The 288,358-nt window shown below is 36.4% G+C and overlaps 2 long non-coding RNA genes across 2 annotated transcripts; one reads left to right on the top strand and one right to left on the bottom strand.

Annotated features, from left to right (window-relative positions):
- Positions 1-84,090: 84,090 nt before the first annotated feature.
- On the bottom strand, positions 84,091-251,528 carry LOC131514586 (uncharacterized). The gene is made up of 6 exons (XR_009263142.1): positions 251,361-251,528; positions 234,044-234,128; positions 220,622-220,648; positions 107,891-108,004; positions 106,652-106,755; positions 84,091-87,332 (listed from the first exon to the last, which is right to left on the bottom strand). It is a non-coding gene; the product is annotated as an uncharacterized LOC131514586 (long non-coding RNA).
- Positions 251,529-252,735: 1,207 nt separating this feature from the next.
- LOC131514590 (uncharacterized) lies at positions 252,736-270,828 on the top strand. Its single transcript, XR_009263146.1, has 3 exons — positions 252,736-252,867; positions 268,035-268,145; positions 270,672-270,828. It is a non-coding gene; the product is annotated as an uncharacterized LOC131514590 (long non-coding RNA).
- The last annotated feature ends 17,530 nt before the right edge of the window (positions 270,829-288,358 follow it).

The following is a 288,358-nucleotide window of genomic DNA, read 5'->3' as shown; positions in this document are numbered from 1 at the left end:
AGCGCGACGCCGAGCTCGAACTCATTGACCGCGAGATCATGACCTGTGCCGAAGTCGGATGCTCAACCGACTGAGCCACCCAAGCACCCCAAAGGGAAGTCAAATCTTGAGAGACAGAGAAATAGAATGAGAAGTGTGTTGGGTGACCCCAATTCAGAAATTAGAAAACATAGATAGACCAGCGTAGGAGAGGAACATACAACACATAAAAAGCTATAGATAGATAGATAGATAGATAAATAAAAACACTCAGCTAGATAGAAGATAAATCCCAGTAGCAGTTACAAAGAAGTTAAGGGAGGAAATGTGCTGCCTTTTAACTTTTTTAAACCAAAGTAAGTACCATAAGGGTAGTTAAAGGAGCCATCAGTTCTGCAGAGAACACGTATGGGACACAGAGAAGACACCATGTGAGAGCAGCACGAAATATGCCATTGACTGTCTTCTTCTGTGGAAAAATTTGATCCAACCAAGTAAAGTGGAAATTCTATGCTGGGCCTCCTATAACTAGAGATATACATGTGTAAACTAACTGTTCAGTCACATACACAGAGTTCTTACAGCTTCTTTAATAATTCCTTTGCACTCAGTATCTCAGGTTAAGTAACTTGATCTTCACATTTTCAAAATGGAGCCACTTAAGTCATTGTACCCAACTGAACACCTGGTGTTGATCCAGGAGCCCAGATACAGACAGCCTTGAGAACGGGTGCCAACCGATTTGTGACATGGCTTCCAGTTACCAAACCAGCACTGGGACAGAGAATAAGCATTGATGAAGCAGAGAAATCTGGACTCTTTACCTCGAAAAATTGTTCATGGTAAAATAACCTCAATAAGTAAATGAATATAAGGCTGCCTAGCACTGTGTTGGTTAAGTGGATGCTGCTATTATTATCCTTGTTGCTATTATCACTTTCATTATTGTTATTTTCCTGTAAATTTACAAATTCTCCTCAAGTTAAAACATCCCAGTTTTTCATAATACTTCTTTTTCATCCCTGGGAAAACTTGAAAATACTCTGGATGATAGTACTGGTTAGTATCAGAAAACTGAGCAGAAAATCATCCAACCCTTCCCAATTTCCAAATTACAGTATATTGATTAGTGGCCTGCTTTTATGATTGTGCATTACTGTAATTAAAAAATTCTTATAATGTTTATTTATTTTTGAGAGCCACAGAGCATGAGTGGGGGAGGGGCAGAGAGAGAGGGAGACACAAAATCTGAAGCAGGCTTCAGGCTCTGAGCTGTCAGCACAGAGCCCGACACAGGGCTCAAACTCATGGACCATGAGATCATGACCTGAGCTGAAGTCAGATGCCCAACTGACTGAGCACCCAGGTGCCTAGCCATTACTATATTATTATGGGCCATCTTCGTTTTAAGAATGTCTTACTGTCAGGGGTTCCTGGTTGACTCAGCTGGTTAAGCATCCCACTCTTGGTTTTAGCTTAAATCATGATCTTGAGGTTTGTGAGTGGACCCCTGTGTCGGGCTCCATGCTGATGGTGCAGAGCCTGCTTGGTGTTCTCTCTCTCTCCCTCCCTCCCTCCCCCCTCCCTCTATCAAAATAAATAAGTAAACTTAAAAGAGAATGTCTTACTGTCAGCTAAGGCTTTAAAGCAATACTTTTCAAATTGGGGTGCTATTTTGCCTCCCAGGGGACATTTGGGAATGTCTGTTACATCTTTGATTGTAACAACCAAGGGAAAGATGGTGTTCCTGGCATGATTAGGGTGGGTCCAGGGATGCTGCTAAACACCCTACAGTGTTTAGATAGTGTCTCACAACAAAATTATTATCTGACCCCAAAGGTCAACAATGCCAAAGTTGAGAGAGCCAGCTTAAAATAGGAGCACTTGCCTACAGTCTGCTATTTAGAAAGCACGTCATGGAAAACACACAATATGACTTGATATCACAAGTCAATTTTTCTTTTTAAAAATATGAGCATAAAAATATATCTGTTGGTTAAGAGCTATGCCAAGTTTTCAAATGATTTTCACTGCAGTGTTTAGAGAAGTGACCAGGCCGACTAGAGCTCTCAGAATCTCACAGGCCATCAGATATGTGTGTTTTACCTCAAATTTATTTGTTTATTTACTCGTTCATTATTTTTTCATCAAGTTATTTTAGTAAGAGGATGATTTGGCCTGAAAAGATATATTTATCTGACAAGGGGGAAAAATAGAGTCCATACCTTTTATTTACCTCCTAATCTCAGTATGGCTGGCAGCAAAACTATGGACCTAAATAAAAGCTTAAGTGCAATTCTTGCCACTGAATCATTTGAAAGATTTAAAAAATGGACTAAATACTCATGTACGTCACTTGGGCTCACAAAACTCCCATGCACACACTAAATGCTTACCCTCTTTGCTTCTCAAAGACCCATTTAAAGCTCTCTGTACGTATAAGGCAGCTGAACGGTTGCCGACCCATTCTGACTGCACCTTTTGGCTGATTCTGAGTGTGTAAGCAATCAGCCATGTGTGCACCTTTTACAGGGCAAAGTGATTGACAAAAACTTGGAAATAATCTTTGGCTCAACTGCCCTTCTCTGTGAACAAAGAGTGGCTTATCCGATCGTCTGGAAGTTACAAGCATTAAGAGCTCTGTTTTGCCCTCAGTTTTATACTCACATAAAGAGCTTGAATTTTCAGTTAGATGTTACTGTTTGCATAAAACATATTTTTTTTCCTAAGATAGGATAAATGTGCATGTATAAGTTGTCGTTTTAGAAACACTTATCATACCCCAAAATGAAGTCCCTTGATCCCCTTCAGAGTGAAAAATAGTTTTCTGTTAGAGGACTCCTACCAACAGTGCTGCTCATGGTGAGAGAGAGAAAAATAAGAGAAAAAAATCACCCTGACAATTGCACAAAGGACGACTTTATAGGAGACTTTCAAACACTGAAAATCAGCCCAACGCTCCTGCCGGTCATTATTGAGGCATCTGTATTCACTTCACACTGACCCAGGCACTAATCAGCCAGGAAGTGCAACAAGCACTGGCAGAAAGTATACAAAGATAAAGTACCGAACGATATGAATATTAAAATCATAAATACAATAAAACAAGATAATGAGTGTCCTCAATTATAATAAAGCTAAAGCCCAATTAAAACATAATCACTGACTTATTATTCAGAATTTTTTAGAGATCATATTTCGCTGATTTGTTACACTCATTTCCCTTTAAAAGATTTCATCATCACTCTCTTTTTTGCATATCCACTTTAAGAAGATTCACTTATCCATCTAATTGAATAATTAGGCTTTTTTGATTAATTGTTTTAAATAGTTCCATGTCATGGGTATCTTCTCCCTGAAATGCTTTTCTATTATCTTCTGTGCCTTGATGTTCTTGCTAGAAATTACAAGTAATAACATCTTTTCACCTCTCCCTCTGGCACATCCAAAGAGGACTGGGTTTAGTTGGAGAGTTTCCTACTGGTTCTTCGCCCCATCCCTCACTTCCTTTTCTGGTTCTCATAGCTGCAAGTATTTCTGGGCTTCATCATATGTGATCATTTTAAACAACTAAGCCAGAAAGCCACGGTGGCCCTCTACTTTGTTAACGTTCCTCCCTGCCATTGCATAGGAGATTTACAACTTCAAAGGTTTCCCCAGGGGTCCTAGCCCAGCAGAAAAGCCTGATTATAAGTGACATTTGAGTGGATTTTTAGAATTAGTTTATTAACAATTATATCCAACCCAAGGCTCTTTATTAACAGTATCAAGACAGTCACCTAGGACAGAACTCGATGGTGCTGTGTTATCTTGGCATGAAAGCAATTTGCAGCGTGGGAAATGATCTCAAAGATTATCTGAAGGTCAGTGCTGGTAGATGATACCTTCTTCAAAGAGTGGAGAGTCTGAAATCATGGAAGCCAGTCTGGAGGTGGGGGGCGTGGGGCTGGGGCTTCACTTTGTGATGGCCACCTTGCTTTTCCCTTAGGATCGGGTGTTTCCATTTGAGAAATTAGACAGACAAATCTGTCTGCTAGGGCTTGACTGTAGCATGTCTTCAACACACCTCACCCGTTAATCCTGCTACTATGGAAAGAAGCCCGAAGTGAAGCATTTCTGTTGCCTTGAATACAAACTAGGTCCCCACTTGTCCCTAAAAGTGATTTAATTGATTCATTATTATTGAGAATATTCCTTGACTATTCCTCTTTTACCAACAGACTGGTGTGTTTGTAATTGCTTCTTAAATATCAACAATTCATATGTGACCAATTTATAAATACGGCACCCATGGAACATTTCAGCTTCTCTTATGGGCCGGTAACTGAGACCTCTGAAATAGTGAAATAGTGTTATGCTCAGGTGAGAGTGTGGTATGAGGTCTGTTCTATTTTCAGGACTAAATTATGTCTGTCCCAGAAGTGAAATGCAACCAGGTGAGGTCTTTTATGAATCTGGATTAGAACATCTAGTTTTGAATTAAATCTAAGTGGAATTGAGCTATTAACACTCCGGGAGGAGGGAAGAAAAATGGCTCTCTCTCCCAATGTTTTATCAGCAATCATGCCATTGGGGAACAAATGGGGGAGTCGCATGATTATTAAAAAAAAGCATCCGTGATTACAGAGTACAATTATGGCTATTTCATATATTGATTAACCTGTTTTTTTTTTTAAGGTAATAACTATGTTACCATTTGATTTCTAAGAAAATAGCACATTTTCTTTTAAGGGCTTGTAATACTGAAGATTATGGATAAGTCAAGTATCAGGACAAGGTGATTACTTAACATCTGTGACCAAGTAAAAGGCTAAAGGAGAAAATCAACCAACATCTGCACTGTCAGTAAAATACTTGGGGGAAAAAAACACAAGTGAAGTGTGATTAATCACCATGGATGTATGATTGAGTCAATTGACTGTTACTTTTTCATGATGATTAATCAGCTACAAAAATTATAATTGTCCCACTTCTAGTGGCTGCATGCTGTGCCCGATGACATCAGCTGGGGCTATAGATACTCAATGTGTGGTTTTCAAAAGAATATGCAAATACGATTGGGTAAGGCGGGTGGGGCTTCAAATCCATTGTAAGAAACACCAAGAGGCCTTGCCCTTCTATTATGGTTGGAGTTTTCTTAGCAGCTTCCAGAGAGGGCAGTTCTCGTGCTATTATGACTGTTTCATAACCTCATCGCCACCACAAGGGGAAATTAGAGAGATCCTTTCCTGCAAATAGGCCATTGTGATCTTGTGGGGGGAGGGGGGGGAAGGTGATCAGAGCCTCAGTGATTTATTTTCTTCCTTTTCACTGATTTCTTTTGTGATTAGTACAAAACGGTGACATAAATATATGTGCAAGGAGTGATGGTCTGTAGCAGGGAGTGCCTGGGGACTTGGGCTTTCAGCTCATTTGCACGTTTGACTCATTCAGCACATTTGGGGAGCAAGCTGAAGGAGCCAAGGTGACAAATGTCTATCAGAATTCATCTAGGAACCTCTGCTCACTAGCCATGACTGTGTAGTGAAGTGCAGTCATCAGAACAGGCTTGCTTGTAAGTGTGAAGATGTTTTAAAAGAGTGCTTTCCACAACATTGATAAAGGTTCGAGGCTGTAATGTCTTTGTAGTTGGCTCTGCTCACCAGTTCCTCACAGAGACTCCTGAGAATAAACTGGCACAGAATGAGCACAGTACCCATGTTTCTCTACAGGTTGGGGTCTTCTGTACCACCGGGAAGGTCATGATAGTGTTGAATGAGACTCTTCATCACTGTACCTGATACACTTTTCTTGTAAATGGATTGTTATCTTAAATTCACGGTTTACCTTAAAGGCTCAAAGTACTAAGGTCTGACACAATAACCTGAGTGATGAATTACCCCTGAGCAACTTGGTCTCATCAAGGCAGCTCCAAGTATACTGATGAACTCTGCAAAAGGGCAGCATAGGGCAAGAACCCTGACTCTCCATGCATTCGTATCTCACTTTCAGCATCTTGCGCCCTGAGAAAACAAACTACTTTCAGAAAATGCAGGCCATTTAAGACTTGAAATTCGGGCTCTTATTTAGACTTTCAAAATGGGCCGATTTCTTTTAAAAAAAAAATCCTTAGAGATAACATCTTTGGAGGGAAAAAATCATCTTTTACATTCATTAAAAAAAAGAGGGGGATTTCAAATTTCTTCCCAGCTACTTCTAAGCAGGCAATACCTTTCTGAGCCTTCAGCTGTACATAAAGTTCCCACTAATGATCTATAATGAAGTGCTTCTTTTTGCACACCCAGCATTTTCCCTTTAAAGTTCAAGAAATAGCACAAATTTGCCAACACTATTCCCCTTTTAGCACATTGACTTTACTTCTGAACTGAAGCACTAACCTGCCTGGAAAAAAATACTTAGAGAGTAATTTTTCTACTTGTGGGTCTTAGCATATCTACCAATCCCAATGTATTAAGACATAGCCTTATGAACATGTATCACCCCAATTTCTTTCATTTTAAATAGAAATTATTAACAGCTCTTATATACACATGTTCTCCAAACCCATAGAGGCCTTCAATTTTATTAATATGAATCACTGAAGTCTCTCTAACTTCTTATATTTAGATAAGAAAGAGAAACGTGGGAGCTCCAGTCTCTTGAGCTTTCTCTAGGTACCTACTAATTGTTAATTATTAGAGACTAACTAAGTCACTGAAGTGAGTCATTTGGCTGGTGTCTCAAATGCTGTCATTTACTACCACACAAATCAGCCTGGTGATAGAGTGTCTTTAAATTAGGTTACAACCATGCAGTTATTGGACAGGGAGTAATTGATAAAACCATTAGTAACACTTGTAGAGATAACAGCTAGCAAAATCATGCAACCATAATTATTCCTAATGGATACATGCTATAAATTGTGGCAAGAAAAAAATCTTGCATTATCTTTCAATCAAATCTGACAGTCCTAGAAGATTACCATAGACTAAATGCTTGTGTATGAAAGAGTGACCTATCAGAATCTCTTTGCTTTTTCTTATCCTTCTTTCCCTTCAAATTATAGGTTTTTCTTTTGTAATTTCTTTCTCTGATAGCTTTCAGTGTAAGCAAAATGTAAGTCTTTTATTAATTGTCTTTTTGTGGATTTTTCAAAAATACGTATTTTTTCAGTCTCATGTAAGACACTGCAAGACATTTCATAATGTCTCATGAAGACAGTTACAGTTTAAGGCAAAAAATTCCAAGTCACAATCTATTTTTCAACAGCAAAGCTTATTACTTGCCAATATGTAACTTTTCTCTGAATTTTGATGTCAATATTCATTTTAGAAAAGAAAGATCACTGGTTGTAATTTTAAAATACAATTGTCGACTTTGATTTTTCCTACTTAGGGGAGAATGCAAAAAGATATATCTCTGTGAAGAAAGTACAAAGCTAAGTCTAAACTTTAGCAAAGCTTTCTTCCTCTACAGCTACCCTCTGTGATGTGGCATTCCAAAGACATATGAACACGGCCAGCAGTAAGTGAAGAAAACATACCTATATATTTTCTGAGTACAGAACCGTTTATGTGTAAATAAAAGTTTTATATTTAAAAATTCATTTTTCTTGATGATTATCATTATAGACTGGATAAGATCTTTCAAAAGAATTAAGCAGTTTTCTGTATCTCTGCTCTGTTTCCCAGTGTCAGGGAATTTGTAGAGAATTTTTAGTGGTCTTACCTAAATTTCTGAGGAATCAGAGGTGTAGAGAATTTAAATGAGGTTTTCTATACTAAAAAAATTTTAGTTTAGGCAAAGCTCTCTCTGGACCCCAGGTCTCATGGATCCTGGCCAGTGTTATTTTCTATTAAGTCACAAAATATGGATACTCTTAAACATGAAATAGACTCTACAGGATCTTGTATGCGATAAGGTCCAAAATGTGTTGGTTGACGCCAATTGTATGAACATATTCACAGCTAATGTAGGTAGTGTTTGTATTTTGTAAAGACGGATGATAAATATATGGCATCTTTGTTTTCTCTTCACACATTTGTGTATCACACATGTGCATGCACACAGCTGCTGGTCAACTCTATTTTTCCCATTCCTCCCATGTTATTCTTGAGGGATTAGGTTTGGATAGAGCTTCTCCTTTCAAACAAAGGGAAAGAACATAACAAAACAAGTACAGATAAAGAAATCTACAGAAGAAAAACAAAGAATAACTCCAGCACATAGCAAACGTCAGACAAATATTTATCTTTATCCTCATAAATTTAAGGAGAAAATTACTACTAAAAAAAGGCCTAAAAGAGACACGAGAAGAGAAAGGACATAATGATCACACAGAAGAATCGCATTGTACGTAAGCTAACGGAATTCAGAAGAGAAACTGAGTGAAACAATGAAACCGTTTATAAATTAAAACTGCAAAATGAAGCATAAAGAAATAGAATAGGTACTGCTGCAAAAAGTACCTATAGTCATGTAGGTCAGGCTTGAAAAAATTATACAAAACAGGGGCACCTAAGTGGCTCAGTCAGTTGGGCATCCGACTCTTGATTTCAGCTCAGGTCATGATCCCAGGTCATGGGATTGAGCTCCACAATGGGCTCTGTACTGAGTGTGGAGTTGCTTAAAATTCTCTCTCTCTCTCTCTCTCTCTCTCTCTCTCTTAGTCCCTCCCTGTCTCTCCTTCTGCCTCTTTCTCCTGCTCACTCTCTCTCTCTCTAAAAATTAAAAAAATAATAATAATTATACAAAACAGAATGTAAATGAACAAAGAGAATAAAGGGATTAAAAGAAAATTACTGGAGAAAGTTAAAGGTTGTCCCATGTATGCATTCACATTCATATTTCTAAAGAAGATAACAAACGAAGTGGAATAGACATAACAAAGTTTAGCAGTACAAGAAAAATTTCCTTTAAAAAAGAAAAAAATAAGAAATGGGAAATCTGAATGTCACATGAGCTGTTGGGGGTGGGGAAGCACATATTTAAAACAATCAACAGTCAGGTATATTTTAACAAATGTATTTAACTGCAAAGGTAAAAAATTTCATCCTATGGAAAAATGATCAGAAGTATGAAATAATCTATGAAAGTGATGGCCAACAGTGTCCATAGGTATACTAAATTTCCAGAGACAATGAATGAATGTTCGTAGCACCCTGGAAGAACAAGGTAAAATGTTGACCCAAAGTGTTATGATCAAAGTGTAGGATATGCATAAAAGTAACAGAGAGATGTTCAAAATCTTCAAGAACCCAAGAAATAAGGAACCTAGAGGCATTTTTGAAAATGACTATTTAATGAAAATATCTAGTCACAAATAAAAACAAAGAACTCAAGAATGAGGAAGATATGGTGTGAAATAACAATTAGATTATGGATATAGAGCTCAATAGAAATTTTGACATTTTAAAAATAATATACCTAATCAAAAATGGAAGATTGTCAAGAAAGGGAGATGAAAAAAACATAAGGTTATTTGTTTTCTCTATGTAAGGTGGTTTGGAAAAGATGTCAGTTTATTCAGGATAAGTATATATATATGGAGGTAGTTAAATCAGTGAATAGAGCTCTGTTCATTTTTGTTATTCATTCAACAAAAAAGATGTTGAACAAGTTCTTTTTATTTGTATTCTTCTAGGTGTTAAAATCAGTCTAAGAAAAAAAAAAGAAAACTTTTGTACATACTTAAGAAGTTCAGGAGAGAATGGAAGCTTAAAAACAATAACAGCAAAAATCATTACATAAAATAATAAACTTAAGACAAAACATCTGTTATAGTAAAATATAAATGGAATGCATTTACCTACAAAAAGACAGGCTCTTGCTGTATGGTATAAGATAATTCAATTTTATGCAGTGTATAAGACATCAAAAAACAGAACATCTCAGACAGGTGGAAAGTAAAAGAAATGGAAAAGAACGCCAGAAGAGTAGAAAATTGGGGAAAGAAAACCAGGATCTCAACTTATAAAGTGGTTTAAATATATGAAAAATGCATTACAAGAGGCCAACTTTATAACAGTAAGGGGTATAAGTCACAATAAAAACACAACTGTAATAAAGATGTACCAAATGACATAGCATCAAAATGTATAAAGCAAAAATCACCAGAATTATAAGGAACTGGAAGAATATTCCTCAGCCCCTAACAAAACCAGGTAGATTTTTTTTAAGTATAACTATCAGGGACATAAAATGATTAGTGATGCAATAATTCTACAGTTGAAGTTACTTAGTTTTAAAGTAACTGCACATTGACTATATACAAATATTCCTTAAATATTAGATCATAGGGAAAACCACAATTAAAAAATGATTCTATGATTACAGTATGGTAAAACTTGAAGTTAACAAAATCATGGACAAAGATCCCAATAACTTGGAAAATTTTAAATGGAAAATCTCTTCAAAGACACAAATTATAATAAAAAAAAGCCTAAAAATAAAAAAAACTACATATAAAACTAGAGACTCTATAGAAAATAAAATTATATGAGTATACTGTGTAGCAGAACCCGCAGGCCATGCAAAGCTACACCCAGAAGGAAATCTGGAGAATTAATATTCAGGAATTAGAGAAAAATAATGAAAGAAAGAAAGAAAGAAAGAAAGAAAGAAAGAAAGAAAGAAAGAAAGAAAAGAGAGAGAAAGAAAGAGAGAGAGAAAGAAAGAACAAGAACGAAAGAAAGAAAGAAAGAAAGAAAGAAAGAAAGAAAGAAAGAAAGAAAAAGAAAGAAAGAAAGAAAGAAAGAAAGAAAGAAAGAAAGAAAGAAAGAAAGAAAGAAAGAAAGAAAGAAAGAAAGAAATTGGGATAAAAGCAAAAGACAAATTGACAAAAAAGTTGGAATTGTAAAATAGATCCCTTGCCCTCTGCGCGGGGTGGTGGGGGGAGAACCTGATGAATCAATAGCTAGTCAAAGGAAAGATTAGAAGTGATTGAAACACAGAGAAAACATACATTCGAAATAAGGATTTCAATGTAACTACATATAAGGAAGGGAGTTAAGAGATGCTTTGCCCAATTTTATGCAAATATGTTTCAAAACTTTACGAAGTGAATGAATTTCAGAAAATATAAACTAGCAAGAATTGGAGAATGATCCTTGTCTGTTATTTTGGAATGATACTCAGGTACACTTTATCTCCAACTTATCAGTGCTGGTCTCATGATGGTTATGGTGCCCAAATGTAATCTAAATCCTGTACGGCAATTTCACGCTAAGAGCTACAGACTTGGATCCTGTTTCTCTATGTAAAGAGAAGATAGACTCGCAACACCAAGTGGATAAAGAAGGGTGAATGAAAGCAGTGCTCCAGACTGAGAGCTTCTTTCTTTTTTATTTTATTGAATAACTAATTTTAGTAGCGAAATAAATAGTATCAGGTAGTTCTGAAGTTCCCTTATTATTTAGTCATAGACATATTTTTCTGTTCTATGCCAGATTTTCATAAGGAAGCAGTTCATTTAAAAAGGAAAATAAACAAAGACAAAACAAAAAATTGCCAAGTGTCATACTAGGTGCTGTAAGATTTCTCCTTCATTCCCACTTGTGCATTACTTAGAAGTTTTATTTTCTACTTTTCTTTCCTTTGAAAAGAATGTTGAGAGCTTGTTTTATAGATGCTCAAAATACTAACATTTACCTTATGTATGAATAGATGGTTTTGAATTCATCCCTTGAAAACTAAAGTATCTATCACTCTCTTCCCTATGCTCCATTTCCCCCTCTTGTGATCTTCTTTATTTCCAATATCCATACATTTTATTGCTTCTAAAGCAGCAAGATTTATCCTGGAAAATATCACTATAATTTTTAACTGGTGATGCAATGAAAATTTTCTGTATTTTAGTTTTTTGTGTTTCATCAACAATATAATTACAAACAAGACTGCCTAAAAATCTGTCATTTAACTTAAATGCAACAAAATCACACGTGTGAACTTCTAAGTGTCCACAAGACAGTGGCTGTTTATTTTCTATCATGGTGCAGTGCCTAATTTTATATAAAGATAGCTAAAAAAATAAGATGAGAAAGGAGCCACCAATCAAATTCGACCTCCAGCCCTATTTGTATATAATTAGCGAACATTATTTCTGCAGTGTTGCTGTGGTCTGCTCATAAGGTGCAGTGAGGAAGGTAAAGTAAGCAGGTACACAGTCTCTGACATAGCAACTATGTAAACTGAAAGGAGGAAAGAACAATTATAAGCAAAAATGTTTAACTGACTGAGCCCCCCAGGCGCCCCAAGGTTTGAAGAGTTATAATATGTGGGAAAATATTTAGGAAGAAATGTTGTGAACACGATGATCAGATGTGGACTTGATTTTTTTTTTCTTTCTATTAATTCAGAATTCCTACTGATCCACATACATCAGCAGATTAAGTATAAAACAAGCGAGTTTATTCTCATATTTGCTTACATGATACATCTTAAAGAAGGACTCTTTTTTGGTTAACCAAATACATTTCAAATATGTTTTCACAACATAAAAGTCCTAACATATTGCCTTTTAACCGATCCTTTTGATGTATTTTATGACCATTAACTTGTTAATTCTCAGTATACCCCTTTGAGAAAGATAGAAGAGGGAATTATTCTAACCCCAGTTTATTAGTTACAGAGTGAATCAGAGAAAGGTGAAGGTCCTCGTACTGCGTCACACAATTGGTTAGTAGCAAAGGCAAAAAATGAACCATGTCAGAAGTCCCCAGCCATAGGCAACTGTGGCTGCCTTCAAAACATCAATCAGCGAACATATTATGTTTTTTTAATGACATGTTAATGGTTTTAAAAAACCTCTCCTGGTTTAGAATATAAACTGGTATGTGAATATCACAAATTAAGTCAGTTAAATTAGTTCCAGTGAAACCCTTTGTCCTTTAAATGAAAAATTAACCAACTTGGTACGTAGATCAGAGCCAGACTAGCTTTAATACACTCAAATTCATATAAACCTCACACTTCCCTGGAGAAAGTTGAGTGTCTAAAGATTTAATTCAAGTTCCAAGGTCAAGCTAAATAGATCTGAATTTCTTCTTAAAATGAGAGTTTCATTCCAATAAGTATCTGACTTCAATTTGCTGCTTCTTCTCATATTGGGATGGCATGGCCCAGGTCACCAAAGAAAGATCAAATCACACAGAACTGCGGAGGAATGCCCTAGAAAGGTTATTCTTCCACTGGTCAGGCAGGGGGCAAATAAGCAATTAAGTGAGCAGCTCTCTCCAAGAAGCTGAGGTGGAGGTGACGGCTTGCGGTCTGCTTTGCATGGAGAAACTTGGGTGAAGGGTGCCCTACCTTGCTCTCCAGAGGCTTTTGGTAAACATGCCTGTTTTCATTGTATTTTGTGGGCTTGAAAGCTTGTTAAATGATATATGACAAAATAAAACTATTAGAAATAAAATACGTGAAAAAATCAACGCGTTTCTACTCTGCTTTTTTAAATGCCTTATCAAAAACATCAGAAACCCGGAAGTGTGAACCATCTATGAAAAATGTCATCATAATCCCTGATTGATAGCCATGCATTATTCTGTCAGAGAGCAGCCTCTAACGCTAGCTTTTGTTTTGGTTTGTTGCTGTTTGTTTGGGTTTTTTGTTTGTGTGTTTTCAATAATTCCACGTTGTTCCGAAGCATTGTAATAATGCAAAGGGCTGAAGTTTCCAGTTTCGTAATTGTCTTACTTTAACAGATTTGGGGGAGTGGGTGGGTGGGTGGTTTCCCTGATTTTCGATTCACGTTGTCACTCTAAACAGCGGGCTTACTAGAGATGGTAGGAGCCTGATGAATAGATAGGAATGAGATTTTGTTGAAATTTCTAACCAAGTGTGGTCCTTTGGTATACGAAGAAACCACTCAATAATAGTGAGGACAGTGTGTTTTAGTGACAGGAAAAACAATTTTCAGGAACTTCATCAGTGAGCTAGTATCATATTTTTAATATAACCTCGGATGAGACCTTATTAAATTGAAGGAAATAATGAATCTCAATTAACAGCATAATTTTTAATCAAGCTCTTAAAAGGAACATTTTAAAGCATAACTTAAAAATAGCAGTCTTGATTTTGTTCCTAAGAAAACCAGAACTTTAAAATACATTTTAGAGAGACATATAATTTCAAAAATGCAGAAGAACTTTTCCATAGAACTTTAGAAAGTGATGTCAAAGACAAGCCGATGTGGATAATTAGAGCATACGTACAAGAATGTGAGGCCCCAAGTCGGTGGTGCTCTTTGGGGACCATGTCAAACTAAGGAAATTGTAGAAGACGTTGCTGTGCTCGAAAACGTGGCAAGGTTGAAGACGTGAAGTCTGAGGACAGACCGGAACACCTGAAAGTGTGAAGTCCAGAAAAAAAAAAATTTTTTTTTTCACTTGAGTAGATTTAGTTGGGGTATTTAAATTTTTAAATGGCCCAGATAATATCAACATGAACTGCTATTTTCAGTGTGGCACAAGAAGACAGGACCGGGAGGACATAAATGCCAATTAAAAGAGAGCAGATGCAGAATACACCTAAGTAGCATTTGTGTTGGGCAGCATAAACGTGCCAAGAACGATTTCATAAAAAGGAACATTCTGGCAAAAATGCTGCAGTGGGCTGGAACAAAAGGATGTGTCCTAAGAGGAAAGGTCAAGAAGCATTCTCAGTATACACAAACCATGCTTTTTCCATTTCCCTCCCGGGACCAAGCCTGGCACCGACGAGCAACTCACATTCCCTTGCTTGCCACCTGTCAGCATCCAACACAGTGGTAAGCTCCCGGCACACGCACACATCCAATGAGCATTTACTGAAGTCAGCCAGTTGGTAAAACTAAGAAACAATAATATAGTTATTTTAAGTAGTTTGCACTACTTTACTGCTCAGATTGAAATTTCAAGCGAAAGTCAAAGTAGCCAGCATTGAAAATCAAAAGATGTCATTGTTAAATGGAAACCCAGTGCAGGGTTTCCTTAGCTCTGCAATGAGTTAAAGGAGTTCTGAGGATCAAAATGTGTTATTATCAAATAAACGTTGGAAACCGCAGACTGTACTCTCCTCTTGGAAAGTCACAATGCTCATGAGCTTATTAAAGGCTCTTTCGGCAAAAAATAAATGACTGCTAATTGTGTTTAACCCGGTGGTTTTAAAATTCATCCACGGACCTTTTTTTTTCTTGAAGGGGTGGGATTATAACTACCTATTGACATCTCATGAAGCTAGAAAATCGTTTAGAATATGATGATCTAGAGTAATTGGTCCTTAATTGCCTCAGATGGCCAACATGCAGGAGGCCCATTCAGTCTAGAATCTTCTAAAGATTGAGATCACAAGGGATCTAAATAAGCCTGGATGAAGTCAACGTGCACTTGCCTAGTCTAATTTCCTTTGACGTCTTCAAACCAATCTGGCATTACCAAGAACTCATCAAAGGTTAAGAGTGGATCTGGCCCCCTAATGATAATTCCTATCCTTCCCTTTGTTACTTTTACCAACATTTCTGGTAAAACCTATTTTATCCAGTCTGGCTTATTTCCTTTCCCACCCCTGACGATTGAGTTCCTATGTTGATCCTCTGACCTGCTCTTTCCCCCCAGCAGCTCTGTTTCTCTTCATCCCTACTCTTGGCTAAATCTTCCCCCGCTTCTGTATTGTCTTGCTGGAGACTTTTCCTCAGTCTGAAAACACATTTAAGTCTCTCCTATCCTAGAAAGTGTTCCCTTGATTCAGTTTTCCCAAGGAGCCCCTGGCTGAGCTTGATCTTCCCGTTTTTATCCTAATTCCTTGAAAGTGTTGTTCACACCCACTATTCCCATCTCTTCGCTGTCCTACCATCAGGCCTTTACCTCTCAACTCCCATAGGCTGTTCTCATTAAGTTACTGATAACCCCTGAAATCTAAATGCAACAAATATTCTAAAGAGTTTACTGGAGTGTAGGCTTTCCCTTCATTTTTGACCTAATTGATTACTTGTTCTATGTTGAAAGTCTCTATCTCACTGGAATTTATCACACCTCTCACACTCGTGGTTTTTCTTGTATTTCCAATAGTCCTTCTCTGACTCCTTTGTGAATTCCTTTTCTTTACTTACCTGTCACACTTTGGTACCCCAATTCTATTCTTAGCACACTAATCTTTTTACTTTAGACACCCTACACAAGGATTATACACTTATCTTTAATGGTTTCCCATTATAAACTGATGTCTCCCACATTTACCACTCAATTCAAGCCCCTCTCATCTCTTGTCTGGATTCTTGAAACAGGATGCTGACAAAGAATAGCCTTCTCTCTGATCCTTTCCTCACAACATCTGCCCTCCACTTGGGCGCCAGAATGGTCTACTTAAATGCAAAGCTGACTCCTCTATTTTTCTGGTATCTTGGAGGGTAAATTTTGAGGAAGCAGGAATACAGTAGACACTGTATTCTACTGCTTTTTTCCTCTGTTCTCTGCCTCCTTGAACTGCTTGCTTGTAATACTTTACATACGACATATCATTTATTTCTTCTCTTCTTTGCTCATGATGCCTCTGAAATATGTTCAAAGACTACTACTACCACTTCTAACAGTTGCTCAGGTAACTTAGCTGATTGTTTAAAACTCAGCTGATGGGTTACTTCTTCACAGGAACCTGTCCTAACCCCTTCAACGTGTCTTGGTTCTTTCCTCTGTGTACCCTTTTACTACATATATATTTGCTATATATAATTTGTTTCACTTATTACACTGTAATATGATTATACGTTTGTAGTATTATGTCCTCTACTAGATTGTGGATTCCTTAAGGTAAAGCATCATGTATAATTCATTTTGTATGTCCAGTGTCTAGAAAATGTGCCTATCACGGAGCAGCTGCCAGAAAATGCTGATGGAAAGATAACAGTGAATGAATGATAATAGCTCAGTCATGCCAGCCTGCTGCAGTATGGACCACTGCTGCCTCTTTTAGGGATGAAAAAATTGAAAACTTCTCCAGATACCCAAATTAAGCATTTCTCATTTAAGATCCCATTTTGTCTATCAATTCGAATATTTATTTCAATCGTACTCTAAATGTACCTTAGAATCTTACGATTGAGAGGGAAGAACAGTGAATTGAATCCTTGTACAAAGCAAACAATACACTAAACATACGAATTATTCCAGTCCTTCTTTCTCCTTTTCTTCATGTATAAAAGAGCTGGTTTGTTTTTTCCCACAAATTTGTATTTCCAGGTTTTGACTAACTTAAAGTGAGATATACCTTATATACTGAACTGCATTTAAGAGTTCAGGAAAACAGCCCAGCTTAGCATATGTGATTAAGCTTCATGTTCCTTGTGGCTTTTCCAGTTTTGTGCCATTTGCTCATTAGGATAATGAGGATTTCAGCAGTTCCATGGGAAAAACTTTGAGTTCCTCTAGTGAAGGGAATCATATAAACATAAAGCACTCTTCAGAACAGCAAATGCAATACTCTACACTAACTTATGTCTTACTGCCATTATCTTAAAAAAATGTGAGTGGATTTTTCCCCTGGAATTATCTTCAAAGACTTCTTTGTAGTTGTATTAGTCAGGAAAAATTCAATGTCATAGTCTGAACTTTCCTTTCTCTCCCCCCCTCCCCCACTCCCCGGCACAGTCCATATATGTTCCATTGTTCCACAAATAAAGAGAGGCGACTGGATGATAAGGGGATTTTTCAGTCATTTTCAATTAGCTGCAGAATGTTTCTTTACAGTAGCTTGGTTTCTGGTTAGCTGACCCACAGAACAATGACGACCACTTTACACTGCAGAGACAGTGCTGACAGGGGGATAATGAGAGAAACTGTCTCGGGGTTTCCCATTAACAAGTGTAACCAAAGCCCCCATTGGCCTTGCTAATGGGTAATAGCATATTACGCTATTGGTGAAGGCCTTTAGGAGATGGTGGACAAAGTTGCTTAATTAGTGGCATCTGAAGTGTTACCTCTATCGCTCTCCCGAATCTTCAGTTTTCCTACAGTTTCTAATTATTTTCCTTTGAATAAGAACACAGTACCAGATTTCCCAACTTGATTATGCTTTTTCCCCCCTCATCTGAATGGGTAATCAAGCACTACTTATTTCAATCAAAATACACTTAAATAGAACCTAACCACAGACTTATGAACACAAGCAGTTCTGGTATTGATATTGATTTTCCAGTAAATCATCTTAAGCCCAAATGATCAAAAATCAAGACAGGTCAACATCAAAGAAACAGGAATATTGGCATGAAAGCAAGCTCCGTTGATTGGTACAAATTAAAAGATCATTTATTAGTGATTATGCTGTATAATACTGCCAGTGCCAAATGAATGCAATTAAGATGAAATGGGCCCCTGCAGCTATAGGGGTTAATAAAGACTGAATTCCTAATGATTTTTCCATTAATTATGAAGATGTCCACAAAACAGCCTTAACAAAGTGGTGGCCACCTCAGACAAATCTTGGTAATCTGGGTAAAACACCTTCTTTAATTGGCACATTACTAAGATAATGTAGAGATTTCAACAGTTCCTAATCATTACTTGCTGGATACAAGGTAGGTAGAGAAAGAGCTTGGAACTTGCAGGAGGAACAAAAACAGGAGAGATGATGTTTCGAAACTCTGAAATAACTCTTATGAGCGTCTGATTAATGACATCGTTTCAAGCCCAGAAGACCAAATATAAAGAGCATCTTCCTGTTTTGCATAATTAAATTACTCCCCCCACGTACCAACAGAATTATTCTCTTGTCTACAAATACAATTTCTATAAACTCAAAAGAGGAGAGGAGGGAAGCAAGGAGAAAGGAAAAAAAATGAAGGGATGAATTCATAAATAAATCTGAAGTGGTTGGAGAACACATTTCTTCTTCAAATGATTAGGAACAAGAGTAAATCCATCCAAAGATGGACATTCAATTTGCATTTAAGCTTAGATTTAGAATTGAATCTGTGGCATTCACCTTGACCTAACAACCTATGTCCTCTCTATAGGCCGGTCTAATTTAATCCTGATGAAACCAGAAAATATAAAATCCCAATCTTTCCTAAATTAGTACAAGTTGTCCAACTGACTTCAGAAAAAGAACATTATTTTAAGAAAAATATTTTATGATATGCTTTTTAAATTGAGGCTTTTGTAAGCTTGTGTCCCTTCATAAAAACAATCACATGAGGTAGTGCATTAATGAAAAAAAAAAAAAACACTAGAAAAACCAAAAAGAACATTAGGAACATGGGACAAGTTACGTTGCTCAAAGTGAGTAAGGTAAAGAGGCTGAAAAGGGTGGGTGCATGTCCGTGTGTGTGGCTGTGTCTGTCTGAGAGAGATCGAAGACAACTGAAATCTTATTCTTCCATATGCGATCCAACCACAAAATCTCAAAAACAAGTGTTGAAAGAGGCATAGGTTCCTGAACCGAAGAGTTTTGTGTTACAGTTGACATGCTTTAACAAGTTAACATGCCGGCTGTGACACCTATTGGAGACATCGTCTCTCCTATCTCAGGCTGCACTTTCTGTGATTTAGTTGGGGAAATGCCTGGCAGACATGTTTGTGGAGGTAAACATGTTTATACCTATTTTACAGACGCAACTTGAAGCCTGCAAGCTCACGGCGTCCACGTGATCAGCGGTCACACTGATGCTCACAGGCTGTTGGGGACAGGCACCATGCAGAGGTGCCTCCAAGCCAGACAGTCTTGAGTTTGGATTCTTTTTCTATTCCTCATAATATTTTTGACCCTGAGCAAGTCACTTCATTTCTTTGAGTCTTTGTTTTCCTACCTGTGAAATGGACAACCAATACACCCTGCTGTCTTGTTATGAAATCTAAAAATGGTGTATGTGAATCTCCCAGTGTAGTGCCTACCACATAACAAATATTCAGTAAATGGTAGGAGTATTTTATTCTCCACCTTTGATTTGTAAGGATTATTAGGTTACAGTCATTTGAATAATATTTTCAAACTTGTGTTGCTTAGTGAATTAGAAACACAAAGGTTCTAGAATGCCTCACAAATCTTGGGTGGGCCTGGAGTTAGTTAATTATGGGCCTTAATTTTCAACCTAATTAATTATCTAATTGTGCTTCTAAACTTGTTACTATGTTTGCATGGACACCTATTTGTGATATGCAGATACATACTGCTCCCTAATTTACTGATTTACTTACATGGTAAATATGCGATCACTAGAAAGAAGAGAACGTGGGGGGGGGGAAGAATTTTTTCTTTAATGTTTTATTTATTTTTGAGACAGAGAGAGACAGAGCATGAATGGGGGAGGGGCAGAGAGAGAGGGAGACACAGAATCGGAAGCAGGCTCCAGGCTCTGAGCCGGACGTGGGGCTTGAACTCACGGACCGCTAGATTGTGACCTGAGCCGAAGTCGGATGCCCAACTGACTGAGCCACCCAGGCGCCCCTCTTTAATAGTTTTAATGAAATTTCATTGTTACCTGTTGCCCTTCAACCAGAAAAATATATATAAATACTCTTGTGTGTATGTGTGTTTTCTCCGTTATGAAATAAAATGCATTTTTTGGGTGGATATGAACATAGCTTGAAAGCTGCTAAATTAGAGTGTAAGCTTCTTAAGGACAGGATGGAGCCATTTCATGTCCCTGAAAAGCATTACTTATGCGGTCAGGAGCAAGAAAAGTGGTAGATATCACCAGAAAGGAGGTTCACATCAAGTCAGGATTTATGAAAAACTAAGTATGTGTGGAAAAAGTCTCTTCCCAGGAGATAGGAAGCTCAACCCCAGACAGTGCTTTTACTTTCCAGCTTTGATAAGCAGCAAAATTTCCTGCAATATTAAAATATAAATATCTCTATGAAGATTACTGCTCTGGAGGTCATTTTCTGATTTCCTTTAAAGTCATTCAGTTCACTCAAATGTATTCTTCTAAGTGTCTTGACTGCCTTCTTATTGTGCTTCAAGGATAACCACAAGGGCTATGTAACAAGTGTGAATTTTTTTTCTTTAGAAGTTATTTCATGTAATGCAAAAAAGGGTTATATCCTCTCAACCTCAGGCTTGAGAGGCAAGTAAGCCTGCCTAGCTTCTTCAACTGAAGAAACTTTTAGAATTATTATGGGGCTGGCCGATTTCTCTTTTCTTTTGTTTCTTTTTTTTCCTTCGTGGTTTGAATTTGTGCTTTCCCTGAGATGTGGTTTTCCAAATTTTATTTTTATTTTGCACATGTTGTTTCAGACTGGTGAAATGTTCATGAATAATGCTAGTTTATTTTCATAACTTTGTTTTATGAGAAGAAAGTTGCCGAGAGACATTTTCTCAGAATGGAGCAGATATGTTTGGTAGGTGAGGACAGACAGATGGTGTCAGGAGAATTTTTGTGTTGTGGGGAAGAATAATCAGGGCTGTGCTTTCCCAGATATCCACAGCCAGTCAGGCTCCTCTGGGAAAACGTGCGATTTGCATGTTTCTTTCATCAAATTTTTCCAATGTCATATTAATAGTTCAAAGAAAGGATATGAGTTCCCCTTTCTTTACGGTTATTTTAATAGTGAATGGTCTTTTTGAACAGCATTTGATTTTACTTTGTAAATAAATAAAACACCTGAAAATGGCCATTCGTGGTAGATCTCTGAACTTCTGGGCCAACTATGGGGAAATCAAATCTATGATAATTTAGTAACTTTCATAGCATGTTGGCTAAATTGTACTCATCATATGCTGACAGTGAGCAATGCCACTTTTCTGGATTGGTTAACAAGGACTCTACCTTCTTTACATTTCTGGTAATGACTTTCATTGCATAATATGCACTGTCTACCTTTGCCAGGCTTATAAATTTGGGCTACCCTTGACATATTAGTGATTTTGAATATATAGTCTTCTTATATAATCTTCAGGAAATAAGAAATTATAACAAGGTTTTGTTACTTGGTAGCATCTCATTTGGGAGCACCCAAATACATAAGATCAATTTCCTTAACTACACCAAAAGGGAGACATAAAGTATATAGCTGCTGTTTGGAGCAGTATGCTGTTGGATTTCTCTAAACCTCAGTGTGATTCTCAAATAGTGGAATCATATATGTCATCCTACGTCTGAGCAAATCTTGACCAAACACATACAGAATTTGGAATCAGTCTTACTCTGTTTGTCAAGCTCAATATACACCCTGCTCATCCTCCCCACTCCCCCAAAATGTATTGGTTTCACAAATGTATTTACAATGTATTTACAAATGTATTTACAATGTATTTCACAAATGCATTTACACACACACACACACACACACACACACACTCCTGCAACACTGTGGGCACCCCCTGCCAAAGCTTAAGTCTATTTTTCCAGCTTTCCCTGAATCAATATGAGCTCCCACCACACCTATACCTGTACTTTCCTGCTCTCATTTCTCACACTCCATTGCCCCTAACCACCCACAGCCCTTAGTTAACTGCACGGTAGATTTACAACTTTCACTTAATTAACTTACATTTATGAGGCTATACTTATTAAGCTCCAGTTAGTGACTCATAGTAGGTAAAGCTCTATCTAGGGTGTGACTATGAACATGATGGATGTGTTATTGCCCTCAATTTCAGTTTCTGACAGTAAATAAGCAACCGCAATACAGCAGGACATGTCTGTGATGGGCAATGATGGGAACACATGAGGGCAAGGCTCACAGGATCAAGAAGTGTTGGAGTAGACTTACTGCACTTGAGATTGTCTTTTCCGGTGACTTCCTGCTCGGATTGAAGTCTGTCATGAAACTGGATGGCCCCAAGGAGGCCACGACTCCTTGGTCCTGCTCAGAGAGAACTCTACTCAGAGAGAATTCTACTCCAAACCAGACAGGCCAAGATCTATGACCTGCTGGTGTCCTTAGGTTCCCCTTAGCCAGACCCATTGGAGTTTTCTTGCCCCTTGAACACTGTGCTTGGGTCTGCTGGCCATTCCTTTCTCCCTCTCCTCTTCCCTCTGACCTCACTGCCACTTCCCCAGGCACACTTTACCATTTGCCTATGGCCCTTAATTCTGTTCCTACTTCTCAGTGAGTTTTCCAAGTGGCTCTCTCTGGAGACACTTGCCCTTGGAGCCAAGCCACGATGATGTAGGGACTCACCCTATATGATACAGAGTCCCCATGGACAGGTCCACTTGAAGAGGACCTCATTGCCCCAACTGAGAGCCACCATCAGGCACCAATTCTGTGAATAAATGAGCCTACTGACAATTCTATCCCTTTGAAGCTTTCCATCTCAGGTTGCAGGCATAGTGAAGCAGACAAGCCCTCCTGCTATGCCATGTCCAAATTTCTGACTCACGGAAACCATGAGCATAATAAATGACTGTTTTATTATACTAAATTTGGGGGGTAGATTTTTGGGGCAGCCATAGTCACTGAAACATACCTTTGGTCCTGTTGTTCCTCATCTTATTGTCATGCTTTCCCTATCCGAGATAACCATTATTTGAAACTCAAATTGGTCACAGGCAACATTCCATGTTTTATAGTTTTTATTGCATCTATATTTTTACCATAGAAGTGCATACTTTTATTTTAGATGTTTTTAAGGACAGTGTGCCACCTTTGGACTTCTATTTTGCACTCAATAATTTATTGCTAACATTCACCTACATTGACCCTCATTGCTACAGTCCATTTGTTGTGACTATGGTGTAATGTTTTGTGTGAATATATCAAAATTTAATATTTTCTCAACATTTGAGGGCATTTTGCAAAGTTTTTGCTATTGTGAATAGCACTGTTATGAAGAGTCTAGGATATGTCTAAGAAGGGAATTTCTGAGTAATATAAATATTCAACATCAGGACATAACTATGTTGCACCTAATTACTCCTCCTCCAGCAGGTTGTGAGGGATTTTGTGGATCCCAGGAAAGATTTGGATGAAAAGAATAGCTGTAAGTTCAAATTCTCCTGACCCTGATTAAAATTTGCTTGTATCACATGAGATCTCTTTCCTCATTGCGTACTTGTTGCCACATCTGACATCATCATAGAAGACAATAATTTAGCAATTTTAACACTCTGTCTCTCTCTCTCTCTCTTTGTCTCACACACACACACACACAAACAGAAAAGCATCCTACTGTGCAGTCATGTCCCCATGTCCCTCTTTCCCACCATCCTTATTGATGATTCAGGTGATTTCTCCAACTGTCCCCAGCTCCTAGAAGAAGAGGAAGGATCAGGATAACAGGTCCAGACCCCCAGGGAGAAAAGTGCAGACCTAACAAAAAAGCCATTGGCTGGTGACTGAAGATTTTAAAGTATAAACTTTTTCATAATTCAACTGACTTGTGCTGATTGATTTATTTTGGCTGTTTCAGAATTAACACTGAAGGTTTTCATTTATTTGTAAGGGGATCTTGCATCCAGCATGATAATGTGCTGAGTCCAATGCTGAGGAAGCAAGCAGCTGCTGCTGCAAAACAGAGATGAAGCCCGACGCGCACAGAATGCTTGTAAGTGAGCTCTATTAGAGCAAATCAGGAGAAAGGACAGTAAAGCCATCAATGGAGAAGAGAAAATACTAAGGTGTCTATATATTATTTTGAATGACCTCAATAATGTAGCATAATTGCAGATGTAACCTTGAGGATTGAAAGGGGAGAATTAGAAAAGTATTGAAGATTTTTAAAAGTAGAAATTGACCAATTAAAAATCCTGTGTAATATCCTTCTACTTCTCCAGTGAACTATTGATCAGAGAAGCGAATTATAGAAAAGGACACCAAAGAGAAAGATCAGTCTATCTATCTGCCTGCCTATCTATCTATCTATCCATCATCTATCTACCTATCTATCCATCCATCTTTCCATCCCCCATGATAAAAGAAATCATAACTTCCCATGCATTAATTATCTCACTTCCTATTTAAAGCACTTTTCTCAAATGCTAATTTTAACAAAAATGTACAAAACATAAGAGATCAATGAACCCCTAATATTTATAAAGAAAGCATATTTATCAACAACTAAGTTTCCCACAGGAATTCCTCCAGGAAAGCAGTTCATTGTACCTCACAGATAGCAACACTGAAAAGGAATGTGCTCACCAGTTCATTTATTTATAACACCAATATACAGTATTTAATTCAACTATGAGACACAACTGACCGTCCTGTTTTTAAAGAATAACAAAATGTGGTATTTTCAGACATGTGTTTGGGTGCTGTTTTTGTTCACTGTCAGTGCATCTCTATGGAAGGTGGCTCACTTTAGCACCCTAGAAATACTCAATAAACATCCTGTCTATATAATATATTTGTGAACTGAAATGATAGGGGGTCAAATTTATAAATAGGTGGGTAAGAATTAAAACAAGAAGAGTTCCATTCAATGTTACATACCCTCACTTAGTCAAGAGTCTAAAGAATATGCAGATAAAACTGAGAACACCTTTAAGACATGCAGGAGAGCTTTCCCTGACCTTTTCAATGAAGACCTTTGAATGATGTGTCCACCCAGTAGCTCAAAACCTTTACACTTATGATGGCTTTTGACTTCATTTATTTAAAATCAATGCAGAAACAATTGCTCTTTGATATTAGACAGTGGGGGATTTATTTTGGGATCACTTAAAATAGGAAACGTTCTGTTCGAAAGAAAATGGATTAGATCAATCATATACTCTTCTGGGGTCCCCAGACATTTCTGCTAAGACTGCCTCTCCTAGTGTATGAGTGGGTCTATAAGCACTTGTCAACATTATCCAATGGCTAACAGAATCATTTGTGTACTTGTGTCTAGGTTGCAGAAGCTCAAAGCTATAAGCTTTAGTTGCTTTTAGCTATAATTAATTCAAGTTCGTATGTTAATGATCAATGACATATAATAAAAGAAGCCATTAATAGCAAGAAGGTTGGTAAATAAGACTTGGTTCTACTTCTAAATTTCTTACAGATAAATAGGTCTATGATCTTACCTTCGTGTTCAGTGCTTTTGAGGTAAGCACTGCCACTAAAAATATGATATGGCTGTTGAGAAACTCTGTTAATTCATATATTAGTAACTGCTATAGCTTTTACTGTTAGCATAAATAGTTATGTTTTGTGAGGTACTGCTTTGAAGATAATATAACAGTAATGAAAAGTTCAGACTCCAGCAACAGATAGCACAGCGATAGAATTCTGCACCTTTCACTTGTTAGTTTTGTAATCTTGGGCCAGTGACCTCATTTTTCTCCTCTTTGAGTTTAGCAATAGCATAATATTATACATTGATCATAAAGTTTAAATTAGATAATGCTTGTAGAACATTTCACATACACTAAGAGCTCAGTAAGTTGGGAGTTAACAATTACTTTAACCTGAAGGGCTATCGATACAAATTCATGCAATAAACCGTAATGTTAGAACACACTTAAGGTGAGTTTGAGAGAGCAAAACAACAAAATCTCCAGCTAATTAAACTATGCTTAACCCTACAGTCACACACTTTAGCGCTGGAAGCACTGACGGGCAAACATATGGAAAAATGCCATAGGGTCATGGGAGAAACTCTCCCAGGGAGTACTTAGCCTGGAACCCATTCTGGTTTCAAACTGAAGCTCCAGAGAGGGGTGGTGGAGCATGTTTACACTCCAAGAAAGCTTCGATGGAAAGTAGCACCACTTACAGAACCTATAGTTTTGTAGTGCTAAAACTCAATAGTAAAAGAAAGAATTAAGGCAAATCATGAGACTGCTGTAACTGAAGTCTGTGTGGTTGGGACACAGGGCTTTTCTTTGACAAGTAGCTTAGCAGAGTTAGAAAGACTGATAACCCTCTACAGTACTTCGTGTTGAAAGCTAAGACTTTGGACCCAGGCCAACCTGGGTTTTTTCCCCACCCTACTACTTACTGCCTCTACAACTTTGGGAAAATAATTTTACCTTTCTGAATCTCATCTATAAGAGGAGGATAATAACGTCAATTGTATAGAGTTGTGTTAAAGATTAAATGCAACAGTGACTAGAAATGGCCTTAGAGTTTCAGGTTCTGAGTCCTTTAACTGATAGCAATTATTACGTGGCACTTATCACACCAGCGTTGCCATAAGGAAACAAACGTCCATTAATTCATCCATGGGTATGAACTGAGGGCCTATTGTGTGCCAGGCACCATGCTGGTGTCATAAGACAAAAAACGCTCTTCGGTACCTAAGGACCCTTGAGTGCTGTAATAGAGGGTCTGTACAAACAGAGAGAAAGGGGTGTCTGGTGCCCTTGGAGACTTCAGGCCTGGCTTATTAGAGTTGAGCTGAAATGAAGAGTTGACCAGTGAACAGCAGGGGCCCAGGAGACTAAATTCCAGAGGGCCTTCCTGGGAGTGGGGACAACATTCTCAAATGAAACATGAGTATGTGGTATGTTCAGGGACTGGGCACTGAGCCAGACCAACATAGACTGGAGCAGGAGGAAAACACGACAATACAATGTTCAAAGCAAAAGGGGTCTAACCCCACAACACAAGTTCTAGTTGTACTTGTCGAAAGCCTTCATTAATCGGTGGGAAGAACAAATTCCCATGCTGATACACAGCTGACCGCTTGGCCTTCAGACTGAAAAATAAGTGTGACAAATATTGAGGAACGGTAGACTTGCCTTTGCTTGTTTCCTACATTGTATTAATTTGACCTTTATCGTGCCTGCAAAGCCATTCTCATGTTCCTACACTTGTAAGAAAAAAAGAGAGAGTGAATGAAGAGGAAAGTACAGAAACATTTTGCAATTTAGCAAACTGCAAGTAAAGGCACTGCATTAAAATACTGATTTTACATGTACTGCATGTGTGTATATATATGTATACAACATACGCACACACACACACACATATATATACATATATATATATATATATGTTGGTACTGTATAGATAGTTCATTTAATGCGGCTTAATTATCTAGGAGTAATCTTGTTTCTGTTTCCATTTAAAAAAAAACTTGCAGGAAAATTAAATCAGTACTTAGTCTCATGCTGGGTTGTATGTGATACCACGCGGCATCTCACATAACAGGAGAGCAGGTACACTTTTCATTTTACATATGTAGAGAGTGAAACGCAGAAGGATAATGGAACGTGTCCAGTTTCAAGGAATAAGGAGCAGAAGCTCTGGGACCCGAACTCGACTGGTGTGAGTCTCAAGTCCGTACTCTTCACCTGGCACTAGGCCGTCCTATGCCGCCCCACAGGAGGGGCCATGCCAAAAGAAGAGCCCGCCTGTGCTTCCTGCCAGTCTGGGCACCTGTGGCTGCTGCCCAGATAAACTAAGCCTGGGGGGATCAGTCGGTTAAGCCTCCCACTCTTCATTTCGGCTCAGCTCATGATCTCGTGGTTCCTGAGTTCAAGCCCCATGTAGGCCCGCGTAGCCCTCACCCGTAGGGCTCTGGTCTGCCCCTCCCCCGCTCACCTTCTGTCTCTCCTTCTCTCAAAAATAAATAAAACATTAAAAAAGTTTAAAAAACCCACACAACCTTTTTTTTTTTTTTTTTTTTTTGGTTTTTAAGTCTTAAGAACCATTTATTTCAGCTAATTTGGCCCAGTGTTTCTCCAATATTTGAAGAGTCAAAAATGTTTTGCCTAATGATGGAATTATGTCACACAGAGATCATTAAATCAGTGGGTGAGGGAAAAAATAAGGCTCTTGAAATTTTAACAAAAACAAAGTGAACAAAGTGTCTTACTCTTGTCTTGCTCCTTCAAATATTCCAAAGTACAGTCAGAAAGGTGCCACAGAAACTCAAGTAGTATCCAAAAGCAGCTGTGAGCCTTGTAAACGGAGCCATCAGTATACCACTCCAGACGGACAGTCATCGCTTGCTTCCATTTTATTGTGTCAAAAAGTGATGTACAGTGCGTGTCTGAATGCCAGTTTCTGTAGTTAACTGTGATTTCCAAATGTCACAATGTGAGGGTAGAATTCCTACCTGTTAATAGTCCTAACACATACTTCAAAAATAATCCATTAGGGATGCCTCAGTGGCTCAGTCGGTTAAGCATCGGACTCTTAATTTCTGTTCAAGTCATGAGCTCATGGTTCGTGAGTTTGCGCCCCACGTCAGGCTCTAAGCTGTGGGCACAGAGCCTGGAGCTGCTTCGCATTCTGTGTCCCCCCTTCTCTCTCTGCCCCTCCCCTGCTTGTTCTCTGTCTCTCTCAAAAAAATAAACATCAAAAAAAATTAAAACCATATTTAAAATAAAATCATCCATTGACAGAACTAGAGTCAGCTATATTATTCCTTAAATAAATATCATCATGGTGTATCTAGGATAATAATGATGACAAACCTACCTCGCAAACTCCACTGCTTGTATTCTATTCCAACCAAGATATATACACAATAGCTGAATAAATTCAAAGGTCTCAGTGAATCAGATTTTGGAAAATATTAAGCCACAACAACAAATGAGCATGTGACACAAAGTAACTTCAAAAAAATTACATAAACAAAGCAGAACCTAAGTGTGTAAACATTGAGTGTGCTTTCTTGTAATACTCTTCCGGGTGTTTTAAGGGAGCATGTGATCTGTATTGTAAATTGAGAAAAAGATAACGAATCCAAACCAACACGTTGTGTGAGTTAAGAAGCTATAGCAAAAGATAACATGAGACAGAGTAACAAAGAAATTGTAACAAGAAGAGGCTCTCAGGGAGAAAAGCTTCCAGCTGCTCTTAGCTTTGGTAAATACAGTGCTCTGAACACAGTAGGGACACAATCAATGCCGTGACCAGTGGACTCATAAATGTGGAGCGTCTTGAAATTAATGATAACTTTAACATGTCTGAGGCCTTGAACTTATCTTATAAATTGGTCTTTGGAAAGAATAAAAAAAGAAAAATATTGGGCAATCAGGAAGTAATGAAGATCTTGTACAAATAGCTATCTACAAAAGCAGGCTAAGTGAGTCCTTGGAAAGTCGGCGTATCTACAAATCAGCAGGTTCAGATGATGTACCTTCTATCTGTGGGATGAAAGACACTGGCAAGCATGCTAACTGCATCATTTACAGTTAGTTTTGAAAAACTGTGGGGATCTAGGGAGCTATAAGAGATGAAAGGGAAAGAAAATACAATGCTCTACTTGCATTTACAAAAGAGATGAAAATGACCCCCAGAAAACTCAACAATAATTAAAGTGAAGGAAAAGGGGATATTTTAACGGCCCATGTGAGGACGGCATTTTGAGAATATATTCATATCCAGGGAGAATCATTTTTGAGATTTAAAAGAACAAAGTAAATTTGAATATAAAAGAATTTGAATTTGAGTAACATTTCAAAATCAAGGGTTTCGTTTGTTTATAATTGTTTGAGTAAAATAATTTCCTAAGCCCTAAGCGAAAGAAAGAAAGAAAGAAAGAAAGAAAGAAAGAAAGAAAGAAAGAAAGAAGAAAGAAAGAAAGGAAGGAAGGAAGGAAGGTTGGAAGATGGTAAAAAGTCAATTATAAGTATGGTGGCATTTCAAACATACTAAGGAAAGATGACAGTCTTTCCTGCCATTTTCATGTAGGCAAAATTTTTGTTTTTATTGGAAAAATATGAATAGAATGCCTCTTATGTACCAAAAGCTGTGCTATGGGCAGAGAACAGAAAGGCTTCCTGACCAATTACACATGAGAAGTGTTTAATAAACTTAGGGGCTTCTACACAGTAAGTATTTAATAATGTTGACTATGATTATTACTATTAGTTATTGATTCTCTGAAAGATCTTTACGTAGTGAAGGAAGTCTATCAGTTTTCTTATTTGACCTGATCATCATCTTAATAACTACAGCTTGACAGATCAAAGGAAACATTCTGTGAAATTTTAAATGGGTGGGCTCTTGCTCCTCCCTCCAGGAGTGATGATTCATGGCTTCATTCAGTTCTGTGACCTCTTTTCACATTTCAGTTGTATACTCAGGATGAATCTCACACTTGATGTACATATTACATGTATAGATTTTCCCCTGGATTCTTATAGGAACTGGGGAACTCTAGCTGTAGTTTATCATGCTCTAGGGCTTACTTGTTTTATCTATAAACTATGCTGCTCCATGAATCTCCATTTCAGAAATAACACTTAGCATTGAATAGAATTGCTTCTTACTTGTTTTAGGTCCTTTCCAAAGTTTATGCAATAGTGTTAATAGAAGATATTCTGGACCTTGACATTTTGCAGTAAGCTTCATTGTTGAGATAGACTGTATCATATGCATTTCATTTTTTGGATGTATTTAATTTATATTTTATTAACATGAGTTTTTACTATTTGTGAATTGCATATTTTGGGGACAGAGGTATCCCTGACCTTGGAATATAGAAATTTATGCATTGAAATTAAGAATCTTTTGAGATCACTTAAAACACAGTATATTAGATAATCTGTGAGTTTTTATGAAATGTATATTTTACATAAGAATTCTTATGCTCATAGCTTTATTGGTCATAGTTAGACAGTAGAGAACTCATGATTGTTGTCATAAAAACAGTAAGGCAATCATAAAAACAATAAAAACAATCATTTGCTAAGGGCTTGTGATAGGCCAGGTACTGTGGTAGGTGCTTAGCATTATCACTGACTCATTTTCAAACAGCCTGTAAGGTTGATCTCATTATTACCATCTTATATAAGAAGATGTTGAAGTTCTATCTATCTAACTTGGAAGCCCAGGCTCTTAACCTCTGTGCTGGTAACATGCTTCATGAAGTGGGCAAATACATATTCTCAAAAGTAATGCTCTAAAATACATTATAAGAAGACGGGGGATGAGTATATGTTGATCTAATTCTGAAAAGACAGACACAACAAATGAATACTTGACTTCAAACAAAGGTAAATCATGATGCATGCAAATGCCCATATATCACTGGAATGCAAGCATGAGATTCCGGAACCAAAATGAGTAAAAACAAAACAAAACAAAACAAAAAAACTAAAAACGAGAAGCTGACATTTCCAGTGTGGTAGGCTTTGGGGGTTGTGTGGTTTCTTTAACCATCAACGATTGTTTGTTTGTTTGTTTTTCAAGAAAAAAAACTATACATACAGTATATAAATCAAATATGAGATTCATTTTGACTATATAACTTTAAAATGTGGAAAAAAGTTCACAGAACTGAATAATTACAGTGTGGTCCCCATTTAGACAAGTGGACACTGAAGTTTCAAAGAGCTCAGGTAACGTTCCCAAAGTCATAAATCTAATTTTAGTAATAATAAGAGGTGGGGTTTATTGAGAACATAGTATGTGCCAGGCACTGTTCTAAGCACATTTCGTATTTTAACTATTTAAAACTCACAGCAACCCTTTGAAGTAGGTATTTTATTATCCGCATTTTATAGATGAAAGAAGTAGAACCCAAAAGAGGTAAAGAAATGGATGCCTATGTGCTTGTGAACCACAAGGGCCCAAGTCCATCCCATGCTCTATACTATGCTGTCCTGGCCCCCCTTGGACAGCCACGGTAGCCTCTGCTCTCCAATCTCCAGAGATGGTCCCACCCTAGAGAGTGGTAGGTGTTAGAGCCTCCTTGCTTCTCATTGCTTCTGTCCCTTGAAATCAAACTTTTAATGACTAGGACCTTTTTTGAGCTATGGCAGCAAGTTTTTCCCATTTTCATTAAAAGCTAAAATATAAATCCAAATAAATTTTAAACCTCTGTTCACTCTCCTTTCAATAATTCTTTATATTGCCAGAAAACAGTTACTCTACACCAACACTTGGGTTATTTCACTGACAGGACACCCCCCATTCCCCACCAATCTTCAACATCTCCTTATTGCTCCATTCATTTAATTTTTTGTAGCCTGTCGTTCCAGAGACTTCAAGATCTGACCCAGACTTTTCATGACCTTGTCTTTCACTGTATACTGATGAACAATACAGAATTTTGGGCCATGCTGTTTGGATAGGAATCTAAATTCTGCTATTTTCTAGCTGTGTGACTTCAGACTATCATTCCATCTTCCTGGACTTCAGTTTCTTCATCTGTAACATAGTGCTGGCCAACTTATATTGAGCACTTTGTGCCAAGCATTGCTCATTGTCACAGTTAATCCTTACAGTAGCCATATGAATAATCTTCCCTATTTTACCTAACAGGAGTGGGGGATGGAGCAGTTTCATTTGATGGTCAATGGCACACATTTCAGCAAGCGAGAGACCCAAGATATGAGCTGAAGTCCTTTGACCTCAGTGCCTGAGCACTGAATCATTTCTGTGTATTGATTTCTGTGATGTGAGTATGAAAATACCACTAGAATGAGGGCTCCAGGAGAGCAGGACCCTCTGTCTCCTTCACTCTTCGATCACGACTGGGTTTCTGGGTATGTTCATGTGCGGTGCATATTTCAGAAGAGATTCTCTAATGAAAATACTTTGAAAAGGTCTGATTTATACCTACCATTTGGGAGATAATCAAGCCCTCTTTATATCGACTGGGTGCTGTAAAGAGAGAGGAATTGTGCCTGGCACTTAGCTGAGGTTCAATAAATACTTGTTGATTAATTCACTGAATAATAAATTCATATCAGGTCCTTTACAGAAGTATTATTCACAGACAGATACTATCTGTCTGAGTATCAACCCTCGTAAATGATGTGTGGGGGTCCAGTCTGTCTTTTCCAGCTTGGTTCATAGCAATTTGCACTTAAAACACTGTTGCTTCTCCTCTCGTGTGTATTAGGAAATAAGGAAAAGGCATATGACGACAGCCTCTGTGCTAGCCTCAAAAATCACATCGGTTGCTTCTTGTTCACTAATTGTGTCTTGGCCGCCAGGGAGCTCAGAGCTAAATATAGTGCACAATCACAGAGCCTAATTTCTACTCACTGTTTCAGATATTATTCTGTTCCTTCCTGTGCTATCTGATCTGCTGCATTTATCTTTATTGGTTTTCTTACATCTATGTTCTTCATGGGAAAACATTTAAACTATTTTTAAAGCAGGCAAGTTTATACATAATAGGCAAATAGATCATGAAATGGTTATGAGTACCACCTTATTAGTGTTAGGTTTTCAGACTTCAGGCTCAGTTTGTGGAGGACTATGGCAGCTATCTGATGTCTTTGTCTTTTAGTGTCCTTGGGAGTGGACTTGTCTGTCTGATTGTTCTGTACTTCCCAGGTCCTTATAGAACTGTTAAGACCCAATGGAGAGAGCTTGCCAAGCAATTCCTGCCTCGTTATACACAGGTTTCTATCACTTCTCAGGTATCCTGTTCTTGTCAGTGATACTTTATACCCCATTTGAAATCTTACATACCCAAGGTACAAGCTAATAGGGCTGGTTGGTTTTGAAACAAACCCCTTACCACTGGGGAATATAAGCTTACCTTCATTCAGAGAAAGTGAATTGTTTTGATCCAAAATCTACAGAAACATACTGCATTTTACCTGGACAGGACAAACCACATAGTCTTCAAGTCAGCTATTTCTGGGCTCAAATTTTAACTTCCCTGTTAACAGTATTTAGTTACTTTGTGCCTCCGTCTCCTAATTCTTAAAAAGATCTAATAATAGCCTCTTCATAGAATGAGAGTGAGAATGCATTTGAAATAATAGATTGAAATATGACAGTTTTCATATTTTGTTCTCTTGTTCTTTCCTACCTTTTTATAAATGGCCATGTACATTATATGCTACCCGCGCAGAACATGAATCATCAAACACGTTTTCTCTGAATAAGAGACAACAGAAACACTAGGGGTAAAGAAAAAAAACAGAAAGAGATCTTATCTTCCATATTTAAGAGATAATAAAGTTGATTTTGTTGTTCCTTTGGGAACAACAAAGAGCATTAGGTACTAGTTAGGAGGCAGGTTTCAACCCCACAGAAGGAGGAAAGTTCAAACAATTATAGCTTTCCAATTGTTTAACGGGCTGGCTCTAAAAGTGATGAGCTTCTCTTATAAGATGTATTTGAGCAGATACTCATCTTCCAGGACTGTTGAAAGAGAATCTTCTGAGTTGATTGGGAGTTTAGACAACATGCTTTATAAAGAGTATCTCAAAGCACATATGCTGAATGTGACAGCAATGTGTAATGTCCATCTGGGTCTCATGGCCCTGTTTATGTCTTCTTGAAGCTACATCCTTGGTTGAAAAGTCAATTTTCCTGAAGAAAAGAGGACCATTCTTCCGTCAAGAGTATGTCTGAGGTTCAAGATCTTAAATATCTATTCATGGATTAAAGTTTCATTTGGTTCCAGGCACAGTCTTAGAAGTGAAGGGGAATAAAAAGACACTTCCTCATCTGGCTATTATTTGATTCATTCATTCATCCAATCATTCATATATTTATCTTTTTTTCTCCCCAAACTACAATTTTTGTTATTTGAATGCCCTACTAGATTTATGGCACTGTTTTAGGTTCCGAACATATGCAGATAGTGACACTGCTTTCATAGATTTTATATTGAAGTGGGAGAGAATGACAATAAAATTTTACAAATAAAGAGAATAATTTTACTAAATTCTTTGTTTTCATCGTGTTTTAGAAAAACCGAAATCAAAATCCCAAAATGTCTGTCTGAACTCCCTTCAAAAGCAGAGGGCAAATCCCTCTTAGGCTAGGTTTCTGTCAAGGCCAGTGGGCCATAGCTGCAAGCCTGGGTCCTTCTCCTGACTCTCAAAAACTGCAACACACATGGATTACTATCTTCTGGAAGCTCTTTTTGATGAGATCTAAACTATGACGGTTTCATCTGAACCTTCTGTGCTCATTACAACATATGTTCAGGTGGTAAAACAATCTGGCATGGTTCACCTTTATCCAGGTACATATGCTCTTCCATTTTACTTGAGCATTTACAGAACTGCTATCTTTGGCAAGGCTCAGAACTTCATGGTGGCCAGAGCTTAGAATTTCAAAGTTTTGAGGATGACAGATGATTACTACCTGGTGTCTGTTAGTCATCTCCAATTTGTCATCTCTTTCAAGTATGTCTCATGTCCATACCTCAATATGCATCAATGAATGAATAAAGAGGAAAGGGAAAATGGGGCAATAGTAATAATTAGACCTCATAATTACTGGGTGCTGACCGCAGGCCAGGTCCCATGGTGTGTGCTGTATGTACATTATCTCAGGTAATCCTCAGAAAACTCCACGAGGTGAGCATTATTACCTCCATTTACACTTGAAGAAAATCAAGTCCCTGGGTCAAGCAATGTGCCCAAGTGCTGAAAGGGCGGGCCTACGCCAGCCGACTCCATCTTGTTCTGTGTCCTCCACCTTGAGTGACTATGTCCCCGACATGACCCCTTTTCCGGGAAAATCGCAGAAACCTCAGACCGAGCTTCCTCCCCTTGAGTAACCTCCCGCTCACCCATTCAAACTTCCTGATCAAAACACGACCAGCGACCTGCGTAATAGGACTCCGACCCTTCCCCAGCCAATCGGCCGAGGCTACGACCCTTCCCCAGCCAATCGGCTGAGGCCACAGCCATTACCTCACCAACTGCCCCTAGACCCCTATAAAACCTTTGTGCTTTTGAAACTCGCTCTCTCTCCCTGGTATCTCACCGCTGCGTCGGTGCAGGTAGGGGATTGAGCTCGAGCTAGCTCGAATAAAGGCTCTTGTGTTTTTGCATCGGACTCGGCTCCCTAGTGGTCTTTGGGGATCACGAATTCTGGGCATAACAGTGCATCCAGTCAGAGTGCAAAGCCAGGACACATTGTCACTGCCTCCCAACTCTTTGCAGGAAATCCCGCCCCCCCCCCCCCCTTTCCTGCTCCAGCTTTCGGATGAAAAGAAACGTGGACTTATTTCAAGGTGGCTTCGTGTACCATGGCTATAGAGGGCTACCCACCCTACCTGCAGGTAGCTTTAAGTGTGTGTGTGTAGCCACACAGCTGTGACAGAGAAGTAGTTTTTCAAACAGGTAATGTTTCAAGTTTTTCTTAAAAAGGTTTCTTTAATGAATCCGCCTTTTTGTCTCACTAGGCTGTCAATTTCTTTCTGATTTTTCTCTCTATATTTACCTTAAAGAATAAATTCTTTCATCTCCCCTGAATTGGCGTAATAATTTGGAGGAGAAGCTGGCTGATAAATCATCTCTATATAGAAAAATGAAATGTCTTTTAATTCAAGGGAAAATATTTTTTAAAAACTTGCTGCTTACAAAAGAAATTATTAGCTCTGAGAGATTATCTGGAGAATTCCCAGTATAAATGATAGGGTATAAAGTATTTCTAATTTTTGAAGAGAAGCTATCATTGTCTGAAGGGTTTTGTGTTGGTAACGAAAATGCAAGAAAATGAAGGTTAGCATTTTAAATATAACAATACAGGGGCGCCTGGGTGGCTCAGTCGGTTGGGTGTCTGACTTCAGTTCAGGTCATGATCTCACAGTTTGTGAGTTCAAGCCCTGTGTCACGCTCCGTGCTGACAGCTCAGAGCCTGGAGCCTGCTTGGGATTCTGTGTCTCATTCTCTGTCCCTCCCCGACTTGTGCTCTGTCTCTGTCTCTCAAAAATAAATAAATGTAAAAAAAAGAAAATAAATACCACAATATAATTGGGAAAATAAAGATTGGGAGGGGAGAAGATAAAAGGAGGAGAGAAAGAACTGTTAAGTCCTCAGATAAGAAAGAGCCATTAGACAAATTATCAATGGAGAGTTTAATCTATAATTGTTACCCTTATCCCTATTACAAGTCTCTGTTCAAAAGTGCCTCCTAGGAAAGTCTTTCCCTGACTATAGTACTTAAAATGGCATCTGTATCTTTTATCCCTTTACCCTTTAACATTTTTTTAGTAACTACCAATTGCTATTTTTAAACATGTTTAAATACCTTTCTTCTCATTTGTTTATTATCAGATTTCTCCATTAGTATATCAGCTTATGAAATAGAGCCTATGTTTTATTCAGTCCTCTGTCTACAAATCCCGAAAGTGGGCTTATCATAACCCAGGCACTCAACATATTTTTGTTAAATGAATGAATGCATGAATGTATGCACATCAATGTATTGTAATATAAACATGTTTATTCAAGTACTGACATTTTTTTTATGTTACACCTACTCAGCAAATAAACCTAGGTAACTTAAGTTGCATTCAAATTTGTTGTACATACTCATGTATGTACCCTCATATCAAAGTCACTTGGTTTTTCAATAATATATGAGGGTCAGATTACAGGTTACGCATTGTAAGTACACAGAGAAAGGTGTAGATAACACAGATAACATGAATATAGCTTAAAATCAATAAAATGAGGAGCATAAGCAATGACAAGAATTAAGAGACAAAGCTGAAGGTCTTGGTCATCTTAAAGAGGTTGGCTTGGGGTGTGTGGATGGCTCACTGGATTGAGCATTGGATTCTTGATTTCCATTTAAATCGTGATCTCACCGTTCATGGGTTTGAGCCCAGGATTAATTCTCTCCTCCTTCTGTTTCTGTCCCTCTCCCATTCACATGAGCTCTTTTTCTCTCTCAAAATAAATAAACTTTAAAAAATTAAAGAGGATAACTTGTAGTAGTCTTTGTCACCAGACTTCATATTTTGGGGTGGGGGGTGCCCAGGTTACAATTACAAAGGGATGAAACTGTAGTCATTGTTTCTTAATGAAATTTTTGACTTGATTCTGCACTACATACCATATTATTCCTGCTAAAATTTCGATGCTGTGTGAGCTCCAAACACAAAGTATATTCTAATACTTTCTCTGATACCAAACACATTGGTGTATCTACTTTCAGCCTATGGTTACATGAAGTGTGCTGTAATTGCATTCTTTGGTCTATGCTCTCTCTTGTTACTCTTGAATGCTTTTGTTATACTGAAGTGAATCCTCTGATTCATAATGTTTTGGACTGTAATTATTGTCCTCATTATTTCAATGCAACCATGCAAATTAGCGCAAGTTATAAACCTAAGGTTTAAAAGAAAAAAGGCCAGGTCAAGATGATGTTGCTGCATATGCAGTAGGATTTTAAAAGGAAATGGAAACATGTCTCTTTATTCTGATAGTCCTCGGATACCATTGCTCATGGCATTGGATCTATTATCTCTAGGAGGAAGAAGGGAGTGGAAAGAAAGGAGAGCTGCAAATTCTCCCTGTGTTCCCATGTCCATCAAAATAAGCCATGAAGAAATTCACTGAGATGTGTTGTCCAACTGAAGCGATTTTGAATGAACAAAATGCCAGAGGGGATCATGGGGACACAGCTTCAGAGTGCCTGAAAAAAGCCTACAGCCCAGTTCTCATAGAGCCCAGTGCATCGCAGCTCCCAGTGTACCATCACTGTGAAACACTCTTGTTCCATGCCAGGGTGGCATAGAGGAAAGAGAGGTGGTCAAGGCCAGCAGATCGAGAGTGGATTTCCTACTCACTTCTTCTAAGTCCTGAGCCCTTAGGCAGGGCTCATTTGTAATGTCTGGACTGTGATATCTACCTCACAGGGCAGTGATAGAGCTTATGAGGGTTAAGATGTGGAAATGCTCTGCATGGAGTTTAGCGACAACTAGCCTGCATAATGCCAACTATCTTTGAAGATATATCCAAGGTATGGGTATATCAAGGTAGAAACATGAACTGGTAGACTGCCCTTTATGGCTTCTGGATATTAGATTTATAATGATGGCTCACATATATGTGTAAATGTGTGCATCATTTTGGTGCCTATGTGTCAAGAGTAAGAGAGTAAGAGAAATATTTCCTTCAGTAGAGACTGTGAATAGTGACTAAAATGTAAGAGCCATGAAGGCTAAGATTATGGTGCATGCTTTCATTGGTACCTCTTCACACCATCTTGCAGAATGTTAGATGTTCAATGATTAATTTTTGAACCGGATTTAAACAATAGAAGAAGAAACATGAAGAATCCCTGAGGTCCATTTTCATACACTTTTTTTCTGATTTACAAAAGATTGCCAAATACTTAGGATAACATCTTGCATTAATAAACAACCCCCAAATCTTAGTAACATGCCACAAGGATATCTTTTACACTCATGTTCCATGTCCTTCCTGAACCAGTGCAGCTCTCCTTCTCTTCTTGTTCTGGAGCCCAGGCAGGTGAACTGTGCCTTTTCAGAAATATTTCCAGACTCGTAGCAGAGGGACAAGCGTGTGGTGGAAATACAGAATGGTTTCCCAAACTTCCATATTGATGTGTCACAGGCTTCTCTGTGCACGTTTCATTGGCCAAAGGAAATCACATGACCATTCGTAATACATAATCTTTTTGCTGACAGGGGCACTGCCAGTTACACAATAAATCCAAAGTCATAGGGAAGTAAAATCCACCTCAGAGGAAGGCAGCAAATACTTTGAACAATAATATAGGAAACTGTAGTCAATAAAGCAAAAACAAAAGCCACCCTGAAAACAAAAGAAAATTAAAGTAAAAAAAAAGGGATTCCTATACTACTTGCCTGAACTATAATATTCAAATCAAGTTAACATAAAAATGGTACATTTTAGACTTCAATACTTGTGAGGATTTGTGGCGACCGCAATGCTCACTTTTGTCACTCACTTAGTGGCTACTATCTTCTTACGCTACTCTTTAACCTTTTCTCGTTTTATCTAAAGGCTTATTCTCCAGACATGAGTGAACTAAGGAAAATCCATTTTGTGAGGACCAGCATGTCCTCTTGATTACCAAAGAGAGAGGATGGAAACTTCCCCTGGAACATCACCCTACTGAGTGGCACCAACCATGGATAAGGACTTGAAATCTCTCTGCTCAACACAGTCTCCTCTTTGTCAACTATCCAGCGTTGCATAGTTAGCTTAAAATTGGTTGATGGTAACTAAACTGTTTTTGTATCCTAAAAAGAGGGCAAGCTATCTTATTTCTTGTTACTATATATCCTAAGAACCAAGTCTTGTATTCTATCTAGAATTGTTAACTCTTATTTTTCTATGAAACATTTCCTATTTGCCTCTTCGTTATGCTCTATGAACCAGGTGATAATGATGTCACTTATTTTGGTTTCTCTTAAAGTGTTTTGAAATTTGTTCCCTCCTCCCCATCTTCACTTCTCCCCTCTGTTGTTGCTCATTCAGAATTACAGGAATACAATCATGGCAAAGTTCTCCCAATGAGGTGTGATTGCTTTCCTCATAAAATTCCTTCACACTTTAATTATTTTTCTGACATTTTCACCAATAAATAATCACAAGTTTTCAAACAACACAACATAGAGTTTGAACTCTGAGCCTGGAGGTTAGGAAGACTTTCATTTATCTCTGTCCACATGATATGAGTTATTGGTTACTTGGTTTTCAAAGAAGACCCATTATAGGAAAATTCTCTTCCAAGGTAGTCATGTTCAATGAATTTTGCTTTATCTTTGCCTACATTTGATTTGCTAAACTCCGCACTCATAGCATTTTCTACTCTTTGTTTTGTTTAGTTTAGTTTTGTTTTGTTTCCATTGATAGAAGCTGCAGAATTTCCTGAAAAGCTATTGTAGTTCAATATGGCTGTCTTCCTTGACATTTACATGCATCTCAACTTTATTTATTTTTCTGCATAGTACCTAGCTGCCTGGCTGGAGAAATGAAGATCGCTCATTCAGCAATTTATGCAATCCCAGCCCCAAGACTATTTTACTGTCTGTTGAATAATTAGCAATGTGCGTGAAGATAGAATATACAGTAACTTGCCTGACTTTGGGCAAAAAAAGATTAGAATGACAAATAGTCAGACTCTAGGGTCAAATGCTTTGCCAGTGGTTGCATGTGTTTATGCCAAAATACATAAAGAAATGTCACTTCAGCACATGAGTGATGACAAACACTCCAAGTGGGGCTGCAGTTCATCAATCATTTCAAATGTGCAGATTGGGTTTACCTATATAAACAAAAGCAATAAAACTACTCAAAGCCTCACCTTAAACAATTCAAGCATGACATAAACACTGTTACTGCACAGTCAAGCCCCATTTTACTTGAGAAGCAGTCAGAAAGGATCCGACAAACTATGATTTATTAAGATTAATAAAGCACGTCTTTAATAAAAAAAAAGTTCTGTTAATATTTTGCATAAATATGGGAATCTCATTCAGCATCACAGCACATCAGAAAGCATATGCAGCAGGGAGTATGATTAATGAACCTTAAAACTGTGGATCCACAATCATGCTCGACAAAGTTTCAGATTCAGAGTGGGGAGCACAGAGAAAGCTTGAAGCAGGAATCCACAACAGGTAGGTTGCTCTGGGTTCACTTTTAATGATTCATTATAAAGATGAATTACTAAAACTATTACATGTTTCCAAGCCATTTTTTTTTGTTCCCAGGATGCTTTCGAAATACAGATCCTTTAAACATCTGCTGATGTTTTAGGAGAATGAATACTATATGTATTATTGTCCCTCCATGGTGAAGAGAGGGCCAAGAGGTTCCAGGCCATAGGTCAGGGAGCAGAACTCAAGTCAGAAGTTCATTCAAGGTTACATATCATTTCTCTTTTTTGAGAAGGTGCATTGTCAGCATGAAAAATTATAATTTGCTCATTCGCCTGTGTTCTTGTTTTCTTCTTCCACTTGAGTGCTGTGCCTGATACTAATGCTATGATTGGCTCTTTAGAAGACACAAGCAGAAGTGTAAGGCAGCAATATCATGCTCTGTAATTAAAGAAGATCTGCTCAGGGGAAGCCAGCACAATCTCCAATGATCAAGGCAGCAGTCTCTTCTAGGTCTGCCTGTAGAGAAGTTAAGTGTCCTGATTCTTGAAATGAGGGACTTGGTGTAGTTGAATTATACACTGTCTCAAATTTCAAATCAAATTTAACAACAACAAAAAATAAGAAGAGTTCTCTTTCCTTAATTTTACTGATCTTTTAAGATGTAATTGAATGATGAGGGGAAAAGCTCCCTGTTCAGAGTATAACTGGAAGATCAGAATGCTTTTGAAAATGTTTTCTTCTCCTTTAGCCAATTTTGTAGATATAGAGGGGTTAAAAGAATTCAGAGATTTAACCTGTATCTGAAACAAGCCAAATATCTGATGAAAGGTCATTGTCTTGTGTTGCATCCTGAGAAGAAGAAACAAACTTAGTGCATTTGGAGATACTTCTGTTAAGGTATGGAAACAAGACTGATCTGATGACAATATCTGAACAGAAAAAATGATTGAAATGAACTTTCCAAACATCTAAAAGTGATAGAAAAATAAGCAATGCATCCTTAGGGAAGACAAAGAATGCTACTTTAAAATGGCTACAGAATGATTGTCCTGCTTAATTGGTCATCCTTGTGCTAAATATCCCAAGCCATCCATATTCCTTGGGAATAGAAGGGCTTTAAGAATCAAGGGGCCAGGGCATAACCTTGGTTCTGCCACAAAGTCAGTAACCAACTGAACATTTGGTAGGCAGAGACAAACCAAAAGTTCTGAGAAATTCACAGATGAAACAAGACCCTGTCTCCAAAGAATTCACAGGTCAGTGGGGGAAAAATTACCATTCCCCTCAAAAACTAAAGCTGGAATTGCCATTTAGAAAAAGAAGAGCCTTAATTCACAGAAAGCTTTGTGTAAACTCTGGCTTCATCACTGTCCAGACCAGACTACTGCAAAACTCATTCAGGTTGAACTTAAATTGCTGATTTTCAGCCTCTTTTTTCCAAGTGTCATTAGATTTTTTTTTATTAAGTTGTTAAGTGTCATTAGATTTTAATTTAGCTCTTCCTTCCCAGTTTCTCACCACCTCCCCAAACCTGTTTGCATCAAATTAAAAGGTCAGTGGAATATATTTTGGCAGTCTAAGAAGGCAAGTTGAGCTGACAGCTAATATACACACACGTGCATGTGCACAGACACACACATTTTTTTTTAACGTTTATTTATTTTTGACAGAGAGAGAGAGACAGAGCATGAGCAGGGGAGGGGCAGAGAGAGAGGGAGACACAGAATCCCAAGCAGGCTCCAGGCTCTGAGCTGTCAGAACAGACGCGGGGCTCGAACTCACGGACCGCGAGATCATGACCTGAGCCGAAGTGGGACGTTCAACCGACTGAGCCACCCAGGTGCCCCAACACACACATATTTTTAATAAAAAATGCTTTGCAGTAGATATTGATAATGTAGCTAGAACCCAGTAACTTCTGTCTTGGTCTGGATTTCCCTAAAAAATAGGGCCTTAATGTATATGGATCCAGGTAATTCTCTGTTGTAGGAGCTGTTGTATATATTGTAAGATATTTAGTAGCAGCCCTGTCTTCTACCCACTCAATGCCAATAGCCTCTACTCTGAAGTTGTGACAAACAAAATGGTCTCCTGACATTTCCAAATACCCTGAGAATTGGGATGGGAGGAGCAAAATCATCCACAGCTGAGAACCAGTGGCATAATGTGACACTCAGAAGGAGGAAAAGTCAATCCACACATATGTTATTAAGTTAGTCACTACTGACGGCCTCCAAAATGGGACTCCTTTTTGCTGGAGAACCTCTGAAGTATATAAGATGCAGCTCTGATTTGTTCACCTGAAGGATGTATTTATTTATCTATTGTATCATATCTGTCATTGGTCCCTGGTCAATTCAGTGGGCAGCTGGCTCCTTGTATTCCTTTGTGCTATGTCAGAATGGCCTGGTGGGTTCACGCAGGCATCTTACAAGTCATCAAAGAAGTCCTCGGTCAAAAAGTAAGGAAGTGCTGAGGCCAGGTGTTTCTGGTGACACCTGTGTGAGATTGGTTGCTTCGGCCACAGTTCAAGTAGAAAGTGGATAGTAGGGATGTAAAGTGGGGTCCAAGAAGTGTCAGGGGTAGCCCAAAGATACATTATGCTCCTTTCTAGACTTTGGAACTCCTGGAGGGGTACAGTTATGGGAACTGCAGAAAAACAAAACCCTCTGGACTGTAATTCAATGCTCTGGTTATTATTTACCTCTCTGGATGCATTTGTAGGATAGTTAGGTACACGTGTGTGTGTGTGCATAATTTGGGACTCTTCCTGCGTAGAAAGCAAGAACAATTAGATGGGCCAAGGAGACACAGGAAGCAGCCACAGGATAGAAGTGCCAAAAATAGAGCTGCTGCATTAAAATTAATATTCACTCTAGTCAATGACTTTGGATTTTGCCCTATAATTCATGCATTCAAAGTGTATTTAAACCATAATATCAGGTAAGAGAAACACATGGAAATTGTGTCAACTTCTTACAGAGTAGTGAAATGTGAGGTACATAAAAATAAGACAAAAAGTATGAAATCCAATTAAAATTTCACAGGAAATTTGCTGCAAGAATATATTTAGTAAAAAGCCTAATCGCAATTTTTCAAATAAATTTACATCTGCTTTTGAAGTTTATTTCTGTTTAAAAAAATACTTTAGTTCATAAGGTGCATATTTAACTAAATTTGATATGTTTATAATGTTAAAATGCAAGAACGTATACATATATGGATACACACATATGTATGCATTTATACACACACTCAGAATTCTCTTCCACTTTTCATTTAGCTTATTAAAAATGAATACAAACAGACTCTGAGCTCCAGGACCCTCTAAGAGCTTATAGCCTGTAGCAGCTTTCAAGATAACAGCTTCTTCAACCAGAGGAGTTCTGACTTCTCGGTCAGAGTGTTTGAAGTTTCCAAGGCTTGGGGAGAGGGTGGTCTTTTCAGAAAAAGCCAGTATTTCAAAGAAAAGACATACCTTTTTTCCCCCTCTTTAGTGCCAAGATTTGAAAATGCTGTGAAGAGGGGGAAAAAAATCTTTCCTTTAAAATGTAGTATTTCTCTGAAGATACCCATCCCTCTGCCTGGCAGACTCCAGGCATGCTCTCTGCCAAGTGCTCTGTGCTCAGAGGCTCTGGGCCATACCTTGAACCAACTATTCGAATCGGGTTTTTCCTCATAGTAACAACCTAAAATCAATTATCGTGAACTGATCCCCAACTGCAGGAAGTTTATTTTCCCAACACACAGATCATGTTGGAATGATATCTATTAATTGGTTAAAGTAGTTTTTTTTTTTTTTTATTCTTAAACACAGATAACCTCCTTCCTCAATCTGCATTTGGTGATTCTTATTTAAAGGGAGGATATAATTTAAGTTTGGTAAAGAAAACATAGTACATTGCAACATAGTATTTTTCTTTCTAAAACCCCAAAGCAGGTACTGAAGAAAATTATTCTCAAAGAAGAGGAATCCGATGTCTGAAACTTTGCCTGACCTTGACCAACCTACTTAACCTTTTGGTGCTGGATTTTCTCATTGGGAGATGAAACCGTGTCACAGGAGGGTTGTGATGTAATGTTTATGAAGTACCTGCCACGGAGACGGCATAAACCTGTGTCAGGCCCTTTCCCCACCATTTAGTCATGAAATAATCATTCTGATATGGCATCTCAGCCTCATTTTCTTTATTTTTGAAACAGCGAGGGGGACCTACCTTAGGAGGTTGTAGAAAGAGTAAATGCAGGAACTGATGTCAGGCAGTTGGCTCAGCACTTGCTCCATGGTAATTGCTTCATGCACATTAGGTAGCGAGTGATGGCAGTAAGAATAGTTACAGAACAAGTTCATTATCGCCATTAACAAATCTAAGGAGCATTTGATACGTGCATGGCATTGTGTCAGGTGCTCGAGTAGAGTGTTAGAAGGCATTGACTCTTAAGGAGCCAGGCACACACACAGGGAAGAGAAATACTATGACAGATTGGCATATAAGTAGCAAATACAGACGAATACAGACTAAAAGGTATAGAAGTAGCATGCAAGGAGGGCTTACTGTTTGCGGAAGTATTTGGGGAAAAAGATGGGACATGGACTTAATGTTAAAGAAAAGGTAGAATGTATTTGAGTGGCAGAGGAGAAGAAAGAAGACATTTTGGTTTGGATGAAACGACAAAATGACAGAAGTGCACACTGTGACTTTGGGAGATGAGGGATCAACCAGTTTGTCAAGGGCAAGGAAACTTGTAAGGGACCCACAAACATCAAGGCTGGGAGAACAGGGAGGGACTCAGTCATGAAGAGCCTCATGGGTCAGTCTTAGGGGTTTTACTTCCCTCTTCAAGAAGAAAAGTTCAGCGGAATGGGTTAGAACAGAAAATTGGTACCTAAGCAAAATTTTAGGAAGACTGAGTGCAATACATTTCATCTTTTCTTAAAATATCTTAGCGAATTAAAAACTTGAAAGCAAATATGTGAGCTGGTAATTACTACTTGTTTATAATTCTAAGTAGATATTTTAAAATGTAATTTCAAATATGAGGAAATTTGACATTCCTAAAAATTACTGCAAAGCAAATACCTGGGGAAAAACTAATTTTTCACTCTGGTCCAAGTGGGGACACAAACCTTTCTCTGTTTTCTCTCTCTCCATCTCTCTCTCTCTCTCTCTCTCTCCTCTATTGTCTTTGTCTCACAGAGACAGAGGCATTTATTCAAGAGGGTCTCCTGGTGAGTCCTGAATTTAAAAAAAAAAAAAACAACAACAACTTCTATAACAGATTATAGAGTATTTTTTTTTTTACAAAATTGATGCACCACTCTAGGAGAAAAGGCAGGAGGAGAACATGGAAAAGGAGGATAAGGAAAAAGGAAACAAAACCAGGTGGTGGGCATCACACCAATATGGAAGAACTAAACCAAGGAGCAGACGCTTATGGCATAAAAATAAATGAAAGCTAGCTCCATTTGTGTGAGATTGAAGCTAGAAAAATTTGACCAATAAAACCAGGTTTCCTCCTTTCTTGGTCCTGTCTGCCATGGCTTGGATATAGGGAGTAGACACAATTACTGATGGTGTGCTCGGTAAACACATTTTATCAGGAACCCTCCATATTCCACTCAGTGTCTAATAGTGGAATTGGATCTCTTATAAAATGTTTGAGCTTAGCATGCAGTTATAAAATACAAAAAAAAAGGTGGGGGGGAGATAGATGTCTTAACTGGGGCTGCCGTACCAAAATACCATAAACTTAAATAAGAGAAATTTATTTTCTCACCATGCTATAGGTTGGAAAGTCCAAGATCAAGGTGCTGTCAGGGTTTGTTCCTGGTGAGAGTGCTCTTCCTGACTTGCTGATGGCCACCTTCTCTCTATGTTCTGACAAAGTGGAGAGAAAAAAATTTGGTGTCTCTTCCTCTTTATATAAAGCATCAGCCCTATCAGATTATGTCCTACCATTATGATCTTAATTAAACCTAATTACCTCCGTTTTGGTCCTATTTCCAAATACAGTCACATTGAAGGTTAGGGCTTTATCATTTGAATGGAGGGGCTGTGTGCAACAGGGATTTAGGATATTTGGGCCCAAATTTCAGTTTGATAAATAACCTCCTGTGTGTGCTTTACTTGTCCATTTAAATTTTCCGAGCTTTGTACTTCTCACCTGTAAAAAGGGGTGATATGGAGGAGTAGAGAGCTAAAGATTTCTGAGGACTCTTCAGTGTTAATATTTTCAGATTCCATCATTGTAGAGTTTGGTATAAACTGGCTTTATTGATTTGTGCTTTCAAACTACCAAATAGATCGCGTGAATAAAGATTAACATAACAATTTCTAAGGGATGATCAAGCTTCAAATAAAGCAAGAAAAAGGGGGAGAAACTTTGTAGAGCCCACAGAAGTGCAACAGCAAGTATTACAGCTGAAAAGGGGGGGGGTGGCAGACAGACGGGGCTAACAGGCTTCCAGTTGAGACGTGATTGCTCATTTTGTTAAAAATAATCTGGATTTTTGTTGCCAAAATCCTATCCTTTTTGGAAAAAAAAAAGCAAAGCAGAACAAACTCAAATATTCTAATCAGCCTTTTTAGATAGGAAAGAAAGCATAAGGTCATGTACCACAGCTGGATTCTGACCCACTCTCATGACTGATCTTTGAATGTACATCCTTATTGACAACAACTAATTCTTTGCAAGTACCATTGTCAAAGTTTGGTGGAATTCATATCACTTTCTACCCTTTCTAGGACTTTATTAAATAATAAAAAAAAAACCCTACAAAATTAATGAATAACAATTACAGTGAGCTTGTCAGAGAGACAATGGTAAAGACAGAGATAAATCAAGTTTAAGATAATTTAAAACTGGTGATCAAAGGAATGCTTTCTAGGGCAGTGATTGCCATAACCCCTTTCTGCATTTCACTGAATTCTATAGGATTGGCAACCCAAGAACATATTCAGTAAAGCCACTGTTATCTGTTCTATTATAGCTACCAGAATTCACTCCCAGAGCAACAGAACCAAGGTCACTGGCGGCCCCGAGGAGGTAGGAGAAAGGCAAATCTCCTAGACACAGAGGTGAGAAACTCAGAAGTAAAGAGTACTGGATTGATTTTCTCCACCCAGCATCCTAACTGGTGAGTAATACCTTCTGCTTCTTTAAGGTCACTATTTATTTGCCCTGGTATGGACAGGGAACATTTGCTTTAGCTTGAAAGAAAGAAAGAAAGAAAGAAAGAAAGAAAGAAAGAAAGAGTGCTCTAATGGAAGAATCAAATTATATCAGAAAAGGAAGCACTTTAAGCTTTATTGCTGTAGATCACTCTGCCTCCAGCTGTGAAACTGATTGATGTTTAAAGCCCCTGAGGCACTGGCAGCTGTGGTGGCTGATTCAAATAAGGAAAAAAAAATGTGTGTGAGTGTGCATGTGGGTGTGAGTGAATGAGTGTGTAAGCCTAAGCATTTGTAGGTAGGGTAAGGAACTATATAGATAAAATTTATTTTCATAACTCTCCTCTAAAGATTCTGGGTAAAATTCTTCTAAAATAGCTAGATGGATAGAAAGATACTTAGATTCAATGTTTAATAGATATTTAGACAGATAAAGAGAAAAATATGTGTATATAGTATATAATATATAATAATATATATTAGAGACAGAGAAGAAGAGAGGCAGAGACAGAGACAGAAAGAGCCAGAGAGACATCCATATGGTCAATTAGAGGAATATATCACTTGTCTGCCACCAAATGAAGAATGGATGAGTGCTTAAAGGAGCCAAGTAGTAAGGTTCTTGGTTTTATTTAACATACATTAATTTGGTTCTGGATAGGGAGTGATTCAGTAAATAGTTGCAAGGTGGAATTGAATTGAACTGAATCAAATTGAATGGAATGAAAGAGATACCTAGGCTAGAAGTAATGCTTTGCTTTTAATTTCCCAATAAAAGAAATATGAATTCTAAGAACAACACACCGCTAGGAGGAACACTACTCCCATCAAATAACCCAAATATTTGTTAAACTTATGCTTTCTACCCAGCATTACAGTTGGAGACCCAAAAATTGGATGCAGGAGAGTTTCTACCCCTGTGATCGAGGTGAATGCCCAATGAGAACATTTGGCTTTGGTTTACATTTGCATGAAACATGCCAAGAGTTTATCAATTGCCTGAAAAATTTAGATTTCTTCCATGTATCTATTCTGTTTTGCTCAACCCAAGAGACCAAAGCTATGCATGATATGATGAGGATATTTTTCTTTTTATTGAAGGAGTAATAGGAAAAGTGGAGTTGGTGTTTATTTGTATATATGTAGAAAATCCTGAAACAGACACATTTCGAACAGAAGAGATACAGTCTAGCACCTATTATGTAAACATCTGTAAAGATAGAACTGAAGATATGATTTACAAATAACCCCAAACTCTCAACCAGGTTAGGATCATCTAGTACAAGCTGGTTAGAACTCTTATCTTAGGATGAGTGTTTGAAATCTCAACTATTCATAAGAGTATAATGGGGTTTTTAATTGGACCTCTTAGTACTCTTCAGTGAGCACTTCTCCAAGAGGAAAAAACCCTCCTAATCCCATTACAAGCCTGCAGTTTTCCTTCCTGCTCTCTGCTGAAGGCTTTCTGCACATAGCCTTCAAAATTTTTCAGCTTGCCTCTTATTTTTTTTTAATAATTTCATTCTTGCATGGTGAGTTAAATATTTTAAATTGATTTCTGAGACCTATCAGCCTGGAAATTAATTTAAAAATTTATTAAGAACATTTCAAAGGAATGCATGTGCTTATTTTTTTCCACCCACAATTTCGTATTATTTCAAGCTCCCCTCCCAGAGCTTGTAAACGAAGGCCTCAAAAGACAGTTGGAAGAGAAGCTGTTTTCAGCATGAAAATAATCATAAAATTGTATCTTTGTTGCATGGACAAACGCCGCGGTTACCTTCCTGGCGGCATAACTAAAACGGCGAGGAACATGACCATTGCGCAGGGCGCATCTTTGATGATTTTGTTTCTTTTGTGAGTTATTCTTTGTTCTTACATTGGACTTGTTAACAGAATTCTCTTGTAGTTCAGGTGATAATGCCCAGTGCCCTTTCTCCTCGTTCTCCAGTACAAGCATTAATTCCCCATTATCCTTTTGGGCCAGGTCACTATCTGCCATGGCACACATTTCCTATCTTCTGATCTATAGCAGAGGAGGAATCAGACTAACTAAGCCTCAACAAGTGTGCCATCTGGAGTGCGCCATCTCCAGAGTCTACAGAAGAGGGGTTAGGGGTGAAAATCTTGTTGCAGGGAGAGCCGCCTGTCTTAAGGCTGCATTTGTTTAGAAAATACATTGTTTTAGATATGACCTTGTGTTATTTGGAGTGTCTTTGGAGTGGGTGGCATGGCTGAAGCTATACCGAGATTCTACTAATTACCCTTTGAGACCCTGCCACCTATCAGGCTGCACTTTTGAAACTGTCCTTTTCCAAATCAGTCCTCAGAAGGAAAGGCAATTAAGTCCGCTGACATTTAGTGACCCATGGTGATAGACAGGAAATGTGAAACAGAAAGTAAGTTACACAAATGTACTTGTTGTGGAGTATGGAACTCTACTGTATCCCATCTTTTCATCCTCTTATATTATTTGTTCAAAAGTTTTCACATAGCTTACCTCATCAGATCATTTGTGTCTTCAACAGATATTTGACTGTGAGATGGAAGGCTTTCTGCTAGAAATTGGATACATGTTAATGAATATGGCATCAGGATATATAAGAAAGGTACGGCTCTGTACAGTCATGGGATATGTATTATAGTAGAGTGAGCAAACATTCAATACCTAACTATAAAGTCAATAATTTATATATAATTACCATTAATGCTTTCAAGAAGTTTGGGAAACCTCAATTTTGCTTTGCCTCTGTAACACAGATTTCCCTAAGAATGACATTTAACTAAGATCTTAAAGACAAAAAGGACTTTGCTAGTTGAAGGGTGGTGGTGATGATGATGGCAATATTTCAAGCAGAGGGACAGCATTTACCAAGACCACACTAAGGCAGGAAAGGACTTGGCTCTTCTGAGGAAAAGGGAATAGGTCAGTATGGCCAAAGCCTCAAGAGCAGACAGAAGCCCAGTCTCACAATATCCCCTAAGGAGATGTAAACAGGCATACGCTATCATGCTTTAATAGATGCAGGTGACAAACCTGACTGGATTGCACCAGAATCTTTGCTCTTTCCCACCCCACCCCAACCTCACTCTTCCTTCTCTACACAGTTTTTGAGTTGCAGCCACACATTCGGCAACATTTCTGGATTGTAAGCTATAGAAATGTCCACTGACAATTAAAACGAAGGATTTTATTGGAAATAAACTGGGTAGCTTCCAGAACTGAAGAAAAAGTTGAATAGCCAAGACTCAGTTAAATAATGAGAGCAATTCCAGAGAATTCAGCAGTAGTAACTCACGGAGAGTCCCTTTAGGTCATTCCATCAAATGTCCAGTTCAACGTGTTATGTCCTAGGAGAGAAGAATCTGATGGGCCTGGTTTGGGCCAAGTGCCTGTCTCTGGGTTTACCAGAAGGAGAGGCCCAGGATAGCCAGTCCCATAACAGCAGGAAGGAGGAGTTCACTAAAGAAAGAGATGGGACACCAGCTCATCACCTCAGAGCAGGGTGTTCCAGTTCCATACTTCCCATTTTGCTCCAAGCTAAACTCTTGTTTAGTGTTTATTGGCTGCTGCTTTCCAGTGACTACAAGGAGAGATGTGCAGATCTATACCTAAGGGGTGAATCTCTTATGTAAGTCTGAAGGCTTTGTGTCTCTGAACTTCTTGCCAGAACTAGGGACTGAAGCCCTGAGGGACCCACTATCCTCCAGAAGATATGCAGAGGGTCTCTGTTCTGGGAAAGTGATGCTTAGACACTATTTTCCAATCAGATAAACAAGAACTCCTTTTTAAAAATCATGTTAGCCATTTTTTAAGTTTTCAAATGAATCATTCTTTTTTCATTGAACTTTTGCATATTAAGTGGTAGATAAAAAATAGCATCACAAATGGCTGTGGGAACAATTACAATCTTAGAAAAGGAATTTTGATATTGAAAAAGCTGGCAGTCTGATATTTTAATACTCTTTTAAAAATGCTTTTAGGAATATTATATGTTTATTTAAAAACTTTAAGACTACTGGAAAAATATATATAAAATAATAAAAGTCATCCAAAATTAGATGAAAACTGTTAACATGTGGATGTACCCCTTCCAATCTTTTTCTTTGCATAATTATTTGTGTTTTATAAGTGGGATCATGTTGTACATAGATTATATATTTGCTTTTCTCACTTGACATTAGACAATGGCCATTTCTCCAGGACACTAATTTTCAATGGTATGTTCTTTTCATATGGCTGCTTAGAATTCTATGTTATGGATAAGCCACAAGTTATTTAATCCTTCTGTAACTCATGAACATTTGGTTTTAATAAGTTTTATTATAAATACTGCTACAATGAGCTTTCCCAATTTGTGAAATTCTGTTTGTATTATATGTCTGATTATTTTGATAGACTATATTCCTAGGAGTGCAATCACCAGGTCAAGGAGTAAGAACATTTTGACCAGAAAATCTTGCCAATTTACTATTCCAACAGCAATGAACTTTTGGAGTCTTGGAGCTACCCTATCACTCCTTACAAAGTTCATCATGGAAGAATTCAGAAAATGAAAACATGTATAAGAACATGAAAAATTCTCTGTAATCTCATCAGCCAGTGATAATGGTGGTTAACATTTCAATTCTAATCACTTTCACTTTCTTCCAAATATCTATGTCTATAGGTACTGCGTGTGTGAAAGCTTACACATAAATTGGAGCTTTGCTCTATCTATAGCTGTATTTCCAGCTTTATTCATTTTTTTCCCATTTAAGAATAACCTTTATGAAAATTTTTTTAATGATTTATAGTAATCTCCCCTGTGGATCTAATGTATTAAATATTTAGGTTGGTTACTCCTAATTTTTATTATAAATATTGCTTTGATGAACATTCACGTATAAATTTTAATGTGCAGCTATGATGAGATCCCTGGCATTAATTTCTAGAGGTAGGACTCTTTGAGCAAAAAGCTTAAATGTTACAGCGACGTTTGATGCATGCTGCCAAATTACCTTTCAGAAAGGTTTTAGCAATTTGTAATTCCACTAGTAGCTTATGAGAGCATCCATTTCTCTCTTGTAACATTATTATTAATATTTTCCCATCTTGGCTGTTGATTATCCAAAAGTGGTATTTTATTTCTTTACTTTACATGTCTTTGGTAACTAGTGATTTTTTACTGTTTATATTAATTGTCTATTTGTATTTTTCTTTGGTGACTTTCCAATGTAGCATGTTGACCATTTTTTATATTGAGAGATTCACCTTCTCCTTATTGGCTTATAAGAACTATATAGTAAAAAATAATTTCTCCCAGGAAGAATGGAGAGCTGCTATCATCTCAGTGATTCCGGACTAGCAGCGACAGCTGGGAGCTTTGTTAGAAACGGGATTCTTAGGCCCTAGCCCAGCCCTACCGTAAGCTGTGTCAACAAGCCTTACTGGTGATTCTTACGGGTGTTGAAATTTGAGGCCCACCAAGTTAGAATCAAGATGCTTTCTCAACACAACAAGATATAGTCACTCTTTCCTTTAAATATCTACAACACTCATGTGCATGGATTGACCCACATGTATTACTGATGCGTGACTGTTCTCAAATGACAAAATGGTGGTTTTATGTGTTGCAAACTTTTACAACTCCAACAGTAGTTTTTACTAGAGATGATATTAAAAACACTTCAAGGGGCGCCTGGGTGGCACAGTCGGTTAAGCGTCCGACTTCAGCCAGGTCACGATCTCGCGGTCCGTGAGTTCGAGCCCCGCATCAGGCTCTGGGCTGATGGCTCGGAGCCTGGAGCCTGTTTCCGATTCTGTGTCTCCCTCTCTCTCTGCCCCTCCCCCGTTCATGCTCTGTCTCTCTCTGTCCCAAAAATAAATAAAAAACGTTGAAAAAAAAATTTAAAAACACTTCAAACCTGGTACTAGTTTGGAGGCTTATTGCTTATCCCTTAGAATGAGTTCCTTCAGTGAAATAGGGCCATTCATGGTCTCTTGCTGTGCAGGTTTTTAACACTTCAGATAACAGAGAAAGAGTTGGAAAAATAAAGGTCCTTGAAGAGAGGCTGGCAGGCTGGGCTGGGGGTGGGCACTTGCAGGGTTTGGAACAGCATTTATTTACCAGTTTGAAAGTATACAATATTTGAAAAACTAGTACAGCTGTACCTGTGCATATATGATCTGGACATCTGGCCTGTTACCAGGCTCTATTCTCTGTTCATGTTCTTGGTGTAATTGTATTGTCTTTGGTATATGATTGCAAACTGTGTGAGGTTATAAATTGTGCCCTCTGAATCTCTTACCAACTGTAGAGGTATGTATTATGCATTTTACATAGTAAGTGCCCAAAAAGTGTTTGTCGAATGAATATTGATTTTCCATTATGGCTCATTCTGAGGAGGAAAAGAGGAGGTATTGAGACTACACTGCTTTAATAGAATACACACAAAGAGAGAAAGGAAGTCCTTGTGGATTTCATTTTGTAGCTAGCATACTTTATTTTTTTTCCTGGATCTATGTATACATGACAAAATTTTCTAGTGTGATACTTAACTGTTGTCTGTAAAGAAATATCCTCTGGGAACAGACTCAAAAGGAGTCCTAGTGTTTCATGCATCAAGAGAATGATTTTCTCCAAAACTCCACCTTTGCCTCCAGTGCCTTGGCAGGCTTCTCCTTGACAAGTGGCTTAAATGCTACGCTTTTTGTTTAGTGTTTGTATCTATGTCCTTCCAATCCCACCTACTAGGCCAAGCACAACTGTGTTCTGAACCCCAATGGACCATAGTTGTTTCTTTGAGCAAACCTTGAGAACGCCACCAGTGACAAGGATATTTGTGATTTCTAAGCCTATCTAAAAATATAAATAAACATACTTTCCAGAGTGAAACTGTTTGATATTGGAAAAAAGCAACCAGAGAAAAACTTTTATAAATGCTACTAACTCCTCCTAACGTTTTTTTTTATAAGTAAATATCTAAACCAATGCTGTTTTCCCAAATTCAGCAAGCAAGAGTTACTGCACAATATATCACGTTGTTATGACAACTGATGATCTAGAACAAGTAAAACCTGTGAGGATAAAGTACACCATTCAGCATAATGCACTTTATTCTGTTAAAAAGAAAAGTTATTTTTTCCTCTGCAAATGAGACAATATGATGGGGGAAATTAAATTAAATGGTGATGTTATTCCCTGAGGGCAAAACAATTCCATTCAATAAATTAATTTTACATCAGTAACTCTTTCTTTTCTTGAAACTGACAGTAATAACCTGACAGCTTAAAGCTCTAATAAACTTCAAGATCAGAACGACTACTCTACTTGTACAAAAGCGAAGTCAGGAGTATCACAGGTATGATAATCATTCTCTATTCATCACAAAGAGGAGAAAATCTTCCAAATTCAATTTGACTAACTGCATTTACTTGATGAAACAGGGCACTTAAAATAGTCTTTGACAGCATGTGGTTTGAGCATCCTCACATTCCCATTCTTTGGGAAGGTTGCTGAACCTCACTGACATTTTACAATGAACTATTCTAAATAAATAATATCTGGAGCCTGGAAACCTATCGCACCAAGAATTCTATAAGCCTAATGAAAAAGAGGGTGGGAGAGGAGGGAAAGAAAAATGTGATGGGGCCTCTGACTTACATGAAGCCAGCGAGTGCCAATGCTTCAACCTAGTGACTCGGGGATTTGTCGGGGCTTCTAAATCGTGGGCGATTGTGCCTATCTGGAAGCTGCTATGTACAACGAGCAGCAGCAAGAGGAAGCTTGAAGCTTTGTGCATTAATTTCCCCATCTCAACCTCTGCTATCCTCAAATGAGCCGATAAGAACAAATATCAACCCCCAGGCATAGAAGAAGTTATCTCTTTTACTCTTCTTCTCATAAAAACTTTATGTTTCTCTGAAAGTATTTTACAACCATGACAGAAAACATTGTCACTGATTCCGGTAGACTCACACTGGCCAAAACCTGGGAGTGCAGCCAGAACTGAAGAGCAAGTCCCCTCTTGCATCCTCTCCAGGGTATGACCTCATCGCTAATACCTTTGTACCTACACACCAACTCTTGGGTAACAAACCGGATGTATTGTGCCAAATATCACCGTGCTTATCGTTTTTCATTGTCAGATGATACTGATGAATGATTTGTGAATGTAAAAAAAAAAAAACATTAAATGGAATAATAAAGAGTTGCTCAGTTTCTTTGCCACATTGAGTGGTTCCAATTAGAGGCTGGAGGAGCCCTGCTGCTTTTTCATCATTCAAGTTCATGACACAGCACATACCCCAGAGGTCCCAGGGTCCTGAAGACTCAAAGAGAGATGTCACCTGTACATCCAAATAGATTACAGAGGTTTGCTAATCTGCAAAAAAAAAAAAAAAAAAAAAAAAAAAGAAAAGAAAAAAAAAAGTGGGTCTCTCTAAAGCAGGAAGCATGTGCTGCCTGTTTTGTAGAAAGTACAATTTAATTGCTATGGTTCTGCAATTATTCACAAATCATGTTGAACAGTGAACAATTAATCCCAAATCTTAGCTCGACAGCCTTTACTACAGCTAGCGAGTTATATTTTAAAATGTTTAAGGCAGTTAGCTGAGCACATTTTTCAGCGCAAGCTAACAGACTGCTTAAGGTTTTGTCATCTTTACCATCAATCAGTCTAACCCAGAAACCCATGTTTTTTTGAATGGAGTATTGGGGGTGTCACATAAACAGTGTGGAAACCTCCTTCATACAAGAGTCTCAACCCCTCCCTCTAAAGAGAAGGGTCTTTTGTGCCCATCCCTTTGTGAATGGTTCCACAGAATAGAAAGGAGACATTGGTTTTGGTTTTACTGTTGAAACTTTTAGTGCCACCAGAGATCAAAGATTAAACAAAATACTCTCAGGCTTACCTTTTCATTGGAAGCAATAGGTTATTTTGTCACTTAAAAGTATAAAGCCAGAGAGGATTCTATATTTTTTTTGCTGAACTCAAATGCCCCAAATCAACCATAATCTTGCATTCAAGATGGTTTGGCTTTTGTCTCTCAGTTGGTAGGTAACAAGATACAAACAGTCCTGAAAAGGTCACACAGGTGATTTCATTTGGCACCTTAGGCAATTTTAGTCCTACGTAACTGCTCTCAAAGGGCTTATTTAATGTCTCCATTAAAGGTGTGATTCTGTAACAATATAACTAACATAATAACAATACCTCCACCAGTTATTTTTATGTTTTATTTAAAGTCAACACTAGGAAATGACCACTGTTACTTAGAATGATTGATATAAAGAAGGGATTTTCTTGGTGAAAAACAACATAAGAACCTCATCAAAACCCTCCAGAATGTGTGCTGAATATCCTATAGTCATATGGAAGCCCATTGAACATCAATCCTCCATCCAGTTCCTTACAATGTACAGCCAGTAATACTTCATTCATTCATTTGCTCATTTATTCACCAGGCAATACATTCTTATCAAATACCTAATATGTGCTGGGCATGACACTGTGACTCTAGTAACAAAGAAGAACATAAAATAAAACCCATGTTATTCTGAAGCTTGTATTCACAGGGGGTGGCAAGCTTGCTCTGCAAAGGGCTAGAAAATAAATATGGCTTTGGGGGCCATGTGAAAACAGCCATAGAGAATACAAAAACAAATGGGTGTAGTTGTGTTCCAATAAAACTTTACTTACAAAAACAAGTGGGGAGTTGGACTTGGCCCATGGGCTGTATTTTGCTGACCCTTAGCATCTGCTGGGGGAGTCAGACAAAAAAAGAAAAAGATAAATAAGTGCAATATTTATTAAGAAGATTACTAAGGGAGGGAATGGTCATAGAAGTGGGGTGTGTGTGTGTGTGTGTGTGTGTACATGTGTATATGTGTGTGTGTGCATTTTGGTATGTAGTTTGCAACTTTAGATAATGTGTCCAGGGAAGTTTTCACTTCAGTGAAGACTTCACTTGAGTGAAGAATGAATCTAGATGATAGCCCTCCAGGCAGAGAGAACTGCCAGTGCAAAGACCCTGAATAATCCTACATCAAGTGCTCCAGGCAATGGTGTTCAGTGATCAAGGGGGGCAGACAGTAGGAGAAGATGAGTTGAGAGAGGAAGTGAAGAGAGGGATAGCAAATGTGGGAAGTGGGGCCATATAGGTAACTGTAAAGACTGGGTTTTTAGCTGAGTGAAATGGAAAACCATAGGATGGATGGAATTACCATTTACTGAAATGAGTACACCTGCAGGAGGAGAAGAATGAGTTTTCTTCTTTTTCTTTCTTCCTTTTCTTTTTCTTTCTTTTTTTTTTTTTTTTTTTTTTGACATCGAAGTGAAGATGTCAAACAGGCATTGGATATATGTGCCTGGAGTTGAGGGGAAAGTTCTAAGCTAGGGTTATAAATTTGCGAATTGTCAGCATATAGATGGTATTTAAAGTCATGAGATTGGATGAGATCACTGAGTAAATGAATGTAGATAGAAAAGAAAATGTCTGAAGACTGAGCCCCCAACCACTCTAATGTTGAGAAGTCAGGGAGATTAGGAATAATCAGCATGGAAGGACTCCCTTTACACTTAGGCACTTTAGATAATGGTTTGCATCTTTGAATGCATGACATGTTTTAAAACTGCAAACTTAATTGAGAGCTGAAAATAATAGGAAATATTTTCTACCTATTTAAAGAAAAATTCGAAAATAATACTTTATTCTTTATTGGGGTTTTTGTGGATGAATAATTCTAGGCTAGAAAGATACAAAATACAAGTACTGAGGTGGTGTGTGTAATTGTAAGTTTCTCTCAAAGAGCAAGGCCTGGGCCTTTTCCATTTTTTATGCCCAGTGCCCAGCACACACTGAACTTTCATATCCTTTTTATAGCATGATTGATTTTAAGTTGGTGCTTGACCAAATCACATATACTCATCTGAGAATGACTGTGTTTGAGAAAGTACAGTTAGGTCTACAATGGTTCCCTTCGATAGTCAGGATGTTATATTTTATATTTCTAATACATTTTCCCAAATGTCTTTTCCACACTGCTGACATCATGAAACAGCTACCTGTTGAAAAGCAAATCGGTTGTTTGTGGTGTCAAACAATGGGAAGTATATGACATTGTAGGAAGTGGCAGTGACAAGGAGGCAAATGACATATTCTAATCCTGGTTCTGCCACCAATGTAATCTTGGCAAATCAGTCTCTCCGAGCACAGTTTTCTCATCCACAAACTGCATGTGCTAACATACTTTCAAAACATTTTTAGCTTTGACTTGGGTTAAATTTTCCAACTGGTAAATGCTAATAATTGATGGTGATATATGCTGTATAATTCTTTAACTGTATGGTGAACTCAGTATTTTTTCCAAAATATTTCACACACGTTTCATATTTCACACAAAATGCAAGGGGCACGTGCAATTCTCCATCTGAGCGGATGCAATATTTTCTAGACTGAATCTCTATTTTCTCTACACAATAGCAACAAAACAAAACAAGGAAGACTTTTCAAATAAAGGTGAAGGAGTAGGTGGAAATGATGGTCACTTAATAAGAGCCGCATTGACTGTTCCCATCTTCCCTTTTTCTCCATGCTCTTTTTGTGTGCTGCCAGATTGCCTCCTAGCTGGAGGTGACAGACAGCCCCAGTCCAGATTGCATCTACAGACAACCCATCTGGGAATTGTCTCTGCAAGTTTGAAAGATGTTCCCTGTGGCAAAAACCACTTTATAAGTGTTCAAACTGGAGGTTCTGTTTAAATGTGTTTTAACATTATGATCTGGTGTGTGATTGGGGTGGACAGTTCTGCAGATGCTGGGTGGCCGCTTCCCACAGCACCTGCTCAGGAGCTGTGTCTTGTGTTGAGGTACACTGGGGGTGAAAACAGGCATGGGCCAATTACCCTTTACTGCCATTTTGTGTTTGCCATATGGCTGTCGTACCTTTTCTGTGAAGAATTCTTTCCTTGTTGCTCAGATTCCCTACTTAAGTGTACACAGGACAAGGGGAGTTTTGGGGGACAACAATGGCTTGGTCCACTTTAACCTCAATGATTCTTCCCATAATTACCCCAGCAGGTACACATCATTATGTAACATCTTGTATATTGTATCTGTATCTTTATAGATATTATATAATATTTTATCTGTATAATATTTATGTATATATAAAATACATTGCATGTTAAAGTTATGCTATGATGAGCAAGAAAGGTTTGTAGTGTTGGTTCTTTATGGTGAAGAACCAGGGTGAGAAGATATGTGTGTGTCTTGGCCAAATGAGATGAAAAGAACTGCTGATTTGAGCACATGGGATGACTGTAACATGAACAAGGATCCTGGGCTTGGGAGCAGAGAGAAGAGAAAGCTAGGAAAGCAATGAAGCAGGTAGACAATTTAGGATTTGCATTCAAAATGGAATGTCCAGACTAAAAACAAACTCAATGGAAACCGTAAAGATACATTCCAGCATCCTTCTCACTTTGAGAGAATTTAGCTATGACTACCCCTGCCCCCCTTTCTGATAATAGATTGAGCCTATTTATATCTCTTTCAGATATGTAAGGATGGGCTGACACACTTACATTTGTGGAGGCTAAGTTTGTTGAACTTTGGACAGTTGCACTAGTAACTGTTCTCTCAACAAAGTAAACTACAGAAATGAGCTAGTAGCATGCCACACACTTTTAGCAGAATGTGACATGGAAGGAGATAAGATCCAGTGCAAGCGTTTATGGTATTAGTGACATTCTCTTCTTGGGAGAGGAAACATACTGGGACAAATGTAATCACAGAAGAGCTGCCAGGGGAATGTAAAATTTAAAAATGGAATGATGGTTTATAATGCAAGTTTATTGTAAATATTACAATTAACTTTCTACAGGGGATATTGAGGAGGAAATCTCATGAAGAGTGATAAATTTCTTGGGGAATTTTTAAAGAATAGTAGATTGTTCCCAGGGAAAGATAAATGATCTAAGAACAATATGGTGGTACAAGTGGATGAGTCCTAGCTATCAAGTGACCTGGCTTTTGGGGAAGCAATATAATAAGTGATGCTGGATGATACTCTAAGTGTAGGATTTGGGAAACAAGGTAGAACAGGTGCCAAGGGAAATAAATGAACTATGGACTGAACCCATGAGGGTAATGTGGTGGATAATTTTATGTGTCAGCTTAATGTTACTAAGGGATGCCCAGATAGCTAATAAAATACAATTTCTGGGCGTGTCTCTGAGAGTGTTTCTAGAAGAAATTAGCATTTGATTCAGTAGATTGAGTAAAGAGATTTGTCTTCATCAATATGGATGGGCATCACCCAATCCCTTAGGGGCCTAAATAGAACGCAAAAAGAAAAGGAAAGGAGAATTCTCTCTTCCTTCTTGAGCTGGGACATCCATTTTCTCCTGCTCTCAGATACTGGAGCTCCTGGTTCTTGGACCCTCAGACTCTGGGATTTATACCAGCTGCCCCTTAATTCTCAGGTCTTTGACTGTGGACTGGGAGTTACCTGATTGGTTCTCCTGATTCTCAGGCCCTTATACTCAGACTGAATTTTACCACTGTCTTTCTTAGTTCTCCAGCTTGCAGTTGACAGATTGAGGGACTTCCCAGCCTCCATAACTATGTGAGCCAATGCTTATAATAAATCTCTTATTTCTATCTATCTATCCATCTATCTATCTATCTATCTATCATCTATCTATCCATCTTTCTGTCTAACTGTTCTATTGGTTACTATTCTCTGGAGAACCCTAACATAGGTAACATTACAAGAATAGAATGCCTCAGCATCTTAACATGCAGGCAAACATGGGAAAGCATAAAAGATGCTACCTGATATGACAGGTTAGTATATTTTTTAAAAAAGGCAGATCCTAGACTAGACAGGCTGTTGATTCTAGAACAGACTGTCAGTATAGAAATTGCTGAGGAGGAATATCCCAATATCTTGATCTCCAGGCAGAAGGAAGATAAAAGGACTTTCAACTTTACTATAAAACTAGAAGAATTTTGTAAGGTAAAGTAATCGAGATTAGCCAAATCAGTAAAGACCAAAATACGTTCTGGCAGGAGTTCATGAAGTGCCAGGCTCAGCTGTTAGCCAGCTCTAGAAAGCTTGAGAGAAATGTGTGTGCTCCAGGATTCTCTTTGTTGTCACAATAAATCTGCTTGAAAGAAGACAAAAGCTAAGGTTATCAAGAATCATAAAAACAAAAACAAAAACAAAAATCCAGGGTGGTATCTCAGGTTAGATGTCTTTCCTAACAAACCAGCTAGCAGTAACCACAGAGAGGCTTGTTATGCCCACTGCCTTGTAAATAGTTGGGATTAGGAATTTATAAGCTTTTCTTTCATGATGAAGAAGGGAGTTTGGGGCATCTCCCACTTCCCCCTCTCTTCTCTACTATGCATTGAGCATCACCCCCTTTTGCCTACCAGTGTAGAGAGGAGACACATGCTGGCAAATTGTGAGAGGCTTTGAGGATTCCTCCCTAATGTCAGGGGAAATTTTTGAAATAATGGGGTGGCTGGGAAGTTGATATGAAATTCTGGACACTTTGAATGGAAACAAGAAGTAAATGGTTCACATCCACACCAGTATCCCAGCCCTCCAACCTGAACTATATGACATTTCAGTCAGGCCTTTCTCATTGAGACTGTTGAGACCAGAAGAAAATGTGTCCATAACAATGGAAAAAGAACACTGTTTCAGTTTTTTATTATTGTGTAACATACTACTACAAATTTAGCTGCTTAAAGCAGCACATATCATCTCACAAACATGGCTTAGTTGGGTTTTCTGCTCACGGTCTCACAAGGCTGAAATCAAGGTCTTGCCTGGGTTGAGTTCTCATCTAAAGCTCAGGGTTGTTTCCTGACCTCATTCAGGTTGTTGGAAAAATTCAGGTTCTTAGCATCTTATCTTTTTTTTAGTTCCCATGGCTGAAGGACTAAGGATATCATCTGTTAGAGACCACTATTCTCTATAGGCAGTTCCTAGGATGACTGCCTCTTGAAGACCTGCAAGGGAGCATCTCTCTTTTTAGGAAGGGTCCAGTCCCTCTTTTAAAGGCTCTTACCTACCCAGTTTAGCCTATTCAGGATACTCTCCCCTTTGATTAACTCAGGTTCAACCAATTTGGATCTTTAACTGCACCTGAAACACTCTTCACCTTTTCTCAGGAGTGACATCCCATCAGATTCAGTGGTCCTATCCACACTCAAGGAAAGGGCATTTTAGACAGCCTGTACATCTAAGGGTAGGGATATTGGGGAACATCTTAAAGTTCTACCTACCACATATGCCAACCAAGGCTATAGGTGGATCTCAAACAATAATTCATTTTCAACTATTCTGTCTATGAGCACCAGTTTTCTTTCAAGGTCTAAAATGTTATGGAAACTTGTAGTCATAGTACATAATATTACTGACCTGAGATGCACTATATTGAGCCTGGAGTCTCTGAGATGTCAAGGGGTAGGAAAGCTGGTGGATATTGTTGATGGGCTGAGCCCTACTAGACAGTTTAACTACAGTGATGACATTCACAGAGTTCAACTTTACTATATATTGTCCCCCTACTGTGGTCACTACTGGGCTGGAGGGATCCTCCACCCTCCCCTCACAGGATTTTGTGGGAACACATGTGGTAAGACAGGAACTGAGAGATCCTTGGTGCAGCCTTACCTATTCCTCAGCCAACATGTCCCCAAATGTGAACAAGTCAGAGCTGAGTGTAGATTGCTTTGATCGGGGATTTCTGTAGAGCCCAAGAAAAAAAACAGAGATTCAGGGGGAGCCTATGGATTAGAAAAAAAGTATTCTTACTTCATGAGTTTGGACTTTGAAAGAGAATAGCCCTCTCTGGTTGAATTCAACAATTTAATAAGTGCCCTGCAAAGACTGTGCCATCAGGAACCTTGATACAAGAAACCTAGTCCACCAACCAAGAGCATACATTTACAAGTTTCATAGATCTTAAAGACAATACCAGAATCTGCACAATAGATTGGTTATTCTTTCTCTATGCATACACATATGCCAAACTTCTCTGTGTGGCTCAAGTATGGAGGCTAAATTTCTTCTTCATTTATTGATCAATTCTGGCCAAGGGAGAGATTTGGGGAGTCATACCTTTGGAAAGAAATCTAATTGTCATGAATAAAAACTTTAGAATTATGCCTGTTAATATCAGAGACACCATTCTTCCCCCACCCAGGAGAGCTAAGGTAACTCCGGTAAATCTGTTGGTTAACCTTGGGCAGGGCCAGGAGAGACTAGAGAGCCTGCAAAGATCCATCTAGACAAGGATACTTGGAAAGCCTAATCTGTGTCTTGATATTTTGAAGGAACCAGTTGCCAGTTGACTTGTGTCTTGGGGTTAGTGACAAAGGGAGAGTTTGGGAAAGTCTGACTTAGCACGGAGATAAACCGAGGAGACCTCAAGACTCTTTGTGGCCGGCAGCTCTGGCAATTCATCATAATGGGCACCAGAATGAACACTTTGACATCTGGGTAAGGGTCCTGCGTTTCAGTCAGGGCTTGAGACCTTCTCCAAGATTTTGGAAAAAGGACCCACAAGGCTGAAGAATGGCTGAAAGTGCTCCCTGCATGTGTCAGTGTATCTGTTATGATCATTGCCACTATAAGATGCAATCTAAAAGCCAAAGTCAAGGCTATTAAGAATATGCAATTCATTATAGAAACCTGTTATGATGGGTAGAGGATTTACATCAATCCAAGATAATGATGATAAAATCCATTATTTAAATTAGTTACTATTAACCAAGTAGAACCAGAAAGATACCCCGTCTTCACCTTCACAGAGAAGACTGAGGGAAAAAGAAAGCAGAAAGAAAAGGTAAGGAGTTATATTCCTTAAAGGTACAGACTCAATGACTCCCTGATCTTTGGTAGGTTGGGGATGCAATCCCCCACTGCCATTTCAGAAAGAAAGCACCCCTCCCAGACCACAATCTTGAAGACTTAGATACCAAGTCTTCAGGGCCTTGTCTGCCTAGGACAGGAATATGGGTAATGCATTGTGTTACAAAGGATGAGTACCAATGAACAAGGGACAGCTCCCTAAAAAAACTTTGGGTAAAGTCACCAATATGATCTATCTGTGTCCAAGGAGACACTGGTGGGGTTTCTATGGAACAATGACAGAATCACAGACCACTTATTTGGAAAAGGATGACTACCTGGGAGGTCTCAAGTGTCCCAGTTGGCAGAACACATGGTAAGACAAATGTCTTTATCCTGTTAACCTCTCCATTTTTTTCTTGTCCTCACCCATAGAGAGTCTTTTATTCCGCTAGCACTGCAGCACTATGAGGGACGTTCATTATTAGTAATGGGTTGTCATATGGTTGTTCCGTTCTGAGTAACGAGAGCCAGGAGGAAGCGGCTGGGTAAATGGACTGTGCGGGTCTTGACCACAGTGTGAGAACTAACTTTAAGAACAGTAGACACAAAGCACAATTAATCTGAACCCAGGAAGTGGGAGTGGGATGAACATGGGATACTGCAGAGCGGGAGGAGGATTAGCAAAATATGGAAAAAGAAAAAAAAAAAAAACAGAGAAAGTGATGTCACCTGGACCTCCAAGGCTAATTTTTATAAGAATAAAAACAGATCATTCAGAGACAGCAAAAAAAGACTACTCACCATCGTTCCATTTCACAGCACGGGTTATCTAGATAAGTTTCTTTGCAGGACTAGAGACTGCCTGCAAATCCCTCAGACACTGCTGGTGCAGGGGCAGAGTTACCAACTTGTTCAGCATTGTACTCTTAGGTTCTCAACATTGTATCTATTCTGAGGAAGAATGTTATGTGGTTTGAATGAAGAAGGATTGACATGGGCTACCTGGCTGGATGATGGGAATGAAGTGGCCCATCTTCATTCTACACTTAAATTCGGTTTACACATTCACATTCAGTAGTCGTGACCTTAGATGACTCCAAAGATTCAATCAGCTACCATAATGGACATATACAGTGAAATGCATGGGCTTTTATGGAATAAGTATGTTCCTCTCTATAAATCAATTGTTGATAAATTAATTTCAGTGCAGTGATACTTTTTGTAGAATGTTCTGTTTCCTTGGCCATTTTTGATAACACTGCTTAGTTGGATATTCCCTCCTTTCTCTGACATTGTGTAACTGCAGGGAAACATGAGCAGGGTGTCTGTGACAAGGACGTGTCCCTTCCTTCCCACCTTCATGGCCCTGGGCCAGGAGAAACAGACGTAAAGCTATTTCAATTATGATGGGGCTGTAAAATGTTACTTTGGATTTTGTCATGCTAATTCTCTCTTCAAACCATCAGATGATTTCTCTCCCTGAAGTGAGGAAATTCTGGTAATAAAAGCGATAGTATACAATAGGAGGGACGTAATCTGTAGAGGTATAGCACTCATCACCAGAACCAATCAGGGAGTCTCTGAATAAAGGATATTTTATTCATTTGTTTTAACTAGTTGAAAACTACATTTTATTTTACTTATTGAGAACTGAATGGTGGCAGGAGGAGAGCTCTTTAGGTTTTTAAAAATTCTTCATTCACTAGTAAAAGCAAACCAAATCAAAATTCTTATCAAAGGATTATTTTGTATAGATGTATAGAGTTATTAATTCATGTATTATATATTCATGTATAATTTATAGCTACAATATTTCAGCTTCCTGTAGGAGACCAGAACATTTTACCCTCTGATTTATTGTCAGCATATCACCTACAACTTTACAGATAGTTTCTATCAATTATATCCTCATATATATATCACTGAAAATGAAGGATAACATTTAACAGTTCTGTTTTAATCAATTCTTATGAGCCGACTTTGTTAGGGATGCCAAAGTTTCTTGAAAACATAATACTGTACGCTTGTATATTACTTTACAGTTTTTAAAATGTAGTCAGATGTATTATAACATTGTGTCCAAAATAAGTTATTTTGTATTCTTCCTCATATGAAATTATATTTCATAGTTAAACATGGAATTTTAAAATATTAAAAAGAATGAGGGTGCCCCAAAATATAAGAAACTTGACAGTAAATACCCACCATTAAATAGGTGGCACAGTGTGTGCTCTTTCTACCATTCTTTATGGATTCTCCTGCAATGTGCTGATAAATCTTGAAACTTCTCTGACTCCAAAGTTCCATTGGTAAAGTAGCAGTCTATTAACCATACCAAGTATGCTGTTAAAATACATTAAAAATACTTGATTTTCTAGGCTAGTTAAATATTTTTATATTAGTATGACTGATAAGTATAGGGGAGAAAGATATGAGTGCCTGTTTTTGCATTTCTTGTAGACTAAGGCTATGCAAGCAGAAGCTGAAGATCTGATTGATGCATGAGAGTGGGGTGTGTGTGTGCGTGTGTGTGTAGGTACAGATGAATATGGGGGAATATACCGATGCAGAGGGAATACAGCAGAAAGATTTGTTGATGGGATGAAAGGTTAATTCTTTTTGTTGACAGTATGAAGTTAATAAAGCCTACATTGCCACCTTATCTAGGTGCTTTGGGAATATGAGAATATATATGAGACTCGGTTCCTGACTTCAAGAAGCTTAATCTCATCAGAGGAACAAGAAATTTACAGATGAAACAATTAGAGAACAAAACTTAATATATAAACTTCTAAATTGACTGTGTGGGTTGGGGTTTGGGGGAAACAGTGTGCTAATAATGACTTAATGACTAACAAAAATTCTAAGAAGAGAAAGATAAATGTAGGATAGAAACAGGAAAAATATATTTCAGAGCAAGTATTTAAATTATTTTAGAAAAGGTTTAGTGTGTGTGTGTGTGTGTGTGTGCGCGCACGCGCTCACATGCGCACACATTTGTGTGAAGGCAGTCATAATGAATGAAAATTCTTGACCAGGAGAAAAAAATGCTCAAAGTGTGATAAGACAGTTACTCATTGAACAAGGCAGAGTATTGAAAATGCACCAGCCCGGTGCCAGGTGTGGAGGATACAAATCTCACATTTCCCTTTTTGTCATCACTTATTTACAAAAAGGATAAGTATATTCATGTTTCAAAGTATACTTTTCATACCCTAAGTGAACACATTTGAATCCCAGTGGGCTGGCAGAGCTTGTCAGAAACCCCACCTACCTTCTTTCCTTAAGGACAACAAACAAACCCACATAGCTCAGAACAGCTCTAACATAGTTTCAAATTTATTTTTTTTCCAGAAAATTAGACTAATTATCTTCTTAGGTCTTAATGGATCCTTTTAGAAATAAGAGTTGTGAGGGCTCATGGACCAAAACAGAAATGATATACTATGAAATGATGTATTTACTTAGTAAAACTGACAAGCCCTCTTTGTGTTCCATTCCAGTTGGGGCATCTCTTACCCTATATTTCTATCACTGACTCCTTCCCCTGGGGTTTTTGGGTACCCCTGCTTCCCAGGCACTTCTGATACCCTGCTACAGTTCGAGTTACCAATGGTTTATGTGTTTGACTTTCCCACTAGGCTATGAACTTTCATATTTTCAGCAATTACAACTAACATTACACCTAGCATCCAGTGGGTTCTCATAGAATTTTGCTGCACACTGTTAAACAATTTGGAGTCCCTCGTCATTAACTACACATGACCCTAGAAGTCTAAGCCATAGGGAACCAACTTTTGCAATTGTGGTTTTTGAGGGGGCAAGTTCCACAGAATCTTAGACCAGAGGGAATAAAAATAAGGTATTAAAAATGTATATATTTCATTTTCTCATTTGGTAAATATATCATACAGGTGGAATGGGGAAGAGGATGGTAGGCTGTACCAACAGAATGGAGGTTTTTAGTCCTGGAATATAAAATAGAACTGAACTGAATGTCACTTGCAATTTTGACCTTAGGTGAAAGGAGTGAAGAGGGAGAGACAGAAAAAGAGAGAAAGAGATAGATACTCATTACCATCTAGTTTGAGCCCCATGTTGGGTACAGAGGTTACAAGAAAGAAAAAAGAAAGAAAGAAAGAAAGAAAGAAAGAAAGAAAGAAAGAAAGAAAGAAAGAGAAAGAAAGAAAGGGAGAAAGAAAGGGAGAAAGAAAGAAAGAAAGAAAGAGAAAGAAAGAGAAAGAAAGAAAGAAAGAAAGAAAGAAAGAAAGAAAGAAAGAAAGAAAGAAAAGAAAAGAAAAGGAGAAAGAGAAAGAAAGAAGAAAAAGAGGAATGTAGGTAGGAGGGGAGGGAGGAAGGAAGAAAGGAAGGGAGGAAGTCTAAGGAAATCCTTTTGGAAACCAAGTGCTAGGAGTGCTCATGCTCACAAGAAACAGATTCCAAGAGTAAAGATCAGGCTTTGAACCCTACTGTGAAATGTGACTCTTTCCAAACCAAAGGGTATTAAAGGGCTGTAGTTCTGTTCTTCAAATCTGGCACTGATCAAAGCTTATATTTGCTTCTGCTCTTTAAAGAGCAAGATACTAAGGGCAGATTAGTGCTCCAATCTTATTCTTAACTCATCCCATTCTAAATTTAGAGAATGAGGAGTCTCTAACACCCCCAGAATGCAGAGTCCCACTAAACCTGGGGTTTCCTTAAATACAGTAAATCTCACTCATCTTGTAGGTGGTTTATAGTCGACCATCAAATGAAAACTTGTGATTTTCATTAGGGCTCTCAAAAGCATCTTTGTTGTTTAAGCAAGCCTGGTGTGTTTAAACAATAACAATAACAGAAACACACCAGCAGGCGGTGGACAAACAGAAAGATTATTCTATTTTCCTGCCTAAGGTAGTTCTGGAGAAAATTATTGTAATGTGACCTGCTTTTACACTTATCTCTGATTCTTTGCAGTAGCCAGTAGTTCAGTGTACTCTTTCATTAGGGTTGAAACTACTCTTCTGGTTCCCTGCAGTACCTCTTTGTTCTCTGCATCAGATACCCAAAGCCCTCAGGCTGTTTCTCTCCCCCACTAAGGCAAGCAGGCAGGGGCAGGAAGAGACCAGTGTGTGTGGAGGAAAGTGGGGAGAGGTCAGAGATAAGGGGCAGAGGTGGACCGTGCATCACTCTGTAGGCTATGGTAAAGACTCTACGAAAAATTGGGTGTAATAACAGGGTTGTGAGTAGGGATATGACCTAATCTGGTTTATATTGCAAAAGGACTGCTTGGGTTCCTATGTTGAGAGTAGTCTAAAGAGGCAGGGACAGACAGGGAGACCCACTGGCAGTCATCCAGGTGGAGATTATGGCAGCTGGAGTGGTAGAGGTTGATGTAGTGAGATGTGGCTGAAGTCTGGATCCATTTTAAAGGTAAAGCAAACAGAATTCCCCGGGAGATTTGATTTGGGATGAGAGAAAGAAACATCAAGAATGCTAGAAAGATGGGGCTGTGCCTGAGATTATAGCAAATTTGAGATGTCAAGAGTCCTACCAGAAAACAGGTGAAAAAGAGAAAGCTTTTTTTTTTCCTATTGCAACATGAGAAGCATATAAATGGGATTCTATTCTGCCTACTGGCAATTACAAGAGGTTTTATAGCTTATGAGCATTAGGTGGCCATAATAAAATGGGAATGAGAAAGAGAAATATGAGGTGGTGAGTGAGGAAGAGCTAAGCTAACCGTTCTCAGATCTCAGAAACACCTGGCCTAAGCAAGTTGTTCTCAAATTTGAGTGCGCAGCAGAGTCACTGGGAGGGCTTGTTAAAACATGATTTCTGGGCCCCATCCCCCTGAATTTCTGATTCAGTAGAGCTGGGTGACCCGAAAAATACACATTTCTAGTTTTCAGATGATACTGGCATTGTCAATCTAGAGACCACACTTAGAGAACCACTGGCCAAAGGGCAAGCAAGTCTAAGACAAGTATATTCTATAGTTCAAGAAATGAAGCAGTTTAGACCCAAGACCTGTGTCACTTTGTTATAGGATGATCTTGATCCTTTATGACGGTAACAACAGGAACTTAGTTTTGCACAGGTGGTTCAATCTGTGATCTGGAGTTTGGGTGAGATAGCTTGGTTTGAGATATTAATTGAGAGTTGCTGGCATACAGATAGAACATAAATCATGAACTATGAGAAACAGATGCTCAAAATGGTTAATAATATGGAAATAGGTGAAATAAAAATTGGAGGCAAAGAAGGAATGATACTTACATCAGCCTTGATTGATATATGTATTTAATAGTTATCTTTTGTTATAATTGATTTGTAGATGCCAAAATCAGGACGTTTTCTTTCTCTCTCTTTCTTTCTTTTTCTTTCTTTCTTCTTTCTTTCTCTCTCTTTTTTCTTATTTCTTTCTTTTTTTCTTTCTTACTTACTTTCTTTCTTTATTTTTCATTCCTTTCTTCCAATGTGAGGTGTCAGAGTCTCAGAGGTGTTTAGTTACATGACCAGTGTTACACAGCTAGTGTGGCACTTTATATTTTCTAAAGATGGCCACAACATTATCTTGCATTCCAAGTGCTATTCTGAAATGTGACCTTAACACTCTTCTCATTGTGAGATGAAGTCTTTGTTCCCTTCCCTTAAATCTGGGCAGATTATGACCTGCTTGTAACCAATAAAAGTCAACAGATGTGATGCTGCATGACTTCCTAGGCCAGGTCAGAAAAGTGATACAATTTCCACCTTATTTGGTGAAATTCTCTTGCTAAAACTTTGAGCTTCAATATTTGAAGTCCAAATGCCATGAGGCTGGCATACTGTGAAGAAGCCCAAATCAGCTCATACCAAAAGACCAAATGGAAAATGCCAAGGCTATATTAAAAGAGGGAAAGATGACTGGCCAATACTTAGCTAATCAAGCCATCTACTCTTCTGACCCCAGACATCATATCACAACAACTGCATGAGAGATTCCAAGTTTTGCCCACCCAAACCTCTTCTGAATTACTGACACACAGAAAATGTGAGATCACCAAACGCTTTTGGGGGAGAAGAGGGGAAATTTAACACTCACTGACATGACTTCAAACTTGTGTTCTACCAAAAAAATTTTGGAAAACATTCCCTGTATTCACCAAATGAATTTTGGTTAGTGATTTGGTTTCCCAAAGACACATTTCTATAGGAGAGAGGGTTGTACACCAGCCAACATGTCTGTTTATAACTTGATACAAATCTATAAATTAGAATTCTGATTAATCTATCATGCATGAATTTGGACAACATGAATTAGTCCCCAGAGCCTCCTCACTTGGAACAAAAACATCAAGTAGTTACTCTGCAAGACTCAACTCCATGCCTTGGATATACGGTGACTCTTCTATGGAATTTGGCAAATTTTCTTTTTAATGTCTTTTAAATGCAATAAGGTATACCTCATTTATTTATATGTGATTTTTTTTCACGGACAATAAATTTTCTATCTAGAAAAGTCAGGACCTGTCATGAATTATCAGAAGATAGTTTACCATTTGTACTTATAGGACTCTTAGTTAGGAATTTCAAAAATTTCAACAGGAATTTTCATGAGGATATTTGTTAGATTCTGGTCACAATGTTATTTGGAACCTCGGGAACCAAAAGTTGAGGAATGAGTATTCATCTTACTTTTGCACTAAGCTCTGTATGTCTCTTGCTACCTGAAGGATATGTGCTGGAAATTTCTGAAAAGAGTCCCTTTGACTCTGATAATTGTATCTCTCCTAATGTACTCCATCAAAGCAACAATGCAGACTCTTTCTGAAGAGAAACCTAAATGACAGTGTTGTAGAGGAACATCCTCTTCAAATAAAAGTCTACTGACCAGAGAATAGATACAGAAAAAAATCTTTCTTTATTCCAGGGTCACTCATCCATACACATGATTTTGTTTAACATTTATAAGCTAATTATTCCTATATTTCCAATTCTATCCAGATCTTATAAATGAACTATAATCGACATGTTCAAAACTTAAAACATGGGAGAATACCTAAAATGTCACCTCTTCTTTTTTTTAATGTTCATTTATCTTTGAGAGAGAGAGAGAGAGAGAGAGAGAGAGAGAGAATGAGTTGGGGAGGGGCAGAAAGAGAGGGAGACACAGAATCTGAAGCAGACTCCAGGGCCTGAGCTGTCAGCACAGAGCCTGACACGGGGCTCAAACTCACGAACTGTGAGATCATGACCTGAGCTGAAGTCAGAAGTTTAACCCACTGAGCCACTCAGGCACCCCAAATGTCACCTTCTTCTAATGTCCATATCTCAGTGTCATCCATATATTTGGTGATCGTTTCCCTCATCTTCATATTTCATCCAACACTATATATTTGATCTACTTAGTATCATTTAATTTCATCAATTCTTTCCATTGCTGCCATAGAGTGAAGATTATCATTAACTCGTGCTTGAACTACTCCAAGTGATCAGAATTCTGGATTTCAGGCAACAGAAACCAACTCTAAGTGACTAACTTAAAGAAATTAATCTCAGGATATGGGTAGGTAACTGAAAATTGAATACTGGACACGTGGTTTGGGGATATCAACAGAAACATTGGGAAGGAAAACTACAGATAACACAGCAAAGGTAATTTCCCTTAGCATCATAGTTCTGTTTGAGACCATTTGATTGGCCACAACTATGAAATATGTCCATGTGCTAGCTATCAGGAAATTGACATATCTGACTTATTTTGAATTTAGATTCACACAAGGTTTGCCTCCAAATTAGAAAATATATTTTGATGTTAGGATAACAAAAACTATATTATTTTCTTAATTGTCAACTTCCTTTCTATGGTAGATTAAAGATGGCTTCAAATTCTTTGCTCATTCACTCTTTGTGTGTGTGTGCGTGTGTGTGTGTGCGTGCGTGTGTGTGTGTGTGTGTGTGTGTGTGTGTGTTAGGGGCAAGGGGAGAGTAGTCTAAATATCCTTGCCATGAATCTGGGCTGGCTTCTTGACTGCTTTAATTCATGCTGTGCCAATTTCCAGACTCAAGCCTTAAAAATCTAGCAGCTTTTATGTCTTGTTTTTGTAACATTCACTCTTGCAACCTTGAGACTACCATGCTATTAGAAGCCCAAACTATGTGGAGAGGCACTGGAAGATAGGATGTCTTGGAGACAAGGAGAGAGGGAGAGAGAAGCAGAAGCAGAAGCAGGAGCAGGAGAAAGAGAAGAGAGAGAGAGAGAGAGAGAGAGAGAGAGAGAGAGAGAGAGAGAGAACCAAGACAGCAGACATTTGCTCTTGGAAGAGCTTCCAACCCCAGCTGCCTCAATTGACACCACATGAATCAGAAAAGAACTACCCAACCGAATCCTTCCCAAATTTCTAACTCACAAAATATGTGCAAAATAAAATAGTTGCATCAAATCACAGTTTTGGAGGCAGTTTGTTAGTGAGCAATAGAAAACCAGAATAGTTTCCTTGCATTCATCCTTGAGTTTCTTCTATTTTCCATAATGTAGCCAAAGGCTTTTTAATATATATATTTAATATATATAATTAATTTAATTAACATATATTTAATTTAATAATAATATATAAATCTATATATTTAATATATATAAATTTAATAATATAATCATATTATTATCCTGCTTAACACTTTTTAATAGTTTTTCAATGCTCTTAGGATCATAGTCAAAATCTTCAACATTATCTTCAAGATCTTGAATGATGTGTCCCAGCTATGTTTCATCTCTTTTCACTGCCTGCCTCACTCTCTGAACTACAGCCACACTGGCTGTTTTAAGTTTCTCCAAAATGCTACACTTATTTCTGTCCCAGAGTCTTCACATAGGCTGTCCCCTTTCCTAAAGGCCCGTCCTTCATTCCATCAGGCTTCTCTAGTTAACTTCAGCTCATTCTTCAGATCTTAGTTCAAACATCAGGTTCTCAGAAAAACCTTCCCTCATTCCCCAGGTTAGATTTCTGTCTCATAGCTCCTATATCTCAAGAGAACAATCATATTCTAATTAAATAATTCACTGTAAAGGAATTTTTATCATTTGCCTTTCCTGCTCGAAATGCAAGCTTTATAAGAGTTGTAAATCTTGTTTTTCTATCTGTCATGCCTTGAACCATGCTTTGCACATAGTAGTTACACAATAAATACTTTTTGAAAAATACATATAGGAAAACTGACTTAAGGTAGATCTAAGTGTCTCAAACTTCAAATGTGCAGATGGATCACCTGGGGGTCTTGTTAAAATGCAGATTCTGATTCAGGTCTGGAGTGGGGCCTGAGAATTGAGTTTCTGTTTCTAAACAAGCTCCTAGGTGATGCCATTGTTGTGGGTTCTGTGGATCATTCTGAGTAGCAAGTCTATATAAGAATCATAATTAAGTCCTGTGGGTAATATGGAGCAACCAATTGGGATTAGTTAATATTTTAAACCTGTGCTATCATTTTAATTTGATTCAATTAATTTCCACAAACAATTATTAAGCATACTATTTCCCAGAATAGGTTAAACATGAGTAAGATATGGTTAGTGCCCTCAAAAATCTCACAGTATGAGGGGCATAACCAAAATATAAACAAATCATTGTGAAAAATGTGTTATAATAAAAGTAGACTACAAATATGGGTTTGAACACAAAACGGGCAGTTGTCAACTCAAGGAGCTCAAAAAATTTGAAACACTTTGGTGATCTAGCATGACTGTAAACCACTGTTCTGTCGTGTTTCGTTTTCTTAGCCTATATATATCCACCTGAACTGAGTTATTGGAGAATTAGTAATTTAAATAATTGGCCTGACTTCCACATTCCATTTTTAGAATGAGCTGTGCAACTCCTTAGTCCTCTTGTGTACTATGGAAAACATGTTTTTGTTTGTTGCTTTCCGATGTCTGTTTATTTCTTTCATTTTCAAGTTGCTGTACAATCTGTCATTTCTGTCTCCAACTTGGTAAATCCATTCTAGTCTTTATAGTTAGACTTGAATTTGAAAACAAAATGTGCTTGAAAACAGTAAGAGAATGATGAAATGGACAGGAGCTGGGGAGGAGTCTGTATTAGTCAGAGTTCTCCAAAGAAACAGTACCAATAGAGTATATGTAGATATATGAGGAGATTTATTATAGAAATTGTCTCATGTGATTATGGAGGCCAAGAAGTCCCACAATGAGCTGTGTGCAAGGTGGAGACCCAGGAAAGCTGGTGGTATAACTCAAGTCCAGAGGCCTGAGAACTAAGGGAGCTGATAATGTAAATCTTGGATCAAGTATAAATGTCCAGGAACGAAGCACCGGTGTCCAAGGGCAGGAGTTAGGATGCTCTAGCTCAAGCTGGAGCTTCTTTTGCCTTTTTGTTCTATTTAGGCTCTCAGTGGGTTGGATGACATGAGGTCCTCCCACATTGGTGAGGGAGGTTTTTACTTAGTCTTCTATTCAAATGTTAGTTTCTTCTGGAAACATCCTCACAGAAATACCTAGAAATAACATTTTACCAGCTATCTGGGCATCCCTTGGCCCACTTGAGCATCACAGAGTCCTTTAGTCCTTTATTCTGGAGTTCGGTCCTTGAAGAAAAAGAATTCTCTTTTTTCTTACTAAGATGTTTATTCAATAGAATGGCCTTTTTTTTTAAGAGGCAGGTTGGGATATAGAACCTCATTCACAGTTTCGAATACAGAGCCTCATTTCAATCTTGTGTCTACCCTTAGCTTTTTCTGCCCTAATCATCTCCTGGCTTCTTGGGAATAGTCATCATTTTTTTTTTTTAAGTTCTTCCTTTTCCAGTACAAAACTTTCTTTAACCACTTCTAAAACATCATTTCTCCTGAGAGGAAGATAATGAACTCTGCCCTTCTGGTTATTATTTAATCATTATTTTTTGGAGTACCCCAAATGTGCTAAGTATCAGCCATTTCTAGCACCAAATTATTATTCAGAGCTTAGTCACTTCTTAATTTGGGTCCTTGAAACCACTTTCTTTATCCCCCTTATTAATATTTATTAGAAGCCACAGAGGGCAAGGTGCGCACCTTTTTAGAGAACATAGGAAAGCCTCTTTCCTGCCCTCTAAGAGCTCTCCATGTCTTGCCTCATCACACTTTTCCAATCAGGCCAATGTGCTACTTCCAAATAATCTCTTTGACCCAACTCTGAGACACACTTCCCTCTCCTATCTCGTGCATCCATTAGTTTTTCATTGCCCATGAATGAAATTTAAATTCATTTGCATCTCAAGCATTTCTTTTCTTTTCTTTCTTGTTATTTCTGCACAGTCAAGCCATCTCCTAAAATTCTTGCCTTTCTCTAAAAGAGATAAAACAGGAAAAGATACCCCCAGGCTTGGATTTTTGTGGCCACTCATCTCCCTTTGGATAGAAACCCACTTTCCCCAAGGTTGGGGTGGCAACTATTTAACTCAAGAGTCAGTGATGAAGTGTTTTTACATAATTTATGCCTCTTAAGAGAGCAGCCATGCCTCTGTTTAGGATAGTCAGCACATTTTCACCTCCTACTTCCCAAAATGCAGCCATAGCACTCAGCACTCAGCCCTGAGCATGCTTTGTGTTCAGTATGATGGAGGGCACAGTTTCTCCAGCTCGGAATGTAGAACATATTCTCAGGGGTTGCATTTTACATTATATATATATCTATATATATATCTATATATATGATTTATATAGAGATATATATATAATTTATATATATGATTTATATATATATATGATATACATATATCATATATATATATATAATGTTTTCATTTCTTCATTTCAGTGATAACACAATTACAATTTTGGATTATCTGCTTTATTACTTTATAACTAGGTGCTGTCCATGGGATTTCAGGGCCCATTATGATTTGTGTTGACGAGTACATTGGTACTCATTGCTCTACCCAGGGACAGTGTTTCATTTTCAGCTTTGTAGTGCTGAGTAAGTACTGCTAACTACAACTAACGTTATGTGGCTAACTAATGTGCCTGCGTATTTTTGGGTAGGACAGAATTCTCAAATTTGAAGGAGTTTCTTTAATGAGCACAACATGAGCTCTGAGGAAAACATTTCTATATTCTAATTCTAGTTCTGGCAATTTACTAGCTTGTTGCTCTTGAGAAAGTCTCTTTGCCTTTGTAAAATTCTGTTTCTTCCTGTATAAAAAGAGGTTGAAAAAGAACTACTAAGACCACAGGAGTTCAGTAAGGATTCAGATCATAGTGTGTGCTTCTCTGGTACATAGCAGGTGTTTAGTAAGTGATGGCTACAATTATTATATTTTGTCCTGTGAATCAACACTTTCTGCATTCTACTTTCTCTTTCAAGAGGAAAAGATGTTTAAATTCATAAACGACTTTCATTTATTTTTTAATTTTTAAGATGTGAATTTATTTTATTTTTAGCGGGGGGAGGAGCAGAGAGAGAGGGAGACAGAATCCCGAGAGCAGGCTCCACTCTGTCAGAGCAGAGCCTGATGTGGGGCTCGACCTCATGAACTGTGAGATCATGACCTGAGCTGAAATCGATTCAGCTGCTAAACGGACTGAGCCACCCAGAGGCCCCTGAACTCATAAACAACCTTTAAAACACAACTGACTTCTGGGGCACTTGGGTGGCTCTGTTGGTTAAGCATCGAACTCTTGGTTTCAGCCCAGGTTATGCTCTCACAGTTTGTGAGGTCGACAACACCTGCATCAGGTTATGGGTGCTGAGAGCAAAGAGGGAGCTGGTTTGGGATTCTCTCTCTCCCTTTGTCTCTGCCCCTCCCCCACTTGTGCTGTCTCTGTCTCTCACAAAATAAATAAACTTGAAAAAAAACCTGACTTCTGAAGTGATTGGTGAAACTGCTGGCCACATATCTTGTTTAATATAGTGCATTATACACTCTCAGTATAGGTCTTGGTTATTATTTTTTAAAATATTATACTAGCTTTTATCCCTATTAATATTTCTAGAGATTTCTGAAGATAGCAGGAATAAGGAAACCTAATCAGAAAAATGAAAACCAAAGAAAGCAAGAGCAGTTCCCTGCAGAGTCAAGAGTGAGTGATGCTAACACTGTTTTGCTATATATCTCAATACCACTTTCTGTGTGGTCCTAAACTTGTTCTCTCATTCACATGGGCAGCCAGAAATCCTCTACTAGGCCTAATAAAATAAAAGAGAAAATTGCAGGGGAAAGATGTATCAAGACAGTAATCTATTGGTTTAGATAGATCAAATGCCTGCCTGCCTGTATTGTTTATGGGAAATAAGTGTCATCCCTCCCTCCCAAACTTCGCTATTTTCTAAAATGGATCCACTCTGAGACGTAATTTTTTTCTCCCAAGTTAGACCAGTTGGATTCCATCGATCATAATTGTGACAGATAGCAAGTGATTTGTTTCATTACATTGTTAATGGCTGTAGTAGGAACATTTGAGCTATTACATGAAAAGCTGTGGTTGTGTTGTGAAGCTTCCAAGGATAGAATTTTCTCTTCACTCTTTGTTTCTGCAACAGGCTCTCTTGCCCCTAACAGGGATGCACACTGAGTTTTAAATCCTTTTCCGCTTAGCTTGAGGGAGTTTGCTTTTTTTCTGTGTGTCACTGAAAAGTCCAGTATGCAGGCACTTCCCAGCCAGCCAAGACATGAAAATGGCATAAGCAATGTAAATTGATGTAAAAAAAATTACCATTGCTGATAGACGAAAGGGAGGGGGGATCACATAAAAAGAGGAACATGTGCATCTGAAAAAGAATAAAATTCTTATGAACCTCTTTATTTGGTCAAATATCAACTCTTATACGTGTGGGTTTCATTCTTATAAATCAGTATAAAACCGAGTAGAGCTGGGCCCAGAGAAGATAAAATGCACAGGATCATGAAAAGCATTCGTCTGATATATTCACAAAGGAGGTAGGCTGATTTATGCCTTTCATGCCAAGCATAATCTTAAACAAGTTTCAACCTTAACTTAAAGATATTTTAATGTATCCATTTGACTCACCACTCAAGCTCATATTGAATTCAAAAGAGACCCCTCAAAGCTCAGTTTTTAAAATGCATCAAGTAAAATTTTTATACATTTTTTAATCAATCCAGATGATATCAAAGATAATTCTTAATTAGCTGACTGTCTACCCTTGAATCAATGACAGTGGTGGTTACCAACTGGGAGCAAGAAAGGCATCGACACCTCTGGGTCATTTTAAGGTGATTTTAATATTCTCAGTAACCTTCATCCCTAAGGGTAAACCCTGCTATAACGCAGGCATTGATACCCTAGCCCTTTTGAATACAGGTTAATCATAATCACTTCCCCAGTAGCTTAAAACATTAAACTAATCTACAAACATATCCAAAAGTTACTAACAAATACTTACCAGAAATTCTAGAATGAGGATCATTTACTGGAATCACCTTGAATTTAATAATGTTTTTCCTCCTAATGTTATTTCTTATAGATTATTTTATTGGCACTAACACCCTCCTTGGGAAACTGGTAGGAGAGCTGGCTTATTTTTCCCTGCTCTAGAAATGAGGAGAGAGAAAGCAAAGTTGGTGACCAACTCAAGGCTGTGAGGTATCAGGACACAGACCTCACACTTTCAGCCTGTTCTCTGCCTTTACACTGCCCATGGTAAATACACCCTGGTGGGTGCCTCTCCTCTCTTTGAGAACATACATATTCATGTGTTTGAAGTCAGCCATGGATATTGACACGGACTACAATGTGTTGAAAAGAGACGGGCAGCTAACAGAATGATTAAGACAACTGAAAGAAAATAAGAAATTTAATAATTGAAATGTCTTCTAACTTAAAAAAAAGAGAGAGAGACTAGATGAACCAGATAAGATGCAAATAAAACAAGAAAACAAAATACATGTGAAATGAAAAATGCAATTGGTTTTGTATCTTCAAATGCTTAACTTACAGGATGGGAGAACACACAATTTAGCTTGTTTGGGTTTAGTCCTCCTAATATATTCTACAGAGTAATTTATTTTCAGAAGAAGCCTCACTGCAGTGCTCCTATTATGATAATGGGAATTTATGCACATGAGTATTTGTGATCACATCACAGAGCAGTTTGGGGAAGAACTAAGGGGGAGGGGAAAATTAACATTTTAAAAATAAAGATGAAGGCTTAAAAAAAAACCCAGACCCTCTAAATCTTCAACCTATCACTCAATCTGCACACACACACACACACACACACACACACACACCCATGCACGTACACAAATTCTACGGTGAATTGTCTTATTTGGGCTAAGTGCTTCTCTAGCGTAGAACAAAACTTGTGAGTGAAAAGCGGCATAATGCATAGAATGCTTGCATGGATTTGTTGATGAGAAGGTGGCTGCCCCTGAGATTGGAAAACACAGCTCCAGCAGCCCCAGACCTCTCTGACCATATTCACTTTGCTTACTCAGGAGCAGACAATGACAGGCAGGGACTTAGGGGGGAGGGGACGAATCAAAGTCCCTCTTACCCTGTGTCTCTCTGCTAGAATTGCTGTCAGCCTGGTAAGCTGACATGAAGTAGGGGATCAATCCAGTAGACACAGGATGAAAATGTAAACAGGGATAAGCTGTCTGCGTGCACACTCTCTTTCTCTCTCTCTCTCTCTCTCCTTCTTCCATTTCATTCTCTCTTTTTTTACACAAAATCCAGACATTGGAGAGGATGGGTATTTTTTCCTGTCATGAACGAAGCAATGCTCAGCACTCAAAGTCACTTAACAGTAGGATCATCTTTAGAGCCCAGCCACACCGCTTTTAGTAAATTGTGTATGGTGATTTCAAGACTGTTTTAGAGGGTGTGCCAATATCTGTGTGCATATTAGAGCACTCCAAATATGAATACCCATGGGGAAAATTATGGCAAAGTCACAGCTTGGGTACATTAATGAAAATAAAGCTTATCGTAGTAGGTGAACTAATAGGTCCTTGCACCAAAGTTTATGGGCACAAGTCAGCTGTCACCGGGTAGGCTGAGGGAGACATAATATTCTAGTCATTTCTCTAGTGGAAAGAACATTAGCCTATTCTCTCCCTTAATTGATATTCTGCAACTGAATCAAGCACTGCTGATTGCTGACCAGCTCACACGTTCCCCATATGTCTCCAGATTGCTAAACTCAGAAATGTGAGACTCTGCGTCCCTGAGTTGGTTTGAGGACAGCCAAGCTCAGTAGCAGTTGCTAGACTATGAGTTCCTATAAAGAACATATAAAAACCGAGAGTTTGGGAAGCCGTGCGTTTTCACAATTTCTATGAAACTTAATTGTCTCATATTTAGGACATGACTCAAGGATTCAAACTAATTTCACTGGGTAAACATTATTAAATAGCTTAAGTTTGCCAAACCAGGTGAAACATACTGTGAAAGAATTTTATTTTTTTCCTCTATGTTTGTCCTTTGGCATCCATTCCTATACTTATTTGCTTACGAATGGTGAGACCAAATTATGGATCTAGTTAGCAAAAATTAATCTCAGATTCGAAAAGCTTACATATTTCAGGTATCAACTGTCTATTAAAAATTGAGTTGTTAGGAGTGAAAAGCAGAATGCAGAATTTCTTATCATCATCGTCAATAGTCAAGAGCTAAAATTATAACTTCTTTAACCATAAATATATGTTAATATTTTACATTTTTGTTTTACTTTAGCAAACACTATCAAATATAATGCCAAAGCAGCCCCAAATGCACATGACTAATTTAAGATATCAGTGCATGTTCCCATGTGCAAGGTGCTGAGTTCTAAGTATATTAATCATCTCAACAGCCATAAAGGGCTGGGGCAGTCTTTATTCTCATTCTATTGATGAAAAGGCAGAGGTGTAGAAAAAAGTCAGTGTCTTTTTAATTGTCCCACAGCCCCTCTGTGAGAGAGCTAAGACTTGAACCCAGGTAGTCTTAAACCAGAGCTCATCTTAACTGTCTGTTATATTGATCCTTCAGTAACATTCAATGAATCTTATGAATTAAATTGGTGGTACGTTTCATTCATTTTCAATACTGAGAATGTTTATTAAAATATGAGACTAGGTACCATGTATTAAACTCATAAATCCTTTACAATGGACCGTTTCTAAGGTTATTGTTAACAACAGATTGAAAAGTGACATGTATACAAACATATTTAGTCAATTTAACAAAATGATACACTCTTTTAGTAACATTTTTTATCATTACTTAAAAATGGAGACAATTCAACAGTGTTCGCAGTAATTAGGAGTCTCCTACGTGTTTGCATGGTTAACAAGTATAAATTATGGTGACCTGCTGAGGACTTGCAAATACCTAAGATACAATGGATTATGGTGTGACTATCCATGAGATCCCCTAGATTTTTTCTGGGAATACTTCAAAAGTAAAGACTGTGGCTTTCACCTCTTTGACTTAATCAGTTTGCTTTATGCTCTCAGAGAAAGAATTCTCTAGTTTCATTCATCTAGAGAAAACCACAATATTCTTGGTTTGCAGTAGTGAAAAAAAATCACCATTTTCCTTGTGGGAAGCGTTTGGTGAAAAGTGCAAGTAATTTCTCAGCAAGATCTGATTTGTTAATGTAATCTTAGGTTAAAAAGGAAACCCAAACAACAGAACAAAAGAGATCTTATAATAGTTAATGATCTCAGTATCTATTCATGTACAACGGTACCTTCCCTTTCTCCTTAAAATCAATGAGAAAGAGTGTCTAGCTTGAGGGTGTTGCCATAAAACAGAATGAACTATTCGAAACTATTTGGGAGAAATTATGGTGAAAATTTTCAGGAGATACAACTTCCTTCACTTAATTTATTGTCTTGTGCTGTTCTCAAAATCATTCCATCCCTCCATGAGGAGATAGGGGCCATGAGTCTTGCTCACTTGTTTTACACAGTAGCATTTGAACAGAGCTATCACTTACCGAATGTTTGCTCTGTGTCTCAAGGAAATAAAGCAGAAAAATGAGTAATGCTTTATTACCACCAGAGCCTACCGTAAAGCAAATAATATGCTCAGACCTAGAATGAAATCTTACTGAGATTTGGGTGAAGGAAAGGAAAAGAAAATGCAGAAAAAAAGATTGCTAGAATTTTATAAGGCAGACAACCGAAAGGGTGAAAAGAAATGACTCCAAAGTGTGGCTTTAAATAAAATATTCCTTTTATGCTCATCAATTAAACAATTAGTACATAATTCTGTCCTCTCCAGCACTGCTAATGGGAGGGATATGAATTCTTGGTTTACTGCTTTCTTCCTAATAAAGGCAGCCTCCAACTTGCAAATGGGGCTGGGTTACAAAAATTCATTTGTTAGATGCTCACGTGGGACATAAAATGCCCTTTCCCAAAGAATCAATGTTATAAATCATTGTTTGGTTTTAAGGCTGGTCCACATAAGCCTATTTAAAATACAATGCTCCTCAGCTGCACTGCCCTAAGTATTAGCCTGAATTGTGAGCTCTGAGATGGGGATAACTCATTTTGAATTAGAAGATGGAGGAGGAGTAAGAGACTCCCTTTCCTTGAATACAAGACAACCCAAAGATATGGTGACCATTTGTTCTGAATTAAGAAGTGGGGCACATGGCCCACCAAAAGTTTTTTTTTTCTTATGACAGTATGTAATTGGAAAATAAAGAATTTTCCTCCCAGAATATCCTACTGGTAATGCACTGGAATTGGTACTACCCTTGAAAATCCAGTAGATTTGGATTTTCTACACTAGTACCATTTGAAAAAGAGAAAGTTGGTGGATTTGCTTTATTCTGTTTGATTTTAAAAGCCCAGCTAGAAGCAGGAAGCCCAGGAGGCTGTTACAGTGGACCAGGAGAGAGATAATGGGACCTAAGATAAAGCCAAGCCAGAGGGGACAGAGAGGACACAAATTTAAGATAGATATTAACAGGTAGGACTATCAAAATTTGGCCTACATTTGGGAGGAGAGAAAGGGAGGAGATAGAATGTTAGGGGGAGCTAAATGGTGAGAGTAGCTCCAATGGTGGATCAAAATCGTCAGTGCTGGAGGAAAACAAACCAATTAGCAGAAAGACAAGCCTACTCAAGGTCAATTCTTCCAAGCCATTCTTGCTTTACACAGCTCCCTTCTTTTTTCTGCTTTGGACTTTACAGTTCCTTTAAAAAGCACTGAGACTGTAACAATGTGATCCTTGAAAGTAGCACAAAGTTAAACTGGTGGAGGGACTGTGATTGAGGGCACAGGCCTACGAATTCTCCAGGTACTATGCTAGATCATTTTTCTTGCCTTATTATTTGATCTTTACAACTATCCTATAAGAGAGTAGTTGTCCTTCTATTATGTATGTGATAACAGAAGGGCTAAGTAACTTGCTCAAGATAGTGGTTGTATCGAACTGATCCATCTGTCTTGCATTCTTTGTACTTGTTAACTTGTGTGTCTGTGAGTTGTCTCCAATGCAATTCAATTCAATTCATACATTCAAATAGTGCTTGATGAGTCCATAAGACATGATGTGCTAGATACTGTCTTGGACCCTAGGAATAAAGAGAACAAGATTTAGCTTTGCCCTCAAAAAGCTCTTACTAGTGAGGTATGCTTCTAGAAGTGTGAAAGTAAAGAGACCTTTCCTGAGAGGAAACAAATAAAGAGAGAAGTGGAGAACCTTGATCCTGCGCCTAGAGGTGAGCAGTGTTTCTAGAAATATCTCTGCACAAACACTTGCTGCACCACTAGTGGGTGGGAGAAACTATCAGTAAATTCTCTATAAAGTATAGGGGTACAGGCAGTGCAACTTTGGTATGGTTACACAGTGTGGTGAAAAGAATGTAGATGTTGAAACCGAACAGACCTTGGCTTGAATTTCAGCTTAGCTAATGGTTATCAATGTGACTTTGGGTCAGTCATTTCACCTCATGTGTGAAATGGATATAACATGATAAGAATTGGATGTGGCCCAAGTAAATAAAAAGCCAACCCGGTGCCTGGTGCATTAGGGATACTCGGTACATTTTAGCCATTATTATTATACTTACTTTATTAGATACTGCTAACCCCACTTCTCCATTGAAAATGGGACAACATAACCATACCATAGTAAAAACCCTCAGTCTATCGGAAGTATGATGAGCAGAAGATGGCAGACATAGCAGGAGTGATGCCTTTTGGATGACCACTACCCAGTGGAGTTGCTGGCAGCATCTACATGAGACGAGGTATTTGGTGGTTGTGGCAGAATCCAGGAAAAACCATAGAGCTCAGCAAGAGTTAATGGCACTTGTGTCCTAAGGTCAAAGAAAGAGCCAGGGACAAAGGAAGGGGAAAAAGGAGAAGTCATAAGTTAACCTATTCATGGCTATGTTTGAAAATCCATTCATTTATTCATTCACTCTCTCAACAAGTATATATTGGACACCAGCTAGATGCTAAAATATTGCTCTAAGCTGTTTGGATGAGGTAGCTCGATAAGGGAATCAGGAATCCTGCCATCCTCTGTGTCCTCATAGAACTCACAGTCTGATGGAAATGAGGGAGGCAATAAGTAGACTGGCAATAGTCAAGATAACAAGAGAAACCAAAGAGAGGATGTGCTACAACAAGGAGTCTCTAAATTGGAATGTGTGAGGGGAAAAAAACGCAGAAGACCTTTCTTCTTATGCAGTTTGTATGTATACGTTCCTAATATTTAATACAGAAGATGCAGTGCTCCTGTGTCTGGCATGCACAGTAGATGATGCCCTGTGTCCCGAGGGAAAGGCAGATGTCTCTCTCTCTCTCTCTCTCTCTCTCTTTCATTTGTGCACTGACTGGTCTTCTGTAAAAGGTCTTGACACATGGACCCTTTGTATGGTGTGCTTTTCAGTCACACTGATGTAAAAATGACTGAACATATAATAAGAAGTCAGCTAATATGTTTTCATCAGAGAAGTCTGAAACATGCATATACAGGCACAGTGAACCTCACCCTGAGTGCAAATTTGGTATTGTTTCTATGCAGCCTTTAGAGATGGCATAGCTGTCATCTGTCTAATGAAATAAATACAATATAACAAAATGAAAACAACGAGGTGAACAACTGAAAACCAGATTTTAGCGTTTTGGTTTCAAAAATGTTAAACAAGATTTTCAAAAATAATGAAGCACAGTCAATCACAGTGTTCTCGGCTAAAAATTAAAATTAACATAGTTCAGAGGGAGAGCAAAGTTTTATTTACTCAATAAAATAAATACATTTGAGATACAAGCAGTTACATAACGTAACAAACCATAACAAGCAGTGCATCTAGAACACGTTACAGAAAACATAATATTTTAATCACAATGCATTAATAATTTCATGAGCTAAAACTCGCTTATCTTCCACCCTGGAAATGAAAGCACTCATGTTATTAATAAACGCATTTGTTCAGCTTTTTATAATCACTCAGGTTTACAGACATTTTCTTTTCTACATTTTTTAAATTCATGCTTACTCTTTTTAAAAATTAACCTACCAGGTGAAGACATTATTAAAAAGAAAAAAAATCATTCAAATTAGTTTGCACACAAAGACACAGTTCTAGTTCTAAACTTTATTGAATTTTTAAATATTTATTCTCCATGTCTACTGGCGTGAGGATGAAGTACACCGTGGTGTGGTAGTCAGGTAGTACAAGCCTCGTATCTAGGTTCTCTGGATTCTGGCTCTCAAGTAATTAGCGTCTGGACGCGGTTGCCCTGCTGTGAGATGGGGTAGAGGTTCTTCACCTGTCTGGTGACAGGTTCTGGGGGAGATAATCCATTGTGGGATGTAGGTGTTCAGGCTGTACCTTAAGTGGTCAGTTAGATCTTTAGGACGGATTCCTAACTTTGTTGAGTTAATTTTCAACTTTTTTAGCTATACATACGAGCATCAAGTCCTTAGCTTTGGCTTTGACTTCACGTCTTTATCTTAAAGAATACATACTGCAAATGTGTTTATCTTCATCTAAATTGAACACCAATATAGTTGTCATTTTGATTATTCTGGGATCCCTCAGCAGACCGTATTTCACCTTATTAGTAATTTGGGAGGGTTAGGGATGAAATCCATGGCCTTTTGAATATATCGAACACACTAATGATCCACTTTCTTTCGACATGCATTTAACACCCATTAACAATTGATGATTTAGTCGTCAGAGGGCAGAGATGGTCCCCATGCAGTGTTCCGGGGCCCTACCAGGCCTTCACTAGAACCTTGCTTTTGAACTGACCCAGATATGGGCAACACTTCTACTAACTGGCAAGATAGGATCATTCGAAATGAAGGCTGGAACTCAGCCAGTCTGTCAGCACAGAAGTCTGCGGCTCATCACAGCACAACCCTCTGAGGCTGTAGATACGTGGAGAATGAATGACAGTCAGATCCCGAAGCCGCTGCTGTACAGTGAACCGAAGAGAAGGCAGGCAAAGAAAATAGAAAATAGAAATGCTCTCAGGTTTCATAGCTGCTCACAGTCCAACCACCTGGTGGGCATGGGGGACTGCCGAGGCAGTCAGGGCATTTTGGCATGCGGCAGTCGGAGACTGTTGGTCTTTTTAATAAACATCTGGGCAGTCAAGTCTAAGAGATCCTGAAAATTAAAGAGGCATCTTTACATTTGGAAAGTGTTATTGTACATTGATTTCTTCCTCTACTCTTCCATTTGGAGCACACTCATGATCAGCAATGTCATCTTCGAATACTAAGGGCAGTGGCAAGCTGTGAATTGGCTTTGGGAAGACTTTCCTCATATGTGAGATCTTGCCTACCATGTAAACACAAATGATGCCACTAGAAGAAAGAATGCATTAGAAATTCATTACTTCATATCATCCACGATTTTTATATGAGATGATTTTGTGGGAACAAGAAGATTTCCAATGAGGGTTGTAACTAACTTTTAGAAAATATATTCATATTGCTAAAAGGGGAAGGTGGGCCTTTGGCTCAAAATGTAACCAGTAGCATATACCAAAGGATGAATAGGATATCAAGATTTCAGCCTTCGTGTAACTTGAACATTTTTATCTCGGCATATTTAAATGCTAGTCTTGAGGTTTGTATTTCCTGTGAAATTTCTTCAGTCATCTTGAGGGGCTGTTACACACCTTCCAATCTTCGTGTAATTAAGGCAGTAGTTTTGTTGTCATCTTGTCACAACTCATGAGAAAAACTGTGAAAACTGACGAGCATATGCAGTAGTAAGTCAGTATTAGACAGCTATATGTAATTTTGCTTTGCATCTTGAGGCACTCCATTGCACTTGTGAATAGTCAGCTGTTCCTTTCCCATTACGTACGTTTTCCCCCCTAAAGATTCTTTTTTTTCCCCCTTTTCTTTAAACTTACCAAGAGGCATCTCATTCCACTTAATATTCTGGGAACTCAGGTGTTGTTAAATCTAGCAACAAAGTCAATTTAATTTGTCTAGAATTCACTAAAATTAAGACTTTATTCTCTAGTTTTAATGGAATGCTAAATAATATATTATTATAAAATTAACTTAAGTCAGAGCTCGTTCAAATGAATGTGTAAATATTTCACAGTGTTGGCAATCATGCACCGAGAAACTCCTTTGTGCTATTTAATGATGTTTTTTTGGCAAAAACAGGTGCTGCCACATGGACAGTGATAACACGGAATTTAAACAATAAATTATATACCTGTATCTTTATTATTTGATGAGCCTTAGAGCCTTCTACACATTAGAAAATTTTTTCTTGGCTCATATTGCTATTAAATACTGAAAACGTGTTATAAGTTTCTAGCAGGTAAAAAATGACCAATCATTCATTACTAAACCAAGAAGTCCTTCAAGGAGAGTCCCAGCAAGTTGAATTTATTGAAATTTATTATCACTTAGAGCAGAGATCTATTGTCAACATCACAGTAAACATAGTTGAAAAACAAAATTACAATTGGGGATGTTTGTGGGCAGAGAGTGACATTAAATTCCCAAACATAAAAGACCTCACAATGACTTCACAGACATAAAATTGGGCATGACTGGCGGGAGCAGTACGGATTAGAAAGACCCGAGAACTAACCATGAGTCAGCAATGCTTGTCGGTAATTGATTATGGTCTCAAAGATGTATAAATAAGGACACGGCATCACGGGCTCCACATATCCCACACTGACTAAGCCTATCGTTTTGCCTATTTTTGAACTCTGTATTTTAGTCAATTGACAAGGGCATAGAGAAGAAAAATGGGCATAATGGAAGTGTTGAAAAATGCATGGCAAAGCATGGCAAACCATGGCAAAGCATGGTGCAGAATGGAATTCAGTTTGAAATCTAGAATAAAATATATAGAACATAATATACCATATATATAGTATATATGTAGAATATAATATATAGAAAATAATATAGTGTTTTGTAATAATCTGTAATATTTGTTCCCATAAAAGAAAACTTCTTGATTAAAGTAAAAATACGCTGGGACATTTAAGAAGTTAAGGGGAACAAAGGAGACCATACTATTTATTGTTCAGGCAGCGCATGAGCAAAGTTCTTCACTTAAGATGGTTTGGTGAGGTTCCTGGAAGACACAGGACAGTTGAAGAACTAGGCCTTTTACCTTTACAGATACCTTTGGCATCTGTAGCCAAAGTCTAAATTTTACTCATTTCAACCTGCCTTTTTGAGATCTGTAGGCCCATGTGCCTTTAACAACTAAAAAGAAATACTATGATGCCCTGCAAGGCATCTGAGTCAGTTTCAGTGTAATTTACCATCCTGTTTTGTCCTGCCTCCTTCTGCTTGCCATCTTCTATTCCTGACTTCCATTCTGTAGAATGCATCTAGCATTTCCCGTGTTGTGCTTGCTCAGCTCCAACAGTCAGTGGCAATCTAGCTGTGGCAAAAAAGTATCATGCTGTAAAACCCAATGCTTTCCTCCTCTCTATCTTCTGTTCTCTTTTTTCATAATTTCCAAGCAAAGAAAGACAGATTCTTCCTGGTTTTTTCACCTCTTCATTTCTTATCATTACAAACGCTTTCAGGTTTCTCTGTGGAGTATCTTTGGTGCTATTCTTCCTACAGCCTAGAAGAATCAACTTCTGCCTAAAATACTTTCTTCTCTGACATTCGTACCTGCTTAGAAGTGTGGCACGTTCTTCTTGGCCTTTGGTAATAGAGGGGCTGACACCAGTGCTTACATGACTGGAATTCTTGAGAATGTTGAGATTAAGATTGTTGCGAATCTTAATCTCACAATATTAAAGGTAGAAATTTCTACATTTGAGATTTGAGTTGATGAAAATGCATTTTAACAATTAATCTACTGTAAACGATTGCTAAATTCATCTGTGTATGTCTATTTTTTTCTGCTATCAAATGTGACTCATTCAGAAAATGTTAAGACTTTAAGCTTTCTTTTCCCCTGGTGAATATTCCCATCCTATGAAGAAGTTATGCTTCTTATGGTTCCTATATTACACTAGTCATGCACTCATTCTGATCTTTAGAATGACCTGAAGATTTAGGAATACATCCACAAGGTTAGGAGAAAATTTAAAATATCCTCTTGGGTTTATTTTTCCTTGTTACCCAATAAAGCTCAAAACCGGAATAAAGTAATGGTTTAAAATGAATTTTGTTTAGTTTTAAAAGCCATGTTTTCTTCTCAGTCTGTTTCTTTTCTTCACTCAGTTTTATTTTGTATTTTTATATTCTCACACTCTTGGCTATCAGATATTTTTATCACTGTCTTCCTGCAACTCAAAATGATACCTATTTCTACTCCATATATAGCCTGTATTCACCTTGTTTAAAGATAAATGATCAACTTCATGTTTTAAAATTCTATTTTTTAAAAATATTTTAGTGAAATATTTTAAGGATTAAAAAAACTGTAAAGGTCAAACCACTAAACTATTTTATTGCTTTCTTATACTTCCCACTTCAAAGGTTTTTCCATTTAAATCTAAGGTAAAATCATCTCTGGACTTATTTGCCAAAATGCTTTTCTGCAGTTTCTATACGAAATGAAATCAGAAATGTTCATTTATATAACGAAAACTGTCATCAGATTTGCTTATTCGTTTGCTTTTATTTAGATTTAGGGGTTCAACATGTAAGAAACACTTTCTCCGTTCTTCCTACATGAATATTTGTGAATTGGCTGCCGCCAAGTAGCAGATTGTATTATAATGTATCATATTCATACCTTCAAGGCTTCTTTCATCATTAAAGGAGTCACTATCTTTAATTTTTGTAAGGGACTTTAATTATTGGTGCTTATTTCATATTTTGATTAATTTTGGCTTTTAATTTCCACTACTTGTCATGCCATGTTTTGTCATGATCTTTCAGTTGGGTGCCATTCTAATTATCATTCCAAGGATTCATTTTCTCATTTATTATTACCTCAGTCCTTTTAGCTGCTTTCAGAGGGCTAATATCAACTTTCAAGGGTAAAGTGTGAAGAACAGATTGCCTTCACACGTTGATAATTTTGAAGATTTACAAACAAATTTAAAAATATGATTTCCATTAATGTGTTTAATAGAATTTGCTAAGATTTAAGTAGTATAATCCTTGAAATTTGCATTGGCAAAGTCTTAAGAAATCATATGCTTTACATCAGTAAGTACTAATAATATCTATAATTCATTTCAATTTTAAGTAATAGTAATGTAAAAAAAAATTACCAAAGCTCTTTTTTTTTATATACTATAGCATCATTTGGTTCTGAAATGGTATTGACCTTTGGTTTTGAGTAGAGAAACTGTGTTATAAATTCTAACTAGTAGATGTAGCATTTTGGCATGGTAAAAATAATTAGGATTTTAGAATTAAAAGAATTAGATTTGAATCCCTACTCTGACTTATTACTACCACTTAACTGGCCTTGGAAAAGCAATATAAACTGCATTTGCTTCAGTTTACATAACTGAAAAATGGGAACAATGACCTCTAGCAAGCTTGGGGGTCCTCTTTAGGAAAAGGAATCCTAATTTATATAAGGATTATATAGTGTATATAATCCTAATTTATATATAAGAGCAACTCAAATGAATGGAATGACCTAAATGTGCCATCAAATTACTTTCATACTACATATATTGACATATTAATTAACACGTGTAGGAGTTTTATCACCAGAACACTGATTTCTTTAGGCTGTTTCTTCACTGGTGACAATTTTGCTTGCTATTTCCTTTGAAACTGATAGATTTTCTTCAAGTGAGTCGGGTAGATTAAGAAGTAATTCATTATGTTGGGATGCCCTAAATATGAGTTTCTAACCACAACACTGGTACAAGAGTTTGCCCTAAAATTGCAGGAACTTGGTAAATTTACATTATTTTCATCAAAAAAGAAAAAAGAGTCCATGATGGGTTTCCAATTATATATGCTGTATTTTTGAGGACAGTACTTCCACTTTGACTTGGGATCAATAAGACATGAGCCTTCCGCTCTGAATTTTACATGTCTCACAATCAGAAGAATTTGCCCATAGATTAGATTCTGTGCCTGGACATTTCCAAACTAGTTTTTCCTCCACTCTACTGTGCACTCTACTGTACCCTACAAGCACGTATACATGCTTCTGTCTCTGGAGCCACAGGACATGGTCACAATGATGACCTGAACTCTGCATCAGCTGCTTTGTATTACCACTCTGTGTGAGCTGACACAGTGGGGATGAAGAGGATTCCTGGAAGCCATTCCTAGTCCTGGATGGCTAGCAATAATTGAAGTCCTCACACAAATGATTGCTAAACCACATAAATATATTGTATGAACCCAAACCAGTGTATTCCCAGCCCACCCTCCTCTTAGGCAGAGCTTAAAAATGCTTATAGCCATTCCAAGGCCACTCAATTTAGAGAAAAGTGCAATGAAGAAGGAGTCAGTGTAGAAAGAGATAGCAAACAAACCAAATTGACTGAGTACATTGTCAGACTCCTCCCAGGGCCTCCGGAGAAGAGGAACACTCAAGTGAGCATCTGGAAGGTGAAGCTTATTAGGTTTATGTTAAATTTGCCTTTGAACTCTACCTACTGGAGGTCAGGAGAAGCTTCAGGAAGTAAAAAGGCACTATTTGGGCCAAGAAAAAATAGAGTTGAGATGTTTAGGAGGTAAACATACAAGGACTTGGTGATCATCTGTAAGGTGTGGAAGGCAGGAAGGCAGGCAGGCAATTGAGGAATGACCCCTAGGGCTTGAAGTTAGAAGCATTATAATGAGCAATAAGTTTTGATATGGATGGGGTAGGCTGAGGAGGACGTGGTTAGAGACATTTTGGAGCCTGTTGAAAATGTGGAAATGTCTCTGGCACGGCCAAGTAGAGATTTTTCATAACATCTGTATTAAGTTCTGAAATCAGAGGAGACCAGAGGGCTAGAGACTAGTATTTGGATGATAGACATATGTAGGTGGTAGTTAAGATCAAGAGAATGGATGAGCCCCACTTTCAACACACACACACACACACCCACACACACACCCACACACACATACACACACACACCACTAAAGACAATGTACAGAGTAAGCAGAGCAATCAAACAAAGAGGGAGTCCAAGAACACTTGGTTTTAGAATGGGAGCAGAGGAAAGGAGTTGAAATCATGAAAAGGAGGGGAAATCAGAACGAGGTATGATGTGGAATTCCTGGGAATAAAGAGTTTCTAACAAGAAAAAGTGCTCAAAAGTGACAATTGAAGGTGGAAAAGCTTCAGGTGAGCTGTGAGAGCTGGGAAGCAGAGGTCATGTGATCCAGGCATACGGGAAGGAAGCTGGCCACGTGGAAGAAGCTGGGTTATTGTTAAAGAGAAATGCTAGCTTGATGAGAAGATTTCCCGTCTGTTAGGGTAGGGAATACTTGGGCATACTCACTGATTACAGGCAAAAGATCAGCAGAGGAGAGCTTTGAAATTCAGGGGTAAACAGAAACTGCTCCCCCAGAAAGCTTTCCCTAGCATTCCATCTATTTTATGCCTTCTTTCCTTCTCCCTGCAGCATGGATCGAGTGCCCCTTCTATATGTACTATATCTTTAAATACATGAGAATATGTAGTGGATAATTATCTCTTTGTCAACATTTTCCACTAGACAACTTGGGGCCTCATTTAACTTGTCTCTAATTCCCTTTGGCTTAGAGCAATGGTTATTGAAAGAAAGCCTATGAGGAGAAAGAGATGGAAAGACACAGGCTAGAGAACAGAGAAGCAGGATCTATCAAACAGGGGGATTCTTCACAGTATTTTGAAATTAGATTGAAATGGTAAGGGTGGGCTTTAAATATTGACTTGAAATTACAGGGTTAAGACCATAATGTCACTTACAGTGTTTGCAGAACATTAGATCATTTTTGCTTCCAGGCATCTGACTTTACTATTTCTGGATTCTTCCCTGATGGTCCCTTTTTCTGCCTTCTTTATTTCACAGGCACATTCCTAGCATAAAGGGAGACTCTACAACAAGTGGTAGTGGTGAATTGGACCATCAGTAAAAATGTCTGGAAACACTGAAAGCTAGGATTATCTGAACATTATTTTAAAACTCTCTGGGTCACTTTGTGCCTGGAACAACAACAAAATTTTTGTGTATTGTGTTTACTGTGCTTCACAATCAAGGGCTACTTGTTTTGCCCTGAGCAGCTATTTCCTAACGTGCTGGTCACAAATTAGATAAGGTAAAAAAACTGGGGATGATATTCTACTCATCATCAATACTTTAACCCCCCAAAAGAAAAAAAGAAATAAGTGCATGCCCTTTGATTGTGAATCAATAGTGTTATCTTCATTTGCAAAGGACAGCACATTAGAACATGTTGATTTAGTTTCTTATTTCTGTTGAATAAACACACAGGTCGCTAATCATCAGCTACTAAATATATTTTCCAAAGGTGAACAAAAGAAGTGGGTAATTTGATGCTTCTTAATTAAGCTCACAACACAGTTTTTTTTTTATACTCTTAAAAGCATTTGTTTATGAAAGCTAAATGAGTATAGATTTCTGATGGAAAGATCCCCATCCCCCCAACACACATCAGCTGTGAGTGATTCTGGCTAGTAAATTATATGCTGTCCTCTACATTGCCTTGTAAATGACCTCAACCCTGACCTTGACACAGCAGTATTTCTAAGAGAATAATAATTTATTCTTCATGTTAGATAAACTAAGCCCATGATGGTTCTTAGCTATAATTCTGTACTATTCACTGAGAAAACTGGTCCTATATTTTCAGATAAATAATAGGTGGAGAGGGAGAGAGGGAGAAACAGAGAGAGAGAGAAAGACATATAAAGAGATTTAAAGAATAGAAGCATGGATGCCTTGGAGGGTGGCATGTCCAGGAGGTAGGGAAGGATAAATAGCTCTCTCAGCAGTCATCTATGTAGTGTGGCTTTGTATACATGACATTTGTCTAACTTCACATGCATTAATTTTGTGTTACTAAACTCTTTATCAGACTTCAGACCTGTTTCCCATATAAAGGGATATAGATATAGATGACATAGATATAGCTATAATCTTTGAGGACTTTATAAGATTATAATAATGATTAACATTCTTAGAATTTCTATACCTAAAATTAGCTTATCTGAAATGAGAATTTCACCATTGTTATACTGGCCCTTACACATTTCCATAATCATAGCTCACATTAGCTCATGTTAAAGCTTTGTTTATGTGTATGTAAACCCCTACATTAATGTTATACATTCTGAAAATTTCACCCACACAGCGCTAATTATTATTCACACATTAGTGCCTATTAGCATGGGTTTCTTTCTTCCTTTTTTACTTTTTTTTTCTTTTCTTTTCTTTTTTTTTTTTTTTTGCAAATGTTTCAGCCAGCATTTGGATTTCACTTACTTGGCAGAACCAACTTGTTATCATGGTTTTCAAAGTCTGGCAGCCAGCCTAAGAAGTGACCTATTTTGCTGTCCGAATTTCCTGTCCTCCTCATCATTACAGATATAAACAGATAATCTGTTAAACTCATTGAAACTTTCTTGAAAAAAATAGCAAAATGGAACTTCAGTAGGTCTCCAGATTCTATTGTCAAAGCAATAAAGAACAACCTTTTAGCAAATTGGAGTTCATTTGATTGTGTTTGATATGCAATTATTGGTAGGAAATTCATCCATTTTTAACAATTATAGATTTTTTTAAGTCAGTCCTATTTTGTAGAAATCTTAGAAAATAAACATTTAAACATACTCAGGGGCATGACTTACTTAAATTGAATCCCAAATATAACATACATTAAGATGTAATATTGAAGTTAGCCCATATCAAGAGAGTGAGATTACTCTAAGGATTTGGACTCATATAGTAATAATGAAGTTGAGGTTAATTTTAAATATTGCATATAGCTTGCTGGGGATACAAACTTAAGAGCCAGCATTGAGCAAACAACATTGAATTAATTACTATTTATTGAACAGTAATAAAGGGTAATCTTTTTTTTCTAAACCCTATAAATTAAATGTTTTCTTTTGGTGGTTTAAAAATATAACTCATTTTATGGAGTGAATTCCTAGAAGGAAATAATGGATTTGTAGACAACAGAAGCAGGAAAATGAACCATCACATTTTCCTATATGCTCAGCTTGGCTGGCATTAAATCTTTCAAAATCTCAGAGTTGGAAGGAATCTTAAAGGAAAAGTCAACTGAGAAAGAAAGGTAGAAGACTCATGAGTATCTCAGTCCAGAATGCTATCACAAAGTACCATAGAATGGGTGGCTTATAAATAACAGAAATTTACTTCTCACAGATCTAGAGGCTGGCAGTATGAGATCAGTATGTCAGCATGCTGAGTTCTGGTGAGAGTCCTTTTCTAGGTTGTAGACTACCTTCTTTTCCTTGTATCCTCACATGATAGAAAGAGGGCAAGACAGCTCTTTGGGGTCCCTTTAAGAGGGCACTAATCCCATTCATGAGGACTCCACCCTCAAGACCTAATTATGTCCCAAAGGCCTCACATGGGGGATAGGATTTCAGCATATGAACTGGGGGGTGGGGGACACTAACATTCAGTCCATTGCACTGAAGAAGAGGAAGCCATTCCTTGACACTCCTTTCCCTTAATTAGTTCATTAGCTAAAAGTCAAAATCTATCTGGAAAATTCTGCTTCCTGGTCAAGCTGACCTTGAGTTGAACCCTTAGCCCACAGTTTCTGGGTTTACTCCATTGAAAATAAAATATTAAGGTTGTCTCTTCAACATACACTTGATTCTGGAACCCCTGTCCCTAGGCATTTAGTGCAGTAGCATCCCAAAGGATTAAGGTGAAAATCTCTGGGCTCCTCTGGAGGCTGGAGAGAACAGTGTGAAGCAACTAGTTCAGGGAATCCACATGTTAACTGCAGCAGGACCATCAGTATAATATGGAGGAAGTAAATCCAAAGAATAAGGGAGTAAAAGCAAAATCAAAGATAAGGTCCAGTAAGTACTCAGAGCACTAGGGAACAATAAATGGAAACTCAAAAGAAGGAACAAAGTTCACTGAGATCTGCTGGGGTTAAATAAAAACAAGATCACAATACAGAGAAGACAAAAGTCAAACCAGAGCCATTGCAAAGACTGGAGATCCAACAAGCTATGAGAGCCAATGTGTTCCTAAATGGTCCTTTTGATGTGGTAACTTTGGGGGCTATTGCTAATCCTAAAGGATTTTATAGATATGGAAAGTCATTCTATAGATTTGGAGCATTTTTCTGGCTTTGTACTTCCATGACTTCTGGCTTGCCATCTCTTGGGACCTGTGGTCATCCAGAAATGTTTCCCCCTCATCCCTTATGTTTCAAGTTCTAGAGGTCCAGACTATGCATTTATTCTTCAGTTCCTAGTATACTGTTCTACAAAGTGCAAGTTCAAAATAAAAAATTGAAATTAATTGAAATACAAATAGACTGAATGGTAAATATTTCCACATCTCTGGGACTGTGTTTCATTTCATGTTGTGTTAGACTTGTCTTTGGCTATTTAATTCAATTGCTTGGGGTGTGATGGAAATGACGCCAAGGTCACAAGTTCAGTCCTTGTGTGAGCAGCTTGCTGAGCTCTATTTTGTGGCCATAGAGTCCACTGGCCAGCTGTCTTGAAAGTGCATGACACTGGCCACCAGAGAATGAGAAGAGATATGGGGGATCAGAGGAGACTCCTCACTTCTGATAACAATACAACTCAGAATGTCTGACTCATAATAAATTGGACTTTTCATAGAGGGTCTTGTTTCCTTTGGGAATTCCATTCAAAACGTTATAATACTAAATACAAACTTATAATACTTTTAGAAGTCCAGGAAAGAATGAGCCACATATAGAGTTAGGCAGCACAATGGAAAGAGCAGAAAAATCAGCAGTGGGAGCCCAAGGCCTGAGCCTTCTCTATACTACTTGGGACTAATGTGATCCCTAGGACAAGTTTTTAAATCATTCTGAACTCCAGTTTCATTATGTGTAAAAACTTAACTCACAGCATTGTTAGGAGAATTAGGGGAGATAATATTACCATCATAACTAACTGCTTAGTAAATGTTAGGTGTTAGTAATAATTTAGAGTTGCAAGTAGATGGAAAAAAAATAGCTGACCACATATGAGAACAGCAGGGACCCAAGAATCAGAGTATCACAGTTGTCAAGGATTGCAATGATACATCCTATCCTGGGTTTTACAGATAAGCATTGGAGAAGCTCAAGTTTGAGTGCCTTGCTTGGTTGTCACAGATTGACAGAGCTGAGACTAGAGCTTCCATCTCCATGTCCAATCTCATTGCTCCTTCATGCTTAGCAAGAGGAGGCAGTCTGAATTCCAATGAGGAATGTAATATTTAGACACTTTAGTAAGTCCCCTACTGAACATGAAAAACACCATAACTTGGTTACTTCATTCAAACAATATTTATTGAGTGCTTACCAGATGCTGAACACTGTCCTAGGTACTGGATATTTGGGATCCATCAAGATAAATATAAAGGACACATACCAGATGATTTCTCATATGTGGAATTTATGAAACAAAACAAATGAGCAAAGGGGAAAAAAGGGAGAGAAAGAGAGAAGAAAACCAAGAAAGATTCTTTTTTTTAATGTTTATTTTTGAGAGAGAGAGAGAAAGAGAGAGACAGAGCATGAGTCAGGGAGCGGCAGAGAGAGGGAGACACAGAATCTGAAGCAGGCTCCAGGCTCTGAGCTGTCAGCACAGAGCCCCACGTGGGGCTCGAACTCACAGACCATGAGATCGTGACCTGAGCCGACGTGAGACGCTTAGCCTACTGAGACACCCAGGTGCCCCCAAAAAACAATTCTTAATGACAGAAAACAAACTGATGGTTACAACAGGGGTTGTAGGTGGGCGGGGTGATGGGGATTATGGAGTGCATTTATTGTGATGAGCACTGAGTGTTGCAAGCAAGTGTTGAATTACTAAATTCTACACCTGAAACTAATATTACGCTGTATGTTAACTAACTGGAATTTAAATAAAACTTAAAAAAAAGAATGTAAAACAGGCACTGTCCTTGTGAAGACAAATCTCCAGAGAACAACCACCATGTAAACAAATGAATACAATTTAGAACCGTAAAAGCCCACGGAAGGCGCTGTACAGTAAAAGAAATCCTGGAACTTCTCAAGAAGAGGTGATTGGGCGACTGCCTCAAAACAGCTATGTTATGTTATGCCAGTATTATCAGAGATTGCCTGTCAGTTATCCCTTCTCTTACATTTGCCCTTAGAAATGCCTTTCAAAGAATACTTCGAGAAAAACTTTGACTCAACATTTTAGTATGTATGGTTGCTCTGTGACCATTTGGTAGTAGAATGTGGACCTGAGATTCAAATAGAAAACAATGTTAAATTTACTTTTGTGGCTTTTTGACACCCCGAATAGCTTGGTAATAGCAGAAATTCCTACCTCCAGGGATTTTCCAAAATTAATATCCGGAAGCCTTGGTCTGCATGTCTGAATAGATAGGTTGTCCAGTGAAAAGTTATGGGACTCTATTTTTCTTCAGTGTTTATATTCTCACTTTTGAAAGGTTGTGGCGGGGTGGAATTTACAACCATCTTTGTTCACTATGTGTATTCCACCTGTTCATGGGTCTCATTCTCCTATAGTCACTTGTAATCAGAAACCTCCATTCAGGACAACTGCCGGAAACATTGTTCTATTCCATTTGTTTGGAGACACCAATGGTCAGGTAATATTTTGTTGGTCAAAGAATAACTCTGCTATGTTGTCTCAACTTTAAAAAGTAGATTTACAAAGTTGTTGAATATTTCCTCAGGGTCACCTTCTGTGCACTACTTTTTTGTACTCTCAATCCACGCTCTTCATTGACTAGCTTCGACTGATTGACACATTCTTTGATTAAACAAGTTATCCCTTGATCAAAAATTAAAACCAAAAAAAAATAATTTGATGGATAACCTGAGTACTCATGTTAACATTCAAGAAGCAAGACTTTGTGTTATCTACCAAGATTACAATGAATTAATCTAATTTGAAAAAAAAGATACATTTTCAATTTTTTTTTTATAAAATAGAGCTCCTAACCATGAATAAAAGTAATGCCCTAAGTAAAGGTGATAGTGCTCAAAGATTCCCGTTTGGTTTTTTAAGAGAGGTGAAGAAGGGGAAGGAAAAAATATTTTTCTTTATGCAACCAAAAAGATCTGCATTTTAAACAGCCTCCTCTTACCAAAAAAAAAAAAAAGCCACCATCTTTAATTTCTTTAACCAAATTGAGCAGGTATCGTGGTTTTGCAGCTTTACATTAGGTTAATGTAAAGGCTGTGTTCATTTCACTTACTGTATAATTAGGATTTGAGTCCAAATCCCAGAGTGCATATGACAGGGATTTTCTTAAGGAGACTATCTGCTCTTCTCAAAATGGCCTTCTTATTTCTTGTGTTTCTAACATCAGAAAAGTGAGTATAAACAAACAATAGATGACCTTTATGAGTAAAACATCTGAGCACAGAAAGATTAATCGACCTCCATCAGCCAGTCATTAAATCAAATAGGAGCTTTTCTTGTACTTTTAAACCTCCGATTTACAGTCAGGCCAATTGTGTAAAAAGGCTGGTAATACAGTGACGCCCAATGCCACTGGGCTTTAGAAAGCTGACAGTTCCTGTAAAATAGTCATTAAACAACCTCTAGAAGAGACTCATCAGCAGATGCCCCCAGGTGAAGGAGAGAGAAAGCTGAGAGAATGAAGGAGAATCTAACATCTTAGCATGACTGAATTAAACAGAGCATATTATGCTGATTTCCAGAGTCAGCCCAGTAATTTAATTTTCAGAGCAGTTCCTTTGATTGTAGCAACCATTTTATGAAACATTAATAAAACTTTGTGTGTGTGTGTGTAACACACATCTCTTTTCCATTTAATTAAGAAAAAGTAGTCAACATATTTAAATTTGCTGACCATTAGTTCCATAAATGCCAAAAAATTTTGTTGTTGTTATTTTTGAAAAAGCAAAGGAGCAGAATAATATAGCTCCCACTGTATTATTCCCTAGTAAGCACAGAATAGGGAAAAAGAAATAAAGTACATAAAGTTATTACATGTTAGTCCATAGGATTTTACATTAAGACTCTGAGCTAAATCACTGCTATAATGTATAATCCAAATGTGATTTTGTAGCTCCTGTATAATGATGTCTACTGTGCATCCAAATTAATTGTTATAGAATACACATTGCCCTGTATACTAAGTGTTTATCAAAGATTCTAAGACAAACAGATATTCCTGGATCAAGATACCCAGTGGAAAGTTGTGTCTACTGAATTTTGTTATACATTTTAAGTAACAGCAGATTCACAGATATGAATGTTTTAAAGAAGGAAGGGACCTTAGATAATTAATATGGATGTGCCTCACTTTACAGAATATGTAGATTCCTGAAATGTGCATCATAAAACTATTTTCTTTGCAAGTTAACTTATACTTTCTCATTTATTTCCATCATAAAGCTAAAGATCCATTCTCACTGAAGTAATTTTTGGCTCAAAGACAATGATCACATTTAAGAATGAATCAACCTTTTTAAATCAGTGGCAAATTTTATATTCAAATCTAGTAATTATCCTTTGCCTGAGCTTTTTGCTATAATTCTCTCTTGTCTTTCATGACACAACCCTTATTATTTTAACTTCATTGTTAGATGCCTTGTATTCCCTACTCTACTTTATTTTTTAAAAAAATAGCCATATATAAATGATAAATAAATAAGTCAGAATATCCCTTCAAAATAACATACAAATATAAACAAGACTTTTGTTAATAAGTAGTTTAAAAAAAAAACAGCCTACATTGTCAGTCCCCGCAAGAACATGAGTAATGTCACAGCTAAGGCAGCTCTGGAGGACATTAGGGTCCCAGAGACCTGGGTTTACTGCAGGTGCTGCAGATGACTGAAGACCTCTCCGGGTCACTTAGCCTCTCTGGGACTTGGTTTCCTCATCATTAAAATGAAAAGGCCACACTAAAGGTTTTTTTGTTTTTTTTTTTTCTTCTCCCATCATTATACCTCTGGGATCCTAATAAAAGTGTTCTCTCTATGTAGACCTAGTTAGTACTTTCTATGGTTCTTGACATACTTATTAACAATAATGTCCTTATTAAACTTTTGACAGTCTCACCTCATAGTAAGATGGACACCACCAAAAAGACCATGGCCACATGTTATTATATACAAGAGAGCCATTCCCCAAATTGTGTGTGTTTAATGGTTATTCCTATATTTGTTTTCCGTATTTTTATGTTGATGGGTTTTCCAAGTTCTTCTATTAAACTATAAAATATCTATAATTATTTCTGTTCTGAGTTCACAATTTGGAACTTGATGTTTGTGTCTATATTTGGGATTCAAAACAATACCCAGTTTTCAAGCATAGCATTCAAGTGTTTTTGGAGATCACTGTTGTGTATAAAAGTCTGCAAAGGAGTGTCAGAATTTGCTTCATCTCATTATACCAAACATATTAATTAACTCTTTAAGTTCTATATTCTTACACAATGAATAATCTGTTGGTAAATCATAAAGATTCACATTTAAGCCCATACCTAAGGCATTTGCTCATCACCAACTCTAAAATACCCATAAGATTAAGCACCACACATTCAGGGAAGGAAGGAAATAGAAGATAGTTGTTTAACAGACTTTCATCTGGGAAAGATTTTATTAAGAGCCTCTTTCCTATACGCCAAGATATGAATGCTTGAGTATAATTCAATTTTATACAAAAGAAAATTCCATTCAAATCTAAAGATAGAATATTTCTATTTCAAGTTACTTTCCACTGAATTATTGAGAAGAATTGAAAGATAGCAATCCGAGGTCCTAAATGTATGAAATAAGTCTTCAAATGGGAAATAACATTTGCAAATTCTTGGGGCCATGGATGGCAGGGGAGTAAGGCCACTGTTCAGTGTGTTAAGGTTAATTCCATGGTGTGCAGCAGGAATACAGTCATCTTGTATTGCCACACTGGTGGCAAACCAGGTTGGTGTGTGTGGTCATTTTCCTGGGATTCTCTTAAAAGGGAAGCACAGTGTAGAACCCCAAATGCCAGCCCTAAGTTACACAATCTACTGGGCTACACTTTTTTCAAAAGTTTAATCTCCATTGTTAGTCCTGTGAAGAACAGCCCTGCCCTCTCTATTTTCTTACAGAGCTGCTTTTGATGGAAAACTTTGTGGATGTTTGTGATATTGCTCAGAGCCCATTGGCAGATGAGCATCTCTTGCTGTGGCCTCCATCATTATTTGCCTGTCTTGTCTATTAACGAGCACTATCATCCCATCGTGGGATGACAGCTGCAACACGTACTCAGGCGCAATAAACAGCTAAATGAGGCGCACAGCAATTTCACTTGTCACCAGCGCCCTCGGCACGACTGGCTGCACAGCTTGATGCATAAATTCATGAGGCTGTTGCATATGATGGAGTATGCTTGGCTGAAAGAGGTGATGGATAGCAGGGCAGCTAAAAATGGCCATCACCTTGACTCTGTCAGGACATTTTTTAAAACTACCCCATCAGCTTTCTTGTATTCAATGCACTATCATAGCACTGAAGACTCTAAGGTACTGATTTGATACTTTTCTTCAATAAAGACTTTTGGAGAGTTTTCTCTAAAAGGAGGTGCCATGTACTGAGGTGGGTACATTTATTCATCATTAGCTCTGATGCTGCTAAATTAAGTTATGTGCAAGAGTAGAAGTTACTACTGCATAAAAAAATCTCAGAAATCAATTTAAGTCTTAAATAATGTGGGAAAACAACATGAGTTTTTGAAAACACTTCCAAATCATATGGTAGAGTGGTGGATTGGCTAGCCTGAGATTTGAAGAATTTGGAAGTATGGCATGAGAATATTCAAACACATAGACTCCAGAGATAGAACTTGTGTACAACTCGTTACAACATTGAATAATATTTCAGGGCACATGATTACAGCAGCGTTGGCAATGCATTTCCTAGTTAATATACAAAACACAAGCAAGGATTAATACTTTACAAGAGTACTTCCATCAAGAAGTGCTGGACTGGGGACTTCAAAAATAACCAATAATACAATGCATTCATTTCTCTAAAAATACCCCTGTAACCTCTTACTCAGCTGCCTGAATTTAAGCCAGAACTCCAACCACCATAGGCAAGGCCCTGGGTGTCCCACTGGAATGGGCTATACATCCTCCATCTATGTTAGTGGAAGTCATCTAAGGAAGACAAATATAAAGGCAACAAAATCAATGAGGCAGTTTCCTGCAAAGCTTTATGCATTAATCTCTATCACACAGAGATATATATACACACCAGTATAAGGGAAGGAAGTCACTTGTTCTCTAATACAAGAGAAAACCTTTGATAATAAGCAATTAATAAAGTTGTCATGATTAGTTATGCAACTATGAATCAACATGTGCAGTAAAAATGACCACTTTCTATAGACAAAAAATATCTATGATTCAATCATAGTGAAAACAGTCATTAATATGGGTGATTATGAGTGACCCTTATAGCTACTTTGCTTCTCTTCCTTTTGTAATAAAGTAAGAGTTGTCTTCAACTGAGCAAGAGTTACTCTAACAATTTAGACACATATGCACAAGATCAGAGAGTAAATTTATTAGCTATTACCCTTTTTGTTCTTAACTTCCCGTATTCAAACCCATGTTTCCCAAATCGCCTAAATTTAGCAAAGTTATTTTGAAAAGAAAACTGGAGAAAGGTAAAATATATGAGAGATAATGTTCTTACTAATGTGAATCCAAAGTACCATACCAAATGTTAAAAAGAAATTTCCAAATACATAGGAGGAAAATACTTTGGAATTGTTTGAGAGGCAGGGACCTTTTAAGAAGACAATTACATGGCATGGTATCTGGTGATATCCTTAACATATTGCCCTAATTGGCAATCATCTGACTAATCTCAGGACTAGGTGGATTTGATGTAAGTAAGGAGGCATGAGTATTGGCCATTGGAGGGTAGGAGCAGTTGAAGAGGAGAAATTTTGACGAAGTTGGGAAGATTAAGAAAATTCCCTATCAGTAAGACTGGAATTAGAAGTCATTGTGAACTAATAAGGATAAAGATAACAACAGGTATTGTAGGCCTTCTTTATGCCAAGCATTGCAAGACTTGGATAAGGATGAGGTAAATGAGACACTACACTCAGGTTACACAATTTAAAGGCATGCTGAGAAAAGGTCAATCATAAAGATAAATGGTAATTTAATACAATATATTTAACACAGAAATTATTGCCAAATATTCACGATTGTATGAATTTTATCGTTGCATAGAAATTACTACAAACTTAGTGGCTTAAACATCCATTTATTTTCTCACAGTTTCTGTGGGTCAGAAGTTGGTGACAACATGGCTACTGCATGGCTGGGTCTGCTCAGGATCTTACAAGGCTGAAATCAAACTGTAGCTCATGATTCCCTTCCACTCTTGTTCCTGTTAATAGCAGAATAGAGATCTTTGTGGTTGTAGGACTTGTCATTGTTGCCTAGTCAGTTTCATACCTTGTGGCTATTCCTCAGTCCTTTCCTGTGACTCCTTGCTTCTTCAAATGCAGTGGTGGCAAGGTGAATCCTTCCTACCTTCAGATCTCCCTTATACCTTCTCCCTTCCTCTTTTGCTATCAGCCAGAGAAAGCTCTCTGCTTTTTAAGGGTTTGTGTGATTGGATCAGGCTCACCCAGATAATCTTCCTACCTTAAGATCAACTGTGACCTAACATAGTAACATAACATAACATAAAACATAACATAACATAACATAACATAACATAACATAACATAATAACATAACATAACCATAAGAGTGATAGTACATCACTCATCTTGTTTACAGGTTCTGAGGATTAGCAAAGGAAATTTCTGGGGTGCTATTTTATTTTATTTTTTATTTTTTTGAAAAAATTTTTATGTTTATTTATTTTTGAGAGAGAGAGAGAGCACAAGAAGGTAAGGGGCAGAGAGAGGGGGAGACAGAGAATCCAAAGCAGGCTCCAGGCTCTGAGCTGTCAGCACAGAGCCGGACACGGGGCTTGAACTCATGAACATGAGATCATGACCTGGGCTGAAGTAGGATGTTCAACCAACTGAGCCACCCGGGTGCCCTTGGGGTGCTATTTTAGATTCTGCCTACTACAAAGATGAACAAAGTCTCAAAATCTTAAAGATTATATTTAACCCTGCACCTGCACAACCCTGACTCACTTCCTTACCCAACCCAAACATGTTTCTGATAAAACTTTTCTTTTTACAAAAACAGTCTATGAGTCATAAATTGCCAATTTGATTTTAATATTAAGATATCTTTTGATTGGGGCCACCTCCCCTTTATTTTTATACCCATGCTAAGTGCCTCAATGACCCCATATCAGTTTCAGCCCTTCATGTTCCACCTCCACCTTTTCATTTGCTACAGTCTTGGAAGCAGTTTTCTCTGCAACCTTGTAGTGTGAAGACTGGCGTGACCAGTCCCTATCACTAATGGGGACACTCAGAGAAGAAAAGTAATTTGCTCACATTCATATAGGTATTAAAAAACAGAGCTGGGATCCTAACTCAGATTCATCTGACTCCAGAAACACTGTTGTGAATTCATTCATGGGGCTTACTAGGAGGGATTGATGAGTACAGGCTATGTCAGAGACTCAGAATCATGGATTCAGAAGGATTTTACCCAGCATTCACACCTTATTGATTTAAATTATTAAAAATTTGTAAGCCTCAGGTTGAGATAATAAGATCTACTTTTTATAGGTTTTGGAAGGAGTGAGTGACAAGACTATAAATTCTTTAAGGTCAAAGACATCTTCTTTGATGTTGTATATAACTATCACACAATAATTTTGTGAATGAATTAATATTGAAGGAATGAGTGAGATGAAACAATATAAAAACTCTATGATTGGAGTGCCTGGGTGGCTCAGTTGGTTAAGCATCCAACTCTTGATTTCTACTCAGGTCATGACCTCATGGTTCGTGAAATTGAGCGCTGTGTGGGGCTCTGCACTGATAGTACAGAGCCTGCATGGGATTCTTTCCCTCTCTTTCAGCCACTCCCCTGCTCATGTGTGCTCTCTGTCTCTCTCTCAAAATAAATAAACAAATAAAATAAACAAATAAAAGAAAAAAAAACTAAAAATTCTGTGATCTATGAAGTACCATACAAGTATGATATGCCTTCTATAGAAACATTAGATGTTAGGGAAATATCCAATTCCTAAGATGTTTTATGGAGTTGTCTCTTATGATCAGTTTGCTCAATATAATAATTAGTAGAAACCAAAGGCCTAGATTATAATTATTAGACACACAGTGGTCTAAAGGTGGTCTCTGATGCTCCTTCAATTGGTGACACAAAACCGAGCAATGTGGTGACTAGAACTGGCTGTAATAATTGTAAACCACAAAATTCCTCAATGGCAAATTAGTTTTTATTTATCAGAATATAGATTATGTTGCACAGTGGCTATTGGTTAGGAACCAATCACTGACCACCCAATTAGTTCAATCAAGGAAAGAAAGAGAGGAAGAAAAGATGTCCAGAGGCAGGAAGAGAGGGACAGAGAGGAAGAGGGATGGGGTAAAGGGAGAGAAGGAAAGAAATAAAAATGAAGAGAGAAAGAGTGGGGGAAGAAAGAAAGAAAGAAAGAAAGAAAGAAAGAAAGAAAGAAAGAAAAAAGAAAGAAAGGAAAGAAGGAAAGAAAGAGAAAGAAAGGGAAAAAAGAAAGAGGGAGGAAAGGAGGGAAGGAGGGAGGGAGGGATGGAAGGGAGGGAGGAAGGAAGGAAGGAAGATTTTTTTTTCTTCGATAACCCAGATAATTAGATAGCATATTCTGAAATTATTAAACCAACTCCATAATTTAGACTTTAAAATCATTTGCATTTATTGAACAAATGTCTCAAGAACATTTTTATGTTGATGAAGTATGTCTTCTTGTTTTGGAAAAAAAATTTAAAAAGGCAATCTAACCTAAATGAACATCAGCCAAAGCAGAGTGAAAAATGTTGGAGAGGAATCAGGAGCTCTGAGCACATTTTATACTTGACTCTCTTGGCTAGGGTAGGGCTCAGCAGTAGTGTGCTCCAGATGATAGATTGGAGCTATACTTGGCTCTTTATGGATTTGGCTGATATCTGGCTGTCCAGAAACCCTTTCTTCCTCTAAATTGCCTTCAAATTCAAGAGAAAATGCAAATAGCTATTTTTAGCCCCAAATTAACTCAATGCAATTCGTTTCTAATATCCTTGTTATGCTCTCTTCTGTTTATCTGTTGTATTATCTAGCAATATATATAGCCATATATTTAAAATATGAAACAAATTATATTTACCTCAAACTTTTATTAATTATGTAGTTTAAATCCATGGATATGCAAATAATAGATTCAGGATGCTAAACATAGTAAAGAAGCTGTAACTTATATTTATGTATGCATATATGTTTATAAGCAATATCCTTTTCCATTCTTTAATTTCATTCCCTCTCTTTTTCCTTACATATTGACAACGATGCATTCATTATATGGCATCATTTTCATATAAGAATACCACATAGACTACACATATGTGTTGTTTCTAAGTATGATGGCTTGAGTTAACATTTTTCTATTAATGTCCTGCCTTGTCTTTCTTTTTTACTTTATTATCTTGTCTTTTGATTAATCTTTTTTTTTCCTTATACTACACACACAACAATGAGTGTTTCTATTTTAGAGCAACAGAGCTAGTCTATCAGAACCTAATCCAGATCCCATTTCACAGTGACAAAATGACTAAATAGTCACCTTGGTATGTTCCAGAATGAGAGTGCAAATTTAATAATCCTGATCATAACCTCTTTCCTTAGCTTCAACATTATCATAGATCTGATCATGTCATGTCCCTGCCTAAAACAATTCAATGACTTCACTGTGTCTTTAGGATAAGGATAGGCTATGAACATGGCTTCCAGAGCACATCAGGTCTGGCCCAGCTCCTGCCTCGCTGCCTGCCATCGTCCTGATTGCTCTCTACCCTTTAGCTATGCTTGATTTCTCCCTTTTCCACCCATGTGGACTAAATATTTATATGGATTAATTCAAAACTCAAAAATAACTTTGTAAATCAGATGCTAACATTATTCCTTTGTACAAGTAAAGACACTTGTAGGCACAGAGAGGCTAAAAAACTTGCCAAGGATATAGAGATAAGAAACCACAGAACTAGAATCTTGACCCACAGATCAGCATTTAAGCACTCCTGGAAATTTCTATAAAGAAAGCCTATTTTGTTGTTGTTTTATTTGGTCTAATTACTTGGCAAAGCATCTTCGGAAAAAGAAGAATAATTAACCACTTTCTATGTAATGTTAATGTATCAGTCTTCCAATTACCTTCTCTAAGAACTTACTTATTCTCACTTAGACCTAGTTTGATGTGCATTTCTTGTAAATAATTCCTAATAGAGACCAATCTCTCAAATATCATTAATGAATTTGACATCTTTTCAACATGTATATTCTCAAATTATTCATTAGTTTGTATAGTATTTTTGAGACTTGATGATATTGATTACTTTGTACAGAATTTTGAGACATTATGACTATGGTGATCAATGTTTCTGGCAAATGTTCATCTACAGCAAATCCAAATTAAAAGATTTCCTTCTAAAAGGCTATTTGCCCAGAGATAACTCTTTCAAATAGGCAGGAAAATGTCAAGTAAGATTGGTTTGTCACTTTAATATTATAATAGTAAATGACAATTCCTGAGATATGACAAGGAAGATAACTATGGTACTTTTATAATAAAGTATTAATCCCGATTCCTTCCTCCATTGACAATGATATTGAATACTTATTAATGAATTCTTTATTATTCACTGGTAGGGAGCATTTTTAGTGAAAGGTACTTGGACTTTGAAATTTATAAGTCTTGCTCTATTGATTACTAGCTGTGTTCCCCAGGGCAAGTTAAACTTTCTTAACTCCAATTTCCTCATTTATAAAATGGATGATTTTACTTGCCACGTAGGTTTTGTGGATTAAATGAGATAGGAAGTAAAATGTGTAGCACTACATTGGCATATATTAGAGGTTATATACCTAATACTGACTTTAATTTTGATCCTTCTCTAAAATAGATCGTCCAGAATATCTTGACAGTGGTCATTTCTTGTTAAAAAGTTACTCTAATCCTCAGTATTGCTCCCAATTATTTTAATCATACAAAGTAAGAAGTGACATCATGGCATGGAGATTTATGGGTGAAATGAACACTCTGATCACATTATTTTAGAATCTAAATTTCCCTTAAATGATTATAGATCAGATTTGCTCAAAATAAACTTGAGTATTTCTTGTTTGATACAAAATAGAATTAGCCGACTTAACTTTCGGTTTGATAAATATGGCTGAAATAAAAAATATAGAGTCTAATAAAGACAAATATAAACTAGAATGTCAGTGATTAATTGGGATGTTTAAAAATGTATGTACATTAGATAACAGATGGTTAAAATGCTTTGATTTAGGGATAGAATTTTGGTACTTACATGAATATGTGGCACTATTAGACACATACAAAAATATAAAAAGAAAGGACATTTCAGAAAGGAATCTGAGTTTATATGGAAATAAATTATAAATCTGGAAGAAATGTTGTTAAAGATTATTGGAAGATGAGTTTAAAGGTTAATAATCTAGCCAATATATGAGTAACAGTTAAAACTTCAATTCTCCTGGAATCTATCCCAATATCTCATACACTTTAAATGATTAATAAGTAATGCATAACAAACAAATGAAGAAATGAATGAATACATTTACAAAAATGATATTCCCATTCTTGGCATATATTTCATTCCTCTCTCATCCAGGTGACAAGATTTTGTAATTCAAGACTCAACAAAAAAGAAGTATTATTAAGCTATAATTTCTAAACCAGTACATTTTACTATACAAAAGTAACCGCTAAGGCAGGTATACAAAAAGAACCGCTAAGGAAGACTACGGTAGATTCAAATCTTAAACCAGAATCATGTATTAAATAAAACTCTCTTTTAGTTAGTGGCATAACAATGTCCCACTCACTGTGAAAATCTGAGTTAGCATCTATTCTACTTCTTACAATGAGATTTTTTTTTAATCAAGAAAAGTTGGTGTTTGAATCTATAATATCAAAGCCACATCTTTACTAATCCTCAGCTACAATCTAGATTCAGACTCATGCAGTATACTCTTAATTCAACCCACTTTCTTATTTCTCCTATTTTTTTTAAAGTTTATTTATTTTTGGGAGAGAGACAGAGAGAGACAGAGAGAGAGAGAGAGAGAGAGAGAGAATGAATGGGGGAGGGGCAGAGAGAGGAAAAGAGAGAGAGAATCCCAAGCAGGCTCCACAGTGTCAGCATGGAGCCCAATGCAGAGCTGAAACTTAGAGACCATGAGATTATGACCTGAGCTGAAGTCAGACGCTTAACAAACAGCCGCCCAGGTGCTCTTCCCGGTCAATTTTTACAGGTCTATACCGGTCATTTCATTGCCTTGTTCAGAATTCCTTATTTATTACTTTTTGCTAAATTTGTGTTCTTTGAACAGTTTGTAGGGGTCTTTTGAGAAGCCTCAGGGTCTCCAGGAGTAGGGAGGAAGAGAGATTGACAGTATACTGCAGGGCAGGAGCCTAGGTCTCTAACCAACTTCAAACAGAGAAGCACTACTTTTATCTGTTCCATAGATGAGGCTTCTATTTAGATTTTATTTGATGAAAGCCTGAAAACTGTGAAAACTAGTGGTCTATCTACAGTCTCAACTCCCATTCAAGCTCCAGTCATGGTCCAATAAATGACAGCACACCTGTCCAGATCTGTATTACACCATACTTTTCTGTGTTTGTTTCCCCCACACCAGATCGCTCATGGCTTTGGCCATGGGTTGTGTGTGTCATGCTCTTCTGTCCTTGAATCTTCCTCCAGTTTCTTCTTGTTGAATTCCAAGTACCCTTCAAGGCTCTTCCTTCTTATCCTTGAAACATTCCTCTTTCAATTCTTTGGAATCTCAATCGCTCATTTTTGAATCTCTATAACAGCTATAGCATATTTTGCTTGTGTACTTGAATACATGTTTACTTATCTATGAGGCTGTAAGCTCTTTGATGTCAAGAACGACAATAAATTCAAGTGTTCATATTACATGCTCATATTTAGCCCATTTTCTAAAACTTAAGTATACTGTTCATTTCTTAGATCAACTTTATTTAATTATTAAAAAAATCTGTACCATTATAGCTGATGCTGAGCATTTGACACATAATTTTTAAAATGGTATTTAAATGAATATGGCTAGAATTGATCTTACCAGTCAAAACTCAAGTGTGCCAAAACCAGTACTCCTGGTTTTAAAGATGTGGAAACTGAAGGAGTAGGAGATTAAATTATATATATATATATATATATATATATATATATATATATATATTTTTTTTTTTTTTTTTCACTTCACACAATGGATCTAGAGAATGAAAATGGTGTACATTTTCTCCACTTAACCCACTAGGGAACGCTTATTTCACCTAGACTTTTCTTTTTTTAGTTTTCTTCAGAATGTTCCTGATAACCTCTGCTTAAACTTCCTTGAAAAGTTTTCTCCCTTTCCTCACTGTGTGAGCACCTTACATTTTGTGGCGATATAGTCTATATTTGGATAAGCCATACATATTTAGTTCTTTTTAATCTTACCTAACATCAGCCCTTCCAGTCCCTCAATCATTTTTGTAGCTCTCTCTGAATTCACTCTGGTATGATGACATCCTTCTGGTACTGAAGTTTTCATAAATGGACACACTTGTCTGACTCATGATGTGTTATCTCTGCATGTGCTGCCCAAACAGTTTTTATAAACCACTATATCATCCTGTGCAATCTCATACTAATTTTCTGTAACTATCACTCCCAGGTCTCATTCAACATTACCATTTTCCAAGTACAGTAGCTCCATTTCCCTGATTATCTGTGAATTTTTCATCCAAGATGCATTACTTTACATTTTTCAAAGCCTAATCTTATTTTGATATTTCCTACTCAAAGCTGTAACCTCTCTATATTCATAAACATATTTTCAGTTATAGCTAGTGCTCACAAGCCACCCAAATTTTATGAAATTTATAAATTTAAGATTCAGCTATCCTTTGTAATTATTAGTCTTAAATCAAGTTATATTATACAGACTCTTGCCATTTTTCTTTCTCTCTCCCCCAAAAGAAAATTAATACATGTCTTAGGTAGTGTTACCACTTAGTCTTTTGTCAGGTTATTTTACCTTTTGCTTATATGCTTTCATACAGATGACTGACACATTACACATTTCCCAGCCTCTTGGGGTTAGTTTGCTAAGTCACATTTTCAATATAACATATTAAAATACACATCCAGTTACGTATTGTCTCCTATGTTGCACACAAACTATTTTCTTTCCATTGTTTTACTAGAGCTTGAAAGCTGGAATTCAGGAATGTATTATACTTAAGTTACTCTTTCAGATCAAATGAAATAGTTGTCCCCCACACCCCTGTTTATGAATAGAGAGAAATGCTTCTTTTTAGGACTTATACCTTTATTCATCTTAGTCGGACACACGAAGCTTCAAAATTCCTTCCCTACTTCCTTCCAACATGTTCCTACCCATAGATTTTGCTGAGGGAAGGGGGCTCAGGTGATCCCTTAAGCATAAAATGGACTACACGCTGCTGTTTAGACCTGCAGTGAATACCTGACACAAAGGTAACCTATCTGGAGGCCTACCAGGTCGTCTGATGCAAGAATTCTGTCTATACGTGGATATAGTTGTGTAACATAGATTAATATTTTTATATATCTGCAAAGGTAATAGAAGTATTATTATTAAAATTTTATTAGTAGAGGAATCGAGAGATAAAGAGTTTGAATGGCTTGTCTAATTTTACACAAACCTATCAGTGGGAGGAATCCACCAGGAATCCAGTATTGGTAACTGCAGGAAAGCTCAGAGTTAACCCAATACTGGATTTCCACTGACTGCAGAAAGTCTCTCTCCTACACATGCCTTTTAAAGCCAAAGCTTGGGGCCACCCAGAACTGTAGCTTGCTGGTAGCTGCAGCACTAACTCACATCATGGATTTTTTTTTTTTTCTTGTTCTCAGAGGATGACCATTACTATCTTGCAAGGTCATTCCTCTATTCAAGAGGATGTTGTCTATATTTTATCTGGAGTTTTTAGATATTTTGTAGTGGGAAACTTTCAGGGCATCTAATCTGCCATTTTGCCAGGAGAAAAAGACTGCAGTGACTTCATTTATCTGTCTGTATCCTCGACCTGGAATGTGTTTGAGAATGCCTATGTCTTGCATCCCTTCTGCCAAATGATACCTGCAGGAAAAAGGTGGCAATGAATATATTTTTAAGCAACTTAACAGATGAACTGATTCATCACTCATTAATTGACTAAAATAATAGATCGATAACAATTGGTTCAAACCTCTGCCTATTGAGCATTGCAGTCTGATAGAGCTATCTTCCAAGGAACAGATGGAACCCAGAAATAGGTAGAGCACCTCTGTAATAATGACCTACATCCTGGGTCATAGAATCCTTTGCCTATCTAAGGAAATCAAGGAATTCTTTTCAAAGATAAATGTACATATACACATAATGTATTTGACCTATGATTTCATTAAGTTTTTGGAAGCTCGTCCACAGACCCCCAGGTATGTGTGGCACAGCCAAGATTTACCCTACGGAATCTGAATAATTTTGTAGCTACTGGTATCATTATCTCCGGACAAATGGCCACATCCCTGTTTTCCACAGTCACTTAAAATTACCCAGCTGTCACTGCAACATTAGTTTCAAAGTCACAGACAAAAATGTCTGATGGTCTCTGCTTGTGCTACACACCTAAAACACTAGATGCCAGACAGCTGGGAAGGTTAAGAGCTACCTCTTCTAAGCTTCTGTTAGAGACCCTACCTCCCATTTATTTTGGGGTGTTCTTCCAGAGAGGAAGGATGTTTGGATCTGGGTGGTTAAAATAACAAATAATCATTGAATCCTCATAAGCAAAAGCAGAAAAACAAAATTCTGGCTAAGTTGAAAAAAATTAACTGCATTTCACTATTCCAGTCCAGTGTTAATGTGTTTCAATACTTCCTTCATTTTCTCCCCTACTTAAATTTTTTTCTTTATCATTGTTTTATCTTCAGTTTTGTTTTGCTCCTCTCACTTAGCATCGATATTATACAATAAACAGAAAACTATAAACTCCATAATTATAGTTATGTTATAAGGGCATCTGGGTGGTCGATTAGATGTCAGACTCTCGGTTTCAGATCAGGTGATGACCTCACAGTTTCATGAGTTCGAGCCCTGCATCAGGCTCTGTGCTAGCGACCCAGAGCCTGCTTGGGATTCTCTCTCTCTCCCTCTCTCTGCCCCTCAACCACTCACACTATCTCTGTCTCTCTCAAAAATAAATAAACTTGAGGGGTGCCTGGGTGGCTTGGTCAGTTGAGCGTCAGACTTCAGCTTAGGTCATGATCTCAGGGTTGGTGAGTTTGAGCCCCGCGTTGGGCTCTGTGCTGACAGCTCAGAGCCTAGAGCCTGGAGCCTGCTTTAGATTCTGTGTCTTCCTCTCTCTCTGCCCCTCCCCCACCCACACTCTGTCTCTCTGTCTTGCCAAAATAAATAAACGTTAAAAAAATTAAAAATAGGGCTTCCTGGCTTGCTCAGTCCATTAAGCGTCCAACTGAGGCTCGGGTCGTGATCTCATGGTTTGTGGGTTGGAGCCCCTCCTGGAGCCTGCTTTGGATTCTGTGCCCCTCCTTCTCTGCCTTCTCTCTCTGCCCCTTCCCTGCTTACACTCTGTTTTTCTCTGTCTCTCAAAAAATAAATAAATGCTAAGAAAATTTTTTAAAAATTAAAAATAAATAAATGAGCTTTAAAAAACTCATAGTTATGTTATGTATTTATTTTACTATCTGTGTATTTATCTAACCAGCAAAAAATTTGTCCATCTTTTCTTGGAACAAAAATATTAATAGCATTTATGTCTAGATAATACAATTTCAATTGTTAATCAGTGTTCTATGGCTTCTAGTGTGTGTTCTAAGATTTCTTCTTTACAAAAAGAAATTCAGTAAATGTAGTAAAATAAATCATATCAGTTTCCTTATTTCAATATTTTCTATCACATGGTATTTATAATCATAATTTTTAGTTGTAGCATAATTTCCATTGCATAATTGAGAGAAGTTGTATTAGCTACTGCCTTTTATTTTACTGTCATAACAATGTATTTGTTTTCTGTTTTTGGATTACTTTCCAAAATAATTTCCATAAATGCGGTTATTGGCTCAAAGGTTGCAAATGTTATTACTCTCAATAGACATTGCCAAACTGCTTTCCAAAATCTTATACCAATTGATAATGCCACCAACAGAGAATGAAAGGTAATAATTTCATGACCTGCTTATTTACATTTGTAATATAATTTAAATTTTCTGATAACTTAATGCAAAAAAATGGCAATAGATTTTTGTTTTACTTTTCCTGGCCCTGATTATCTGAGCAAGGTTTAAAAGTTCCATATTTGTTTACAAACTTTTGCATCACCTTGTATTTTCTATTTTGTGCACTTTCTGTCTTATGCATATTCTCAAGTGTTATACATCCTTAAGTATAGTGTATCATTGAGTACTTTATTACATAACCATCCATTATGTTTACAAACAGAGAGTCATGTATTATACTCATCTGCATTAAGCACATGTACTTTTATTTTCAGATTTGCTCAAATGGGTCTACTTTTCTTAATTTGCCTACATCTTCCCTTTCCTCCTAAACAGGAAAAACTAGCAAATGCATGCACACACACAAAATCAAAACAAAATTGTTAATGGATAAATTAAGTGATAAGATTTTTTAATGTGTAGTTTGCTTTTTTTTTAAATTAACAACTCCAGATCACTTTCTCCCAGATTACTTATTTTCTTCAAATAATTTCTTTTATATTTGTTTGACTAAAAGCAAGTTTGCTTGCCTGATCATGAAGTATCAAGGGAGTCAATAGGGTTGGCTACTAGAGAATTTACAGCTTCATATCAATCATCTGCATTAGTGACAGAGAGAAAAAAACCGGTGTCAGTGGGGATTTATGGTGAAGAGTTATGGTGGCAAAAGGATAGATGAGAAAGATGCTTGTGACTTGTGACCGTGGGGATTTAGTCCAGCCACAATGAAGAGAAAAGGAAAGGAGAGTGCTTTGCTTGGCATAACCAGGGCAATGGATTAGGGAGAGAAAGGAGCAGTGAATAAAGGTCTGACTGAATGGCACTCTGCTGGAGGTGAGTACTGGAGTTCTTCATTTGCTCCAAACAAAATGTTTTGATCATTTTACTCCCAGGATAGCAGAAAGGGAGGGAAATGAAGAAAATTTAATGATCGGTTGGAAAAAGCAGAGAAATAATTTTGGAAGAGTCTGGTTATGATTGAATAGCAACTATGAAAAAGGGAAGAATTTTTTTTGCATATTATAGGGATGAGAAAATAAGCATGACGTTTGGAGAAATAATGAAATCTTGAATATATAAGCATCCCCTGTGTTGATATTAACCGAACACTGAGAAATGCAAGACTGGCAGAGGAGAGGGGAATGAGAACAGAGATTGGTGATTTATCTACACAGAGAAGGTAGTCAAAAATATCATAGAAAAACAGCTCTTTAAGAGGATGATTGAGAAAAAAATGCATCAGTCTCCCCAAGTATTACAGGACATGTGAAGTTTTGTGAGAAAGGTGATGACTCATCAGGGGATGATATTTATTGAAGGGCCATTTTGCAGCATGTGCCAATTAGTTATACATGTAGGAAGATGAATAACATGTATTTAAGTAGGAAAATTTCAAAGTATTGTCCTAGGAATAGTAAGGAAATAAAAGGAAGAAACCAGTTTCATCTAGGCATATTTCAAAAATCGTATCAAGAAAGTAAAATAAATTTCATGTTTTATTTGCCCTGAAAACCTGAAATGACAACTAGCAGCTACAAAGCCACAATTTTGCTTTGTGCTGAGGTTTCAGCAAATCATTTAGTTTTCATAAAAATTGGCATAATGTGTTTCCATTATAAGTATAATAACATATGTTTTTAAAATTTTAGAAATAACTGAAAGAAACAAGAAAGATTAACAAAGAAAGATTAACAAAACTATCACATCATTTGGGGGGGATTTCTTGAATGTTTTTCCACTATTTTTTCCATGCATGGTATTTCTTTTTTGGTTTGACTCTTTTTTTTTTTTTTTTGGAATATTTATTTTCTCATAGCTATAGTCACATGCAAACATAATATGTGGTGTCTTTTTTTCCCCACACACTTTACAACCATATGATTTTTTAAAAATTGTTTTAATGTTTATTCATTTTTGAGAGACAGAGACAGAGTGCGAGTGGGGGAGGGGCAGAGAGAGGGAGACTCAGAATCTGAAGCAGGCTCCAGGCTCTGAGCTGACAACGCAGAGCTGGATTCAGGGCTCGGACTCATGAACAGCGAGATCATGACCTGAGCTGAAGTCGGACGCTTAACTGACTGAGCCACTCAGGCTCCCCTACAACCATATGATTTTTAAATTATTACATGGTAACACTTCAAAAAATTTCAAAATAGTCAAGAAGGTGGCTAAGGTACAATTTATCTATTTCTTTAATATCAAACAGTTGGTAAGGTAATGCTGTGATGGGTCATTTGATAAATTTTAACTTTTTATAATAATTAGTATCATCCAGTTCTCTGAGAAAGCACCTAAATGCAAAGCTAATACCTTTTTTCAATTATCTAGTGGCTGCATAACAACAACCTTAAGCTAAACAAAACAAAACGCAGTAACAAGCTCCCAAATCCACAACTTGGACAAGGCTTGCAGGAACAAAGGAACAGTGAAGATGACCACAAGATAAGTCACCTTCATTAGCATTTGTAAGCATCTGTTGAGGCTCTGTAAGACCCAGTACCCACCTTATTGGAAGATATAAATGAGATGGTATAGAATTTTCCCCAAGCAGTACACATGGCATATACTCCGGAAGGACTTGCTGCACTGAGATATATGCCATAGGACTTGGGTGCCTTGAATCAGAGGCTACTAGGTGGAGAAACTCTCAGTGTGGAGGTACAAGGCAACCCTGATGGACCATCTTAAATCTTTCTGAGATCTTAACAAAGGATCCTACAGACGATACTTGGTTTGATCTTTGACCAGGATCAATTGTTCATTTGAGAACCATTTGCTGTCAAGAGTGATGGGAATGAGAAACAGTTTTATTTTAGGACCCCTACAAGTCCTAGACCATTTCTATTTCCTCACATTTTGTTTGTAAACTAATCAATTATTTTCTTAGCTCATCTGTTATCCCTCTCATTTTAGTGTAGGCAGCTAGAAGAAGTGAGACAGTACCTTCAATACTGTTTCTGGAAATCTCTTTAGCTAGACCATCGAGTTCATTAGATATAATTTCAAATTAACTCAGGTAACACTTGTCAAACTTTCTGCTACTACATAAGAAGGCCCCTCTTTTCCTGAATCTTCTTTAAGCTCTCATTGACAGCATCTTCTGGTCTCTTTAGATTTCTGCTAACACTCTCTTTGAAGCCCTCTGAGCTTTCTCTAATTATCTTTGAGACCCTTGAAGTTTACACGTGCTGCCTGATCCCAAAGGCAATGCCACACACTTTAGGCCCTTTGTTGCAGAAGCACTTTCAGGCACCCAAGTATGTTTCAATTATATATTCTTGCATAATACACCACTTCAAATTCAATGGCTTCAAACAACCTCAATCATTTATTTTGCTAACGAATTTGAAATTTTAAGCTTAGTAATTACAAAGTCAGCAGTTACAGTTTATCTATGCTCCTTCTTGTGTCAGGAAGGGGATTAGATCAACTGGGGGTTGCAAGATCCATTTTCAACTTGATAGATAGATTGGTGCTGAGAGCTCAGCAAGGATGTGGGCCAGGGGCCTGGTTCCTCTCTCCACAGGCCTTTCCATGAGCTGTTTGGGCTTTCTCACAATATACTGGCTGGGTCAGAGAGCAAACATCCCAAGTAAATCAGGTGGAAATAGTATCACCTTTTACAACCTCCTTGGAAATCACATAGTGTCACTTGTGATATGATCTCAAGCCCACCTAATTCAAGGAGAGGGAACTTAGACCTTGCCTTTCAATGGGAGGTGTGTCAAAATCATCCTGTAAGAAGAGCATGTGGGATGATAGACATAGTTGTGACCCCTCTCAGAGTAATATAATCTGCCACATACCTATCAGTATTCTGGAGGAAAATTAAAAATTCCCTACTGATAGTATTAAGTATTCTGGTTGGTAATACAGCCATGGCAATTTGTATTTTGTTGTTGTTGTTTTGACGTGTGTGTGTGATATGCATGTGTGTGTGTATATTTATATTTATATTTATATTTATATTTATATTTATATTTATGTCTTCCTGGAGTAGAAGTTGGATAGAAGTAGAGAGAAATGTTTCTTTGTAAAAAAATAAACTAAAATAGACCTTGTCAGGACTGTGGCTTGTTTTCTTGTTCCTATGGAAATAGGCATTTGGTGGGGAGAGTGGGAAGGACTGTGTTTTCTTGTGGGTGGGGCAGGTTGAAAGTTGCTTATATGAGAAAAAGAGCAAAACATAGATGCTGAAATAAAGAATTTTATAACAGTCCAGTGATGACCAGAGTTGCTTAGGAGACCAACCAATTAAATATGGCTGAGATATTAATAAAAGGGCATTTCTTCTTACTTCCACACAAAGTCCAGTGATTCTCAGCAGAGTGTGAAAATATGGAGGTCTTTGCTCAGACCTTGACATAGACACAGGCAATTTTATGATTGCCATCTCAACAGTACCAACTATGAGGCTTCTCTAGGTAGTGGACTTAAAGGTTGCACACCTCAGCTAGGCATAGTTTTAGCAGAAAAAAGGAACAACACAGCAGGTGGCCCTAGGGATGTTAGTTGGCAGAACTGATTTGTAAATACATGTTATATATACCCAGTTTGGGGGTTTAAGAAATAATTTCAGGATAATTCTGTCAAGATAATTTCTAAGGGAGGAACTGTTTTGACACCCAACAATTAAAACAAAGGGCCTTAAGTCAATACAGTGTAAGCATAAAGGTTAATGTGATGTTATTTTACACTCATGGGCTGGAATGGCTTGGACATTAGTTTCTATGGCCACCATAAGGTTAAACATTTTACCTGCCTCCTTGCTGAAGGGTTGTTACCTAGAAGTTGCTGTCTCTGAATGCATGTGGAAAGAGTACCTATGCTAAGGTGGTACAGTGGTCACCTTTGTTAGAATACCAATGCCAATGAGGGCTATTTTATGTTGATTTTAACTTTTGGTGAAGACTTACATTTGATTTTTTTTTTTTTTTTTTTTGCTATTCCTTTTTTTTTTTAGTTTTTTTTTTAATTTAAATCCAAGTTAGTTAACATAACTAATGTTATGTAATAATATTTCAGTGTAATAATGATTTCAGGAATAGAATTTCATGATTCATCACTTACATATAACACCCGTGTTCATCCCAACAAGTGCCCTCCTTAATGCCCCTCACCCATTTTGCCCATTCCCCCAGCCAATAACCCTCCAGCAACCCCCCCTTTTGTTCTCTGTATTTAAGAGTCTCTTATAGTTTGTCTCCCTCTCTGTATTTATCTTATTTTTGCTTCCCTTCTCCTATGTTTATCTGTTTTGTTTCTTAAATTCCACATGTGAGTGAAATCATATGGTATTTGTCTTTCTCTGACTTATTTCACTTAGCATAATACACTCTAGTTCCATCCACGTTGTTGTAAATGGCAAGATTTCATTCTTTGTGATCACTGAGTAATATTTCATTGTATGTATACATCTTCCTTATCCATTCATCAGTCGATGGACATTTGGGTTCTTTCCATAATTTGGCTATTGTTGATAATGCTTCTATAAACATTGGGGTGCATGTGTCCCTTTGAATCAGAACTCCTGTATCCTTTGGAAAATTCCTAGTAGTGGCTATCGCTGGGTTGCAGGGTAGTTCTATATTTAATTTTTTGAGGAAACTCCATACTGTTTTCCAGAGTGGCTGCACCAGTTTGCATACCACCAACAGTGCAAAAGGGTTCCTCTTTCTCCATATCCTCACCAACACCTGTTGTTTCCTGTGTTGTTAATTTTAGCCATTCTGACAGGTGTGAGGTGGTATCTCAATGTGGTTTTGATTTGTATTTCCCTGATGATGAGTGATATTGAACATCTTTTCACGTGTCTGTTAGCCTTCTGGATGTCTTCTTTGGAAAAGTGTCTGTTCATATCTTTTGCCCATTTCTTCACTGGATTATTTGCTTTTTTGGGTGTTGAGTTTAATAAGTTCTTTATAGATTTTAAATACTAACCCTCTATCTGATATGTTATTTGAAAATATCTTCTCCCATTCTGTCAGTTGCCTTTTAGTTTTGCTGATTGTTTCCTTTGCTGTGCAGAAGCTTTTTATCTTGATGAGGTCCCAACAGTTCTTCATTTCCCTTGCCTCCTGAGACATGTCAAAGTTAGAAGTTGTTATGGCTGAGGTCAAAGAGGTTGTTGTCTGTTTTCCCCTCTAGGATTTTGATGGCTTCTGTCTAATGTTTAGGTCTTTCACCCATTTTGAATTTATTTTTGTGTATGGTGTAAGAAAGTGGTCCAAGTTCATTCCTATGCATGTCTCTGTCCAGTTCTCCTATCACCATTTGCTGATGAGACTGTCTTTTTCCATTGGATATTCTTTCCTGCTTTGTCAAAGATTAGTTGGCCATATGTTTTTGGGTCCATTTCTGGTTTCTCTATTCTGCTCCATTGATCTATGTGTCTGTTTTTGATTTCTCTTTCTGGTCTTTCATTATTGGTGTATAGAAATGTAACTGATTTCTGTGCATCGAATTTATATCCTGCAACTTTGCTGACTTCATATATCAGTCCTAGCAATTTTTTTGGTGGAGTCTTTTGGGTTTTTCACAGACTGTCATGTCATCTGCAAAGAGTGAAAATTTGACTTCTTCCTTGCCAATTTGGATTTCTTGTACTTCTTTTTGTTGTCTGATTGCTGACGTTAGGACTTCTAATACTATGTTGAATAACAGTGGTGAGAGTAGACATCCCTGTCATGTTCCTGGCATTAGGAGGAAAGCTCTCAAGTTTTCCCCACTGAGGATATTAGCTGTGGGTCTTTAATATGTGGGCTTTAAGATCTTGAGTTATGTGTGTAGACTTCCATTTCAAAAGGGAGCTAGGGATGGTATAGCTGTATAAAGGGTATAAAGAAGCTTCCTACCTGGTGAGTGTGTGTGTGTGTGTGTGTGTATGTATGTATGTTCAATGTCTTATGGGCTATAGTAGGAAGTTAGGGAATTCTGCTGGTCCAATGTTATTTTAATTGGGAAGCATTATCTAAATTTTATAAACAGAGAAGAACATTTTAATCATCTGCCTCAAGATGATTTTCTGTGAATGATAATCTGCAATGACCAAAGATACTTTTTAGACCAACATGAAATATTACAAAAAAATAATTATGCAAGTACTGTCTGTATTGGTTGTGCCATGAACTCTTTTTCATTATTTACATTTCTCTGCTTTCTGAGTTATTTAAAAGCCAAGATTTCAATAATTCCAGTATTCTCTCATATAAAGCCCTCTGTACTATAAACAGTGGGACAAGTATTTTAGTATAAGAGATAACAAAATATCTGAAATGAAGGCACCCCAGGACAGAAGATGCTCACCATGCAAAGCCTTTGAAGAAAGATGTTGCTTCTCAGAAGGAGATATAAATTTGCTGTGAATAAGACAAGACCAGCATGAGTTTAAATCACTTCCTATATGCAAACCCCCAATGGGCATGAATGAAAGCAAAATAAAGAGCACTTGAGAAAACTTTAACTAGCCACCCCAAAATTGTACTTTTAATGAAAGTGTCATTAAAAAGAACACACCACATCACCTCTCCACTTCATCAGATGGCCAGGCTTGAGGATTTTTAAGTGGTCATGCTCTCTTTAACCATTTATCATCTTCTCTACCTTTTCTGACCCTGCTCCTCTGCTCCAGAAGCTCTTTTCTACTCATCTTTTAAGATTCAGCAAAAGGGTTGACTCTACTTGGAAGCTGTGCCTGACTTTCCTGCACAGCCTCCCCACCATAAGCACTGACTTTGGCAAAAGTGTGCTTCCTTTGGCACCCAGTTGGGGTACACAATCTTTGCATTCTCTTTGCTAATTTACTTTTCTGATCTGCCCCCTGCCCTGACCCGAACATATATCCAGTGACGAAAACATGTCTTTCAAGACATAGTATCAGTCTCTACTCATCTATCATTTGTATTCGGTACAATATCTGAAACCAAAAAAATGGTGCCTAATCACCTCCTATAAATGATTCAATGAGCAAGCAAGTAAATTAATGTACACATTAAAGATAGAAAAAAAATCTGCTATCTCTTCTTTCTCTCCTTCTAGGTTTTTTCTTAGACAAATGCTGAGCAAAAAGGATTTTTCAGGCTCCAAACAGATATTATATCATTTTATTTCTGAGGAGAGAGATTGAGTTGACAGCTGACACAGAGAAAGAAAAACTACACAAGAATTTTGCTTTTGTCTTTTTCTTCAAGGAGAATGACTTGCAAACCGGAAAGGTTACAAATGATGAAGAAGTAAATGTGAGAAGACAGTAGGGAAGTACTGAGATTCTTTAAATGAATCCAAATCTCTAGGCTAGGTGAATTTCATCTTATGAAACTGAAATAAGTTGCAGATGTGACTATAGAGCCTCAACTGATAACCTCTGACAAAAACTTGCTAGGAAACCAGAAATCTTGCTAGAAATGGGAAATCTTTCTTTGATTTTCAAAAAAAAGCAAAAAAACCCACAAAATATGGAAACCATAGGTAAATGAGTATTACCCTGTCACTGAAAACATTGCAGAAAGGTTTTTTAAAAGGTTATTTTATTAGCACTGGGAAGAGGAAGCAATATTCAATTATAGCTTGAAAGGGTTCACCTAGAACAATTAATTAAAAAAAACCCTCTTTCTCTTTATATGTATATTTTTTTCTTTAAAAAATGGCTATGGCATAAATGAATGAAGAATTTGCCATTAACATCAAATATATGAATTCCAGAACAAAATTTGGTAAAATTTCTTCATGTTTCTTTGGTGATAAGAATTCAAAATAAACTCTGTTTAGATAAGTAGATTTATAACTGGTCAAATGATCATACCCCCCAAAGTCATGGAATATGTTATCATTACCATGGAGGAACAGGGTCTCATCCTCTGTCATATTTGTAGTACCACTTTATTTGGATACATGTATAGAAAGGATAAGATCTCAAATTTGTACAACCAAGAAAGGTAGATAAGCTGGTTATTATTACATTCAGATCTTGAAACTATGTCAAAACTTTGGGAAGACTGTTCTAAAGTAATTAAGTAAAAATAAGTTGAAGTAAATGTAAATTGAATGACACTATGAAAAAGAATGTTTTTTTTTTTTCAGTTCTTACAGAAAAGAGTCTAAAACATAACAGGTGTTACAGAGGAACATTTATTCTCCCTTCCTCATATTTCTGTGTGGAGGGACCTCAACTGGAGTAGCACCACCGACTTCTCCCACCTTTACTCATTTCTATCTATGGAGAAAGAAGGTGCTACTAGATGGGTCGGTGATGGTCATTGGTGCCATCACTCCTCACCTCCTTACTGGGTAGAACTACTCAATTGAAAACTCATGATTACTGAGGATTTGCTTTCTTGGCTTCTTTATCAGATCAGGTTAAAGCAGCAATCCTAGGTCACTGTATTGTGCCTTTTCTGTAGATGAAAACTTTTCTCCATATTTTCCCAGTGTCTAGACTGGGAGGATGGTGATCTGTGAGTAGGTGGTTAGCATCATGTTAGCATGCCCTTTTAGCTAGACCATTAAGTCATACCCTCCAATGGAACATTTTCAAGAAAATCATGATCTCCTTCTGTCTGATTCAGTTCATCTCACAATTGGTCATAATCCCTAACAGTAGGTGCTTAACCAATGTTTACTGACTATTAAATGAAAACCCAAGGGTTTTATTTCTTAATGTGTGGTGCTCACAGCACTGATTGCTTTAGTTTGATTGTTTTGATCTCCCTCTCACGTTAGAGGCTTTCTCAAGTGTCTACTGATATTAGAGCAGGCAAATAAAAAGCTAGGTGGAACCTCTGTATGTGTATGTAAACATTGTCAGGGGTTCTTACTTTTGAGTCATATGGGGGTGTGGAGATGGAAACCCAGATGTCAGCAGATTTAGTCTCTTTCTCTTGGTCTTATTAAAGTCATATTTTTCAGAGAAAATTGCTCCAATCTCCTGCTTGGATGAAAGAATCACGGCTGTTAGCATTATGGGAATTGGGTGGAAAATAAAGTTGGAGGTTCAATATTCAGGATGAAAATTTTCACCAATGCTTCTAATTTCAATGTGCCATTCCTGACCTTAACTGTGCTTAGCTTGTCTGAGTCCAATGAGCCTGTTTTACTCTTTCCAGAGAATAAACTTCTAGTCATCAGCCAGTTGGTGAGGGGGGTACCTTAGTGTTATGATTGCTTCTTAAATAATATTTTAACAATTCTTTACATTATTAACCCCATGTTCATCCATGTCTTCAGAAATCTTTGGTATTACCCAGTTACTGAACTTTCTGAGATTTTTTCAGGGCAGTGTAAGTCAGATTGCTTCTTGGATTAATCCACAGCTAAAGAGAGTCACATTTGGGGATATGTTAAATCATTTACAATCTTTCCATTTATTTGTCAGCCATTGCTATTATCTTCTTCCCCATTTTTTCATTGAATGAACTCCTTTCTCCCCCATTCCTTTCCTGTGGATACAGTAGGCCTTCTGAGGGGATTGTGGGAGAATAGAGGCCAGTGGATGTGCCCAGCTTGCCATCCTTGGAGCTGTTTTCACTTCACAGGTTTTTTATGCTCTTGCCTCCTGAACAAGAATGAAGGCTGAGTTTAATGGGTAAGAATGCTGACCAAGCTTTTGCTTTGCAACTCCTTCCCCACTGGTCAAAGGGCCACCTATTGCCATTAAAAATGTAAATTATATTGTAGCTGATGTTATCTATCACTTTCTGGTCTAGGGATATACATGACCAAAACTTCAAAGAGGTAATTAATATCTAACTAAAAATTATGTTTACTCATATATGTAGTGCCTCTTTTCATTATAAACTTAGTGACTAGTGAAAATAGTTCTATTCCTTTCACTGAGAACTTTTTTTTCTTAAGTAGACATTTAAAACACAACTATGTTTATTGATACAGATAATTTTTATTTTTAACTGTATTAACATTTTCATTGTATTTATTTTATAATTTCTTTCCATTTGTAGAGTAATATTAGTGTTTTTTTATGGCAGTGGCATAAAAACCTCTTTTGAAACAATATTTAGGTCAAAAGCGAGAAAATTTAAAGAAAATCATCAAGTCTGCACTGGTAGTACCGAAATATGGTAAAATGGTGATGGAAACATGAGAATGACAAGTTTAAGAAATGCTGGAATACAAGGTAATGCACTGCTCAACAAATGAGTTAACAGTATATTATTAAATGTGTGGAGTCCACATTAAGGGACAATGGGGTCTCAAGAGTGCAAATTGTAGGTTGCATATGCAGTATAAGTATAGTGCAAAATACTAGAATTACAAAAGGAATGGACGTGTTACTTTAGTGTCTAGTAAGTAGTAGTAACTCAAATATTTGTTGCTTAAAAGGAAGAAGAGTAAAAGAAAGTGAAAATGTTTACCCTGAAGAATAGAAAATGTAGTAGGGAAGGTGGTATATGTCTTCAAATATGTGCTATAATGTGAAGCAAAAGAGGTTAGTGTTGAGGTGTAGGCTTAAATTTATGAGCAGAAATTAGAAGGTTGCAAAGTTGATGGGAGGGCTAATTTCGGTTAAATTTTGGATGAACATCAAGATTTTACGTGACCATTGCTTTATTATTGGTGTATAAAAATGCAACCGATTTCTATACATTGATTTTGTACCCTGCAACTTTGCTGATTTCATGTATCATGTATCAGTCTTTTGGTGGAGTCTTTCGGGTTTTCCACGTAGAGTATCATGTCTGCAAAAAGTGAAAGTTTGACTTCTTCTTTGCCAATTTTGATGCCTTTTATTTCATTTTGTTGTCTGGCTGCTGGTGCTAGGACTTCCAACCTGATGTTAAACAACAATGGTGAGAGTGGGCATCCCTGTCGTGTTCCTGATCTCAGGGGGAACGCTCTCAGTTTTTCTCCATTGAGTATGATATTAGCTGTGGATTTTTCATATATGGCTTTTATGATGTTTAAGTATGTTCCTTCTATCCCGACTTTCTTGAGGGTTTTTGTTAAGAAAGGATGCTGTATTTTGTTACACCAGTCAGAGTGGCTAAAATGAACAAATCAGGAAACTACAAGATGCTGGTGAGGATGTGGAGAAACAGAAACCTTCTTGCACTGTTGGTGGGAATCCAAACTGGTGCAGCTGCTCTGGAAAATAGTGTGGAGGGTCCTCAAAAAATTAAAAATAGAACTACCCTACGACCCAACAATAGCATTACTAGGAATTTACCCAAGGGATACAGGAGTGCTAATGCATAGGGGCACATGTACCCCAATGTTTATAGCAGCACTTTCAACAATAGCCAAATTATGGAAAGAGCCTAAATGTCCATCAACTGACGAATGTAATGAAGATGTGGTTTATATATACAATGGAACGCTACTTGGCAATGAGAAAGAATGAAATCATGCCATTTGCAGCAACGTGGATGGAACTGGAAGGTATTATGCTGAGTGAAATAAGTCAGTCAGAGAAGGACAGATATCGTATGTTTTCACTCATTTGTGAATCTTGAGAAACTTAACAGAAGACCGTGGAGGAAGGGAAGGGGAAAAAAATAGTTAACAAACAGGGAGGAAGGCAAACAAGAGACTTTTAAATACAGAGAACAAATTGAGGGTGGATGGGGGTGGGGAAAGGGGAAAATGGGTGATGGGCATTGAGGAAGGCATTTGTTGGGATGAGTACTGGGTATTGTATGTAAGTCAATTTGACAATAAATTATATTAAAAAAAGGTTTTACATGACTAAAATCAATGTATGCTTTTGAAGTACTGAGTTATTGATGACCCAAAATGGTAAAACAGTGACTAGATAATGATCCAACAAGGATGTTGTCAAAGAGATGACTATATTCAGAAGGAGGCTGGTCACGAGTGAAAATCTTGGGAACTTTGGGAAAGCAGGTTCTGGTACTCAATCCAAACCTACTGAAACAGAACCAGGTGACATCAGACCTCTCCATTTCCTTCCAACTCTCATCTGAATCAAGAATTGGGATTGACTTCTAGGGCATGTACACAGGAGTGCCCCCATCAGTAACCGAAGTTTCCAATTGTGCACGGACACGAATCCTGATCATCAAGTCTTTCATATCTAATCACTTATCTGTGATATGGACACCTAATCACTCTCACAGCTAATTCATTCTCAAAATGTACAAAACAGAAGAAATTACTATTACATTCTATCATTAGATGGTTTTAAGTACTCTGAAAGAAATGAAGAGAGTGATAGAAGAGGACCACTTTAGAAAAAGGGGTCGTGGAAGTTCTCTCTGAACAGGACATAAGGCTTGGGTCCTTAAAGATGAGAAGGAGCCGGCCATACGCACTGCTGGCCCAAGAGTATCCTGGCAGAGGTAAGAACAAATATAAAGTCCCTGAGCTCAGAGATTTCAAGAAACAGATACATGGTCCCAAGGTAGCAAGAACAAAGTGAGCAAGAGTGAAGTATGGAAAGAGATACAGTCAGAGCTGAGCCCCGAGCAAATCATGTGTGCCTTATAGAGCACTGCTTATGGCAGAAGTGTTTTTTCTTTCACACACTATTGGGATTTATACATAATTTTATTATTAGCAATCTATACTTTGCGATTCCCTTACATGTTTTAATCCCCTTATTCTAAATATGGAATGTACATTCTTTAAGGTCAAAATCAATTTACTACTCACCTGAATGTCCCTCATTCCAGCACTTAACAATGCCAGTATCCTCTTAGAAGAGGTGCTCAGAATAGCTGGTTGAGTGAAAATCCTAAGGGAAACTGAATAAAACATATATTTCTGTGCTTATCCAAAATCTTTAGAATGGCCACTGACAGCTCGAGATTTAGGCCAAAGTATCCTAACAACTAAGTTAATATGTTGCTATTATTGAGCTGATACTTTCTGCCAGTATTAAGATACCGTAAATAATTTTAATTTGGCTTTTAAACATCTGTTGATTCAATCCACCATAGAAGTTAACACAATGAATTAATAATTCCTATGGCTACGTAATTTATCAGAGGGTTTAGGTATATAGTTTTTCATCTATACCTACTATAATATATGATAGAGTCTCATTACCCTTGGCTTTATTCCTACTCACTCTGACTGTTCTGACTGGGGCTATGCCAGGGGCTGTTTCACAAGGGGGTGCCACTTTTGAGTGGAGTCTAGAGTCAGAGAGGCAGGGGGTAGGGGAATCTTGGCTCCATCACAAACTAACACAGTAGCTCAGTGCAAATTATTTAATCCTTTCAGAATTAGTTTCCTTAACTGTGAACTGGAGATAACAATTTCACTTCCCTCCTAAGACTGCGGTACAGTTAAAAGAGATGATGTATACACAGCATTTAGCACAGTCTCTGGCATTTTGGGAGCACAGCATAAATGCACACCGCTATTGTTTTTATAATTATTAAAAAATTACAATATTTAAGTTTGGCCTCAGGTTTTTAATTTAAATGATCAAAATTTATACCAAAAAAATTACAAAATCCTGGCAGATCAAGGATAAGAGATAACTAGTAGGCAATAATGCAGTGATTCATTTACATCATGTCAAAAATGACTGAAAATAAAACTTTATGGAAGAGTATATTTTTATAAAAATCTTTGCTTCAGACTTTTCTGATAAATATTCCTTTGGCCTGAGAATTACATAGTTGATTTCTGTATGTAACTGAATATTTTTTGAAAGTTAGGGCTAAATTAGTTGGGTTATTTTTGCATGATGAAAGCGTGAAAACAAAACACCTTTTTTGCTAAAATATTATCTGGTCCTCGTTTCAGCCCAGAGGACTGAAAATACTATGAAATTAAAATTTCAAATGTGGGAAGGAAATTCTATAATATTTGTTAATTCTAGCCCCAAAATGTTCAAAGTTATTTTTGCTTCAAAATCTGGAACTGAACATACACTTAACAATTTATTTCAATTTATACTGTTAGAAGTTTGCCCTGCCTATCTGCGCAGGTTTGAAGGTGTATTTAAAGTATTTCTCCTTTCTTTAGAGGAAGCTGAAAAAAGCGGTAAAAGGAATAAGTCAAAACAGTTGTCTTTTAATGCTGGGTGTGCAGTTGTAAAATTTTTAAGGAAGTAAATTATCTACATTTTAAACCATGGCATCTTAACACCGTGTCATTGGTGCTCAAGGTGAAGGTCTGCATATTAGTGACATTGTTCAGAGAAAGAACAAAAAAGCATCTCATTATATATAATGCCATTAACTAATTATCTGGGATCAAATAGTTTTACCCTGGATTCTCTATGGAACAATAGGATTAGAATGCTCTCTATATCAGGTGGATGAAGGAGTTAATGTTGCAGGGTGCTGATTGAAAAATGCTGTAGACACTTATGCCACTGCCTTCCTGGGTTTGCAGGCTATGCAGCAGTGACCATTTGGACTTTCATATGAAAGGAAAACATACTTTATATGGGTACATGGGATGGCACTGAGTAATTGTGGTAATGTGGCTTCACTTGCTCTACTTTTCTATTTCCTTATTTAAGCATCTTAAATTTCAGTAGAACATGAATTTAGCATACATCTTGCATTTGATTAGATCACATTTTATATATTTTATGCATTTTAATCCAAGTTTGGCTCTGTGAACCTTACCATCTGTCTGGAGTTGTCATTGCATTTTATTTTTAATTTTAATTTACCCCATTATATTTTTGACTAAAAGTGGTTTTATTTTTGGCAACTTCTTCACCTAGTGTCTTCTCTCCCTCCCATCCATTTGTCATCATGCATCCAAAGAAGACCTTCTAAAACATAAATCCGATCACATTATTCACAGTTGAATCCCATTGTCTTTATGATAAGTCCAAACTCTAATTAGACTCATAAGACCTTGCATCATCTGGACCCTTTGAATATATCTTTGCACCTTCCTCTTTTGCATCTATGTTCCTGTATACCTTTCAATTCTTCTAGCCATGCTCTCTCTTGCCTCTGGGCCTCTGTAAATGCTTTTCCCTCTCTTGGAATCTTTTCTCCCATACTCTGCCTCAATAAGACCTATTTCCTCCAAGAAATCTTGACTTACAACCTTACCTTTTCCCCACCCAATACACTACATCCTCCAATTTCATGGAGTCAGCAAATTGTATAAGGTCATGCAGTGCTATGTGACCTCCCTGATATAATATACTCCAGGAGGAAACAGGCACCATCCACCTTAGTTACCATTAGGTCTTCCACATCTAGTCTAGGGCCTGGGACATGATAGTGGCTCAATAAGTATTTTTTAAATGCCTAGATGGATGGGTAGGAAAAGCCAGTATAGAAAATGCTATATATATCTATCTATATATCTATCTATATATATCTATATCTATATCTATATAATAATTTTTACTTATTAAATATATAGAAATTAAAAAAAAATAACCTACAGGTGTAACTGAGGTCAAAATTACATGTAGACTACAATCTATTTTATTCTGTAGGTATAGCTGCTAACTATGAACCGCTATATTTTGTCAGGTGGTGGATGGTAAATGCAATAAAAATTACCTCAAATTATAATGTGTTCTTTGTAATTTATTTGGACTTTGTTATCTGAGTTTCAATTATTTATGATAATGTTTCATTGCATCTAAAATAAATAGTTATAGAGATTTAAAAATCAATACTCCAATTAGAAGCTTAGTACACATAAATCTATAAAATTGCACAATTTTAAGTTTGTGACCAAAACATCCTATAAAAATGCCTCTAGGAATCAGGAAGTTTATGAAACAGAATTCAAATAGCTGCCAATTCAAAATGAGAATTGCAGTTCCGGTCATAGGTAAGGTCTTCAGAGAACAATCCTATGAGCTCTGTGGAAAATGGGTGTTGTTGACAGCTGCCAGCTTTTTCTTGTGGTAATGAAAAAAAGTGTTGCTTATCCATGGCTCTGACAAAAAAAATAACTATGAATTCTAAAATCACTTGGGAAGCCCAATATTTAATAATATCACATTTACTGGAATCAGGTGGGGAACATGGATTCTCCTGGTTGGCCTTGTCAATATCATTTCCATCATTTTGCTACAATTCCTATGGGTTCATAGTTTACAGGCATTTATATTACAGTAGGTATTAGAGGGTTTACACATTTAATAAATATTTACTCAGCACTTATTATATGGTATATACTACGCAGTGAATACAGTGATGAATAAGACATAGAGAAAAATAAACAGACTGTTACTGAGGGCTATGAGGGAAACAGGAGTGATGGGAGGGGGGAGTTCCAAAAGGTAATAAAGTGAAGACCAAATTTAAGGTAGCTCATCTGGAATGCCCCTTACAGGAGGTAACTTTTGAGTAAAGAATAAGAATAAGCAATCAGAGAAAAAGATGGGAAACACATTTTAGCCAGAGGAAGTGGTAAGTGCAAAGTTTCTGAAGTGGAAAAAGACTTGCTGTATTTGAAGATAAGAAAAGACGCTAATGTGACTGGGAATAGTGTGCATGACATCAAGCTGCAGAGGTACTCAGACGCCTGATGAGACAGGACTTGTAGGAGTTTGGGTTTTATTGTAAGAGCAAGAGGAGCCCTTGGAAGGTTTTATGCAAGGAAGTAACATAATCTGACTTACATTTCTAAAACTCTTATTCGGTATGTGTATGAAAAATGGGTAATAGAGGAACAAGAATGGAAGCTGGGAGCCCTTTTTGGATGTTATTGCTGTGGTCCAAGTGTGAAATATGGCAGCAAAGATCATCAAAATATATTTTGGAGACAGAATTGATAGGACTTGTTTGAGGATTGGATGTGAGGAGTGAGACGAAGAGAAGAATCAAGGGTGACTCTCAGATCTCATGCCGTGAACAATTTGGACTACAATGAGAGAGCTTGGGGGATGAACCAATTCCAGGATAAAGGAAGGTTCAGTGACTCCATCTTAGATATGATAAGTTTAAAAGGTACATACATGTAAAGTCACTTGATGACTTACAGTCACAGCACGCGGGAGAAACTCAGTAGATGAAACAAATCAGAGTCAGGTAATGAGTGCTTTGTTGCCTACGTGTGAAAAATATGTTACTTGCCCACTGGTAAGAGACATGTAATTTGGATTATTTGTTGTGCAATAGTGACAGATTTACATCCAGAATCCCTCATGAACAATATCTGCATTCACAAGATGAAGATCAGGGACTTGGGGTTCTGTTGTGGCAGTGACATTTCTTTCAAGCATGGGCTGAAATATTCCTCCAGGGTCTCTGACTAAACTCTGCTGGCAGAAGTTATTAATGAAAACTTAATCTGAAATTCCCTCACTTATTTATCTCTTTAAAAAAAATAAAATCCTTGGGGCACCTGGGTGGCTCAGTTTGAGCATCGGACTCTTGATTCCGGCTCAGGTCATGATCTCACAGTTTCTCGGATTGAGGCCCGAGTCGGACTCTGTACTGACAACAATGGAGCCTGCTTGGGATTCTCTCTCTCTCCCTCTCTCTCTATCCCTCTCTCTCTCTCTCTCTCAAAATAAATAAATAAACTTAAAAAATAAAAATGAAATCCTTTACTTTTAGTGTTATTCTAAAAAAATTACCTATTGCCTTTTTAAAATCAAGGATTTTTAGGAATATGTTTTTAAAAGAGCATCTGGTTTATTTCGCACTGAAAACTGGTGCTAAGAAGTGAGAAACATGGATCAAGTCAGCACTAAACACAGAGACTGTGAATAATTTATTTCATGATTGGAAAAAAATATATTTTATTCAGGTTATATGCTACCATTATTTGTTATTGAAAAGCCTTCGTATGCACTGAAGGACAAAATTTGGAAGACCTCCCTCTTGTCCAACCCCTCCAACATTACATTTCTTACATAGAAATTTCCCTCAATAAGAGTCAAGGTAATAAGAAGCACTTTTTTTTTGAGTTATGAGAGTTTTCACTGGGTCTTCCCCTTTTTCCTTCACTTATTAGCTTATTATGAAATAAGGCTCTGTGCTTACTATTCGGGGTTGGGTAAAAGCAGAATTCACCTGAAAACAATTTCTTCCCTAGTTCACTTTTAATTCCAAAAGCTTGAGTCAGCTTGTGTAAGTATCCTGAAGAGATACAGGTTAGAACAGAGAGTGTTCTCTTGATAAAATACCAAAAACTCAGTTCACTTTGGATTTCAGATCAATAACACATAATTTTCAGTGCAATTATGTCCCAAATGTAGCATGAGATATGCTACAACTAAAAAAGAAAGAAAGAAAGAAAGAAAGAAAGAAAGAAAGAAAGAAAGAGAAAAGGGGAAAAAATAATTATTCATTATTTATTTGAAGTTCAAATATACCAAAGCATCCTATCATTTTTGTTATTGTTAAATCTGGCAACACTACCCTAAAGGAGACTTAGAAAGAGGGGGAGACTTGCCCTGGCTGAAAACATAGAGGGAAAAAGGCAGGGATTTTGGTCCTATTCTAGGAACATCTGAGAGTACATGACAGCATGACAGGGAGGTCAAAAGACCTCTAAGGAGAGTGACTGGCTGTCTAAGTAGAGTCTGCAGTACACAAGTTTGGTGTATATTTATTAAGTTGACACTGTTATTATTTATCTTGTTGTGACTTTCTATACTAATAATTACTCTCTACCCAATATAATAGCATGGCATTTCATTGACAATATATTTCTATCACCTTCACACATGAATGGCAACTTCTCTAGCTATAGATCATTTGTATTCTTTTATACCTTAAAACTCTGGAGATATTACTCCATTTTCTTTTGCCATCTGATGCTCTGAGCAAACCTGGTGTAGGTCTGAGTATTCTTCCTTTATAAGAAAACTGCCCTTCCTGATTATTTTCACAATTCATTCTTATTCCTTGGAGTTAATGACATTCAGCAGGACATTCCTAACTATTGGTACCTTCTTGTCCTACAGGATGAACCTGTTTCATAGGCAAATTTTGCCAAAGATCAATGCTTCCAAAGCAACTCTCTTCCTGCCACCATGAGAGGACTGCTCTCAGGTTACAGCTCAATAAATATAATTGTTTGGGTCTCTGCCTATTCTAGAAACCAATGTTCTCTGACGTTCTACTCTCTTGGCCTGTTCCATTCCCTGAATATCACTTAATATTAGTTCACTTCCCTTGATAATGCAACCTCTCTGTACCAGTGGTAGTTAAGGAATTCGAGGCACATCGTCATGAACGTCAGATACTTGCTTTAAAAAAAGAGAATTTATATATATACATATATATAATATACATATATACACACACATGTTATATATATGTATATATGTGTATACATATATAAAGATAATTTATACATATATATATATATACACACACACACACACACACACATATAAAATTTATTGTCAAGTTAGCTAACATACAGAGTATACAGTGTGCTCTTGGGGAGTAGATTCCCATGATTCATCCCTTACATACAACACCTGGTGTCCATCCCAACAAGTGCCCTCCTCAATGCCCATCACCCATTTTCCCCTCCATCTGCCATCCCTCCCCCATCAATGCTTGATTTGTTCTCTGTATTTAAGAGTCTCTTATGGTTTGGTTCCCTCTCAGTTTGTAACTATTCTTTTCCTTCCCTTCCCTCATGGTCTTCTGTTAAGTTTCTCAAATTCTACATATGAATGAGAACATATTATATCTTTCTCTGACTAATTTCACTTTGCATAATATCCTCCAGTCACATCCACATTGTTGCAAATGGCAAAATTTCATTCTTTTCCATTGCTGAGTAGTATTCCATTGTGTGTGTGTATGTGATATAGGTACATAGGTATTATTGGTATATGGGTATACACCTATATAACCACCACATCTTCTTTATCCATTCATCAGTTGATGGACATTTGGGCTCTTTCTAAAATTTGGCTATTGTTGATAGTGCTGCTATAAACATTGGGGTATATGTGCCCCTATGAATCAGCACTCTTGTATCCTTTGGATAAATTCCTAGTAGCACTATAGCTGGGTCACAGGGTAATTCTATTTTTAATTTTGTGAGTAACTTCCACACTGTTTTTCAGAATAGCTGCACCAGTTTGTATTCCCACCAACAGTGCAAGAGGGTTTCCATTTCTCCACATCCTTGTCAACATCTGTTGTTTCCTATGTTGGTAATTTTAGCCACTCTGACCGCTGTGAGGTGGTATCTCAATGTGGTTTTTATTTTGTTTCCCTGATGGTGAGTGAAGTTGAGCATCTTTTCACATATCTGTTAGCCATCTGGATGTCTTCTTTGGAAAAGTGTCTGTTCATGTCTTTTGCCCATTTCTTCACTAGATTATTTGTTTTTTGGGTGTTGAGTTTGGTAAGTTCTTTATAGATTTTGGATACTAACCCTTTATCCAACATTCATTTGAAAATATCTTCTCTCCTTCCATTGGTTGCCTTTTAGTTTTGCTGATTGTTTCCTTTGCTGTGCAGAAGCTTTTTATCCTGATGAGGTCCTAATAGTTCATTTTTGCTTTTATTTCCCTTGCCTTCAGAGACATGTTGAGTAAGGAGTTACTGCAACTGAGGTCAAAGAGGTTGTTGCCATTTTTCTTCTCTAGTATTTTGATGATTTCCTGTCTCACATTTAGGTCTTTTGTCCATTTTGAGTTTATTTTTGTGTAGGGTATAAAAAAAGTGGTTCAGCTTCATTCTTCTGCATGTTGCTGTCCAGTTCTCCCAGCACCATTTGCTAGAAACTGTCTTTTCTCCATTGGATATTCTTTCCTGCTTTGTCAAAGATTAGTTGGCCATACATTTGTGGGTTCATTTCTGGGCTCTCTATTCTGTTCCATTGGTCTATGTGTCAATACCACACTGTCTTGATGATTACAGCTTTGTAGTATAGGCCTAAGTCTAGGACTGTGATGCCTCCAGCTTTGGTCTTCTTTACATTACTTTGGCTATTCGGGGTCTTTTGTGGTTCCATACAAATTTTAGGATTTTTTGTTCTAGCTTTGAGAAGAATGCTAGTGCTGTTTTGATTGGGGTTGCATTGAATATGTAGATTGCTTTGGATAGTATCAACATTTTAACAATATTTGTTCTTCCAATCCATGAGAATGGAATGTTTTTCAATTTCTTTGTGTCTTCTTCAATTTCTTTCATAAGTTTTCTATACTTTTCAGCATACAGATATTTTACCTCTTTGGTTAGGTTTATTCCTAGCTATTTTATGGCTCTTGGTGCAATTGTAAATGGGATTGATTCCTAGATATCTTTTTCTGTTGCTTCATTATGGGTGTATAGAAATGCAACCAATTTCTGTACATTGGTTTTATATCCTGCAACTTTGCTGAAGTCCTAGAAGTTTTTTGGGTGAGTCTTTCAGGTTTTCCATGTAGAGTATCATGTCCTCTGCGAAAGGTGAAAGTTTGACTTCTTTGCCAATTTGGATGTCTTTTATTTCATTTCGTTGTCTGATTGCTGAGGCTAAGACTTCCAACACTATGTTAAACAACAGTGGTGAGGGTGGACATCCCTGATGTGTTCCTGATCTCAGGGGGAAAGCTCTCATTTTTTCTCCATTGAAGATGATATTAGCTATGGGCCTCTCATATATGGCTTTTATGTTAAGGTATGTTCCTTCAATCCTGACTTTCTTGAGAGTTTTTACTAACAAAGGATGCTGTATTTTGTCTAACTTTTTTTCTGCATCTATTGACAAGATCATATGATTCTTATCCTTTCTTCTATTAATGTGATGTATCACATTGATTGATTTGTGGATATTGAACCAGTCCTGCAGCCTAGGAATGAATGCCACTTGATCATGGTGAATAATTCTTTTAATATACTGTTGAATTCGACTTGCTAGTATCTTGTTGAGAATTTTTGCATCCATGTTCCTCAGGGATATTGGCCGGTAATTCTCCTTTTAAGTGGAGTCTTTGTCTGGTTTGGGAATCAAGCTAATGCTGGCCTCATAGAATGAGTCCAGAAGCTTTTCTTTCATTTCTATTTTTTGGAACAGCTTGAGAAGAATAGGTATTAACTCTGATTTAAATGTCTGATATAATTCCCTTTGGAAGCCATCTGGCCCAGGACTCTTATCTGTTGGGAGATTTTTGAATAACCAATTCAATTTCTTCACTGGTTATGGTTCTGTTCAAATTTTCTATTTCTTCCCGTTTGAGTTTTGATAGTGTGTGTGTGTCTAGGAATTTGTCCACTTCTTCCAGATTGTCCAGTTCATTGGCCTATAATTTTTCATAGTATTCTCTAATAATTGTTTGTATTTCTGTGGTGTTGGTTGTGATCTCTCCTCTTTTATTCATGAATTTATCTATTTGGGGTTTTTTTCTTTTCTTTTTGAGAAGTCTGGCTATGGGTTTATTTATCAATTTTGTTTATCCTTTCAAAAAACCAGTTCTTAGATTTATTGATCTCTTTACTGTTTTTTCTTTTTTGATTCTATAGTTTATTTCTGTTCTAATCTTTATTATTTCCCTTCTGCTGGCTTTGGGATTTCTTTGCTGCTCTGCTTCTAGTTCCTTTAGGTGTGAAGTTAGGTTCTGTATTTGGGATTTTTCTTGCTTCTTGAGATAGGCCTGGACTTTTTAAAATGCAGTTTTAGGTTCACAGCAAAACTGAGCAGAAAGGACAGAAACTACTCAAGCATTTTTTGCCTCCAACATGCAGAGCCTCCCCCATGATGAACATTTCCCATCAGAGTGGACATTTGTTACAATCAATGAACCTATATCGACACTTCACTGTCCCCCAAAGTCTATAGTTAGCATTAGGGTTTACTCTTTGTGTTGTACATTCTATGGGTTTGGATAAATCGACAATGACATGTACCCATCATTATAGTACCATACAGAGTAGTTTCACTGCCCTAAAAATCCTCTATGTTCCACCCTCATCCCACCCCTCTCTCCACCCTTGGCAACCACTGATCTTTTTTTTTTAATTTTTAATTTTTTTTTTTTTTTTTTTTGAGACAGAGAGAGAGAAAGCATGAGCAGGGGAGTGGCAGAGAGAGAGGGAGACACAGAATCCTTAGCAGGCTCCAGGCTCTGAGCTGTCAGCACAGAGCCCAATGCAGGGCTGAACCCACGAACCATGAGATCATGATCTGAGCCAAAGTTGGATGCTTAACTGACTGAGCTACCCAGGTGCCCCACCACTGATCTCTTTAGTGTCTCCATAGTTTTGCATTTTTCAGAATGTCATATAGTTGGAATCTTACAGTACATAGCCATTTCAGTTTGGCTTCTTTCTTAGTAATATGACTTTAAGTTGTTTCCATGTCTTTTCATGGATTGATAGTTCATTTTGTGCTGTATTATATTCCGCTGTCTGGATGTACCACAGTGTATCCATTCACCTACTAAAGGACATCTTGGTTGCTTCCAAGTTTTGGCAATTTTGAATAAAGCTATTTAATAAAACAATCGGTGTTTGCAGGTTTTTGCGTGGACATACGTTTTGAACTCCTTTGGGTAAATACTAAAGAATACAATTGCTGGACTGTATGGTAAGAGTATGTTTAACTTCATAAGAAACTGCCAAACTGGATTGTCACCAGAAATGAATGAGAGGTCCTTTTGTCATCCTCAATAGTAGCTGGTTTTGTCAGCGTTCTGGATTTGGGCCATTCTACTAGGTGTATAGTGGGCCACTTGCCTTGTATGGATCTTTGCTGTCCTCTAAGTTGTCATAAAAGGGGCTATTTGTTTAAATCAGCTTGGTGGTGACCAAGGACACTAGTTGAGTTTCTCTTCCCAGCATGTGGATCCAGTTATAGAAAAACAGAATGGCATTAGGAGTGACATCTCTAGGTCCTAGATGGTGAATGAATAAAGTGATGAATGAATAAATGGATAGATGAATGAATGAACTTAGCTATCATCTAGTTCTCAGGTCAAACTTACAATGGATAATCTTTACAATCTTGAGATCCTATAACATAAATCTCTTCCTACTTGGGGAAATATGATATGCATTTTTATTGACCTACCCTTGGTATGAGCCACTGCAAAAGCTTGTGCCTTCCACATTCAAGCCAATTTTGTTACTAAGCTCCATTAAGCCTCTAAATAAACTCCATAGAAAGCGTGTGCTCTTGTAGGACTCTCAAAAACAACACCCAAATTTGCATTTATCTTCTCAGAGTCCCAGAAGCCCACATGTGTTTTGTTTTTTGCTTGTTTGTTTGTTTGTTTGTTCATTTAGTAGTAAGAGTTCTGTGTTCATTGAACTAACAATATCTGCTTCTCTCTTTTGTGGTCATCATGATTTTGAATGTTTCCTCTGTTGACCACTAAGTGCTGCAGAACTTTACACAAAGGGTGCTGTGCACTGAATGTTCATGTCCCTCCAAAAATCATCAGTTGAGACCTTAGTTCTCGCTGTGATGGTATTTGGAGATGGGAACTATGGATTCAATTAGGTCAGGAAGGTGAAGCCCTCATAATGGGATTAGTGACCTTATAAGAAGAGAGGAGAAAGATCACTTCTTCTCTCTCTGCCATGTGAAGACTTAATAAGAAGACAGCCAACTGCAAACCAGGAAGAGGGCTCCCATCAGAACCCAAACAAGCTGGCATGCTGATCCCAAACTTCCCAGTTTCCAGAACTGTGAGAAATAAATTTCTCTTTTATAAGTCACCCAGTCCATGGTATTTTTATTTTTGCCATATTGACCAGACATAGGGCTCCCTTTATGTTGGAAAAACATCTCTCTTGGAGTACAAACACTAAACTGTGTCGTCCAATTTCTCAGGACTGAGTGGGGCCAATTTATCCTATGTAACTTGGTGTGACAGACTCCACTGTCCCATCCATTCACTACTAGGATCCTTAGATCTGATATTGCAGGAATATGACATGTTACAAGTCTCCAACCACCAAGATGAGGACACAGGTGACAGATGCAGAACTTCTGATATAGCTGAGAAAAATCTTCCTTGCCTGTACCCTCCCAATGGAAGAATATTTGTTTTCTCAATGGTGAATGGTTTTAAATAACATTCCTGAACTATTCCTGGAAATAGTTCAATATAAGGTAGTTACTTTAGAGGGTAGCCTTAACTCCAAGGATAGAAACTATCCTTGTTGAATTCTCCCTCAAGTATAGGGATGATCGAGGAACAAAAACATGGATTAGAATTTGGGGGTGGGGTGACAGTATTTCCTTGATACTATGATAATTTCCCTGGCTAACACCAGACACTCAGGATCACAAGACTTTGGGTTACAGCAGACTCAAGGAACTCTACCTCACATTTTCTATGATTCCCAGGACCTTTGGAACAACAACAAAAAATAGGCTCTGGGGCGCCTGGGTGGCTCAGTCGGTTGAGCATCCAACTTTGGCTCAGGTCACGATCTCACAGTTTGTGGGTTCGAGCCTCATGTGGGGCTCTGTGCTGACAGCTCAGAGCCTGGAGCCTCCTTTGGATTCTGTCTCCTTCTCTCTCTGCCTTGCCCTGGCTCATGCTCTGTCTCTCTCTCAAAAATAAATAAATTAAAAAAAAAAATAGGCTCTGAGTCACTTTGATCCTTAACTTGGTTCAAATTCATCACTACAGAAGAAATTGAAATCACAAAGGAACTACTCCCAGTAAAAACAACAACAAAACAACAACAAAAAAACAATGCTCTCTGTACCTGTTTCTGATGTTTCTTTTCTGGAAGAAGCAAATTCAGGAAAACTTTCCATTTCACAACGAAATGGGAAATACCAGAAACTATGATGTAATAAGATCTAAGTGTGGATTTAGTGGTTAGTCCCATCTAAAAGTAGCTAGAATTATGCATCTCCATATGTGGCCAACTGTTTATATTATCTGTTTGTGAACTTATTAAATAATACATCATTTTCCTATACAATTAAAATTATCTAAGTCTTTCATCCTGAATGCTCCATAACTCCTTTTCCTTGTCTCCTGTTCTTTCCCTGATTGTTCCTCTAAAGAAAAGAGAAGAGAGATAACATCTCCCTTGTGAAATGAACCCCAGCCACTTTTGAGGCACTAGGTATTTTGAAGAAGTGAAGGAAGAGTGACATGAAATATTTTTTTAAGAGTTGAAGGAGTCAAGGCATTGAGATGCCAATAAGGAAGAGACTCATAGAGGAATTTTTGCCCCTTTTCAAATAGATGCTCCTTTGTTTAACACATTAATATACGTGGGTTTCTGGAGTTCATTCTTTTCTCTACTCTTATATGAGTCTCTCCTCCCTCTGAGGAGTGGATTGAGGGAGAAGGGAAATTGTGGTGGTTCCCAAACTTGTCTGCACATTGGAAATCACCTGGGGAGCTTGACAGACACTGATGATTGTGTCTCCTCCCTCACCCCCAGATATTGTGATTTAGTTGGTCTGGGATATGGACTGAATTTTAGAATTTTTAAATCCTCATGTAATTTTAGTATACATAAAACTTGGGGCATCACTTTCATAGTGGTATCTAGCCAGGGACCGGAATACATCAAAATCATCTGGGAGAGTTAAGAAAAATGCAATGCCTGAGTATATGTCCCGGACATCCTAGTCAGAACCCTCACATGAAAGGCTGGAGCTCAAGTGATTTCTGTGCACACCCTGTTCAAGAACGGCTGGCAGACAGCAGTGATTATAGGCAACAGCAGTCTTCATTAGCATGGCTATTACCTGAATAAATAGACTGTAACAAATGCCTGGAGCACCTTCTTTCCTTCTCTCTAGGATTCCATGCCTCACACCCCCTTTTACAATTTGGACTGAACATAATTCATTGCCTAAATGCTTTCATGTAAAACTCACAGCCACCTGACCGTTGTCTGCTCTGCATTCCCTCCGGACGTACATCCTCTTTCAGTTGTTCTGCCCTGCCTCCTTCTTAACACGCCTATGTGAGCATGCTCCTGATGCAGCTTAATTGAAAGCTTCCCGAGGGCAAAGGCTTCATTGTTTTCTTAGTTTGGACTCCACGTTACCCTTCCTCTATTGTCCAATATAATGTCTTTGATGTTACAAAGCACAATACAGACATCATACATGCAGAGAGAGAGAAAGGAGTTCAAGGATGCAAATGTAACTGAAAGTTAAAAAGCATATTCATTTGTACATAATTCTGAATGAAAATATTAAATTGATAATTCATCTTGTGGATGACAATGTTTATTTCAGGATCTATGAACTACATGATGTGTGTATTGCATTGTGCATTTTATAAAGAACTTTTAAAGTCACCAACCTATGACATTGCTACCATAACCCTGTGAAGTAAACAAGGCCCCTTTGTAGATGTGTAAAAATGTGGCCCAGAGGGGAGGTGACCTGCCCAGATCCCAGCTGATGGATGGCAGAACCAGGTGTAAAACTCACTCCTTCTGACCTTCAGTCCAGGTAGTTCTTTCCCCTCCCCATGATCTCAGCCATCCCCGGTTCACCACTGACTCTTAGATCTTCATCCTCAGACTTCATCTGTCTCCTAAGATCCTCATTTCTAAAGACATGCATGATCTAGCAACACAGCAAACTCATTAGTCCTCAAAGGGAGCTTTTATCAGGGATCCTCTTTCTTTTTTCTCAATTTCTATGTTTCTCTTTCTCTTTTGACAACTTGGCCATCTTCTCATTTCCCATTTCTCTTTTTCATTCACTTTTCTTAACCCATCCCTTGAAAGACCCCATAGACTCCATCTCAACAACGTCTCCCGTCTCTGCCTTCTTTTCCACCCGCACTGTTTTCCCACAGAGGCACAATTGCTGAGTCCTTCAATGAGTTCCTGCCTTCAGCTTACTCTCTCTCCAATCCTTGCCTCTCACTGCCTCCTAATCTTCAACCATAGATGTAATTACCACATTCTCTCATTCAATGATCTTCTATTTCTTAAAGAAAAATTCAAAAGCCATCCAGGGTCCTTCACAGTTTGTCCATAAACTATCTTCCTAACATTAGCTTTTCACAGACCTTATGCCAGACACCCAGAACTGTTCACTGTTCCCTAACCAGGTCAGATAAGTTGACTTCTGTGCCTTTTTACACCTTCAAGGGTTTGTGCACTCAGCCTAAATGACCTTTTTGCTGCATTCTTACCCTCTTTATTGTTGAAAACCTACTCGGCCAAGAAAGCCCTAGTTAAACAATACTTCTTCCAATCTCCAGCTTTAGTTCTGCCTCAGGACATCCATACACTCTTTTAGTATTTAATTTGTACTTCTCTTACCATATTTAATTTTATGCCATAATATATATATATATATATATATGTGTGTGTGTGTGTGTGTGTGTATCATCCCACTTAGAATGAGACTTCTTGAGAGCAAGATTCAAGTTTTGGTCAACTTGAGACAAGACGGATCATAAAAATTTATATGAGTTTAGGGGCGCCTGGGTGGCGCAGTCGGTTGAGCGTCCGACTTCAGCCAGGTCACGATCTCGCGGCCCGTGAGTTCGAGCCCCGCGTCAGGCTCTGGGCTGATGGCTCGGAGCCTGGAGCCTGTTTCCGATTCTGTGTCTCCCTCTCTCTCTGCCCCTCCCCCGTTCATGCTCTGTCTCTCTCTGTCCCAAAAATAAATAAAAAACGTTGAAAAAAAAATTTAAAAAAAAAAAAAAATTTATATGAGTTTATATATTTTTTTGTATTTTCCACCAATCAGCACAATCTTGAATACATATAAGAGGCTAAATAGTTCCTGGATTGAATTATAGAAAGACTCATGTGTCCCATAGTGAGTTAGAATTGATAACTTCTAAGGTTTTAATTTCAATATTAAAAAACAGTTTCCAATTTTATAACTGATGAGTCATTTAATACAAATTTGCTTAATTAGAAATGTTTCTGGAACTCATGTATTTTAATTAGTGGAAGAAATCTGCATATCTACATACAAGACAGGTTCTGACTTACTCCCCTTGCTCACCTGCCCAGCAACACCTCCAACAGCCCATCAAGATTACACCTGAGTCAAGTCTTTATCAGTGAAACAGGGTCTGAACACAGGCAAAATGTGTAGAATTCATTACCTGCATTTCCAACTCTACCTTTCTTAAAAAAAAAAAAAAAACCTTTTTCCCTATTATTCTGTTATAAATCAGCTCCACAATTTAAAAACCTGTTTGTAGTTCAGCTGAAAAACTGTATTTTTGTGTAAACAGTGAATCAGGATGAAGTATTTTGAGGGGTTTTTTTATTAAAAACAAAACGAATTACTATAAATACACTTGCCTAAAAGTACATGATTTTCTTCACAATTGGACTTTTCTTTCTATTCCTCTTCCTAGGAATTCTACTTTTGCCAAAACTTAGGTATTACAACAAGTGGAAATAATAGAACTGGTAGTATTTTACAAACAATCTTGAAGTTATTTTGATAAAGCGCCATTCTAATAACTATTCACTGCTATATACTTACTATATAGAATTTAACTGGACAGTAAATGTGAAAAAAAAGCGCAACCCACAAAATATTGACGGAACCTGACTGAAGTCCACATTTTTTTCAATTGGGCAAGTTTATATTATTGATCTGTTACTGATATGCAGACTTAAAATCAATCTTGGTTTAGCACCTGATCTTGAAATCTCAAATTTCCTTCCTTGCTTGTGATATATACTTCACTTTGAGCTGTAGAAAACACTGTCATTAATAAATCCTGATTCCACAGCAAAGTATTTAAAGGATAGCTAAAAATGAACTGCTGTGTAATAATACTATCCTCATCGATAATAAACACCTAAAAGGGGTTATTATCTTTAATGACATCTGTTGTTCTTCTGAAAGAATAAGTGACAAAACCTGACTGAACTGAATGCCAAGAAAAAAAATGCAACATTCTTGTTTTAACTTTGGAACAAAGATTTGGCATAAAGTCCACTGACCTATGCCAAATATTCATTCTATTGGAAAAACTGTATTATGTTGAACATCAATTCTCTTGGGAATTGTTATTGAAGCCACAACTTATGCCTATCTTAGTAATACCATTATTTAACTTTATCATGAGAATACTCAGATAAATTTATTTGTTGACATCCAATATACAAACCAGCATGTTTGAAATGAGTGGAATGTTTTCACTGGCAACCATTTTATCAATTGTGAAGGTGAAGCCACACATTGGCTGTGTTTAGACCTGAGACCATGGCATTTCTCAGCCAACTTTGAACATATCACGATTTTCAATTTTTCAGTTGGAATACCCTTGCCTACTGAAACACATTCAAAAGAAGGAGACCATTGAAGCAGAGGAAGGAGGCTACAGAGTCAGAGTTACAACATGTCGCTCTTGGGGAATCCAAACATACTGACGCTAGTGCCCTTTGGGTTTGTCCATATTACTATAAAAGAAAATATAAACAAGCAAGCATATTTTTGCCTACGGAAACTTATCATTATCAGTCCCATGAGTACTACTGCCAAGATGGCTGCTTTTCTTTACATTTTATTTCTCCACCATGAGCAAAGAATTTTTGTGTATAATGCAGGTGGAACAAATTTTTCATGCTGATAGAATTCTCCTGTAGCTTAAATAACTCATTCTTATTGGATTTTATAACCAAGTATGAGATGCTTAAATGCTTACTTTTAAAAACATTTTATTATGGAAATTTTCCAACATACACATACGAAAAGAAAATTTTAACAAACACTCATTTACTCACCACTCCAGTTTCAAAGCATTATCAATATGTTTCCAAATTTTGTTTCACTTACAGACCATCCTACTTCTTTTTCTGGAGTTTATTAAAGCAAATCTCAGATATTATGCCATTTTACCTATAAATACTCCATTATGCATCTCCACCACACAGCTCATAAAAATAACAGTGATTCTTATCACTATCATCTAATACTCAGTCCATATTCAAATTCTTCTAATTGTCACAAAGATGTCTGCTTACATTGATTTATTCGAATCATGAACAGAAAATCTTAAATTCCATACAAGCGTACATTGCTTTGGATATAACTTTCTTAAGTCTCTTAATTCTGGAGATCACTCCATGTTAACTACATAGTGATGCTCCTCATTTCTTTTTACTATGCCATCACAGCATAGTACCAGTTTTTACTCAATCCAGTTTCTATGGATGGCATATATAATGTTTCTAGCCTTTTGTTATTATAAATAATGTCACAACAAATAGCCTTTGTATATAGGACTTCGTATGCTTTCAATGATAATTCAGGATAAATCCTAGATGTAAAATTTCTGGTACATGGTGTAATACACATACAATTGCTAAGCCTCGCATAGGTGCTTTACCATTTCTTCCCACCCGTAATGTGTGAGTACCTGCTTCTCCGCGGCCTCATCAACAGAGTATATTGTAGAACTGCTATTATTTTTGTCAATCTGATAAGTGAGAAATGATAGCTTAGCATAGCTTTAATTTGCATTTCTCATATTATAGTAAGGATGAGGATCATCTTTTCAGACATTAAAGGAACATTTGCATTTATTTTTCTGTCGATTATCTGTTCATATCTTTTGCCCTTTATAACCTGAACATTTGTACTTTTCCTTCTGTTTATAAGAAGTGCTAAAATTAGTAACCCTACCTTGGACCCAGAGCTGCTCTGGGCACATTACCTCTCCATCTCCAGTACAAACGATGGTGGCCATTGGGAATACACAAACTATTTACCAAGTTGAGAGACTGACTCATCATAAAATAAACAATTTCATTTTTATAATTACTTGTTTGTAGTTGCAGTAGTGTTATGTAACCCTCTAACCATTTTACCTACTTTAGCAGTGAATGAAATTGTGCGAATGAAAATCTAGGTGAAAAATCAATCAGGGAAAAACTGATGATATAAAGTATATTATTTTTTAACCTTTGGAATATATTATTTTTTAACCTTCCCCATGGAAGTGAGGGAAGACCATCACTACCCTCATTTCACATCAAACTCTCACATACAGAAGCTAATTTATGAATGTAAATCACTTGGGAAATACAGTGCAACAGTAATGTAAAATAAGAATGCATTTTTGATGATACGATATAGGAAACACAGATGTAGGAACCTAAATTAAATAATTCCATAACCATAATTACAGCTTCCCAAGCACAATGCTGTTTATTAGATAACTCTACCTTTTTGTTATAATAAAGCCAGACTTTCTCCTTTGCCCTCAGGAGGACACCAATTACAAGACTCCTGACCTCCAACCAACTGAATCCATTAGCATAGCTGTGCCCCCAAGAGCATACCAAAGAGATAGAGAATAAAACAAAAATGACTGAAGCTGAGGAAAAGCTCCATTACGTCAGCTAAGGGGAGGGATCAATGGGGATGTATAAAGCAGACATCTAGGACAGAACAATTTTATCCTAAATTTTAAGCAGAAAAGATGAAAATTAACATCTGGTGTACCATAGGTACAGTGAATTCCAGATTATTTTGTATTTTATTTTCCCACTCTGTTGTTGTGAACTACCATAAACTAATTTGGTTATACAAATGTATCAGGTTCTTTTCAGTACACCTTGGAAGCCAAAGAGAATTTGAAGTACGTAAATAGCTACTCCCTGCAACCTGCTACCAGGTTTATGACAAAAGCAACATACACAGATATTTATTAATAAGAAATCACAAAACTGCCATATAGTCAGTCCTACAAGTTTTGTGTCCCCGTGTTCTCCAAAGCGCTGAAAACCCCTTGCAGAAAGAGTGTACCTAAAGCAAATGAAATGCTATTCTAGTAGCAGAATTTAATTAACTCTTTGTCAGGGTCAGAGAAACAAGAGGCCTCTGACCCAGCAGCAAATCAGAAAGCTTAGAGACTAGTCCACGTTGCCTTACCTAAAGACACAGGCAATGACCTGAGGACTTGTACGCTTTGTCCATGCACGGATGGAAAAATGGCTGCAATACTCCTGCACGTGCATTTATACTGAATAACGTACTTTTATCAATGCCGCCTATAATATCTTTTATTTTCATTAATAAGCCACCAATATCACTAGTGAAAACCCACTTCTCCTTTAGGATCTACACAAATCAGCAAAGCTTCTGGTATTGATGAAAGATACAGATTCTCAAAGTACTTTTAATAGCTACCTCTGGACAGTGGTCTTCTTTCTGACTAGACACTTGGTGACCACCCATGGTGTGAGATTTCCTAATTAGATAATTACTTGTCCCTCGAGTATGGCTTAAACATGATCTCAGACTGCTTATGCTGAATTATTTTAAAGTATATTACAGTTTTATAATTATTTCGTGAGAGAGATAAAATAAAGCTTTTCTTCTTCATTGTTTTTTAAATTCTGTTTTTAAAGGAAATTTTAAAAATCACCAAATTCAATAATACAATTTTATCTTGAATAAATCATCAAATTTCATAGTCATATTTTTACACTGCGAATAAGAATGTACAATGAATTTCAAAGTTTACTTTTATAGGACTCTATTGAAATTTCTTGCCAGTTTTAATTTCTCTCATAAGTTTCTCATTACTAAAAGACACAAAAGAAGCAACAAGTCTTCAAAAACTACTTAACAGAGGTATTTTTCTAAGTGTATAGACAAAAATCCAACCTGTCATGAAAACATGCAGATGGCCAATAGACACATGAAAAGATGTGCAACATCGCTGATCATCAGGGAAATGCAAATCAAAACCACAATGAGATAACTCTTTACATCTGTCAGAATGGCCATTATCAAAAAGATAAGAAATAATAAGTGTGGGTGAGGATATAAAGAAAAAGGAACCCTCATATACTGTTGGTGGGGATGCAAAAAGGTTGCAGTCACTATAGAAAACAGTATAAAGGCTTCCCTCTCCCCCAAATAAAAATAGAACTGCCATTTGATCCAACAATTCCACTCTTGGGTATTTGTCTGAATAAAAAAAATACTAAATTGAAAAGATATATATGCCCCCTGTTCATTTCAGTGTTATTCACAATAGCCAAGTTATGGAAGCAACATAAGTGTCCATCAATAGACAAATTATTAAATAAGATGTGATACACACACACACACACACACACACACAGACACACAATGGAAATTTACTCAGCCATTAAAAAAAATGAAATCTTGTCATTTGTGACAACATGGATGGATCCAAAGAGTATTATCCCAAGTGAAATAAGTCAGAGAAAGATAAGTACAACATGATTTCACTTATATGTAGAAACTAAAAAACAAACATAAAACCAAATGAAAACAAAACAAAACAGAAACAGACCCACAGATGTAGAGAACAATCTGGTGGTTGCCAGAAGGAAGGGAGATCGGGGAATGGGCAGAGTAGGGAGAGAGGATTAAAGGTGCAAACTTCCAGTCATAAAATAAATAAGATACGGGGATACAATGTATACCATAGGGAATATAGTTAATAATATGTAACAACTTTGTATGGTAACAGACGGTTGCTAGATTTATCCTAGTGATCATTTTGTAATGTATATAAATGTTGAATCACTGTGTTGCACATCTGAAACCAATATAATATTGTATGTCAACTATACGTCAACAACAACAAAAAAAGTTCTTTAAGAGTTCCCTTATTAGTTTTATAATTTACATATATGATACATATTTCTTGGTATGTGTCAAATATTATATCATAAATATTTAAGAATAAGTAAATATTAACAGGGAATATTTGCTTATCTTAAATGACTAAGAATTTTTTTAACCCGAAATTTTTAATCTTTTAATAATTGACTAAGGATTGACTAAGCCACCAAGTGAAATGAAATCTCCAGCTGGACATTCTGTTCAGATAAAAGAATAAAGCATTTTACATTTTTACACCTGCCTTTAAAAAATCTCAACCTGCCTTAATTGTCTCAAATGAGATGGTCATCTGATTTCTTTAAGCCAGGCAGTGAGTGGGTGCAGGGGCTCTGAGGAAGTGTTTATATGTGCTGCGATCAAGAGGGGATGGAGGCATGGAGAGGGCAAGAGAGGCCTTAGGAAATCCTGCTCTAGGCTTTGTTGGAGAAGATTTCATTCCTTCTATTAGTTTTTCTGTTCAACTGCCCTTCAAGTTGTGCCTGAGGATCTTTAAAGTGCAGGGTGGTTGTTAAAGGACAAAGACTGAAGTGTTGTGTGGGAGTAACCAGTTGAAGTTAACCAAGATTATAAAGTAATTTGCAAAGCTATTTGCTTCTACACAGAGCATTTAAGTGTTAGAATATCACGCCACTACAAAAGAATTATCTAAAATGAGGTAATATGCTGTATTGCACTGTACTGGCTATAAGCAATTATGGAGGGATATACTTTCTTCACTTGTATTAATAAGGCTGAGCAGAATATAAAGAAATAAAAGCCTGGAGTATATAACAACTCCTGAGGCAAATTGAAAGAAATTATGAAAGAATTCATTGTATTATTGAAACAAAGCAAAATGAAATGCATTGTGACAACATGATATAAATCACAGGATAATATCACATCTTAATAACCAATGCTGAACAGAAAAGAGACTTCTTTTGATTTACTGTGTAGAAAATGTGACATGACAGAAGACCCTTCACCAGCCAAATCTTTACATACTACCACTGTCAGCTATGCTTTTCTTTCACGTGTATGACTGAGAAGCCATCCAGAGCAGAATGGACATGGACTGAACAAAGTAAGGTCAATGATTCTTCTTACCTGCCCCATTCCATTGAGTTAATGCTCTCATCCTCCGCTATCCTGGAATAAAATCCCAATGCCGATTTTTTATTCAGCAATATAAACCTACAGCTAATTACCATGTGCCAAAACAAGGCTGCAGAAAGTATAATCTATTAGCAATAACTTGTGTCTAACAATATAATTGCATCGGGAATAATGAAATGTTCATTTTAGTATCAAAATTAATAATGTCATATCAATGCCATTAATAATTAAGGATTCTTTTTATAACATCGCATCATTAATAACAACTCGTTATGAACAATTCTATTAATATCAACAATAATAAAATAATATCACATTGTCTTTCTATAGTTACAATTTTGCAAGGGTAATGAAAATGCTGTACACATATTGGACTAGACCCCGCTGTGTCCGAGGAAAGCAGTTCCAGAAACATATTACACCTTTAGATAAATAAAGTATCTTTTGTTTTCCTAGGCAGTAATTTGTGAGTGAAAAAATTCATCATTAAATACCCAGAAAGCACACAAAAATTCTGTTTAAAATTGTCCATTTCTCTGTTTACAGGGAAAGTGGATGGGATTAGGAGCAGGGCACAATAGCTTCTGTGCCAGTTCTTAGTTTAATATTAGCCCACTTCTTCATTTGGGTGCATGGACTCTCTCTCTCTCTCTCTCTCTCTCTCTTTCTTTTTTCTGCTTCATAACTTAAATATATGTAACATATAACATTTTTAATGCATATAATATTACATAACTTTTTTTAATAGCCAACCTCCCTCTCTTCCCAGGGAACCAAATATCAATTATTCAATGCAGGTAATTTTCTACTTCTCTGAGTTTTCTCACTCTCAGCAATGTAGTCTAACACAGAGATACCTCTAGCTTGGGTATAAGTAAACTAAAGCCTGCAGACCAAATCTGGCCCACAATCTATCTTTTGCAAATAAAATTTTATTGGAACATAGCCACACCCATTTGTTTAAATGTTACCTATGACTGCTTTCATCCTGTAACAGCAAAACTACTCAGTAGCAACAGAAACCACATGGCCTACAAAGCTGAAATATTTACTACCTGGCCCTTTCCAAAAAAAGGTGTTGGCTTCTCTAGACGACAAGCAGAAAATAATTCTGACAGTTCCAAAACACAGGTAAGGAAAATAAAAAGAGAGAGAAGGAAATCAGTAACATATTTTTAAAACTCACATACTCATACTTTATATTTCACTATGACATTGGAATAGTAAACTATAGTTGCATTATTCATTGTTATTTGTTGTTTGAGTATAAATGTATAATCTAAGGTTGATGCTAGAAATAGATATGTATTTCAATAAAAGCTTGTTGAAGTAATAAAAGAATACAAGTTTTATTTTAGGATTAGATAGGCTAGATCTTAAAGCAATATTAATGATTTATTCTTGTCATTATTTACATATTGATTTTTTCATTGTTCTCTATGCATATTAAACCGTAAGAATAAAAGAAAATAGTGATATTCTCTACCTCCAGTTTTTTAAACTTTTTATTATGAAAAAATTCAAACATAAATCAAAGTTGACAGAAGAGGCAAGTAAGTCCCTATATTTAGCCTTTTTTTTTTTTTTTTTTTTAAAGCATATACAGGAGTAAAGAAGGGGGTAGTATTAGTACAGCTTAAAAGCCCTCCAAAGGGTGAAGAGAAGGAAAAATCAGGCGCCCTCTGCCTTGAACCCACTCCAAACCCTCAGGCCTGCAAAATGATGATTTGAGTAAATGCACTACCAACACTGCTTCTGAAGAGCCCTAAGTATTGGCAATAGCTGGCACCAGGCAACAAAGAGGAGTCATAAACTCCAGTTCTATGGTATCCGGGGTTCTCTGTCTTGGATTTATTCCTTCCTCCCCTCTTCTCAGATTCATGTGGGATGAAGATGAGGCTTTGACCCCTCCTCAAAGCACCGTCAGGAACAGGAAGGAATTCACAGGTCAAAATAGCCACATAACTGAGAAGTACAACTACCTCAAAAATAAAACAGGACAGTGAAAAGGACGGTATATAGCATTTGAAACAGAATTCTTGAAAGCGATAGACCAGTAATGTAAAAGAAGCATCAGCAACCTATTTATGAAGATGAGGGGGGTGCCTGGGTGGCTCAGTTGGTAAGCATCTGACTCTTCATTTTGGCTCAGTCATGATCTCATGGTTTGTGGGTTCAAGCCCTGCATCTGGCTCTGCACTGATAGCATGGAGCCTGCTTAGGATTCTCTCTTTCTCTCTCTCTCTCTCTCTTTCTCCCTTTGCCCTTCCCTTGCTCATGCTCTCTCTCTCTCAAAATAAAGAAATAAACATTACAGAAAAGAAGATGAGGGAACAGATGAGCAATCTGAAACAATACAAAGACACAATTTCAAAAAAAAAAGAATAAAGTGGAAAAAGATAAAGATAATAGGTCTGAAAAAGATAATAAAGAATATCAATCAGATGTAGGACAAATGAGTCCACTGTAAAACCAAATTGAAGAACTCTTTCAGAAGGCAGCAGGAAAGGATAAAAACATAGAAATAGAAAGGAAAAAAAATAAGAGAATAAAAGCAGAATTATCAGGGGAGATATTTGAAAAATGAATAAAAATAAGCTTTCCACCATAGAGCTGGATGAATGACCTCAAATACAATGGGGTCACATTGCTACACAGGAGAAGTAGGGGAGCAAAGCCATACCTGGACACATTATATTAACAACATCAAAGAAAAGGAGAAAATTTTTTAAAAAGCTTCCAGAGAGAAAGAGCAGATTACCCACATGGGAATAAGAATAAGCATATCATCAGATCTATTAAAGCAATGCTAGATACAAAAAGAATAAGAAATCATATTTTTGAGGTATTAATGGAAAAGAAACTTTGAACTTAGAATGTTATATACAACCAAAGGTCAATGGAACTTTTCTCTGGTAAAACAAAACAAAACACCAAAAGAGTAAGACCTCACAGTTTTAGCGTTGACAGCAAAGGCTAATATCAAAAACACTAATGTGGTAAAAACTCAAAAGAAAAAAAGGGGATACATCTAGAAATATGGAAAGTAAGGATAATCAGACGTCTTATAACGTGTGTTATTATCTTAACAATAATACGTTGTAGCAATGTTTTATTTATACAATATCTTATCGTAAATAATAATTTTATTATTGATTCCACAACAACACAAGATCCCAAAGTGAGAAATTATAAAGATCTTTGTGGTGAAGATAAATCAGTGGGACAGGTCAGCTTGCCTAGGTAAACATCTGGTCTCAGAGGATACACCGATATTGGAATGTTTAAGGAATTAAATGGAGTAAGTATACAGGAGTATAGGTCTCAAGTTAAGGGCAGCCACCATAGGAACAAAAATAAATATATAACTTTAAAAATAACTACATAAAGGGTGCCTGGGTGCCTCAATTGATTAAGCATCTGACTTCGGCTCAGGTCATTATCTCACAGCCAGTGAGTTCAAGCCCATGTCAGGCTCTGTGCTGACAGCTCAGAGTCTGGAACCTGCTTTGGATTCTGTGTCTCCCTCTATCTCTGCCCCTCGTCCACTCACGCTCAGTTTCTCTCTCTCTCTCAAAAATAAACATTAAAAAACTTAAAAAAATAGCTACATAAAAAGCCAATGCACACAAAAGAAAGTTTACAAATGGAAACACATTTGATGTTTGCCCATGGAAGGGAATGGTTAATGGAAATAAAGAGTGAAGAGTGAATGAAGCAGGAGAGTTTTACATGAACCAGTGCCTGTAAGAAGCCACAGATACGTATGATTATACCCATCATCTGCACCTGAAATACAATATACACAAATGAATGAAAGACACAGAACGAATTACCATGTTTTTCTTTTCTTTAAAAAGTAAACCAGGTGTTCCTTAAAATTCACTTTCCAAATATACTTGTATTGGGTTTTATTTGCACCATGTGAGTACCTAGAACAATAAGCCTTCTGAATATAAATGGTTTGTGATCCTATGAAAGTTTGATGAGTGACTGCTAGGGAAGACAAAACAAAACAAAACAAAAAAACAAAACAAAAACTAACATGTTTTCTGAAGAAAATGAACTGATTCTCAATGGTTTGATGATAAATAATGCTTAAAACACAGTCCGTTTCTACGTGCAGGTTCTACCTACATGGCACAGGTGAGTTTCATTGCTTGAGCTGAAGGACATTTGCGCTCATAAAACACACTATACAGGGTTTTTCAAGAACCTGAGAGGTTTTGCTTTACTATTAAAAATATATGGAGAGGCGCCTGGCTGGCTCAGTTGGTTAAGCGTGCAACTTTGGCTCAGGTCACGATCTGGTGGTTTGTGAGTTTGAGCTCTGTATCGGGCTCTCTGCTGTCAGTGCAGGACCCACTTCTGATCCTCTGTTTCCCATTCTCTCCATCCCTCCCCCAGTCTCTCTCTCTCAAAAAATAAGTATTTATATATATGGAAACTGGGGGCACTTGGGTGGCTCTATTGGTTAAGCGTCCGACTCCAGCTCCAGTCATGATCTTGTGGTTCGTGAGTTCAAGCTCCATGTCAGGCTCTCTGCTGTCAGCGTGGAGCCTGCTTCAGATCCTCTCTCTCTCTGCCCCTCCTTGCTCGCGCTCTCTCTCTCAAAAATAAGTAAACATTTAAAAATATTTAAATAAAAAGATGTATATATGGAAACCAAACTGAGAATGTGTGTGGTGCCTCTGCAGGTGCATGCTTTCAGGATATTGTTTTTTTTACTAGGAACTGAAGGATCATGAATTCTGAATACCAAGAATCTTGGTAGTGCTGAGAAAGTCCTTTTAATTTTGCTCCAGTTTTCTTATCTGCTAAGTAATGTTTGACACTGGTATTTGAGACGAAACGAACTTATCTGCCAGGATGAGCTGGTTTCATTGAGGAAGGTTGCCACAAGGAGAGTTTTATTCTGTGAATCAGTGTAACATGCAATGCAAAATCTGAGCTAGGGGTACAAACATTTCTTCTTTACTGAGCAATGTCTTTTTAAAAGGGCTGGGTGTGAAATCAGAAAAATGAATCATTTAGATTGTTATCTTTGCGTAGAAGGCAGCTGGAGAACCACTGAGAAGGAGCCGGAGAACGGAAGCAGAGTGCACGCTGTGCAGGAAGAAGCACATAGTCTGGAATCCTGAATCTCTTGCGGTGTGGCTATTCCGAATCTGTGTTTTCTCATGTCTAAAATTATGATAATAACACCTACATGGAAAAGCTACTGTCAAAACAAAAAAAAAAACATTATTTTTTTTTTTTTGAGAGAGAGAGAGAAAGAGAACACGCATGAGCAGAGAAGGGGTAGAGAGGGAGGGGGACAGAGGATATGAATGAAGCAGGCTCTGCACTGTCAGTTCGCTTGAACTCACCAATTGTAAGATCATGACCTGAGCTGAAGCTGGACACTCAACACACTGAGACACCCGGGTGCCCCAAAATTAAAAAAAAAATTTAAAGATAAAATATAGGAAGCAATTAGCCCATAGTAAACATTGAAAATATTAATTACTTTTCCCATCCCTTTGTGATAAATTGTTTCCCAAGACGAAAAAGAAATAAAAACCTCAAGTCTAGTTTTTCTTTTTCATCTTCTGGTAGAAGTCCTAAGGGTCCAGAAATAACTCCTTGCATTAATGTGAAAAGGTACTATTTCTACTTCCTCTTTACCCAGAAAATGTGTACTTCCAAACAAGAAGTGGTAGTCTGAGGCAGAGCTTAAGGAACAAATACAGAGAGAGGAGGGTACTGATGAAATCTTCGCCTGAGTATGTTATATTTGGCCACGAGTCAAGCATGTCCCTGTTCTGTTCATGTCTTGGACTTCTCCCACAATTTACATCTTGCTTGTCTTTTTCAGGGATAGAAACTCATCCCCCTGTGCTGCTCCTGCCTCGACCAGCTGGTGCCATAACCCCTTCACCTGGAAAAGTCCTGTTTCCAACATGTAGAAGGTGATATTCTAGGGTTCTATTCCTGTACCTACATGGTGGTTGAGCAAGAACATGACCTGGCCTTCAGAACTTGATATTTGCTCCAAATCTGTACAAATGACCCTCTAGACTCCCTTTAGGCAACAAGATATCCCCTAGAAAAGAGTGATTTGAAGTCCCGCCTGAGTAGCTATTGTAAAAATAGCAAGCGATAAATAGGGGACAGTTATATCTTATTGACCCATGAGTCACAGTTTGCTTGCAAAGGCATATTGTGATTGTGTTTAATGACTTCATTTTTGTAGTGCAAATATATCTAATTTAGTCACTCGGCTAAATTTTTTAGAAGATAAGGAGTGGGAGGTACAAGCTTCCAGTTATGAAAAAAGAAAAAAGGAAGGAAGCATTTGGGAAAAAAATAAAGTCATATATTTAATCCATACTCCAGCAAATTTTGATATAGATGTAAGAGTTACATATAAAGCATAAAAGTACAGGATTATTAGAACAAAATATATTACCACAGGTTTACATTCTTGGGGGAAGGGAAGGCCATCCAAAGCAAATGACAGAACTAAGGATGACATGAATATACTGATAGACTCAGCTATTCCAGAGACCAATGGCACATAAACATATAATTAAAGACAACAGAAAATATATTTTCATGTATGCAACAAAGATCCTGGCAGAGTTTGAACCAAGTTTATGTATAATGGGGAGGACTAGAGGTCTTCAAACAGGGGAATGACTCCAGTAGAGCTGAACATTGAAAATATTACAAAAGCCATAGTTAAATGGAATTTTCTTTATGACATTTTCACCAAAATATCCTATTTATGATAGGTACTAGCCGCATAAATGAAAAACAAAAATACTGCTCCAAATTTACACAAACTAAAGCATTTATAGGTTAACATTTTATTAGCATAATTATTTACATTATATTAATATAACATAAATATGACATATTAACATATGTAGCATAAATACCATGTTATTTAACAAAAACAATAAAAATTTGCAGAGTACAATGATGTTTCTAAGGGATCACTCTGCATTAAAGCAGCAGCTACAAACTCAATCTCTGATAAACTCTCTGAGCCAGTGTTCTCATCAACAAAAATACTAGTGTATTAAACACTACATTATAAAGTTTAAATCATAAAATTACAAAATATGTAAAGCCCTTAGCATAGAGCCTGGTACAGTAGAAAAGCTAATACCAGCTATTAACAATGTTAATGCAGGGTCAACACTGGAGAACAAAATCTGGGAGCTCGCCTATGTACTGACCCAAATAGTTACAGAAAGTTCCAAGGGACCGAATTACGCAGTAGAAGTTCAAAATATGTTTTAAATTAGGTTGAGATACCCAATGACGCTAGAAAATCTTAGTCTATATAAAAAGATTCATGGGATGAGATTACATGGAAAGGTAGGTGAATTATAACAATCTCTGTCTATTTACTTAAGCGTTTCCATTTTATTCTGTCTGGATGCATGTGGAATGTTGGCAGAAGTTTACTGGTTCTGACAGCACCAGCTCTCAGCGGCCGTATCTGCAAGATGGCTGATGGTCTGCACTTTCTGTGGCTTTTGTTGCCCGAATTCTAACATGGAGTCCTAAGTATTTAATACATGTGTATATGTTTATGTACTTCTTCAAAGGACAATTTAAAACACTAACTTGAAACACTTAGATGTAAAAGCTGATAAAGGCAGTTTGACTATTTCAGTATTTTTTATAAGGACAAACTTTTTTTTTTGTAGGAAACAGAAATGAAAACAGAATCCTTTTTTAGAATTCAGTCAAATAGGAAGGAAACAAGTTCTCATTGTTTAAGAATAAAATGCTCACAAGGAAGGAGAAATGCTTGTTTCCACTAGACATTCAACCTGTACAAATATACATTTAAATAGAAACTTTCCCTGGTATGTAGTCCTTGAAATATCCATTTAAACAGTTTTTGGCTATGACTCCCTGGTTTTAAAAATAGTTCTGTTTTCGGTGTCAAACATTTCGTGTCCATTTGCTACACTTAAAAAAAAAAAAAGGTTGGGCAATGTTGTGTCTTTTGAGATACAGTAACATGACAGAAAGTGACAAATGGGGGAATGTGTCACAATGAAGCATGATATATTATAGCAGAGTGATATGCTGATACTCAAAGAATCCATAATATGCATCTTTCTTTTTATTTGCTGCTACAGCAGAAGAGATTATTCTTATAGATTAAGGGACTACTGTCACATCTTAGGTAGCAAAGTAAATATATTTCACTACATTAATATTTCTCTATAAGACTGTCATATGCTTTTTCTGTACCTCCTTTCTATTAATTTCAGATTAGCAGTAGATGCATTTATAAATAGAATTCTATTCCTTATGCCTGACTTATCAAGTGGTAGCACAATTTTCTGAGCCTGAATTCCAAGTCATTAATAAGGAAAAAAGATTAATGCCAACAATGGACACAAGTATGACTGAATAAAGAGAATAGGTTTAAATACAATGGTATTTTGATGATCTCCACAAGATCCTTTACAGAAAAATATAACAATGCATAAAAATCCCTAATTTTAAACATACAACTACCCAGATCATTAAACTACATTCCTAAACAAAAATTCTATTGTCTTTTTATGTGACCTTTGAAGGTTTTATGGATGTCATATATTGTCATTTGTGCCAAATGTTAGTAACCACTAACATCTATAATATTCAGTAAAGATGGCTTATCATCAGCTTTTAATCTACAACTAAGAACCCTTGGTTTTTTGGGGTTTTTTTTCTCAAGAGGTATGTATGTTGCCCTGTTTCTGTTTCTCAGAAAATTGCTAAAGTATGTTTTGAAGCAAAAATAAACTACAGTCTTTGTTATCAAGCATTAGTGATCATAATATGTATTAATGCCAGAATGCATAATGAATACAGATGCAATATTAATGTAAGTTTTAAAAAGGCAGCAATTTCATGCTAAAAGTAAAGTTCGATGTGTTTCTTTCTTCCCACCATAAGCTCTCTATTCTTTTTCTTTCTTTATTCTTTTCTTTCCTTTTATTTATCATCAGAAAGGGATACCCACCAGCAAATTTGCACAGTACCGTCTCATCAATACTAGAGTGTGGCTTAAAAATCAAAAGCCTGCTCCATACATAAAGAAGTTTATATAAGTGAATTTAAATAGTCATCCTGAAGGAATTCACTACTAAGCGTTATTGTGTAGAACTTAGCCAACACACAGTGACTCATGTACCACGAAGCTGATTTTCTTATCCTTACCTACTTACATTAACCCCTGTATAAAAAGACAGTTTATAAAAATCAAATAGCACATGAATTTTATTTTCACAAATCAGAAAATAAAAATATCCTATTTGTGAACCGATCACATGAGCTATTCCATTTGTCCTCATATGTAAAATTCAGTAGCAAAAGAAGCATTAACTTTTCTATGCAACAAGTTACATGGACTCATATTACTAATTAAACATTTTTAATACCTTTCTGCAGCATAGGAACATCACCTTAAAATAAAAATGTTTTGTTATTATAAGCATTGTCTTAGGGGTAAAATTCAATTTTTTGCATGCAATAAATTAGATTTTAAAAAATTTCACATGAAAGGTTTTATAGAAGGAGAATAGTGATAGAATAGACATCTATTTTTGAGGTGAACATGTCATTTTGCTCTAGTAGAAGAATGTAAAAATCTTAACTATACAGAATAATACTTTTTGTGGAGAAGAAAGGCACTTGATTTTACATACATTCCCTAAGGGGCGCCTGGGTGGCGCAGTCGGTTAAGCGTCCGACTTCAGCCAGGTCACGATCTCGCGGTCCGTGAGTTGGAGCCCCGCGTCAGGCTCTGGGCTGATGGCTCGGAGCCTGGAGCCTGTTTCCGCTTCTGTGTCTCCCTCTCTCTCTGCCCCTCCCCCGTTCATGCTCTGTCTCTCTCTGTCCCAAAAATAAAAATAAAAAACGTTGAAAAAAAAATTAAAAAAAAAAAATTTACATACATTCCCTAAGATATGGCTTTTTTTCTAGCAAAGGTCTATGATCAGGCTTTTCCTTAGATACAAAAAAAGAATTACTTCAGCATTATTAAAAACTTGGGGATAGGTATACTTAGTGAATGGTGAAGTTTATGAATTATAGTATCACATAACAAAAGCAAAGGATCGAAATATTCTAACACAATTATTATCTCCCAGGATATAATTCTTATGTAAAAATGTGTAATTCATTTTAGAAAAAGTTATTATCTCCAGGTACATATACGGGTTAAAAAGGCCAGCTTTTAACTTGTAACAATAAATAGTTTATTAAAAAAATATAGCAAAGTTTTTGTTATTTGGAAGAACAACATTATGAACAGCATTTTAAGTGTTTCCATTTCCATGGATACACTGTCTGAATCATGTGACATTAGCAACAATTTCAGCCCATTACAACCGGATCTTCTCCCTAGAAAAATGTACCATATCCCATGAAATAATTAATTCTTCTGTAATGCCCATGAATAAAGGAGAAAAATAAAATAAAGCTACTTTTTCTCTAGGTATTTAAATTTTGTGTTTAAATTTGCTTTATCCAATCTCTGCATTAATTTCAAGCTAAGACTTATTAAAACAGTAGTATCCCAAAAAAAGGAGTAGTATAAGCAGTAGATGATGGATTAAAGCCACAGATTCAATTGCATCACTTTTATTTTAAAAATCATAAACCTTTCCACAATCTCGTATCTCTGATCTTGATTTATATCTGAGTCCTTTCTATAATTCAGTGTATATAAGAGACCACATAAACCCAAATTCTGCTGCCTTGGTGGGGAAAACACAGAATGACCATAAACAAACAGACATTAGATAGGTTTACAGAACACCCAATATTGCCAACAGAATACTATTTTGGTAAATTCAAATAAAACAAATTATAATAATTTAATATTCATTAAAATGTTTAGAAAGAATTAGAGCAATTACATGGAATTTTGTCTCTTTTATTTCTAGCCTTCAGTTCAATTGTAATTGTGGATAAAAAGTATTTTGCAATTCAAATTTAGTATTTTCTCAAGTTTCATACACTATGGTAGTGACCCAGGCCTCGCTGTATTATTGTTAGTTACAGCTTTGAGTCTCCTTTCCTTTCCACAAACACAGCTCTAATCATTCACCTGCTTCACCATAGTATTTATAGTCAATGGTGTGCTGGTAAATGTTTAACACCAACTCTACAGAAGAAAGGAAAAACAGGCTTATTCATAGTGTTTGCTGATTTCATTTGTGTACTTGCTCTCACTATGGCCAATGTCCAGCTACCAGTCTAGGGTAATTGAATGAGGAGTTAAGAAGAGATTCACGGTAGCACACCATTATACGGTATTTTCACCATACCAATATGATAGTTGGAACGGACGTTAAGAGCACAGTAAATGTAGTGAAACAATTTGGAAGTAATAGGTTGTAGTATTTACTCCTTTTTATTTTAATATCGTTCGTTGATTGTAAGTTCATGTAATTTATTTTTGGTAATAGTTATTTCAAACAACCAAAAGTCCTAAAAATTTAACAATCGACCCTCATGAGCTGGCAACAGCTCAGCACAGCACTGAGTTTATTTCAGAAAACCTTTCATAAGCAGTAATTTAAAAGACATTCATGATATTTTATTTATTGTATTTTATTATTTTTTTAACATTTATTCATTTTTGAGAGACAGAGTATGAGTGGGGGAGGGGCAGAGAGACAGGCAGACACAATCTGAAGCAGGCTCTAGGCTCTGAGCTGTCCCAACAGAGCCTGACGTGAGGCTTGAATCCATGAACCGTGAGATCATGACCTGAGCTGAAGTCAGACACTTAACCGACTGAGCCACCCAGGCGCCCCACATTCATGCTATTTTAAATGTGTGATGTTAGAACTACACATTTTTGAAAGCATAAAAATCAGCAGATAGTAATCCGATTGGCATTAATCTGTCAAATTTCAAGTAGCCAGCCTTTTTATGTCTCTTGCACCAAAGAGACAGATGAATCTTTGTTGTTACAATTTTTAAAGCCTGTAGAAAGAATTATCTCTTTTAGACGGGCTCTTTGGCCATCATCCTTAGCTGAGACATTGCTTATTATATTTGTTAAATGATTTGTAACCTTGAGGATATTCTGGGCAACACTTTCTACTTACATTGGCCCACTTCCTGAGAAAGAAAGGGGCTGATGGATAGACAATGAATACAGACCTCTCTGGAGACTTTCACACTGATATGTGCAAAAGTAGCCCTGGAGGTAGGAGAAGGATTCCTAATTGGTCTGGAGTGGACGTTTTGAATGGGATGTTAATGTATAAATCAGCCTTTATTTTTCTGGGTTACCTCCACAGCTCCTTCTACACTAAGAAATAAGGCAGTGGATTCAGAGCACATTTCTTCATTTTTCCAATTTAAAAGGTGCCTTAGTGGCATATGACTGTATCTGTCGTGTCTGTTGCCTAAACTGACCCTGCTGTAGTAGACAGGAAGACAATAGGTTTGGTCAGTGAAACGTAAGATGAATGTATTATGACATTACAGTATCTAATTAATCAGTAGCTCCCTAACAACGGAGCACTATAGTTCTACCAGTCACTAACACTCACTTTACATGGAACAAAGTCATTTCAGTCTCTGGGAGAAGGTGCTCTTTCTGGCTCAGTGTGTTACCTGCTCTTCTCCCATAGATCAAATTTCAGAAAGACAAAATATATGAAATGGAGCCCCATTAAGGGAGATGAATGAAGAGAATAACTTAATATTTGGGGGGTTCATTGTCATCACTGTTAAATATTAACTATAATTCTAGTTTTGGGTATAGAAATACAATGTTTCCTGGGGGAAAAATTACATTTTATGTAGCAATTGGAAAATTGCATATTTCTTGTTTGAAATTTAACATGGCTCAATCCCATTGACATGATTGCTATTATATACACCTATTACAATAACCTGTGGTTAGGATAGGAATCACTGAGGATTATGAAGAGTGCTTTCATTTTTAATATTTTGGCAGTCTTTTTATTGTCCCCAATTGTGTTCTTCTACTATAAGAATCCATTTTAGCTAAAATCCAAGATTCTAACTCTCATCTGTGTTTACCATCAGTGCAACTGGAATGAGTAATTTTTCTTCCACCCATCATCCCCCATGAGAATGTGAAGTTTTCTCATATCATCTGGATCTAAGATGAATGAAACTTGACACATTTATTTAAAGGAACTGCTTAACTATATCATTACTGCATGAAACAATCTAAGGTTGCTTTTGACATTTCACAGTATGTGAAATTCACTGTGAATTAAAGTGAAATGAGTAACTAATAAGAGAAAACATAGTTATTTGACCTATTTTTCCTCTTTGTATTTACAATACAGTGGAGATAAGAATCATGAAGCCAGAATTCATCAATGTCTCTTTGTTAACCCTGTAATGGGAATCCCTGCCTTACGGAATGCTGGTGTAACTGGTTATGCACATCAAGTAGAAGGACTGTACCCCTTAATTAAATAATTTATTTAAATAGAAGATATTCACCTGAAAGAGAGATGTGGTTTTTCACAGAATGTGTTTAGTCTTTTCTAAATACAAGCTCCTGAGTGAAAAAGCAAAAAAAAAAAAAAAAAAAAAAATTAGTTATGTTTGAAATTGTACTCTGTCCTGGAAATAGACAAAAACTAATGCTGTCATTGATAAAGACTTAAGAATGCAGTTAATTTTAGGTTGTTTTTGTAGCAAATAGGAGGGTTTGAATCGATCTCTCTAGACTTTTTACCTTAGAGTGAAGCGATGTTTCAGAAAATAACCAAAAATATTAAGATAATGGGTTTCTAAAGCATAACTTACTTATATTTTTGCTTCATGTTTTCAAATGTATTTTAAGAACTGAATTTTGAGTAGAATTTGCCATATTAAAATTTCAAGTTTAAACTTAAAATCTTACTACACTAACCTTGGGTAAATAGTCTTGCTTTTTCATGATTATCACAGATGAAATGCTATATGGACAATGCCATTTTAGAAACTTTGTAACAAAGATCTAATTTAATAGAAAGTCTCTGTTTATGTACATTTTATTTAATCCCAAAGAGAAAGATATTCAATCTCTGACCAGTTTGGAAGGCTGATGCTGACTACATAAACTATTATCACAGTATTTTGCTTGCTTTGCTGATTTTAAAGTAAATAGCAAAAACTGCAGATTTATGATACAGTATATTGATGAAAAACACATTATATCTACCATGCTCAATAAGTAACCAATTTAAGGTTTGAAAACCAATAAGTTATCAACTCATATAAATCCCACCACATATTAAATAATCAAAACCTTCTGAAAGATCAAATAAAGAACAGCAATTTCAACTTTTTGCCTGAATTTGGGTTCATGAATGGCCTGACCTGTCTATGGATCAATGGAATAATTCTTTTAGTTTGGATAGGGCTCTGTCTCTTAATATAACATATTAAGTTATCAAAGTTAAATGTTACTGAAAATTTTCCACCTGGTTTCCTTTTCAATATTTTAAGTACATATTAATGTATATGTTCACAGGAGAGTGACTGGGGAATGCTATTATCACTGAAAATAAAGGAGTTCAAATAATAAGTTCTTGAAACCGTACTTAGAAGTTCTCTTAAGTAAATTTAAGTCATCAAAGTATATAACCTAGAGAAACAGTTAAAAGACAGGTGGAAATATATTGATGAATACCAAATTATAAACGATTTAGTGTTTTTAACACCTCCACCATGGTCTTACTTGTATGTATTAGAAGCCTAGTTTAGATATGAGGAAGTGCTAGAATCTGACTCTGGACTTGGTTTTACATTGCCATTTATCTTAGCTGTGCAGAAGTCAAGGAGATTCAGATATTTTATTTTTTGGAGGATTCCTAGGAATTTGGATACCCTGGGTGAACTGGGCTGGGGGGAGGTAGGGAGATTAGCTTATTCTTTCATGGTTACCAACTGAGCTAAAACACCAGGATAACCCTATGAGATACTTCTGGAAGCTCTGGAGATACAACCTGCAAAATGAAGGACAACCCGACAGACTTCACTATATCCACCACAGAATTGCAGATCAAGTTTTCTAGATTGGAAAAGTCCCTATGTCACTCTCCTAAACTCCTAAATAATTATTTACAATTTGGTGTTCTTTATGATTTGTGCCTTGAGTGAATTGTCTTAACTTTCAGAATAAAATCTATGCTGATTTTCTTAGACTAAGATCACGATCCTGTCTTCTGGATCTTACTTCCCACATTTTCTGTGTTCCAATCATATTAAACCATTTGAAGATATTTGAATATGCTTTGCTCTCTTACCTCTCCATTACTTGTACACACAACCTGAAATGTCCCTTCATTTCAAACTTCCCCTTGGAATTTTTCAATCTTGCCTGCTTTGGAACTCTTACATACACTTTCCTCCTCAAGATTAAGTTTAAATATCTCTCATCTGGGGAGACTGGGTGGCTCAGTTGTTAAGCATCCGACTTCAGCTCAGGCCATGATCTCACCATTCGTGAGTTTGAGTTCCATGTCAGGCTCTGTGCTGACAGCTCAGAGCCTGGAGCCTGCTTCAGATTCTGTGTCTCCCTCTCCTTCTGCCCCTGCCCCACTCATGCTCTGTCTCTCTCTCTCTCAAAAATAAATAAGCATTAAAAAAATTAAAAAACTGAACATCCTTCACCCATTTTTCTCCCCCCATCCTCCTCATTTCCCCATTCCATGGCTGAGGAAGCATCCCTCTTTGGTGCTCTCATAACTCTGTTCACATTTCTATCAAAGCTTATAATCATGTTGTACTATACACTCACACACACACACACACACACACATATTAATTTACTTGTTTTTATACTGTAATAATATACATTCCACAGGGTTATGGCCTTTAACACCAAATCCCTAATCCCTAGCTCTCAGTACAGCATCTGGCACAAATAAGCACTCGGAATGATTTGTTGAATAAATGTTCACATTGTCTTGAAAGTTAAAGGGTATAACTAAAACCATCAGCAAATTTGGCATTTTGGAAAGAAAGAATTAGAGAAAGGCTATCAAAAGCAAGATCATTCATAGCTCAGAAAACTCAAGGCTTTGGTCCAATTTCTTGCCACAATGGAGTTGCCTCCTTGAAGACAAGCTTCAGGAGCAGATTTATGTCCTTGGAATAACCACCCCCCATTCCATAGTAGTGCTCCTACATGGGATTCTGGAAGGATTGTATCTCCTCCCGCTGCACTCCCCAAGTCCACATATCTCAGAGCTCTTCAATCAGTTCCACTCTTGAGCTTTTCTGTAAGTTATTGGGAAAGATGCTCTCTTTTCTTCCAGAATAATGATCTTTAAAGAACCTGTATTTTGAGAGGCTAGCACCTATCCAGTAACTGATGGAAGAGACCTGTGTAGGACTGAAGAGACAGATAAACCTTTTTAAAAAAATTTTTAAAAATGTAATGTTTTAATTGTATAAAATACATCACAAAAAATTTACCACCCTAAACACTTTTAAGTATGTTGTTTGGTAGTATTAAGCAATTCACATTGTTTACATATTTTATTAACAAGATCTCCATATTCACATATTCACAAGATCTCCAGAACATTTTCATCTTACAAACTGAAACTCTATAGCCACTAACAACAACTCCCCTTTCCTCCCTCCTCGCAGCTCCTGGTAATCAACAATCTACTTTCTGTTTAGATGAATTTGACTATTTTAAGTTCTCTTAAGTGGAGTCATACAGTAAAAGTCTTTCTGTGATTGACTTATTTCACTTAGCTTTATGTCCTCAATCTTCATCTGTGTTGTAGTAAGTGACAGGATTTCCTTTGTTTTTAAGGGTGAATAATATTTCATCACATGCATATATGACATTTTATTTATCTATTTATCATCAATGAACATTCGTGATATTTCTGCCTCTTGCTCTTGTGACTACTATGACCATAAATATATAAATATCTCTTCAATATGCTGCTTCCAATCCCTTTGGATATATTCCAGGAAATGGGATTGCTGGATCATGGTAGTTCTAATTGTAACTTTTTGAGGAATTACAATATTGTTTTCAAAGCCATTACACCACTTTACAATCCTGTAACAGTGTACAAGTTTTCCAAAATCTCTACATGGTCACCAATACTTGTTATTTTTTGTGTTTTTCTGTTGCTTTGTTAGTTTTGATAGTAGCTATCTTAATGGGTGTGAGTAATATCTCATTACAGTTGTGATTTGCTTTGAAATAGATTCTTGATTACATGGTTGAGTTACCGGATACAGCTAAGACTGCCTAAACTAATAAGTTTTTATGATTTCCTTAAGTTAGAGTTACTTCACATGAAAACAAAAAAAAATCTGTATAATATATTCCTCTGTCCCAGTGTATCTCCACATTTTCTCACCTTAGGCTTTACTGATACTTTTGATATGCCACCACAAATCTAACCAATGAGAGGTCTTCTAAAGTTAACATGGATCTTTGTTTTAAAATGCAAATATACCTTCTACTGTTGAGGGACTTTTAGTCAAACTTTGCATGAACCAATATTTACCAGGTTGTGTCCTCCCAACATCTAGCTTAAAAAATCCTCACTGAAAGCTTTGCAAGTTATACTTGCAACAGGAAGAATGAAGAAGGAGAAAGTGGATAAAAAGAAGGAGGAAGAGAAACAGAAGAAGGAAGAAAAAGAGGAGCAAAAGCTGTGGGATATGGAGGAAGGGAGGAAGAAAGAGGAGAGAGAAGGGAGGGGAAGGAAGAATTAAAGAAGTTTGGTATTCTAGAGAACTCTATGCATAAGGGCCTACTGTATCCTGCATTTCCTGTCTTAAAGTGCATGCCAAGAGCACTTGGGTGGCTCAGTTGGTTGAGCATTCAGACTTTGGCTCAGGTCATGATCTCACTGTTCCTGAGTTCAAGCCCTGCATCGGGCTCTCTGCTGTCAGCGTGGAGCCCACTTCAGATTCTTTGTCTCCTCCCCTTTGCCACTCCTCTCTCCTCTCTCTCTCTCTCTCTCTCAAAAACAAATAAACATTAAAAAATAAGTGCATGCCAATAAGGGAAGTCCTAGAACAACATAATTGCTTTATACCAAGAAAACTTTTGATCTAAAGAAAATAGACAAAAAAACTTTTAAGGCTAAACTATTCAGTAAAGTTCAGAACTGCAGCATTCACTGAATTCCATCTTAGAAACAAAGCAAAGATGTCTGGTATCTAAAACAGCAAATTAGAGGCAGAGCTCTAATAGAGATGTATGGTTCTATGAAAGATCAAGCTTTGAATCTGCACACTCAGGGGCATGGTCAAAGTCTTAGAAGGATAAGAGATTTGGTCCCAACATTGCAATTAAATTTAGTTGCCATGTTAAAAATGACCGAAAGATCACAGATTTGAAAAATGGTGACAGCAACCTGTTTTAACAGGTTTAACCTGAAATTATTTTTAAGAATGGTCACTGAAAGCTGTATGAAATCTGTACAGATATACGGAGTAAGAGGGGATCTCAAATTCAAGAAGTAAATTACAGATGTTAAAAGTCATCAGTAGAAAGTTCCATGCCTCACATTCCATGAAGTAAAGCACTATAGAGAATGGGATTCTGGGCAGCAGATTGCTGGTTCACTGACTCATGCCGAATGACTAAATGCTTTCATCTAGATGTCTAGCCAGTGTATAATAGCCATAAAGAAATGGAGAAGTGGAGGGCCAGTTAAGTGCAATTTGCTTTTACTTTTATATTTTAGATGCACACACATGCATATGAAAAATGAATATATCTTCTTTGCATTCAATTTTTATACCTTTTGGCTAAGGGGTCACAGACTTAAGAACTGTCTGGGTAAAATTTTGGCTCTGTTACCTCATTCTGTCTGACTTTAAGCAAACAACTTTAATTTACTGAGCCTCAGTTTCTTCATAAAAAATGAGCACAATGATTATTCTCATATCAAAAAAATTATTATGATTCTTAAGTGAGGCAATGTAAAGCATAAATCAGTTTCCTGCAGAAAGGAAATGCTAAGTGATAACTATATAGTAAGGTCAAACATGCCCCTATCCTTACAGTTCTTTCCCATCAACATATGTTCTTACTCTTTGGAGAAGGTCCAAATATTTTTATGCCTATGTTGTGTGGCTTGCGTGAAGGTTTGTTGTTGTTGTTGTTGTTGTTGTTGTTGTTTTAGTTATTTAGCTATCTGTGTTCATCATGGGCATTATGTTGACATACCTGTTTTTATTCATTGCCATAAAATCTCCACAAGTTTAGATGACCTGGTCTTATGTTTTCTTCAGCAGCCATAAGACCTGAAGTGATCTGGTCTTTTTCTGTGCTTATATAATACCTGAATTATTATTTCCGGAATGTTTAAAAATGATCGGTATATACTTATTTCAACAATAAAAATGAACTAAAGGAACTAGATGATGTAAAAACATTTTATATTTTGAAAAAAATAATAAAGCACAGTTTCCCTCATGAAGAACAAAAGCTAAGTTAGATAGGATTTCTAAAAAAAATTAGTTGTCAAATTTGCACATTAAAACTTTTTATTTTACTATAAAAGGGATATGGCTTTATATTACATTTCACGATGCCAGTAAGTCTATTATAGTGAACAGGATGCTGTGCTGAATTGACCATAACTCTTTCATGATATGAATTGGTGTTCACGGTAAAATATATTTTAAAAACTATGAGCATAAAATATTAGTACACTACAAATAATAATGGCTTCAAATTATCCATTAAGACTTTTGCTTGTCAAAAATCTGACAATTTTACAACTCCTTTCTAGTTTTCCATGGGTACAGCTTTACTTTAGAAAAGATCTACCAAAACATCTCTACTTTTCTTCCATCTCAGTGTTATGGTTTTACACATTGCTAAATCTCTGGCAGATAAACAGATTCAAATAAAATTTGGTGATAAAAGAAAACAGCACCTACTGTATGTCGAGAATTTCGATGGCAACTTTCAGCCGAATGTGAATTAAAATGGCTAGGTTATAAATCCCCTGAAAATAAGGTTTATAATGGAAATGCTGACAGGCATTTAACGATAGCAGCAGTAGCTGGCACCACTGTAATAAAAGGACTTAAATGAAAAAAAAAATGTATGCCTCACAAAGACATGCGGATTTCAGGGTAAAGCTATATGCAGACTCAATGTAAGGATGGATGATAATATGCCTCAGCAATTATGATGCATGGGTGTTAGTAACAAAGAATCTTGAAATTCAGCTTCCAATCAAATCATGAAAGAGTTTCAGGAAAGACCTGAATGCAGCATTCTTCGCTTCTATTCCTCTGGCACCATCATCCTCTTACCAATATATTTTATTCATGCCTTAGTATCTGAGCAGAGAAGAGCTTAGTCAGAAAGTGACCCCCATGAACACAAGATGGACATTTCAACAGCCAATCCTTTGCAACCTCCATTTTAATGAATTATTAAAGCATCGGTTAGGCATTAGGTAAGAGAATTCAAACATTCTCTCCGAGACACCTCTGGATTTCTGTAGTCATAAAGTTCATAGTTCCCTTTCTTTCAGGTCCCTCCTAGAGGGGTCAAATAGCCCTAAGTAGCTTCTCTAAAGCATCTGGATACAGAAAGTTCACCCTCTGATAACATCCAAGCAATACGTTAGTGACTTGGTTTTCTTTTTCCTTAACAGTAAGCCACATATTAAGTCATTTTATTTTTGCTTTTTACTTTTGAATTTAAACTCTTGCTATGTTTCTGAATAATACAATTAAGGAAATGAACATTACAAGTATCATATTTTTCCAGATTGTGGCTATAAAATAAAGTAAATGGGGTTTTAAGACTGCTTTTTAAAAAGCAGAGTTTTTAAAAATGTCTTCGTCTGTGCCTGTAGATCCAAACTGATCACTAGTAGATTCTTGCTTCCAGACTTCTGTGCCCCAGGTTACTCCCAAAGAGCTCCACTCTATAATTCTTCTGACAAATAACAAGCTCTTTGGTTATTTTGGGAAAGAATCTTCCCCAGGAAAAGGATAAAGGTACACTGGTGTGAGTGTCTGTGTATTCTTTCTTCATGCCTATAAATCCCACCCAAACTGTCAAGGTTGACAATCCAAAACGATAATCAAAACCACTTTTTACATTCGTTCTTGTAACTGCCGCAGGCAAGTTTTAAAAGATATGCTAACAAATCCCAAAGAATAGCTGGTATTAAATATTTGATATAACCTGAAATGAATACTGTGGATATAAAATTTAAGTCATATAGCTCTTTAATTTCTTATCCACACATAATTATAGTCAAGTGTGTGTGTGTGTGTCTGTGAGTGTGTTATTCATTTAATTTTTATTGGATTGAATTAATTAATTTAATTAAATGTATTAAAATTAATGTATACGAATGTATAAACCCACATATACAGAAATGCGTATATATACTATTTTTAATCCACAGAGATTTGGGGAAAAGCAAAATAACAAAATAAAAAAAATTTGCTATTTTATATGTTAGATCATTTCAGTACTCTAATACCAACAACAATACATCAAAAGTCACCCAATATGACTATAATTATTTGAATTAAACATCCCTCATTATACTTTTTAATATATAATTACTGCTTTGTATAAAACTCTTCACTGAATTACATAAAATATAACAAAAAAGTGAACAAGTTATAAGTGCACATTTAGTGAATTTTTACAAAGTGAACACTTTTTTTAACCCTACGCAGATTAAGACAAAGAACATTAGCAGTACCCCCAGAAACCTCTTTCTTTTCCCATACCAGTTATCACCAACTCCAAAAGCAACCACTCATTTTGGTTTGGGTCTCTCAAGAATAGACATAAAATGAGGGTTTGGGTGCAAGTGTTTTATTTGAGAGGAGATCCCAGGGTTCACAAGAAAGAGTGAACAAGAAAGAGAGAAGTGAGACAAGAAAGAGAGAAGTTAGTAAAATGTATATGAAAGAGAGGGTTAGTGCTGTGGGTAACTGGGGCTCAACCCCGCTATGAATGCTCGAAGAAACCACATAGAATATTTCCAAGTTGTCCCACAGGAAGACAAGGAGACTTCATTAATCCACTGACCTCTGTCTCTGATTTGTTAAGAATTTCCCCCACGAGTGTGTACTCATCTGTACTGCTGGGTTAGGGAAGTAAAACTGTGAAAGATAGTAAGATAAAATACTAAAATAAAACAGCCACCTCTATCACTTGTACTTTATCATGCAGTTCTTTTGGTCAGAGTTAAGTACCATAACCCTTTGGAAGAATTCAGTTAAGGGCAATGGCTTCCTACTTAGTATTGGTGTTGTTAATATTTATTATAACAAATACTATTTCTCAGCAAGTCAAAATGTTACCATATGACCTGATATTTCAGAAGGAGATTTTTAGCCTGTACTATGGTTGGCAGGATGTCCTAGTGATACTCTTATTTTGTCTCTTCCAGTTGTGAAATCTGTCCTAGGAAAGCTCCATCCGTGTCTTTGACTCATATAAGAGGATGCAGATTGCTCACTGCACAATGTTCTTGAGATTGCAAGATCCACACAAGTTGGTATAATTTTCCCTATCTTGGGCTTGATATGAGGCATGATGATTTATATTAGAAAGCAAGGAAATGGCAGAGTAAGTTATTCCATGAAGCTCACACAATAAAGTAGGACAGATGATGGCAGCTAAAACTGAAATGCTGAAGAAATTCAAGATTCAATATCAAAAGCATGTTTAGTAGTGGTTGAGATAATAATGAGCCAGTGATTTCTGAAAAGAGACAGTAGTAGAGTTCCTAACACATGGGTGAATCAGTGATGTATAATCCAAGTCTGAAAGTCATGTATTTCTCTACTAAGATATGTGTAACATCCCCAACACTGACAAGACTACAGTTCAGGGTCGCATTTGTAAGTCCTCAAAGAAACAAGAGTAACAAGACAAAGAAATTAAATCCAAAGCAAACACTATCTTGGGCCCAAAGGCTCATGGAGAGCATTGACTGGATTTGGCTAAAATGTTGTCTGCACCTTGGGTCTGGACAGGGGATGATTGTCCCTTATTGGATGAAGACTGAAAGAATAAAAATAGTTGGGCTCATTTTCAGAGGTGGGGTGAGTGGATTTTCAGCTTCTTAAAGAATCATTGGCCTTTTCTGAAGCCAGTGATCAGGACATCCATATGGAGTTGAATATCTAACACCTAGATATGCCCTGCTGGTCAATTCTTGCTATTTCTGCTGATCAACATATCGTTGCCAGCCAACAGTCTTAGATAGCATATTCTTTTTTAGCAAAGCTAACCAATAATACCATGGCCATTAGTACTAATTGTTATTTCTGTCTCCAGTCTTCTCTCCAGATTCACTTAATAATCACTCGGCCTCTTCCATCTAATATACTATACTCTGGTCATACTCAGAACATACCATGTAATTTACACTTCTATGCCTTTCAATGTGATGTTTTTGACATCTGGTATTCCCTTACCACCAGTCCCAACTCAAAATTTTAATCTTTCCTTTGAGACTTATATGGCTTTCCCTGATCATTCACATCTTTTTTTGGTGTCCTATTCTACCTACCCCACTATATGATACGTATTTATTTATCTCCAACTACATTACAAGCTTTTCTGCCAGGCAAAGATCTTTGCCTCTATTGGGATGAGGATATCAGTTTGCTCATAGTAAGCTTCATTACATATACATTGATTTGAGTTGAAGAATTCTAGATGGCCCCAAAGAAATTCTCCCTTTTTTCTTTTTCTTGAGCATTCCCTGGTACATGGTAAGTTCTCAATAATGCTAACAGAACATAACTGAAGTATGCTAAATAATACAGACATCGTATTTCTCATCATGTGAGAATGATTATCTTTCCATTCATCTATTTCTCCATCTAGTTTGGGTTAATAATAGATAATAGAATGTAGAAGTTAAATGCATGAGTTCTGGAGAGGGATTTCTGACTCCACTTTTTAGTCCACCATTTAAACTCTCTGTGATTTAGTTTCTTCATCTGCAAAGTGAAGCTACTAATAGCATCTACCTTGCAGTTAGTAAATTATAAATGTTGGTTATTATTACACCCCAAAGTTTGCATGCAAAAGATCTCATTCTTCGAATTTGAGCATGTAAATCAAGCACTATATACCTAATATACATAATAATTGTGGCACTTTTCAAGTGCTTAGCACAAATATGGTGCCACTTAAATGCTCAATTAATAGTCATTACCCTTTTCTTTACTCCTTATATTACTTTAGGGTTACTAACAGGAGCTTCTGAATAATGATATGAAAAACTCTATGATAGACACATTACCAAATGGAAACTGCATCTGTTCCCCAACAAAATATGTATTCCACTGTTTGTTCCAAAGCACTAAACATTTGATTGGATAGAAGATAGTGGAGACTAAGGCTATTTGCATAAATAAAGAGGCATTTCAATGACACCTTTTTAATGAAATCATTTTGGTGGGTCTTTATACATCACTTTCAAAACTTAATCCCTTCTGAGCATTGATGGTGATATCCTTCTACATCCCAACACTATAAAATATAGTGATATATATTGAAAGGAGAAATTTCCAATTTGGAAGACACTAACTGGCTGATGGTGCTGTGTGCTAACCACTAGAAACAGTAGGGCAAAAGATCGGGAAAATATGGGTCCTATCTTATAACAGGCTAGTTCTTAAACTTCATCATATACAAGTAAAAGAACGGGATTAACACGCAGATGAAAATATGAAATAAGGTAATATGTTAAGAATATAAATCATATTTACATGTATACCATTAATACATTTTAGAAAAATAGGTAGAAATTGGTAATATTTTAGGCACCTATTTTCAGTGGGAAATACTTATCATTTTATCATTCAAATATAATATAAGTTAAACAAAAAATAAAACAGAACCCAACATAAAAAAGTAGCTATAGCTTGTATAATTGAAGATAGCTTATAAATGAGGACAGCTTAGATCTTGAATTAATTGAGCCAAGAAAGTCAACCTAATCATCAGAAACATTACCTGTGTGAGATGAAGCTTTAACTATCATTACTTTCTTACAGAAACAGTAGAAAATTGGAATCTGAAAAGGAAAACCTATCAGGTATATTCCAGTAGCATTTAATTGAGTTAGGTATAGAAAATAGAGTGCAACGATATATCCTGATAGCCCATATAATCAAGAAGAATGTTTAATGTATTTTTATGATTTTCTTTATTCAGATATGGTAAGTAACAGGGCCATTATCTGTATATGTGTCATGTGTTTGGAACACTGTCCTTGATAGCAATTTGGGAATAGTAACTCTGACACAGATAATTTTTAATTTTGGAATAATTAAGAATAACTTCATGTGCATAATGACAAGTTATGAACCCTATAGAAAAATAAGTTAATGGAAGACAGAACGGTTGTTTTGAAATGTCTTTTAATTCACTTAACAATAAAAGTGATGGACCAGAGTTTGCTTTAAAAAGATATGGATACGTTTGAATCTGCTACCTTCCATTCTTGAAGTTATTACTATTATTGTTTATTAATATACTCCCCTGATTCATACCCAATCATATTAAACTTTAATGCAATAAGTGCAGCATTGTATGTAGGCTATATAAATGACTATACTTAATAAACAATGAATTATTTAGTTTGAATCAACTGAAGGAAGTTGTGGTCTAGGAAGAGAGATTTGTGAAATGTTCAGAATAAGTCATTTCAAGGTTCTGTTCATCCAAAATGACTCAACCCATGTGTTCTGCTCTGACCTCTGGGTTTTTGAAGGAAACTTGGGTTGTTGAAGCACAACACATTTTACTACCAAGTATTTTTTGTTATTGAACAAAGCAATAGAAAAGTAAATTTATGAACTCATAAAGTACTTGGGATAAGTTGAAAAATATAATAGAGTAGTCTGAATTTGGAAATCAAAATAAAACAGGAAATCTAAGATGGCAAATCACAGTCTCTAGATTTTTAATATGATATTGAAATAGTGTCCATAAAAATCATCATATTACAGACATATTACAAACTACAGGAGAAACAAGGTGCAAATTATAGAGGAATTCCCATTAACTACCAGTTTTGAGTGGGATAAAACTATAATTCAGAAGTAATATGCATATATTATTGCAGTGTTAAAAATGTCCCTATGAAGTTTACATACAATTCTCAGTTAGCTTTAGGGTAATTTCTGATATCCTCTCCTAAATTGTGTTTGCAGAAGTTAAGATTATAAAAGATAGAAAGGGTATTTATGTATCCTCAAATGAGGAATTGCATATTACTTTATTTCAAAATCATTTCAGACTTATAGAAGAGTTGTAAGAATATCTCTAAGACTCCAATAAGCTATTTATCCTGAATTACTAACTTTTTTTTTGCTCTAATTGTTTTATGATTCTACCTTTCTGTCATCTGTACATATACATATTTTTTCCTGAACTGTCTGAAACAGAGTTGGAGATATTTTTTTCCTGTTACCCCTAAATATTTCAGAATGTCCTCCAAAGAACAGATATCCTATTAAATTACAGTAAAATGATCAAAACTGTAGAATCTCACAGTAACACAGTGCTATTATGTAATCAGCAACTCATATTCAAGTTTGTGAACTGATGCGAGAATTCCTATTTTCTTTCCCCCGGTCTAGGTACAATCTGGTGTCCTATAGTGCTGTGGAGCTTTAGAATCCTTCAATCTGGAAGAGTTGTTCAGCCTTCTTTTAATTGTCAACCTTGACATTTTGAAGAGTACACACTAGGTTTTTTTTGTAAAAGTATTCCTCAATTTGAGAGTATGTAATTTTTCCTCATGATGAAATTTAGGTTTTGCATCTTTGGCAGCAACAGCACCAATACTGTGTTTTTCTTGGTGCATTGTAACTGGAGATACAAGACCCAACATTAATGATGTCAACTTTGATCATTCAGTATATGCTGTATCATGTTATATAATTAGGTTTCTCCACCATGCAGTTACTGTTTTCTTCTTTGTAATTAATACATGATTTACATGGAGATATTTTGAGTCTAATTTGTCATGACATGTTTTGTATATATGTAACTATTCTGTCCCTCATCCAAATTACCCACTAATTTTAGCTTCCACTGATGATTTTCCAACTCCATTGTTTCTTCTATAATTATTAGTTGGAGTCATACTATAAGGAAGAGATTTATTTATTCATCTATCTACTGTCTATCTATCATCATATAGTTTTCATTTATCATTTCAACAGAACTGTGGGTTCTTATGTTATAATTTATAATCGATTAGTATTATTTATTATTTACTATTATTTACTATTAGTATTATTTACTATTATGATTTATTATGATACTCAATTTGTCCCAGACTTGACCAAGTTTGAGCCACTTCAAGCTGGTTTTTGTGTCCTTTTGACATATCCCCAGTATTCTCTTAACAGTCTCTTAATTGTTGCAAGATGTTTCAGACTTATCTTGTGCTTTCTCTGCCAAAGTCTTGGGATTCAACCATTTCTCCAAGTATCCCTAGTTCTCTTTACGGGACACTTATATTTAGAAAACAAGTTTGTCTTAATTTCTATCAGTATCAGTTATCAGTTGATAGATCTAGCAAATGTAAGTATACATGCATGTGTTTATGTTTTATATATATATATATATGCATATATGTTCATGCATGTTTATTAGGTATTTAAAATATATATGGAATTTAAAAATTTGGGGGGCCCTTTAAGTTTTTATTTGAATTCCAATTAGTTAATATACAGTGCTGTATTAGTTTCAGGTGTACAATATAATGATTCAACAAGTCCATACATCACCTGGTGCTCATCAGGACCAGTGCACTACTTAATCCCCATCACCTATTTAACCCATCCTTCCATTCCCTCCCCTCTGGTAACCATCAGTTTGTTCTCTATAATTAAGAGTCTGTTTCTTGATTTTTTTCTCTCTTTCTCTTTTTTTTCCCCTTTGCTTGTTTTGTTTCTTAAATTCCACATATAGTCATACGTGAAATCGTATGGTATTTGTCGTTCTCTGACTGACTTATTTCTCTTAGCATTATACTCTCTAGTTCCATCCATGTTGTTGTAAATGACATATATATTTAATTATTTTATATTGATACTTTTAAATTACCCAATGCCACAGGATACAACTAGTTTTCACCTTTTCTATATTTGTAAGTCACTTCCTCAACAAAAAAGTTTTCCTTCCATTATCCTCAATATATTTACTTATTCATTAATGCCTAGAAAACATAGAAGATACTTTTGAAATTGCTAATCCATACCACTGTGAAAAGCAAGCTTATGGAAAATAATTCAAAGTTTGTTTTAATTTATAGATAAAATTTGTACATAGTGAAATTCACAAATTGGAAGTGTAAAATTCTATTAGTCTTGAAAATGGATATTCATTAAACTCACCTTCCTAAAAAATTTAGAATATTTTTATCCTATAGTATAGTAGAATAATATAATATGCACTCTTTGATGTTTGACTTCTTTCACTTAGTATGTCAGTAGGATTTGTCCGTGTTGTTCCATCTATTAGGAGTGTTCTTCCATTTTATTGCTGATTAGTATTCCTACATATAATGTACAAGTCATTTGTTCATTCTCCTTTTAATGGATATTTGGGCCTTTTTCAGCAGATGGTTTTATCAATTTAAAGTAAAAACTTTACAGTGGGAAGAGCATGCAACTCTTGAGCTCAAGGTCATGAGTTCAAGCCCCACTTCGATTGGGTGCAGAGATGAGTAAAACTTAAAAAATATATAAAAAATAAACTTTTTTTCTACTTTCGTAGGTCCAGCCTTTGGTGTTTTGCAAATTAAATTAACAAAAGCAGAGTCACAAGAGGGGGTAAAACAGTATGGAGGTACACCAAAAAATTGTAACTCAAGAAGGTTAGAATTTGAGGCTTATGTGGCATTTTAGTAGGGAATGGGGAGGAGAAGGGGGTGTGTCTGGAAGAACAAATTTCTTTTTTTTTTAATTTTTTTTTCAACGTTTTTTATTTATTTTTGGGACAGAGAGAGACAGAGCATGAACGGGGGAGGGGCAGAGAGGGAGGGAGACACAGAATCGGAAGCAGGCTCCAGGCTCCGAGCCATCAGCCCAGAGCCCGACGCGGGGCTCGAACTCACAGACCGCGAGATCGCGACCTGGCTGAAGTCGGATGCTCAGCCGACTGCGCCACCCAGGCGCCCCAGGAAGAACAAATTTCTTAGAAGCAAGAAAGGAGAACTTATGGAAAAATGGATTTCTTTTTAGAGAGATAATTGGGGCCTTAAGAAAACAGATAAGAGATATAATTGTTTTGTGATAAAGTCTGCTTGGGAGTGTTGCCAGGGAATCCTGTCTCGAAGAAGAGGTTACAAGATTAGAGATGCTCCTGGAAGGGGATTTTTGAGTTCTTTTGCAAGGTTCTGATTTCAGGCAGATAAGAGATTTCAGGAACTCAAATGCCTTCAGTTCAAAATTTTTATGGCACGGTGACTTATTCTAGACTCCTTCACCTTTTATGAGTAAAATTCCAAAATTATTCTTTAAAATGTCTTTTATAGACATGTGTTTCAACTTCTTTGGAAAACACCTAGTATTGGAATTACTGAGCCATATGGTAGGTATAAGTTTAACTTTCTGAGGACCTGCTAACTTTTTTCTTAAATGGTTGCACCGTTTACATTCTCAGCGGTAACATTTGAGTTCCAATTGCTTCAAGTCTTCACCTAATTTGGTATTTTCACTTTACAATTTCATTAATTTGAGTGTCATTATAGTAGCATCCCACTTATGGCTATAATTTGTATTTCCCAAATGTATTAGTCATGCTCATTCATCTTATTTTCTTAAAGTAATTGTTTACTGTGTCTTGTTTAAAATACTTGCCTACTCTATTTTGCCTAGCTAATCTTTTTTGTTTGCTTTTTAGAACCATTATGACTTTAGCTTTAACATTTAGATTATGATACATCTCAAATGAATTCCTATTCTCCTGTTGAGTGAAGTTTCAGCTTCATGTTTCTCCATATATTCAGTTGATCAGCTTTGTTGAAAACACCTTCCCCAATGATTTGCTTTACTGCCTCTTTGGAAATGTAATTATGCTGTATAAGTGTGGGTCTGTTTCTAAACTCTCCAGTCTGTTTGATTAATTTATTTATTATCATGAAACAAAATCAAGATGTCTTAATTACTGTAGCTTTATAGTAAATCTTTAAGTTGGACGATATAAATCCTCCGTCTTTCTTCTCCCCTAAGTTTTTTTGGTGATGCTGGTCATTTCGCATTTCCAAATAAATTTTGAGTCAGTTTTTATATTTCTATAAGAGCTTGTTGTAATTTACATAGGGATTGTGTTGAATCCACAGCTCAATTAGGGAAGGTGGAATATTCACATTTTACCAATTTTGAATGCTCTAGTCCACGAACATAGTGTATCTTTCCGTTAATTAAAATTTCCCCTAATTTCTTCCAGGAATGTTTTATAATTTTCAGTGTGCAGGTTTTGCAGTTTTTTGTTAAATTTATTACTGGATATTTTATACTTTTAAATACTATTGTACATGTTACTGATTTTTAATTCGTTTTTATGCTGCTGGTATATTAATCTTGTACCCCACAACTTTGCTACATTCACCTACTGAATCAAGCAGTTATTTTATAAATTCCTTGTGACTTTCTATGTAAACAACTATTTTATCCATAATTAAAGACATATTTCCTTTTTCCTTCCAAACTTAATTTCTTTTTCTTACCTATTGGCACAATATAGAAGAGAAGTGGTAAAAACAAACATTTGTATCTATTCCCAATTTTATGGAAAATCTTTCAATATTTCATCATTATTCATGATATTAACTGTAGATATTTTGGATATGCCTTATATAAGATTTAAAAAAATCATTCTCTGCATCTGTTCAGAGGATTCTAAGCTATTTCTTCTCAGTCTATTAACATAGTGAATTATAATAATTGATTTTCAAATGCTAAAACAACCTTGAATTCCTTAGAGAAACCACATTTACTCAGGATATATTATCTTTTTTATATATTACTGGCTTCATTTTGCTGACATTTTGTTAGGAATTTTTACATCTTTATTCATGAGGGATATTGGCCTTAGATTTTTTTTTCTTTCTTCTCTTTTTTTTTTCTTTTTTTTTTTTTTTTTTTTGGTAATGTCATTGTCAGATTTGGGGTAATGTTTCCCTCAAAATAAATTTGAAAGTGTTCTCTCCATCTCTACTTTCTGAGACATTGTGTATAAAATTGGCACTTCTAGGGGTGCCTGGGTGACTCAGTCGGTTAAGCGTCCGACTTCAGCTCAGGTCATGATCTCACAGTCCTTGATTAGAGCCCCACGTCGGGCAGGCTCTGTGCTGACAGCTCAGAGCCTGGAGCCTGCTTCAGATTCTGTGTCTCCCTCTCTCTCTGTTCATGCTCCCTGTTCATGCACTGTCTGTCTCAAAAATAAATAAAAACGTTAAAAAAAATAAAAAAAAATTGGCACTTCTAAAATTCTTGATAGAATTTGCCAGTAAAACATTTAGGCCTTGAGTTTTCTTTATGAAAAGGTTTTATTTATTTATATTTTTAAAATAATAAATTCTTCTTTTTACTAGATATGTGGCTATTCTAATTTTGTTTTATCTTGTGCTAGTTTTTGAAAATTGTGTTTTTTTCAGGAATTCATCCATTTCATCTAAGTTGTCAAATTTGCTGAATAAAGTCATTCATAGTATTTTCTTATTCTTATATTGTCTATAAAAATCTATAGAGATCCATTTTTCTTGTGTAATAATTTGTTTTTTTTTTTCTTTTTTGAGATGGGTTTTACCCATATTTAATCCTTTTTATTAGTCTTTGTGGTATGATAAGAAAAATAATTGTTCTTTGTCCCCATTTCCTGGCACATAACTCCTAAAACCCTTGGGATTTCCTGAGCGATAAGGATGATAGGAGCATCTCTTGTTCTAATGAAAGGGCACTTAGCAGGCATCTAGATAGCTTTCGGATGAGGGCTGGTCACCAAAAAGACCAAGCCTTGAGTAGGGGGTTGGGACTGAAATTTCTAACCTCTGGGGAGGGGAGAGGGATGTAATCATGCCTACATAACGAAACCTAAATAACAGAGTTTGGGGTGCTTCTGAGTTGGTAAACACATCCACATATGAGGAAGTTTACATACCCCAACTCCAGGGGGACAGAGGTTCTTATACATGGGACACTGGCAGAACTTGCTCTGAGTACCTCTTCACCTGGCTGTTTATTTGTATTCTTTATAACAGTTTATGTTATATTTTGTTGAATTCTGTGAGTCATTTTAGCAACTTATTGAACCTGAGGAGGGGTATTGTGGAAACCCCAGACTTTGTAGCCAAGCCAGACTGAAGTGTGGGTAAGCTGGGACTTCTGACTGGTGTCTGAAGTAAGGGCAGTCTGATAGGACTGAGCCCTTAAACCTGTGGAGTCTGATGCTAACTCTGGATTGTTAGTGTCACAAATGAACTAAGTTATAGGACACCTAGTGTCAGAAGGATGAAAAATTGTGTTGGAAAAGAGTCCACATATTTATTTTTTTAAATTTTTTTTAAGTTTATTTATTTTTGAGAGAGAGACAGAGAGAGCAAGTGGGGGAGGGGCAGAGAGAGAGGAAGAGAGAGAATCCCAAGCAGGCTCTGCACCATCAGCACTGAACCTGATGCAGGCCTCGAAGTCACAAACCATGAGCCGAAACCTGAGCTAAAACCAAGAGTCAGAGGCTTAACTGACTGAGCCACCTAGGCACCCCAAGAGTCCACATATTTAGTTGATGAATGATAAAAACCCACAATCTTTTTAAAGGGTTGATTTCGGCTGTGTTAATTTTCTGTTTTATGTATTTCTATTTTTATCCTTGTTATTATTTTCCTTATACTTTATATTTTGGGTCTACTGTGTTCATCTTTTTTTAACACTATGGTAAAACTTAGATTATTTAAACATTTAATCTCTTCTCGTATAAGCATATAACGCTATGAATATAATTTCTAAGTGCTGCTTTAGGTACATTTGATGTACTGCATTTTTGTTATCGTTCATTTTGAGATACAGTCTAGTTTCCTTTGCGATTTGTTATTTGACCTATGGATTATTTAGAAATGATTTCTTTGATATTAAAAAATAAATTAATGTTTATTTTTGAGAGAGAGAGAGAGACAGAGTGCAAGTGGAGGAGGGGCAGAGAGAGAGGGAGACACAGAATCCAAAGTAGGCTTCAGGCTCTGAGCTGTCAGCACAGAGCCCAATGCAGGGCTTGAGCCCATGAATCCTGAGACCATGACCCGAGCCAAAGTCAGTTGCTCAACCAACTGAACCACCCAGGTACCCCAGAAGCGATTTATTTTATAACGAAACATTTGAGGATTTCTAAATATTCCTGTTCAAGACTAATTTTTAATTTAACTTTGTTATGGTCTGATAGTATATTCTGTTCCAGTATATGGTCTATCTACCTAGATGTATACTAGGTCTAGTTAATAAGCACTTACAGCAATGTATATTCTATATACATTATGTATATAGTGTGAGTATTCTGCAAAGACAAATTACAGCAAGATGATAGCTAGTACTTTTCACATTTTCTATGTGACATTTTTTGTCCAATTTTCTAGACAGAAAATATTTAAATTTTTAACTATGTCATTGGTTTGTCTCTCTACCTTTAGTTCTGTCAGTTTTCGCTTTATGTATTTTAAAGCTTTGTTAGCAGGCACATCACTAATAAAATTAGTACATCAGTACATCTTCTTGATGAACTGACTCTTCTATCATTGTGAAATTAATCTTTTGATAATAAGCCTTGTTTTGAAATCTATTTGCTCTGATAGTAATAGTCCATTTTTCAGCTTTTTATGCTTATAATTTGTGTGATACACTTTTTTTTGTTCTTTTATTTCAGTCTACCTGTGCCTTATATTTTAAAGTTTACTTCTCATAGACAGCATAGATTTGAGTCATGCTTTTTCTGTACTGTTTTATAACTTCTACCTTTTAATGCAGTATTATTCATTTTATGCCTACCTGTCCTTCTTTTTGCTCCTTTTTTTAGTTTTTTAAAAATATTTTTATTATTCTGTTTTATTTCCTTTACTGATTTTATAGCTGTAATAATTGGCATTTTGCTCTTAAACTTATAAATATGGGTTATAATATGTGTAAGTCAAGGTCTACTCAGGGTTTATATTGTACCATTTCATATAAAATATATGAATATTTGAACAATACAGTTTTGTTAGTCCTAGATAACTTTGTGCTATTATTCAGATATGTGAATAATTCATATAAGCATATAATAATTATATACTAATTACTCATATACATATATAAAACCTGTACATATAATTATATGGTCCAGAATGATGAAATACTCTGTGTTTTACTTTACATACAATTTTGCTTTTAAAACAAAATTTTGCTCTTAAAGCTTGAGAGGAAAATATTATTTTGCATATTTTCCCTTATGTTTGCTATCTTTTGATGGACTTCATTCTTTACTGTGGAGGTCCCATCTCGTGGCACTTCCCTTTTGCTTGAAAAATTTTCTTTAGTGTTTCTTATAGAGCAGGTCTGCTGGTAATGAATTTTCTTAGTAATTGAAAATGTCTTTACTGAAACCATTGTTTTTAAATAATTTCATCACTTCATTTAGAATTTTGAGCTAAGTTATGTTTTTGAAAGATGTTCCATCATCTTTTTCTCCAGTTTTTCTGATGAGAACCGTATGTAATGTGTCATTTTGTTTGACTATTTCCAAGATTTTCAATGTCTTTTAATCAGGTGGGATTTTTTGTTTGTTTGTTTGTTTGTTTTTTTATGTTGCCTATGCTTTATTCTGCTTGAAGCTGATGGAACTTTTTGAATCTATGAGTAGATATTTGGTAATCAAATTGAAAAAGTTAGGGTATTTCTTGCTACTGTTATTTAGATCATTAAGATATTTTCTGTTTTTCTTTCTTTAAATTTTCTGTTTTTCAATTGTTCCTCATATTAGAAAATTTCTATTGACCTCTTTTAAATTACTAAACTTTCCTTCTGTCATCTTCAAATTGCTGTTAAATCCACTCAGTGGACCCACATAATTTGATGTCAATAACTTCCATTTGATTCTTTTTTTTTTATAGTTTCTACTTCTCTGATGAGATTACTCATTTGTTTATTTATTATAACCATATATATATATATATATATATATATATTAAGGTCTTGAATTAAAGTCTTAGCTGTGACCTTATTACAATTATGTTGACATATTTTTAAAATGCTTTTTTTGTTTTTGCTAATTTCAAAGTATGGGTCATTTCAAAATCATTTCCAATTAACTGCTTTTTTTGTTGTTGGTGTTCAGAAGTTCCCTTGTCTTGCTTCTTTGCATTATTAATCATTTTTATTGTTTGCTGGACATTGTGGATTCTATGTTGTTGAAAGTCCATATTTTGTTGTTTTCCTTTAGAAAATGTTGTTTTCTTCTGGCACGCACTTAAATTTACTGGGGATATGCTTTGTGATCAGCTTGAAGTTTGTGAGTCTTTTAGATTTGTTAGGTTGTGACCACAGTAGCACTTACTTTAGGGCTACAGCACACCTTCTTCTACAGAGTGGTTTCTCTGTGTTTTCACCAAACGCCCTGTATTTTTATAGAGGTTTCTGCACTCTAGCTAGTCAGAAAGACTACACCTCCTGTCACTGTGAGATCTCAGGTTCCATTCAATTCACAGCACTCCAGCAAGTGTTCTTTGCCAGCCTTTGTAGCATCTCATCCTACTCAAGTTCAACTTTCTATTCAGACAAAGTTGTGAAGGAACCCTCATGCAGATTTTTAGAACTCTATTCCTACACAGTTTTCCAACACCCTGCCCTGTAGACACTTGTAGTCTCAGTGTCACCAAACTCCAATCTTCATCTCTGCAGCTCAGCGAAAGGGCTACTTTGTTTTGACTCTACCTTTCCACAGGTAGGTCTAGATGGGGCCCAGACTGTGCTCAGGTACAAAGCTGGAGTAATTGTAGATCTCACCTCGTGCATTTTCTTTCTCTCACAGATCCTCACCCTGTGCTGTGTGCTATCCAATGTCTGAACATTGTTTTATTACATCTTTTGTTCAGTTTATCTTCTATTACATTAGAGGTCAATTCTAGAACTAGTTGCTTTGTTATAGCCAAAAGCCAAAATCCTTGGATTATTCTTGCCCACCAAATACATTATCTAAATTTTAATGGGGTAGCAGTTTAATCATAAAAAGTGTAAGAAAATTCCACAAAAAAGCTTAAAATATAAGAAAAATATGTAAGTAATCAGAGTCACAGGTCTATCATTACTGTAAAATTTCACAAGTGATGGCCTTGATTACTATGTTCTAAAGCAGAGCTACCTAAGTAAGTTCTTTTTAATAATAGAAATTTCCATTGAATAGTATTTTGCATGGTATAAGGTAGCTGTACTTATATTTTTGGCATATCTCAATTCCTTAAATCAAATAGTCAATCAAGTGCACCACCACTATTTATGAATTATTATTTCCCAATGATTTTGAAGCAATTAACCAATTCAAAATATATTTGTAGGCACTTAATATACTCCAAGTACTGTTTAAATTGTTGACCTTAAGACAATGGGGCACCTGGGTGGCTCAGTTGGTTAAGCATCTGACTTTGGCTCAGGTCATGATCTCACAGTTCGTGGGTTCGAGCCCCATATCAGGTTCTGTGCTGAAATCTGGGAGCTTGGAGCCTGTTTCAGATTCTGTGTCTTCTTCTCTCTGTCCTTCCCTGGCTTGTGCTCATGCTCTCTCAAAAATAAATAAATAAACATTTAAAAAAAGCCATTTACCAGCAAAATTTATTTATTCTGCAGGAATTGCAGAGAATTAAAATTTGGGACAAGCAGACTATGGATAACCATAGGCAAGTCCAGAGAACAGAAGAGAATGGCTTGGTTTTTTGGAGGAAAGGAGGAAGTTGTGAGAAGGGCTATTTTGAAGAGTTTAGATTGGGGATGCTTCTCATTGGCTGGGCTGTTGCTTGGCAAGGAAAAATTCTTCCACCTTCCTGCTGGTGCATGTAATGTAAGCTTCCTCCTGTTTGGGGTGTCAGCACCAGAGCCTGCAATCTTCCCCCTTCAGGGCTCCCTGGCTTCATTTTAAATGAAGTTTTCTTTGTTTATTTTCACAGAATCTATTAGTGAATAATGAACAAAAATTTTTATCTTGATGTTCACATTTCAATGGATGGAATCAGACAATAAACAAGGAACTTAAATAATTTATTAGATGGTAAAAAAATAAGATAAGGGTGGCTGCCAGTATTAAATACCATGATTGGAATAGTCCTTACTGAGATCATATTTGAATTCATGTATGGACTAATTATTTTCCATGGATAGTAGATTCTTACAGCAGTTCCTTCTGTTTAAACAAACATATCTGTGCAGTATATATTTGATATCTTATCACATAAATTCCTCTTTATAACTGTTATTTTCTAACATATTATTGGCTAGTACCATTCTTTTTTTCATATCTCAATCACAATAAAGTTCTAAACATCCCTTTAAAAATGATTAGATTTGCATTAAGTACAAACTAATTTCAGGTAAATATTTATCTTTCAATTATCTAGTCTTCCACTATGAGAACCTGGGAAGTATATACATTTTTGCCAGTATTTGTATATCTATTGGTAAGATTTTGGTTTTTTTCTTTTAGATGCACATTTACAGCTAAGTTAATTTCCAGATATTTTATGTTTCTGATTGTTATTTAATAGGTAATCCTTTGTTTTCCCATTTAATTTTCTTCTTGGATGTAGAAAATCTATTGGTATTTGCATGCTTTCAGGGTGGTCTTTTCAATCTATTTCTAATACAGTTTATTAGTTAATGGCTTTTGGCTTTGCAAAATCATGTAAATACTAACAATTTTTTTTCCAGTTTTTGCTCTCTTTTTTCTCTCTCTGTCTAGTTGTTTATCATTTTTTCTTGTATTACTATACAAAACTTGACGTGAAACAAAATGTCACAAAAAAAATAGTGGGGACTTTTGAAATTCCTACCTATACTTAATTGAAATGACTTTAATAATTCTCCATTAAAAATGATGTTGGCTAGCAGCTTAAAGTAGATCTAAAGATATAATAAATATTCATATTCCTCATTATTCCTTGTTATGTCCAGTGAATGTATATTCTATTTGTTGTTGTTGTTGTTTTTAATTTTTAATTTATTTCATTGTTATGATATTCAGGAATGAATATTAAATATGTAAAATATCTTTTCAGTAAATATTAAGATTATTATACTGTATTAATTGGGAAAATTTCTGAAAAACTACATTTCAGAAATAAATTTAGTTGGACATTACCAGTTTTGGGGTCTGGTCATATTTATTATTTTCAATTATTTCCATAAAAATATAGCCACCTGTGTGGCTCAGTTGGTTAAGCGTCAGACTTCGGCTTAGGTCATGATCTCATGGTGTGTGGGTTCGAGCCCTGTGTCGGGCTCTGTGCTGACAGCTCAGAGCCTGGAGGCTGCTTCAGATTCTGTGTCTCCTTCTCTCTCTGCCTCTTCCCTGCTCATGCCCTATATCTGTCTCTCAAAAATAAGTGTTAAAAATTAATTAAAAAATATAGGTTCACATTTTTGCATAATTTTTATTAATTCTGGTGTCATTAATTCCATGCTTCTCTACAGTATTAACAATAAAGTATAGTAATTCCCATATTTGAAAAATTGAAGGAGTTTGGTACATTGTTTTAGAGGCAATTATTTAAAAAATTTTCAGTTCTCTTCATGATTGTTGTGTTTTATTTCATCGAATATAATCATTTTATTTTTAAAATGTTTATTTATTTTGAGAGACAGTGAGGGAAAGAAAGAGGGTGAGAGAGAGCATGTGTGCACATGCACATGAATGAGTAGAGGAGGGGCAGAGACAGAGAGGGTGAGAAAGAATCCCAAGCAGGCTCCACACTTAGCATGGAGTCCAGCCCAACCAGGGCTTTATCTCACAAGCGTGAGATCATGACCTGAGCCAATATCAAGGTCAGACACTGAACAGGCTGAGCCACCTAGGTGTCCAGTCATTTGTATTTTAAACATAGCAATCTCTTATAGCAAGTTTTCAAGTTATTTGGAAAATATGTATACACATAGACTTACAATTTTTATTTTATTCACAATTTTTAACCTAATTTTTAAAATTTTATTCTCTTTCTTGTCCTAAATTTTGGGTTTTGGACTATCTAAAAGTTTTCCTATTTTATTTTTCCTGCATAAAGTAAGTTCTTAGCTTTACCAATTTTATATTTTATACTGTTGGTGTCCTTAACAAACTTTTTACTTACGTTTGTTTTGCACATGTTCTCTTATATTCAGTTCTTAATTTATTCACTTCCATATTTTTACTTGATAAAATATTCACAGTTATGGATAGTCATTTGAGGAAGCTTTGGCAATATTTCATAAGTGATGACAAAAATATTCCTATCTTTGTTCTTTTTAAAGACCTAATTACACTTTTTGTTTTCCTTAAGAGTTTCATAACAGATAATTTAAAAAATAAATGTGAGGAGAGGTTTTTGTTTAAATATTTTATATTAATTTTTTTTTTTTTTTTTTTTACTACAGTATGATCAGAGAATGTGATCTGTCTATGTTCTGGAGAATTTGAGGTTCTATTTGTGACCTATATCAATTTTGTTAGTTTTCCATTGTATGTATAAAATATATATTATTTTTTAAACATTAAAATCATCTTATACTCTATTATTCCTAGTTTTTGTCATTCAGATCTTTTAAATTCTGTATCTTTCTGTTACTGAATAACATAAAGTCTGATATTATAAAAACAAGAAAATTTTATTTGAACAGACCGAATATATATTCTTAAATTAAAAATGAAGTATTAACCAACTTGATTAGACCATAAATAAAATCTGAAATTCTACTGAATAAAATCATATAAACTTACTCATTAAAAATAATCTTTTTATTTTTAGCATTTTTACTTACTTTTAATGAGTAAATTTTTTTATATTATTATGATTTTTTGCTTCTTTTTTGGTATCTATGCAACATTTTAAATTCTTTTATCTCAACATAGCTGTCTTACATTTTTTTAGGTGATTTTCTTTTAATGTTTCTAAAAGAAATGGTTTTCTTTTACATTTTTGACCTAATTTGAAAATATCAATAATTTGAACCTTGACATATTTTTATTACTCGTACGTTTGGTTTTCAGATTGTGTCTCATTTAGTACCTTTTTTTTTCTTATTCTTTCTTGTTGTTTCCTTTTTCCCTAATATTTTCTAAAAAAACAGTTTATTTTTTCCTAATTTAGTGGTTTACACATATACTTTCTGCTTTTTATTTTTCTAGTTGTTACACTTGAGTACCTGTTACAATTTACTACTTCCATGTCAAACTCAGAACATGAAAGAAAATTAAATAGATACACATTTTTCTAAAAAAAAAAAAACAGACACTTTGTATTGACGTAATACTGAGAAATTTTGCAAAAGAGTAGACAGATGAGAATTCACATGGCCAACCAACCAAGGTTACTCTAATTAGCTAAGGTCACTCCAATAGGCTGCTGACCTTACCTGAATATGTTCTATAGTCCATTTGTAATAATCTGAATAAAAGATGCCCCTTACCCCAAAGATGCCCACATCCTAATTCTCAGAGCCTGTGAATACGCTAGATTACATGGCAAATGAGAACTGAAGTAGCAGACAGAATTTCAGCAGAGCTTAAAATAAAATAAAGAAATTATTCCAGATTATACAGATTTGCTCTTAAAAATTGTTAAGAAGAGGAAAGGAGAAGAGAGAACCAGAGAGATGGCAGGTGAAAAAGGACTTAGTCCAGTGTTATTGTTTGAAGATGGAAAGAGGAAGGGGGCCAAGAGCCAAAGAAGGCAGGTAAGCTCTAGAAACTGGAAACAGCAAGCAAGCAAATTGTTTTTTAAGCCTTCAAAAGCAAGGCAGCTCTCACAATACCTTGATTTTAGCCTAATGAGACCCATTTTAGGCTTCAGAATTATAGAACTATAAGACAATATATTTATATTGTTTTAAGCTATCAATTTGTGGTTGTTATAGCAGCCATAGAAAACTAACACACCACTGCACTGGAAAATCAGATACCAATGAAGTACTGCCAAAAAATAAACAAACCCCCAGGGTAACTGACCTAAGAGAAAAAAATATGAAGAATTGAAATGAATTGTTTTACAAAGAAACAGTATTAATAGCCAGAAAAGAACTTCAAAATTCATTATAAGTGAAAGCTAAAAGTTTTTAATATGAAAAATAGAATTACACATTTAAAAAATAGGTTAATAATTGCACATTGGTAAAAAGCAAATTAGTGAGCTAAATGATCAAGGTAAAAAATTATGTCAAAATATAATGAAAGGACATTAACAAAAGAAAATATTAAGCAGAATAGAGGAAAACATTTGCTCTACTAGTAGCTTCTGAAGGAGAAATAGTATGTAGGAGGGGAAATGTTTAAAGAAATCTACTCTCAAGAGTAAAATAAGAACCTCTCTGAGTGAATAAAAGCAAACACTCAAGGATATATTCCTCCAAAAGAAAAAATGAATTCATATGGGTACAAGAAGTAGAAGGAATGATGGGCATAAGATTAACTAAAATGCTTGTTAAAATCTACTAAGTATAATTGGAAGAAGAAGAAAAAGGTAGAAGAGAAATGAAGGAGGAGGCAGCAGAGGAGGCAAAGAAAAGAAGGAAGAAATGTTTTTAATACTAATCTGAAAATAAAATTCAAGATAAGGGGCACAAATGATTTAGGGCAGGGTGAGGGGTCAGAGAGGCAAGGAAAGGCAAAGGGGAAGAACAAAATAATAAGCTCTTGACCTTTTAAGACAAAAAACATGTTTAAATTTATGTTTTGAAAACTAAGCATTAACAACTCAAAGAATAGAAATAGAACATAGAGCTATCAAAATAGGAACCAAATGAAATTCAGTGAATCTAGTAGAAAATCAGGAAACAGAGATCATGCGTGATAGATAAAACGCACAAAGTAAAATGATAGAAATGAGTAACGAATGGCTAACATGATGGCTGTGAGTGAGCTAAATTCTCCCTATTCTCAGAGACTGTATGATTGAATCACATATAAGAAACCAAACTATTACACCTAAGTTTCTTTTCCTTTTTCTTTTTTCTTTTTTGTATATTTATGGATCATATGTGTGCACAAATAGCCCAGGAAAAAAATGATGACAAAGGACAAAACTAAAATATTTTCCAAGCACACATTTAGACATAATGTAAAGCAATAATAATGAGAATTATGTAGCTTGGAATAGTAACAGATAGATAAATCAATGAAACAGAGTTAACTAGTAAACACACACACACAAATATGGTATGTAAGTAAATTTTAAGCAGTGGAAAAAAGGAAAAAAAAATATTTCTTAAATTGTCTGCATGTAGGTATTTTTATATTTTGATTATTAGAAAAATAATCTGTGGGTGCCTGGGTAGCTCCGTGGGTTAAGTGTCAGACTCTGGATTTCAGCTCAGGTCATGATCTCATAGTCATGAGATTGAGCCCCTCATCAAGATCCTCACTGAGTGTGCAGCCTGCTTGAGATACTCTCTCTCCCTCCCCTCCTGCTCCTCTCCCATGCACTCTCTCTCTCTCAAAAAATAAAAAATAAAACAAATGCATCTTATTTTTTTTTTAACGTTTATTTATTTTTGAGACAGAGAAAGACAGATCGTGAACGGGGGAGGGTCACAGAGAGAGGGAGACACAGAATCTGAAACAGGCTCCAGGCTCTGAGCTGTCAGCACAGAGCCCGACGCGGGGCTCGAACCCACAGACCGTGAGATCATGACCTGAGCCGAAGTCGGACACTTAACCGACCAAGCCAACCAGGCGCCCCAACAAATGCATCTTAAATACCAAATATGTACACATTCATTCACTAATATAACTATGAAGGTAACAGTATGATAATAGAATACAACTCAAGTAATAATTTCTTTGTTTTCATGACATTGGGTGAATGATGTGGGAGTAGTATGATGCTGACAAGAGGTAAGGTAACAATAATAACATTGCTAATTACATTGCTGTACTAAAGATGTAATAAAAACACTACTAGTTCTACTGTAGCATAGCTTGTCCTTAAAGTGCTGTAAACAGAAATATTATGGCTATTAAGTATGAGCCCTGATGTACAGCATTATGATGGACAGCTAGTTTGACAAATACTGGCCCAAGTGAAATAGTTAAATTACTCTTAGATCCATTGCTATATTGTTTTAATGTAGAAGCTTTGGGTCCTAATTTTATTCCTGTCAGTATCAAAAGAACACATATACAAAGCAATTAGATGATTTTACCTCACTGTTATCCCCTGTTCTCTACCTATTTTACTAATGTGCCCAAGGTGTGAAAAATTGTTTCAGAAGATATCTTAAAATATCCAGACACAAAGATGAGCCCTTCAAAAATGTCAAAACAATTCTAACTTGGAAATTGCTTTGGGAAACCTTTAAATGTCCCTATACATTGCTGGCAGTCTACAAAATCTCCTTGATGCATTTTTAATGAACCATATTTATTATCAAATACAGGATTTTGTTTGCTATCAGCAGGGTAGTTGAGTTGGCAATAACAAAAAAATAAGTTTTCTAAAATGATATATATCTCGCATATTTCAGGATGGTAACTTCAGAAGTTACAGAATGTTAGATGCACAGTACTTTTGTCTTATAAAAACATTGGCATGGACACATTGTGACTTCTCTGCCTACTTAAATACACTGGCTTCCTCATCTCTTTTGAAGTTTTGAGAATAATTTTTACAAATCTAGATGGAATGAAAATCTTACGTGCTTGAGGATAATGTGTGAATGAAAACCGAAATCAAAACCACTTGTCCCTAATTCACCATTCTTCACAAGTCAGTTTTCCTGGTTCTTTAAGAGCAATGGGAGAGAATACGACAGATCTTTCACTGGACACTAAGAAGCACCACAATGAGGTTATGTCTAGGCATTTACAGTAGACTTCCTTTTTTTGTTGCTTTTTGTGGTATTTTATTAAGTAAACTTCCTTTTACAGCAAGCCATTCTAATCTCCCCACAAATCTACATTTACTTCCATCCTCACCCCCAAATAAAAGCCATCTCACACTTGTCTCCAGAGAGTAACTACAAAGGGTTAAACAAAATCCACCCTGACAATACTAGAAACAGTTCTCTCTCTCCTGTGTGTTGGTTCACTGCTCCACAGGGCATAGCAGATGTTGTGTCTGGTAGTAAGAAGGGCCCAGGAGGTGTGGGCTGTCAATCACTTGTTTGTTGTTGTTGTTTTTTTTTTTTTTCTTTTTTTTCCTAACTACAGGCTAGCCATGGATGTGAAGCCCAGCTAAAACAATCTGCCTCAGCTGGGGTGTGTGAGGTATCAATAACCCTTGGCAGAGGTGTCGAGAGCCTTGCTGGAACTGAACTACCCTGCTGACCAGATGCTTAGCAAGTTAACAGGATCACACTGAGCTTTCACCACTTTTCCAACACAACAATTAACACAACTGGAAAATCACTGCATAGATATTCTGAAAAAGAATCTCACCAAAGTTGCCTTCTATGGAACAGAGGCAAATAAATACTGGTCCACTTTGGGAAGAGGAGTATTTTGAAGTTGCAAGTTGGGGCGGATGATTTGGCTAAACTGAGATGAAATTGCAAGACAGAACTCTTATCAAAAGTATCTTCCCAGTACATTCATATGAATAATTTCTGAGTGCACTGAAACTACATTCAGTTCTGCCCTTACAAACACTGCTGTTTTATCTTTGGGAATAACAGGGTCTAACACAATTCCTCAAAAGAGATCAAGACCAAATTTGGTTTAAGAATATAAATATGCAACATAAATACGCAAGGTTTTGCAGAAGTGAGTGAATCAGCATCAGTATGTAGATTATAAGAGCATATTCAGAAATTACTCACTAAACAACATTTAGATATCTCTAAAATTTTTTAAAAATCAAGCAAATTACTCGATTAGAAGAAAAATCTCCCCACTTAAAAGACTGTATATAAAATTGGTATCTTTTCTGACCCGAATATATTTCGGGTTTGTTTTTTCAAGTTATATTACTTTAAGATTACTCCCTATACCTTCATTCATAATTCCATGAGATAGCAATTATATACTTTTTTCTAGAAAGATAGAGTATGTACTGTTTCTGGAAAATTCACTGTATGCAGGAAAACATGAATATTAGCTTTAAACAATTTAATGTTGTTTGTCTTTGCTTTGAAATTCAATAATGCTATCAGCCTGTAAGACCTCTTAGAGCTGAGCATTTCACACAGTGAAAGCTGCTTTCTGTGACAAAAGCACAGCAGCTGTGGCTCCCGCAGATACCCTTAAAGACAGATATAATAAAACACTGGGAGGGAGTAGGTCGACACAGGAGCATGAAATGGACGAGATGAAGCCCCTTTGTCACAGCCAAACAGGCTATAAAGTTACTATAGTAACATACAGTATTAAACTCCAGGTGGATTGACTTAATCTTCCTTAAACAAAAAATAAAGGTTAACAAAAACCAAACCAATAATGATTACAATCACTCTACCCAAATATTTTTCAAGAATTTGTTATTTCTGGTTGAGTCTGGATAGATGAGGAACAGACTACACCAGTTCACATTCTGATTTGAAGAGCTAATCCCAGAAGTTCAGGGTGAGGGAGGGGAAATGCAGTTTTAAAATATTTTAGATAAATCCAATGACTTGAGTAGCAAGAAAGTCAAAGTGACAATGAAGGAACGATTAGATTATGTAGATTCTCGAGCCCAGGTTTTTCTACACTCATCACGTTTTTGTCAAATGGTGTGATTTTAAGTGCTGAATACCTCTGGTACTAAATTCATTGATAATTCAGCAGCCTTTCTAACTTTGGTTGAAGAGTTTCAGACTCCATCTGTTTTAGTTTGCATTCTCAGAAATAAAAGAATGACTTAAGATATAAGGTACAGTGACTATAAAATAAGAGATAGGGACCTGGTCTGTGGAACTTGAGACAAAAACGTAAAAATATTAAAAAGACAAGAAGACGAAAAATCACAAATTGAGTCCAATTTTAAAATTTCATAAAGGAAGTCAGTCTAAGTAGTTAGAAGACATAATAACCTCTCAGGGTAGATGTCAAGTCCTGCTTCCTCCTTGCAGGAATAGTACTTACTGTTACTATTTTGCTGTGATCACCGAGTGATTCATCTATAATCCCTCACACACTTTTCTGAAGGATAACCATCACACACTTTTCATTCTACCCAAACTGCCTCCTGCACATACACACAATCTTATTCTGCTTTGTTTTAGTAAATGCCCAGTTTTTGTGGCTCTCTTTTCAAATGTTACATTTCATGTCTTTAATATAGATGAAAACTTACAGTGATAAATAAACCTTCACATGCAGACGTTTGCATTTTGGATTAATCCAAGGATTACTTGAAATGCTCTTTACGAATTCGGCTCTCTTGACGTGAAAGAGTTAAGAAACTTTCTCTGAATCTTAATTTATGCCAGGGAGTTAGGCACCAGGGCAAGTTGGACTCCATATGAATATTTTTAGTAGGATTTAGCTAACAGTGTGAGACATACTTTTCATGGATTAAGTTTGGGTAAACAACCTTTGTCTAGACAGCCCAAATGTCACAGGTATTGGTGCTCATTTTAAGTGGTAACTTCTTTGCAAATAATTGCAAAGTTGCATTTTGTTCTTTGTACTGATATTTTATGAATTACAGTTTTCAACTGTGTCAAGAGCTGAATGTATACTCACAAGTGGCCGTTTTAGTCATCCACCTCCTTCCTGGTCACTCTTATTTGACAACATGGGAACAATTAGGTTTAGACTTCATTCTTAGATTTATGATGTGATTGCTGAGGACTGCTTAAGATTCCTCATAGTATTAATATGCAGAAAAGAGATGTAGAAAGGAAGAGCTGATGGATAGCAGACTTCTGGGGAAACCAAAGAACAGAATTAGAGTTAAAAGATGCAGAACCACAGTCATTGTAGAAAGAAGTAAGAACATTTATTTATTATAAGTAGAGATATTCATTCATTAAACTTCTTTGACATATCCATGCATATAAGAAATATGACATTTTCAGAACTAGAATAGAACTATATGATTTTTCACAGCTGAATTAAACTTATTCAACTTCCTTGTAACTTACAACTAAAGATATTTGATATGAAATGTTTTCTTTTATTAATTTAAAAACCATAGAACCTTTACTAGTTATGCTTTGATTCATCAATAAAGCATTTACTATTTATCTTATTATATTGTTGAAGAGTCATAAGAATGGAGAAAAATAACAAGTCCTGAACATGTCAGCATTCAAACTAACATGTAGACTCTAATATTCAAATCACAGTGGTAATTCACATCTACCTAGAGGTGTAATATTTTGAGGGTTGCACAAAACTGTCTGTAGGAATAGCTTAGTGTGCCCTCAAATTTGACTCATTTTGAAATTGGTGCTTCACACTTGCTTTGAGTTTTTCATAGATTCTAAAATTCTAGGAAAGGAAAAAATATGATTTATTTATTTTCTATAAAATAGTAAATTCAAATTTCATGTATATTGAAAGAACACTTTCAAATTATTGACAGTAAGTTCTGACAAATCTAATTCTATAATGTGATAGAAGTTATACAAATAGGAGTAATATCATCTCTTTTTAGGCATATAATTTCATTTTCTAAAGGGAAACACACTTAAAGTTTTACTACAGGATAAAGTTTCAGCTTGTACATAAAAACATTCTATTATTTATGCATGCAACTTTGAATTTTTCATTATTTTAATTTTGTTAAAGACAACGTGTCATCTGAGGTTGCAATTTATTGTACTGGTTGATAACATCAAAACCCTCCTCCCCTCAAAAAAAAAAAAAAAAAAAAAGGAATATAAGGGATATGGGTTCCACAGCAGCTATCATTGCATTAAATATTGTCTTAGATGAGAATGGGTCACTGACATCCTCTTCATATACTGCATAATCTGTTATTTCTTTTTTTCTTATTTTCCTTTCAGTATGCAGTCTGCATTTTACCAAAAGGGCTGGGGTTCCAACTAGTAATTAAAAACCAGGGCTCTAATAACTTGACAAATATTGTGGATTTGCTCCATGGTATAAGTTGCTCACAGAGAAAGAAAAAACTAAGTGAATTTTTGAACGATAAACTAATTTAATTCATAGAAATTCACATCATGGGTAATAGTTCATACAGAGCATTTGTGCCATCTTCATTCAAAGAAGGAAACAAGGAAAGAAGACGCAACGAGTCATGTTTTTAGTGCTACCAGCTGGAGAGTGTGTCAGACTTTTAAAATTGCTGTAATTTTCACCTCAGGCATCCCAAAGCACTCAGCAAACCATCCAGGATGAAATCCACAACAATCTCTAAACTCCAGCACCCTCCTCTCAAACCCTGCAGGTTATCTCAAACTCCGCCAGACTCTACAGGCATCTTCAACAACTTGGCTCTGATCTCACTGAGCATTCCATCAGAATAACAGAGCCACCCTCATTGGATTCCCTATTGGAACAGCAAAGAAGCATCAGAAACAAATGACAAAAGCCAATAAGATAATTTACGTACAGAACAGTGTTTTAATGACCCTGTAGATGGCACCCCAAGTTCCCTAACTGCAAAAGAAATGATGTGAACTGGAGGTTCTAGTCAGCTGAAGAGCAAAGAGAATCCTTACATGGTCACATGTATGCTCTGTGTGATAGATAATCTTGCGAACGTGCAGCAGGGAATGGTTAAATAAGCTTTGTTACTGTGTTAATAACATTTAGGAAGGCCAGTAATAATCACAGAGTTTTTCTTATAAGTTTTTTTTTTAATGTGTATTTATTTTTGAGAGAGAGAGAGAGAGAGAGAGAGAGAGAGAGAGAGAGAAAACAGGGTAGGGGTAGAGAGAGAGGGAGACACAGAATCCAAAGCAGGCTTCAGGCTCCGAGCTGTCAGCACAGAGCCCTACGCGAGGCTTGAACCCAAGAGCCCTGGGATCATGATCTGAGCTAAACCCACTGAGCCACCCACGCATCCCATAGTTTTTCAAGAAACATGCCTCTCTGAAGGCTGCTGCTATTCTTTAAGTTTGTCCACCTCACAACGTTCACAAGGCTCATGATGGAAATTGTAACTCTCATTGTATTAATTTTCTTTCTTATCCCCCAAAACAGAAATGAGGTTTGCAATGATTTTTGTATAAATATTGAGCCAAAATCATTCAGTGAGGAAGTTGTGTCCTAGATACTTACAACAGCTACATTAACATTTGTTTTAGTGGCATGAATGGAGATACTCTAAAGTTTTTTAAGAAATTTTGTTAATTTGCTAATGACTTTTAGCACTATTCTATTTTTTAATCTCTCAAAATGTGAAGATTTAAAAATAAGTATCAGCCATCTTAACAGCCATCACATTAAAAAAGATACACTAAGTGTTTTCTCTCTATGAGTCATAGAACCTCTACTGCAGTTTGCCTTTAACAGTCAGTAAATATTAATGATATAAAACTTCTCCAAAAATACATAAAAATAGTAGGATAATAATTTCTGAATGAAATCTGAAGCCCCAATTGCTTAGCCATGTTTGCACTATATACAATCAATTATCCCAAATATTACATGTAATTTATAATATATTAATAGCTTGTTAGAATGTGAACCCCATGGGGACAGGGACTGTGTATGTTTTGTTCATTCCTTCATCTTCAGAGATTTAAATAGGGGCTGGCACATAGTAGATATTTGGCATTTATTGAATAAATAAGCAAATGATGAAATTACTGAATTTAACATAATTTTCTGAAGCCGCCTAAATATATGGAAAAGAACCATTTATTACACATTTCAATAGAGTTAAACTGAAATCCACTTTAGAAAATAGGTTTAAGTGCTTGGTTCTCCTTAAGGAGTGTAGAATTCGTAGTAAGGGTACACAAAATTTGTAATCATTATTTATAAGTTAATGCTTTCTTTGAATATGTGTCACAAGGTGAGTGTCAAAGGAAAATCCAGAGAAAAACCACTTTAAAAAAGTACATTTACTTGCAAAAGTAATATGTGTATAGGGAAGTCTTCTGAAAAACTGGCTTCTTGAGCACAGTTGGAAGCAGCTGTGTAAAGGGAAACAAACACCCAAACAGAAGGTTACTAAGGTGGAAGAAAAACAGTTGGTTTCTCAAATGATTATCTTATTTTCAAGGGTCTTCACCTATCTGTAGGTGTCAGGTGCTGCAGAGTCAGGATTAATTTTGTTTGCTGGCAAGTTGGCCACTTTGGGGAGAGGACTAAAGTCTATCGATTTGGAGGAATGGTACTAGACAGAGGTTCTTGTTTTGTTTGTTTTACTTTATCCCATAATGCAAAGGTGTTTGTTTTTGATTGTCTATGTACTTCGTTTTCATTCTGACTGAGCTATGATATGCTGAGTCATAATGCAGGCAGGGCAAGATGTCAATTTTGTTTTTTCACTCGAGTTTTTTTGTGACCAGGAAATAAATTATTTAAAATGTATTTATTGTAGGCCTCACATAAGTGTATTTAGACTATCTGTTCTCAGTATCCTAGAAATTTTGAATCTACCCTGCCTGCCCTCTCTATTATATTATCATATAGTATTTTATCATTCCTATTATAAGATGAACAGAAATAAATATTATAATAGCTATGAATTAAAGTATCATTTTTTAGTAATGCTATTGTAATAATCAACTTGAAATTATATTTTATTATTTGGTCCATCAAGAAAAGGATTTAAGAAGTGCCTACCTGAGTTCAAGGCTCATCTAGCCCATTTAATAAGTGTTTGTTAAATGAACAAAATTTCATAGAATGCTTCTAATAGAAATGTATTAGAGTAGCAACTTCCAGAAGATAGGATTATTTCAAGGAATTTAATAGGAATACTTACTCAAGGACATTCTTCCACATAGAGTTTTCACCACTCAAGATATTGACTGATGAGATATCCAGGAATAAGGAAGCCCTACTAAGCTGATACTAGAAGTTTCCACTGAGGTTGTAATGACAAGTCCTCAGAAAAAACTAGCAAACCAAACAGAGGAAGAAATGTGTATCACAGAGCATCTTAATGCTCAAAGGAAATTGTGTGACAGTCTTGGATTTAGCCTTCCTAGAGACATTTGAAAATACACTTTTCATGGAGTGTTTCAACTAAAGTTGCCTTCTTTGTTTTGCATCAATTTATTTGTAAAAAATAATTCTTTATGCAGCAGAAAGTAAGTGGTAAGTGGATGTGTGTAGGAAGAGAGCCTTGCGATGATTATATTTGTTTAAGATCAAATACCATATCAGCCAGTGAATTTATCATAAACTCTGTTTCTGAGCTTTTACATTAAAAAGCTATCAACTTTTTGGGCAAAGTTGGATGAAAGGCAAATAAGACCACTAAAGGAAACTATTTTAATGCATACGGAAGAGAAAATTCCTGTTTTTGTGAAGAGAACCAGTGGTCATCCTTTCAAACAGACCAGAGTACTTAGGTTGTAAAGGTCAGAAGTCTCATTGTCATACCAAGACTGATAATGGAAAGTTATGGAGGCAATTTTTGGTTGTCACGCTAATTGAGGCACATTTGGCATTTTATTGAATAGAAGCTATGAATGCTAGAAAACCTGCGAAAAATAGCCCTGAGTCCCACACAAGTTTTTAATGTTTTGCCAAGATATTTATAAAGATGTGAATGGTACCTAGAACCTACATCAGTTTTTATTTATTTTTAATTTTTTAAATCTATTTATTTTTGAGAGAGAGAGAGAGAGAGAGAGAGCACAGGGGAGGAAGAGAGGGAGAGGGAGACACAGAATCCAAAGCAGGTTCCAGGCTCTGAGCTGTCAGCACACAGCCCAACATGTAGCTCAAACTCATGACCTGCAAGTTCATTACCTGAATGGAAGTTGAAAGCTTAACCGACTGAGCCACCCATGCGCACCTTATTTTATTTAAAAAAGTGGGGGTTTTTTTGTTTTTGTTTTTTTTAATTTTTAACCTTTATTTATTTTTGAGACAGAGAGAGACAGAGTATGAATGGGGGAGGGTCAGAGAGAGGGAGACACAGAATCTGAAACAGGCTCCAGGCTCTGAGCTGTCAGCACAGAGCCCGACACGGGGCTCGAACTCAGACTGCGATATCACAACCTGAGCCGAAGTCGGATGCTTAACCAACTGAGCCACCCAGGCGCCCCTAAAAAAAGTGTTTTTAATGTTTATTGTTGAGAGGGACAGAGTACAAGCAGGGGAGTGGCAGAGAGAGACAGAGGGAGACATAGAATCCCGAAGCAGGCTCCAGGCTCTGAGCTGTCAGCATACAGCCTGACGCAGGGCTCTAACTCACAAACCATGAGATCATGACCTGAAATGAAGTTGAATGCTTAACCAACTGAGCAGCCAGGCACCCCTCCTTATTTTATTTTATTTTTTTTATATTTATTTTATCTTTGAGAGAGAGACACAGCTTGAGTTGCAGACGAGCAGAGAGATGAAGACAGAACCTGAAGCAGGCTCCAGGCTCCCAGCTGTGAGCTGTTAGCACTGAGCCCGAAGACAGGGCTCGAACTCACAAGCAGTGAGATCGTGACCTGAGCTGAAGTCAGACACACTTAACCGACTGAGCCGCCCCTCTATATCAGTTTTTAAAAGAAACTCAAGCTGTTATTTGTATAGTTTTAACATAATAGGAACTTGCCAGATATTGGGCCATTATATAAAATGATGGAAGTATGCCCTTCATTTATTCCAGACTGATAAAAGTCAGTTACCATTTCACAACATATTTCATACCTAGGGCAATGCTGCTCATATTGCATTGCTGCTATAACACATTTGAATGAGTCTACCTTTCGTAGTTGTTGCTTTCCATACATACATAGGAGCAGGCATATGGCCACCAACCACTGATAGAGCCTTACAGAGATGTAACTTAAAGGAATGCGGAGAGACTGACTCTCAGCATAGCTGAAATAATGTGCTATCATGTACTTCTTAATCTACATTCCAATATAGGTATAGCGATAGAAGAACATGCTCCCAGAATACAGTTTATTGTAGTGCCTGGTGCTCTGATGGTTTCACCAAAAAGACTCTGGCTCTTTTCTGGCTTTTTGCTATTGTATCCCCTCCAGCATTTCTCTTTTCTATCTACTATTCTGGAGCAGAGTTGAGACTCATGTTCCTGTTTTCATTGCCTGTCAGCTTTCCTCCTCTAGCAATTTATATAAGCTGTCTCACTGCTTCTTATCCAAGTGCAGGAAATACTTGAAGAGGAAGACAGCATTAATGGCCAACTGAATCTTCAGCAGAACCTTCCTGAATATATGTTGCCTAAGTTTGCATGTGTTCCTAAGAAAAAATGTGCCAGTCAAAATATTAACCACCATCACATTGAATGCAATTAAGTTTTCATATTTTAAGAAACATCTTCCTAGTCTTCATTATATTGTATGTATAACGCAATATAACAATGCATGTAAATTACTGAGCACCGGACCTAGTATAAAGCAAAAGCTTTGTCAATTATTGTTATTATTCTTATTAGTATCAACCATCTCTTGTTGTTCGACTACATATTTAAGATAAAATCACCCTGCAACTTGATGCGTATCATCTCTTAGTTCTGGCAAGTGTCATAAGGAAATGAAAGTTGTTTTAGAAGAAGAACGATAATATTTGTAGGTTTTAGTCATGAATGGTTGTTATAATAAAGTGGGGATCAAAACTACATATATGTTTTAGGTAGTATTAGCTTCTTTAATTCTTAAGATAAACTTTTAAATTCTTTCCTCTGTATATAAAAAGACAAAGCAAGTTTTCAAAGCACCCAAACTTGTTTCTAAATTGTATATATGGACTACATGATAAAGATTTACAAAACACTGTAGAAGAAATGCAAACTATAATGTGATGGGTTTTTATCTTAGAGTAAGGGTTTGGTTCTGGTTTTGATTTTTTTCTTAATTTATAGTGTGATTCAGAGACTTGCCAATATATTTTTTTCTTTTTGTAATAGTCAGCCTTCTTGGTGACAAATGGCCCTGACTAACAAAGCATTTGTCAGCATCGGCAATGGGTAAGTTAAAGTTCTCTTTTACACTAATGTAGCGCAAGAGACACCATATAATTAGGACTGCTTGTTAGCCTAATCGGTGTGCACAAATAGACTTTTCTTTATTGAAACATCTTTGGTGAGACCTTTAAATGACCCTTAAACTTAATACACATCTAATTTATTGTGAGATTTCTCAAAAATAACTGAAGTGATTTCAAGATATTCCCAATCAAAATTCTTTCTGGATAAGAGTATCAATTATATCTGGAATTATCCATGGCCAGATGTGGCCCACTATTGTACATAGGGGCTCAGAAAGACTCAGAATTTTGGAGTCACCCTTTTCCAGGAGACTGACATCACTTAAGTATAAACAGATCATTGCCTCCTTGACCACAGGCTATTGCTACAATATGAAACTATGAGAGTTTTGAAAGGGAGTTGTGGGAAAGTACAATAAATAAATAAGCAAAATTTCCCACATCCTGCTGAGAATCTGACAAATGGAATCAATGATTTTCAAGGTCTCTGCAGGCCCTGAAAGTCTGTAATTGTGCTTCTGAATTCCTGGAATTTTGGAATTCTTGGAAGTTTTCCATGTCACAAAATGGCGTTTTAATATGCTTTTAAAAGAGGACTCGTTAATGATCGGTGATAAAAACATGGAAAAATTGTGTTTCGTATAGGTAACTTCCCCAAAGGGTAAAAAAAAATTCAAAGGAAAATTTGCTCATCAATTCAAACATATACACTGCATTTGGGGCAAAAAAATTCCCCTTTAAACAAAGATGAAAATATAATTGAGATTATTTCCTCATAATACTTTTTAACTATTTTTGACCAATGGTGGTATTTGAATAGTATGCTATATTTTTCCTTCACTTGTCGCAAAATTAAATTCAAGTTTCAGTCCACTTTTCATCATATTCATTTCCCATTTGTAAGAGTTAAGAGCTGCTATATCAAGCAGTTTTCATAATGAGGATGTCCTTAAAATATGAATTATATTCATCTGTCATGGAATAAACATTAATTTTTTAATTGGTATCTACTCATTATATCTCTTATAAGATCACTCTGTTGTGTGGATTATATCTGCCAAATTTTCTATAATTTTTGATTATTTAACAATACATAGTGTAAAGACAGTGAGAGTGGTTTTTGTGGCCAACATATTAACTGTTCATTTAATAACGACAATAACTTAAAATCTTGATTTGCTTTATAATTTACGAGTCAGTTTTATATTTGTAATATCACTTTAAAAATTTGTCACCTTAAGGAATGGATTTTTTTCTCAAATTAATAAGATTCTTATGTCAAGAAAACTGCCAATTTTCTGAGTCCAATTCAGGATTTTTTTCCAAATGCATTAAATTATTTAGAACAAGTCAATTTTAAATTAAATAGAAAACTCTGCAGAATGAATCACAGGTTCTCTCCTTCTATACATATTAAACTTTTGCCCTTTTTGAAGACTACTTCCATCATTAAAAATATGTCTTATGTGGAATCTCTTTCGGTATCAGGGCAGGAGAAGATTTTTATAAAACTTTTTACCACATTAATGATGTTTGTAAAATGAAAGAGAAAAGAAAAATGAACCTGGTCACTACTAGCTTAAGATTCTTGTTTTCAGTTTAGCATAATGCATACAGATCAAAAAGAAAATCATAATAAATTAGCTTTAGAAGTATACTCTGCAAGAATTCTTAGTTCAAGTGTTAGTGGATTATGTCTATTCTGTAACATTTAACAACAAAAACATGGTGCAGTATTTTGTTGATTATGCCAAAGCAAGGGTTTTGAGAAATCACTGGCTTTTTCATATCTTTAAAGCTTGCCCTATTCGTGGGAAGGGGAAAACAAGAAAGGAAACATTTGCAAAAAAGCCACTTTGGTAATATCTGAGACAACACCATTCTTATTTCCCTGGGATTTTATTTCATTCTTGTAGGCTTAACATCTCACTGCATGAACAAAGAAAATATCATGTGAAAAGGGCTTCAGGCTAGCTACTTCCAAAAGGATTCAACCTTCCAAGTGCTATCAATATCATCCATACACCCACACAGTTAGCACTTTTGAATACATTTACTGAAAACCATTAATAAAGCAACAATCTTAGTCTGGTTCTTAACCATGTGTCACAGTGAAATAAGTTCATGTAAATCTGTGAACTGCACGACAATGATCAAATTAACAGTCATTTCAAGAAAAAATGCCCCTCAGGCTGAAAAATAATTAGTAGTCTCTCACTATCTTTTCCTCCTAATAAAAATCACGATATTATTGTTGACTGTGCTAATAAAACACCTCCCGTGACCCTGATGCAGCTTGATGTAAAATGTAAGGACTGTTCTATTGTGCAGTCTCACACATGTTTTATTAAACATTTCCATTTGGCTCTTCATCTGGGAACACAAGGGCCCATAGAAGCTGAAGAACTTTTGTCACAGTGTAATGTGACTCTCACTTGTTTATTGCTGCACTTAATAAAACACCCACTTTGAAATTCATTACCTTTGAAATTTAACTTTTAACTGCATAAACTGAATATTCAGAGTTTTGGGTATGAGCAGGAATAAGAGCAAGGGGACAGAAAAAACAAACAGGGGAAATCCATTTAGTGCATAAAGCAGCCCCAGGTTGGCACATACATTGCCATAAACATCAAGTCTGGGATTTTGATTTTTAGAAAAACATTGTATTGAGAAAGTCATAATGGTCACAGGTTGCTCAGCATATTTTCCTTTTGGTTATTTATATCCACTCCACAACTACTTCTTGAATGCTTCTGTACAAAAGAGCACTGCAGGGTTACAAAAAAGATATATAAGTCCTGTCCTCAAGGAGCTTATAAAAAATATGACAAATTGGATTTCGGTGCAGAACTGGATGATGAGCTAATGTTGGTTATTGATGCTTCCAAAATACAAACTGAGGATGAAATGTCAACTATCTTTATTTTTTTTTTAATTTTTTTTTCAACGTTTTTTATTTATTTTTGGGACAGAGAGAGACAGAGCATGAACGGGGGAGGGGCAGAGAGAGAGGGAGACACAGAAGCGGAAACAGGCTCCAGGCTCCGAGCCATCAGCCCAGAGCCTGACGCGGGGCTCGAAATCACGGACCGCGAGATCGTGACCTGGCTGAAGTCGGACGCTTAACCGACTGCGCCACCCAGGCGCCCCAAAATGTCAACTATCTTTAAAAAACAAAACAAGATAGAGAAACCTGACAAAGTCAGTGAATTAGTGAATCAGAACGTTGGACAGCACCTGTATGTTGCTATCACAAATCGGGAGAAACCTGGTTTCAGAAATCAACACAATTCAACAAAGGTTTTTGAACATGGCAACGAGAGCATGATATCGTCATTTCCCTCGAGTAGTTTGGAGTCCGGTGAAAGAAAATTCATGACCATAACTAATTATTATACAAACCAGGATATGGAAAGGTGTTCAGGTGACCATTTACTCTATAGCAGAATGTTTTTATTAGACTTTTATAAATTCTTAGAACTATACCTTTGAAGTAATGAATAATACATATGTTCCATGGAAAAAGCTGGGCATCCCAGGGACACATAATTTTAAGGTAATTTCTAATTTTTAAATACTATTAGAACACACATATAAGTTGACAACAGATACTGAGCAATTAGAGAGAACACATATTGAGCTTACAGGAAATATTACAAGAGTATATGAGAAAAAAATTTGCAAAAGCAAAGGAAGTTTTGTTTTGCTTAATTTCTATTATGGAAGGGGCATCTCAGCACTCCTCTAAACTCCCTTTTCTCAAAGTGTGCTCCATGGAATACTCTGTTAAAAAATGTTCTGAAGGTCCAGTAAGTTTGGAAATACTTGGTTATGCCAGGTTAAATATCTTTAAGGACTTTGATGTGATCGCATGGATCGTGAATCTCTAAGACAGAATGTTCCTTTCATAGAACATCTTAGGGACTATAATTCAGTAGAACAAATCTTGGGCATGCTGTAGATGACAACAAGAGCAAACTCGCAGGCCCCATTCCTGCAACGTGGGGTCTACAGGTCTGGATTTTTAACACACTCTCCAGGTGATTTCAGGGTAACTTCCTGGCATCATACCTTGGACTGATATTTGAGAGTTTCTGATGCTAAAGCTAAAACTTTGTATTTATTTATTTTTTAAATGTTTATTTATTTATTCTTTGAGAGAGTGAGAACATGAGCAGGGGAGGGGCAGAGAGAGAGGGATGGAGGGAACCTCAAGCAGGCTCCGCACTGACAGCATGAGACTGATGCATGGCTTGATCCCATGAACTGTGAGATTATGACCTGAGCCGAAATCAAGAGTCTGACGGTTAAATGACCGAGCCACCCAGGTGCCTCTAAAGCTTCGCATTTAGGTATTACAAGTGAAGTAAGGTTCACAAATACTAGTTTCAGTATGATGGTAGATGTTAAAACACTGTTTCAGAAAGCTTCTCGATGGGCAGAAGAAAAGAAGTGCTTCCAGAAACTGTCTTCTGTTGAAAGAGGAAAAATTTTCCATTACTTGAGTTCTGCTCTCCTTTGCATCATAACAGTGTTGACACTTGGGAGAGAATAAGGAAGGAATTCCTGAATGTAACCTAGTGTTCAAGAGATCTGGCTGGTTATGTTTAGCACAATTATCATCTCCCCTGCTCATTGTTGCTTGCAGCATAGGCTTTTGAAATCCATTCATTTATTTTTACAAAGCAAAGTCACCTTCTATCTCTCTTCTTTTCCTGGGCTGTAAGTAGCCAAGTGCTCATTAAAGTGAAGCAAGAGGAAGGGAGGTATATCATTGCCTTAGATATTACAAGGTGCTTGATGTCCAAATATTAACCATGCCACCCTGCGTCACTTCTACTTTATAAGATACACAAGCTGTTTTGATAAACTGTTTCTGCTCTTTGAGCCTTGCAACTTAAGGTCCATCAGGGAGCAAGCCCACAAAGGTGATAAAGAAAAGCAGATGGAACTGTCAAAGAAGGCCAAAGGCAAGAAGCAAAAGAAAAAATGTGTATTTTCTGGAAAAGTCAAGTCCATAAATTAAATTGTTCTTATCTACTGCTCTCCCAAAAGATGTGATTTTTGTGACCAACGTTGTCCACAGCATGTAAGATGGTACAGGCACTGATCTTTCTAAAAAGAGCGAGCGTTAACGCCACTACCATTAGGATGATCCTATCAAAGAATTGTGGGGAAAAGAAGTGTAATTGTCTTAACAGTTAGAGTCTTCCATTCTTCTTCTCACATTCTATATTTACAAACACTGATAAAATTATAATCTCTGTTCAGGTAATTTTTGTCCTTAGGAATCAATGTAATCTAGAGTTAAGGATAAATCAGTTACAGCACAAAATCTGGTATCTCACCTCATTTCTTAAAATGATTTATTTTATTTATTTATTTATTTTTATTTTTTTAACATGAAATTTATTGTCAAATTGGTTTCCATACAACATCTTAAAATGATTTATAATGGCTTTTTAAAGACGCACATTTTTAACCTGCTCCTTTATTTATAAAAATTATTTTTGTGATGCACATTTCTAAATCAATATGCATCAGGGGACTGAAACTTTTGTTTTTAAACATTCTACAGTGTATATAGGAAACAAAAATTCTGGCTCACGGTAGCCCTGTGATGGATGGATGAATGAACAAAGCCAAGTGATACACATAAATACAATTTCTCCTTCAATTATTCAAGTTCTAGCTGTGAATATGATCTTGATTTGCCACTATGATGTACATGTTTATGCTTAAATGCTTAAATTATGTTTAAATTATGCTCGGATGTAGTTTTCCTGTTGTAGTTAGTCTGTCTATATGGCAAATCATTCCCGGTCTTAGTGCCTTAAAGCAACACTTTAGTTTCATTTCTCATATTTTTGTAAATGAATTGAACACAGAAAAATCTGGGTAACTCTTCAACTGGGCTTTCTCATGGGTTTGTAAACAAATGGTGGCTGGTGCTGGTGTTATATGAAGGTCTGATTGGGCTAAACATCCAAGATGGTGGTCAGTTCATGCTGGATGTCACTTGCGAGCTCAGCTAGAGCTGTTGACCAGGGCATCCACATGTGGCCTTTCCATGTAGCTCTCTCATGTAGCCTCTTACAGGTTCTGAGAGGAAGCATCATAAGTGCAGTATACCAAGCAATGCAGGGGAAACTGCAAAGCTTCTTATGACCTACTTTGAAAATCCCAGGATCTCTCTTTGAACCATTCTATAGAAAAAGACAAGTCGCTAAGCCCAGGCAAGAAGAGGGGAACTAAATTCCATCTTTTGTTGTGAGAAGCAGTGTACACATACAGAGAGGGAAGAAATTGATGGTATTTAGCTTGAACTATCACAGCTTTTTAGGGGTTCTACTCTCTTCAAAGATGCACACATGTCTCAAAGTTAAAGTGAAAAATTTCAGTGAAAGCACTTTTGCCTTTTGATATAAAGAGGCCCAAAACCATTTCACTGTCTCTGGGTTTATCTGCACTTGAGGCAGAGGAATAGTAACAAAACTCACGAATGGAACTTCTATCATTTCAACTGCATGTAAGTATTGCCAATAATTTTATGCCCTGCCATCGAGGTGGCAAGTATGGCAAATATTTAATAAACTCTGAAACACCAAGAAAAATAGTTACCTTTGCTTTACCCAGAGTAACAGACTGCTGAACAAAGTGGATGAGGAATCAGATTTCTTATTTCATTTACATCTCCATGGAGCAAATATTAATAATCCTAGTTTGCAAATGAGGCTCAAAAGGTTAAGTGATTTTTTTTTTTGCTTTAAATTGCACAATTAATGAGTAGTAAAACTGAGATTCCAGCCTAGAGACTGCGCTTTTTTCACTATACATGCTGCTTCCACGAGAAGTGAATAAACACTGTGTAAACCTGTGGAAGAACTGGAGGTAAAAGAATGGAAGGAAGGCAAGAATTAGATGCAGTAGGAGCTGGGGATCACCGCACTGAGAAACTTTTGTTTTCTGCTTAGTTGTTCCAACAAATATTTTCTACAACCCTATACCGCAGTGATGGTCTTACAGCAATAACAGTCTGGGAAAAATTAAAAAAGAAAACAAAGGCTTAGATGTGGAGAGCGGAGGGGGAGAGAATAATGCTGTGGGGGTCATGGAAGCAGCAGCCGGGATGAGGCGCAGAGTGGCTGGAGATGCTGTGTGGGAAATACACTGACAAGGGAAGAACAATGAGATACATGGAGAGATGGGAGAGGTGACCCCTTCTCTCCCTCAGTGCTCTCACCCCTGCTGCTGAATAGCCTTTTGGGCCTGTATAGAGCTTGAGGAAGACTGTGAAAGAAAAGAGAAGAACATCCATGCTGCCGGTTGCATGGCACTCTGATTTTTTTTCTCTTTCCACTGTTTGAAAACAAAACAAAACGAGACAGCATGCCCATAGCAAAATGAATTAATTTAAAATTTCAGCAACAGCAAAGAAATATAAGGCAGCAAATGAAACACACTACTTCCCAATTATACAGTATTTTGTTTCTGTTCCAGAATTATGTTTGTAGCTCAATCTTAAAAACAGAGGGAAAATAGTATGAGTCGCAGCTACTTTATTTGATTCATTCTATTTCTCTAAACAGTATATAATTATTTTAAAATAGAGTTAATTTTTTTCCTTAAGAAATCACTTTGACAAAATTACAAAAAAGAAAGGAATATAATGAAAGTGTTAAAAATCACTTATTATGCTATTATTCTTTACAACTGATTTATATATGTTAGTAGTTGAGAGTCTAATTGAGGCAAAATATTGTTCGGAAAGCTTAAAATCTCAGCAAAACCTGCCTCCTAAAAAATCAGGCCAAATAGGCACTTTTCTGTTACATATTTTTGAATAGATTCATATCTTTTAGGGGTTAAGTGGTCTCAAATTATTTTTGATAACACTGATGTACATTTCAATCCATGAGAGAAAATTGCATAGTTGAAAGGATACCAAATTTAATGCCATTCTTTTTCTAATTCTTATCTACGCATTCATCTATATCCATCCCAGCTATTGTGAATAATAACTGCTTACTATTTTATGATCCATGTTTTTTGCTGCAAAGTGCACAAAAGTAATTAAGCCAAATTGAGACAATTATAGAAATACACTATTCAATAACCAAGTTGCCAAAAAAGTTTTACTGTACCCTAAGGAGGCAAAAAAAAAAAAAAAAAAAAAAAATTGCCTAGACAGCAGTAATATCATTCCACATGTTACATTTATTCCTGCACGCCAGCCAAACTCAAATTAATTGTACTGACGAAACTTTTCTTCTTGGAGAAAATTAAAGATATGCTGTTGTCAACACTCGAGCACAACCTTGGCGACACTTAAACGCAGGGAAGGGTGTGACATCCTGGCCCGGCTGCCTTGCGCTAATTAATCACTCTGGTATTTAGGGCCATTCAAGCAGACACATTAATGGGGAATAATTAGTGTATCTTTGTTCCAGCTCAGCTTTGCACACCAGACACTCTTGGGGAGAGAGGGGAGTTTGCAGAGCGTGAGCCATTAGCACGTGCATAGTTTCACTTCTGTTCAGCAAGTTCTTCTGAGATTGAGAGAGAGGCCAAATTAGCAGACGTGTGACTGGGGTTAGGACACCCTTCTGGAAAGAAAGACCTCTGTTTGGGTCTCAGCTTTCAGAAGCAAGTTGTTAATCCAGATACTGAATTTCATGAAATACAATTAAACCTCAGGGAAAAAAAAATAATAATTTCAGGAACCAAAACCATGTCTTTTCCAAAGTATAGTGAATATACCTATTTTTCTTTATATTACTTACGTGTATTTATAGATCCCATAGATAAACTCAACCGGCAGAAATTTCACATTTTTCCTTATTACTGTTGCTTTTGTGCATTTTTATTTAAAATGGATTTTTATCAACAAATAGTATTTATAAATTTTGTAATTAAATAGTGTAGACCATTTAACCTCTCTGCAGTTAGTAAGAACTCTCTGCAGATACTCCCTATGGCCATAAAACTTAATTTGTTTCTTCTGATAGGAATCAGAGTAGAAAATTCAGACAAAGTCTCCATATACAGTGTGACCACCACAGTACTGATTAAATTTTGTCTCATTTTATACTGCTGACTAGCTTCACTGTGTACTTTGACTCAGTTAAGGCACCATTTCTTACCGCATATACTGAAAAACTAAAAATTAAATGTTGACATTTACTAGATTGAGAAACTTTCATGATTTTGTCTCACTACAAATAAATCAGAGAGAAAACCAACTGATTCATCAGAGCTCAGATTCTCCTGGATTAAACACCAGCTTTACTTTAATACATAGCTTTCTTCCCTTGCCAGACAAAAACATCCGATTTTTCCACAAATAATACTTCGAACACCAGATTTTACTCTGATGCTAAACTATTTCTGAGCTTTTTACGAGTAACAGTTTGCTATATAAAGAACTAATCTAAACACACTGCAAATAATTGTGTGAATATATGTATATACATTCACATAATCACACTTATTTTAATACCATATGTGTGACTGATCCTTAAATAATTTTTTTCATTTTTCTGCAATTTTTGTAAGGGAGGACTTTGATTATCTAAGTATGTTTGCTGTGTTCGATGACTACTTTCTACATTTCATTATACCTAGCGCTCTCCAGCTTTGTCCCTTAACAGTCAAGGCAGGAGTGATTGCTGTAGCAGCACAGAGAACATTCCTGCAAATTCCACACCCACTGTAGGAAGGTGCAGACCCCTGATCCCCTCATTTTCAGAGGGCAAGGGAACCACGTGGAAGGGCAGGCCTGAGAGGGTGAGGAGCTGATGCAAAGGGAGACCACACAATGAGAAGACAGACCACACTCCGGACCCGGCTATCAATCCTTTAGTAAGGAAATTCCACCACTGAAATACAAAAATGAAATGAGCGTGGGGCATCTGTGAGTGGGTTTAGTCCTATTAGCAGCACATCATATAATATAGTATAAAGGAGGAATTTCCTCAGCTGGGATATATCATAATTTGGGATACTGTTTTACCACATCCACCTTCTAGGCTTTATAAATCCAGGATATTGTTAGGCGTAATGCTCTTGAATTTGTGCTGGTGGAGGGGGGGGGGGAAAGCCAATCACAAAACCACACATTCTTGCAATTTCTTAGAGGCGAGAAATGAATCTCTCTTCAGTCTCCTCCGAGATACTAAATTACTGCCTACGATAAGCCCAGATGCCATTAGAAAGGCTTCCATCCTGGGAGTGGGTCCTCCTAGATCTTTGAAGGTGCCTAATCCTCATTAAAGGCAAACCCTGGGCGTAGGAGGGGCTGCGCCTGCATCAAGGCACCTGGCGATGACTAAAAGCGCTGGCCCCATGCGCGGCTGCCGCTGAGCAGCAGAATGTAATTTAGTCGCACCAGCGGGAGCAGGGGTCAATGATTTTATATTAATGGGGATCACGACAGTTCTAAGCTGTGGCGTGCTTTGAAATAAGTGTTGTACAAGGCGGCAAAGAGAGCTCGGCTGAGGAAATGAGCTGTGTCACTGTCTCCTCATGCCTTGCAGCAAACACTGGGATGTTTTTAGTTGCTACAGACTCTGTACCATCATAATATTTTATAAACAACAATTACCTATTTCACTTTGAAAAACTCAAGCTCTGAAAGTAAGGCTGCTAAAGATGAGAAAATTCCTTTCGAATCCAAATAGGGTCCACGTGTGTGGCCAGGGAATGCGCCATGGATGGGGTGCTCAGAGCTGAGAACTAACTTATATGAATAAGTTTACGTGTACTACGGGTAGTTGTTGTGCTATTATTAAAGGACGATGTTTCATTACCATACCTTGACAGGCTATCAAAATGTCCACCCCTAAAACAAAAGAAATGGAGAAGGAGTTAGAGACGATGGTTTTAAACTGTGGTCAGTACTGGATCTTTGCAGCTGAAAATACTATTATCAGAACTTATCCAAAATTTCTCTAAAATATAAAATTATTCTCAAACATCTTTTCAGGAATACCAGGTTTAAACTTCACATTAAATTTTCAGCAGATCACTATTAATCTTTTTCCAATTAATAACTGGCTCTGAGGGCAAGGAATTATTTCTGTCAGCATCTCTGAGAGCATGGAAAAGAAGCAAAATAAGAGTTTTTCTAGACCTCAGGGATGGTCTAGGCGTGCATTGTATATAGAAAATAACACAGGTATAACAAGGAAGGAAGTTTAGATTTTGCACATTTTCAAAATTTCTTTTGAAGTAAACAGGTCAGAAATACCTGAGACAAGAGGGGTAAACATATCAGCTCTTCCATATGAGATTGATTAGGGGGAACTCTTTCATTAAGTGGATACCAGCTACCCAAGAGTTATAAAAACATTCAGCTGTGAAAAAGTTGGATATGATGATCAAAAAAAACAGTCTATTCTTATAAATTTCCACTCAGTAAAACAATTAATTTTCAGTATTTCTCTCATGCACAAGAAGAGTCCTGGCTGGTTTTTGGGGTAAGTGAACCACTACTGGAAAACAAAGTGGTACCATAGGACATTGAATTACACATCATCTGAAAAACACTTTCTACAAAACACAATCCAGGTTCAGCTAGCTTATTACAGATATACTTTCCAAACATGATCTGTGAAACAATAGTGCCATGACAGATGTTTTGTGCAAAAGCTCTCATACATTCAGATAAATATATAAAGATCCTACAGTCAGATATGTTTAAGAAACACCGCATTGTATAAGAGGTTTTTTTTTTTTTTTTCATATTCCTGGAGAACATCAGCATATTAAAGGCTCTGAGAAGTCCTGAAATAAAGATTCTCTTTAGTTTCCTTCAGATCTTTATCTATCCAACTAATTTTATTATTACATCCCTCCACCCCCCTGCCCTGAACCTATTAACATCCCCTTCTCTGAAACATACTTTGGGACATGCTGTATTAGAGTTCACTGAGCTCGTGAATATGAATTTTTATTAAGTGGGGCTAGTAGATGTTATCTCGGCCCCAAGTTTATTCCCTTGAACATAGGAACTGGTTAATGTAAGATCTGGGTTGTTAATTATCAGTTAATTAAAATCTCAGACTTTCAGAAAGTGCAATAATCTACATGGTATTTATAAATTAATATGCAAAATAATCGGAGGGATATTCTTATTCCCAGGAACAAAAGGGCAGAAAACACTAGGATGTTTCTCTCTATAAATGTGAAGAATGAGAGTAACCAAAGATTGGGTTTTGATGTGGAGGCCTAATTCATCATACTTCAAAATAATTTGGAATATGGAATGATTTGGATATTCCAAGACTGGAGGAGATACATACAGTTTTGTTGGGATAATCCAACCCAGAACTGGGCTAGGTGAATGGGGCACTCATGCACAAAATATAGGGGACAACACAAAACTCAGTAACCAAGATATATAATATTTTAATCAATATTTAAACATAAAATTTATACAAATAAATCAAAAACAAAATATCAGCATTTTAAACAAAGACAGGATTAGTGTTACAGATGGCTCAATACAGCACTGGGAATAAGAAAATACCAGGAGACAAATGGCAGGAAGAAAGAGACACTTAATTGGGAGTCCAAATTAGTTCTGATACTTTCTGCTAGTAAATAGCCATATACTTTAGAATAACATATTAATATACCATGTCTCTGTTTATTCATCTAAGGAGAGAACAGAATTTCTTAAACTGTTCTGAGAACAATTTGTTCAATGAGATGTTAATAGGTGTTCAGCAAAAAACAAAGACGGGTAGTAATTTTGATATCAACCATGTTTGAGAAAAGCTGTATTGAATTTGGTCAGATTTCTTTGCTACAGGACTTCCCAGAATTTTTCACATTCTAATATATTCCGTGACGGTCTTATTAGAAAATAGAGTACACAACAAATAGAACATTTATTATCATCTTGCACAGATTATGCAAAATGTTAAAACAAATGATCAAAGTTCCATGGCGCCTGGGTGGCTCAGTTGGTTAAGCGTCCAACTTTGGCTCAGGTCATGATTTCGGGGTCTGTGAGTTCAAGCCCCGTGTTGGGCTCTGTGCTGACAGCTCAGAACCTGGAGCCTGTTTCCGATTCTGTATCTCCCCCTCTCTCTGCCCCTCCCCTGCTCACACTATGTCTCTCTCTCTCTCAAAAATAAACATTAAAAAAAAAATTAGAAAAAATGATCTAAGTTCCCTCCTCCCTGTAAAACTTTAAAATTCTAGGGATTTTTTTAAAGGTTATGTGTATACAGGAAATAGGAATTTAATTCAAATTAAAACTGTATTGAAAAAATACTTTTAACTGTGTTTACAGAAATCTATGTTTCTACAAACATTTATAGCATAACAAAGTGACTTCATATTCAAGTTCCCTAAAACAGAGGACCTACATGTCTTCAACAGCCAAAAATAAATGTTATGGTAGATTAGGACTGAAGTTCTAGTACTGGAACCTTACAAAAGACATGTGAAGAATGGAAAGTGAACATTGTAGAAAAAATGACCACCATAAGTAGATGAGAGTAGGTGGGAAATGTTATTTTATGGGAACACATATTTTTTATTAATTTTTTTTATGTTTTTACTTTATTTTTGAGAGAGAGACAGAGTGCAAGTGGAGGAGGGGCACAGAGAGAGGGAGACAGGATCTGAGGCAGGCTCCAGGCTCCGAGCTGTCTGCACAGAGCCTGATGTGGGACTTGAACTCACGGACTTCAAGATCATGACCTGAGCCGAAGTCAGACACCCAACTGACTGAGCCACCCAGGCACCCCATGGGAACACATATTTTTAAAGATGCTTCAGTATATGAAATTTAAGAATCAGTGTTAAAAAGGACTGTCAGTCATAAAGCCCCACATACATATGCACAAATAAACAGACACAAACATGTAAATTATATGTATTTGAACAAATGGGTATTAAAACTTGAAAGGGGTATTTTTTCACAATTGAATAAATTTATTCTCTAAAAATAATACATTTATTTATTTATTTATTTATTTATAAATTTTTCAAGTACAAACCTCGAACATGTGAAAGACATTCTAAGGACAAATATAACAGGATTGCTAAACCCAAGCTGACTAAAAGTGTACTCACAATATAATCCGGCATAAAAATAAATAAAATTCTCTATTATCACAATAGCAACAATAATGTACACATAATAGATTGTGGATGAATCAGCTATTCTAATTCTAGTTCCAAAAGAAAACAATGATTCATTTAAAAGTCGATGTCTTGTCTGGTGTCACATTGGGATACTGCTGATTCCAGCATTAAAATATAAAGCATCCACTGAAAAGGGTATTTTTTAAAACATATAAAAATCCCTATACTCAGAGGTGATAAAATAATATCACTCAAGAAATTATCAATGGCTTCCAAAATGCTTTTGAAAAAAATGATGAAAAACAGAACTATGGATTTAATAATACATTTAGCCAGGTTTTTGTTTTTGTTTTTTTTTGAGAAGCTTGTTATCAAGTAGACTACTAAATATTGTACAAAGTGCCTCTTCAATCCTGTGTCCAAAACAAATTACTGAATTGGAATTTTCATGAATCTAATAGATATTATTTATCTTTAAACTTTGTGAGAAATGCAGGTGTTTTCTTCTATAACTACATGCCAATATTGTCAACCTATGACTTGATATATAACATCTAATGTTTTCAGCTCATTCTCTTAAACCCCATTTTTAACAACCCTCGATTCCAGAGGACCTGGAAGTCAATAATCTATTGACTCAACTAGATTTTTATGGTCTTCATCCTTGTGTCCCCACTCACCTGTTTACACAGCTTACCTTCCTTAGTTCTATTTACTCCCCCACATACACTTCAAATTCCCTCACTCCTTTTCAATTCATTGTAACAAATAGCAATACAACCAAACTGGTTAAATCCAACTCCGTCTCTTCTGGCACGTACATTTGTACTGAGTATGGCTGGAGAAACACACACACAGAATGCTTCCTGAACTCACATTACATTTATAATCACAAACCTCAACTGTGTTCTGGGTGCTCAATGGTACTATAGTTCTATTCACTCTCTCCATCACCTACAATGATGATTTACTCAGATCGCCTCCTCCTACAATTCTCCAGTATTTCCTCCCTCATGTTCGCTCTCAGCAACCACCCTGCTTTCTATTTCACTGAGAAAACAGAAACTTATGCAAGAGAATTTCCACAAGCTTATTGAATTTTCTTAATTCTGGCAATCTGCTTTTGACTATATATTCTGCCTTTTCTGCTATTACTGTGAAGAGTCTTGATTTGATCCATTGTTACCTCTTTGCCGTTATCACCTGTCCCTTCCTTTCCACTGCCCCCAACCCAGCTCATTATGTTATAACCACATTGGCCTTTCTGTTGCTCCTCCAAAAAACGTAGCATGTTCCCAACTCACGCCTTTGAACTGCTCTTTCATTTGCCTCTAATAGTTTTAGCTTGAATAGTCACATGACTTGTTTTCTTCTTTCCTTCAGGTCTTTAGTCACCTGTCACGTACTCAATGAGCAATTTCCTGAATATCTTGTCTAAAATTGTACATACACAGGGGAGCCTGGGTGGCTCAGTCAGTTAGGCGTCTGACTTTGGCTCAGGTCAAGATCTCACCGCTCATGAGTTCGAGCCCCACGCCGTCTCTGTGCTAAGCTCTCAGAGCCCAGAGCCTGCTTCAGATTCTGTGTCTCCTTCTCTCTCTGCCCCTCCCCTGCTTGTGCTCTCTCTCTCAAAAGTAAATAAACATTATAAAAAAATTTAAAAAAATAAAATTGTACATACACACACACACACAGACATACTCCCTCTATCACTACTCTGGTTTTTCTCCGCTGCTTGTATCATTATCTCACATACTACATACCTAAATATTATTTTCTTTGAAATACAATTTACATATTATTTTGTTTATTATATATTTCACTTATTTAGAGTGTAAGCTCCACAAGGGCAGGTGTTTCTTCTTTGGCTCTATTCACTGCTGTGTCCCTCACACCTATAATAGGGCTCGAACATAATAGGTGCCTTGAAACATACTTATTGACTGATGATTTCATTTGAGTTTAAAGCAGTCATCTAATTATAGTAATTAAATAATTCACTCAATATACAATATCCTACAAAGCAGGGTTAGAAACAATATAAGAGATCCTCAATTATTTTACTTTTGTATTGCCTCTCAAGTTTTAGGAAAATATGATCTTTTGCAATACAAAATTTCTATTTTTACATTATCAAACATGCCTATTTATTCTTTTCTGGCAACCGGATTTCCATTTTTGTTTAAGAAGGCTTCTCATAGAAACCCAGGTTGAATATGTAATCTAAACTATATGTGGAGATTCTTTTTCAAACCATTTGGAATTTATTTTGTACATGCTATATTATAGCAGTCCAATTTATTGATTACTTATCCTATCTATATAGACTCCTATTTATTTAATCTCCCATATATACAGCTTAAATCATTTTATCTAATTCCCATAATAGTTCTGTTTGGATTCCAAATGCAATTTCATTAAACTTAATAATCAATATTTAAAGTATTGACATTTTTACCATATTAACCCAAGGCTAATAAAAGAGTTGATTCATAATTCTCTAGTTTATGCTCCTCTTATCAGGTTTTGGGTAGATTTCTGTTGCTGCTTATATTTTGTAACAATTTCAATCACAATGGAATTGTATTCCTGGGTATGGATAAAATTCAGACATAAAACAATCTTTTTCTAGTGACTCTTCACCCCAATTTATAAATTATTAAATATTTCACATATATAAAAGAATGCACAACCAAGCTAAAAAAAATGAACGTTTTTTTCCAAAAGCATTTGAAACTCCCTGTATTCCTTTACATGCATAACTAACCCTTGTCTTCCAACTCAAAGACATCCACTTTCCCAAATTTTGGATTTATTAATTTTATGGCTCTTCTCATAGCTTTATGATGTTTCTACTTATGGGTTAGATACATTGCTTAATTTGAAATGGATTCAAACATTGCTTAACAGGAATAATACCACATGTATTTTTCTGCAACACAGTATTTTTCAGTGTTTGTCACTCATATTGTTCTGTATATCCGCAATTCTTCAAGTTTTCACTGAAGTATACTATTGCACTACATTACAATTTCCTTAGGCATTTTATAATCATTCTCTGTGGATAGATATTTAGCATATTTCTAAATTTTTGTCATAAATTATAATGATGATTTTGCTTTTACAAATAATTATTTGATGAATATTATTTTATATGTGCCCTGGTTGACAAATGTATATATCCATGTAACTTCAAAGTCAATCAAATTATAGAACATTACAATTTCCTCAGAAAGTTCTCTCATTATTCTTTTCAGTGACAGCCATTGCTCCGATTTCTATTACCATAAATTAATCATGTATGTTCCTGAACTTCATATAAATTAAATCATACAGGCATGCCTGGGTGGCTCAGTTGGCTAAGCATCCAACTCTTGATCTTGGCTCAGGTCATGGTCTTGCAGTTTGTAGGTTCGAGCCCCATATCCAGCTCTGTGCTAGAATGCAGAGCCTGCTTGGAATTCTCTCTCCTCCTCTTTCTCTGCCACTTCCCTGCTCATGCTCTCTCTCTCTCTCTCTCAAAATAAATAAACATTAAAAAAAAAAGAAACATATGGTGATGTAACATTTAAAAAGAAATCATACAAAAAGTATTCTCTTTTATGTCTGGCATTTGTATGTAGCTTCATCTTAGCTAATAATAATAACAATTACAACAATAATAACAATAAAATAATAATAATTTTAAAAGATTTTTGGAAGTTTCAGTAATTTGTTGCTTTTATAGTGCTGAGTAGTAATCCACTCTGTGATTATATCAGAATTTGTTTACAAATTCACATATTATGAGCCATTTGCTGATTTCAGGTTTTAGATATCATGAATAAAGCTGCTACGTATACCCTTGAACAATTATTTTATGACTATGTTTTTAATTCACTTGGGTAAATACATAGGATTGGAATTGTCAGATAACCTTCCTAGGTAGTTCTACCATTTTACAACTCCTGCCCCCAACAATTTAAGAAAGTACCTATTGCTCTGAAACTTTGCTAACAATTGGCATTATTAATCTTAATTTTTTGATGTTCTAATGACTGTGAAGGAATGTCCCATTGGGCTTTAATTTGCATTTCCCTGATGGAAAACAATTTTTGATAAAATTTTCATATTCTTAGTAGCTTGTACATCCTATTTTGTGAAAGGTTTGCTCAATATTTTTAAAACTTATTTTAAAGGGTAAAAGCCTTTCATTTTAAAGGATTATGGTTTTCTTTAATTTTTAAGTGCATTTTACATATTTGAGATTCATGTCTATATTTAACCCAAGTCTATGTGTTGGTTTCTATTTTGTTTAGAGTATATTTTAAAGAACAGATTGTTTTTGTTTATTTTGAAGTGCAAATATTTTGCACAGTATGCAGTCCATGATGTCATCAGAAATGAAAGTATCTGTCATATTTTTCAAAGGTAAATCTTTATTTACCTTTCTAAATTATTCAGTAGTCATGCCTGCTTTTCGGAAATTTTGTATTTTCAGGGACACTAATTATCCTTTCTGTCATATATTTTCATGAAGCTATACCGGTGTTATCTCATAATTTTATACCTATGATACATAAAAGTATATGCATGTTATATATATGTATATATTATGTTATATGAAATAAATATGTAGTTATCTCTTTTACATTTTTTAATCTTTTTTTCTTTTACTCACTTTTATTTTTAATAAATCCTATGAGATATTTCCCATTACAGCTCTTCCTTGACTTACAGTGGGATTGCATTTTGATAAACCCCATCATAAATTGAAAATGCATTTAATGACACCTAATGTACAGACCATCATAGCTTACTAGCCTACATTAAACATGCTCAGAACACTTACATCAGCTTACACTTGGGCAAAATCATCTAACACAAAACCTATTTTATAATAAAGTGTTAAATATCTTATTGAATTTATGGAATACTGTACTGAAAGTGAAAAACAGAATGACTGTATGGGACAGAATTACTTTAAGTGTATCAGTTATTTACCCTCATGATCATGCGGCTGCCTGGGGGAGCTATGGCTTACTGCTGCTGTCCAGCATCACGTATCGTTCACCCTGGAAATTATCCAAATTCAAATTTTGAAGTATGGTTTCAACTAAATGCCTGTTGCTTTCTCATGGTAAAGTGGAAAAATCCAAAGTTAAATCACTGTAAGTCAAAAATCATCTGTATATTGCAGATGTTAAGTAGTCTTGATTTAAAATTTTACTCTTTTGGGGCGCCTGGGTGGCTTGGTCAGTTAAGCATCTGACTTCAGCTCAGGTCATGATCTCACGGTCCGTGAGTTCAAGCCCCGTGTCGGGCTCTGTGCTGACAGCTCAGAGCCTGGAGCCTGTTTCAGATTTTGTGTCTCCCTCTCTCTCTGCCCCTCCCCTGTTCATGCTCTGTCTCTCTCTGTCTCAAAAATAAATAAACGTTAAAAAAAAATTTTAAATTTTACTCTTTTCTGTATTCTACTTTCTTAATTTCTATTTTTAACTTTAGGATGGTCTCTTTCTACTTTATTTTGCAGTTTTTTTTAATTTGTAAAATAATTTATAATCTTTTTCTTTTTTATTTATCAAGATGTTAATGCATTTTCCTTTGGTAGGACTTTTGCTATGTCTTTACAATTTTGTCATAAAGTGATTTTTTTTTGTATTTTCTACAAAATGAATTGCATTTTTTATATTTTTATTATGCTTTATTTATTTGGTAATAATCAATAATGAAACCTGCAAAAAACTTTTTTGTTTTAAAGTTTTCAACGTTTTCTTCTGCCAAGTATGGTCAGATTTTTGCATATTTTTCAGAGCACCCAAAATAAGTATCTTCCCTTTTCAAGAGACATAAACTCCAATATATAGAGAATATGCAATTTATTTTGTATGACTATTTTTTTTCCTATCTCTCTCCAAACCTATTGAGGATAATAGAAATATCCGTTTAAAAACAGATTCAGCTATTTTGTGCCTTGTCAAATACAAGATCATGGCATATCACCTTTCTAACTGGAGTGTGTTATCAGAGCTTGGTATCTTTCTCATTTTCAGGCTTTTAACACTGATTGCAATATGTCTGATATGACCACTGACATTTTACCTTCTTTACTTTTGTCTAGTGTTTCTTTCCCCATCCCTCTTTTTTTTTTTTTTTTTTTTTTTTTGTCTTCTAATGAGAAAATTCAGTCTGTTTCTGCTTAGTGGTGTTTTATAAATTTGACTTTGTTGTTTTGATCTTAATTATATATTTCTTAGGTACCAAATTTTATTTTGTTTTCATTTGATCTGTTTTCTTCCCTACTTGTAAATTTGAAAGTAATACTACAAGTTATCATGTTATTGATATTATTCTCCTTATTTACATAATCAGGCATATATTTCTCTATCATGATTAGAAAAGAATATGCTAGATATTTTCCCCACTCAGATGAACTCTTATGTACATCAAAATGCTTTACTTTCTTTTATCCAAGACTTAGCCCCCACTGCAATAAGATTAGCTCAGAGGAATAAAATCCATTCCTTTCACTCTTCTCTCTTTTTCTGCAGAAAGAAGAGACATTTGGAAAAATTTTACTTCCTTACTTCCTTCCCCAGCTTATTCTCATCTTCAACCATAAATTCTATGTTTTGTTGAGATGGTTACATATTTCAAATTTGATACTGTTATTAAAGTTTCCTTTACAGAATATCTGTCCTTTCTCAAGGATTTTAATATAGTGTTTATATTATACACTCCCATTATATGCATTATATAAAGCAAATAGTAAATTTGGATGAAACAGTATAAGTTTTACTGATCCCAGTATCTCCCCTCTTCTTTCTCATCCCCTTGTTGAGGTTTCTCTAGTGTTCATTTCATTTAGAGCTTTGAGTTATTCCCACAGAAGCGGTACATGGGTATATTAGTGATATTCTTGTATATCTTGCATATATTCAAGTATCTTTCTCTCACCCTCACAATTATATAACAATTAATATAATAATTAATTATATAATAATTCTATATAACAGAATTCTTTGGTGGGCACATAATTTCACCAGAAATATGCATTTTTCCAAAGTCAGTATTGAAAAACTGAGCACTTTGGAATCAAAAGTCTAAGCTTTTAACATGGCACTATTTTCTTCTTTATATCTCTCTCCTAATACCTTTAATAATCAGTTATAAAATTATGTAAAATAGAATTGCAATGTCAACAAAATAATAAAACACTAATAAATGATTTAAACCAAAACATGAAATCACCTAAAAAATAATTTAGTTTTATTACTAAACTTTCAGCTTTATATTAGTATATTACATATAGTAATACAAAATATACTATACTGGGGGCGCCTGGGTGGCGCAGTCGGTTAAGCGTCCGACTTCAGCCAGGTCACGATCTCGCGGTCCGTGAGTTCGAGCCCCGCGTCAGGCTCTGGGCTGATGGCTCGGAGCCTGGAGCCTGTTTCCGATTCTGTGTCTCCCTCTCTGTCTGCCCCTCCCCCGTTCATGCTCTGTCTCTCTCTGTCCCAAAAATAAATAAAAAACATTGAAAAAAAAATTAAAAAAAAAAACAAAATATACTATACTGTACAATGTATACTATATAGTAGTATAAATAAAATATCACATTATCATATATTATAAAATATATACTTCATTATTATATTATAGTTTTTATTTTTGTGTTACTGTAATTTTCACAATATTATTTGAATAGAGACATAAATTTCTCTTAGATATAAAATTTTAAGAAGTATCTATTCTTTGTGCTAAACAAAATCTGAAGGAGAAATTTCCTGAAACTGATATACTATTTAATAGCACAATGGCAAAATGATCCTAAAGTTCACCTGCGAAATTTACTTGTGAGAATAGATGTATTAATCAGCACTCATACTTCATATCATAATCCAAAATTATTCCATAAGAATAAAGGTGTTTGGTGATAAAATAAGAACTAGAGGAAATTCTATCAGTTTACTTTTCAATTCTCTAGATGGGATCAACTCCAAACATAAATGAAGAAATCATAATAGAAAACTCCAAGGATTTGAGTTTGGTCAAAATTAAGTACGTCAAATATATATATAAAATTAAAAGGCAAATGATACTTGGGAAATTTATTATAGATATAAAAATACATCTATAATATTAATATATAATAAATCCTTGTCAATAAATAAGAAAAAACCTAATAGCTCAGTAAGCTATTATGATATGAGAAGGATACAAACGCTTAACGAGCATATGAAAATATTCAACCACATTTGCAGTCAGATTAATGCAAATTAAAACAAAATACTCTCTTCATTCATTATCAACAAAAATTTTTCTAATAATCACTTTTTTTTTCAGTATTACTCACAGTAGGGTAAGGGGAAACCAAGAATTAGGCATAGTCTCAAGGTACTACTACACATTTCTATTGAGATAATTCTGCTGGATATAATTATGTTTTATGTTCACAGTTACATTTTTGGGAATTTATTTTGGGGATGTATGTGGTGAAGAAAAAACATAAATATATGAATGAGAATATTGATTTTAGCATTAGATAAAGCAACAAAACACTGTAAATAACCTCAAACCCCGAGTGTGGGAAGGATTAAATGTATTTTGGTACAGGCATTTGCTGAAATATCATAGAGACATTTAAAATATTTTAGATTTTTAATATGATGGGAAATTAATAAAAACTAAACCTAACTTTAAAAAATGAGAATATATGCTCAGTATTTAGATTTGCACTTTAATAAAAACAGTATCTACAGAGAAAAAAGACAATATACTAAATGTTAGCAACGCTTCATACTCAAGGATGTTATTAAAAAGGTTTTCATTTTTCTTTTTAGACATTTTTCCATATTAGAATTTTGCTACAAAAAGCCATTCCTTTATATCAGAAAAATATTTAACATAAAAATTATCAATACAAAGTGATTAGTGGCAAATCATGGAAATAGATCAGCATCTAGAACATAGTAGCTGTTCAAAAAATATTCATTGAATGGATTAGCACTCAGTATCAATTCTCTTAAATTTTGTTGCCTTTTCTCTTTCTCAACCTTTTGTTTCCTTATACTTTTTTTCTATACCCTGATCTTAGATTAAATTTTCCACAGTCACTCTAACTGTTTTTGTAATATTGCTCATTGTTTGTCATCATTTTTGTAAATGATTTAACCAACAACAATAATAAATGGATGAATTTTGTATTTTGTGCTGATATTATCAAAGATGAAAATCACGGCCCATTTTTGTGTACATAATTCAATGTTCAGGGAAAAAAAAAAACAAACCAGAAAGTGCCAAAGGGAAAACTGAGGCCAAGGGCCAAGTATAGTCAGAGAATGCATAGGCATTTTGGAAGTTTGACTCTCTAAGGAAGATGGGATGAACCACTGAAGTAAAATATCCTGGTATCTGAATTCCTAATCTTTATAGAATAAAGTGATGAAAGAAATAGCAATGAAGAGTGATACCACAGGTTGAATGTTTCTGTCTCCCTAAATTTATATGTTGAAACTGGTCTCCAATATGATGCAAACTAAGACCAGTAAGTTTTAATTTTTTAATATGATCAATTAGAAGTATTTTGCTTTGAGCTTGACTTTGATGGAAAGTTAAACTACCAGATTCAAATGGATTATAGAAAGGCATGTAGTTTTGGTCTTTACCGTTTTTTATTTAAGAATGGCAGAATACCAGGGCTGCCTGGGTGGCTCAGTTGGTTAAGTGTCTCGACTCTTGATCTCACCTCAGGTCATGATCTCGTGGTTCACGAGTTCGAACGAATTCTGCATCAGGCTCTGTGCTAACAGCGAGGACCCTGCTTGGGATTCTCTCTCTCCCTTTCTCTGCCCCTCCCCTGCTCATGCTCTTTCTCTTTCTCAAAATAAATAAATAAAACTTAAAAAATTAAAAAAAATTAAAAAAAACAAATGGCAATATACCAGACTTTTCTGGCTTTGGGTACAATAGATTAAATATATCCATAAAAGCAAGTCCCCCACCTTGCCAAAATACAAGGCAGTTTGGGAAAAATAATCCTTAGAGATGTTTAGAAATTTTCTTAAGTGTCTTCAATAAAATGATAGCTAAAACATGAACACTGAAGTTTACTGCAGACAAAAAATATTTATCAAATGTTTTCGGCCCCACTTACCAAACACAGATAATTGATTTCAGTGCAGATGTGGTTTTTGGCAGTGCCTAAGCTGCAAATTCTTAATTATGTAGGAAAGTTGAGCCTGAAAAGTAAAACAAAGAAACATGTGCAAACTAAATGTCAAATGTAAAAGTAAACTTGTTTTATGGAAAACAATTGGTATTTCTCATTTTATCAAAAAAGAAGCTTACAAACTGATCCATATACTATTTCCTTATAAATATAAACCCCCCACAATCATTGCCTTTGGTTTTTCCCTTAGCTGTTCAAGTCTGAATTTGACAGATGTTGATTAAATGTGTCTATTCCACTTACAAAAAACAGATTCTTTTAATTGCTGGAATATACCAACAGATATTCATAACATTATCATTCCATCACAGTACATAATGATATTTCTTTTAACTATCATTTTCATGTTGATATACTCTTTAATTTTTTTCCCCATTTATACTGGTATTACTTAGGCAATGTAATATGCTATAGTGGTTTTAAACTCAATACTTATTAAATTAATTCCCAGTTGTCTTCATAAATACTCTAGAGTATTAGAAGGCTGCATACTACCTAAGCTATAAAATAATAATAGGAGTATCTAGTGAAATACCTTTTATATTTTGCAAAATTATTTAAGACACTTAATGCCACCTGATGGCATCTTTATAGAAGATTGCTACTTTTAAAAGAATCTAAAAATACAGTAAAAGGCAGGAATATTTTAATTTTGTGTGGCATGCATCAAGTAGAAATATGACTTACAGCTATATTTGAAAGAAGATTTCAAAATATGCCCAATTTTCATCCCTTAATAATACTCCTGAAATAAAAATCTCAAAATATTGTATAAAACCTTACCTTTTATTTAAAGAGGGAAATGTGCTGGTGTATGTGTGTATATGTATAAGCAACCTAGAGTGTGAAAGATTGTGAGAGAGAAAAAGAAAAATAGAGCAATGGAAATCTGAAGAAAATAAAAAGAGAGAAAGAAAAGAGAAGTCAAATGAAAAAAAACATTATATCCACTTGTATGTAGGAAAATTAAAGTCAAAGCAGATTAAACAAACAAACAAAAAATCATTGCCTAATTCATCTGTACCTTTTATTTTATTTTATTTATGCTTCTTGACAGAAGTCAGAATTTATCACTAAATGACCCAGACACTGGCCTAATACAACTTTTCATCCTGTCTTGAAAATTCAACAATCCACAGGTATCTTTAGACTTGAATCCTTTTAGGGCCCAGAAACAACAGGCATTCCTTATGTTGTTGAAAAAGAAAAGATTCACCATGAGTCAAAAAGGAAATGAATGTAGAAAAGAGGGCAAAGAATGTCACACGTACAGCTTGCCACCGTTGTTGGGCCTATTTTCCTTCCATTGGGTCAGTGACCTCAGTGCTCACTACTGTCAAGTAAAATGGTCTGAGCAACACCTGTTTTCGCCAAGCCCTTGACCCTTACTCAGCTGGCGGCATTGACAGGACCTCATGAAGTGCATAGTAATGGAATCAAGGAAATGGGCAGCTGCCAAGGGAATTGAGCCATACTTTTTGACTAGCCACTTAAACAGTATCTCTCAACTCATTTATAATGGAGAGAAATGCATTTTAAAATTGAAGATAGTATTGCTTAGCCTAAAAAGCTTTAGATTGAGTTTCAAGATATCACAGCTTTATTTACTGTCACATGTCAGCAAATAACCTTGTAAAATATTTGAGCTTTTCTGCAAAAGCAGTCAGATTTTTTTTTTTCATTCCCAAGATTTATTGTGGTAAATATTGCTTCTACTATGTCTATGATAGATATGCATCCCGATTTATTTGGCCTCTACCAGGGATCTTGTTATTTCCCCCACTAAAATAAGAAAGTCCAGTTCTATTGGGGCATCTCCTGCTGTCATTTGTGACCTAGAAAAGGCAACCACAAGGGAACTTTTCAACAGGTTGGATATTTTATGCCTTTATTCTCTTATCTGGGCAAGTGAATTTCTAAATCTGGGCACAGCTGATATACTAAGATAATCCCTTCAGCAACAACCCAAGGATATCTTCAATCTCCTGGTTTAGATCATATTTTTCTTGAATTCCAAGTCTTTCTATTTCTTGGCTTATTTCTTCATCTGTCTTTCTGTTACTCTTGTGAAACTAAGCTTCTTACTCAGGCTACTTTAAAAATCGTCTCTTTATCTTAGGTTTTCAGCAGTTTTCTATGTAGTACTTGTTTTTAGGTGGTTTTGTTTTTGTTTTGTTTTGTTTGTTAACTCTACTTGGAATTTACAAAGCTTGTGGATGTCTGATACAATTTTTTTTCTGTCCAGTTTGGAAAACTCTAAACCAATTACCTCTTCATTACTACAGAAAAATGGGTTCTGCCCCATTCTTTTTCTCTTATCCTCCTATAACTTCAATTACATATATGTTAGACCAGTTAGCCATGTTTTGCATATTTGTTACATTTTTACTTATTTTCTATCCTTTGTTTTTTCTTTGCTTCAGTCTGGATATTATCTTCTGTCCTCTCTTCCAAATTGTTAATTCTCTCTTAAACTGTGTCTATTCTGCTGTTAAGCCCATCTTTTGTATTCTTAACTACATTTAGTACATTATCCGCCTCCAGAATTTATTTTTCTATTTTCAGAATTTTTATTAGATTATTATAATTTCAAGTTCTGTGAACTTGATATGACCGATATTGGTCAATTGACCAATATGACCAATTTTACTCATTGCGGTGTCTGGTCTATTTCTTATTTACCTGTATTCAGATTTTTGTACCTCAGTTTTAATACATCTCCTAGAGGGAAACAATGAGCCACGTTTTTTTCCTCACAGATTTTATAAAGCTACATAGAAATTCTAAATTTTCAAACAGACAGTTTCTGAACTCTACTCAAAGAAGTGAAAGAATTAATGTTCCTTGAAACATATATGAAATACTGAAATGCTGTTACTTAATCATTTGAATTGCTACAACTATTTTATTTACTTTTTTCAGACTCATCTTTGCAAAAGCCAGGCAGGCTACGCATGTGGCATATGGACTTCATGTTTAGGATGGCTAAACTATCAAGAAAACACACTAGTTTGGTTATTTGGGTCTTATGGATACGGATGTAAGTCCTGGGCATGACTTATATAAGGTACATGACATAATTTAATTATCTAATAAATATTTAAAAAGTGACTTCTCTCTCAGGAAAGCAGTGTTTTGAAAATAAATAACAATATTTTTATGTTAAACAACTATTCCAAATTATGATGAAAGAGGAGAATTAGAAATGGAGAAATTAGAAAAGACTATAAAGAAATTAAGAGCCTTCCAAATTGATGTCTTAGCAGCAATATTGCAAGAAAATCCTTTTTTCTAGCTTGATATCATTGCATCAGGCTCAATAACCTCTCCCTGCATAGGAAAGGCTGAGATCAGAGAGAGAATAGACAGGAGTAGGTAGGGGCCAGCATCAAGCAATTCTCCAGCCACGGAGCCAGATCCTCAGCCAGCACTCTCACCTTCACAGCCAACTTGATTAGAAGACCTGAAATGTGTTCAATAGGGCCTAAAACTCACCCTTTCAGGAATGAGGAAGTTTGACTTTGAGAAATAATGCAAAGAAGAATCAACACAAAAAGCAGCCTGCTGCTGCATTGGGAAAATAAACCAGGGCAGATTAATATAGAGCAGAGGACAAGAAAAAAAAGTGTTAACTCTGCCACCATTACAACAGACTAGTTGTGTTTTCTTAGAATCTCCTACTCAGTAAGTGCCAGAGTGGAAATGAATTTACAGAAAGACCAAACTGTATGAAAAAGGCAGTAGTGACAAAACAGCAGCAGAAGCTATAATCGAGGCAAGAAATCTTGAATTTAGAAACTGAAGTTAAAGAAATACAGTGGAATCAGAGACAATATAAAACTAGAATGTTTTTAGGGGCACCTGGGGGGCTCAGGTCATGATGTCACAGTTCCTGCAACCGGCTCACTGCTGTCAGTGCAGAGCCAGTCTCTGCCTCTGCCTCTCTCTCTCTCTCTCTCTCAAAAATAAAAGATAAAAAAACTTAAAAATATATATAAAAAAATAAAACCGGAATGTTGTTGGGAGATAGGATTACCATGAGGTTTTTTGGTTTTTTTGTTTTTTTTTTTAAGAAAAGGAAGAAAGAAGCAGAGGTAGAGTTTTACCTTTAACTGATCACATTAGTACACTATTAAAATAAATCGCCTGTTCAGAATGAACTGTAACTCTCTAAAACACAATTATTTTAAAATGTGTCTTAATTAACTTTTGAAAACCCAGATATAATATCATTTTCATCTTTCTCTCAAGATAAAAGCTTATGATAAATGAATTGAGTGCCTTTAACATTTTTAAGACATTTTTTATATATTTACCATAGACATTCTAGTTCCAGAAATTTATCTTAGCTTCTCATAAAATACAGAGGTTGTGACAAAGAGATGTTCTTCACAACATTGTTTATGACTCATTCACTCATTCAACAAAAATTTCATTGTACTTTCAGTGAGCCAGGCAGTGTGACTGCTGTTTAGAAAAAAAACTTAAATGCCATTAAAAGAGTAATCGTTAATTATGGTACAGGCATATGATGAGCCATTATGCAGTTATTAAAATGATGTTTATAGAATATTTAATGACTTGGGAAAATGTTAATGATTTAATACTGGGTAAGAAACACGCTCACAAAATAGCACTCACCATATTATCAGAGACATGTAAAAATTGCATTAAAAATAAAGGATTACTCCAAAATGCAATAATTTCTTTAGGTGATGGAATGATGGATGCTCTTCTACCTTGTGTTGCTTTTTATAAGAACATGTACTCATTTAATAATTGTTAGGAAATAAAGATTCAGATTTTGGTAAATTAGAAATATCAGAACCGGACCCAATTAACCACCTGATCAGAATTTTATTCCCTAGGTGTAAAGATTTGATTGAATTGAACAAAATCAGGATACTCAGACAGCTTTTACAGACATACTTCCTGGAAGGCACAATGCTTGGGTTTGTGGATTACTTGTACCCTTGTTTCACATTCTTAAAACAGCTTGTATTCTTTTTTTTTTTTTTTTTAACGTTTTTTATTTATTTTTGGGACAGAGAGAGACAGAGCATGAACGGGGGAGGGGCAGAGAGAGAGGGAGACACAGAATCGGAAACAGGCTCCAGGCTCTGAGCCATCAGCCCAGAGCCTGACGCGGGGCTCGAACTCACGGCCCGTGAGATCGTGACCTGGCTGAAGTCGGACGCTTAACCGACTGCGCCACCCAGGCGCCCCAAAACAGCTTGTATTCTTAATAGCAAGCAGATAGGTTTACGGTGTTCTGTTAAAAGGGGCACCTGGGTGGCTCAATCGGTTCAGTGACTGACTTTCTCCTCAGGTCATGATCTCGAGGTTTATGAGTTGGAGCCCTGTGTCGGGCTTTGTGCTGACAGCGCAGAGCCTGGAGCCTGATTCAGATTCTGTGCCTCCCTCTCTCTCTGCCCCTCCCCTGCTCATGCTCTCTCTTTTTCTCTCAAAAATAAAGAAACATTAAATAAAAAAGATGTTTTGCTAATAATCAAAGCAGTTTAACATGTTTCTTATATCAATTTATGGATTTCTAATTTACACACAATTAAATGCACCTATTTTAAGTGTACATTTTGATGAATTGTGACAATTATATATAGTAATGCAACTACTCTAATAAAAGTATAGAATATTTCCTTGATCCTCAAAAGTTTCTTTCTGTTGCACTGCTTTGTAGGTAATTCTTGGCCCCATCCCTGGCATCTGGCAGATACTGACTTTTCATCAGATTTGCCTTCTAGAACTTCTCCCACTGGATACTCTTTCCTGATTTGTAGAAGATTAATTGATCATATAGTTGTGGGTTCATTTCTGCATTTTCTATTCTCTTCCATTGATCTATGTGTCTATTTTTTGTGCCAGTACCATATTGTTTTGATAACTACAGCTTTGTAATATATCTTGAAATCCAGAATTTTGATCCCTCCAGCTTTGCTTTTCTTTTTTCAAGATTTGCTTGGCTATTTGGGGTCTTTTGTGGTTCCATACAAATTTCAGAATATTTGATCCTAGTTCTTAAAAAATGCTATTGATATTTTGATAGGGATTGCACTAATTCTAAAGACTGCTTTAGGTACTATAGACATTTTAACAATGTTGGGTTTTTTTCCAATCCATGACTATGGATTATCTTTCCATTTCTTTGTGTCATATTCAATTTATTTCATCAGTGTTTTATAGTTTTCAAAGTACATACAGGTCTTTCACCCCTTTTTAAGGTTTATTCCTACGTTTCTTATTATTTTTGGTGCAATTGTAAATGGGATTGTTTTAATTTCTCTTTCTGCTGCTTCATTATTGGTGCATAGAAATGCAACAGATGTCTGTACATTGATTTTTGTATCCTGTGACTTTACTGAATTCATTTATCTGTTCTAGCAGGTTTTTGGTGGAGTCTTTTGGGTTGTCTATATATAGTATTGTGTTATCTGCAAATAGTGAAAGTTTTACTTCTTCCTTCCTGATGAATGCTTTTATTTCTTTTTGTTGTCTGATTGCTGTGGCCAGGACCTCCAGGACTCTGTTGAATAGAAGTGGTGAGCGTGAACATCCTTGTCTTGTTCCTGACCTTAGGGGAAAATCTCTCAGTTTTTCCCCATTGAGGATGATATTAGCTGTGGGTTTTCATATATGGTCTTTATTATGTTGATGTATGTTCCCTCTAAACCTACTCTGTTAAGGGTTCTTATCATAAATGGATGTTGCACTTTGTCAAATGATGTTTGTACTTTGTCAAATGTCTATTGAAATGATCAAATGGTTCTTTTTTTTATTTAAAAAAATTTTTTTTTCTAAATGTTTTATTTATTTTTGAGAGAGACAGAGGCAGAATGAGAGTGGGTTGGGGCAGAGAGAGAGGGAGCCACAGAATCCGAAGCAGGCTCCAAGCTGCCAGCACAGAGCCCAATGTGGGGCTCAAACTCACAGAGCTGTGAGATCATGACCTGAGCCAAAGTCAGAAGCTCAACCAACTGAGCCACCCAGGCGCCCCTGATCAAATGGTTCTTTTCCTTTCTGTTACTGATGTGATGCATCACATTGATTAATTTGTGAATATTGAACTACCCTAGCAGCCCAGGAAAAAATCCCACTTGATCGTGGTGAGTGATTTATTTTTCATGTATTGTTAGATTCAGTGTATTAGTATTTTGTTGAGAAATTTGTGTCTATATTTATCAGGGATATTGGTCTGTACTTCACTTTTTAGTGGAGACTTTATCTTGTTTTGGTATCAGGGTAATGCTGGCCTCATGGAATAATTTGGAAGTTTTCCTTCCATTTCTAGTTTTTAGAACAGTTTCAAAAGAATAGGTATTAACTCTTCTTTACACGTTTGGTAGAATTCATCTATAAAGCCATATGGTCCTGGATTTTTGTTTTATGGGAGTTTTTGAATACTGATTCCACTTCTTTGATGTTTATCAGTATGTTCAAATTTTCTATTTCTTTCTGTTTTGTTTTAGTAGTTTATAGGTTTGTAAGAATTTATCCATTTCTTCCAGGTTGTCCAATTTGTTGGCATATAGTTTTTAATAGTATTATAATTGTTTATATTTCTATAGTGTTGGTTGTTATTTTTCCTCTCTCATTTGTGATTTTATTTGAGCACTTTTTATCTTGATAAGTCTGGCTAGATGTTTATCAATTTTATTGATTTTTTTCAATGAACAAGCTCCTGGTTTCATTGATCTGCTCTGTTGTTTTGTTTGTTTTTGTTTGTTGTTGTTGTTGTTAGTTTCTGTATCATTTATTTCTGCTCTAATCTTTATTATTTCCTGCTTTCTGCTGGCTTTAGGTTATGTTTGTTGTTGTTGTTTTTTCTAGTTCCTTTAAGTGTAAATTTAGGCTGTTTAGTTGAGATTTTTTTGTGCTTCTTTTTTTCAGGTTTATTTCTTTATTTCTTTATTTATTTATTTTATTTTGAGAGAGAGAGCACAAGCAGGGAAGGGCAGAAGACAGGAAGAGAGAATCTCAAGTAGGCATCAGGCTATCAGTGGAGAGCCCCATATAAGGCTCCATCCCATGAACCATGAGATCATGATTTGAGCTGAAATCAAGAGTTGGATGCTTACTGACTGAGGCACCCAGTAGCCCCAAGATTTTTTGTGGTTCTCGAGGTAAGTTTGTATCGCTATAAACTTCCTTCTTAGGAACACTTTTACTGCATCCTAAAGGTTTTGGACCATTGTGTTTTCATTTTCGTTTTTTTTTTCCGTGTACTTTTTTGTTTATTTTTATTTCCTGGTTGACTCATTCATTGTTTAGTAGCATGTTATTTAACCTCCTTGTATTTCTGATCTTTCCATATTTTTTCTTGTGGTTCACTTCCAGTTTCATAGCATTGTAGTCAGAAAAGTTGTATGGTCTGATTTCAATCTTGAATTTTTTGAGGCTTATTTTGTGAGCTAATATGTGATCTATTCTGGAGAATGTTCCATATGTACTTGAAAAACTGTATATTCTGCTGTTTTAGGATGGAATGTTCTGAGTATGTCTGTTAAATTCATGTGGTCCAGTGTGTCATTCAAAGCCATTTTTTCTGTGTTGATTTTCTGTTTATATGATCTGTCCACTTGATGCAACTGGGGTGTTAAAGTCCCCTATATTATTATATTATTAAAGATTACTTATATATTTGTTATTTCCTGTATTATGTATTTGGGTGTTTCTATGTTGGGTGCATAAATATTTCCAGTTGCTTTATCTTCTTGTTGGATTATCCCCTATATTATTATATAATGTCCTTCTTTGTGTCTTGTTACTGTCTTTGTTTTAAAGACACTTTGTCTGATATAAGTATTACTACTCTGGCTTTCTTTTGACATCCATTTTCATAATAAATGTTTCTACATACACCTTTTTCAATCTGCAAGTGTATTGAGGTTTAAAATGAGTCTCTTATAGGCAGCATATAGAGGGATCTTGTTTTATTATCCATTCTGTCACCCAATGTCTTTTGATTGGAGCATTTAGTCCACTTATATTCAAGGTAATTTTTGATAGTTATGTATTCGTTGTCATTTTATTATTTCTTGTGTGGTTATTTCTGAAGATTTTCTCTGATCTTTTCTTGTGTTTCACTCTTCCATAGGTTGTTGATTTTCTTTATTGCTATAAATAGATTTCTTTTCTTTATTTTTGTGTATCTATTATTGGCTTTTGATTTGTGCTTACCATTAGGTTTGTATATAACATCTTCTTCACATAGTACTCTACAATAAGTTGATGAGCATTTAAGTTTGAGCCCATTCTTTTCCCTCTCCTCCTCACATTTTAGGTATATGGTATCACATTTTACATCTTCTTACTTTGTGAGTTCTTTGACTGATTTCTCACATAAATATTCATTTTACTGCTTTTGTATTTCCTACCTGTATACTGCCACTTTTGATCTCTCCTTTCCACTCCAAGAGTCCCCTTTAATATTTCTTGCAAGTCTGGTTTAGTCATCATGAATTCCTTTAGTTTTTGTTTGTCTGGGAAACTCTTTATCTCTTCTTCTATTTAGATTGTTAACCTTGCTGGATAGAATATTCTTGGCTGCAGATTTTTTCTATTAACTCGTTGATTATATCATAACCTCTCCCTTCTGGCTTGGAAAGTATCTGCTGAGAAATCCCCTACTAGCCTTATAGGTTTTCCCTTGACAGTTCCTGTCTTCTTTTGTCTTACTGCTTAAAAATTTTTTTTCTTTATCACTGTATCTTGTCAGTTTAATTACAATATGTCTTGGTGCGGATCTGCTTTTGTTCATTTTGACGGGAGTTCTCTGTGCCTCCTGGATCTGGATATGTTTCCTTCCCCAGATTAGGGAAGTTTTCGGCTACTATTTCTTCAAATAAATTTACTGCCCCCTTTTTGCTCTATTCTTTTTCGGGGATTTCTATAATATGAATGTTATGATGTTTGATAGAGTAACTGAGTCCCCTAAGTCTATTCTTATTTTGCATAATTCTTTTTCTCTCTTTTGTTTGCCTTGATTACTTCCCATAACTCTGTCTTCTAGGTCATTAATTCATTCCTCCACTTCTTTCAGCTTGCTATTCATTGCATCAAGCCTATTTCTAATCTCCTTTATTGCACTCTTCATCTCTGATTGGTTCTTTTTTTATCTCTCTGTTTGGGGTCTCACTGATGTTTTCTACTCTTTTCTCAAGTCCAGTGAGTACCCTTATGATCATTGCTTTAAATACTCCATCAGGCATGCTACTTGTATCTGTTTTGTTTGGATATCTGGCAGTGGCCTTGTTCTATTCTTTCATTTGGGACAAATTTTTCTGTATTCTCATTTTGGCTAAAATGTCTAAGTCTCTGTGCCTGTTTCTTTGTGTTAGGCAAGTCAGCTACATCTCCTTTTCTTGAGGATAATGGCCTTATGAAAAAAATAGTCCTGTAGTGCCCTGCCATGTAGTGCCCCTTGTTTCCCAGAGCCCGGCACTTCTAGGAGTGTCTCCAGTGTGTGCCGTGTGCGCTCTGCTGTTGTGTCCTGGCCACTTTATCCTTCAGGCCAGTCCTCTGCAGAGGCTCTCTTTGCCTGTTGTGGCAGTGTTTGGTGCCCATCCTGAATGTGGCAAGTTTTCACTAGGTGTGGTCTGGTCTGCTTGTGAACTGAGATCTATCACACTGCTATGGAAATCAAGGCCCTGCAAACTCCCACATAAGAAGACCTGGTGTAGGCAGGGATTGGGCCAGTCTTCGAGGGGAAGGGGACTGCTGTGCTGGGACTGAGACAAGTGTGGCTGGAAAAAGCAGTTGCACTTGACTGCAGAGGGGGCGGGGCTTGATGTAAACAAGTTAGGTAGGGAGTGTCCACCCTGTGCTGGTTCCCACCAGTGTCTCTGTGCTTAAGCTGAGGGTCAGGGAAGGGAAATGGCACTAACCAATTCCTTTGTTTTGAGGGATCTCTCCATGAACTCTGTCTCTCTGGGACATACTTGCTCCAAGATGAGCAACTAACCTCCCCACTGTGTGTCCTATGCACTCTTCAGATCACTGTTTCCACACTGTATGTCCATGGGCTGTTTCCCTGCCTTTTCTCTAAGAGCAGCTCCAATGTCCTCTGGGCTCTATCCCAGCCCCACCCACTGACCTTTAGAACTTCAGGCTTTAAGCCCCACTATTAGAAGAACTCACAAAATTCGGTCCCTCTCCCTTTCCAAGCCAATTGCTATGGAGTTTTGTTTTCCTGGTGTGCTCCCCCAAAGTGCTAGTCTGTCTCTCACCCTCTTCTGTGACCACAGCTGCTTCCCCGTTGTTGTAGCCACAATCTGTTTCTCTCCCAAGCCCCATCTCCGCACTTCCTACCCTCTTCCATGTGGCCTTTTCTCTACATTTAGTTGTGGAGTTTGTTCTGTCAGACTTCAGGTCAATTTCTGGCATATTTAGGATGATGTGATAGTTATCTAGTTGTATTCGTGGCAGGCCCAGAGTCCTCTTACTCTGCTGCCATCTTCCAGCCTCTGCTGAGGAAAATGTTTAAATTTTTTTTTAATCTTTATGTTTGAGAGAGAGAGAGAGAGAGAGAGCAGGGACAGGGTAGAGACAGAGGGAGACAGAATCTGAAGCAGGCTCCAGGCTCTGAGTTGTCAACAGAGAACCCGACGCGGGGCTCAAACTCATGGATGGTGAAATCATGACCTGAGCCCAAGTCGGATGCTTAAACAACAGAGCCACCCAGGTGCCCCTCCTGAGGAAAAGATTTTTAACAATGGAAAAATCTTGTAGATTCACTACAATAATATGCATACTACTATTCAATAAGGAGTCTTTTTTAACCTTTATTCACTTTTAAATAGGCTCCATAAAGGTTTAAATTAATAAATACAATTACCAGTTCTAAAGTACATTTGTCTATTATTCATTTTAAAAACGAATCAAATTTTTGATAACATCTGTACATATTTAAGAAAAGGTATTAAACTTGTTAAACCAATCAGGAATCTGAAGTGAATAGTTATTACACAAAAGCTTATATGTTTTAAATTAAGTCCCAAACTCCCACTGTGTAGTCTTTTACAAACCTCTGGTGAAAACATTATTTTTCCTCAAATGAGAAACTCCAATACTCATGAAAAAAATGGTTTCATTTTTCTTTTTTTTTATTTAAAAATCAAGTACTGGACACAGAATTAGACACGGTCCCTGCTTAGTGAGTTTCACAATCTACAATGCTAGCCTGATTTTCTTTCTGCTCCAACTCTATATTAGAACACACACTTGATAGGAACTTGCTTACTACTGCTAAGATAAACTCTTGTGCCCTGATATACCTCTGAAAGAAAGTTCACAGTCCTTTGAAAAACCAGGGCCTTGGGCATGCTGGAAGGCCTAGCACAAGAACATATACTTGTATCGGATAAAGGAAAGTTCTGTGTCAGGAATGGAATTCTAATAATGACTTGTCTTTTTCTAGTTTACTAGTTAAGAAAGCTTGCCATAAATATTAGAAAGCCAGGTATACTTCTAAATGTGTGCAAGTTTGTAAGTCTAGCACATTGCCTGGAATATATGAAGTATTTGTTAAGTAGTGGAGCAAATTAAAAATATACATTTGAAATAAATCATTCTATGTTAACAATAATCCCAATATTCAGACATTGTCTAAAATTATATACTGATTAAATTATAGAATAAAATTCCAAGAATTATCCGTGATTTATCCACATCCATGGTTTTCAAATGGTCTCAGAAGTCTCTGGCTATCATGGAAATTTTTTACACCATTTTCCTGTTTGTTTGTCTTCTATCAGAAAATTTAATCTTGGCTGTACTTAGGAAACAATATAATGAATGTACAGGAAGAATTTGTACTTGTTTAGTTTAGGGGAAAAAATATATCCCAAATACTGAGGTCAACAAGTTACTTAATTCACTCAACAAATATTGTTTAAATGCCAGTTGAAGGCACATGAAGTTGGGGAGGGGAAAGGAAGAGAGATGATAAATAAATTAGTATATAATATATCAGGTTGCAGACTGGGTTTCACTCATTGTGATCACTCAATGCAATCTTGCAACCTCACGATTTTTTAAATGAGGAAACTGCAAACCAGAGATGTCATCTAACTTGTCCTGAAGCCATGCAATAGTATGGTAGTAATTTAACCAAGGTTTTTTTGAACATGGAATCCCTTGCTGTCTCCAATTATTAATATTAGGGAAAATAATAAGAAGATAACTACTACATTTATAAATTATAACCAAGAAGGAAGGAAATGGAGGGGGAATGGGAAAGGACTTTAGAAGTAAACATCTATCTTTGTGTGAAAGTCATGAGAACATGCCTTGTATGCTTCCTCCAATGAGAGGGCCCCAGCTACTATACTGTGAAATTCACTGTGGCATTTGCACTGAGGTCACACTTCCAATGGCCTCCTCCTGGCCAATGATGGAGCATAGCAGGGATATTAAGTGATGCTCATTCCTGGGAGACATGGAACTCCTCTGATGGCTGACTTTAGCTTGAAGACTCCCTGAAGCTGCTGAAATTTCCTGGTCATTCTCAAGGGCGTTTCCCTCCTTCTCTCTTACATTATAGTCTGAAGATGCTCCCAGCCTTAAATTCTTCCCTTTTATCTCAAAGAAGTGTTTTCTGTAACAAAACAGTTGCATGTTTAATCCCATCTTGGTGTCTACTTCTTGGAAGAACCAGACAGGTAGTACCAAAACTGATCTGAGCAAATGAACAGTAAGATAGACATTTGGGACTGGCTAACCCAACACTGGACAGGTAAAAAGGATACCATCCTGGCTAGTATGTGGGCATGGATAGTTCTTGGTACAATGTGGCAGGTTAATTGCTAAAGATTTTATCAGTGATGACAAGGAAAATGTCCTGGTAAAGCAGAATGCTACAGCAGGTACAATGATGTAAGTGTTTGAAAAATGGTGAGAAATAATGACTACAAAGACAGCAGACTAGGGCACCTTATAGTAGGATAATGAACGACTGAGGGTTGTTAAAAAGGAGTTCATGGTTCAGTGTCTGAACCCAGAGTTTCAGCTGTAGTTTCCTGTAGTGGAATGCTACACACAATCAAGCAACAGGCTGAAGGGTTACTTATCAGTCATAGAACTCCAGACATGTTTGAATACAATGCCAAGTCAGGTATGTTATGCAAAAATAGGGCATTGGTAGGAAAAAACCCTAAGATTCTGAAAAATGGGACAAGGAAATATGCATGGACAACCTTGAAGATGCTGACTATTTAATCCCCTGGCTGCCCCTGTACCCTCAGGATTTGGAAAGATAGTCCATTCTTCTTTAGTTACAGCTATTACTTCTACTGCATAGAAAAACGCTACAAAAGCTTCTCCTTCACAAGGCAATAGGCATTCTCTCAAGAGTTGCCCCAATTTCTCTTCTGGTTGCTGGGCCAATAGCTAGGGTTGAAAAAGAGCATAACCTGGCTGGGAATATGCCAGGCCTAATAAGGGAGGAGAGAGACCAAATACTTTAAACATTTCAAGAACTAGCTGATATATTCTGACAAGAGTGAAGAAAGGACTTTTGGATTAGATTTTGAGGGCAATAGAGGGCACCAGAATGTATGGATGGAAAAGCAAGAATTTGTTGCCTTAGATGTATTTTCTATAGACAAGGAATATAATATCCTAGCAAGGACTCCAGGCAATAGGGCAAACTTGCTGCTGGGATGGATTTTAAAGATCTATAAAAAGTGATGGCCAACTCTAAGCAAAACAAAATGCAAATATTGCCCTGGCAGATAGAAGAAGAAATAATGAGGCTGAGGGAAGTGAGCATGATGAATGGACATGTTATATAAACTAGAAGACTCAAGAGAACATGCCCTTCACCAAGGCCATCAGAACTATGCTAGTAAGTAAGGCACCAGAATAACTATGAAACTCAGTGATCATTCTTTATAGACTAGGGATGATGCTAGGAGGGGCAGTTACAGATCTAGGCTCTTGAACATCCATGGTGGGTAATAATGCCCTCCCTCTAAATAATAAAAACCAGGTTATGACACTTAAGTGCCAGCCCAACTACATAATGACAGGTAAAGTTGGAGAGAAAGTCAAAGGATTTAACCTACAAAGTTGTGTAAATGGTTAATACAGCATGGAATTTTTACAAGCAGAAGATATGGGAAGCCAACAAGACTTGCTGCTTGACATCTAAAATTAAAAAACAAACAATAAACAAAAATGCAAAAATAGAGAAGCAAGAAAGTGTGCGGTAGAATGTCCAGCCCCACCATCTGGGCCATACAATACTTTCTAGTGTTGAAGAATCCAGCAGACCCTAAAATGTTGGAAAATGTGCAACGTGGAACTTACTGGCAAGTTCCAGTGGAAGAAGAATCACAATATAGGCCCTTGATTCTGGAGTAAGACCAGGCATAGTAGAAAATTATTCTTTGAGAAACATCTCTTTTGTGTTCTTGGATTTTGGTAAACACAGAACACTTAACCATGGAAAACATACTGGCCATGTACCTAAAACTGCCCATCATGAGCTTAATTCTGTTTGGCCAACCAAATGATAATTATCAGACAGGGTCAGACATAGTCCACTGGTCATGAGAAAGTAGCCCAGATCACATGTCACACAACAGACTGATACTAGTGTTCTTCCCCTGGCTTGTACTTATGGTTGTGTGGGAGTTCCTGTATTACCAGCCAAATGAGCAGGAAAAAGTCAGAGCTTAACCTTTTGTGGATGGGTTGGCTCAGCATGGAGGTGCAAGTAAAACATGGACAGTGGCTGCATTATAGCCACATTTAGGGGTGGACTTACAAAGCAGTGGAGTGGGAAGACAATCTTCTCAATGGCAGAGCTGTAGGCAGTGTACTTAGTCACCTATTTTGTGTGCAAAGGGAAATAACCCTAGGAAGAATATATATAAATTTCTGGGCAATGGTTAATAGTCTAACCATTGGACTATGGAAGAAAAAGAACAAGAACATCAGAGACAAAGTGGTCTGACATAGAGGCATGTTGATGGTCATGTAGGAGTAGGCACAAGATATGAATATTTTTGTATTATACATTGTCTGCCAGAAAGTATCCACAATAGAAAAGGAACTGAACAACCAAGTAAATAAAATGATTCATTCAGTTGCATTCATTATCAGCCACTCACTATCAGCGACTCTGATGACCATGATGGGCACTGAAATGAAGTGGCCATAGTGGCAGAGATAAAAGCTATATATGGGCCCAACAACATCAACTCCTACTTACCACATGTGATTTAATTACTGCTATCTCTGAATGTCCAACTTGCCAACAATAAAGACCAATACTGAGTCACTTATATGGCACTATTCCTTGAAGAATTCAATTGGTTAGTTGACTACATTGCCCATCTACACTCTGGTTTGACTTACAAGGATAGGTAATTATTCTGGGTGTAGGTTTACCTTTTATGCCTGCAGAACTTTAGTCAGAACTGCTTTCCAGGGGCTAATAGAACACCTGATCCACAGGCATGGAATCCCATATAGCACAGGATCTAATTTCCGGACCCACTTCACAGCAAATGAAGTATGGGAGTGGACCCATGACTAGGGGGTCCACTAATCATAACACAAACTGTACAACTCTGTGAGTGGCCAGCCTTATAGAATCCTAGAATAGCCTACTCAATGTGCAACTAAGGTACCAGTACTAAGGAAACACTCCATAAGGATGCAATATATTTATCAAGTCAGAGACCCCTATATGGCACTTTGTTTCTAATAGGAAGGATACATGGGTCCAAAAGAGTGGCCATTAATGACTCACTGGAAGATCTGTCCTTCCTCAGAATTTTGAGCTCTTCCAGGGAACACACTAAGAGTTCCATCAAGCTATAAGTTATGGTTACATCTGAGAACTTGGTACTTCTCACGTCCAGGGACTAACAAGAGACAACGAAAATCACCATACTGGCAGAGGTAATTGATTTTGATTAGCAGAATGACAGAAAGCTGCTTGCACAGTGGGGACAGGGAAAAATGAATGTAGAACCCAAGTAACCCATTTGTATCCTAGTACTTCCTGACCCTACTGTAAATGGAACAGTCATATGAAGCAACTTGGACTATGAAAGCTGTAATAATCAAGGGTTCAAATATTTCAGGAATGAGGGTTTGTTTCATACCACCTGGCAAGCCACCAAGACCTGCTGAAGGAATCACTGAGGATAAAAGGCATTTAGAAAGAAGTTGGAGAATAACTGTAGTGATAGGAGCTTTAGTTCATCACACTAACCTCCCTCTTCCTCATTTTTGCTCAGGAAGAAAGGCCCATGGAACCCATGGAGGAGCTGCTCCTGAACCTGTGTGATGAAGTAGATCTCAGTGGTGCAAGGGCTCAATGTGGTGGCCATGAGAATAAACTTTGCAGACCCCTCACAGCAGGTAGTATAACTGACCGTAAAGCCCAGCTGTTGTGCTCTGAAATCCAAACTCATTTATGCTGAGGTCACAATGCTCCATGGGCTGCTCCCAGTCAATGACTGAGAGTGGCAGGAATATGAAGGCAGACCCATTCCTGGGAGACATGGGACTCCTCTGGTGGGCAACCCTGGTTTGAGGACATTCTCAGACAGCTTTGTCAAACCTCCCTTATACTGCAGGTCTGTCTGGAACAATGCCAGACAATGTCCCTACCCTCCTTCCTTCAATCAGAGTCAGATTTGCTTGTGGTTTTATCACCATCCCAGCTTTACCCAGCTCCTCTCCTATTTTCCTTCACACAGATACTTCTAATGGAAACCTTGAACAATTAATTTTGCCATCTGTTTTTTTTAAGGGCCTCAATGATATATATTATTAAGTTGGGAGTTTTATGAGTACGCACAAGGTCCTTATTTAACATCAACAAGGAAAATGAAGCAAACTAGTGAAATCACTATCTTAAAGACAAACAGTGAAGAAGTGAGTGTAGTGTGGTGAGACCATACAACAACATGTCTTAAAAGAAACAATCTAGATAGTGATATTTATGTCCTTGCAGTTGTTTAAAATTTGGTTGAGTGACCTCCTAATGGGACAGAATCTAGGTATATTTGTGTTTCTGTAAAAAACATGCAACCTAAGAAGCAAGACTGGACAAGGTTCAGACTGCTGGTTGTGCAGCCAAAAGGTAATGAAAATTATTTTCCAATCCTACTTTTCACTTAAAAAAATTTTTTTTTTAATGTTTTATTTATTTTTTAGGCGGAGAGAGACAGACCATGAGCAGGGGAGGGGCAGAGAGAGAGGGAGACACAGAATCCTTAGCAGGCTCCAGGTTCCAAGCTGTCAGCACAGAGCCTGAGACGGGGCTTGAACTCAAAGTCTGTGAGATCATGACCCGAGCCAAAGTTGGAAGCTTAACTGACTAAGCCACCCAGGTGCCCCTACTTTTCGCTTTTTTAAAAAATTGAGGAAGGTTGAATTCACATTTCATATCAACATTTGGTGAAATCTTCCACTTAGCTCCTTGACAATTCTGCTCCAGTCTTCCTTTCCACAATCTCCTTTCCAGTCGTTCCACATCTGGTTGCTTTCTCCCACCCACTTTCTACAAGATTTCCCACTCTCCTCTCTGCCCTCTTTACCCATTTTTATTACATTCTTTACAACAGATGTCTGGCCAACGTTGAAAATGTTTCCAAGAAAATTCATTCTACTCTTATTACTAACATCATCAGAAAGGACTTTTGAACAGTTAAAAATGTCAATGAATTGTTTGAGAAGCTGGAAGTAATGCCTTTGGAAGTGTTCAAGTAAAGGTAATCTCCCCAGTATCCTTTCTTTTTCATATTCAATGATTCTAAGTCTTCCCTATATAAAATCCTTAGGAGATTCTCTTTTTAAAAAGACGTGAAATAATTAGCCACAGGTGCTTCTATAACAGTGTAGAGAATTGACAGCTTTTGAAAGGCCTTTAATCAGGTTATTATTTTATTTACATTTCCTTTATTTTTTTCTTCTGCAAAAAGCCAAAGATAAGTTTCAGTCTGTCAGGACTGTCATAAAGTCTGAATCATCAATGTCAAAAATCATGCTATTCTTCTTTTTTTACACTTATATGGTTGTTCCCTTCTGTTGGTTGTTGTGTTTCCTGAAATGAGAGTTTTCCAGAATTCCAAATTCAAAAAGTTTAGCATAGTTTGTTTTGAATTGAATCATCACTATCAAAGGTTTTCAATGTTAATATTTCTCTGTCAACCAAAAAAGGTAAAGTTTTGGGGAATCACTCATTTTAGGTCTTCAGCAATATGAGCAGAAAACAACAACAAAAAAGATACATGGATTTTTCCTTCTTTGAACATAACTTTTTATTCACATTTTCATTATGTCTTCTGTTCCACTTATGATAAAATGAAAAAGTTTCCATGAAATAAGCTAAGAATTCTGGAACTTAATCATAATTTATTTCCTTTATCAGATATCTCTTCTGAAGGTAAGTTTTAAGTCAAAAATAAATTTCATAATACTTTTATGTTTGCAGAATCTTGTTGTGATGACAAAAATTACTTCTAACTACTTTGAATGTACTTTAATTTACTACGAAAGTGTTACATCCTTTTTCTTTTTTAACCAAACTTTATCAATCATTGCCAATGCAGCAAAAGTTGGTATCGAATACAAATTTCACAAGTGACAGAGATATTTTTAAAACCTATATAGAAATTATTAGAGTTTATGGAAATATAGTTTTAGATCAATATTAAGTAGTATACATAGGTTATATGTCATATATATGCCATTAAAATGTCATTATATATAAAATGCATATATATACATATATCTATATCTATACATGATTTTACAGTGTCAATATAGGGCATCCACCACAACATATGTATATCCATTCTGAATTTCTCAGTTGACAGAACAGTCTGGTCTCTTGTATTTTTTCCTTTCATTCCTTTTTTTAAGAGTCATGTAATACTTAAGGTAGAAAACTATCTAGCATAACATCAATTTCCTTTGCATTACCTTTTTGATTTCCCCGTGAAATGAAGTCTTGTGCTCCTTCCAGAACAACTCCAAAATTCCCTGACATTCCATGTACTGTTTTGATTGTTTCTGAAATAATTCCTGGGGCCCATAATATATCTGTGCCTCATATCTAAAGATACATTGTATATATTATAGTTGATTTGAACACTTTCCAAGAAAAACTTCAATATGTATGGTTATGAAACTGTTTTTATGTTTTGCTTATATGTCTACTGTACAAGCCCAAAATTTTTAAAGCAACATACTTTATTCAAAGAATGATTAATTCAATGTTGTTAAAATTGCTTCTGTTTTCCCAAAGCAAGCAGCAGCATTGTATTTTTATGCAGGAGAGTAAAGATCCTAATGTAACAGTAACTCTTCCTCCTCAACTCCTTTCTGCCAAACACACACACACACACACACACACACACACACACACACACACCTTCTGGTTACAAGTAGAAGTTTAAATAAATGCATTTACTTCCCCTCTTCCCTGAGATCTATTAATACAAAAGAAGATAAAAATGATATAAACTCATAAAGAAACAGGTGAGATGCCTCAGTAATTAAGAATTGTAAAGTATTTGTGGAAGATATAAAGTAAGTAGAAAAAAGGAAACAAGAAACAATATTTCCTAGGGAACATGAAGAGGAAATAGAGCCAAAAAGAGAGATTTCTTTCTCTTTAGAATCCGAGAGCACTGGGAACTGAGAAAGTCCAGCTAAAATGAGATCATATGGGAGACTGAGCGCTGAATATGCATTAATTGAACATCTACATAAGGAGGACTCACTGGCCTGAACACAAATTATTTGCCCAATTTGCTTGCAGAATGCCAGAATGTCATCTACCTTTGACAATAGATAAACTAACAACTTAAGTCTGAAGTGTCCTCTTTATAAAAATTGAAAAACCTGTTTTAGTTCGAGCTGTTCTAAGAAGGTACGATAGACAGTGGCTTATAAACAATGGACATTTATTGTTCATAGCTCTGGAGGCTACAAGTCTTTGATCAGGGTGCCAGCATGGTCAGGTTCTGGTGAGAGCCCTTTTTCAGGTTGTGGACTACTCTCTTCTCATTTTTTCCCAGATATGTAAGAGAGAACTTTAGAAAGTGAGCTCCAGAGCTCCCCAGGGGTCCCTTTTTTTTTTTTTTTTTTAAATTTTTTTTTCAACGTTTTTTATTTATTTTTGGGACAGAGAGAGACAGAGCATGAACGGGGGAGGGGCAGAGAGAGAGGGAGACACAGAATCGGAAACAGGCTCCAGGCTCCGAGCCATCCGCCCAGAGCCTGACGCGGGGCTCGAACTCACGGACCGCGAGATCGTGACCTGGCTGAAGTCGGACGCTTAACCGACTGCGCCACCCAGGCACCCCCCCAGGGGTCCCTTTTATAATGACACTAATTCCATTCATGAGGGCTCCACCCTCATGACTAATTACTTCTCTAAGATCTTACTAAGATCTTATGTCCTAATATTACCATATCTGAGGGTAGGATTTCAACATATGAATTTGGGGCACAGCATAAACATTCAGGCCATTGAACTGAGATCAGGGATTTCTGCATTTTGGTGACTTTAGAAAATTGGTTAATTCTTTGCATCCACATTATAAAGCAAATGTGCTTATTTTTTTTTAATTTTTTTTAACTTTTTAAATTTATTTTTGAGACAGAGAGAGACAGAGCATGATGAGCAGGGGAGGGTCAGAGATAGAGGGAGACACAGAATCCGAAACAGGCTCCAGGCTCTGAGCTGTCAGCCCAGAGCCCGATGCGGGGCTCGAACTCACGGACCTCGAGATCATGACCTGAGCCGAAGTTGGACGCCCAACCGACTGAGCCACCCAGGTACCCTGCAAATGTGCTTTTTAATAAAACTAAAGAACTGGTTATTTGTACTGCCTCCACTTTCTAACTTGTCATTCTCTCCTGGATCTGCTCCATGAAACAGCTTTTGACAGGGTCACCAAACATCTCTATATTTTAAAATCCAATGGTCAAGGTTCATTTTCTGTCTCCCTTTTCTCCTTCCTTCCTTCCTTCCTTCCTTCCTTCCTTCCTTCCTTCCTTCCTTCCTCCTTCCCTCCCTCCCTTCCTTCCTTCATTCCTTCCTTCCTTCCTTCCTTCCCTCCCTCCCTCCCTCTCTTCCTCTCTCTCTCCCTTCCTTTCTTCTTCCTTCTTTCCTCCCTCTTTCTCTTTCTTTCTCCCTCTCTCTCTTTCCCTTTCTCTCTCTCTTTCTCACCTTGATAGTTGATCTGTCCTTTCTTGAAAAACCTTTTCCACTTGCTTTCAAGACTCCATGCTTTACTGATTAACCTGTTACCTCACTAGATGGTCCTTTCCAATGTCCTTGGCTGGATTTTTCTCTTATGAATTACTAGGCATTGGTGTGCCTCTGAGATCTCTTCTCTCTGTCCACACACTCTCTATAAGTAATCTCATGTGGTCCTATTCAACAAACACAATTGTGGAAAAAATTCTTTAAGCCAAATCATTTTGAGCTGATATTTTTCGCAGTAATACTTAACTGAAATATAGGATTAACTAAGGAATTGCGTATGTATGCATTTGTATATCTGTTGCTATAAATACAGACTTTAAAATAAAAAACTGTAGCATTCTGTATAGGTTGTCTTGAGAATTGCACCTGGTCATTCTCACTTTTTATAAGTATGTTTTTTGATGATTAAATATTATTTATAGTGGCTTCATACTTTGTTATTTAGATGTGCCCACATTTACTTAAGTAATACTTTGTTATTGAACCTTAAAGCTGTACCCAATTTTTTTTACTATTATAACTAACCATTTAATGAGCATCTTTAGAGCTAAATCTTTACATACCTTGATAAATTATTTAATAAACATTTGGAAGCATAGTTGTTAAATCAGTTAAGTACACTAAATACTTTTACCAAGTTCCCATGAAGAAAGTCTATAGCCAATTTACATAGCTATCAACCATGCCTGAGAACTATATCACTAGTATTTATTGCCTAATTTAGTTTTTGGTATCTAGTCTTAATAGATATTTATTAGATATCTAGTCTTAATACTACATAAGAAAATAAATATATTTGAGGATTGAACTTGTGACGTTGAGAAAAATATTACTAGAAGGCAAAAAATTTCATCTTTATTTTCTTTATTTTTTAAGTTTACTTATTTATTTTGAGAGAGAGAGAGAGAGAGAATCCCAAGCAGGACAGCGCTGTCAGCGCAGAGCCTGAGTGGAGCTTGAATTCACAAACTGTGAGATCATGACCTGAGCCGAAATCAAGAGTTGGATACTTAACCAACTGAGCCACCCATGCACCCCTAAAATTTCATCTTTATGATGAATGATGAAATATTCATTAAAAATAAACTCTTTATCTCAGAAACTGAAGAAACCGGCACTTGAAAATTAGTTCTAACTCAAAGTGTGAAAGGAAAAGAATTGTATTACAGGAAAATTTCTGAAAATATCACTTAAATTTTATTACAATTTCCTTTGGTCTTGGATTCTCTTGTTATTGAAAAAAATATATTGATAGACATTTAAGACTCCATGTAGCTGCTTTCCTGACATACATTAATTATTTCAGTTATACTGTTAAAGAGTATCTTATGATTACTGAATTATCTTTTATTACAAGAAAAAAATTCCAAATCATTTGGCAATCTTTAACACTGATAACTCTTAGTTTTACACACACACACACACACACACACACACACACTGTATACACACAAACACATATGAATATATATATTCCAACTTATTCCAAGTATATATATATGTGTGTGTGTGTGTGTGTCTATCTATCATCTATGTATCTATATAAAGTTTATTTATTTATTTTGATAGAGAGAGAGAGAGCGAGCATGAGTGGGGCAGGAGCAGAGGGAGAGGGAGAATCCCAAGCAGGCTGTGCACTCTATGCTAAAACTGGACACAGGGCTTGATCTCATGACTGTGAGATCAAGACTTGAGCCAAAATCAAGAGTCTGACATTTAACTGACTAAACACCCAAGTGTCCCTAACGTGTATTTTTTAATGCAATAAGTCATATATGTTTAATATATATTTTGTTTTGATATATATGTATAAACCTATGAAAAGTACCAAAACTGAGGTAATGAACGTATTCATCACTTTCAAGAAATTTTTTAGTTTCCCTTTAATGTGGCTTTCCTATCCCTTTTGTTATCACCCCCGCAACTGCCATCTTGGGCAACCACTTAATTTGCATTTTCTAAAGTTTTATATACATGGAATCATATATCACGTATTCTTTTCTTTCTTTTTTTTTTTTTTTTTTGGTCTGGCCTCGTTTACTGGCAAAGTATTTTGCAATTCATCCATGTTGTTGCCTGTATGGTGGTTCACTCCATTAAATTATACAATCTTCAAGCAATATTATACCATTTCATATATAATGTAAGAACCTGACAAGAGTGTACCTCAATTTTCCCTCCCTGGCCTTTGTCCTATTGTTGCAATACAGTCTTTTTATACATATATATAAACTCCATACAACATTGAAATTATGTCAATTTAAACAGTTGTATATTTTTAAAGAGATTTAAATATATACAAGTAGGGGCACCTGGGTGGCTCAGTAGGTTGAACATCCGACTTTGGCTCAGGTCATGACCTCACAGTTTGTGGGTTCAAGCCCCGCAGCAGGCTCTGTGCTGACTGCTTGCTCAGAGCCTGGAGCCTGCTTCAGATTCTGTGTCTCCTTCTCTCTCTGCCCCTCCCCCACTCACACTTTGTCTCACTCTGTTTCTCAAAAATAAATAAATGTAAAAAAATTTTTAAAAAAAATATATACAAGTATTTTATATTTACATATTAGTTACCATTTCTGATGTTCTATGTTCCTTTGTGAAGATCAATATTTATTTCTTATATAATTTTCCTTATGCTTGAAAAGGATTATTTAACATTTCTTATAGTATGGGTTAACTGGTGATGAATTCTTTCTGCTTCTGTATGCCTGAAAAAGTTTTCATTTCAATTTCATTGATAGATATTTTGATAGATATTTGATAGATATTTTGATAGACAGATCATTTCCATTGGATAGATGTTTCATAGATCTTTCCTTTGGATATAGAAATCTGGGTTGCCATTTTTTTTAATATTTATTTATTTTTTTCAGAATTTTTGCATTTTATTTTTTTATTTTTTTTTCCAATATATGAAATTTATTGTCAAATTGGTTTCCATACAACACCCAGTGCTCATCCCAAAAGGTGCCCTCCTCAATACCCATTCCCCACCCTCCCCTCCCTCCCACCCCCCATCAACCCTCAGTTTGTTCTCAGTTTTTAACAGTCTCTTATGCTTTGGCTCTCTCCCACTCTGACCTCTTTTTTTTTTTTTCCTTCCCCTCCCCCATGGGTTTCTGTTAAGTTTCTCAGGATCCACATAAGAGTGAAACCATATGGTATCTGTCTTTCTCTGTATGGCTTATTTCACTTAGCATCACACTCTCCAGTTCCATCCACGTTGCTACAAAAGGCCATATTTCATTCTTTCTGATTGCCACGTAGTATTCCATTGTGTATATAAACCACAATTTCTTTATCCATTCATCAGTTGATGGACATTTAGGTGCAGCCGCTCTGGAAAGCAGTGTGGAGGTTCCTCAGAAAATTAAAAATAGACCTACCCTATGACCCAGCAATAGCACTGCTAGGAATTTACCCAAGGGATACAGGAGTACTGATGCATACGGGCACTTGTACCCCAATGTTTATAGCAGCACTCTCAACAATAGCCAAATTATGGAAAGAGCCTAAATGTCCATCAACTGATGAATGGATAAAGAAATTGTGGTTTTTTAATATTTAAAAGATGTTGATCCATTGTCTTCTTATTTTTCCCAACAAGAAATATTTTGTCCTCATTTTATTTGTTTTCCTATGTATAAAGGAAAAGGCTGCTTTACACTTTTTCTCATTATCACCATTTTATCAATTTAATTATGACATGCTTGGTGTAGTTTTATTTGTTTCTTGTACTTGGGTTTTGTTGAGATTCTTGGATTTGTAGATTTATAGCTTTCACATCCCCTTCACTTCAGTTATTCCAAGTACACTTGTATTAGTCCACATAAAGTTGTCCTATAACTCACTGATGTACTTTTCTTTATCATCACTGCTATCATTATTATTTTTCCCTATGTTTTATTCCAAATGATCTCTACTTTTATGGGTGCAAGTTCACTAATCTTTTCTTCTTCAATGTCTAATCTTCTGTTTATTAATTTCAGTGTACTTTTTGTCAGAAATTGCAGTTTTCATATCTAGTAGTTTATTTTGTAATTTTTTACAGTATCTTCTATGTCTCTACTTAAAATTGTAAATATAGAGAATATATGAAACAGATACAATAACTTCTCATGTCTTTGTTTAGTTTAATATCTGTGTCAGTTCTGGGTGGGTCTTGATTGATTTTTTTTTCCTCATCATGGATTATAATTTCCTGCGTGTTTGCATGCTGATTAATCTTTGAATGTATATGAGACATTGTATCTTTCACCTTTTTGGGTATTAGATAATTTTGTATTCCTAAAAATATTTTTAACTTTGTTTTGGGAGGCAGTTCAGTTTTAGAAATAGTTCCAGCCATCCTGGTTTACCTTTAAAATCATTATTTCAGAAACAGGGAGTGTTTATCTAGGATAAATGATTCCCATCTAATGAGGTAAGACTCATCTGGGTCCTTTGCCAAATTATGAGTTTTTCTAGTCTGGCTAGTGGGAAAGGCAGTATTGCCAGTGTTGATGAGTGTTGGGCATCATCTCCTCTAATCCTTTTGGGTGGTTATTTCCCAGGGCTGGGGTATTTTCCTCACATGCATGCACTGATTTACTGACTACTTAAGGGGGCCCTCTGTAGATCTCTAGAATTTTCTCTATGTGCAGCCCTCTCCTTTTCTGAACTCTGTTATGTGAATACTAACAACCTTGGTCCCCCTGGACTCCCACTCCATCTCCTCATTTCAGGAAAGCTGGCAGACTCTGCCTATGTTCTCTTTCTCTCTGTCATTGTCTAGAAATTCAGGACAGTTAACTGGGGCATTAGTGGCTCACCTTATTTGTATCCTATCTTTCAGAAATCAGCATCCTTCATTGACTGTTGTCCAGTGTCTTAACACCATTGTTTCAAACATGTTTTTCCAGTTTTGAAATGTTTCCCAAAGGAGGGTAGTTCCAATCACTATGACTCCATCTTGACCAGGAATGAAAGTTTACACTAATGTCTTAACTATTATTTACTGTGTTTAAACATTTTACTTTCTAGGGCTATTAATTACATGAAGGATTGTTTGGGCAGGGGGGAGGATTACAGACTCATCTTCACAACATACTGCTTTCATTGTGTCAGTCTTTGTTCTAGAATCCAAAATGGCTTTTGTAGCTAAGTTAAATATAAACACAAATGTAAGCTAATAAAGTTAGCTATATAAAGAACCCTAAAACAGGGTTTTTATTGTTTACAGCTTTCTTATGTACCAGCTTGATCCAAGGATACACTTAATGTAGAGGACTGAGTGGACTATATAGTATTTACTCAATCATCCATGACTAAAATTGCTGTCAAACAAAATTTTATAAAAATTGCAGAAGAAGTTGTAGGTTGTATTATCCGAAAACAATCTGGACTCCAAATAATCTAAGTGGCAGATGAAAGAATATTAACTCCCACAAGTGTACAACATAAGAATTCTAACCAAGATATTTGCCTATACAGTTGATCACTCCACTTATGTGTGGGGTAGGAGACTGCTTTAGTATGTTACAGATAAAGAACCTCCTTCCTTGAGTGTTTACAATAGGAATTGTGATTCCCCCCACCAACAATGTTTGCATTTATTTGTAGACCTGCATATTCTCTCCAAAGACTATATATAAACATTACTACAGAGTCAAACTGCTGGAATTATCAATTCCCTCAACACTTTTTGAAAAAGGACTTTTAAGGACAGAGTCATTGGTGGAGGCTTATAAATTTCTATATTAGAGAATATTAGATTATTAGAGAATGAAAAAAAATTGTGTGGATTAGACTCTTTGAGGAACATTTCAGAAAAAGACTGTAACCCTAAAAAGTCATAGAATTCTAGAGACAAAAAAGTTATAAATAGTGATTACACAAAAGTAAAATTACTGAAATTATCATTATTTGGTTCGTTATTACTATATGCATTATTTTTAGAGCCAGATTTCAATACACCCTAACTATATCTTAATGGCTAGTTCTGCATTACTAGTACAGAGTTGTTTTTAGAATTTATGTGACTTAGTCAGAATATATCTCTTTCCTACAGTGGTGAAATCAGAAAAATCAATACCTTTCAATATGTCTATGTGGGCAACCTGTACTTGATCAGTCCCTCTAAAGATTAACAATAGCATGTGTATTAGTCATCTATTTCCATACTAATGCTGTGTAACAAACCACTCATAAACTCCTCAGTGTCCTAAAGTAGCAATCATTTTTCCATGCTTATCAGTCTGCCCGACGGCTGGAGGTAAAATGATTTACACTGGATTTGACTGGGCTTCACACAAAGCTTCTATATATCTGTACACTGTCCAACTTGTTTCCATTTCTCATCTCTTGCAGTCTCATTTCTCTGTCTCATTAATAGGTAATAGGGGCAGGACAGATGAAATCTGTTCAGTGGTAAACTACATAATTTTCTCCACCACCAGAAAGATTTTTTAGAGGTAATGTTGACATCTTTCAGAAATATGGGTGTATAATTTTTACCCAAGAATTTGCCATGCATCTTCATATTGTCTTTTACTATGTCCTTCTGTGTCTCTTGAGCCTTTGCTAACAGACTATCCACAAAACAACACTGCCTTTTTTGAATACCTGTTAACTTTATGTGTTGCTGAATTTTGTTCCCTGTGAGCCAAATATCATAACATCTGTTATGGCCATAGCCAGTTGCCTCCAAAGTTGATTTAAAACATGAAGTGTTTTTCCAAGAAGAAACATCTCGAACTTTATAGCCTATAAGCAAATTTACCTTGGAATGTCTCATTTTAAGCCTGCAATTTTCAGATACCTGTCAGGAATATAAAACGTTAACAAATTTTATGGATGGGAGAATAATAAGCAAAAATAAATAATGGTTTGGGTTTTAGTGGCTTATCAATATCTGACTGAACTCATTAAGTAATCTGTCTTCAGTCTTATTTAGTGCTATGAAATTCCCTAATAGCTTATAAACCTAAACCAAATATAAGAACACTACTGCTTATTTGTTTTTCTCCAGCCACATCATTAATAAAGAGTCTCTTCTTATAAGAATCAAAATCATATTTGGACTATGACTTCACTCAGATTCTTTGGAGCTACTGCTACTATTAAAGTTTAAGCATATTCTTTAGGCACATCGTTACTAAAATATAGGGAATTTGATGGTCTTGTGTATAAATGTGTTTTTTTTCAAAAATCATGCATGAAAAATTGTAATTTTGCAAACCTGCCTAATATGTAAATGTTCTGCCCTCTGGCACTGGTCCATACATTCTCCTATTAAAGAAATCTTGCCTGGTACCCGAACTCCTATAATTATGGCCGCCACTTAAAGGTAACCAAAACTACTGGAATATAGTAAGCTCAGAGTCTTGAATAGCGTAGAAACCTGGGGAGGCCCTGAGAATACAAGAAGCACTGGTTTTTCAGGGGATGGCAAAGCTCTTTTCTCCTCCAGTTATCTCATTGCCCGGTATGGATCCCAGTACCGTCCTTTTCAGTTAGGATCACTCTATAAAATGGTTTAAAATTCCCCCTAAGAATGACTTTTGAAAACATATTTTTAATTCTTCAAAGTCTATCATTCCCTATTGATTCTCTTTTCCTTCTAAGTTTTGTCTCTTCCTGAAGGAAAACCCTGTTTAGTACACAGGAACATTCTGACCAGGCCTAGAGTGACTCAGATTTGTTCTAAGCAATATCAATATTTTTAGGCAGGGTTTTAGCATTGTAAAAACAGGTAAAATAAGAGACTTGGAATTCCTTCTCTCTGATAGTGCTACATTTCCCAAAAGGTCTCTATATAAAGTTGTGATTTTGTGGCAATTAGTATTCTCATTGGATTCTAATAGTCATGAATGTCCATGTTATCTACAATTGCAGTAAGGTCTAACCACTTAAGACTTACACACACATGTCTTCAATCATACAGCAAACATTCACTGAGTATTTACTATGTTTCAGGTGCTAGTGTTATAGGTGAGAAATCAGAATTAGAAAGAAGAATATTTCTCAAGTTTTAAGAGAACAACAAATAGGGAAAATACAAAAGAAGAAGAAGAAGAAGAAGAAGAAGAAGAAGAAGAAGAAGAAGAAGAAGAAGGAGAAGGAGGAAGAGAAGAAGAAAGCGATGATGACAATAATGGGATGGAATAATTTAATACATTCTGACTGACACACGTATGAGCTACAAAGATCCTCCTAGCTTCAAAATCGCTATGACCTTGCTGGCACCTGCCTTGTGCCAGTGCCTAGCACACTATTCTCCCATGTTAAATTCCTTTCTGGCCTGTCCCACAATAAGCAGTCAGCCTGGTAACCACTGTGGCCACAATTCAAGTTGCAACAGAACAAGTGGCTGAGATCTAGAGCAAAGAAAGTGGGCCGTTCTCAGGCAAACCAGCTAAATTGCTGTAGTTGTCCACTTGCTAATGCAATCCTCCTTATGAACTGTGTTGAGGGACTGGGAGGGATCAAGGGAATCAGCATTATACTGCTAAACATTTCTGCCTAAAACTGGCATCATTTCACATTCTTGGGACACTTATCTCCCAGAAGTACAAGTATTTAAATGATGACCCTGAAGGCCTATACTTGAAAGTAGTAATAGATAAACATATAGGCATTCTTAAGTTTACAGACTGTTTTACCCTCTCAATTTTTTTAAATGTTTATATATATTTGGGGGTGGAGGGCAGAGAGAGAGGGAGACACAGAATCCAAAGCAGGCTCCAGGCTCTGAGCTGTCAGCACAGAGCCCAATGTGGAGCTTGAACGCACGAACCATGAGATGACCTGAGCTGAAGTCAGACGCTCAAGTGACTGAGCCACCCAGATGCTCCCTTTTTACCCTATCAGATTAAAAAAAATATGTAGGGATCTCTGCACACTACCACAGTGAATAAGTAAATTTCAATTAAAATAGAAGTATTAACACCTGTCTCAACATTATTTTTAAGTAGAAAGGAAATTAAGCAGTTCACTCAAATACCCAAAGGTCAAATGACTTAAACTCATAGGTCACTTGGAAGAGCTCACTTAGAGACTTGAGAAAGGCATTTAATATTATACTTGGACTTAAAAGCACTTTCCCAAGAATAAATCACTAATATGAATCTTCCCTTCCATCACACTGGGTAACCTTTCACAAGTCAGTGCAAATGCCAAGGCTTTTTGCTTTGATTTTTCAAAAGTATTAGTAATACTTCTGACTGAGACCTTTCTTAGTGTTAAAAAAGTAAGCCTAATTTAAGGTATTGTTGGTAATACTGAAGACAATCTTAATGTAATCATAATGATGTGACTTCAAACTGGTGATTGAAGTAACAACTTTTCTATATCATTTTTGTAAAGACATGTCTTGGCCTGGGGCTATGCTTGGTACCTCTCCACACAGTCAGTGTAAAAACTGAATTATATTCCTCCCAGAGAACTTAAGAGTCCAAATATATGCCATGAATCGTCAAGAGGAGCTTAAATCATTTCAGAAATGTTACTAAAAATTTTAGGCAACAGCAACTGTTAAGATGAAACATTTCGATTGTTAAGATGCAATTTTGAAGACTGAATTTTTTTCTTCCATCATCTGAATGGTCTGGGTCATATGGAGTTAGTCAAAAGAAAAAAAGGAACATAATTCAGAGAAAGTAACTACAACTTTGTGCACTGAACACATAAGCTTTATCAACAAAGTAAATAGTAAAACTTGCAAATTTCATGGAGTTCTGAAATCAGTCAAGGGAAAAGAAATAAATGGTGATCTGTGGCTTAAATCTTTTACTAACAGTTTTAGTTTTTGAAAGAATGACATGATAGCATTGCATGCTTACTCTCTCTCTTATAGTTAAAAATGCATAAGAGCATCATAACTAAAATATACGTATTGCTTACAATTTACATATAAGTCACTGGACAAGAAAAAGAGATTCTACCTCTAGGAGTTTAAAATCAGAACTGATGACACTAACTTGAAAAGATCAGTGTTAGTTATATGTCACAATAATTGACAAGAAGTAGATACTAAAATATGACCATGAAGTCATCTGAAGAGTGGAAGTCATAAAAACTTTGAGTGAAAGCTGAACAGAAGGGTGGGGACAAGGAATGTATCAGCTTTCTTCTGATCCTACACAAAGACTTCTGGAAGATGTGGGGCTTCCAGGGAGATTACACTGGGGCAAAGGGACAAGACGGAATTCTCCGTGATCACATATTAGGGGTCTGACTGGAACAACGCTGGGAGGTGGGGGTGGAATGACAGAAAGGAGGCAGCTGAAAAACTGTGACTGAGGTTATGAAAAGGTGCACAAAGCAAAATGGAGAAGGGAGCTGAAATGAGGCCAGAGAAACCTGAGCGCCTAGACCATGATAACAGCTTTCCAGACCAAGGAGAAGTCAGTATCACTTCTGGTTTTGAATTGAAAAAAAAGAAAAAAAACTTAACTAGAAATAACAGAAATAAAAAACAAGTATGAGAATTATTCATAATAAATTCCATGTAGACAGTTGCTATGTCAAAACCACAAAATTCAGTGGGAGAAACATATAAACTAAAGGCAGAGCAGTGTTTAATATATGAGCTATGCAAAAATGATTCAAATGAGAAAAAAGAAAAATGCAAATGTTAAGAAAATGCTAAATTTGCACCCATTATACAGGACTTCCACTTGAAAGTGAAGAACACCAATCCAATTTCATTATGATAGAAAAACACAAAGCATTTGTCTGTTTTTATTGTTTTTGTTTTTGTTTTTGGTTGGTGGGTTATTTACTTAATGTTCTATTATATGCATCTCCTAAATATTTATTAGAGATACTAAACTTAATATAGCACTCAAATCTTACAGATTACTTTCCATCAACTCAAACTGAACTATCTCATTCTGGTTTATCTCCCTCTTATCTGCATTTTCAGCTTGCAGTGTACTCTTTCAGGGAACTGACATTCAGAATTGCAAAAATAATCAGTTTTCATTGTATAAGGATTTTTAAAAGGGAAAAAAGAAAAAGGAAAGGAAAGATCAAGTCACATCAATTAGATCTCTAGATTAGCAAATAATTTTTCTTGAAACATAACTATACCTCCATTTTTCTCTGTATTCTTCTGTCACATATACACATATACAAACACACTCATAAACTGAAAACCAAGTCAGACTGGCTCTCTTGTATTATAGACACAAATAGCCACAACTGTCATTTCTTTCACCTCAAGACAAGAACTATATTAGAAAATTTGTTTGGGGCTTGAAAAAGCAAAACAGCAAAACAGAAAGAAAGAAAGAAAGAAAGAAAGAAAGAAAGAAAGAAAGAAAGAAAAGAAAGAAAAGAAAAGGAATAAACATGAAAGAAAGAAAGAAAGAAAGAAAGAAAGAAAGAAAGAAAGAAAGAAAGAAAGAAAAAGAAAAGAAAAGAAAAGAAAAGAAAAGAAAAGAAAAGAAGGAGGGAGGGAGAGATGGAAGGAAGGAAGAAAAGAAGGGAGAAAAAGAAACAAAAAGAATTTTGACTACTTGAATTTATTTGTATTCAAATTATGTGCATTTTGAAGTTGTTTATTTAGGGGACTTATTACATATTTACTTTTCTGAAGCTATGAATAAAAATGTGAATCATAGTTAAGAAATAGCCACTACTAGTATTAAAGATAGCTTTTTTTTCTTTTAAATTTAGGAACCTAATTTAACACAGCTTAGCATTTGAAGAAGACTAAGATTTGTTTGTTCAAATAAACAGGGAAGTGTAAAGCCAGTGGGGATCATATGACCAAGGCAGTGAAACAAGGTGAGTGGTGGTTTGATGAACAGGAGCAGCAGTATGACGGCCATGACACTGAATTCAGTAGATATTTGCACTGCCTTTTCTTACTCCCCTTTTCTTCTAGTCTTTGATGGATATATAATAATTATATTTTATAAGAATGCCAGTGGTGACGGAAGTGCTTCTCCTAATGCAGAGGCTGTAAAGCTATCAGAAGAGCTTTAAGCAAATGTTATCTGTTTTACAGAAGAAATCAATTACCCACAGATTGCTTAAACCAGTGACAGGCATGGTAAGGAATAAAATGTGTTAAGTAGAAAAGTTACAGCCATCAACATGTAAGGAATTACATGATATATGAAAGCAATCACTTGTTCAATTTACCTTCAAAACTAAAACAAGTTCTTCTGCATTGGAAATAAACATGAACCTCTCTCTGAAAAGGGAACAATTTCCAACTCAATGGAAAAAGTACTGTATAAATTTTAGCCAGCAATAGTGCTATTAGGAGAACACAACCAGGTTTTCAGAGATAAAGTATGTGAACTATTTAACATACTTATTTCAAAGTAGGCATCACTTTGTCTTCATCTTCCGACAATTCAGAATTATGTAATTTCCAGATATGCCTGGAATAAAAAGTCTGCTAGAAAATACTCCACGCTTCGTAACATTCCTTATATTTATATCAAACTGCAAAGAGTTTTACTCAATTAAAAATATCTTTATTATTTTTAAGCTTTAATATTCATCATTCTCTGTTGATAACACATACTTCATTATCTGTACTAGCAAGAAAAGATTCACAAGTGGGCCTTTTTTTCTGCTTAACGAAGAAAAATAAGTGTTTCAAAAAGGCTCTGACAGTTCTTAGGGAGGACATCATGGTTCAAAATGCTCATCAAAGCTGTTAATTACTCAGGTGGAGTTGGCATCTTGCCTTGTGAAACAAGGTCACCATTTTCAGTTCTTTTTCCTATCAGTCCTTTAGGAATTTTTGCATTGTGTAATTTAATTTTTAAAACAAATTAATTCAAATCACATGTAACATAAAAAAGTAATTTCTTAATATTGCAACACAGGAATCATTCCACCAGATGTGCCATTAGAGACATCACAGCATAACCATCACATTTCTGTGAATGTCATTGTGTGCAATGACAGCCATGACGAGAGATACCTGCCTAATGAAGAACTTATGCTCCTTTTCACTTTCTTCTCTTTCAAATTGGGACGTGTGGAGGAGAATTTGTTCACGTGATCTTTTAATAGAATCAGGAGTAATATACCAGCTGATGCATACCATCCTTTTATAATATTCTGAGGGAAAGCTCTATACTGACTTAATTTTCTTGGGAATAAAATATGTATATTCAAGATTTCATGCAGGTCGGTTGTCCTTAATGGACAAACGTTAATGATAAATTTAAAGTACCACAGTTTTGGAACACCTGTACATGAAATTCTTTAAGAAGAACCACATTCGTAGTTTATTCACTCTGACACAGACAACAATATTGCGAAAATTCCCAAATGAAAGACAACACGGCTAATGCTTTTTTCTCTGCAAAATTATCAGGTTGATACAATGGCAATGTCCTACTGATTATTCACCACAGACCTTCCAACAGGATAATGCATTCTTAAAGTATGAACTTGAAGCTAAAATATTAAATATGCATTTCCTCCTCCTGGAGGACATGTTGAAATGCCACATGCTGTTGGTGAGAATGACCCATAAGTGTTGGATTTTTCTCCCCCTTGCTCTTCTTTTCCAGAAACAGTTAGTGTGGCGTGCAGTGAACCAAATCAACAATGTGATTCAAGCTGTCTCCGTAGCTTCTTGGCAAAAGAAAGGATAAACTATAAAAACTCCCCTCCTACAGCTTTCAGCTCTTGCTTCCCACACTTTAACATCTTCTGTCACCTCTGGCGCTGTTACTGACCCATGCTAAGCTAAACTAAAGGATGATAAGTTTGCTGCCTTTGCCCTTGTCCTGAGGGGCTGCGCATTATCCTATCAAGTATCAGTAGCCATTTCTGTGGGATATTTGTCACCCCACGAAGGCCTTTGGAACAAATGAAATGGGCAGCGAATTACAAAAATGTCATTCTCTAAAGGAAATGGATGAAGGCTTTTGTTCCCCAGTAATAAATAGATGCCATAGGCTTATAACACTATTTTTATATTAAATTTGACAGGGTTACTATTTCTAGTTCATTAAGGGAACAGCTTGAAAACTCTTTCTGTACTTTTGAAAATAATGTTGTTTCCCTCATTTCTTCCCAGTAATAAATATAAATGATACCTAGCAATAGATCTTGGAAATCACAGATCATGATTAATTTCAAGTTACTTTCGCTAATGATTGTTTTAAAAATGTACAAAAATCATTGTAGGGAGGGCTTTTGAGATTATAAATGGATTATGTAAAGAGGTACCTCTGAATGGATTTTAAAAGTCTGATTTACACCTATTTCTCCTTTCTTTATAAATCACAAATATATTACTTCCTTTTCTCACTTTTCTCACACATTATGGTTTTACAGGGCTTCATGATAAATATGCCATGGACAAAGGTCAAGCAAAGGATAATAACTCAATTCCTTAAATGAAAGCTTCAAAGTAAATCTTCTGTGTTTAACAGCAGTATACAGGGGTCAAGATTACAATGTCCCAGACTAGAGAATAAAATGTGTGTTAATACCTTTGAGCCTCAGTATATTTTTAAATGGGTATACTTGAACTGACATACTTAGATGTTCTTTGAAGTGAAGCTTGAGCAAGATACATAATACATGATAATAAATTAAATAGCACCACATATTTTTAGGTAAATTTGAATTAGTGTGGTTCATCAACATTTTCATGGCAGCTCTTCACTATTTCTAATATAGTAGGTATATTTCTTCTGTAGGTTTGTCTACTCAATGATTTTAAAATTGAGGCATCTTCTGCTCACTAAGCTTAGTTTGTTCAGCAACATTTGTAAGATAAGGTAGTGAAAACAATTCATGGGAATTTTCACTTGACCCATTAGTATATGCATGGAGACTACTAATTGTGGTAGCATACACTTAGTGAAAATTATTTAATAGTGAAACGTTATCTGTGTTAATCTTCAGATTTTCTGATTTTGTATTTTTTTTTTTTTTATTAATTTTTTTTTTTCAACGTTTTTTATTTATTTTTTTGGGACAGAGAGAGACAGAGCATGAACGGGGGAGGGGCAGAGAGAGAGGGAGACACAGAATCGGAAACAGGCTCCAGGCTCCGAGCCATCAGAGCCCCAGAGCCTGACGCGGGGCTCGAACTCACGGACCGTGAGATCGTGACCTGGCTGAAGTCGGACGCTTAACCGACTGCGCCATCCAGGCGCCCCCTGATTTTGTATTTTAGATTATAGCTCTTGGATGGGTATACTGTGGTGCGTTTCTTAGGTTTAGTCAATATATGCTATATTTTGAGAGAATTGATTAGTAAAAACAAGAAGGAATGGTGTAAACCAATTCTAATTGTTGTTTAGATCAAAGTCAACATTTCTCAGAGGCAAATCATTTTTAAAATTCAGCTAAATCTTACTTACTTTCTGTGGACATTTGCTTTATTTTATATTTTTTATTCCTCTTTGCTTCTCAACATGAGAACATGTGCTTGGCTTTGCAAACTCCCTGATTGTATGGGCTGTGATAGGAACACTAGGGGATCCGAAGGTTCTTTAAAGAATACATACCTAAGTGTGCCCATCCACATCTGTCCACTTAACACTTGTGCAGAAGCTCAAAGGCACTAATGCACATTTTAATCTCTAGATGAATCACTGTCATCTTGACTCCTGCATACTGCTGTTAGCCACCCAATACCCATCCTCTAGTGTCCTTTTCTGACAATTTAGATGCCATTGCTTGCAACTAAAAAGGCTTTATCTCTGAACATTTAAATTCCTTGACTAAATCTAGCTAGTGGTTCTTGCACATAAGGGAGGGGAAAGTGTTTGAAAAACACAGAAGAAGAAAATGATAAGCAGTGTTTTTTCTTTGCAAATGGAAAATGATGACTGATACTCCCTATCTTTGTATCGCAAACAGAATAGATAAGTTAAATTAACTCATGGTAGATGAAAAGACTTTCATTACCAGAAACATTGTTAAAAATTACAGTAGGCTGCTCAGAGAACTGAGAAATTTGTTTTCCCGTTGATTTTTTAAAAATAGAGCAGATTCCAACCCAATTTGATTCTATTTGTTCTGTCCCATCCAAAGAAATTGAAGTACAGATTATATGCAATCTTTTAAATCATTTAAATACTTACTGTACAATATCTGGATTCTATCTTTATCTGACTTCTCAAGCAAAGACTTTTCTCAAAGGCCACAATTTCTCTTAATTATCAAATATAAAGATCATTTTCAAATAAATTGGTTTTTAAAAATTTCCTTGATTTGTATCCTTTAATTTAGTCAATAGATCTAAAGCTTCTTATTTCTTAAATATCTTCCTCCTGGCATCCTCAATGGTACTCTCTAGGAAACAGTAACCCAAAGTCCAGAGCACATCAGTGGGATTGTGGGAGAAGCCACAGGAAAAAATACTATACTTCCCTCCGAGGGGGGAAAAATGGTGACAATAAGCAAAAAGAAATAAGTTCCCCCACCTACTGGTGAAACTGAAGATTGTTCAGCCACATTTGAGTTCAGGGCTTCAGAGTAAGTAAACCAAACATAACGCTAAACCTACTAGCAACAGTTTGGCAGCTTATGGGCCTGTAAGAACAGGACAAGAGCAAACAAGTGTGTGGCTGCTTCAAAGCCATGGTGGCCTGATGGAAAGATGCTCTGGACACACAGACACCTTAATCTAGGTGATGGGTGGACCGGCACTCAGAAACCTATGATTTTGGCAGAACTATGCAGGGGGTAGAGGCAGTATAGTGTGTTTTAGCAGTTCTTTGATAATTTATTGAACTAATGATATTTTCACAAATTAAATTAAGTAATTTGGGGGTAAGGGTACTTGCCTTTATATGCCCATGATTTGGGAGAGAGGGGTCAGGAAAAGTTATAATATGGCAACCTGGAAATATTTTATAAGTCACTAAGAAAATTTACCACCCAAATGCTGACTCATTTTTTTAGAGCCACTTGTGGCTCTCAAATGTTTAAATTGACTAAGTCAAGTCACTACTTAGTAACTCTTCAATACGAGAGAGGGAGAAATATTTGAAAAGCATAAATAGAAAATGTAAGAAAAATTTAGAATTTGACACACTAAATTTTCTAGAATAATCATTTTTTTTTCTTTTCTTTGTCTTTTTTTTAAACAAAAGAAAAGCACGGCACATAAAAGCAGAATTTCTTTAACAGATAAGTGTTAATAAAGTATTGCGGTAGCTGACTCAGTTTGAGTATTTCCCTTTTAACCTTTAGAAATAGAGTAAACTTTGTTCTATTTAGTCAATTCTCCTATGTTTTGCTATTGGTACCTCTCTGTCAGTTGGGCAACATTCTTGATTTTGACTTTTCAGACTTCTAGTATTCATACATAATTTAAAATTTTAAACTTCAAAAATATTTCAGTTGCTTCTATTCTGATTTGGGCCCCCTCGATCTCACTTTTCGACAGAATGCTACCAAACGAAAACAAAAACCAAAGTATTTTTAGGATTGATGAGGCTTACCTCCATTCTCTCACCATCTCTATTTTAAACTATTGTAAGTGAAACTTTGTAAATCACAACTCCCAATTCCTACTCCAATGAGCCTTGAAGCAGTATAGCACAAGATTCACATGACTACTTCCCTCACCTGCTCTGTGAACTTGGCCAGGCTGCCTTAAATCTCTAAGACTCAGTTTCCTTATTTCAACAAGCAGGACTAATAAGAGTATCTCCTTCAAGCAGGTGAGATTTTGAAAACACTTGAAGTTTTTGTAAAGTTTGCTTGATCTATTCATCCTAGTATGCTCCCTTCTGAAAAGGAGACTTTTGGTGGGTGTGTTTCCTAACAACATCTAAATAATATTAAATGCAAAATTGTGTCATCCTTTGTGTTTTGCTAACATTTAGAGCATATATTCAATAATATTTAAAATACTATTATGTTTCCAAAATTAGTTTTTTCTTTATAAAATGTATTGTATCACTAATTTTATCACTTCATATTTATCCACATACCTATTTACACACATATATATACACATATAGATATAGTTCATATTTGTGTATACATTTACCACTTTATATTGCATGTATATATACAAGTATTCATATATTTATAGAAACATACATGTTTAAATAAGTGTAAGTGATTTAAAATCATATTATGAAGTGGATCCAGGCTTTTTTTCCCCTATAAACCATTTCTAAAAAGGTGGGACTAATTGTTATTTACGAAATCTGGAACTAGTTTTGACTAAGATACTCAAAAGGTTAGTGAGATACTCTAAACCTAGCTACTTTAAATGCCTTTTTTTATTGCAGTGTTAATATCATTGTTGTTAAGAACACAATAACCGCTGCATTTACTCATTTCTGAGGAATAATCATGAAGGTTGATTTTCATTACCATTTAAATTTTCAGATGATAAAATTAAAGTGAAATCACAAACTTGTTCTGTTAACATCTAGTAAAATAAAATGTAATTTAAACACATAATGTATGATTTTAAAAGGGAAGTAAACTCCTGTTTTTAAAAAGCTCAGCTTACATTGATAAAAGTTGGCACAAATGACTAATCTTTTTAAAGTTTGCTTTCCAAATTTAACTTTGAAAACCACACAGCAACTATTGCTGGTTAAAAACTGCTTTGCAAAATCTCCCATAAAATGTGTATTATATATACATTTAATATAAAGGTAATTCTTCAAATCATAATATATTAATTAGCTACATGATATAGCAAGCCACCATTAGATTACTTATTGTACTAATTTAATTTGCACAGTGGCAGCTAATTTAAAGAAGCATTCTCTTTTCAAGCTTGTTTCTCAGCCATTATTAGGTGAAAATGATTAGTCTGGAATTTGAAAACAATCTTTTTCCCTATTTCTCTCTCTTTCAGAGGGACAGTTTGTGATACTTCTACCTTTGGTGTGTAGAGATAGAGGCAAATAAAAAGATCACATTAATCTAGATGATGCAAACCCATCAAGAGAAGAAAGTGAACTCTACTTTCCAAAATTAGCATCAGATTTTCATCTTTTCATGCCCTTTTCAGGATCCTATTGAAATCGATGGGAGATCTCTGTGTTAGATGGGAAAGAATAAGAGCAATGCTGGGATATACTCAGTACAAATAAATGGAAACTGAATCCCACTGCCTACAGGCCTATGTACGTGTTTCCATAATCATGCATTCTGAAGAAGCAAATATGCCACTCATCCAGCAGATCAGAGAGAGTACAAAGAAATAACAGAACTTGATCCAAATAATAAAGTGGCCTTAAGCAAACTATTATGAAGAAAAAAAACACGATAGAGAAAGTATTTATATGATTAGTAATATATTTTGAGAGTGATATAAAAATGGTCATGAAGAGGTTCGTTGAAAGAAAACATGTGACCCAATAGTGTTAATGTTAACTTAACTCAAGAACAAAACTTTGCCCCAGAGCAGAGCCCCAAACTTGCATAAAATAAAACTATATGAAAGTTGCAGCAGATATATTTTTACAAGACATTCTAATAAAATAATGATATCTATAGTCCAAATATACCAATGAGGGGGCATCTGGGTGGCTCAGTAGGTTAAACTTCCAACTCTTGGTTTCAACTCAGGTCATGATCTCAGGGTTAGTGGATCTGAGCCCTGTGTCGGGCTCTGCACTGACAGCATGGAGCCTGCTTTGGGATTCTCTCTCTCATGCTCTCTCTGCCTCTATCTCAAAACAAACAAACAAACAAACAAACAAACAAAAAAACATACACACACACATCAGTGGGTTCAGCAGTGGAAGTAAAAAATAAAAGCAATGGAAAGAAATAGGAAAAATCTTTACTAAAATGTGGTTCTGGTATGCATAAGGTAAAATATGTCCCAATTCAACTAGCATTATCTGTCCTCAGCAATCTGTGATCACCACTAACAACAGTATGGCTCTCATATTCTAACCACAAATTACTCAGGAAAAAACAAATGAATTGATCATTGAATCAAATAGACATTTTGCCAAATTAGAAGACATTTGTCTGCATGAGACATGCACTTTGCATAGTTTTCAAATAATGGAAACTGATGACTCCATAGGCAAAGCTCTAATCAAAATTTCTGTTATTGTAAATTCGCTGAACATTTATTCTGTGTCAGGCACCATTTAAAGCCCACAGGTAAATCCTTTATGGTCAATATTCTTCTTCTACCAAAAAATTCACTGAAATTTACCTATAAACTCAGTTACTGAAGTCCAGGACCCTCAGTGAAAACTGTAGCCTAGGGTATAAAAACACTAGTCACCCAAACCGTTTATACCCTATAATAGGTGCGTTTATGTGTTCTTCACAGATAAGGATCTAATTCCACTTAATGTATTCAGGAATATTGAAATTCATTAATTCTATTCTGGTTTAAATTTTTATTCTCTTATGTAAAAAATGTTGCCTTAAGGCCCTCAATTTAATAGAAACTGTTTAAACTTCACATATACATATGTTTCCCCTCTCTGTTTTGTGTTTTACACTATAACAGAGATAAACAAAATACTTTGGAATTAATTAAACAAACAAAAGTATGAAGTCCAAAAATGTAAGTAGAATCACTATTACTGAGTTATCTAGTGTTTTGTTTTGTTTTTTCCCTGCTGGAGTTATTATTTAAATTTCATACTTTGGTGTTGGGGTATAGAAACTATTCAGAATAAAATGAAATGAATGAAGTAATTAATCACAGAGTTAATAAAATTAATTTCAACAAGAAACAGGCTGATGTTCTTATGTGATTTGTAAAATAAACTAATTTTATTGAAAATTGCAAAAGAAGGTATCCAGAATGTTTTGGAAAGTGGTAACATCCTTGAAATGATCATATATCCATGCAAACTTGTGGCTCTCTCATTTACAAGTTTAAATTTAAGAGAGGACATTATCATCAACGTCATACACATAACTAAATATTTAATGATTTAGGAGGGCATTGTCTTTTCATATTCTTTTAACAGAGCACAGGCCTTATTTTTGCTTTTTTTTTTGTTTGTTTTTTTTTTTTGTTATTTCATATGTATTAATAGGTCAATCATATAAGAAGGAAATCATTTCCCCTTCATCTGTTCATATCTAGGGGGAAATTACAGGGTAAAAACAAGGAAGCAAAATAGAAAGAAGTAGGAAATGTATATATTATATATAAGAAGAAAATAAAAGTATAAACAAGATGCTAAATAAGTCTTCATAAATCAAGGATCTTGGTTAGCCTAGCCAGTTCTCATTTTTCTTTTCTTTCTCTCATTTCTTTGATTGTCAAAATGATTATCTACAATCCCTAGGCATCCATATCCCTTATTCTTTATTTTCTACTTGGAACCTAGCTATAGGTTTGCCATATATTAAAACTTTGCAGTCTACATTTATAGAAAAACTTACACTTTTCACTTGCGATTCTCAATTCTGATATTTCACACACACACACACACACACACACACACACACACACACCTCCCCAATGAAGTTGAAGTAAAAATAAGAAAATATAAATAATAATGCTTCCCAAAAGGAATTACCAAAAGGAACAGTAAAATGCCTGGATTTCTTTAACAGTAACCTGCAACGGCCTATCTTATCCCTTTCAAAAGAAAATTCACAAAGGGGATTTTCCATATGTTCTCTAGCCTCATGAAGTTATTCAATAAACTAAAAAAGAATCAGCTCATGAATAGTTTTGAAAAGAGCACAGTGATTTTGCTGGGGAAACATTAGCACCAGGACCTTTCAAAACAATCACAAGTAGAGAAGCACACAGAGTGTGCGATTCGGGGCCTCCTCTAGGCTCTTTCAAGACAGCCCATAAAGCACGAGATTTCAGACACCAAACTGTTCAGCTGAATACCGGAAATGACCAGAATGGTCCTGCTCCTGTGAGTTCTGGCTATCAGAGCAGCTCATTTCACCACTTCGTTACTTGTGGGCTTTCCACAGTGCTTGGCACAAGATAAATGCTCAATAAATCTATGATAACAGAAATTTTGATCAGAGCTTTGCCTGTGCAGTCATCAAGTACCAGTTCTGTATTCAATAACACTTTGCTTGGTGTTGAATAATTCAGTTATCACCTTCACCAACCAGAATGTGCCCAGAGCAACAGAAGCCCTGTACCCTGAGAGGTCTGATTACAAACTAGAATTCTTTGAAAATCTTTAGGAATGCTCCTTCTCTTTTTATTACAACAGCGTGTCTCCTCAAAAAAAAGGGCGGGGGGAGGGGACTATGTAATAAAGTAATTCAGAAAAAATAAAGATGAAGGCAAGGCAAACATAAAATGAAGAGAACATATGGCTTTTTACATGATCTATGCCAATATTTTACCTGTCTTCTATTATTCATCTTCTTCCATATTTACATATTTCTCCATTTATACATAGGGAATTGAAGTTTTTCCCTGCCCCAACTGATATACTGATGTTTGGGATTCTGATTATTGTTTAAGAAGACATTTATCAGCAGGAATCTTGCTCTTCCACCAATAGAATTAATTCCTACTGTTCTTTGGTTAGTTTCCTGGGAAGAAGCCTACCATTCTAATGCAATCTTCTCTATTTCCGAGTTTTCCCAAGCATAGACATTCTAAGTTACAGTGGCAGAGGCAGCCCTAATGTTAATGCTAAAGTTAATGTTCAAGTGCAAAGAAGGAACTTGAAATTCTCCCTAATATTAGGAACAATGAAATTAAATACATTACATCCCTCTCTCTCTCTCTCTCTCTCTCTCTCTCTCTCTCTCTCTCCCATTCTCTGAATCCTAGCTGTTCTAAATTCTATTTTTGAAGTTTGGGAGAATTTTCAAAAAATCTTATTTAGGCTATCAACCATTATCACTTTGGGTTTCTTTAAATCTCTTTACCCATAAACTAGATTACAGAAAGTGCAAGTAGAATAAGAAAGAAATGCATGTTTTTATTATTATTAAAACAACTTAAGAAGAAACTCCTTAAGTAAATGGGTTAGCCTTTTGGCACCCTAAAGGATGAGCAGCTAGCTTTCCTGCCCACTAATGAGCTACTTTTGACCTAACTAAAATCATTTCAGGACCCGCTGTATCTACTCATTCACAAAGGCCTCCCCCACCCCCATACCATTTCCATCCAATGGGCTGTCTGCCTGATCTGCATGCAATATTGTCCGCCAGCATGAACGATTTACAATGGGCACTTTATTTCTGTAATTTAAAAGGAAAAAGAGAGAGAGAGAAACAACTACTGATGCAAAATATCATTTTTTCCTTTCTAATGGATGAGTAATAACCAGGAGATTTCTGAAAAGCTGTCCAGGGTGCCTGTCAGAGCTGGCAAAATTTCTGACCCAGAGAAATATATTCACGAACAGGCCCTGTGATTATGAGTTACAGGCCCCTTTGGAGCAAGCTGCTTAGAGAAGCACCAGAGAAATTATAAAACTAGTCTAAATACTTGGCACATAGAATTCACCATTCATACATGCATACAATTTCGCACAGAAGAAAATATATAAAATTATATGTTCTGAATTAAATTTAAAACAACATATATGGAATATATGTTACACGAGAACTCTACAATGAAACCCTATTTCAATAGATGCCAAAGGGCTGGAAATCAGGAAATGGATGTAAATTAGATCAGACTTTGGCACCTTGCAAATCCATATTCCCATCAGTCCCAATCCTAGTGCTCCAATTTAACTTGATTCTGAAGATCCTCTTTGTGGTCTGATTTGGAACCTATTACCTCTCTTTTGAAAGGAGAACAATAAGGGAGGAGAGCAGGAATATGTGAAGAAAGGTAACCATAATTCACTTGAATTAAGGGATCATTTTGCTTCATGTTCCCTTTCAGTCCCTCCTGCCCTTGCGTAGATCTTGGCAACGGTTGCTGTTAACGGTGCCAATTTAGTGAAGGCAGTGGGCACCGTGCTGGAGTGGAGAGGAACAGCATAACGTCTCCAAACGGAAACTGTTTGTCAAACGCCAGAAGCCAACAGAGTGATTTAGGAAACTAGGGGTTAAAACAACTGTGATCATTCAAATCAGCGCTTTTGTTCTACACGGGATTTCTCTTCACAAGGGCAGTTCAGTAGCAGGCGCCTCTGCCTGGTCCCTGGGAGAACTGGCGTAACTTTCCTCTAGGTGGTCTCTCAGAGTGCTGTTCACTTTGCAAAGCTGGAAGGAGTGTGGCCAATCAGTGAGGAGTTGTGCACTTAGCAAGGTATATATACAGGATCTATACAAGATTATTTACAGGGCCTTGAAATGAAAATGATGAATGCAGTGTTTATACAATTCCTAAGCACATAGTAAGCTTCTTGGATAAAAATCAGTTAAAGTGGCAATTTGGCATCCCCTGGAAGAAACATCTGGTTAGTTGACTACAATTTCATTTGTGAATCAGCAGTTTTGGCACTGTACAGACACAATCAGAGATTAATTTTATGACGTTATCCGAGCTTATTTGCACTTTGTTTTGAAACTTAGGCAAATGTCCAAGTGTGATTGGGGGATGATACAACAACGGTAACTTTGTCTAGTGAGTAAATTGCATTAATACTAATGGGATAAATATTTTAGATAGCAATTTAGGTCATATTTACAGTCTGCAGAGTACTTCTATAGGTATTATATCATTTGGTTCTCATAATAACTATAGACAAAGGAGATCTTTTCAGATTCACAGTAGAGGAAACTGAGGCCAAGGAAGTTACTGGGGCCCAAGGTAACTTCTCAAACCAGAACTTTAATTCAAGTTGTCTGATTCCAATTCTAGTGCTAATTTGCATCTCACTGGGCTAGGGAAATATGCTAAATGTAAGAAAGGGTGCTTTAATGCTTGGTCACAGGGTTGTTGCTGTTGGTTCAGAAGTGGAAGAGCACAAGAGCATGAAAGGCATCCTCGTGACTCAGAATCTGTTGCAGAGAAACAGTGGGTGTTTGTGGATATTGGTAGATACAGTCCATATGTATTTAAGTGTGTACATTTGTGTTTGGTGTGGAACCATGCCCTACAGATAGTGATGAGTATTCATATGGCTGGTGTGGTTGAAAATGCACAGGTAAGTCTGGTCTTAGTCACCTTTTACATGCTCTAAAACAGTACAGGTACTTCTCATTTAGCTGTCACTATCGCCTTATTATCCTTTAGGAAGATACAAAAAAGGAAGGAAGCATGGGTAGGTGTTGTTCACAGTAGCAAACAACACCACCGTCATTTTCAGAGTGCCCTGGATAAGGGACAACTTTCAGTGCCTATCACATCTGAAGCTAGCATTCAAGATTCTCAATTTTCTAATTTGAAAGAGAAGATGGACCATCTCTTTATTCTAATGTGTTTATGAATGTACCAGTTCCATTTTTAAAAATTCCAAAATACCCAACCTCCCCCCCCCGCTTTTTTTAGATGCAGTATATTTACGTGACATTCTGAATGTACCGTGAAACTCAGAGTGGAAATTTAGTTTGCTATCGGCTAATAACTTCTCCCTAGCAGTTCAACCTAAAATTCAGGAAATTGACTCTTCACATGTGTGTGCCCAGAAGCACTTAAAAAGAAGCAGTACCTGTGCATAAGGGAAATAAGGAGATAATGGTAAAGAATACGAATGCCACGGAACATGGTGAGTTTCATAGGCTTGGTTTTTAATTCCTGCCATTTTTTCACATTTCGAGAGTAAAACAAAGAACAAGCGAACAGCAAGAGATTAATGCAAAAAAGGTGGCTCTTCCCCAAACATTCTGCCTTTTTATCCTAGTGTCTGGAAAATGAATTGAGGCTTCTGAAAGTAGCAGTGCCTTTGCATTTTTCTTCATTAGGAAGTGTATTTGTAAAACAAGCTCCAAATTTTTGCCATTCATGATTCCTGGTCACAGGGTGATATTCTTCAGTGACACAGTCTTCGATGTATATGAGCCAAAGGATCATTTCTCATCCAGGGCTCAAGACGTAGTTAAGGCGCAGCTAAAACCACCCCTCCCACACTCTCCACTTCAACAACAGCAGCTCATTATCAGAAGCACGTTGCAAAGGGCGGTGCAAGCACAAAAATCAATCTGATTGCCTGTATAGCTCTGCAAAATCATTCCAGGGGAGAAAAAAGAAATGTCGGAGAGGAAGGAGGAAGAGGGGCTGGGAGGTGGGAAAGAGCAGGAATGAGGACATAAGCCCTCACAGGCCCATAAGGACTGAAGTTTAATGGCTGAGTGCTTGTTTTGAACTGTGACCTGAGGTTTGGCTGGGCACTAACAGTGGCATGCCTCATCAGCCACTGTCATAGCCACCCCAGGGTATACCTCCAGCAGGGAGTCAGCTCCGTATCCTGAATTCTCAACTACCAGCTACCCACTGCCTCCTCCGCACGCACTGCTGAGACCCTGCCGAGAAATCAGCATGCAACCCAAGGAAGCATCCTTTCCTCTGGAATAAAAATTAATATTACTTGTCATATTTCATGTCTGAGCTCTTTTCATGCTTTATCCTCTGGTAATGAGGGCTAAATTACCAATATTAGTAGATTTTCATGGCTAGCACAGAAAGAGCTGTTACCAGAATAAATGTTTGCCTTGCTTCTGTTGGACACAGGCTCTGCTAATGCAGCTTTGCTAATTATTTCTAAATAGGCAATAATCTGCATCCCCTAGTGCTGGATAGTGGATTGGCCACGTACCTGCTATTTCCCTTATTTACATGTTTTACAACTTTATCAACTACACTAATTACACTCTGAGCACTGTTTAAAATTTTCTGTTAATAGAGATACAATGATGCACCAGAGGATGTGTATTTATGCCATAATTACGCCTCTGTTCCTACGATGCAGTCTCCAATTAGCTGTCTACGGTGGCACAAGCAGCTGCCTGATATTCTAAAGCAGTGAAACATCTGCACGGCGGATGATACGCTCACATGGATTTTTTTTTAAGCCTAGAAATTTACACCCAAGGGAGTGCAGACAAATAGGAGCCTGTCATGTGTAGGGATGATTAGAAATCCTCACCATGGCAACATTGGAGCAGCCATGTCACAGAGTGAGGGGACACATGTCTAGATGAAGGCGCTAAAAACATTTGCCATTTTTTTTTTTAGCTTCAGTCTTCCAAACTTCCCTCCCTCCCCCTTTCTCTTTTTCATATTCTTCTCTTTGCATCTAAAGCCAACCAAAACAGCAGGTGAAAAGGCCAAAGTCTGCAGCCATGCAAGGCATATGACACCCGGGATTTAGTGTTAGGAAAAACAGTGCGCAATCAGAAATGTTAGACCCAGAAAATGTGCAGGGCCAGGAAGGGGTGTGCGTGTGTGCGTTGTTTGAGAAATATTGTAATAATAATTTTTATCATATATACATTTTTTTAGTGGCCGGTGGTGTTAAGAGCCAGAGGCAAGATAGAAAATAAATATTAGACAGACTATAACAGTTGAGGTACCTTATTCCAAAGATGACACCTAATTTAAAATTTCCTTTTAACCCTCATTAACAGTTACAATTTCTGCATGAACAGTTGGCTAGCACACATTAGTGAGAGTAGGGGAAGGCACACAAATGTCTTCTAGTTTGATATTGAATATATTTCTTAATGGCTGCTTCTTTGATAAGCCTGCCTGTATAAAGACAGTGCATGGATGTATTTAACCATACATAAAAAGGGCATTGAACCCTATAGGCAAATATGGAGAAAATATAAAAACACACCATCCCTTTTCCCAGAACTGTATTGATTTGTGTATTATAGTAATTACACTTTTGTTAGGAATAACATCATACTTTGCCTATGATTTGACCACATAGGCTTTAAAGATGCATCTCATGGTATTTATTGTTTTGCTCAATATATTGCCTTTATTCCAACATGAAAATACTGAAATTTAGTTATTAATTTAAAATTGGTTTTCCAAATAATTATCTTATCAGATGGTCATGGCAACACTTTACAATTAATAACAAAGACATGTTTAAAGGTATTTAATTAGCAGAGAGCTGAGAGGTGAAGGGGGCTCCTACTAGTGAAATAATTAGAGGGAAAATGCTTTAATATGAAGAGTAATTATAGGTAGGAGTAAAAACGTAACATATGTGCTAAATTATAAGAGTACCACAAGCAATGTGAACTGCATTAAGGATCAAACCTAATCAGTTAGAATCAGCACTTGTTCTGTGACAACAGTCCTGGTGGGAAGGCACTTGGTAGTCCATACCTGTGTTACTTGACATCACTTTAGATGCTACTAATGTCAGGGTAAGGTCCAGATCATTGTATCATAACTGGACTGCTCTTGGGAATAAGTCGTTTTTAAAATGCACATCACCTAATTCATTCTCTTGAGAAAGAATACAACATTAGAAAATGATTTTGTTATTAAAAGGCATATATAATAACTTCTGTTAACAGACTAAGTGTTTGCATATACGTGTATATGTATATATGTGTACACATATACATAAAGACTGGCAATGCTTTCAAATTAATTGCATAATACGATACGTCCATAGTAAAGAATCTCAAAATTGGAGTTGTGTGTTTTAGAAACAAGGTTTTATAATTCCTTGATATGTTTAAACTAACTTCATAAAATTCTAATAAAAATTTTAACGAAAAGATCATTTTGAGTTAACAGACTATATGCATTAGCTTGGGTTAATGGCAGATAAATCTCCTAAGCCCACTTCTTCTAATCTCCCAACACCCTGGTACCATTGGGTACATGATGATCAATATTTCAGTCAGTCCCCTCAGGCTCCTGGCTTTTATCAGACCATGGCACTAAAGCACCTTACAGTGTTTACCAATGAAATCATAAAGCATTATGTTAACAGTGAAAATGTCTTTCCTCTACTTAACACTTCAGGTAACGTGGGAATTAGTTACTTATTCAATTCCAAAAGAGAAACTGAGAGTTGCCTTCATTTTCCCATACCCAGCAAGCGAATCCTGAGTGCAGCTGTATAGTGACCACATAAACAATTCTTGTCATGACTCTGGTCTGTGGGTCTCCTCATCCCTCAGCATACCATATTTTGTACAAGCCTTATATTAGAGGAGTATGATACTGAAGATCCACCATCCACCACATCTGTCAGCATAAGGACAGAGTTTATCTGATAAACAAGTCATTTTTGGAAACTGCAGGTGCTCCCACTGTGAAGTATTAAATGTGGCCCCGCTTAGATACATAGAATGGGGTTCCGGTCGACTGAACGCGGGCTGATAAGCTCTGCACAGCTCAGAATGCTGTTTGCCCACATACTAATGTTAAACAAAAGAACCGCAGACTGCAGAGAAAGGATGCGGGTCAGACCAGTAAATTGCTTAAACCCTTAGGCAGCCTTCTGAAAAGAAAAGGCATGAAAGAAGCTGATATGAGCTTTTATGCAGAATTGTTCTGTTTATTATCCCTGTTAAGGAAATGATGGCAAGTGCCTTGTTAAACTCTATATTCCCAACAAGGCAAGAGGACTGACTCCCTCTAAACAAGATGCAATATGCCACTGGTCATCACTTGATAAACCACACATCTCTTCTATAGTATTTATACATTGTGAATACAATAAAATGACAATAATAAAGCAGCACAGATAATAACCATAAATGCTGCTCAGTTGTGTCCTAGTAGCACCCTACCTGATTTGTCACTGGGCATTCCAAACTACTACCAATCTGTCATGGGAGAAATTCATTTTGTATCAAAATTTCACAATCTTCCGTTAAAACTCTGTTAGTTTTCAATTGTGATGGTTCAATTGCAAATGAATTGCAGAGACAGTTTAACAATAAAATCAGAATAAAGTATGTTATTGTGGCAACATGTAAACTTACCCTGAGTAAAACAGGGATAGAATTTTATTAGTAAAATTCTCCAGTGGATAACATGACAGTCAATATTGAATCTCCCATGTGGTTGGGGTTTGAGCTGGTGGAAGGGATGGGAAGATTCTTGAGTTTGGTAGACTTTCAACACTTCCACTCAGAGCTGCCCCCTTAAAAGACGGCATCTTTTCTGAAAACAGAGTTTTCTTCTGCTAGGTTTCTGCTACACCTCCCTACCTACAGAGACACTTCTGATTCATTGTTGGGACAAAGGAAATGAAGGAAGATCCCAAAGCTTAAGGAAAATCTGATGAGAGAACTCTAATAGATAAGCAATCTATTCCATCCAAATCACAAAGCAAGAAAAGATTTGACATTCAAAGGGCCACTGTGCAGGAGAAGGAAATAAAACTACATGATATAAAGACAGAATAAAAAAACACACACAGGCGACTGTACCAACAATAAAAAATTAAAAATTACCCTTTGCTTAAAAGTAGTATAACATGTCATTGAGTACTACTTTGACATTTCCCTGCGGCTTCTCTCAACAGGCAACAAATGAAAACAATCTTGAACCTGTTCTGCTAAAGGCTCGGTGCAGGAGGGCTGTCCATACGTTGTCATCAGATAATCTTACAATCATGGTCAGGCTTCAAGTATTGACGCTTATAAGAGCAACAGGTTTTAATAGGAAACGCTCAAATCTGGTCACAAATGTTTAAAAAACAAACAAAAATTTAAGACACACATACATGCACATCCATTCTCCCCCCCCCCCCACACACACAAAAGCACATACTACTAAGATTCTTCCACATTATATCAAATTTTAGAGAAAATAAAAGTTTAATAGTTCTACCCTAAGGGACATATAAGCTGAGAAATATTTTTAATCAGGCTAATAAATGGTAACAAAGAGAATCCCAACCATCAAAAGGAGAGTGGAAGGGGAGGGCCAGGCCTGCCCAAGAACATGTGACTAGGGATTGTGCAGACTCAGTATGACCAGTGAAGAGCTCAGCTAAGGACAGACATCAAAGGAAAAAGGAGATTTCCTAGAAGTAAAAAAAACATACATCTCTAGATTTAAAAAGAAAACAAAACACACACACACACACACACACACACACACACTGCCAATTCTGACACTGTGTGATATTGCAGCTCTAGTGAATGGTCCATGGAGGGAGCTGTTGACACAAGTTCCTAGGTGGAGATAAAACGACACCATTACCATCTGCAAAGAAGGAAAGGGAAGAGAACTTAACTAAGCAACGCATTTGAAATGATTTGGTAGAAATAACTTTCCTTGAAGCTAAGAATCTGTTCTCCAAGGGCATCACCTAATGTAGGTCCCTTCCAGGCACCTCTACTGGCCTCTGTGCGTGCTTCAGGGCTCAGTGCCTCTGCCTCTGTCCTATATGGACAGAGGCAGATAGCCTTCAGATCACACAAATAAGCCACCACTCCAAAAAGGAGAGCTCTGAGAAAGGCTAGGAGTAAGTGCTTAATCCCTGCCATGCCAAACATATTGTCATGGTAATTATTTACTCTGGGTAACACCGGTGGTAAATAGGTTGGAAGGATGCTGTCATCAAAGAGCTAAATTCAGACCTCGCAGAAGAATGAGCCTGCTGGAGATGTATCTTTTTGTATATTGTCTGACTCAAGAATACATAATGGGTGCATCACTTCAAATAATTTTCATTTCACACATTTTCCAGTGTAGAAATTTTGCAGAGTAAGCCTTTCTTTTTCTTCTAATTCCTTGGCAATAGGCATTGACAGGCTTCAGGTGATGAAAGCAAAAGATTATATATGTGGACTGAGGATCCTCGCTGCTCAGGATTTATTCCCAAAGACCTTCACCCACCTAATCTGGAGGGTCTTTCAGGGCAGAGAGCTCACGCCCTGCCTAAAGGAGGTTCACAGAAGGAAAAAAAACTCAGCAGAGCTAATGTAGAGCAGGGCTTTAGAGCAGTCTGTCCTCAGCTGCCTCCTGCTTCAGCTCATCTGAGGAAGACCTATAAGAAGCCACACATTTTCATGGAGTCTAAGAGCAGCAGTGATGACATTTGTTCGCAAAAGTGGGATAAGCTTTGAAAAAAAATTCAGACTGTCTCCCCCTCCCCTTTCCTTTCTTTAGACATCTATGTGTGAGAGGGTGAAAAGCTCAGCTCAACAAGGAACAATATTATGTAACTTGGTAAACTTGAATATTTTGGATTAATCTTTTGGAAAATAAAACTTTTTTTTTCAACAAC

Source organism: Neofelis nebulosa, chromosome 6, assembly GCF_028018385.1.
Source record: "Neofelis nebulosa isolate mNeoNeb1 chromosome 6, mNeoNeb1.pri, whole genome shotgun sequence".
NCBI lineage: Eukaryota > Metazoa > Chordata > Mammalia > Carnivora > Felidae > Neofelis > Neofelis nebulosa.
The sequence above is the reverse complement of the archived record's forward strand: the minus strand, read 5'-3'. Positions and strand labels throughout refer to the sequence as shown.